Below are 243,793 nucleotides of genomic sequence, written 5' to 3' on the forward strand. Positions count from 1 at the left end.
TTTCGGGGCTGGATCCCAGGACCCTGGGATCATGACCCGAGCCGAAGGCAGATGCCCAACTGACTGAGCCACCCAGGCACTCCTGTAATTAATGTCTTTATAAGAAGAGTGAGAGACTTGAGATCCCTCCCTCTCTCCCTGCCATGTGAAGATACAGGGAGAAGGTGGCCATCTATAAACCAGGAAGCAAGCCCTTACCAAGAACCCAACGATGCTGGCTTCCTGACCTTGGACTTCCTATCTCCAGGACTCTGAGAAATGTGTGTCGTTTAAGCCATCCAGTATATGGTATTTTGTTACAGAAGCCCAAGCTGAGACAACCCTCTCCAAAGAAGACGGAGAAGAAAGGAAAATCTAACCTGGAAAGTTCTTTCTTCCTCTGATCTGAATCTGACTTCTAGCCAGTTTAGGTCCTAGTTTTGCCCTGAGGAACAATATGTACGTGATTTACGCTCTCCTACCTTCAGCCTTCACCTTCAGAAGCTCATTGTCATGGTTCTCTTCAGTATTTTCTTCCGCAAGCTGAATTTCCCTAGTTCCTTCTCTGTATGGCCTGGTTTCCAGAAGCTTCCCACCATAGTTAGTTTGTTGCTCTGGGTTGATGCGCTTTACAAAACGTAGGGCCTAGAAATGACCATCCACCTAGACACGGTTACACAGGAGCAGTCTCTATTTATTTTCATGTGCATGTTAGAATTTTATTTGACATAAGGTAGTTACGGGATATTTAAAGTGTTTTAAGAATTGGCTTTTAAAAAATAGACTAGATTGGTACATAGGCCAAAAAAAAAAACAACAAACCTGTATTTGAGCTATTACTCTATGGTATGTATTTTGAAGTGACCTACATGGCTACATTGGGTAATACCTACTAGAAGATCTTTGTGACCTTTGGCAGGTCCTTTCTCCCACTTTGGGTCTTGATAACTTCATCAGGGAAATGGGGTGTTAAGTGGTAGTATCTAAGCTTTTCGTAGTTTGTTCTTCTTTCTTAGCCGCCCAAGTGTTTCCCAATATTGAAGTGCAACCACCCAGCTCTGCTGCCCACAGACACATGGTTGGAGCCACAGGACCAGATTCTCCTCCATCTCTCCTTGGAGTGAGAAATGTGGTGAGACAGGGGTGTAGGTGGAGGGAAGGGGCGGGGGCTAATCCCGAGTCCAGGACCAAGAGACCAAGGTTTATTCTGAGCTCCTTCATCTGAGCCAGACTAAGTTGGAAATTAGGGCAGAGGGAAAAGCCCCTTTCCCCACTTCCCTTCTTGTATGTCTGTGCCAAGGTGGGAGACACTCACTAGGGTGATGGTCTCCTCACTACATGTGCTCCTATTGGGGTGCCTCTCTTCTCCCCAGTGATGTCTACTCACACTGGCATTTACAGGAGAGGGAAGGTCTCCAGCAGTGCAAGGAAGGTGTGGCCTCACTGTGCCACAGTCACCTGTGGCCACACGCCCAGGAGAACTAAGTCTCAGTTTTAGCTTCCTCCATTCATCCCGGCCCCTCCACCCATAATGTGACCCAGAATTTCCACTTCACAGAGTGAATTACCTGTAGTCAGTCCTCATGAGATCAAATCCTACCATGTCAATGTGGCTCTGGAAGGAGAGAGAAGCTGCCTTGTTTTTCACAGCTCCCCCTTCAATGGTCTCTGACCCCAAGGTGCTCTGTGTCTGCTGAGCTGACCTTGATTCAGTGTTTCAGCTTCTCGCTGACACTTCCACAGCCGGCCCCGTGCCCTGCCTCCTTCCCTCCCATGTCCTCGATCCCCAGGTGGGGGGCCTTTACTCAGTCTTCTCTGGTCTAATCTAATCGCCCACAAGCAAACGCATCTGCTGCTTTCTCTCTCTGACAGACTTGATTTGTCTTGATGTGTCAGCCTTTGGGCTGCTGAGGCCGTGCTGACCTCTTTGGGGAGCTCAGCTTTTGTGGTGCCCAGGAACCCACTCTCCCAAGGGCTCTATCACCCTGTTTTTCATCACAGCAGATGATGGGTTTTTCTAAAAAGGACCTGGGAGGGGCGCCTGGGTGGCTCAGTTGGTTCGGTGTCTGCCTTCCGCTGGGGTCATGGTCCCAGGGTCCTGGGATCGAGCCCCGCATTGGGCTCCCTGCTCAGCCTGTCGCTCCCCCTGCTGTGTGCGCTCTCTCTCTATTAAATAAATAAATAAATAAATAAATAAATAAATAAATAAATAAAATAAAATCTTTAAAAAATAAAGAGGACCGGGGCGCCTGGGTGGCTCAGTTGGTTAAGCGACTGCCTTCGGCTCAGGTCATGATCCTGGAGTCCCGGGATCGAGTCCCACATCGGGCTCCCTGCTCAGCAGGGAGTCTGCTTCTCCCTCTGACCCTCTTCCCTCTCGTGCTCTCTATCTCTCATTCTCTCTCTCTCAAATAAATAAATAAATAAAATCTTTAAAAATAAAAAAAAAAATAAATAAATAAAAAATAAAGAGGACCTGGGAGGGCAGCCCACACCATGACTAAAGCTGTCAACATCTCTCCTTTCTAAAGAAACCTTTCTTTCTTTCTCCCTCCCACCTACCCAGCAAGGGCCAGGGGCCAGGGGCCAGAGGTGGGGTGGACACTTCAGCTGCCATCATATCAATTAGACAACAGTTCTTTAGACACCGGACACACTGACAAAAGGGGCAAAACATTATGTATCAGATCACGTTTATTATATTTTAATCCTATCCTATCATCATATTTGTATTCATTTGCTAGGGCTGCCATAACAAACTACCACTGAGTGTCTGGCTTAAATAACAGAAATTTATTTGTTCACGGTTCCAGAGACAGGAAGTCCAAGATCAAGGTGCCCGCAGAGTTGGTTTCCTCTGAGGTCTCTCTCTCCTTGGCTCGCAGGTGCCTCTTTGCTGCCCCTTCAACATGGTTGTTCCTCTGTGCACACATCCCTAGTGTCTCCCCATGTGTCCAAATCTCCCCTTCCAATAAGGACACCAGTAAGATTGGATTAGGGCTCACCCTAACAGCCTTGATTACCTCTTTAAAGATCCTATCTCCAAATGAAGCCACATTCTGAGGTACTAGGGGGTAGGCCTTCAATGTATGGTTTTGGGGGACACAACTCATCCCCTAACAATATTGTCTCCCGATCCCATCATCGACTTGTGCTGAGATCACAGCAAAAAGAACTGTCTCAAACTGCAGCGTGGGAGGTTTTTGCTAGATATAAGAAAGGTTCAGGCATAACCCAAATTGAGATCCTGGGGTGGAATCTCACCTGGGGTGGGGAAGAAGGAGTAAAGGTAAAGGCGGGCATCCCAGAAAATACACATTCCCATCCATTTGGGATCCTTTCTAGAATTAGGTTAAACGAAATGATTTTTCAGTCCCGACATTCATTCATTCATTCAATCATTTCATTTAGCAAACATCCACTGAGGCCCTCACGGTGTGCCAGACACCAGGAATCCAGAAGCAAACCCATGAAGGTTCTTGCCCCCCAAAGGAGGACTTATGTGTACTGATATCTAAACCGTGAACAGGATGGGAGGAGGGCAGGGGCAGCTGAAAGAAGTGTCAAGAATACCATGAGGCTTGCACAATAATGAAACCACAGACCTCAGCCCATGATCAGCAGAGGCTTGTGTATTTCCTTGCTGGTGCTCAGCAGTTCCCACGCTCAGAGCAGCACCCTCTATTTGAGAGAAGCTTGCAAAAAGCATCACCTCCCTGGGTTTGGGAGATCTGAAGGACCTCGCACTTTGAGCCAGCCCAGGGGAAGCTGGAGACGTTTCTAAGGCCCACACCTAGGGCCGGCAGGTAGGAGGGGGGCATGGCTGGCCCTGTAGTGGAGTCACCGTAGCCACAAGCCAGGAGGTTTGGGATCCAGTGAGCCTGGACCCTGAGCCTACTATAGCTGCAGTCAGGCAGGCATTCCCAAAGCAGACCCCTCTTCCCCTTGCTCCTCACCAAAGCTGAGTCACACCCACCCTGGGGAGCCCACCAGGTCCCTGGGATCTGCTGGAATGTGTGTGGCAGCCGGGCGCAGAGGCAGGGCTGCCCGTGTCAGACACATCAATCCACAAGGCACCAGACGCCTCTATCTGGAAGGTAAGCCTGCCATCTAGTGTCCAAGTCTGAGAGGCGCAGGGGCAAGCAAGCTCTCCTTGCCCTGTTGGCCGTGCTCCGCCTGCGGCTTCTGCTTTGGCCACCCTCCATGAAGGCACACCACTTTCCTTTCAGGGTGGATTTGATTTTTTGGAAACAGCTAAAAGTCACTCTAAGCCAAACGGTTACTGATGGGAATACAAAGAAATAACACAGATTTTCCTCTGGGGTTTGTAACCATCTTTGTAACCAAAGGCAAGTGATTATTTTGAAGAATGTATATAATTTCAGTGAATGTCTTGAGATTAAAAGTCCCATTATTTTAAAGCCAATAATGTGTATCATGGAATCCGACTAAAGCACATCTTTAGGGAAAATTTAAAATACACCTCCCCCCCTTCCCTCCAAAATGAGTGCTGGTGCGGCTTTTTCCTTGCAGGCTCATGTTTTTGTAAAAAAGGAAGAATGCTTTCTTTGATTTAGTCAGCTGCCAAGCAGGGAGTCATCCATACAGGCTGACAGATGACAGAGCCCACTCTTCCCTCAAGTGCTGGTCCCTCAGAACTGAGTACTGAACCCAGAGATTTGGGTCTTGTTTGCCATGGGGCTTTCTTCAGAAGACTTCAGATCCAGGAAAGGGCTAATGGAGAGACACTAGGCAGAATGTCAGCTCTGTTCTTGTTTCTCCAAGAAAGTGTGGAGCTCAGTGCCCAAGCCAGGGGTGGCAAAGGGCCTGAAGTCCATCTGAGGACACAGAGGGTGCCAGAAAGCTAAAGCATCAGAGACTCGGCTATGTGGTCATTGGGATCATGGGTTGAATGGTTGCTGCTTCCCTGAAAAGCAGGAGCCTCAGAGTCCCAGACTGAGCCTGACTGAGGTGGGAGAGGCTAAAGAAAGTCCTCCCCAAATCGGCAAACTTCCTGAGCAGCTCTAAGCTCCTTGTGTCTTAGGAAAAGGCTCCTCCTGCAACACTTAGAGACCTCTTTTCCTGAAGCAAAAGGTAGACCCCTCTCCTAGGACCCTTGCTAACTTCCACATTATCTGAGCACAAAGGGTCACTTCAGTTGGACCAAGCCTGGAATTTAAGCCTGACCATCAGGTGTTGAGGAAGGTGAACTAATTTTTTTAAATATGGAACAAGGTCAGGAAAACAGGGCCCTCACTCGGCCTTGAGTGTCTAGCAACTCCATTATTCCCTTGATTAGCAGTATGCTGGTGCCGGAAGAGTCCCAGCTCGTAATCACAGAAGGAACAAAAATTACTAATATTCCAAATGAAATAATGGACCTAGGTAGCAATCATCAATGCTAACCGATGCTAAAATCATCGGCGAAAGATTAATGGGGAACTCTGTGGGCTGACACTACCTAAACCTAATGATCGATGTTGGCAACATTAAGTGTGAAACATCCAGATATTATATGTCTCACAGTAAAAGCACCACCCTATGAAGTATGGGTGCCTAAAAATATTGATCTTGAATCTAATCGAGGCCCTAAATATAACTATCAGTTTACCGGGAATATGGAGGACAGAGGAACATTTTATCTGACTCCACAAAAAATAATCAAATACAGAACACAGACATTATACAGGACAAATGAGCCAGTTCCTCCCCAAATCAATGGCCAGGATGGACTGCCTCAGAACAAAAGAAACCAAGAGACACAACTATATGCAACATGTGGATTTTGAAAAAGCCAACTGTAAAAAAGGTGTCTGGAGATAATTAAGAAATTTGAATATGGACTGGGTTTAGATGATTTTGAGGAATTATTGTTAATTTTGTTAGGTAAGTAATGACATTGCGGGATGTAAAAAAGTCTTATCAATTAGAGATACAGGGGCACCTGGGTGGCTCAGACGGTTAAGCATCTGCCTTCGACTCAGGTCACGGTCCCAGGGTCCTGGGATCGAGCCCCGCATTGAGCCCCACATCGGGCTCCCTGCTCGGCAGGGAGTCCACTTCTCCCTTTCTCTCTGCTCTCTTCCAGCTTGAGCTCTCTCTCTCCGGCTTACTCTCTCTCCAGTAAATTAATAAAATCTTAAAAAAATTAGAGATACAGGGGCACCTGGGTGGCTCAGTCGTTAAGCGTCTGCCTTCGGCTCCAGTCATGGTCCCAGGATCCTGGGATCGAGCCCCGCATCGGGCTCCCTGCTCGGCGGGAAGTCTGCTTCTCCCTCTCCCTCTCCCCCTGCTTGTGTTCCCTCTCTCACTGTGTCTCTCTCTGTCAAATAAATAAATAAAATCTTTAAAAAAAAAATTAGAGATACAAACAAATTTTCAGGTGAAAGGACAAGCTATCTAATATTTGCTTAAAATACGCAAGCAGGAAAAAAGGGAAAGACAGATGAAGTAAGGATGGCATAATGTTGATAATTATTGAAGCTGGTTGATGGATATAGGGAGGTCCTTTTATTCTAATTTTGAGTATGTTTAGAAATTACCATAAACACACACACAGTGTGGTGCCCCTGACTCCCATGCAGATCTCAGTTCATATCATATTATGTAAAATATAGCCTCAGTCTGGGTCTGGGGAGAACAGGTAGACTCAGATGGAAGAAGCAAGGAATGCCCCTGGCAAGTTTGGGAGGCTGTTCCTTCAGGCATTTTGGATTTGAAAAGATAACTGAAAACAGCAATGAGATAGATAGCACCATATACCTATCAGAATGGCCAAAATCCAGAACACTGACAAAACCAAATGCAAAATGGTAGAGTTAGTCTATGATACTATCATAATGGATACACGTCATTATATGTTTGCTGAAACCCACAGAATTTATAAAACCAAGAATGAATCCCAATGTAAACTATGGACTTTGAGTGATAATGATGTATCAATGCAGACTGATCAGTTGTAACAAATGTACCACTCTGCTGGGGGAGGCTAGGCAACCTGTCAAAGCAGGAAGTATATGGGAAATCTCTGTATCTTTCTACCCATTTTGTTGCAAACCTGAAGACTGATCTAAAAAATAAAGTCTAGGGGCACCTGGGTGGCTCAGCTGGTTAAGCATCTGCCTTCAGCTCGGGTTGTGATCCCACGGTCCTTCGATCGAGCCCCGTATGGGGCTCCCTGTTCAGCGGGGAATCTGCTTCTCCCTCTACCTCTGCCACCCGCCCCCTCCCCCGCTCATGCTCGCTCTCTCTCTCTCTCTCTCTTTCTCTCTCTCACTCTCTCAAGTGAATAAATAAAATCTTTAAAAAAATAAAATAACTTTTTTTAAAAGATTTTATTTATTTGACAGAGAGAGAGACAGCGAGAGAGGGAACACAAGCAGGGGGAGTGGGAGAGGGAGAAGCCAGCTTCCCACTGAGCAGGGAGCCCAATGCGTGACTCGATCCCAGGACCCGGGGATCATGACCTGAGCCGAAGGCAGGCACTTAACGACTGACCCACCCAGGCACCCCTGAAATGATCTTTTAAAAGCTCCTCCACAGTCTCCAAAATGGATAATTGGGACAAAACAGACTTCTATGTGAGAAGAATCTAAAAGGCTACTACTTCTTGGCAGTGCTGGGAACTGGCTACTGACTAAGCCGAAATAAGCAGCATCTGTCATAGACACACACACACAAGGACATCCTCAGGGCACACATCGACAAGTCAGAACAGAGAGGAGCAGATGCACAGGTGTGCCAACACACCCATGTAAACTGACTACACACATGTAAACTGACCCCAGCAGAGACCCCAGCACAGCCAGCCCTCTGCACAAATACCCGAATGCCCCCAGGGCACCAGAACACACCTGCTTCCCAGACACTGCTGAAATAGAAATCCAAAGACAAACAAATGAACTCAGTAGCACTGAACATTAACACGGGGCTATACAGAGGCAGAAGGCTTGGCAAAAGAAAAAAAACCAAACTCTCAAACATCCATCCTACTACTACGGGAACATCTCGATTAACCTGAGGGTAAGTTTAAAGTTGTGTCTCCCCCCCCAAAAAAAGCGTCCATAGAAAAAAGACAGCACTTGATTTTCTTGTGCTTCATTCTTCTCACCATATACTCCCTCTAAGAGACCTCATCTAAACTAAAGCCTCATTCAGCGCGTGTCTACTAACCATTCCCAATTCTCGGGTCTCTAGCTCTTGCCTCTTTCTCCAAGCTGCAGACTTCTATGTTCAACTGCTATCGAACATTTCCTCTTTTTTTTTTTAAGATTTTATTTATTTATTTGCCAGAGAGACACAGTGAGAGAGGGAACACAAGCAGGGGGAGTGGGAGAGGGAGAAGCAGGCTTCCCGCAGAGCAGGGAGCCCGATGCGGGGCTTGATCCCAGGAGCCCGGGATCATGACCTGAGCCAAAGGCAGACGCTTAACGACTGAGTCACCCAGGCGCCCCTGAACATTTCCTCTTGGATGTCGTATTGTAGTTAAGGTACAGGCTAAGCTTATTTCTCCCTCCTGGAAAAATTCAGAGGTAGACTGCCCAGGGCAAGTGACAGGGCACGGCCATCTTCAACATTTTCATTTCTGAGCCCATGTTGGCTCCTTCAGTGCTGGTGATATTTCGGCCAGTGGAAAGGAGAAAAGAGGCAGGAGAGGTTCATGCCTAATCCTTCTTTTATTTATTTATTTATTTATTTATTTATTTGAGAGAGAGGGAGAGAGAAAGAGAGAGCGCATTCATAAGACAGGAAAGGGGCAGAGGGAGAAGGGGAGAGAGAGGGAGAGAACCACACTCCCCACTGAGCGCGGAGCTGGAAACGGGGCTCGATTTCAGGACCCTGAGATCATAACCTGAGTCAAAACCAAGAGTCGGGCGCTTACCCAACTGAGCCCCTATGCCCAGTCCTTCTAAGAGCAAGACACACATCACTTCTCACATCCCACTGGCTGGAGTATGGTCATATGGTTACCTTCTGCAAGGGAAGCTGGGAAGTAAAATCATTAGGTGGGGGGCCATGTGCCAGTGACCACTATCCTTGCAGAAGGGCAGAAAGGTATTGGGGGATAATCGGAACCCAGTTACATCCCTTGGATACCTCAAACTCAATATAAATAAGTGTAAATTCATCATGTTCTTTGCCTCTGCTTCCAACGGTGCCTCCTCCAATTCCCAGCTTGACAGATACTCTACCACTTACCCAGCTCCCCAAGTCGGTTTGCTGGATATTGAATTAAATGTTAAACACTGAATTTGAATTTCAGATAAAAAAAGGAATTATTTTTTAGTATCAATATGTCCCAAATATTGCATATATTTTTTTCTGCTAAATCCAGCAACCCTACACCCAAGCCAGAAGCCTTAGAGCCATTCTGAATTCCTCCCTCCTTTCCCACTTTCTTTTTCTTTTTTTTTTAAGATTTTATTTATTTGAGAGAGAGAGAGATAGAGAGCATGAGTGGGGAGAGAGGCAGATGGAGAGGGAGAAGCAGACTCCCCACTGAGGAGGGAGCCCGATGCAGGGCTTGATCCCAGGACCCTGGGATCATGACCTGAGCTGAAGGCAGACGCTCAACGACTGAGCCACCCGGGGACCCCTCCCCTTCTTTTTCCCACTTTCAATTGCCTTCCAAGCCCTGCTGATTCTTTTCTATAATATTTCTCATTCTGTCCCCTCTTCTCCAACTCCACTGTGACTTCCTTGGTTTGGGCCATCACCCCCTCTCTCAAAGACTCCTGTAATTAATTGCCTTCCATTTGGCCTTCCTGTTTCCAGCCTTGCCCCTTCTAATTCATGCTATGCACAATAGGTAAACTGGTCTTTCTAAAACACAAACCTGACCACATCACTCCTCTGCTTAAAATCCTTCCATTGTTCCCCATGGCTTTCAGGATAAACTTCAGACTGATTAGCCAGGCTGATAAAGCCCTTGATCATTTGATTTCTCTTTCTCCCTTGGTAGGCCTGTCCCTAACTTATTATTTTAGGCACATACTTTTGCTCCCAAAGCCCTTGATGCACTGTATTGCAATAGCTGACTTGTCTGTGTGTTTCCCCAAGCACATTTTACATTTTCCTTCAGGGCAAGGATTATGGCTTATTATTCTTTATACATTGAGCAACTGGCACTAATAAACAATTAATGTTTATTGGATGAATTATGGTTCTCCAGCTTGCATTGCTCCTATTCCCATCCCTGTGTGGTTCAACACGTCTTAGTTGGACACTTCCCTCCATTCCAGATGTGGACCTTTCTGCACCAGTCTTAAGCCTGTTATACCTTTATTCTCACTGAAACTCTCTGAGCTCTGATTTCCATGGCTCAACCACGATGAAAAAGCTTCTTGTCCACTCCATTACGCTCCTACCTAATGGACGTTAGGATAAAGAAATGACACCTTACCGAATGAGGCCCTAGCCAGTGCCCCCCCTGAGCTGAGTTTCAGATCATGATTCCAGTTGACATAGGGCAGCTGTTAGATGAGAGTTTCTCGCCTGCCCTCCCAACCCCCACAGTTTGTCCCCAGCCCTTCCTTATCCCCTGGGGAGTAACTTCTCTCTCTCTCTCTCTCTCTCTCTTTTTTGTTTTGGGCCACAGCAGTGTTTAGCAGGAGCTGGCAGCCATGCCTTGTTTGCGCTGTGATCTAACACCAGCTGACAGGTGGGTTTCGGGGTGTCTCTGGGGCCGTGGCCTGTTTAGTGGATTTACCACTCTAAACTCAATTACAGGAGACTTTAATGTTCCACAGGCAATTCCAGTCCCTTTTTGATAAAAACTCTGGTGAGTAAATAAGTCAGAATGGTGATAGGGGCCTGCCATTTAATATTCACTGAAGTACACATGTTTGGAAATTGGAAGTAGAGTTTAATCCATTTTCATATTTATATCGACATGAAGCTTTAAAAAGGACCCCTCCTTTTCTCCACCAATCTTGTCAATTCCTCCTCTGGAAAGATAAAGATAAAATGGATATAAACTTTATTTATTTTTTTAAGTTAGAAATATGTGACATTATGATAATTAAAGCGTGAGCTTCAGATCTGTTCATTTTCAACTCAGAACTAATTCTTGCATTTCATTTGAACTCCCAGGAAAGGCAGGTAACAGATAAACCAAAGTCACTGCTGTTTCTGACGGCTAGACTTTTGGATTTGACTTTGCTACGGGAGCTCAGTGAAAAGCAGATGTTCGGAACAGAGAGATCTTAGCTCCAAGATCTTACAATTTAGGGGAAGGTTTCACAGCCATTCCAAGTAATGTAAAAGCACCCCTTTTAAAATAAAGGCAAGGCTCACAAAAAAATAACAAGCATTCATGCTCACTGATAAAGGTTACAGGACTATTCAGTGAGGGAGACCCAAAACCTGGGGAGAAAGCGTTAACACAGGGAAGGGAGTGATGCGTTGTTTTGCTGTTCCCCCACTCTACCTTGTTTTTTTTTAATGTGGATGAATGTTTAAGTATGGCGCTGTGGTCAAAGGCATCTCTTTTAATAATGCAACACACAGCGTCCTGAGGGGACAGCCGTTGATTTGGAAACTGAATATGGTGCACTCTAAATTCTCCTCCCCAAGGAAGGCTGACTAACTGATAAGTGCCACGAGCTAGCACGGGGACTCATTCTGTCAAATCAACTTGCTGGAAAGGCCCCATGCAGGATCTGCTCCAGTCTCTGGGAGCTAATGTGAGCAGACACTTGTGACATTAGACAGTGCAGCAGGCCTGGCGAGAAGGAAAAGTTCACCATCCGCCAGCAAGGTGGTCTTTAGATGACAAGGATAAAGAAATCAGTGCAAATTTGTTGATGTAACAACTTGGAAAAGTATGCTTTCAAAAAAAAAAAAAAAAAGCCACTCTATGTGGAGAGAGGATCAAAAGGAAGAACGGCAACAATAGAACTTGGAAGCTTTCTTTGGGCTTTCTGTACCTTTTGTGATAGGGCCTTTTCTCCCGGTCCTTTTTCTCTACTGGGGGATCTTCAGTTATGTGAGTGAGGCCCACTGCACAAACCACTGCTCCATCTAAAACCAAAAAATAAATAAAATAAAATAAAGGTAAAAAAAGGAAAAGTAATGAAGAGAAAAGAAAAGAAAATGCTCGTGCCTTTGCCTTACCGGGGTAAGTAGCATGTCTCCTCTTTCAGATGGGTGATCCCCTGACTGTTTCTGAGAATTCTCATCTCTCTGATCCTGGTGCATTAGTCCTGGAGGAAAACTGAAGCAACTGTTATCTGGGAAGAGACATGGAGATAAGATGTTACCTCTGTGTCTGACACAAAATGTAAGTAGATGTCTATAACTGGATCAAGTATTTTAAGAATCAAATAGCACGACAGGGAAAAACTGGAGTTATTAATATCAGATAGAGGAATTTGATGATGTTGAGTGTCTGATTCAAAGAGGTGGTTCTGCCAAGGTTTTTCCCCCTTGGTGGGGTAGTATAGCATACTTCTTCCATATTTAAAATAGAAAAAAAATACATAACTTTGAGTATGGTGAGCTAAATCAGCTCTCCCGTGGCAGCTGAAAGAGCATGGGCTCTGGAGAGAGATACCCTGTGTTCAGGTCCTGGCTCTGCCACTGATTAATCTGTGATCTTGGGAAAGTTATTTCATAAAAACATTTACCTCGTAAGATTATTCTAAAAATAACTGCTTCATAAGAGTCTCATCATGAGTGAATACATGTGAAGTTCTGAGTTCAGAGTCTAAGTGCACCATAAATTTGGCTGTGATTATTATTTAAATGAGTTTCCATAGGTTCTTTTTTGAAATCCAAATTCAATTAATTAACATATAGTGTCTTATTAGTTTCAGAGGTAGAGCTCAGGGATTCAACAGTTGTATACAACACCCAGTGCTCATTACATCACCCAGTTACCCCATCCCCCCACCCATCTCCCCTCCAGCTACCCTCAGTTTGTTTCCTTTGGTTATGAGTTGGTTTCCAAACCCAAAAGACTCCACCCGAAAACTTGTAGAACTCATACAGGAATTCAGTAAAGTGGCAGGATATAAAATCAATGCACAGAAATCAGTGGCATTCCTATACACCAACAACAAGACAGAAGAAAGAGAAATTAAGGAGTCGATCCCATTTACAATTGCACCCAAAACCATAAGATACCTAGGAATAAATCTAACCAAAGAGGCAAAGAATCTACACTCAGAAAACTATAAAATACTCATGAAAGAAATTGAGGAAGACACAAAGAAATGGAAAAACGTGCCATGCTCATGGATTGGAAGAACAAATATTGTGAAAACATCTATGCTACTTACAGCAATCTACACATTTAATGCAATCCCTATCAAAATACCATCAACTTTTTTCAAAGAAATGGAACAAATAATCCTAAAATTTGTATGGAACCAGAAAAGACACCGAATAGCCAGAGGAATGTTGAAAAAGAAAAGCAAAGCTGGTGGCATCACAATTCCGGACTTCAAGCTCTATTACAAAGCTGTCATCATCAAGACACTATGGTACTGGCACAAAAACAGACATATAGATCAATGGAACAGAATAGAGAGCCCAGAAATGGACCCTCAACTCTAGGGTCAACTAATCTTTGACAAAGCAGGAAAGAATATCCAATGGAAGGAAGACAGTCTCTTCAACAAATGGTGTTGGGAAAATTGGACAGCCACATGCAGAAGAATGAAACTGGACCATTTCCTTACACCACACACAAAAACAAACTCAAAACGGATGAAAGACCTAAATGTGAGACAGGAATCCATCAAAATCCTTGAGGAGAACACAGGCCCCTTAGACCTGAGCTGCAGCAACTTCTTCCTAGAAACATCACCAAAGGCAAGGGAAGCAAGGGCAAAAATGAATTATTGGGACTTCATCAAGATGAGAGGCTTTTGCACAGCAAAGGAAACAGTCAACAAAACCAAAAGAAAACTGACAGAATGGGAGAAGATATTTGCAAATGACATATCAGATAAAGGGCTAGTATCCAGAATCTATAAAGAACTTCAAACTTAACACCCAAAGAACAAATAATCCAATCAAGAAATGGGCAGAAGTCTTCTTTTTTTTTTTTTTTAACATATAATGTATTATTTGTTTCAGAGGTACAGGAGGGGAAGAATGAAGAGGGGGAAACTGGAGGGGGAGACGAACCATGAGAGACTATGGACTCTGAGAAACAAACTGAGGGTTCTAGAGGGGAGGGGGGTGGGGGGATGGGTTAGCCTGGTGACGGATATTAAAGAGGGCACATTCTGCATGGAGCACTGGGTGTTATACACAAACAATGAATCATGGAACACTACATCAAAAACTAATGATGTAATGTGTGGTGATTAACAACATAGTAAAAAAATAAAAAATAAATAAAATGCATTTTGACTTAAAAAAAAAAAAGAAATGGGCAGAAAACATGAACAGATATTTCTGCAAAGAAGACATCCAAATGGCCAACAGACACATGAAAAAGTGCTCAACATCACTCGACATCAGGGACATACAAATCAAAACCTCAATGAGATAACACCTCACACCAGTCAGAATGGCTACAATTAAGTCAGGAAATGACAGATGGCGAGGATGTGGAAAAAGGGTAACCTTCCTACACTGTTGGTGGGAATGCAAGCTGGTGCAGCCACTCTGGAAAACAGTATGGAGGTTCCTCAAAAAGTTGAAAATAGAGCTATCCTACGACCTAGTAATTGCACTACTGGGTATTTACTCCAAAGATACAAATGTAGTGATCTGAAGGGGCATGTGCACCCCAATGTTTATAGCAGCAATGTCCACAATAGCCAAGGAAAGAGCCCAGATGTCCATCAACAGATGAATGGATAAAGAAGATGTGGTATATATATAATGGAATATTATGCAGCCAACACAAAAATGAAATCTTGCCATTTGCAACGACGTGGATGAACTAGAGGGTATTATGCTAAGCGAAATAAGTCAATCAGAGAAAGACAAGTATCATATGATCTCACTGATATGAGGAATTTGAGAAACAAAACAGAGGATCATAGGGCAAGGGAGGGAAAAATGAAACAAGACAAAACCAGAGATGGAGACAAACTATAAGAGACTCTTAATCTCAGGAAACAAACTGAGGGTTGCTGGAGTGGTGGGGGGTGGGAGGGATGGGGTGGCTGGGTGATGGACACTGGGGAGGGTATGTGCTATGGTGAGCACTGTGAATTGTGTAAGACTGATGAATCACAGACCTGTACCCCTGAAACAAGTAATTATTATATGTTAATAAAAAAATTAAAAAGAAAAACACTTAAAGAGTTGGTTTCCATAGGTTCTTAATGACTGTAACTAAAAGGAAGGGTTCTGTGGTCAAGTAAGTTTAGGAACCAGGTTTAACACAATTAAGCATTTTTTTTTAACCGTGGTATTTTTCAGCACCTTTGTTATGTAAACATGCATGATGAACACCCAAGGAAGAATTTGCTTTCTAGTATTTGATCCTATAAACCCTTTTCCCAGCAAATGCTGTTCCTCAAGTGAAGGAAAAACAGTATTCCCAAACTCTGGTTCAGGAGTTAAAGACATTTTTGAGTCATGGTGCCTGATCCACTAAGGATCAGTAATTTATTTTTTATTTTTTTAATCTTTTTTTAATTTATTTTTTAATCTTTTTTTGTTTTGTTTTTCCTAAGTAGGCACTCCTCCGCTGAATGTGGGGCTTGAACTCACAACTCCAAGATCAAGAGTTGCACGGGCCAGGTGCCCCCTAAGGCAGGAATTTAAAGAATGGTAATTGGTTACCATACAGACCTCAGAGGTCTCAAAACACTCCCTTTGAAAAAATAGTATTTTGTAAAGTGGTACTGCAGGAGGCAGAATAGTGTATGGTTAAAACCCAGACACTGGAGTTGCACAAACCCAGGTTTAAATCTGTCAGGCAAGTTATTTCCTATCTCTAAGTGATCAGTGTCCTCAGCTGTGACATGGGGTTGGTGGGGATATTTACCTCCCAGCCTTGCTAGATCCACTAAATGAGGTAATGGTTGGCTCTGTCAGCTATTGTTGATGTATATATCCCAACAGAGGGGCTAGTATTTGCCAACAGATAAGGAATCGGTCATTTTGTGCCCAACTGCTCTACTCATTCAGTGCCTCTAGGATGCAGTGGAAGAAGCACTGGAATGGGAGCCGACATCCATGGGTTTTAGAGCACCTTTGTGCTAAAATGAGCAGATGAGCAGAGAGGACATATTTATCAAGACTAGCACACTTCTGTGCCCAGTTTTCTCGTCTGCGAAAAATCAAAGCAGCAGCACACCTTTCCTGCTTGTCTCCGGGTTACTGTAAGGCCCAGAGAAGCTCGTGTACATATGATTTTCTTAAACTGGAAAGACCTACTGCTGTTGCAGACATAACTCCTTGAAAGCTTACTACAGTCCAGATAGCATACTCGGTCTTACATATAAGACCTCATTTTAATCTTCACTGCGAGGTGGGTATTTTTATACCAGTTTAAGGGATGAGGAAACAGAGGCTCAGGGAGGCTAGATACTGCTGATTTCCCCCCCAAGTTCTCACACCTAGTAAGTGGTAGAGTCAAGAATCAAGTCCAGATTTGTCTGACTCCAAAGGTCCTAGAACCACTGTGCTTCAAAAATACCATTAAAATACATTTTAAGTTCAAAATTAGTATTGGCCACATACACTTTCTCTGCTAGTGTCTACAAACATCTTTTTGATATTGTAAAAATCTCTAACTTGGACAGCAGCCACCAGTTAAATGAATGAAGATGCAGCATTGGGTAGAAAACAGAATGATCAACGCAGGATCCAGCCTCTTAACTGGATGATGATTTATGGATACTGGCCAGCTGGTTAACTTTCCCTGGGACCTATGTATGTTTGCTTCGATTATTATCATGACTGGCATATGTCGGAGGGCACCAACTCGGAGGAAGTTGTAACCTGTGTTAACTGATCTCTAGCTCCTCAGAGCTTCTGGATGGCAAATTGATGTACACAGCAAGTGGCTTCACAGACTGGGGTAGAGCAAGGTCTGTCAGAGTGGGAAAATCCATATTAATGATATGCTATAAAACACTTTTTGTTAGTTATATATATTCCTTTACTTTCATTTCCCAAGAATAGCTCAGCTGTCAAAGCATTTCCAAGATGTCCATAGATTCGGCAAATACTGTGCGATCGAATTATTGCTCTGAGAGAAGTTGCAATTAAAACACATTAATCATTGTAACAAAGGATCCTTATTGAGGCTGACAAAGGTGGTGAAATCTGATGAATAATTAGTCTGGTTAATCTTTTAAAAGTGAATTAAACTGCTAACAAGTTAAATCACTATGATTTTCAGAATAAGCCTCCAGGGTGAGCAGAGAATGGGAATATTATCTTCATTTTTAAAAGATACTTTCTTCCTCATTCTTAATCTCTCGGCTTGCACTAGAGGCCCTGGGTTACAACAGTGGGGCCCTGAGGAGCAGCTGGGGGGAATAAGGCCGGTCAAGGAGGGAGGGCATGTTCTTAACTCCCCCCTGCCACACAGTGATTTCTTAGTGTATCTAAAATGAAGAGTAGATAGAAGAATCATGCATGGATGACCTTTAAATGTGATCCAGAACTAACATGGCACCTGCTCACTAGCCATTCTCAATGACCTAAAGTGGATCCATCACACGGTTCTGATTTCATCCCCACCGTAAGCCAACCAACCATGACAATGGGGTCCTTCTACGATTTCCTCTTTTGCTCTTCTCTCCAGTCAGATGGCTTATTCTTCCAGACAACACCTCTTCTCTTTGCATTTCAATTACTCTGGCAGGTTTGCCATGCTCTGAAATAAACCAAGATGGACAAATACAGACTGATAAGTCATGGGAAATGGACAGAATGGGACAATAATCATTTGGGTTAAAGTCTTGACATTGGCTGAGCCTCCACAATTCCGGGGAGTTCTAGGGGATGCTATAATGTGTTGTCCACACCCCCTTCAGGAAGGAAGGACTTACTCCTCCAGTAGCTGGGAAAGCTGCTGGAATCTGGCCTTCGGCTGTTAGCCTTGAAAACTGCCCCTCCTCAACAAGGCCACACTTCCTTCCAGACGTAGCTGACATCCAATTGGCCAAATCACTTGGGGTCTTGACAAACAAACTAAGAGAATAAGCAATACCCACAGAAAAATTAATATGTCCTGGAATCTCCCCAATCACTCTGGCAATTTCCAAGCTACTTTGATTATTCTTTACTCTCCTGGTGATGCCCTTGCCTCAGGTCACTGTGAGAGAAAGCCAAATTTAAATGGGCTTGCCATGAATTGGACCCACCTCTATCTCAGGCTTGAACCTAGGGAATCTTAACAAAACTGTAAAGTATCAAGGGAAAGTTTGGGAAGCAAGCTAAACTGGACCTCAGAGAAAGGCGAAGAGGAATGGAGGTCACTTGGCCCAGGATAAGGGAAGTTCTATTCGCTCCCTTGCAACGCAAAAAGTCTATTATGAGGAGAGTGTTCAATTCTTCTTTGACTTTCCATAGGAACAAAGAAGATTGAAACAGGGAGGACTTTACTAGGATTACCAACATTGAACATTGAAAACTTCAGAGAGATTAAATCAAACTAGTGTGTGTGTGTGTGTGTGTGTGTGTGTATGTGTGTGTGTGTGTGTTCTATTTTTTATTTTCAGGATTGCCTTTAAAATATTTTGTTTTGGGGCGCCTGGGTGGCTCAGTCGGTTAAGTGTCTGCCTTTGACTCGGGTCATGATCTCAGGACCCTAGGATCAAGCCCCGAGTCGGGCTCCCTGCTCAATGGGGAGTCTGCTTCTCCATCTCCTTCTGCCCCTCCCCATGCTCCTGCTCTCTCTCTCAAATAAATAAAACCTTAAAAAAATAAATATTTTGGGGCACCTGGGTGGCTCAGTCGTTAGGCGTCTGCCTTCGGCTCAGGTCATGATCCCAGGGTCCTGGGATGGAGCCCTGCATTGGGCTCCCTGCTCGGCGGGAAGCCTGCTTCTCCCTCTCCCACTCCCCCTGCTTGTGTTCCCTTTCTGGCTGTGTCTCTCTCTGTGAAATCAATCAATAAATAAATACTTTATTACTGTGTAACATACTCAGATGGCTGCAGTTCAGTCTGCAGAACAACGTATATTCAGAGAATTCTAACGATCCCCGATCCTCCCACCTTAATCCTTCCCTCTCCCACAGGAAGTCATTTTATGTTTTTACTTTGGTTTGGCCTATATTCCTTTTCAAAAAATATCTTTCTTCCTTTCTACTATTTCTCTTCAGTCATTTGTCTACTGTGCTTCTTCTCTTTTGAGTTTTCCTAATTTAGCCTTTATTTCTGAAATAAATCTCTTTCCCTTTATTTCTAATTCTTTCCTAGGTCTATCAACTCATTTCCAAATTTTTCTCAAAGTTACCATTCTTTTAACTCTTCTATCATTTTCTCGATTTCTTTTAGCTTCTCTGAAATATTAGGATATACTTTTCACCTTTTTTGTGACCATATTTTTCTAAGTGGTTGTAATTTGGGAGCAAAAATGTTTCCTTGATGCCCCAGCTTCAGTGACCTACATCTTCCCTCCTCTCTCCAGGCCTCTACCCATTGCCATGCTTTCTACCCCTCCCCACTCATCCAGGATATTCCTCCACCAATTGCTGTCTTTTCTCCTTTTCTGTACTTTTAACCTCTCTCCCTACTGGAACTTTTCCTTCAGCATAGAAACATATTTGTATTTACCTATCTTTATTTTTTTTAAAGATTTATTTATTTATTTATGAGAGCGAGCAAGTGGGGGCGGGGGTGCCCCTGTATCTACCTATCTTTAAAAACTACGATAAACTGCCCCCTTCCCATCCTATATCCCCCTTTAGCCATCTTCTTCGCTAATTCTTTTCCTAGCCAACCTTTTGCGAGGTTTATCAGTATGACTTCTTTTCCCAATTCCTCCTCAACCCATGCTGTCAACCCATGCCATGTAGCCCATCTCTACACACCTCTGCTGAAACTCTTGCAAAGGTCCCCACTGACTTCCTTGTTGCTAAATCCAATGACTATTTTTCAGTCTTTATCTTATAGGACCCCTTTCTACTCTTGAACACAACTGACCACTTCCTCTTTCTACAAGTGCTCTCTTTTGCTAGTTCTCTTTCTCCGGTTTCTCCTTCCTTAGCCAATCACACACATTTGCTATTCTGTGGGGGTGGAGGGGGGGGTTCTGTCCTTGGTCCTTGTCTCTTCCCTTTTGGCCCACTCTCCCTGGGTGATCTCATTCACTGCCTCAATTTCCACTACTACTCAAATACTTATAATTTCCTATTTACTTATTTATTTACTCACATTCCTCTTTATCTGAAAATGAACTTAAGACACCTCGGTAAAATATACATTGAAAAAATTAACAGAAAGTCTAGGCAAAGGGTGTGGAACAAGGGTAGCAAACAAAGTAGAACATAAAATTTGGTTCTAAGATTTCCTACAGTCAGTGCAAAAAGGAAAACAGAACACTGCATATGTTTCACAGTGTTCCTGAAATAAAAGTAAACAATTTGTTAAATAGAAGCACAAAATTTATGGTTCTGAGACATAAGCATTTTGTTCCATGGGTCCTCATAAAGGGGACACTGCACTGTGTTATGGAGCATCCTCACAGTATATCAGCAAATACTACATTTTTCTATAAGGTTTTTTTTTTAAGATTTTATTTATTTATCTGAGAGAGAGAGAATGAGAGATAGAGAGCACGAGAGGGAAGAGGGTCAGAGGGAGAAGCAGACTCCCTGCTGAGCAGGGAGCCCGATGTGGGACTCGATCCTGGGACTCCAGGATCATGACCTGAGCCGAAGGCAGTTGCTTAACCAACTGAGCCACCCAGGCGCCCTTTCTACAGGTTTTTAAGATTTATTTATTTTATTTGAGAGAGAGAGAGAGACTGTGTGTGTGTGTGTGTGTGTGTGTGTGTGTGTGTGTGTGTGTGTCTGTGCTTTGAGCACGAGGAGGGGCAGAGGGAGAGAACCTTCAAGCAGACTCCCCAACATGGGGCTTGAACCCATGACCCATGAGATCATGACCTGAGCTGAAACCAAGAGTCAGCCACCCAACTGACTAAGCCACCCAGGTGCCCCTTTCCACAGGTTGTTTTAAAAAACTAATGCCTCTTGATATTGATGAATTAGATTTTTTTCAAAGTAAACATATGGATGGTCAAAACCATATATTCCAAGTACTCTGGTTTATGACAACCAAGCCTTTAATTTTCAAACTTTCTTTAACAGCAGCCTTTGTTAAAAATGAAATCTCGCACGGAGTCCCAACTCTTAAAACCAATTGAGCTGGACCAGTTCTGGTTGAAAGGGAAAGTGAAGCCCTGTTCCTTCCATCTCCTGTCCCTCCCCACCCATCCTGGCTGCCTCTGAGGTTCAGCAGAACACTTCTGGAAGCCACCATCCTAACTTAGATTAATGTATAAATTCAGAGAATCGAGTCTTGGATGAAGTGCTGTAGATCACTCCCCATCACTATTTTCCTAAGCTGAATTTTGGATCAGCACTGACTAAGGATGTAGGGAAACAGTTATTCATCAATGCAAATTAGTGCACCTATTCTGAAAGACAATTGGGCAATATCTATAAAAAGTAGTACTAAGTAGTAGTGAATTCAAGGTTATATTCCCAAACACATACAAGCATTCTAAGTTGCCATTTAAGTGCAGACCCATATGATGACATGATTGGCCAAGTTGAAGACAGGATAAGGATCCTCTTAGGCAGTGGTTCTCAAGCTTAAGCTGATATCAGAGTCACCTGGAGGCTTGTTAAAACATAGATTGATATAATCCAACCCCAGAATTTCTGATTCTGTGGGCCTGGGAAGGAGCCTGAGAATCTGTATGTCTCACAAATTCCCAGGTAATCCTGTTGCTGCTAGTCTGGGGACCACGGCTTGAGAATCACTGCCCTTTAGGAAATTTAAGGAAACCTAAAGTGGTCACCCCACCTATCCAGACAGCACCCACTTGCAGGTACATAATACTCCTCAAAATATAATTTTGAATATAATGTAACCCAAATGTATGGAACAATCAAGGCATTCAAGTGATGTGATTTAACATGGCAACAACAAATGTTAAAGTGAGAAAAAACTGAAAACCTCATTGTCATCTTGGCCTTAAAAATATACATTAGTGGGACGCCTGGGTGGCTCAGTCATTAAGCATCTGCCTTCAGCTCAGGTTATGATCCCTGCTCCGTGGGAAGCCTGCTTCTCCCTCTCCCACTCCCCCTGTTTGTGTTCCCTCTCTCGCTGTCTCTGTGGCTCAGTTGGTTAAGCGACTGCCTTCGGCTCAGGTCATGATCCTGGAGCCCCAGGATCGGGTCCCACATTGGGCTCCCTGCTCGGCAGGGAGTCTGCTTCTCCCTCTGACCTTCCCCCCTCTCATGTGCTCTCTCTCTCTCTCATTCTCTCTCTCAAATAAATAAATACAATCTTAAAAAAATCAAATAAATAAATCTTTAAAATTATATTACACACACACACGTTAGTAAAGAAGCCTAAAGGTCTAATTGAGCGAGACAACCTCCTGGTAGACAAAAACAAAGAGAAAAAAAAACAACAAAAAACCTAACATCTCATTGGTTTGATTTACTTTAATTCTGAGTGAGATTTCATGTTTATATTTCTTTTTCTGTGGACTATCTTTTGATGCATATCCTTTCCCTATTTTAATAGGATTATTCATCTTTTTTTTTTTTAACAATTTAACACAACCTTCTGTCAGCCATTGGGTTGCAAATATTTTTCAAGTTTGCTTTAACTTTGTGGTCATTTTTTAATTTGCATGTTTTGAAATTTGTTATATCCAAGCATATATATTAATCTTTTCCTTACTACCTTGTGATTTTATATTTTGAAACTTAGAAAGCTCAAAATCTTCTCTATTGCAAATCACATTTTTTTAAAATTTCATCTGTTTTCCTCTATCACTTCTTATGGATTTGTGTTTTTATGGTTAAATCTTTGACTCAACAGGATTTTACCTTGATAGATAGAGTGATCTAGCTTTATTCTTTTCATCAACCACTAACAAGGTACCCTTAAGCTACTTACTAAATTATCTAATATAAAGCTGCCCTTCTAAAGAAAAGGAAAAGAGCAGTATTTCCCAGGCTTCCCTGATGACAAGAATCCCCTAAGGCACATATTAAAATACAAGTTCCAGGGGCGCCTGGGTGGCTCAGTCATTAAGCATCTACCTTTGGCTCAGGTCATGATCCCAGGGTCCTGGGATTGAACCCCGTGTCAGGCTCCCTGCTCTGCAGGAAGCCTGCTTCTTCCTCTCCCATTCCCCCTGCTTGTGTTCCCTCTCTGGCTGTCTCTCTCTCTCTAATGAATAAAATCTTTAAAAAATAAAATAAAATAAAATACAAGTTCCCAGGCCCCTCTCCAAGAAACTCTAATTAATTAGGGGGGCAGGAGTTTATATAATTTCAACAAGTACCCCCAGATGATTTTTATCATCTAGGAAGTTTGGCAAACACTAGAGTAGACTCTGTTCTGGATCTAAATAGAACCATGCCATCAGAGACTGGATCTTGGACATTTCTTGAGAAGTCTGAGAATTTGCATTTCTCATAAATTCCTGGAGCTGAGGAATTAAATCTAAACCTGTATTTCTGACCTTGTCTTCTACTAACTCTCCATATCCCTGTCTCTGTTTGATTTTCCTCCCTAGAATCTATCACCATGTGACATATTATTTGCTTGTCAGTAAAGATAGGAATTTCATTTTCCTCCATTAGGACTATGGGTGGTATACAGTAGATGCAAAGCAATAGTCGTCTAATGAATTAATTAATGTTTCTCCAGTTCAGAGTTCTCTTCTGAGATCCTGACTCTGTTACCCACTGCCTGGTAGATATTTTACTTGAATGTCCCATGGGAACTTTAAACTTAATATATCCGAGATTGAGCTCATCATTTCTCCCACTTCTCCCATTTCTCCCATTTCAACCCAAACCCTGACTGCTAGTGCACCCTGGCTTTGGACAATAGCCTCAACAACAACCCTCCTACTTAAGGAGAAGGCATCCTTGAGACGCTCTCATCTATATCCTACCACTAAGGCGTGGTGATCCTACTTTTCATCCTCTCTAAAATCTGCACTCACCTCTCCAATGCCTTAGTTCAACTCATCATTATCTCTTGCCTGAATTATTGCAAAAGGTTCCTCTAGTCCCAACATCCTCCCCAATAAGTACAAATTTCTACAAATCTGTAACCCTCACTTAAAATCTTTCAATGGTTCTACACTGTCTTGAGATGTAGTTTAATTGCCTTAACTTGACTCACTAGACTCACTCATACCAACCTGTCATCTATTTTCTCATGCCCTTCAGCCCTTGATCCAACAGAATTAACTATTCCTTCTCCATGGACAAGCAGTGGTGAAGCAAGAGGGGAACAATGACAGCAGTCTGTCCTGGGTGGAGGCAGCAATGGGCTATCTGATGCACTGCCTATAGGAAATTTTTCAGTCTAAATTGGTATTGCTTAAAAACCAATTTTTGCAGGAAAAAATTGGAAAAAAATTATTGAGGAAAAACTCCCTTCTACCGTTTTAGGGTCTGTGGCTGGGCCCAAGAATTAAACTGACATAAGATAGATTAATAGGAGAAAAGCACACACATCTTATTTAATATTTTTATGTGCACACAGGAAAGTATACATGGAAAATGAAGACCCACAGAAGCACTGAAGACTGAGAGCTTATATGCTTTTAATTTTTTTACTTTTAAGAAAGGTATTTTATTATTTCTTAAAAGACTTTATTTATTTGACAGAGAGAGAGAAGGAGCACAAGTAGGCAGAGTGGCAGGCAGAGGAAGAGGGAGAAGCAGACTCCCAGCTGAGCAGGGAGCCCATGGGACTCAATCCCAGGACCCTGGGATCACGACCTGAGCTGAAGGCAGATGCTTAACCAACTGAGCCACCCAGGCACCCCGAGCTTATATACTTTTTAAACAAAGAAATTACAAATTTGTGAAGAGGTGACAAGACAAAGGGGTTTGGGCTAGGGACAGTAAATTGTGGGACAGTAACTGACAAATACATGAAGGAAACTAATGGAAGATCAGGGTTACTTTAGGTTTGTTTGTCCAGATTCATTTTGGCATTAATTCCCAGTCTCCTGTGATAAAAATGTTCTTCTCTTCCTGATCCAGGGAGAGGAAATTTTATGACCTGATTTAGGTAGAAAGGGGAAGGTCAGAGAGCCCTTCCTGTACCTGCTGTTCCCCAAGAGACTTCAGCTCAAAATAATGTCAAAGCAGCATATTATGGGGTGGCATGTTCTGAACCAGCAATTCTAGATGATGATAGTAAGAGAGGAGAAAAAAAAAAAAAAAGCCAGGCTCCAATCTCCAGAAACAGATCAAATGCAGCAGGTTCAATGCATTACAAACTGATGTGATAACAGCTAAGCTATGTCGTTCTCTTGCTGGACATAAACATCTTGCACAACTTCAGACATGGTCACTTGCACAACACCAAGTACCAGATAGCTCACTCTCCCGGCTAACACACTTGACTGCTTTACCAATTACTGCTTTAGCTTTGATTAGTCCCCACCCGCTTCATAGATAAGATTTATTGAGGTGTCCAATCACAGAATTGTTCCCTTTTCTAGTAGCACCTAATCCAGAGTGAGCCCTTGTTTCCTTAGATCCTCCCCCAAATTACCCAACTACAGCTCAAATCCAAACCAAGTAGGTTCTTTCTAACACCCTCTTGCTGGGACATCCCATAGTTCCTCACGGTGTGTTTTGCTGCAACAATAAACAGAACTTACTCAACTGCATGTGTGTCCCTGTTGGTGTATGGGTGAAGGGCATTGTTAAAATGCAAAATCTCTTATAGATCTAACTTTTAAACAACTGCTACGGTCATTGTTGAGCTTTAACAAAATACACGTAGACTTCCAATTAGACCGTTTTTATTACTCAGGACTTCTGCCTGCATTGCATTTCCCCTTCTCTTGCCAGGTAACCTCTGCTCATTCTCAGGCCTTAGCTAAAGTGATACTGCTTCTGGAAAACCACCTTCAAGGTTTCCCCAGTTAGAGCCCCTCTGGACCTATATTTCCTTTCTGATAGTGTCAATGCTTGTTTAACTGTTTATTACCACAGCCAGCTTGTGAGCAGCATACGGATATGGCTTGACTGACTTCTGGGATGGGGGATAGAGTCTACAGTTCTCCTGAGGATCCCCCGCTACTGTGGGTCAGCAGGTAAGAGGAAGCCAAGCACCCTGGATGAGAAATGTTTTGAGTTTCCCTTGTCGCTAGCATTTTATTTATTTATTCTTAAAGAATTTTATTATTTATTTTGTAATAAAGAATATATAATAATAAAGAATTTTATTTATTTGAGAGAAAGCACGAATGGTTGGGAGGGGCAGAGAAAGAGAGGGAGAGAGAGCAGGGAGCCTGATGCGGGGCTCGATCCCAGGACCCTGAGATCACGACCTGAGCTGAAGGCAGACGCTTCACTGACTGAACCACCCAGGCGCCCCTGTCGTTATCATTTTAACATGAGGATTCAGAGTGATAAACACTCATGTTCCCGAGAGCTCTTCTGTCATGTGTTTAGGGATGACACCCAATCCAAAAGATCGCTCACGGGGGACCCTGTGCAGTCCAGCAGCCTTGACCATCAGAGCTGCCCCTAGGAAGGTAAAATGGTATGGAGTATCCAGTGTTGATATGAATGTCCTGTGTGGACACTCCAGTCTGCTTCCCTGGCCCAGAAACACAGTATTCCACATACAGATTTGCTATACTGATTAAAATATATGTTTTGAGGCAGAAAAAGATTCCCTACATTATAGTGGGACTGAGAAATTACATGTCAGGATGAAGCCTGATACAAATTAAACAAATGAGTAACAAACCCTTCTGGAGAGGAGCTTATAATGGAAACACTGATGGGATATAATTATGATCTGGATTATCACTACATTCTATTGAAGACCCCTCCAATATACAGTAGTTATGTAAAATACCGGTACACTGTTGTCGAGTGGCATTTGAGAAAACCATTAGGGTAAAGTTAATTTTTCTGAGCCTCGAAAACCACAGTGATGATTAAATGAAGAAGCCAACACTCTATTCTCTTTGCTACAAAGGAATTCAAGGAAGGTGAGAGAAGGGGGTGACTAGTGGCAATACACTCAGCTCCTATCTGTTTTGTCTTCACTTCTAAGCAATTCTCAGCCTTCACAGTTTATGTTGAAGGTCTAATTGGAGGACTGGTACACAAGTAGCCTGACAGAATTTTCCCAAATAATTAAACTCAACAATAATTATGGGTTGACCTGTGGTACATACAACATAAGTCACAATTACTACTCTCAAGGAATTTATAATCCAGTGGAAGAGAGATAATCCAAATGCACAAAGTACCAATATGCAAAGCTATACGCTGTAGGTGCTACTGGGCCTTAAGGCTCCTTATTTAGTCAGGGGATTAGAAAAAGCTTAGGAAAATTAAGGGCTTAAAAGATGCATAAAATCTTAAGGAAGAGACAAAACTGAGGAGTGTTTAGGGCACGCCTGGCACAAGGAAACAGTGAGAACTATGGTTTGGAGGCCCATAAGGTCTGAATGAGCAAAGCACTAGACAAAGAGAAGCAGAACCTTGCAATGGGTGACAGTCACTGGTATGAGGTCAGCCCGGAGAAGAGACCGTGAATGTCATGCTAAAGACTTAGAACAATAAGACTACATTAGCTATTGAAGGTTTGTCATCAGAAAGCAGTTCCAGCGGAGTTGTGTAAATATCTCCAATGAGAGAGAAAAAAATTGGTAATGCCCCTCAGTGACAGAATTGTCCCCCCTTTTAAAAAAGGAGATGTGCTACAGATGCTTTTTTATTGGTTCTAAATCCCTTTACAATTGTCCTTCTACCTTTTTTTTTTTTCTTTAGCAAAGAATACCATTCTACCCTGGCTTCAGCACTGAGATGCCATTTAGGCTCAACTTCAAGCTAAGCCTGATCCAGAAGTTCAAAGATGAGAATTAAGAAACTGGAAAAAAATCAAAATACACTCTTAGAATTAGGCCACCCAATCTTGGCAGTTTTTTTCTCCTATTCTGTCTTGGGCCTCAGGAGGAGGCAAGCTGGGGACCTCAGACTAGGGATAACTGACTAGTGATAAGGTGCTCAATATAATGGACAATTGAGTTCTATGTCAGGGAAAGTTGAGTTGAGAACGGGAAATGTGACACTTTAAAATCCTCCTATTTTCTTCTTCTAGGGTCCTCAATCTTCATAAAGAGAGTTAGTTTCAATTTTCTGAAAGCTTTGAGTTCTCTGTGTGTGTATACATGCACATATGAACAGATCTGTACACCAAGTCTCTAAAAAGAATACCTGTGGGGCTTTCCTCTCCCTGATGGGAATACAAAGAAAGGGAAAGTTGGCAGAAAGATTAGTCTTTGAAATTCACTAAAAGATTCTATTCCACTGGTTTGGTGTGACAGATCTACTACAGCAAGTCTAAACTTTGCCTGGGGATGCACCATGTGGCCATGGCATCGCTGTCCATGGTGCTGACACATCATGGTGTGCTGGGTAGACATGGTTGTTTCTCTCTCTCTTTTTAAGATTTTATTTATTTATTTAAGAGAGAGAAACATTATGAGAGGGGAGAGGGTCAGAGGGAGAAGCAGGCTCCCCGCTGAGCCGGGAGCCCGATGTGAGACTCGATTCCAGGAGTCCGGGATCATGATCTAAGCCGAAGGCAGTCGCTTAACCGAATGAGCCACCCAGGCATCTCCATGGTTGTTTCTCTTAACTCTGAGAAGATGATGTTGAATTAAAGTACTTGCGAGCACTTACGTCACAATGGCCAGAGTTGTATGTATCCTATTTTCTATCTGAGAGTAACTTTAGTTTTTACTATACTGCAGAACACAATGATCATTTCCATATCCCAATGTATGCAGAAAATTCATACACTGAGTTTTTTTTTTTCATACACTGAGTTCTATCATGTGTCAGTTAATTACAAAACCTCCCCCTCTGAGAGCACATGGTCTATCCTTCCTTCCCCACATCTCTCTACTTACAACTCTACCTGGCTCTGAAAGTACTCTACAATCTGATCGTAATACCGGCATGGCCCTATCTCCTACTTTCAGCAACAGCAAGAGTAATTGCCTCTTCACCCATCATGTGCCACTAACATTCTCCTCTATTTTTTAGCTCATTCTGGTTCCCAGACTGTAATTCCCTGCACTTGTTATCATCTCCCTTCCTACTCATAAAAACTATACCCAGATTTCAAGATCCAGCAACCACCCTGCCTCCTTCATGAAAACTTCCTTGATAACCCAAGTACTTTTAACTCCCTCTCCAAATTCCTTCAGAACTTATTATTTGACAAATGTGGCATTTCATCTTGAAACCATAGCATATTTGGAAGGGAATCTCAACTTTAATTCTGTCACAATGCAGTACAATGGAAAGGGCATGTGTTTTAGTCCCAGACAACTCTTGATTTCAATTCTAGTTCCTCCATTCCCTAGCTTGAGTGAGGTAGTTCGCCTTTCAGAGCCTCACTTCTCTAACTATGAAGAGTAACCTTTACCCTACATAAAATTATACATGTAGTAAATTATTTGGCACACAACAGGCTCTAAATAAGTAAGTTTTTGCTCTCTTCCTCTTCCCCCACTGTAGCCTTCATACCACCTACCACATGTTAAAACACATGGTAAATGTGTCTATACTGAAATGCATACAAAATTCAGCTTATCTACCCAAATGTGCTGTAGATCCACCTGCAAAAACTGGCCATCTCTGATCAAGCACATTTTGGGCAGAGAAGTGTTCACAAAGCCTGGGAGCACAAACGTAAGAGAGACCATTTGAAGAAGATGTTGAAATACTTGGCTCTTGAAATGGTTCTGATGATGGCTAATTTTATGTGTCAACTTGACTGGGCTAAGGTCTGCTCAGATAGCTGGTAAAACATTTCTGGATGTGTCTGTGTGGGTGTTTTCCAAAGAGGTTAGCATTTCAATCAGTAGACTGAGTAAAGAAGATAGACGCCACCAATGTGGGCATCATTCAATACACTGAGGGCCTGAATAGAACAAAAAGGTAGAAGGGTGCATTTGCTCTCTACCTGAGCTGGGGCATCCACCTTCTCCTGCCCTTGGACATCAGAGTTCCTAGTTCTTAAGCCTTTGGACTTGGACCAGCACTTACACCATCAGCCTCCTGATTCTTGGGTCTTTGGACTGAGATTAGGATTGGCTTCCATGGTTCTCATGCCTTCAGATTTAACTGAATTACACTATCAGTTTTCTGGGTTCTCCATCTTGCCTGCTTGACAACAGCTTTTGGGACTATCGGACCTCCATTATCCCATAAGCCAATTTCTATAATATATCTCCTCTTACATATATCTGTATATACATCTCATTGGCTCCGTTTCTCTGAAGAACTCTAATACAGTAATGTTCTCAGTCAGGGTCTGATGAATGAGTACAAATACTGCGAAGCCATTCACAGACATGGGCACTGGCAAAGAATACAAGTGGATGTGGAGCTCTGACTCCTGAACAACCAGCGCCCCAAACTCTTTAAAATTCAAAGTACAGTGTTGGAGAAATTTCCACTCTCTACAGCATGCCAAATTTTGACATTTTCCCCACTGACATTTTTTTATTTTCTATTACCAGAAAGGGCAGAATTTCTTCTGAAAAGGAGAAGAAGATACACAGAATATCGGCTTTAAGTGTTATTTTTGTTCTTGAAAAGGCTTCTCATAGACTTTAAAAGAAAGCTTTTTTCCTTCAGAGATTTATTTTGATAGAATTATCTGTGCCTTGTCAGGAAGAACAAAATTTTGTGAGCCTACCATACCAGTAAAATGCCAAATTATATGCTGTAAGTTTTTTGTTTTATTATCTCTGAGTCCAGTCAAAGAGAGAAAAGATTTTGAATCCAGAACTATTAGCATTTGGAAACAAAAGAGTCTTCACCACAGCCCGCTCCCCCAGGGCCTGCTTCCCCAGCCCTTCAGGCTCCATCACTCAGGAGGGAAGAGGCCATACCTCCTTCTCCTCCACCAAGCATGTCTCTTCTGGAGAGTCAAGGAGTTTACAAACAGTATCAATATCCTCAGCAATCTCTTTCACAAGCTTAAAGTCAGCTTTACAATGAGCTCCAGGACGTCAGTACACACACACTCATACACCCCCTACAAAATAACATTTTACCAAGGGCATGAAGTCCTTGCTGGTCCATCCCAGACCCAGAGAAGTACCAGTATGTAGTGGAAAGAGCTTCAACTTTAAAATGGGACACACCTGAATGTGAATCCTGGTTCTATTACTGTCCAGCTCTGCTACTTTGGGCAAATACCTAACCTCTCTGAGCCTCAGTTTCTTCCTGGGTAAAGAGGAGATAGTAATATCTACGTTGAGGGTCACGGTTCAAAAATTAAATATGTAAAATACTGAACACACTGGCTTGCCTGTAGTGCAAGTTCAGTAAATGATATGCTGTTACTATAGAGCGAAAGCTGGAACTACAACACCTGAGAGATAAGCTTTAGGTGTTGGAGACACCAGAGGAAGGCCACTGGGATGGAAAGAAGCACCAAGAGGGAGCAAGTTGGTAAGGCTGGAGAAAGGAGCAAGGTCCACGTCATGTAGGATTTCATGTAACCACGGTAAGGACTCTGGAGTTTTCTTCAAAGGGTGGCGGAAAAGCCATAAAGGGTTTTGACTAGGGGAATAAAACGATTAGATTTGTTTTAAAAATATGACTTTGGCTGCTGTGTGGAAAACAGACTGCAGTTGAACAGTTAGGAGGCTATTCTAATAGTCCAGGTGAGAGCTGATGGCGGAGGGAGGTGATGGTGCAGGTGGCAAGAACTGAAGTGCAGTATGCCTTGATGGGGGAGTTGACAGAGCTCATCGATGGACTGGATGTATGGAGAGGGGAGGGAAAATGTGATTTTTAGGTTTTTCCCCTAAGGAATTAGGAGAATAGAATAGCCATGAATGAGACAAGGAAGACAGTGGGAGAAGAAGTTGGGGTCAGAGATTTCTATTAAATTTCTACCTTTTTTTTTTCTTTTTTAAAGTAGGTTCCATGCCCAGCGTGAAGCCCAGTGCGGAGCTTGAACTCACAACCCTGAGATCAAGACCTGAGCTGAGATCAAGAGTGGGACACTTCACCAGCTGAGCCACCCAGGTGCCCCTTCTATTAGATCTCTATCCAAATGGGAATTGGTGGAGGAGACAGGAATTTGGGTGTCATCATCATAAAGGTGGTATATAAAGCCAGGAGACTAGAGGAGATTGCCAAGGCAGAGAGAGAAGGAACCTAAGGACTGAGGCCATGTTACTGCAATGTTTAGAGGTTGGAAAAAGGGGGAAATCCAGTAAAGGAGTCTGGAGGACTATTCACCTCTGGATTTGGCAACACGAAATATTGGTAAAATGTGGTTTTGGGTTACCACAAAAGCCTGATTCAAGAGTGAATGGAAACTGGGGTGCCTGGCTGGCTCAGTCAATAGAGCATCCAACTCTTGATTTTGGGGTCATGAACTCGGGCCCTACGTTGGGTATGGAGATCACTTAAATAAATAAAACTTAAAAAAAGAGTGAATGGGAACTGATGAAGTCGAGGAAAGATCAGTATAGACAACTCTAGCAAGAATTTTATTATAAAGAGGAAAAAACCAGGGAGTTGCTGGAAGGAAAAATAGATCCTGGAGGGTTTTTTTAAGATGGAAAATATATCAGAATGCTTGCTGATGGGGATCATTCAGCAGACACGGGAACTTAATGGTGCAGGAGAAAGAAGGGAGAATTTCAGGAGTGAAGTCCTTGAGGAGGCAAGAGGAGATGAGATCTGAATATAAGTGGGAGGATGAACCTTAGACACAATGGATCATAAGAGGAAAGAAGGCCAAGTTTATGGGCACAGATGTAAGAGGCTGGTAGAATGTCTTTCATATTCAAGAACAGAGCCTGGGCCAGGGCACATTACTGGATCCTATATCGGAAAGGGTGGCATTCTATTATACCAAGAGATTTCACAGCACAAAATAGGAGAAAGTTAATTTTATTTTCCTCCTGGTTCCCTCCCATCGATCCCTCCTGCCGTCTTTGTGGCTTTTCTAACCAGACTCCAGCATGGACACTGCATGCTAATGAGACAATACTTGGTCCAATCCCAGGCACTTGTTTCTGAATAATTAATCTGGCACTTTACCAGCACCTACGAGCCTTGGTTTTTCTGATGACTAAATAAAAGGCCAAGGCTCTTAACAACCATCAACTAGCTCTTCGGTATGGTTTGGCTCCATGTCATATGAACACACCAGGAAGTCTGGACCGATCTGATGAAAGGAGAACAGCCTCCCCCTTTTGGCTCTCCACCAAACCATAGCTCAGACAGCAGGGGTTCAGCTTAGTCACTCCAGGGAGATGATGGAGGATAGGATGTCCTGACAATTCTGACCCCTCACACCCATTTCAAGCATCACCTGGGACCCTCTGGCTTTCCTGAGTCCCCTCCAAGTATTTAAGTGCCTTGTTTTGTTTGCTTTCTGGCAATTCGCCTGTCTCCCTCCACTCCATCCTATAGTCTTATGTTTCTCCTGAATGTGAATGTGATCAGTATCAGCTTAGGTTCCCCAGACGGCATGACACGAGCCCAACATTCAAAATAAAAGAAAGTCTCCTCCCTACTGAAAATGAAACAAACACAAAAACGAAACCGTAACAGGTTTCTCTCAGCTTATGTTTGAAAATGGCCAAGCAGAAGCCCCACCTTTTAGACGAGCTTTACGACTTAACGATGACTGAAAGAAAGAAGAGCATGAGGATTGGTTAGCAACGGGTTTCTGTGACACCTGCTGGGGCTGTAGAGCTTTGCTGAATTCACAAGGGGCATCTGAGGCACTGAGATGGCAGAGATTGTTGTGGCAGAAGCAACTGGAAAATGTCCGGAGACTGAAACACAGACAGATTAACATCACCCCGATGGACACTAATGACTTGCACTTTGAAACGCCAGAGGCTCATACTGCCAGTTAAGACAAGGAAAAAAACACATTTCTCATCTCCAAAGACCTTAGATCTTTCCAAACTCTGCAGGCAAATGCAGCCATCGTGAATTTCTTGCAGCTGGGCAGCCCCTTCCTGCCGGTAGGGGAGTCATTGCCAGAGTCAGTAAAGCTGAATAAAACAATCACTGAAAACCTCCTAGGGGTTATTAGCAATGATTCCATTTATAATTCAATGTATTCAAGCCTGCAGCATTGCCAAATACCAAGCTAATTTTAGTGGTACTAGGTAAACCACTCTTTCCCCTGGATATTCACAAGCTTAACAAATGGGTTTCTAAACAAGTTTTATGATTTACCATTGACAGATAATTAGAATGTCTTTTCAATCACTGGCATCTGGATAAAGTAATTTTGTCCCAGCATGGGCATTTCTAGGAAGCAAACAAAAGTCAAGGAGGAAAGAGCTCGCTGGAAGCATGCTCAAAAGGAAAAATTTTCAAGACCTGCTCTCAGCTGCAGGAAGGGAATACTCCCACACAAATTTGATTAGCAAAAGAAACGTGGACTTTGAGTGGTGAAGATCAACAAAAGGATATCCAACGTGACTGAAGCAAAGGAGTATCTGGTTAAACATCTAAAACTGCAAAAGGGCAGGAACTAATAAAATGTAATGTCAATCTCAAGAATTCAGTGCTAGATGCATCTAAAATTCACAAGTAATCAGGTTTCTAAAGTCAGTTTACAACTTCCAAATCTGGTCAGCAAATAATGGTGCTCCATACCAGGTGCTACAGGCAAGGGAAGAGAGAAAACTGGACCTGAGTTCTTAGTCATTTTTTTCTTTTTAAAGTAGGCTCCACGTGGACGTGGGGCTTGAACTCATGACCCTGAGATCAAGAGTTGCATGCTCTACTGACTGAGCCAGCCAGGCGCCCCCCACTCAGTAAATTTCTGATATGGTTGAGAAGGCAAGAGTAACAGGACAAAGGGAGGATAGAATTTGATGCAAATTGTGTGATGCTGATTTTAAGTTGAGTATAGTGCTCACTTCGGCAGCACATATATTAAGTTGAGTATAAGAAGCTCAGAAATGAGAGAAACTAGTGTTGGCTGGGGTGGAATAGTCCCTGGGAGGCAGAAGACCCCAAATGAATCCAAACATTTCTCCCCCGAGCCTGCCTGCAATTGTCACTATTATTGCCATGAAAGGCATTATTTTAAAGCAGTACAGGGTAGTGGTTAAATAACTGGCTTTGGAACTTAGCCTTTCTGTGCCTCAGTTTCCTCATTTTAAAAATATAGTTGATAACAGAATCCACATAATAGAACCATTATGAACGTTAAATGAGTTAATTGATGTAATTCACTCAATATATTTATAGTTCGGTGTGCATCAGAGTCACCTGGGAAGTTTATGTAAAACATGTATGTCGTGGGATCAGTAGAAGTTGAAGAAACTACGCCCCCTAGAGCACCTAATTATACCTGGGGAGGTGGTAGCGCGTAGTGTAGAATTTGAGACTTTCTTTGAAACTCTTCTTTCCAAGCCATTTGGCCAGTAGGTCATTCCACCTCTGCTCTAGGGTATTTCTCCTCAACCTCTTGCACTATTTGGCTGTGGAATATTTTTGGTGTGTTAGTTTCAACTTGGAGTATATCTGATTTAAGAAAAAAAAATTCAGTCATCCTTAATTTGTTCCTTTTTTGAAACTTTGGAGGACAGTTTGGTGATATTTTACTCTTTTGGCATTTTCAGTGCATTATTTTTTAAAAAATGTAATGAATTTATAATCAACAAAATGATAAAGGAAATGATGAAAACACAGAGAATGAATTAAAACATTTAAATAATAATAAAAAAGAATAAACACTCATCATGTTTAGAGGAAGCATGCTATTAAAGAATAGCGATCCTATCCAAACTCAACATTAAAGAGGGCCTTTTATTAGTGCAACAGCAAAAACCCCTCAAATTAGCTTAAGTACAAAGGCGATTTGTTGGCCCAAATAACTGGGAACTCCAGGGGTAAATTTGTCTTCAAGCACAACTGGATAGAAAAACACCAATGAAGTCATCAGGCCTCTCTCCAGTCCTTGGCTCTGCTTCTCTACACATCCTCATTCTCTACCAAATACAGGTGTCTTCATGGGGCAGGAAGAATGGCTCCCAGCAATTACTGATTCACATGTTCATGGCTGATGACTCTGGGATTACATATCTCCCCTACTAGCCACAGTTAGTAAAAGTGAACGAATTATGTCAATTGCCTTACTTTGGGTCCCCAAAACAATCACTCTAGCCAAAAGGATGGGATTGTCTCATAGTCTAGGCCTGGGTCATATGCTGATCCAGTGACCAGAAGTGGGGGGTGGTATCAGAAATCAAAAGTACATATGTTTGGGAAATACTGTAGACCAACCCAAAACAAAATGCTGACTAAAAATCCTTCTAACATGCAGTGATAAACACGTATCTTTCTTCCAATATATAATTCATTTAAAAAAAACACATTTATTTTAGAGAGAGAGTGCCCGTGGTGGGGAGGGATAAAGGGAGAGGGAGAGAGAGCCTGAAGCAGACTCTGCACTGAGCAGAGCCTGACACAGGGCTCTATCTCACCACCCTGAGATCATGACCTGAACAGAAACCAAGAGTCAGACACTGAACGGACTGCATCACCCAGGCGCCTCCCCATATATAATTCAAAAAATGCTTTAAGCTACTATAATTCAACTGTCCACCCTCCATTGAAAACATACTGCTCACTCTTCAGTGGGAGACAACCTAAAGACACATCGTTTCTAGATCCTGCTTTGTGTAACATATTTCCAGGTCACTTGCATTTCTCCCAAACAGGCCTGGAAAGCAAGATGGGTAGCCAAGAACAAGAGCCATATTGGTGTCTTTGCAACTTAATGCAATGGAAAATCCATATATTCTTCACTTAGCCCAAGTAAATGCTATTAATCTCTCTCTCCAAATTGAACTGAAATTATTGAAAAGCAAATTGCATAAAGGTGTCCAACTTCTTTTTAAAAAGTTTTATTTATGTAAGTAATCTCTTCACCCAATGTGGGGCTTGAACTCAGCACCCAAGATCAAGAGTCATACAGTCTTCAGCCAGCCAGGAGCCCCAAAAGTGTCCAACTTTTAAAATGTAAGTTATTTTTCAACCCTTAGAGAGACACAAGCTTAACAAAACCTCCACATTATCTATTGCTCTAAGAAAATTAAATACATTTTCTAGTTCCTTAAAAACAATACAAACAAAAAACTCCAATTAACCAGGAAATTTAAAAGACCCATGACACATTTTAGGAATTAATAATGACTGTTAATAAAGATTTCTTAAAATTTATGCTTGGCTGTTGCGAGGATTATAACTGGTTTCTGTCTTGAAGTACACCAAAATGCCAATTATGTTTGACTCCTTTTCTGTATTGATTTATCCAGACACTATCTGCCCTGTGGGAAACACATAAACTTTCAGCCTTCACACATGGCAACACTGGGAAAATATCAGCAACAATCCCTTGTTGCCAGTGCTGGTTACTTTCTTATAGTAAATGACCCTGCAGTCTTCCTGGTTTGTGTGCTCATGAAAGAATTATTATTTGACAGAAGTGTTGCTGAAGGGTGTAACAATGACAAATTGGACCTCTACTTATAATGAGAATCTGGGGGCTGTGTGCAAATAAAGGTCTAGGCAGAATATTTTTTGAATAATTGAGAATTATACACATGAATAAATTTGGATATGAAAAATGTAGTCACAGATGGAGGAAGCCCTTGATTCATCAGACAAGTGCCTTAAAAGAAAATACAATCATAACTAAACATTAAATCTGCTGCTTAAAATATATTAAAGCTTTTAAGCAAAATAGGCTTTTAAACTCAAGGCGATCATTTGGTTCTTTGCTCCCACTATTTTGAATGTATTTGTGTGAAAATTGGAGGAGACTCCAAAAAGGCCAATGAACAATTATGAATGATCAGTATGTGATCCATCATAAGTTGTTATGAGGTAAAAAAAAAAAAAAAAAAAAAGGTTAATTGACCAAAGTAAAAAGAGATTAATGTCCACTGGGGTGTTGAGTACCATACTTTCAGCTCAAATTTTGAAGATAAATGTTTCCTTAAAAAAAAACAAAAAACAAAAAACAAAATACCACCACAGCCACTCTGGAAAACAGTATGGAGGTTCCTCAAAAAAGTAAAAATAGAGCTACCCTATGACCCAGCAATTGCACTAGGTATTTATCTAAAGGATACAAACATAGTGATTTGAAGGGGCACCTGCACCCCAATGTTTGTAGTAGCAATATCCATCATAGCCAAAATATGGAAAGAGCCCAGATGTCCACTGACAGATGAACGAATAAAGATGTGGTACATATACCACATTCATACCAATGTATACACACACACACACACACACACACACACACACAAAATAGATTGTTACTCAGCCACCAAAAAGAATGAAATCTTGCCATTTGCAACGACGTGGATGGAACTAGAGGGTATTAGGCTAAGCAAAATAAGTCAGTAAAAGACAAATACCGTATGATTTCACTTATATGTGGAATTCAAGAAACAAAACAGATGAACATTGGGGAAGGGAAGGAAAAATAAAATGAGACAAAAATTGAGAGGGAGGCAAACCCTAAGAGACACTGAAACAAACTGAGGGTTGGTGGATGGGAGGTGGGTGGGGACATGGGATAATTGGGTGATGGACGTTAAGGAGGGAACGTGATGTAATGAACACTGGGTATTATATGCAACTGATCAATCACCAAATTCTACCTTTGAAACTAATTTAAAAAAAACTTAAAAAAAACCCATCACTTCGGGTTTTTTTTTTTTTTTTTTGACCACCACTTTGGTCTTAAATGAAAATCTTTGTAATGTAATGTAATGGCTATAATCTCAGATATTTCATATTACATGTAAAATTATTTAAAAAATGATTTAGAAACAATGGCAAGTTTTGATGTTAGAACAACTAGTTGCTGAAGAAGTCAATCAACCCTGTCGCTCCTATGAACGGGTCTCCAGCTCTCACAGGTACTTTTGCCTGCTGGGTGCTGTTTACTTTGCATTTACATTGACATGATTGAGTAGAGTGCTTTTCAAACTTCTAGTCATGCTACATTAATGAGTATCGTGAAATCAAAATACAACCACCATTTCAGCTTTTTATGAACATTCATACATACAAAAGTAGAAAGAACAGTAAAATCACCCGTATTCCATGATTATCAAGATATTATCACATACTTTCTTACATCACCACACAGCCATTGTCACACCTAAAAAAGTGAGCCATAATTCCTGGTATCATGTAATACATCTCAGGTGTCTAAAAATGTTTTCTTACAACTCGTTTGTTCGAATTAGGATCAATCAGCATTTTATTTATTTATTTATTTTTAAAAGAGTCTATAAATCTGAGAGAGAGAGACTGTGTGCGTGAGAGAGCATGAGCAGGGGGAGGGGCAGAGGGAGAGGGAGAAGCAGGCTCCCCGCTAAGCAGGGAGCCCCACACAGGGATCGATCCCAGGAACCCGGGGATCACGACCTGAGCTGAAGGCAGAGGCTCAACCCACTGAGCCACCCAGGCGCCCCGGATCAATCAGCATTAAAAAAAAAAAAAAAAAAAAGTGAAATAGAAGAATAGATTACTGCATATCCATGGGCATCATATGTGGGAAGGCTCGTTACTGTTTTATGACATTTCTTTTTATATGTGTGTATTTGTGTCATTTATAAAATGTATTTTCTTACCACTGGTCATAGTCACAGAAGCGTGAAAGCCATTGGTTTAGTGATCTTCTCCTCTACTCCATAGGCTCTGGGCAGATCTCAGGGTCCAAACACATTCTGCAGTTTAAGGAAGGAGAGCTCTGTATCTTCGCTCCTGCTGTTCCCTCTGCCTAGAACTCCCCTCGCCACCATGCCTACTATCTCATGTCTTCCTTAGCCTCCAAGGGCTGAAGGGTCATGGAACCTTTTTCTGTTCTCCTGCCCAGCTGTCACTTGGTTTGCCTCTTCTTTGTTGCTCTTATCACACTGCCTTTGGTAATGGTTATCTGGATACAATATGTTTTATACTACTGTATAAATTAAGCTCATTAAGTGTATCATGTATAACTTCTTTGCCCTGAGATGTAACTTGCTCTATGCTTTGCTTATCCTAAGCACTTAACAACTGAATAAACTGAATTGGGAGTTTGAGACACTAGCTATAGGTTATTAGGCAGTGTCAAAAAAAAAAAAAAAACAAAAACCAGACTCCAAGGAGAAACTGGAGAAGAACCCAAACTCATAAGGTTAGACTAAATCATGAAAAGTAGCAACAACAATAATGGTAGCTACATCATTTTTCAGAGTTTCTTATGTGCCTGGTACTGTAAGAACTTCATTTATTTTATCTAATATTCCCAAAAAATCCTGGGAGGAAGGGTATCACCAGCGTTACACATAAAGAAACCAAGTAGTTAAGTACTTTTGCAAAGTCTAGCATCTAAGCTGTCCTTTCTAATAAGATTCTATTCAGAGGCTATGGGACTCCCAATTTTTTAACCAACATTTGAATCCACTTCATAGTTCAGAATAAACTAAGGGAGAAACCAAGGATGATCAACTTGGACTTCTCTTCCACTTTGTCACAGCTTCTGCAGTCTAAAGAAATTGGAGGATTTGGGAAGTCTGAACTGAAAATCAAGCAAACACCGCTATTTTCCTCTTATACACATGCACAAAACACACACACACACGTGTGTGTATGCATGCACTTTGCATGTGTTAACTATTCATTCTTCAGACCACAACCTAATGATCCTTTCCCTGGGAATCTTTTTGACTCCCAGGTGAGGTATATACTCTCTCATGGAAACATGTCTCTTTACCTCAGAACCTGTTTCAGTGTGTAACTTATTTAGTGTGATTATTTTATTAATATCTGCCTTGTCCTCTGGGATACAAGCTCCATAACAATAAGGACCACTTCTGTTTTTGTTCATCATAGTTTTTCTAGCACTTAACTTGCTGCCTCGCAGATTTTAGGTGTTCAATAAATAGTGAATGTGTTTATGAATGAATAAATGAATGAATAACTAGATAAATTTCATCAGTCATTGTTTCATACTTTAAGAGGAAGCCTGGTACAGCAACAGAGAGAATGTTGGTTAGGGATGAAGGGTTTCAGGGATAGAAACAATTAGGAGAACATCCACTCATTCTCACTACTACCTCTCCCAGCCTTGTTGCATCCGTAACCATATACCGAATCTTTCCTTCTGTGACAATGGCTGGACTATCTAGATTCATATGTAAAGTCAACCCCTTCAGTTTTTACCGGACCCTATTCCCTCTTGTCTCCTCAATGTACTCATTCTCTCTCTCGTGCATTATCAAATTTTCACTTCCTACTGCAGCCCTATCCAACAGAATTTTCTATGATGATGGAAATGTTCTCTGTCCACGCTGTTCTATATGGTAGCTACTAGCCACTTGTGGCTATTGAGTACTTGAAATGTGGTTAATCACCGAGGAACTAAATTTTTAAAAGTTTAAATTAACTTAAATAGTTACATAAAGATGATTTCCATCAGCAACAAACATGCTATTATTTCTTCCATCTTAAAAAATAATTAACCTCCCTTGGGCGCCTGGGTGGCTCAGATGGTTAAGCGTCTGCCTTTGGCTCAGGTCATGATCCCAGGGTCCTGGGATCGAGTCCCGCATTGGGCTTCCTGCTCCTTGGGAGCCTGCTTCTCCCTCTGCTTCTCTCTCTCTCTCTGTCTCTCATGAATAAATAAATAAAATCTTAAAAAAAAAATAATTAACCTCCCTTGACTTCACACCCCTTCTAGATACCACCCCTTTCTCTGCTCCCTCCTTCACAGTATATTCCTCAAAATGTTGTCTACACTCCCTGTATCCACTTTCCCTTCCTTCATGTACTCTTTAACTTAACTTCAGTCTATCTTTTGACTCAAGAGGTCACCATAATGTTGCTCAGCATCACCAGGGACCTCTGTGTTGCCAAATCCTATGGTCAATGTTGAGTGCTCATTTTAATAGAATGAACAGCAGCATTTTATATGGTTCATAACTCCCTTCTTGAAAGACTTGCCTCTCTCTTACTTGGGATCTCACCTTTCCCTCTCTCAGGTCTCCTCTTACTTCTCTGGCTATTGTTTCTCAGCTTCCTGTGCTGGATTTTCATCTTTGCATCCTCTAAATACTGAAATGTCACAACCCTCAGTCCTTAAACCTCATCTCTCCTCTGTATTTTCTTCCTTGGTGCTTTCATCCGTTTCCGTGGCTGCAAGTGTTAGGTATAGGCTGCAGATGCCCACATGTATCTCTTGCTCTGAAATCCAGACTTGCACTCTTAGAGCAACCCCCCTACTGAAAGCTGGTATCTGGATGTCTAACAGGCACCTCAAGCTTCATATTCCATAAGATCACTTTTTTTAAAAAAAGATTTTATTTATTTATTTGACAGAGAGATAGAAAGAGAGCACAAGTAGGCAGAGAGGCAGGCAGAGGGAGAGGGAGAAGCAGGCTCTCCACTGAGCAGGAAGCCGGACGTGGGGCTCGATCCCAGGACCCCGGGATCATGACCTGAGCCAAAGGCAGATGCTTAACCAACTGAGCCACCCACGCGCCCCACCATAAGATCACTTTTGATTCACCTTTTAAATCTGCTCTTCCCTCAATCTTTCCCATTTTAATCAGTGCCACCTCCATCTTTCTAATTGCTCAGGCCCCAGGATGTTTGGAAACATCCTTGACTCATATGCCACAGCCAATCTATCAGCAATTCCCTCTTTGTCCTACTATTTAAATAAAGCGAGAACCTGACCCTTTCCCATCATCTTACCTGTACCCCCCCTCCCCCCCAGTTCAAGCTACTATCACGGCTAGCCTAGATTATTGCAAGAGACTCCTGACTGGTCTCCCTACTTTTATTTACCTTTATTCTCTTAAAATCACCTCTCTCAACAGCAGCCAGTGATCCTTTAAAAATGTAAATAGATTCACATCACAGCAAAACACCAACCTTTGCAATGGTTTCCCATCTCTTTCTAAAACAAAAGTCAAAGTCCTTACAGCAGCCTATAATATTCTGCATAATCGGGCCCTCAGCTACCTCAGACCTCCAGGCAGGCCCACCCTCCCCTCCCAGACTTCCTCTTTCCTCTAATCCACATGGTCCTTCTTGCTGTTCTCTCAAGAGGCTAAACATGCACCTTCAATCTCTTTAACCTGATTTATCTTACATGACAGTTCTTATCTGTCTTCCCAAACTAAACTTTGGAGCCCTTCATCAGAGTCCAGACTCGCTCTGTTTTGTTTTCTGCTGGATTCCCATCTCAAAGAGTGCCTGGTACTGAATAGGTGTTCAATAAATCAGTGTTGAGTGAGTAGTATAATTTATTAATTCACTTAATAATTAATTAATAAATTATACTACTAATGCCTAGTAGTATAATCCAGCATAAATCATTTAACCTTTTTTGGATCTCATTTTCCTCATCTCTCAAAGGAGAGACAAACTAGGTAATTTCAAAATGCTCATTTATTCAGCAAACATTTAATGCAACCTATTGTGTGCTTGGCACTGCGTAGGTGCTTCAGCTACAAGAAATGGTCACAGACCTTGCTGTCAAGGAGCTGGATATTGAGTGGATAAACAGCCACATGGGGAATTACCATAGAGAGCTTCCAGAGAAAACTTCTGAGTGTTCACCTGGCAATGGGTAGGATACACCTAGGCGAAGAGGGCGTGGAAGCCGGTTTCCGGCTTCCCACGTGTGCACTGGGAACCCTTCCAGACTATAAACCTTGTGAAGGCAAGGGCCCCCGGTTTTCTCCCCAGATTTGGCTCCAGACTCTTATTCCTATCGTTATCTTACCTCTGATGCTGGTGCATTTACTGAACGAAGAAGCGGGGTGGAAGTTGGGGAAGATAATGAATTCAGTTCCAGCTTTAAAACTATACGATCTTGGTTAGCATCCACCTATGTCGTAAAGCGAGGCACTGCTTATGGATTTAGGCTTGGACCTACGTACTGTTTTACACTGTTCTCAAGCCCCATGAACACAAATCACATCCTCTTATAACCTTTGAGGCCCCTGGCACAGTGCAAAGGTCCTCAACGTTTCTTCAGTCCCACACTTCTCAGAGCTTTCCTATCAGGACGTTCCCATCGGCGCGGCAACTTCGGCGCTGAGCTGATACCACTAAACGCCTGCGACAACATCCGCTCACGCCCGCGAATCTTCCCACACGCTGGGACCTTCATGGTCGGCTCTTCTCGAGAGTTCCCGGGTGTCCTTGCTAGTTGGCCCCCCGCAAGCCCCTGCGCTAACCTGGGAGGAGTCGACCTCTGCTGACTCTACCAACTGAAAAGTGTAGGGGTGGAGGCACTGAGCATGCTGAGACCAAGCCTAGAAAACGAAAAGAGAAGCATCCTGAAATAATCAGTCACGTCACATTATTATTGACACGCCGTACGGGGCTCCTATGTCCTCAGAGAAATCTGTTTGTCTATTTTCTAAGCTAAAACAACGCGTGGCTCCCCCTACGTCTGGCGCGCCCGGCCTTTGGTCTCTCCCGCGCCGGTCGACCCAGCGGTCACGTGCTCCCCCTGTCCTTCTCGCCGAGCGTGCATCCTGCGGTAGGGACGGCCGAGTCATGGCAGCCCTGCTGAGACCAGCCCGCTGGCTACTCCAAGCCGGGGCGGACCCTCGCCTCCCGCTCTCCCTGCGCCTCCTCGCAGGCGGCCTGAGCCGACCGCACGCCGCCCCTTGTCTGCCGGCCGCCCGCGCCGGGCCTGTCGCCGGGTGAGTGCCCACGCTCTACCCTTTTCCCGTCTGCAGCGCGGGCGTCCCCCGGGGTCGTGATGCTGGAGGGGGCCGGGCCCGCCTGTCTCTCTCCGTGCCCTCTTCGCCACCCTGGGGCCAATCGTCCCGGGGTCTCGGACCCCGCTCCGCAGCGGGGATTTTCGGGTGACAGGGTCAGTCGACTTCAGAAGGTCATGGCCGTGTGCTCGGTTTGCTTCCGGCTTGGATTGTGCTCTAATTGTACTGGGTTTTCTTGTCCTCGGGCTACGGGCGACCTGTTAAGCTGGGCGGCTTTGAAGACTGCTGCTGGGATCGGGTGTTAGTCTTCTCCTTAGGATTGAGCGGCTTGGGTCCTGTTCCACGTGCGAACATTATCGGTGATCAGTAACCAGCTAGAACTTAGATTTTGAGAAGTTTATATCCTGGGGGTGGGAGGGATAGGTTGGGAATTGGGGGTGAGCTAGGGATAGTTTAGAGGGGGACGTTTAATTGTGATTAGATTGGGCTTTTGCCTGCATTTTCTGGAGTGGAGTTTTCCTCGATATTTACAAGGGTGCGGTATGGGTTGGGAATTGTCATAGTAGGGCTCTGTGAGTGTCAATGAGTGAGTAAGTGCAAGGCATTTCTTGGGGATATAAGGATGCCAAGGGATCCGTGGTGTCAAATGTGTGAATAAATGCTTTCACGGATTGAGGTTTATCGGGAGATAGGTCTGGCATAGACTTGAAGAGAGGATAAGGAAGTTTGATGAAAAAGTATTAGAGTAGTATTCTGACCATTTGAGAAGGGGAGATTGGCACTGAGGTTTTAGAATTGGAGAAAAATTGAGTTTGAAATACTGTTAATAAATAAAGGTACTTTGGGAGACAAGACTAAGAGGTAAGGATTTGTCATTGGACAAGTTACTTAACATCTCTAGGCCTCAGTTTCTTTAGTTAGATGGAGTGGTAATAGAGTTGGTCGTACTGCATGAGATTATCTATAAAAAGCACTTAGCGTAAGGCCTGGTACCTAGTAAGTGCTTTATTAGTTATAATAATGGTAATAACTATGATTACATGGATCTTTTTGGAGCAGCCTGGAAACCTACTTTCTGCATAAAATTATATGGAAGAAACGTTTTATGACTTAACAACTCAGTTATAGATCTTTGGAATGTAGCCTACTTGTAACTTACAACCTGCCTGGATTTTGTTATTAGGGCTGAACAGTTAACCTTCAAGGAGCCCATGCTTCCACTTTCTCAGAAAGCATTTTTCTGCTTTCAAAGACTTTATTTTGAGAAAGTTGTGCCAGTTACTCTTATTTTTTTAGTCCTTAAGTATCCCTGTGAGGCCACAGGAGGGTCGATGGTATCTTTCATCTTCACATTTGCATTTGAGGAAAACAATACAACAGAATCTAATAGAAAGGGTATTGGTCTGGGTGTTCATCAGACCTGGATTCCATTTACTTGCTACATAATCTTACCTAACCTCTGATCCTCAATTTCATGATTTGTAAAGTGGAGGTAACAAGGGCTTTCTCCCTTCTTTGCAAAGCTGATTTCTTGTCATTCAGGATTCAACTTAAATTCTGTTTCTTCAGAGAAGCCTTATCTTGGTACTCAGTCTAAAAACTACCCTATTTTAGTTTAATCATGCTATGTCTGACTTGTCTGATATTAATCTGCTTTTTTTAAAATTTATTTTCTTAGTAGAAAAAGTGAATTGCATAAGAGCAGGACTTTGTCTTGCTCACCACTGTGTGCTCAGCTCATAACAAGCAGTGAAGGAGTAGTGCCTCTTTCTCTTGCACTCTTAACAGTCCTTTTATGCAGTTTCCTGTCCCACAGCCTGCAAGCCTGCCCAGATCTTTCCCACCTGAAAAACAAACCCTTTCCTAGAACTCTGCATGTATCTCTAGATGCTTACCAGATTCCCTTCCCCTGTCCCTATTCCTGTCTCCTTTACTTCCTCACTTGGTGTTCACTCTTCCACCCACTGCAATCACACTACTGGCAAAAACCATCGTTGTTTTATTTATTAATTTTTTATTGTACGTGTGTATATATATACATATATATATATATTTTTAAGTACGTTTTACATTCAGCGTGGTGCCCAACACGGGGCTTGAACTCGCAACTCAGATCAAGACCTGAACTGAGATCGAGAGTCAGTTGCTTAACTGACTGAGCCACCCAGGCGCCCCTATTTTATATTTTTAAATTACAAAACTCATGTTCCTTGAGGAGCAATTGCAAAATACAGAGGGAATAGCAATAAATTAAAAATCATCCTTAGGTGTCTTGCTGGCTCAGTGGGTGGAGTGTGTGGCTCTTGATCTCAGAGCTATGAGTTCGAGCCCCACTTTGGGTGTAGAGATTATTTAAAAATAAAATATTGGGGCACCTGGGTGGCTCAGTCATTAAGTGTCTGCCTTCGGCTCAGGTCATGATCTCAGTCCTGGGATCGAGCCCTGCATCAGGCTCTCTGCTCAGCGGGGAGGCCTGCTTCTCCCTCTCCCACTACCCCTGCTGGTGTTCCCTCTCCCGCTGTGTGTCTCTCTGTCAAATAAATAAAATCTTTAAAATAAAATAAAATAAAATCTTAGATAAATAAAACAAAAAATTACTATTCTATCACCCAGAGAAAGCCATTGAGATATATGTGTCCTTTGTGTGTGGATATTTGTGTGTGTGTATGTGTATAATTATGTATGTATAGATGAAAGTTTATTTCATTTAATTTTTCTAAGGGACCTCTTAATTACCAAATCCACTTTTAAGGCCTGGACCTCTGGCATGTTATTCTGTCTATTTCTCCCTTCATGAGACCCTTTGCTTGGCATTGATGACACCAGTCTTTCATGATTCCCTTCTCTTTGGGATTTTTCTCATGTGCTTTGTTGCTTCCTTTTTCTTCTGTTCATTTCTTAAATGCTGATGTGTTAGGGGGAGTTTGTCTTTAGTTCATTATGGGTGAGTTCATCCATTTTCAAGGCATCAGCCCCTTCCTATCTGATAATGGCATTATTTCTCTTTCTGGTTATAGACCATTTACTAGACATCTCCACTGGTTGAACTACAGGTGCTTCAAACCCATCACATCTCAGATTGGACTCATCTTTCCTCTCAAGTCTGTTCCTTGTGTGTTCCCTGTTTTAGTAAATGCTGCCATTTCTGTCTGCTTCCTAGAGATTTCTCATTCTTATTTCATTGACACCTCCCTGACCTGACTCACCTCCTATGTATTGATTACACAAATGATTAGGTTCTGCTAGATTTACTCCATCTGGAATGAATCCCCTCTTCTTCCTCCAACCCTCATGTTATTCCCTAGTCTCCTTGAGACTGCCATACCTTCATGTCAATTCGATACTGTGATGGCTTGCATTAGTTCCAGGATAAGGTGCTTCATGAACTGGAGATGCCTGTGGAATCTCACTTCTTATGAGTTCCTTTCCTTGGCATCCTGTGTTCTAGCTGTACCAAACTACTTCTGAGTCCTCTATACCAGGGATTTTTAATGAGCATAAGAAATCCTTGGGGATGCTGTCAAAATGTAGATTCTGATTTTGTAGGTCTAGGCAGGGGAACTGAGATTCTGCATTTCTAACAAGCCCCCAGATGGTAAAGGTACTATTGGTCCAAGGCTCTGAGGGGCCATGTTGCACATCTCTTTGCCTTTGAATGTGGTGTTCACTCTTAGGATGTGTCGCCCCTTCCCCCTACTCACGTGTTCCTTTTCTCTGTTAAATCTTGATTGCTTTTCCCATTTGACCACTCCTCTTTTGTGCTTTCTCTCAGATCCTGAATCACTAAGCATCCATTAGCATGATTACATGTGTACCAAACAGCACTCCAGACCTGGCTGTAAGTTCCTTGAAGGCAGTGATTTTTTGTCTTATTCTTTTTGCCTCGCCTGGTGTCTGACTGTGGCACATAGTAGGTGTCAAATATTTTTTGAGTAGATCAGTGAAAGTCTTAGACGTTGAGGAAGGAATATTGTGACATGCAAAGACATTTGAAGGGATATTTAATCCATGCCTGTGGTGTAGTGAACCTCCACAAATTCCACCCCAATCTTGATTTCCAGGAATGTCCTGTGAAAGACAGATGAGCATTATTGAGTGAAATTTTGGAATTTATTAATTTGTTTTCAAAATTGAAACACCAGAAAGTATATACTTCTATATCCTTTAGTCTTGCTCCTCATTTCCCATTTCAGGACTTTTTTCTTTTTTTTAAGCAAATTTTTCTTTAAAACCAGCTCTTCCCTTATCCTCTGTGGGGAGTTTAAAGGGCAAACACTGTTGCTTTCCCCCAGACTTTTTTTCCTAACACTTCTGGATCAGAAGCTACTTATATTTTCTTGTGAGAGTTTTTAGACTTCTGTGCTTCAGAAGAAAGATAAGCTTTGAATTAAATCTGTTTGGAAGTGGATCTAGATTGATGTTTGGCTTAAGGATGAAGAGCACATACTGCCCTGTGACAGAATGATGTGATTTCTATGGTTGGAGGGAAAGAAAACTTTCCCTTGTTTTTTTCTTACTAAGAAAAAAAATCTCAGCAAATATTGAGAGTCTGCCTGGGTCCTTTGGAGGTAACGATTCAGCTCTGGTTTCTGTGTGTATAAATTTATCAGTTACAGAGGACTACGATAGGCACATGTACGACTCCTGTATGCTGTTCATAAAAGGAATGTAATACTGTGGTTTTTCAGAGAGAAGAGCAGTCACATTTCTTTGTGGTAGGGACTCACTTGAGTTTAAGAGGACATATGGTAATGAGTAGTCAGAGTGTTCCAGAGAAGAAGAAGAGCATGGAGAGACTTGGAGACCATACTTTCATCCTGTGTGTCTACATGGGGTTGGGTGTAGTGGCAGTTGATACTGCAAAGGCCAGGTGATTCCTTCTAGCTATTAAGGTTGATTGGAAGTTGGTCAGCCATTGGAGGGTTTTGAGAAGTACAAGTCTTGACAAAGTTTACACAGACTGTAGGAGAGATAGAGGCTGGGGATGGAAAGACCAATAGGAACAGATTTATACTACAGATGAGGGCTAATAGGACCTCAGATAGGTGATGCAGAAAACAAAAACACTCCCTTTTCTTCTTGAGAGGGAGTGAACAGAAGGTTGGTCATCATGTTGGCAGAATAGATTTGGAGATGAGGATAAATAGTAGTACCTTCAGATTAGATCTTTACCATTTTCAAGTTGTTTGTATGAATACATCACACATGTATTTCATCTTCTGTGGGTTGACATCACAAATTAGGAAACGAGCTTAGAAGAGTGAAGTAATTTCTCTGGGATCTCCAGTTGGGGATTTAACTATAGACACTGATGCCCAGTTTTGAAGTGTTTTGAATATATTATGCTTTAGGTATTGAAGGGATTACTTAAGGACATAAAGACATTTTTTAAAAAGGTGATATGAGACATTATAAATTTAGGAATTAAAGACTGTCACAAGTAAGTAAGCACATAAGATCTGAGAATGTGAACTCTGGAAGGGATCTTTAGAGTAAATCCTGTCCATCCCACTCTCGTTTTATAGATTCTAAAGAGTCTTGTTCCATATCACATCATAGGTCCCAACCTGGGTAACTGTTTATCACTTTCTGCCAAAGCTGAGACAAAGGAGACATACCTATGGACTGGAAGAGTCTGAGATGGAGAGGATATCTGGATAGGTGGAAAGGAACTGGTGTTTGAAGGCAGGAGACGTTTAAGTGTAGAAGAGTTGCCAAGTGGCTTTTTTAGTCTAAGATTTTGTGACTTACCATAAAGCATTAAGCTGTGTTCGGGGGGCAGCTTAACTGGACAAGACTTTTTGGAGAATTGAGGTCTTTTGAAATAGTTGAGTGAGGAAGTTCATTGAGACAGCTTTGCAAAAGATTTTTTAAAAGATCACTCAGCAGACACTTATTGAGTGCCTTCTATAGTAAGAGCTATTTATTGAGCACTGTTGGTTAGGAATCTCATATATTTTTTTCTTAAGTGATCTTTACAAGGTAGGTATTTTTCTTCAGATAAAAGAACTAATGCTTAGAAAGACCAGATACTTTTACCAGAGTCACATAGTTGTTAAATAAGCATAGCTTAGATTTGAATAGCTCTTTAAAAATAAGTCTTGTGCTTTCTGCTAACACATTTTTAAAAAATTTTTTTATTGTTATGTTAATCACCATACATTATTACATCATTTGTTTTTGATGTAGTGTTCCATGATTCATTGTTTGTCTGCTAATATATTTTTAAAAGAAGAAGATGCTCTAGGAAATGTGCAGTTAATATTTATTATGCTCACTTTGCCAGGTCCTCTATGTACACTTTCTGTGTTGCTCAGACTTTGGGCATTTGTGTACTGCCCTCAGATTTTTTTGTCCAATCTGAGTACTACTGAAACTGTTATTTATATTTAACGTTTTTCTTAACATTGGTTTTAGATTTAAACTGACGTTATTATAACTTAATTTTATCTTAAGCAAAAATATTAGTAAAATAAAGAGCTTGATGTGATAGTTATTTTTAAATATTAATGAGAATAGATAAAACTACTGAAATGAAAAATTTTTGTTTAAATACTACCTAAAACCATCTTGCCTAGCAGAAGGGTGATATTTTTGGAAACACTGCAGTATCTCAGTTAATCTTTGTGAGGTAAATACTGTTAACTCCCAGATTTTACAGGTTTAGAGTTGCAGTAACTCGGCCACGTCACACATCTTATAAATGGCACAGCCTGAAGTCAGGTTGGTCTGTAGGACTCAGGCTCATGGTCTTAAAGCTCAGAGCTCCTGTGTTTCTGTCATGGAGCCTTCTGTTTTTGTCTCTGAGATTGTGCTTGTCAAGTGTTCATGAAGATGATGCATAATAGAGTAGGATGTATAGGGAGGATTAAGTAAGCATCTCTAGGGCACTTTTACATGAAATTTTTGAATTAACAAACTGTACTGGTGAGACTTGTTGCTTGGAATTTGCAGTTACATTGGCTGAGGGCCTTGGTGATAGGTGTTTCTTTCCCATCTCCACCACCCACTCTGATATAAGCTTCCCTCAGCCTTAAAACTATTAACTACTGCAGTAGTTTCCTCAGTGGTATCTCTGTCTTAATTCTTGCTGCCCTCTAATTTATTCTTCACCCCCGAGCTAGACTAATCTTTCCAAAACAGAAATAGATCATGCCACAACCCCTGCTTATAAATCGTCAGTAGGGATCTGATACAGTTCTATACCTTGAATAAAATCTGTACCGCACATAAAATCCAGACTCTTTATTGTCCCAATCCTTCATGACCTAGCCCACTCACTAGCCCAGTCTTCCTCTTCAGCCTCTTCCCATCTGTGTCGCTCATTGCTTGGCCTGCTGACTCTTCTGGCTTGCTTGGAATACTCCCCCTCTGTCGTGTACGGCTGCTGCTTTTCATCCTCAGCTAAAAAATTAGTGGAGACTTTCCATTGTCTAGTCTGACCCTCCCAGTCCAGGTTTAATTAAGACCTAACCCTAACCCTGTGTGGCTCAGTTGGTTAAGCGTCTGACTCTTGATTTCGGCTCAGGTCATGGTCCCAGGATCTTGGGATCAAGCCCCAAGACATGCTCTGTGGGGAGTCTGATTGAGATTCTTTCCCTCTCCCTCTGACATCCTCCCTACCCCCCACCCGCATGCATGTGTATGTTCTCTCTCTGTCTCTCTCTCTCAAATAAATAAATCTTAAAAAAATAAAAGGCATTATTGGGGTGCCTGGCTGGCTCAGTCAGAGCATACAACACTTGATCTCAGGGTTGTGAGTTAAAGTCTCACACTGGGCGTGGAGCATACTTTAAATAAATAAAAGGAGGCATTATCTTTTTGAATTTTTAACATGTTAAAACTTAAGTGGAATCGGTATATGTATACAACGTTTTAAAAAGAATTACATACTGTGACCATGTTGGGTTTATTCCAGGCGTGCGAAGCTGACCCAACATTTGAAAATCAGTCCTTGTAATCACACATATCGACAGGCTAAAGAAAACTCAAGTGGAATAGTTAAAATGAGAGATGGGTGAGAACATGAGATAAGGTTGAGATCCCCATTGCCTACAAAATAAGCTGGGAGAACAGCTTTATGGACATCAGTCTTGTATTTTATGGACATGTCAAAAAATCCAGATGCCTTACTTATCAGCCATTGTTGGCTTTCCATTCTCTAGTCTTACCCTCCCAGTCCAGGTTTAATTTTTATCACTTCCATTGTGAACCCCCTATTGCAGCCAGGTTAGTTTCCTTGATGCCTTTCTGCCACGTTGAGCTCGTTTCAGGAGACTACCCAGCTACAGATCCGGGACCTGCCCTCCTGTCTATTCTAGCTTTTACTGTGACTTTGGGCAAGTTGCTTCAGTTTTCTTATCAATAAAATGAAGATTATGGTAATAATTTTTTGTTGCCTAGCATGTGTCATTAAATGCATAATAAACATCAATTACTGGTTATACCTATTCTATCACATATCTGTATCCTCTTTTCTTTTTTTTTAAATTCTGGCACCTCCAAAGTGTTAGATGCTAGAGTGACTCATAGTAGCAACGAAGATAACATGGAAGGGAGAGTCTGAGAACATGTGTGATTAGTTTGGCGTACATTTGAAGTTAAAAAAGAACGACTAATACTTCAATAAAAAGTTTATTTGAAAAACTAATCACCAAGAATGCCCAAAACATACAAAGAACTCTTAAAACTCAACAATAAAAAAACTTAAAAAAAAAAGGAAAAGAAAAAGGAAGATGTAATGGTCCAATTGAAAAATGAACAGAAGGTCTGGACAGTTCACCACGAAAGACATGAAGGAGGCAAATAAGCCTATGAAAAGATAGTTTAACATCATATGTCATTAGGGAGTTGCAGATTAAAACAATTAAATACCACTACATACCTGTTAGAATGACTGACATCCAAAACACCTGCAGCACCAAATGCTGGTGAGGATGTGGGGCTCTAGGGAGCTCTCGAGTCATTGCTGGTGGGAACGCAGAGTGGTACAGCCATTTTGGAAGACAGTAAGGCGGTATCTTACAAAGCTAAATAAACATTAGCTTACCGTATAATACAATGGAGTCTAGGAGTCACACTCCTAGATGTTTACCTAAATGAATCGAAATTTTACGTCCATGCAAAAGTCTGCACACACATTTCTTTAGATGCTTTATTCAGATTTGCCCAAATTGGAAGCAGCCAGTATGTCTATCCTTCCTTCAGTAGGTGAATGGATAAACAAATGATGGTAAACCTATGAAATGGAATATTATTCAGCACTAAAAAGAAATGTGTTATCAAGTCACAAAAGGACATGGAGGAACCTTAAATGTATTTTGCCAGGTGGAAGAAGCCAGTCTGAAAAAGTCTCCATGCTGTGTGAGTCCAACTATAAGCCATTTTGGAAAAGGCAAAACTATAGAGGAGGAGAAGGGTGGTTGCTAGGGGTTTAGGAGGATGGGGGAAGGGATGAATAGGCGGAGCACAGGGCATTTTTAGGGCAGTGAAACTATTCTGTGACTACTGTAATGCTTGTCATACATTTGTCAAAAACCCATAGGTATGTACATACACAGAGTGAACCCAGTTGTACAGGCTGTAATGTATCATGATTGGTTCATCATTTGTAACACATGTACCACAGTAATGCAAGATATAAATAGGGGAAACTGTGGAGGGAGAAGAGGATATACAGGAACTCTGTACTCACTGCACAGTTTTTCTGTAAACCTAAAAACGCCTAGAAAAAGTAGAATATTAGAAAAAGTACAGGCTTAAGAGGGGAGTCCCATGGAAGCCTGCTTATAATCTGGACTGTGTGCCTTTTTGAAATATGGACATTCAAATATAAAATCATTATTTTTTTGCACTGAAGAGTCAATAACCGCCACCATTTAAAAAAAAAAAAAAAAACAACGCTGAGCAAAACAGTGCCAGATTTTGTCAGAGAAAGTTAAAGGGTAATCTGAATATCAGTGGTGAGTGCCAGAGTCTCAGGAGGGAACCTAAGATGTTTAACTCAGAAATGCAAAGGAGCCATTTCTGACACATTGATGAAATGATAATAATTTTCCACAATAATAATTGATATGTGGTTATATCAGTTTTGGTCATCAGAATTTGGAGGCAGTGCCTTCTGTCTTAATGCAAGTCTGATGGCTATAGGTGCCTGCGCTACATGGACTCACCTTCACCCCTGGACTTCCTATTTACTTTCTGTCGCAACATACTTACTGTTCCAGGCATGAAGTTCTTATTTCCTACTGGGTGTGTTTCTGTGAAATTGAAAAATAAATTTTGGGCCAAATAATAAATGTAGAAAACACTGCTGTGTACGGAAGCACTGGAGACTTCTTTTGAAGATTGAAGAATTCTTTGGTTAAATATGTAACCCTTCCCTCACTGTAGTTCATTCTGTGGTGGACTCATAGTTCAGCTTATCTAATTAAAGTTGAGTATACTTGTGTGGAGACTTAGCCTCGTTAAAAATTTGTGAGAGAGGGGGGCGCCTGGGTGGCTCAGTCGTTAGGCGTCTGCCTTCGGCTCGGGTCGTGATCTCGGGGCCCTGGGATCGAGCCCCACATCGGGCTCTCCGCTCGGCGGGGAGCCTGCTTCTCCCTCTCCCACTCCCCTGCTTGTGTTCCCTCTCTCGCTGTGTCTCTCTCTGTCAAAAAATAAATAAAATGTTAAAAAAAAAAAAATTTGTGAGAGAAATCAGCTTTAAAATGTTCAGAATAATAATCTGGTTTATTAACATCTGTGTCTTCTGTCTGAATTTTGTATTAGAGCTTATATTTTAAAACTGCATTTTAGCAAAGGTTTTATTTTTGTGCTTTTTTCACAGCTTACAAGATATGGGTTGTGTAAAAAAGATCTTGGCAAATATACTTCACTACAATTTTGAAGTTTCTTTTTCTTTTTTAAACATTTTTTATTTTTTAGTAATCTCTACACCCAGTATGGGGCTTGAACTCAAAACCCCGAGATCAAAAGTTGCATGCACTGCCAACTCAGCCAGCCAGGCACCTACAGTTTTGAAATTTCTATATTAATCAATTTTCGTTGTTAAACAATACTATTTATTGAACACTCACCTGAACTTCATATGTTCTGGATGATTTAAAATAATGTTATTTTGTGTTTGCCTATCACGGGCATAGTTTAGTGACAACTGATCCTAGACAGATATATAGCCAGAGAAAACCTTTGAAAATAAAGGATAAATATGTAGGCGTGGTACATATTTCTGTGGTTTGTAGGTAGTTAGAATTTAATTAATTCAGCTTATTTAACAAACTAATCAATTGGCCATCTATAATGTGCTGATCATTAGGTTTGTAAAGGTAAGAAGACTTTGTCTTACCTAATTAGTATCCTGATTTTTTTCCATTTCCAATTTGTTTACATAGGTAGAATCACTGAAGGCCAGAGTGTTTGTGATTTGTCCCAGATCACAGTAGTAGAGTTTCTAGTCTAGTATCAAGTTACTACCTCTGTATTTTACATAATCTTGTGATGAAACTTTTGGTGTAGCTTTCTTTAATGTAATATCACATACTTAATTATTCAATTTGTGACTGGTTTTCCAGGTTGGTAACATAGGTTAGGAAACCAACAGTTTGTTTGTTTGTTTATTTATTTATTTATTTGTCAGAGAGAGAGCACAAGCAGGGGAAGCTGCAGGCAGAGGGAGAAGCAGGCTCCCCGCTGAGCAAGGAGCCTGATGTGGGACTTGATCCCAGGACCCCATGACCTGAGCCAAAGGCAGCTGCTTAACCAACTGAGCCACCCAGGCGTCCCTATTTATTTATTTATTTTTGAAAAGATATTATTTATTTGAGAGAGAGGGGGAGAGCACGAGCAGGGCGGGGGAGGGGAGAGGAGCAGAGGGAGAGGGAGAAACAGACCCTGCAGGGCGGGGAGCCCCAATGGGGGGGACGGGGCAGCTCCATCCCAGGACCCCAGGATCTTGATCTGGAGATCTTGATCTGAGCGGAAGGCTGAAGCTTAACTGACTGAGCCACCCAAGCACTCCAACAGTTTTATTTTTAAACTCACTTAAATATTTTTTTGGTAATTGTGGTAAAGATGTGCATATGTAAGAAAAATGGGATTATCATTCTGAAGGCATCCCTGGATTAGTATTTTTACATCACACTTTGTTAAGATGTGCTCTGTATATATTTAGTTATACTTACTGGCAGCTATTGGGGAAGTTTTAAGATATTTTGGGGTAAGTGTATAAATCTTTGTACATTAGAAATTTTGTGTTAGGGCGCCTGGGTGGCTCAGTTGGTTAAGCGTCTGCCTTCAGCTCAGGTCATGATCCCAGGGTCCTGGCATCCAGTCCTGCATTGGGCTCCCTCCTCAGCAGGGAGCCTGCTTCTCCCCCTCCACGAAAATAAATAAAGTCTTTAAAAAAATTTTTTGTGTGTGTTAGAAAGTAGTGTTTGAATACAGAGTAAGTGTAAATTCAAAGATTTATGACACAGGGTTATCTCACACATAAAGATTATTTTTAAGTTTGATATTTGTAAATCAGATACAGCCTGTATTTATATAGTATGGAATACCTCTGACTTCATGTTTTAGAGCGTTTGGCTAACATGTTAGTCTCTGTTAAAATACTGAATGGTTTGGGGCGCCTAGGTGGCTCAGTCGTTACGCATCTGCCTTCGGCTCTGATCATGATCCCGTGGGATCGAGCCCCACATCGGGCACCCTGCTCCACGGGAAGCCTGCTTCTCCTGCTCCCACTCCCCTTGCTTGTGTTCCCGCTCTTGCAGTGTCTTTCTGTCAAATAAATAAATAAAATCTTTAAAAAAAGTAAAAAAAATACTGAATGGTTTAAAAGCTGTTTGCTCTTTATAAACACACATGTACTAGTCTGACCTTACCCAGTTGACAAACTTTTTTTTTTTACTTTCTGAAAATTAATGATGTTTAATACCAGAAATACAGTTTTTTTTTTTATTTTCTAAAAGATTTTATTTATTTATTTGACAGAAAGAGAACACAAGCAGGGGGAGTGGCAGGGAGAGGGAGAAGCAGGCTCCCCACTGAGCAAGGTACCTGACCCTTGCTTAAGAAGAGAACTTATATAGGAAGAGTTAATTACCAGTTGGGTTTCATTTTATAGAGGGCTGCTGAACCAAGCCAGGCTATATGCCGTTGCTGTTGAGAAAAAAAATTATCTTCAAGAGGAGCCTGCTTCTTCTCATAGAAGGAATGCCAGTCATTTTGACTGGGCTCTAACGAGACTGGATAATTCTGTCCGAAGAACTGGCCGCATCCCAAAGACTCTTCTACAAAAAGTCTTTGACACTACCTGTCACTCAGGTATTTGAAATTTTTCTGTATCAAAAGTTGAATGTCTTAATAAATATTTGTTTGGGGGCAAGCTCACTGTGGAACACATTATTTGATGTTTTTAATTTTGTTATTTTTTAAATTTTTTTTTAAATTTTGTTATTTTTGTTGATCATCACGATTTTATGTTACGATTGTGATCTTTCCAACTCATCAGGGCAAAGTTTTGAGTAAAACATTTTCTTGTAGATGTTTATTTCAAAATCGGCAAATAAAAATGGGTCTTTTTGCTTTCCCCAGTTTATAAGAGAGTCACTTTCAGTGGTATATTGTCTTGGAAGTTACTGTTTTTCTTACCTTCCATTGTATAGTGTCAGCTTTCTCTAAGATACTTACATATGATAGATTTCCAGAAAGACTGGTAATCGTTATTTCCCTTTCATTTTCACGTAGTTTTACAATCTATTTGAGTCACTTACTCTGATAATCCAGTAGAAGCTTATGGGCCCTCTTATCCACCCCCCCCACAAGCCCACCTGCAAACATGCACATAATTTTGCATGTAGTTACAGAACATACACCAGCTTCCTAAAGTCCATCTGGATTTCATTCACATTAAGAAGCTGTGGGATCTAATGATGAGGGATATCAAAATAAGTATTATAATTATGTGCATTTAAAGGCTATCGTATCATTTCCTCTTTCTGATTTATTCAGCTGTGTGACCATTAGCATGGTTACATTTAGAACATTTTTATTACCTCAAAAAAAATCTCCAAACCCTTAGCCATTATTCCCCAACCCCTCATCCCTACCAGCCTTAGGCAACTGCTAGTGTACTTTCTGGCCTTGCAGATTTGCTTATTTTGGATACTTTATATAAATTTGAAATCATACAGTAAGTGGTTTATTTTTGGTTTTGTTTGGTTTGAAAGTCAGCTTTCAAAGACATGTAGATACATGGAAAAAGGGCGAAGGAAGTTACTGTTTTGTAATTGATTGTAAACCTAAATTTGGTATTCATGGGTTTTAGTTGGACTGCGTTGTACTATTTTCATAAGATATTAAGCTTAGCTTTTGAATTGCAGTAAGCACTGTTTATAAATTAAGTTCTGAGTATTTTTGTATGGTATAGAGTCTTGCAGATTACATAGATTCATAACCTTAGCTTCCTTAAGAAAACAAACTAATTTTAAAAACATAACTTTTAGTAACATTGTAAATGATACTTGTAGATTTGGGTAGGGTTTTTTCCAGCTTGTGGGTACTTTTAGTACTATCTTAGTGAGGGAGGAGATTTTTTAATATTTCCGGATTTTGGTTTACGTTTTGATACTTATCTGTATGATATTGCTACTGTGTTAAATGTTACCTGTTACTTTTTTCGTAGGTAGCCCAGGTGGTAATCAAGCCTTGCTTCTCCTGCGCAGCTGTGGTTCTCTCTTGCCTGAACTGCAGGTCTCCGAGAGAACAGAATTTGCTCATAGGATATGGGACAAACTTCAGAAATTGGGTATGATTGTTTAAAAATATGATGTGTATATGTAAAAGATGGAGATATTTTTTTCTTTTGATAAATAATAATTTCTTTACATAAATGTTCTAATTCCATCTTATGGAAGAGCTACTTGGTAATATTTATTTGGTGAGTTATAGTGACATCTAGGGGCATTAAAGAAAAAAATAATTTACTAATGTAGCATTGTGTGTCAACTATACTCAAATGAAAAAAAGAAATAATTTTCGTAACAATTATTACTTTTTACGGTAAGTTAAAAAAGAACAAAATAAAAAGGCATTTGGTTTGTCAAAGTTAAGAATGCCCATACCATTTGACCAAGCAGTTCCATTTGTTAGAATATAAGATATACTCAAATGTACAAAAGGATATCCTTTATTGTAGCTTGTTTGTAGCAGTAAGAAATTGGACCAACTCCAATGTCTCTCACTAGGATTGGTTAAATAAATTATGGAGGGTTCATGAAATGGAATACTGTGCAACTGTTAAAAAAAGTGAAGGCGTTCTTCTATACTAATGTGGCTGTTCTCCACAAAATTAAGGTGCAGAATGGTACATACAGTATGCTACCATTTTGAAGAAAAATGTTTATATCTGTATATGCATACAATATTAAAATATTTCTGGAAGGATAATAAATACTACATACAATTTTTACTCTGTACCTTTTTATGCTTTTAGAATTTTGAACTGTGAACATAGTATCTCATCAGAAAATAACATAATTTAAAAGACCATTAGATAAGATTCAATGTTCAACCTGATTTTTTAAAAATCTTAACAAAGAGGGGCACCTGGGTGCCTCAGTCTGTTGAGTATCTGACTCTTGATCTCAGCTCAGGTCCTGTCCCGGGGTTGTGAGTTCAAGCCCCACACCGGGCTCTATGCTGTCCATGGAGCCTACTTAAAAAATTAAAAAAAAAAAGTCTTAACAAAGAACAGAAGGATGCTTCTTTAACATGTTAAAATTTAAAGCCAACAACTAATATGTGTAATGGCAATGAAATAAGATGAGAAGCAATACTAGAAATTACTGTTTTTTAGATGATGTGCTTATTTACCTGTAAAATCCCAGAAAATCAACTTACAATAAAGTAGTAGGAAATATTAAATGTTCAAGAATCTATAACCTTTCCTAGTTAGAAAGCAAAATGCATAAAGGATCTAAGTTTAGTCACAAATATGTAAAATGTCTAGGAATATCCTTCAAGAAACATGTCATGTTGCACCTCTATGGAAAAATCTGTGAACACAGCCTCACTTCAGTTTTGAATTCATCTAGAAATAATTTTGATGACAAGTTTATTTTTAAAAATTTTTAAAAGAATGCATGAATATTTGACTTAAGAATGGGAAAGAGTTTTCTCAGTAAAAGAGCAGCGGAAAAGTTAAAGAATTGATTTCATAAAAAGAAATTTCTACATGTCAGTGAGTCATGTAATTTAAAAACACGTTGAATTGGGAGAAATATTTGCGAAATATATGTACTTTCCTTCGGCTTTAGAGCTGTAGCCAACCATTATTAGAGTTCAGTTTGAACTGATGATTTTTTAGAAGTTTTCAGACACTGTATGGTAACCATGTTGTGTAATCGCTTTGCAGATGCTGAATTGCACATGGTTCCCCTTAAAGCCCTTTATAAGCTATTACAATGGTTAACAGATTGGGCACTCAGGGCAGACCATCTACATTCACATCTGTGGTCACTTGCAAAGCCATGTTGCCTTGGACAAGTGGAAGAGTCAGTTTTCCTCATCTATAAGATGGGGATAAGAGGAAGTGTCTCAAAGCTGTTGTGAGGAGGAACTGGGACTCTAGACGCAGAGCACTTAGCACAGTTCCTGGAACATAGTAAGCACTCTACATGTCTACTAAGATAAGATAAATATGAATTTAATAGAGGTCTCTGCTGTCTAGAATCTCAAACTGACACCAGATCCTGACCACAGGCCTGTGGTGCTACAGGCAGTTAAGATATGAAATTTAATTCATGCAAATTTAGTAAAACATATTAGCACTAGATTGGTACGTGACCCTAATGTCATCAGTGGGTAGAGGAAGGCTGAATGGTAACCTTGATTGATGTGGCCTTAGGCAAGATGGACCCAGAAAGAAAACAAAGGGCTTTGGAATAGGGGTAAATTAACAGCAGACTAGTTATAGTGTTCAGCAACTGGAGATGGAGCCTTCGAAGAAACACTTTGAGTAAATGAGCGAAGTTGCTAGTACCACCCTAACTGTATAAAACAGCTAGTCACAGTCCATCTTAGTGTGTCTGTACTGTGGCAAGGACTGCCTTCTATCAAAAAATCTTTCAGTCACTTTAAATACAGAGGTATTGTCAACATTTTCCAACAAGAAGGGAATACTATGCTTTATAAGTAGGCGACCTCTTAACATCTGAATAAGCAGTTAACTTGTAACTGTACAGTAATTCAGTTAATTACGGTCTTAAATGCTTAGCTTGCTCTGTTCTGACAGGATTTCAATATAGATGGGTCTAAGTATGGGGTGAAATGCTGAAGTGATCATTTTATCCTTTTTGTTTGTTAAATTTAAGTACCCATATTTTAATTGTGATAAAGGATATGATTTTAGGTGCTTTTCTAAAAATTTGATTTAAATTTTATTTGTAGGTACTGTGTATGACGTAAGTCACTACAATGCTTTACTTAAAGTCTATCTTCAAAATGAACATAAATTTTCACCAACTGACTTCTTGGCAAAAATGGAGGAAGCAAACATTCAACCAAATCGAGTAGGTAGTTGCTGACGTAAATGTTCATTGGTTACATCATTGTTTTTTTAATCCCAGGAAAAAAATCGTATTTAAAAAATATTAACTGTCCATTTCATTGACAGGTGACATACCAGAGGTTGATTGCTGCTTATTGTAATGTGGGGGATATTGAAGGTGCCAGGTATGGAGCTCTATAAATGTATGTTTAAGCAAACACGTTGTAAGTCTCGTAAGCCTAGGATATTTTTTTTTCTTTTTTAAAGTTTCTTCTTAGTAAGGGACATTACTTCAGAAGTATTTTAATCTAGCAGATTTGGTAATATGACTTAGATAAAATGTAAAATTGTGTAAGAAGAGAAAGACAAGTGAATCTTGCTATTTTAATTAAGAATTTGATTTATTGGAGCAGAGGTATAAAGTTGGGGCTTTAGTCTTTGTAAATTGATACTTCCTCAAGGAAATGTTCTTAGCCATTTAAATTGTATTCATTTATAAAACTGGCAATATTCTATCTTGCTGAGTCATATAAAATCAGTTGTGACATTTTATTTTTTTGTGTAAAATTTATTGCTACTTTTGGATGGAGGTTTTAGGAAATAAAGGGATAAATTGAAATGTATAATTCATTTTTCATTAAATGGATTTTATTAAACTATGCTTTTTAAGGTTGATTAGTAGTATAGAAGAAATAAGCAGGTTTTAAAAACTTAACCTGCTATTTTTACCAAGAGTAGTTCAAGATATATAATTTGATATAACAAATAGTTTCAGGGAGTGAGATTTTATGTATATATGTTGTAAAAAGTGGTTTTGATGTATATTTCCAAGGAGTATTTTCATTTCTCTTTTGTTGCAGCAAGATTCTTGGATTTATGAAAACCAAGGATCTGCCAGTCACGGAGGCAGTTTTCAGTGCCCTTGTTACGGGGCATGCAAGAGCTGGGTAATGTTCAACCTAAGGTTTTATTCTCAAGCAAGGTTGGAATTAGAGAAATTGTAGAAGATTCTTAACCCATGTTTATCTGTCCCCCTCAAAAATTCTGAGTGTGTGAGATAGAACATGCAACTTTTAAATAACTTAAATGTATCTGTTTCATACAACTTTGACTTGAAAATTCTGAACTTTAAAAATTGGGCCCGATCCAAAGTAACTGACTTTGTAAAAGTCTTTTAACTGCTCTCCTGATGCCCGTGGAAAACAATTTCAGTTTTGAAGAGTAATTTCCTAAATGTTATTCTTCCCTAGAAAGGTAAATTTGAGTCCGAGCATACTTGATAGAAGAGGACATGTTAATTTAAGGTCTATGTGATTATTATGCAATTTGGTTTTTTTTTTTTTGGAAAATTTACGTGTCATAATTTGAGATGTTTATTATTTTTGTTATTTCAGAGACCTATAACCATGTTAGTATAGTTGCCCTTTTCTAATGTCCTTTGCTAATTGTTCTAAATGATTCATAAGAATTTTTAATTTTAATAAGAATAGGGTAATACATTTTAGGTTGAATGATAATATTACAGTGGGCATTGTTGTTGTAATCTATTCTCTTTTCTTTGAATAATTTCCAGAGATATAGAGAATGCAGAAAATATTCTCACAGTGATGAAAGATGCTGGAATTGAGCCTGGTCCAGACACATACTTAGCATTATTGAATGCGTATGCTGAAAAGGGTGACATTGACCGTGTTAAGCAGGTATGACTTATGTCATGTAAATAAAAATACTTTAAAATCGTTTGTATAGGAAATAAAATCACTGGTGTAAGCTTATGTTCCATTTTGCATGTAGCAGAAAAGTGTAGTTTATATCTGTTTCAAAGGTATTTCTTGTAGGACCCTAGTATTGAAGGAGAATTTTTATAGTTTGGTACCTTGGTGTTGATATAACAGTTATTGCTGGAATATAATATTTTCTGTTTTATAAAAGAAGTCCTAAACCTTTAGATGGTGTATGTTCCTAATTTTTAAAATCCTGGTATTTTAATTTATTTGGCTTTAGTTAAAAAATACTGGTGTCTAACTTGTTCTTCTAATTTCTGGAACTGCCTACAGACTCTGGAGAAGGTGGAGAAGTCTGATCTTTACTTTATGGACCGTGATTTATTCCAAATTATTTTTAGTTTCAGTAAAGCTGGGTATTCTCAATATGTCCCAGAAATTTTGGAAAAAATTACATACGAAAGAAGATATATTCCAGGTAGTTTTTAAAAATTTATTTTCATGATTTTTCTAAAAATCTGAATTACTGTTCTCTAACAATAGGGGATTATGGTACATGAACATAGGACTCTTATAAAAGTCAGCTTAATAAACTAAACAGCTTGAGTTAATGAACACATGGGAATGTTTTGATTTGGAAGTGTTTGACTATAGGCAGATAGATCCTTTTGGTATTTGCAGTTCATAAGTTTGTCTTTCATAGTGGTTGCAGTATAAAAATATTATTCAGTTTGGTAACAGAAAATGTCTTTGTTCTCTTCCCAGATGCAATGAACCTCATTTTACTTTTAGTCACCGAAAAATTGGAAGATACAGCATTCCAAATTTTATTAGCATGTCCTGTATCGAGGGAAGACAGTCTGAGTGACTTTGGCAGTTTCTTTTTGCGACACTGTGTGACTATGAATACGGTATTCTGTCTGTTTTTACTTTGTAGACAGTGTAATAGTAAAATAAGAGTCTGCAAAATGTAAGAACATATTATGAGATTAGACCAGTTATAAGCATTATGAAAACTTTGTTTCTGTGTGTAAGTTTATTGGGTAAAAAGAGGATGAGAGGTTCAAATTTTTCATCCCCTAAGTGGTAGAATGTTTGCAGAAGGTCAAATGGTAGGATCTTTGTGGATCCAGCTGATGTGGTGCCTTTTTTTCCTAGCCTGCAGAGAAGCTGAAAGACTACTGCAAGAAGTTAAAGGAGTCCCAGATGCACACATCTCCTTTGCAGTTCACACTTCAGAGCGCTTTACTAGCCAATAAAACCGGTACTATATTCTCATCATTAAAACTGACATAAATAAGTTTTGCTGAGGTAGCTGTGTAATATTTTATGGTATCTCTTTCAGATTTGGCAAAAGCTCTGATGAAGGCTCTGAAGGAAGAAGGTTTTCCTGTCAGAACTCATTATTTCTGGCCATTGCTAGCTGGACATCAGAAGAAGAAAGATGTTCAAGGTTAGGTTTTGCCTTTTACAGATTTGTAATGGTTCGGAGATCCAGAGTAAGTTTCTGTACACATCTAGTTGAATTCTTTGGGAAGGCAAACTTATTTCTGAGTAGTGGATCTTCTGAGAAAATAGAATTGATTTAAATCATAGTTAAGAATCAGGTAAGCATTTTTAAAAACACAGTAGATTTCTTTCATCTTAATTTCATTTCTGACTGCATCTCTGATGTTGATATTCAAACTTGTGGGTGTAGTTTTAAGCAGTTCATTATTTTTAAGTTTTTCAAAAAACTCTTTAGTTCTTGATTTTGCATATACCATTTGAAATCAGTTTGTCTAGCCTTATTCCAGATGAAGTTATACATAATCAAGCCATTTTCTTTGTGGACCAGTCTCCTTAACTGAGCCAAGTTACAATAATAGGAAAGACAGCAAAACTTTTATTGTAAAATGAGTGCTTATGACCTGACAGCCTGCTGATTGAAGGACAGAAATGTTCAGTCTTTCAGGTTCTTAAGTACGTTTAAGCATTTAGCATACTTTTCCCTTGTACACATGGGATGCCTATAGGATATGAATAAGAATTGAACAAATATTAAATTTTAGAGTACAGTATCTAATTCTTTGGTTTGCATTATTGGTAATTCAGAAAGAGTAGTCTCAGAAAAAGATGCTTTTAACAGAAGTACTTCCCCCTTGGGGAAACAAAAAATGGTCTTTTTCATTTTATCTCGCAGTATAATGTGCTTTAGAATGAGATGCAGAGTTGTTAGTATGACATTGGGTGACAAACAAAATGCACAAACAACAAAAAAAAGTGCTTTTAGCAGACTTTCATATTGCAATTTTATTTTAAATATATAGTCTTCTGGTCTAAAGGAAATAGTGAAACAAGTATTCCCTAATTGTTTCTGGCTATAAAAGTCTCAAAATCCTTTTTAGAAAAATCTTCGTGAAAACAGTATGCTAGTTGATTAACTCTTTGCATATCCTCCAGTTCTGAAAGCTCCAAGAAGTAACCTTTAACCCAGTATTTTTGAATGAGAGAAAGTTTACATCATTCCATGAAAATCTTTGGGCATATTAGTATTGTCCATCTTTACACAGATAAAATACTTTTGAAAATACCCACTGTTGAAGTATTTGTCTGTTCATCAGGAAAATTTGCTTTCTTCAACCTTACTACTGTATCTAGACTTGAACTGATTACCACATTTTTAGCAACTTAGTAAACGTGAAAGAATTCAGGTAATTTCTTTCGATAGTTGTAGCTGAAACTAGTAGAAAGTGGGCTTTATCTTGAATTCATCCTTTCTTGGGATCTTATAGTTTAGATTTCAGAGGTGCCTGTTGAAAGCTCACTTTATATTAATGAAACAAATGAGAGCGGCAGAGAGATTTGGTGACCAGCCTTAGGTTCCACACCTGCCTGTCAGTTGTGCTGGGATTAGAACTGAGGATTTCTGTTCTTTTAAACACTCTTTTTAAATACCATAGCACCTCCACATAAACATTTTTAAGTGTTACGATATATTTTATAAAAAGTCTTAACTATTAAAGTTTGATGCCAATTTTTGCATTAAGGACATTTTAAAAAGTGCTATCAAGTTTTTTAAGCTTTTATCTGGAAAAATTAAAACCTGAGAAAGGTAACTCGAGAGTACAAGGTAGTGTCAGTTGTGTTGCAGTTTTTTAAAAAACTGAGTTTCTCCTTTGCAGGAGGCCCAGAAATATAGTAAAGTGTATATTCTACAATTTTCCTTCATGTAACAACAAAATGGCTCTACATATCCTGTGTGGTTTCTTTAGGGTAAGGTAAGAAGGTCACATTTTTATTAGTGCAGTGAACTTGTTCTTCATCCAGAAAAAGTCCTATATAAACTGGTAGAAAGAACAGAAGAAAATAATGGCTGTAGTGATGGAGCGTGTAGAGGAGTGTTTCTCGTAAGAACTAAATAAAACCCTTCAGGAAATCAGAGACAGGTATTTAGAGGTCAGATCAAACTGAACCAGGAGTTTTCAACAACACTGTAATCATATCATACTGAGTTTTAGAATTGTTCTGGCTGCCAGTTCAGCCGTCACCAACCCCTAAGAAAGATTCTCGGAGCGACTTCCGCCTGACTTATCTTACTGGTATTTTTCTCTGTGGCACAAATGGAAAAGTCACCACTTAGAATTTTAGCAGATTGGCCTAAATGAGAGGAAATAACCCAGAATGATTGAGAATCTACATCCCTGGGTATATGTGGAAAACACAAAAATCAGAGTATGAAAGGGGTAAAATATAGAAGGAAGGACCAATATGAAAGCTTAAATGCCAGTTGAGTAAAGGGGTTGAATAGAGAATACTTTTCAAAAACTAAGAAATGGCTTCTAATAGAGTGAGTGCCCTGGGTAGAGTCTAAAATCATGTGGAGTAAACAGTTACAGTTGGTAAAAATTGTTCAGGTAAACCATTTATCTTTCCCAAAAGTTTGAATTATTTCAATTCTTATAAAACTTTTTAAATGGAGACTTTCCTCTAGATTCATAAACTTTGTCATGACTGTATTTGAAATATTTTTATTAGATTGCTTAGTTTAGGTTTTCTAAATTCACAGAGGTTTGGGATCCATGTTTATATCTAAGTTAATATGTGATTATTTTAGTCTTTTTTATTTTAAAAAGAAACATGAATTATATTTTTTAGGAGGAGATAAGTAGGTATGTGAGATCAATCACATTTTTTCTCCTTACTGATAAATGTTTCTGTCCTCCCATCATTCAGTCAATTATTGAAGTAAATATTTTTGTATTCTCCCTCAGAATGCCTGAGGGAGTGACTGAACTTACTGGATCAGAAGGTGTGGACCCAGGTTTTCCCAAACCAGTTTTAGCTTCGGTTAGAAAAATACGTAAGTTAAAAATGCTGGCAACACAGGTCATCTAAACGAGCAGAATGAACTCCTCCCCTTAATACACATTATTGGAGAAATAATGAATTAAGAGAATCACATGTATTTGAAGCATAAATATTGGGGTGGAGTGTTTTGTACAGAAATAAGACTCTTCTATTTATAATCAATTTGTTGGCCTATTTTCAGACATTAGAAAATCGGCTATATAGTTACCTGATTTTATGTTACATATATTCTCTATCATCTAAGGAAATTTAGAAAAATTATTAGGGTATTTTAAGACAGCTAAGATATTAAATCATTATTGTCACTGTTAACATTTATTTAGTATTTTTAGGGTTTCACACATTTTTTCCTTTAAATGACGACTCTGAGAGCTAAGTAGAGAGATTTATTGCCATCATTCTTTATATAATGGACAAAAAGCTGCTAAAAATCAGTTTTTGGTGGCAGAATAAGGACTTGATCCCTGGAAAAAGCATAGGTTTTTGCATATTTTGGTGTTATAAGCACCTGCCAGCAACTATGAGACTTGGTTTCTTATTCAAGATATGCCTTTGATCTTGGAGCACTCACTTTAACACTTTTTTTTTAAGATTTTTTTATTTATTCATTTGACAGAGAGAGGGAGAGAGAGAGCACAAGCAGGGGGAGCAGCAGAGGGAAAGGGAGAAGCAGGCTCCTCGCTGAGCAGGGAGCCAGATGCGGGGCTCGATTCTAGAGCCCTGGGATCATGACCTGAGCTGAAGGCAGACGCTTAACAACTGAGCCACCCAGGCATCCCTTACTTTAACACTTTTGTTAAAATAAAGATTATTTGACTCCTAAGACCTTCCTGGTTTTATTTATTACAAAGAGAAGTATATCACCCCAGTAGACTGAGTTGAAAGCCTTGTTAATATTGTTGACCCCTGAGCAACACAGGTTTGAACTGTACAGGTCCCCTTATACACAGATTTTTTTTTTTTATACAGTACTGTAAACGTATTTTCTCTTTTGATTTTCATAATATTTTTTTCTCTAGCTTATTTTAAGACACAGGACATACAAAATATGTGTTAATCAACTGTTTGTTATTGGTAAGGCTTCTGGTTAACAGTAGGCTATTAGTTAAGTTTTTAGGGAGTCAGAAGTGATACGCAGATTTTTGATTGCGCCAGAGCTGGCGCCCCTAACCTCTGCATGTTCAAGAGTCAGCTGTTGATACTGATCAGAACTAAGGTGGTACTAGTATTCTTCTTGTTCAGTATGTTCTGTTTTTCCTCTTGTCCTCAACCTTCCTCTAGGCCTAGATCACAAGAATTTCTTCCATGCCTGTGGGTAATATTTATAGTTCTTGGTACTTTGTTTCTATCCATTCACTAGGCCTAGACTCTTACAGGTCAGAAAAGTGTTCCATTCATTGAGTGCCTTGACACATATTGACTTGCTTAATCTAACATGGATGGCAGTTAGGGAGGATTAAGCCAAGTGTTACTTGATAAAGTGTCTAGAAGGCACAGTTCCTGCCATATTGCTGTTTCAAATGTGTAAGCTCAGAAATATATGGCTCAGAAAGGTGCAGTTACTTGTTCAGATTTACACTGCCATTAAGTGCCAGAACAGGGTTGAAAGCTAGGTCTCATTAAACTTTGAGCTTGTTTTGTTTTTTGTTTTTTTTTTTTTTGTCATTTCACCAGAGAGTCTTCCAGAAACATAGCTATTTACTTTAAACCATGGTCATGAAAGCAGTCGTTATGATGAGGAAGGACATTGAGGACATTAGATTAACACAACTCTATTGCTAGTCATTGAAAAGCAACTAGCCATATGCCCTCCTCTCAAATACTTAGTAATCTTTGCGTATAAAGAAGAGCACAGTGTGATTTGCCATTTTTTATGATAGTTACCCATGTTATTATTAGTAATTCCTAGTGAATTGTTAGAAGAATACTTCTACTGAATTTGGCTTTCAAGTATTCTGATGCTTGTGTGCTCTGTGGACTAACTCTATATGCATGTTCTCCCTAAATTTGTCACTAAGCCTGTGCTCTGTCTTTTGAGATTTTTTTTTCCGTATTAGTATCTTTAAAAATACATTTAAACATCGAAGGTTTTGAAGATCCATTAGGTGATTTTAAATATAATAAACTGTTTAACCTGAATAATAATTTGAATTTTCTCTTAAAGAAATGTGCAGATATTCATAATGTAGTCACACTTGCCTGTGTATTTCTGTACTCAGCGGGAATTTACAATCAAGTATTTGTACTAGAGCTCATTACGTAACAAATTTATAGAAATGTAATTTTTCTGTGGAGGATATGATAGGGTAAAAACAGGGACTTCTAGACGGAGTATTTTGTTTTGTTTTGTTTTTAAGATTTTATTTGAGTCGCCACTCATCCCTTCCCTCTGCAGTGTTTATTGGGTCCAGTTTTTTTTTTTTTAAGATTTTATTTATTTATTTGACAGAGACACAGCAAGAGAGGGAACACATGCAGGGGGAGTGGGAGAGGGAGAAGCAGGCTTCCTGCCGAGCAGGGAACCTGATGTGGGGCTCAATCCCAGAACCCTGGGATTATGACCTGAGCCGAAGGCAGACGCTCAATGCCTGAGCCACCCAGGCACCCCTGGGTCCAGTTTTCTTGTGTTGATCTGTCACTGCTCTGTAATAGCAGTGATGTTTTATGATCTCTGTTCATTTGGGTGCCAGAAGCATTAGGCATTTTGCTTAATTATTTTAGACTTTCTTAGAGTTGTCATTTCTAAAATATTTCCTTAACACTTGCTACTGAATTAATAGATGAAGAAAGGAGGGATTTTTTTTCATTTATCATCTTATTTCCCATTTCTGTTGCTTTTTTGCTTTCTCTTTTTAGACAAACAAAATGAGTAGTTTTTCGTACATTATGATTCAGAAAGTAAATGAACTGAACTTTCTGATCTTTTGTAATGTATTCCAAGTACTTCATATGTGTGCTTCTAAATTTAATCTTACAGGTATCGTCGAAGTTCTCAAAGCAATGCATGAAATGGGAGTAAGTCCTGATCAGGAGACATATGTAAATTACGTGTTTCCATCCTTTGATAGTGCGAGGTCAGTTCGTGCTGTTTTGCAGGTGAGTACAAGCAGGTGTGGTTTTAATTTCATAATTAAAGAGATTTCTTTCCTCCCTAATTGTTTAGTGGTAACCAAAAAAAAAAAAAGTTGTTAAGCTGAGTACTAAAAATGGTCATTGTCTGTATACAATTTTCTAAAGCTTTGTAAAAATACTGGTTAGTGTAAAGTCTATAGTGGTTAAACTTAAAAAGGTAAAGCAGCACTTTTCTTGTGTGTTGAAAGACAATAGGCCAATATCAGGAAAAATGTAAATAAAACAATGGATGTTCCTTAGTCCCACTTTACAGTGCAACTGCGGTTTTCAGTTTTTGACCTTTACTTTTCACTTGTGTATGAATTTTCATAATACACTTTTAGTATACTTACTACTATTTTTTTTTTTTAAATAATCTTTTGTTTGACTCCAAGGCATTATTTTCCTACCCAGCATTTCCTGTTCCCATTAGAATAGGCAAGGCATTTATGGAAGGGGCACAGGAAGAAATTGACTTGGAGAATGCATTGGACCAGTTGCACTTTCCACTTTCAGAACAAAGTGCTATACAATTAGGAACAACATGGCAGAGCACCAAACACTTTTAATAAGAAATACTTTGTTCAGAAGATCTGTTTCCTAGGTGGTTATTCACATAATGCCTAGATCTTTCTAGTATTTTTAGAGTGTTCTTTTCTTTCATTGAAATAATTACATAATTAAATCCTCCTAAAGGCAGAATTTATGTCTTGAGTGTCTTTATTTCTCTTCCCTGAGTACTTAAGAGTATTTTGAGCCTGTGCTATACATATTTTACTGTTAAAAATTATTTAAAAAAGTAATTTTTCCCACATATTCTTACTTCCCCAAAACCTACTTTTTTCACTTGGCACATTCTATTACAGTATGTAATTCCACCAATTACTTTTTATGGTTGCGTGCTGTTTTATTGTATGGATATACCATAATTTATTTTTAGTTATTGCTTATTATTGATTGGGTGGTTTTAAATATTGTGCTATTATACAGTGCTTCAGTAAATGTGTTGGAACTGAATTTTGGCTCACTTAAGTTATTAAACAAGTGATGATGTTGGGACACGTGATTAAACCTTTGGAGTTAAATGAAATTAAATTTGATCTTTACCTCATTGTATGTCCCAAAGTATCATTTTATTTTATTTTTATTTTATTTATTTATTGGACAGAGAGAGACCAGTGAGAGAGGGAACACAAGCAGGGAGGAGCTGGAGAGGGGGAAGCAGGCTTCCCGCTGAGCAGGGAGCCAGATGTGGGATCATGACCTGAGCGGAAGGCCGACGCTTAACGGCTGAGCCACCCAGGGGCCCCGCAAAGTATCATTTTAGATCAGTGCATTGAATTTTTGTTTTGTTGTTAATGAGAGATTTGTTCTAGTGCCTTCAATAGTAAACTTCCTAGAAGATAGGCGTTCTAAGGGTAACAGATTATCTGAATTTGAAGATAAACATTTAATTTGGAATGTTGGAACTCCATCTCATAGCTTTTGCGAAAGTTCAGCTATTCAGTTTACATATTGTTCTAGAAAATGAGTTTTTTTTTTAAGAATGGTGATATAAAGAAATGGGAAAATGGGAAATCTGAATGGCATATCACAATTATTTTAGCTGAGGTATATTATCATTGAAATATGCTTTATCCCTAGGAAAATGGATGTCTACCTGAAAGTAATGTATTTTCACAAGCTGAATTGAGAAGTGAAGCAGTTAATGGGAACTTAGCCTATATTTTATCATTTTGTAAGTACGAAACAGTAGTAGTAAACTTGACAGGTATTGATTTCAGTTACTACTGAGGGCATACAGGGTAGTTTATGCCCTCGATACCTACCTCAGGGAAGGTCAAGGTAACTTTACGTGTTTTTTATATGTTTTGCTTAATTCAGACTGAAAAGACTGTTTATGAGTTGAACTTGTGGATAATTTGGAAGTAATTTTAGACTTAAAAGGACCATGGTGGTAGATTAGGACCCAGAAGACTTGAGTTCTGTTTATAATTAAGCTGCTGATTATGGGACCTGGAACAGGTGTTTTTGTTTCAATTTCATGAAATGGGGATAGTTACTTACCTACCTTGTGGGAGTCATTGTGAAAAAAAAATCACTGGAGATATTGTTTCTGAAAGTGTTTTCTAAACTAATGCCTATTATAGCCATTGTTACATGAAGCCCATCTCCTAGTCCTCATGAACCAAAACATAGCAGATATTTACTAAACATTTATAAATGCTATGATGCTTTATAGGACTCATCACCTGTCAATAAAATTACCTACATTGATAAATGAAGAAAAGTAGAGAGAGGTTTATTGATTTGGTCAAAGTTAGTTATTGAGCCAGAACCAAGATCTTTTAATTTTAACCTTATTGTTTCACCCTACTACAATTTACTAAATAAGACATTTCTTAAAGTCTTCATTTTTGAACATACCTATGACATTACTTGACTGTTTTTATAATCTTGTGAAAAAGATGCCATTTAAAAACAAAACACACAAACATCAGTTTCTAGACCCCTAAAATGTTAGAAGTTAAGCTCGGATTAATGTGCACGCAAATTGTGTAGGTGGAAGCATTGTAAAAACCCTATTATTGGTAGTTAAAATGGTTCATCTTAATATTGTAAGGGAAAGGCGAAGTGTTCAGGATAAAAAATTATGACTGTTAGAGGTTGTAGTTACTTGAGTTAAAGGTTGGGTAGTAATACCAGCTGCTCTCTGAGGGTATTGATTTTGCCTTCCACTCAGAGTAACATACAGATTTGCCTTACTGACAGGATGAAAACAGGAGCATTAGCAGCGGAATCAGGGTACCCAAGGTGCATACGTGAGAGCTGCTTTTTCCTTATCATACCATCCATCCCACTTCGTTGTCAAACCTCGATTTTTCAGACTTGTTTGTTGCTAAGGAAACTAGATGCTTTTGTCAGCAGCCTTCATCTTGCTGAGATGTTTCTGGTCACCTTTTTAACAAATAAAAACTTGACAGTATTCTGTAAAATACTAATTTGAATAGTATAAAAATAACTTTTTAAGAGGTTGTTTATTAAATTTGAGAAAGAAAAATTCCAGGAACTTTAAGAATAAAGAGTACTTCAGGCCACTCCTGTCCGTGCCCTCCCTTCCTGCTTTGATTTACAGGTCTTTGAAGAGCAGTTAGTTCTATAATTGCTGGTATTCACTGTAGGCAGCTCCTAGGTAGGCACTCTTGGTTACTGCATCACAAGGAATGGCAGGTGGTAGAAAAGAGTTCTGGCTTATCTTGATCCAGTTTGTGCAGTAGTAGGAAACATTTTGCCACTTCTGTTTGTAGGCATGGAAAATTAATTTGATTAAGCAGTTTAAAGGTTGCTGAAAGACATGTAGTTATTGTCTACTTTAAAATTCCATGAGTGACTGAATGCTGATTGTTTAAAAAATGGTTTTTAGATTTGCAAGTGCTGCATAAAACCCTGAGAAACTTACATCTCTGTTCAAGAATATAACACTTGATCTAAAACAATTCTTGTGTGTGGGAGTTAAGTTTTTATTCATATTTAGGAGAGATGAGCAAATACTCCTAAAATCTTCTGTGACTTTTCCCATGAGCTGTTGTTGTTAAGTTACCCAGGTGTCTTGATCTTTTCTAAACTGTATTAATTCTGTTTTCAGAATTTTACGTGTACTATGAGCTCCTCTCTAATTCTGTCCATGTTGGATCGTTTAGTAACATGACATGTGAAAAGATTAAATCAGTTACTTACAACATGGCACCATTTTAATACAATGACAGGGAAAAATAAATTCAGGAGATGCCTACTTTGGTTTTCACCCTTGCTAGTTACGGTAAAGGTTACGTGGAGAATCAGGCCTATGTGTTAAGGCAAATCAGGTTTACAGTGTCAGCATTGAAACATACAGTGTTGTAGATTGTTAAATGACAAAATGAATAGTAGAGCAAACAAATACTTAGAAAAGTGAAAGGTGACTATAAATCAATTACACAACAGAGGTAAAGACTTACTGTGACTTTAGGTTGTCACTCTTAACATGAATGAAGTCATTGATCATAGTGGAAAATGGAATGACAGAGTGAAAGTTTCAGCAGAACCCACTGCTACTTTGAGAAAAGAATTTTTCTCCTTTGAAGGACAGAAATCCTACAGTTACAGTCTTTTTCTTCGTAGTGCCACATTGTCTAGTAACATACAGTTTTGGTATGTGTACCAGGCCGACTCTCAGTGTGCTGGGGGGTGATTAGTTATTACCCTTTATACCAAAGAATATTTATAAATTCATTAGTTGTATATATTCATGAAAATGAAGTAAAAATGTTTTAAAAGGATAGCTTATATTGCAGATATATATTACTGCATTATTTAATTAATTTTGTATGAGAACATTTCCATTTTAAATATAAAGTTTCCAAAATGAAAATTAAAAGGTACGTGTTTCCAAAGAAGTTACTAAGTTTTTTGGGTTTGGTCTGGGTTTTAATGATGATCACTTTCTTTTGCAGTGGAATCAAATACACAGCCTTTGTCATTCGCTTCTTTGAGAGGCAGTCTAAGTCTAGGCTTTAGGAGGTAAGATGATTACCTTATAATGTTCTTTGCCTGATGTTTCCTGTTTTTGTGACCTGCTATATAAGGAAAGCTATAGATATTCTTATCTTCCAAATCTTCCAATATACCAGTTTCCTAAAATAACTTTATCTGTGTTACTCGTCCTACCAAGTAGTTGACTTGAGTGTAGGCAATCTTTTATATCATCTTCTCCAAGAAATACACACAAATTTGGTAAAAGTTGTGTTTCAGAGAAGAAAGCACTGTTTGAAAATGGTTGGTTGGAGTTACAAAGTTGTACATGTGTTAGGTGTTTTGAGTATTTAATTTCAAGGTGACTTTAGTCAGTGTAATACTGCTGTCTTCCTCTGTGTGCTCAAGGGATGTTAGTTACCTTTTTCCTTCTCAATTTTGTTACCTTTTTTTTAAGATTGATTATTTATTTATTTATTTATTTGCGATAGAGGAAGAGAGAGAGCTCGTGCCCATGCATGAGTGGGGGACAAGGGGAGGGGCAGAGGAAGAGGGAGAAATACACTCTCCACTGAGCAGGGAGCCCAATGCAGGGCTCAATCCCAGGACCCTGGGATTATGACCTGAGCTGAAGGCAGATGCTTAACCGACTGCGCCACACAGGCGCCCCTCAGTTTTGTTGTTTTGAAGAAATTCAAACATAATGACTTGAAAGAATTGTAAAGGAAACACCGTACATACCTTTATGTAGATTCACCATTTTTGATATTTTGCCATATTTGCTTTCTCACTTTTTCTCTAATATATACACACACAAGCACATACGTATATACGCTTTTTTCTTTTTTGCTGAACCACTTGAAGTTGTTGACATCATGGTACTGGATCCTTCAGCTTCTCTCTCGTAAGAATAAGGTCATCATCTATATAATCACAATACCAGTATCACTCCTAAAATATTAGTAATATTGTAGTGTCACCTAATATACATAGTTAATGTTTAGATTGTCTTCTAAAAATCTTTTATAGCTGTTTTACCTTTTGATTGAGGATTCAATAAGTACTCGTGTTGCATGTGGTTGCTGTCTCTTTATTAATCCAGAACCATTCCCCTACCTTTTTTTGATCTTTATGACATGAAGTTGTTTGAAGAGTCCAGGCTGCTTTCTCTGTAGATTTGTATTCATCTATTTTTTTTCTCATAACAGATTCAGGTTGAATATTTTTAGCAAGAATACTTGATAGGTGATGGCATTTCCTACTGCAGCAAGAGATATAATGGTGGTACCATCAGCAAAATTTGATCATTTGGTTCTGCTGGTGGCCAACATGTCTCTTAGAAAGGAACCTCATTCCCTTTGGGATTAGTAAAAAGTCTGTGGGATGATAACTTTGCAACAGTGGGTCTGTCCTGTTCAGTGGTTTTAGCAGCCATTGGTAATCTTGTTGAATTGGGTGTTTACAGTGGTAGCTACAAAAAGACGTTTCTACTTTTATCATTCTTTTTGTAATAATGTTAATGACTTCTGATACTAAAAATCTCAGTAGTTTTTAGCCTGTTCATTGGTGGGAGCACTAGGGTCTTCTGTAGACATCTCCAGAACCTCCATGGCAGGCAAGGAGGGGTAGAATAGGTCGGCAGGATTCTGTTTTACTGCCCTTTCTTTAGCCAGTTCAGTTCCACTCTTTTCAGAGATAGTTTTGGTTAGGTTAAAAAACAAACAGACCAAGGACTGTGCCTTTAAAAAGAAAGTTTGAAAACACAGAATACATAATCAGGTGGATAAAAATGCTAGTAGAGCCAGATTTTTAAGAAAGAACCCATAAAAATAATTAAGAATCTATAATATATTATGAAGTGAAGCATAGTAACATTGTCATTTGATTGTCCTTGAAAAATGTCTTAGAAAGGTTTTTCGTATAAACTTCCAGGTCATGTGTATTTCCTTCTTTAACTTGACTAACCTTATGTTATACTTTTTTAGTTCATTTGAATGCCAGTTGTCATATTTCACATGTCCTAGACTTTTTTTAAATTAATATATAATGTATTATTTGTTTCAGGGGTAGAGGTTTGTGATTCGTCAGTCTTCTATAATACCCAATGCTCATTACAACACATACCCTCCCCAGTGTCCATCACCCAGTTACCCATCCCTCCACCCGCCCTCCAGCAACCCTCAGTTTGTTTCCTATGATTAAGAGTCTCTTATGGTTTGTCTCCTAGACTTCTTAAACAAGGTACTTAGACTATAAAGTTGATTCAGTGTGATGGGAAAAAAACAAGTTGTACATTCCGATATATACCTAGGTCAGTCGTTGAGCTTGTAGTGCCTTAATGATTAAAGTATGCAGAGCTGCTTGCCCCTCCAGTAAATGCATCCGCTTGCTGCATTGTCTGATTCTGCTTTTTAATTTTGTGTCATCATCTTTGCTTGTAAGAGTTTTTGCTCTCACTCTTGACAACTTTCAGTATATTTGCTGTAAGTAACCTACACACACTTAAATAATTCGCTGTTTTTGATTTATTGTGTGCTAGGAAATTAGGCAACCTAAGTTGTGGTAATTTGGGAAAATAAATGGTTTAAATAAAGGCATGTGTATCTTTTTGTTATTATTTTGTAACAGATTTTGTGGCAGCTGTTTGGATGATTAGAACATAAGCTCTCTTTGTTTGGTTCATTGCACTATCTTCAGTGCTAGATTAATACCTGGCACATGATTGGTACTACTGTTGAATTAATTACAGAGGCCTTATTTTCTGCCTCTGTGTTTAGGCATTCCCTTTAATTCAGCAAGTATTTATTGTGGAGTTTGGAGATGCTGGTTGGGATCAGACTGAAATATGGTAAACAACATAAAGGGACTTGGCCTTTATTTTAAAGAAAGTAGACTAATTTGTGCAGTGTGGAGGCTTGGTGGAGGCAGGAGTATATTTAGAATGTGTTTTAATCTCAGATATGCTATTTCTCATTTCTGGAAATTCAGTTTGGATTTTTTAAAATATATCTTCAATATCTCCTTAACATGCTTAGCTTTTTTCTTCCTTCTTGACTAAATGAGATATTATTGAAAAATGTTTTGATGTCTTTGTCTATTAATTCTGTCATTTGTGTCATTTCTGGGTCTGTTGGTTAATTTTTTTCCCTCATTGTACATTGTGTATTTTTGCTTCTTGGTAATTTCTGTTTGGATGCCAGATGTGGAATTTATTCTACTGAAGGTGGATATTTTTTTATTCCTTTAAATATTTTTTTATATTTTATTTTTTTAAAGATTTTATTTATTTGACAGAGAGATACATAGTGAGAGGGGAACGCAAGCAGGGGGAGTGGGAGAGGGAGAAGCAGGCTTCCCGCCAAGCAGGGAGCCCGATGTGGGGCCAGATCCCAGAACCCTGGGATCATGACCCAAGCCAAAGGCAGACGCTTAACGACTGAGCCACCCAGGCGCCCCTATTCCTTTAAATATTTTTGAGCTTTGTTCTGATGTCATGAGTGAAGTTTCTTGGAACAGTTTTCTTAGTGCTTGCTTTTTTGCTGTATTAGGCAGGATTAGAGCAGCCTTAAGTTTAGGATTATTCCCACTAAATTAATTCAGCCCCACTATTAAGGCAGTATCCTTCTGAGTATTCTGCCTGCTAGCCCCTCCCCCCTTTTTAATATTTTTTTTTTTATTTTTAAGTAATCTCTACACCCATGATGGGGCTTGAACCCAGAACCCTTGAGATCAAGTCACATGCTTCACCGACTGAGCCAGCCAGGCATGCCTACGCCATATCTTTTTGAGATCATTGGGAATGTGAGCTATTCCCGTATCTGTGTGGGTTTTGTCTTTTTCGGTCTCTGGAAAGGTCTAAGGTAGTTCTCTAGGCTTCCCTCACTCACATGTGATTGTAAGTACTCAGCTGAAGGCTGAGCTGTAGGTCTCCAGAGCTCTCTGTCAGGGTCTCTCCTTTCTGGTATTCTGCTCTTTGACAAGTTGTAACTAATCCCTTCTGTGAAAATATTTTAAATCTGTAGGTTCTGAAACTATATTATGTGGGTGAGTTTTTCTTATTATAGATATAGAAAAGTTTCAGGCTGTGGTAATTTGATGTTATTCATAAGAATATGTGCATATTTTGAAGCATTTGTGACTAGAGGTGATTTCTTTTTCTCTCCCACCCCATAAACTATTAAAAACTCAGGACATAATCAGTGTTGTTGCAAGCCAGTATCTTAGCACTATAACGTAGCCTTCTGTTCTTTTATTTGATGCCGAATCAAATAGTATGTATATTTTAAAATCCTAGGGCGCCTGGGTGGCTCAGTCGTTAAGCGACTGCCTTCGGCTCAGGTCATGGTCCTGGAGTCCCAGGATCGAGTCCCACATCGGGCTCCCTGCTCAGCGGGGAGTCTGCTTCTCCCTCTGACCCTCTTCCCCTCTCATGCTCTCTCTATCTCTCTCTCATTCTCTCTCTCAGATAAAGAAATAAAATCTTAAAAAAATAAAATAAAATAAAATCCTTTTGCAAGGGGGCACCTGGGTGGCACAATCAGTTAATAGTCCAACTTTTGGTTTCAGCTCGGGTTGGGATCTTAGGGTCGTGAGAACAAGCCCCGTGTTGGGCTCTGCGCACAGTGTAGTCTGCTTGAGTTTCTCTCTCTCCTCTGCCCCTTCCCCCTGCACTCCCGTTCTCTCTATCAAATAAATCTTTTTAAAAAATGCCTTTGCAGGACATTTAATACAACTACTCAGTCACCTGTTGTGTGGTTTTCCAGAGTCCCGTTGTACTCTAGCAACTTTAGAATTGGCTGAATGAGTACAAGAAAACTGAGCACTAATTGGCATTCCCAGTAGAGTCCACATTAACTGTCTGTAAGTCCTGTAAGGATTAACACATAAGAGATTCACTTAGTTACTCCTTACCTAAAGTAATTATTCGGAATCATCCAAAATGTAAGAAGTGATTGAGCATTGAATGAGGTATCATAGTCACCTTAGCTAATCCTAAGGGAAACTTGGATATTTCAGTATTGGCATAGTTTTCTACTCTCAATATAAACTGCCTCCTAAGTGGTAGGTCCGGGGCCCATGAGGCGGTAGTTCCCAGCATGTGTTCTGGAACCTGTTGGCCCAGATTAATTTTTTATGCTCTCCCACAATATTTTTGAAATATTAATACTATTTTTCGTCATGTCTTTAGAGAGTAGTGTTTGAGTGGTGAGCTAGTATTTCTGTAAGTTGATAAACTCAAGACATGGTCATTAATTACCAATTAAGTATATGCCTTCCTAAAGCTTTCCAATTTATAAATTGTTAACGTATGTAGGCAAAGTCATCTGTAGAATACTATTCAAATTCAATACTGCTTAGTTAGGGTGAGATTGTTTAAGATTATTAGGGAATTTTTGCTTCTAAACTCTTTATTTATTTATTTATAAAAGGTTTTTATTATTTGACAGAGAGAGAGTACAAGCAGGGGGAGTAACAGAGGGAGAGGGAGAAGGCGGCTCTCCACTGAGCAGGGAGCCCAACGCAGGACTCAATCCCAAGACCCTGGGATCGTGACCTGGGCCAAAGGCAGGCGCCTAATGACTGAGCCACTCAGGCACCCCGCTTCTACTAAACTTTTTTAAAAAATAAGGCTATTTTTAAGAACATTTTAAAAGGGCATTTTAGATATGACTGATAAAGTTCATAAATTCTTATGTCAGATCCAAAGTAGGATGATATTAAGTATGAATAAGACTTTCCAACAATAGTGCTAGCTGAACAAAGTTAAGTAAGAAAGAGGGCAGTATACATATTATATATCATTGAAAACTCCACCACCAGAAATAGAGTCACTTCTGAGAGACAAAATGTCACTGAAACTAGTTCAGAACTTGACTGGGAATATAACATATAAAAAAGGTAAATGCTTCAGAATTAACATGCAAACATTTAAGTCTTTTTTGTCACTGAAGAGTCCTGGGATTGACGGAGGGATTCTCTGACCTGATGGCAATAGTCTGAACCTGGCAAGTGGGACTTTATGCCTTTGAAGTGGTACTGCTTTTCCTATGTTGGAAAAAAACCCAAATCAGATTTCTGATACTTAGCCCTATTGAATTCACCAAGTTAAATGCCAGATGGCACAGTCCTCTTTTCAATCAGCCGGTGAGGCTTACTCATGACATTTTTATAGGAGGAGGGAAAGTACTTAAGGAAGTACAATTTGGGTGCTCAGAAACATTAACTCTTATTTGTGTGTGCTGAGAACTGGGACCACAAAATAATAGGGGAATCAAGGATGAATGGGAAGCTTCTTGTCGCCAAGTTGTTCATAGTTGGAGACCAGAAAATAAGAAAGTAACTGCAAAGGGGTCTTGATATTTATGCACGTGTGGAAGAAGGTACTATCTCCTCTGCCAAGGTTAAGGGAGGGATGGGTCAGGGCAGGATGTGAGGAGAGGCGCTGAGCTGAGTATCAAAGGATGAGTAAGAATTTGTCCAAGGTGAAGGAAGGGCATTCTAGGCAAAGGCCAATTTTGAGGCTAACAGAACAGTGCATCCGGGGACCTGAAGGTAGATTGATGTGATGATAGCCCAAGAAACTATGAAGTAATGGCAAGAAATAAAGCCAAAATGGTAGCCTGGGGCCCTTCATGAATGATCTCATTCCAAGTCATGAGGTTTGGACTTTGAGTTATGGCTTTGAGCCATTGAAAGATTTAGGTAATGAAGGTAAAAGACTTTTAGTAAATATTCAAAGAGGGGAGAAAAGGATGCAGGTAAGGAGTGGATGATCAGTTTATGGGATCTTTTGAGGTGCTTGTGGGATTTCAGGTGAAGATACTTTACTTAGCCTATTTGTTTTTATTAAGTAATCTTTATGCTCATCATGGGGCTCGAGCTCACAACCCTGAGATCAAGAGTCACGTGCTCTACCGGGCTGGCTCAGTCCCTACTTAGCCTTTCTTTCTTTCTTTTTTTTTTTTTTAGGATTTTATTTATTTATTTGACAGAGAGAGACATGGCGAGAGAGGGAACACAAGCAGAGGGAATGGGAGAGGGAGAAGCAGGCTTCCCGTGGAGCAGGGAGCCTAATGAGGGGCTCGATCCCAGGACCCTGAGATCATGACCTGAGCCGAAGGCAGATGCCCAACAACTGAGCCACCCAGGCGCCTTTCTAAGTCTTTTTCCTCTTCTGTGAAACAAGGAATTTAAATATCTACATGCAGGATTGTCTTAAAAATAAAAGAATATGGGGCGCCTGGGTGGCTCAGTTGGTTAAGTGACAGCCTTCGGCTCAGGTCATGATCCTAGGGTCCTGGGATGGAGCCCCACATCGGACTGCCTGCTCCTTGGGGAGCCTGCTTCTCTCTCCCTCTGCCTGCCACTCCCCCTGCTTGTGCTCTCTCTCTCTCTGTCAAATAAATAAAATCTTAAAAAAAAAAAGAATATAAGGCACTTGGAACTTAGAACAGAGGATTGCTTAAGGAGCAGATGGGGAAGGAGAATGTCTGATAGGGTTTGAGTAGCATCAGTGGGAGATTGGCAGAGAATGATCAACAACACAAATCTCAAAACTTAGTCAAAGGGAACCAAAAAGTGTTAGTTGAATTCTGAGTTGAGATTAGTGGTAATTTTAACAAGAGTACTTTCAGTGGAGGTTTAGGGCCAGAAGTTAGATTGCATTGGATTAAGGAGTGAACATGCAGTGAGGAAGTGTTGACTGTTCTTTACAAAAGCTGGGATCATGACCTGAGCCAAAGGCAGGCAGACGCTTAACGACTGAGCCACCCAGCTGCCCCAGTATTTTTTATTTTTTAAGTTGTTTGATGAAAGATGATTAAGTAGCTTTTCTTAAAAAGGAAGCCCAGCTTATTAATGTTGAGAGGTACAGCATTTAGGCCAGAGATGGTATGTGTTTGTGTTTTACTATAGGAGTTTTCAAACATTCACAAAAGTAGAACTCGGAAAAGTATCCATCAGCCAGCTTCAGTAGTTAAGATTTTGGCCATCTTGTTTCATTTTTTTCCTCCCCAACCCCTTCTTCTACCCCTGGATGGACTTTTTAAATTACAGATCTCTTGTCATTCTCCCTATAAATACTTTAGTAATACATCTCAGAACTTATTTTTTTATTTTATTATTTTTTAAAGATTTATTTGAGAGAGAGCATGTAAGTTGGGGGAGGGGCCAAAGGAGAGAATCTTCAAGAAACTCCCCACTGAGCTCAGGGCTCCATCTCATAAGCCTGAGATCATGACCTGAGCCAAAACCAAGAACTGGATACTTAACCAACTGAGCCACCCAGGCGTCCCTTATTTTATTTTTTATTATAATTATTATTTTTTCTTTTTAGAGAGGGAGAGGGGAGGAGGGGCAGAGGGAGAAGGGGAGAGAAAAACTCAAGCAGATGGGTAACTCCATCTCACAACCCTAAGATCATGACCTGGGCCAAAATCAGTAGTCGATGCTTAACCGACTGAGCCACCCATGTGCCCCTAGAACTTATTTTATTTATTTATTTATTTATTTTAAAGATTTTATTTATTTATTTGCGCACGAGAGAGAATAAACATGAGTGGGGAAGAGGGTCAGAGGGAGAAGCAGACTCCCTGCTGAGCAGGGAGCCCGATGCGGGACTGGATCCCGGGACTCCAGGATCATGACCTGAGCCGAAGGCAGTTGCTTAACCAACTGAGCCACCCAGGCACCCTAGAACTTATTTTAAATACAGCAATATAACCACTGTAATATTATCACATCTGACAAAATTAACAGTAATTGATAAGGGGGATACATCAGCTTCCCAAAGGGGTTCATGATACCAAAAAGTTAACCACTGTAAGTCTTGCCACTTAATATTATGAACTTTTGGGCATTGTCCTCTTGCTTGCAAACTTTGATTTCCCTCCTCCTCCCCTTCCTCCCCAATTCCTTAGATGTGGTAGGCACCTGTAGATTAAGATTCCTTGGAATTAATAAAGGTGTTCCTAGCCTGATCAAAAAAGATGCCTTATTTTTTATCAATACAGACTTTTATTTTGTCATACTGTTCACTACACAGCTTTTTATCCTCACATCTTGAGTTCTCACTTTTTCACTTATTATTTCACAAAATTAAAAAAAAATCTTTTTTTCCTTTTATTTTTTTATATATGGAAATGTCAAGTAGTCAGAGGAGGCTGCTCTGTAATCAGTAGATGGGTGAGATGAAAACTTGTAATAGTTGAGAGATTGTTTTCTGCCACAGCCCTGAGCTATGCTTCGTAGGTCCGTTTATCATTTCTTCTGTTAACTGATTTCTCAAAAATTTTTTCCCAAATCAAAATAAACACGATACTAAACATAGGGCTTCGTAAACATTTTCCCCCACCTACAGATAAGAATCCATCTTTTTCAAAACTTTTTCTTAATGTGCATCAGTGGGAGGGATGATTTCATCATAAGGAAGAGGATTCCAGAGGGGCATGGAACATGTTTGTATTTTATTTTGAAATAATTATAGAATCACAGAGAGTTGCAAAGATGGGTAGAGAGCATGTAGGCCCTCTGTGTCCTATTTTCGCCCACTGGTTACATATTACATAACTATAGTACATTATCAAAACCAGGAATTTTACATTGGTACTGTGTGTGTGTGTGTGTAGTTCTGATGTTTATTACATGTGTAGCTTTCTGGTATCACCTCAGTGAGGATAAAGAATTACTCTATCACTACACGTACCTGTCCCCACCACCACCCCCTGTAGTCCTACCACTTCCTCCACCCCATCTCTAACCTGTGGCAATCACTCATTTGTTTTCCATTTATGTGATTTTGTTATTTTGCAAAGATAATATAAATGGACTCATAAAGTATGTCCTGTTTTGAGACTGGCCTTTTTTTATTCAGCATAATGCCCCTGAAACCCATCCAAGTTGTTGCATGTGTTAGCAGTTCATTGTGAAAAAAAATTTTTTTTCAAGTAATCTCTACATCCAATATGGGGCTCAGATTTACAACACCGAGATTAAGAGCTGTGTGTTCTGCCGACTCACCCAGCCAAGCACCCCCATTTAAAATATAAATGGGGGCACCTGGGTGGCTCAGTCGTTAAGCGTCTGCCTTCGGCTCAGGTCATGATCCCGGGGTCCTGGGATCGAGTTCCACATCGGGCTCCCTGCTCCGTGGGAGGCCTGCTTCCCCCCTTCCACTCCCCCCGCTTGTGTTCCCTCTCTCGCTGTGGCTCTCTCTGTCAAATAAATAAATAAAATCTTTAAAAAAAATAAAATAAAAATAAATGCCTTGTTAACTCACTATTCCAAAATTCAGTCCACTCAAAGCTGCCTAACCTCAAGTTTAAAAAGGCCAATAAGGCCTAAAAAGGCCTATAAGGGTATAGGTTTATAAAGGCTTATAGATTTTGTGGGCATTTTATAATGTAAATATTTATAATATATTCTATAAGTTTTAATAAATTATATGACATTTACATTATAAAATTACCATTAAAACACAAATTAGTCTTTTTAAAGTAGATGACATATTTAAATTAAATATAAAGAGCTTATATGGGGCGCCTGGATGGCACAGTTGGTTAAACGTCCAACTCTTGGTTTCAGCTTAGGTCGTGATCTCAAGAGTCCTGAGATCGAGCCCTTCACCGGGCTCCATGCTCTGTGTGGAGTCTGCTTTAGTTTCTCTCCATCTCCTTCTGCCCCCGCCCCCTGTGCACACAAGCTCTCTCTCTTTCTCTTCTCTCAAATAAAAATAAATAAATCTTAAATAAATAAATATACAGAACTTATATTAAGTTTACAAAGCTTAGAAATAGTGTAAGACCAGCGTTCACTGGTTATCCTGTTTTAGAAATGGCTTTTCATTTAAATAGGAACAATTTGGATCAGCCGTTCTTTCTTTCTTTGAAATAATTTTGAGATTTACAGAAAATTACAAGAATGGCACAGAGAACTCTTGTATACCCCATTTACTAACTTTAAGCATTTTGGCATATCACTCTTCACTGGTGAATGAATCTATCACTCTGTCCATCCATCTATCAATCCGTATATACATACACACATACAGATAATTTTTTTTTAACACATTGGGCTTAAATCTATCAGTATGTAATTCTACAGAACAAAGATACCCCCCCTTTTTTTTTTCTTTCTAAGATTTTATTTTTAAGTAATCTGTACTCCAAACCTGGGGCTTGAACTTAGAACAGTTGCGTGCTCTACTGACTGAGCCAACCAGGGGCCCCGCTACAGAACAAGGGTATTCTTACATAACCACCGCACAGGTAACAAATTCAGGAAACTTAGCATCGATGGACTATTTTTGTCTACTATAGCTCTTTTTGTTCTAATGTTACCAATTTTTTTTTCTTTTTTTGTATTTCTCCCCCTCCTTTCTAGAATCTACTTTAGGGATGGATGTTAGTTGTCTTTTATCTTTAATTTTCTCTATCTAGTATGGAACACTTTTTCAGCTTTTGTCTTTTATGACATTAACATTTTGGGGGAATACAGGCCAGTTAATTTATAGAACGTTCCTTACGATGGTTCCCTTGATTAAGTCCATTACTGCCTGGGACACCATTGGAGTGATAGATACTCTGTCCTCAGGGAATTAAATCTAAAAAACATACAGTGTCCATCAGTGTCTCATTGGTGATGTTAATTTTGATCACCTAATGAAGATGTTCAGTTTCTCCATTATATGGGTTCTGTCTTTACCATTACAAGTAATAAGCAGTCTGTGGGCAGATGCTTTGAGAGTATGCAAATATCGTGCTCTATCAGACTTGGACCCAAAGATTTAGGGGTGGTTCTTACTGATTCTTGTCCAAACTGATCTTTATTTTGATGGTTCAAAGTAAGAATCAGTCTTTCTAAATTATCTTGTCCTGAAAATTCAGCTTAACTTTGGAAATATTTATTTACTTACTTATTTTATGACTTTGATCTGTATGCATTGCATATAATCATTGCTAGTATGTTTTAACTTAAAATGTTTTTTAAACCTCTATTTATTTTTAATCCTTTGCTGCCCTCTGCAGGTCTATGGATATAAATCTTTGGAGCAAGGTAAGTATTCCTAGTACTGCAATTCCTAAGGTGATACATAAAAAGCTATTGAGAGCCAAAGTTGTAACAGCTTCATACATTTATGATGTGCTATTATAAATGAATGACTTTAGAATCTTGAAATTGGTAGTTTTTTAAAATGTCTTCCTAGAGCATGAAGCGATCCTTAGTCCTAAATTCTTCATAAGGTCTTCGACTTTTTCGGAGGACAGCTGTTAACATTATTGCAGTGACATTTGATTTACAGATCTAATAACTAATTTAAAATGTATATACATATACATATTTATATATGAATGATACATAGATAATTTTAAATTGCTCTTTTTTTAAGAAGTTAACTGCTTTTATGCAGGAAGTACAATTATCCTTATGCTGAATTGCAAGAAATAGTTGTAGCGAAGTAAAATCAGAATATACATTATTAACTGGAATTCCCAATTTAAATATTTTTTAAGATCTAAATTTGACTGAATTCTGTTTTAAGTATTATACTGCCAAACCCTATAGTCAATTATAATTTATGATTGGGAAATCTGTATTTAGAAGTGATTTTTTTTTTTTTGACTAGAAAGATTTTTTTATCAGTTTATTCATGAAATGTATTTTTGTTCAAAATTTGGTATTAAATGTAGCTATCTTAGATCTACTGTATGGTTGTAACTTCTGGTAGAATGTATTGTCTTCCTTCTATACAGTTTAAAAAACAGTTTGCAGATGAGAATTGTTTTTTTGCTTTGAGGACTTTCTACCTTAACTGTCCTTTGAATTGCCATTAACTGCAGCATGATTTTCCTGGTGGAGTGAAGTGGGATATGGTTAATTTTGCCTAATTTTCTATATTAGCAAATTAATAGTAGTAGAAGTAATTGCATTTTGAGTTGCTAACACTTGTAATATGTGCCAGGCACTATTTTAAGAGCAAATAAGTTCATTCGTAGAATACACATAAAGTAGTTCAGAATTCCTAACTCATGTCACTTTGGAAAAGAGCCATATGTTTCCGTTCTTACTGTCTTCAGACCCAAGGATGGATAGTCAGATACTGTGTTCAAAAGTTACAGGCCAGTACTATAGGTTTTGTAATCATTTTCATCACAAAATACATATTTGGATTTCTTTAGTTAAAAATTTTGCCAGCAGAATTAATGTGGAAGAATACGTGTTGTGTATGTCTTTTAGTATTTGTGCATTCAACTGCTAGGAATCTGTGAGGACAAGCCCAAGAGAGCTTTTGACCCCTTTGGTTTTAATGCCATTAAAATAACTGGGAAAATGTCATTGGAAAAAAACTAAGAAAAATTAAGCTATTTAGTGATCCAGCATGTTTTACATTATTTTCTGTAATACTTCATTTAAAAGGAGGAAACTGGTCCAATTTCAACAAGACCTAAAACAACATGATGAGAAATAATACTGGTTGATAATTCCTAAAAGCTCTTTCCTGTTTATAATAGTTGATTTAAAACAATACATAAACAAATCCATTTAGAGGGTTTCTTAGTGACATTTCATGAAACATTGTAGTTTTCCTTTGACATGGGTTTGTTTTGTTTTTGCTTTTAAAGACAAACCTATTATTTAAAAACAAAACAATTTCCTTGGCAGGTGGGGGTAGTATTGAATTACTGTGCTATAGAATAATACCTTACTGGGGAGAGGCTTTCTTATTTCAAGAATTCAGTTTTAGATTGTATTTGTTCTTGTTTGCTTCTCTTGCTGCAATGCGTGCATTTTCTGTCTTACCAGATAACAGAACTGTTGTATAAGGATGGACGTTATTGCCAAGAGCCTCCAGGACCAACGGGTAGCGTTTCAATTTCGATGATTGTAACTTACCCACCAGTCCATTCTTTTGTAATGATGGGCTGGAAGGGTTACAGCAGTAAACATTTTCTTTTTAAAAGTGAAATTTGAAAACATTTGGTTTTAAATCTTTATATTGATAACCACAGCATTTTGAGATCTCTGGGGTGTTTGGTTTTATCATCATAATTGTTTTGGGAAAGACAGGGTTGGAGGCTTTTTCCTGTTTAGACACTGAGGAAAATGCTTCTTACAGCACCTGTGAAAATAGGCTTAATGACCAGTCATTCTTAATGTTTGTTATTTTAATGTTTTGGAGGTATAGTTAATTTTAAGTGTGTAAAACAGTAAAGGAGAGTTTTAGGTTTTTTTCCCGCTTAAATATAATTTATTATCCAAAATACATTATTTTGACATTTAATGATTTTTGTTTTCCATATAATGAAGCCTAGAATATATGGTTTTCTTTAAGAAGGCACCCTTCTTGAAAGTTCACATTTTCTATCCTAGGTATTAACACATGGCCCTATACATTTTATGCTTGAACGCATAAGAAAATTACTGTTGTTACAAAACATCTTTGTTAATCTTGGTTTTTCATTGGCTAATAGGCAGCTCTCCACAGGATTACTGTATCTGCTTATTAAAATTATTTAACTTTCTATACTCAACATTTGACAGTCGTTTCTAATTTTATGTGTTCCCTAAATATTGCCCACAAAAAAATTAGTGCAGAAATGTGTACAAGGCATTTATTTATGCTTCCTACTTGTGATTTGGACAGGAAAGGGGTCAGGCCTTGGGCAGGACCACTTCTGTCACAGAGTGGTGGAAAAAAAGAGATTGAAGTAAGATTCAGTACTGAAAAGCTGTCACTCGGTCTGAAAATAATTAATATTCCTTTCACTCACCAGTTAGATATGTGCTCCCAAACCACATAATCTCTATGCCTCAGTGATCAGTGTTGCCATTTCAGAGCCTCTCATCAGGGTGACATCTCACACCAAAATGATTTCTTATAAATTAATCTTGATAACATGACAGTCTCAGTAATTTTAGTGGAATGCTTTCTCTTGTTTTTTTCCACAGAAGCTGTTGGCTATTTTCTTTATAACTTGATTGACAGCATGAGTGACTCAGAGGTACAGGCCAAGGAGGAGCGTTTGAGACAATACTTCCATCAGCTGAAGGAGATGGTACCATTTCATTTTTTGCTATATAATGCCTGTCCTGTCTGACATGTATCTATTAGATTTGAAATTGCTGCTTTTAAGTACAACCAGACCACTTCTCAATGACATACACGAGTTGGAGACTTAAATTATGTCTGAGATAATTTCTGTTAGACAAATTTCAGTTTGGTTGTCTAAAACTCAACCTGTTTTTGTTTTTTTCTTTCCTCCTTTCCCTTTGCACAGAATATAAAAATTCCTGAAAATATCTACAGAGGCATTCGTAATCTACTGGATAGCTACCATGTTCCTGAATTGATTAAGGTGTGTGTAAAATAGTAATCAATTTTTTAAAATGCTTAATTTATATATAAAAGCATGTTAAAATTGTATTTAACTATGGTGCTTTTGGCCAAAAACAGTTCACTTAAATGGCAGCCATTAAAAGAAAGCTTCTCATTGATGGTTGGTAAATACTGTTTATATATTGAAGGATGTGTTTAAAATATTTATTACAATGGTTACTGAAGTATGAATAGAATTTCTGGAAGATTTTGAAAAGATGGAAAAATAGTAACATAAGCTGAAACTTTTGAAATTCGCTTTTGACATTTGCTAATATATTTTTCCATGTATTTTCTAATTCTAATTTAAATCTCAATTTTAGGATGTTAATACATTGGTTGAAAGAGAGAAGATAGACTCTAGAAAAGTAAGTAGGTTTTTTGAGTAGATTCTACATGCTATAACCACCACATTTAAAGAGAATTCTAGATTGTGTCCTTATAAAACCAGTGGTTCCTAACATTTTTGTCATCAGTATACATCTAAAGTTGGTAACAGCTATTCCCCATCTCAGACAAATCAGTGTATCTAAGACATTTGCGTATGTATCCCAGGAGCATCAAAAATCCCTGGAGTTCATCCACGGATCCCCAGATTAATGTCCTTGATAGCATTTATGACATCGAGGAAAGGTCGGCTTAAAGGGAAGAGTGACAAGGGGTGCATTTTCTTTTTGTAGTAAATTTCTTTCCTTTTCTTTCTGTTCCTGTAGACTACACAGCTGCCGTCATCTCTTTTGGAGTCTACACTTGAAAAACTACAAGCTGAAAATCAACCTATAGGAGATGTCCTAAAGCAACTCATACTAGCGCTTTGTTCAGAAGAGGTAACATGTGTTTAAATATTTCAAATATGCTATTAAGGTAAAAAAATTCTTTAGAGATAAAAGTAAGCAAAGCCAAAAATAATATTTATGATTTTCACAATTGATTATTATACGTCATGTGTGTGACGAATGCAATTAAATGAAAGGTTAACTAATTTCAGCTACACCTTGAATGGCATGTTTTCAGGTTGCTGTAGTTTGTTTACGATAATCTGTGAAGTGAATGATAGTAACAGCCGTGATAGGTTTATCATACATGCCAAATGTCCTTTCAAGCCATGGCTCCGGTCTCTTATATCTAGATTGTCAAGCAACTGATACATGCAGTAGTCATTTGCAAGTCAAATATTACTGGATTGTTAATGCAGAGATTGAAATTCCATTTTCCTGCTGGAAAAAAGCTCTTTCCGAGATAAAGGGTCTCTTGCTTTTTTTCAGCAGGCGTCCAGCTGTACTTTGTGTTCATTTTAGTGTGTGTCTGCAATTTGTGGTATTTCACTAGACTTTTTCAGTTTCTAGTTCAATATGATTTAGTCACATGCCTGTTTTTAGGGGAAAGAAACATAACTGACTTTAAGATTATAACATAGTACTATTGAATTCTAAAATATTTTTTCACTTTGCTTGGATATTAAACTAGACTCTGAGGAACTTTGCCATGATATATATTTCTGTGTATGGAAATTGGACTGTGAGTAGGGGCTGGCTTGGTACATATTTAATTTGGACATCTTTTTTGTAGTACCTACAAAGCTAAAACATCAAATTTGGCACAGCAACTTGTTTGGCGTTACATGTAACATCTTTTAAACCCTACATGTGAAAAAAAAAAAAATAAACCCTACATGTGTATCTTACCTGCTTTCTGAAAGGTGAATAAAAACACAAAGGAGGAAGGTGAAGTTAATAACATGGATCCATTTGTTTTTAAAGTGCTATTAACTTTCTTTACACTCTGAATGCTATACCTAGAGATTGGACATTTTTACTTCTGTATCATTTCTTACTTCTTTTTTACTCCGTTATCTTAGAACATGCAAAAAGCTCTTGAATTGAAAGCAAAATATGAATCAGACATGGTTGTTGGTGGCTATGCTGCTTTAATAAATTTGTGCTGTCGACATGATAATGCAGAAGATGCATTGAACCTGAAACAAGAATTGTGAGTACCCTGGCACTGAAGCAAATCATCAGCATTTATGCTGATAGACAGTCCTTGATGGATCATGTAAATTGAATATTACTCTTACAGAATGTCATTTTTAAAAATTCTTTTTTTGTCAGTGTTTTTAAAATTTCATAAAATGCCTCCCTTTGATTAATTATGGCTTGTTTTCAGCAGGGAGTCTTTGTTTAAGTATGATAAGACATCCTTAAAGCCAAGGTTTTTTCCCCACTGACTGTATAACTGCATATCATAAAAGGGGTGATGGTAACTATTTTATAAGGCTTAACATTTCCCTTTCTCTACTGTAGTGTGAATAACATTCTGTCCATTTCTCAGGTATCTTTAGTTTCCCATCCTGATAGAGTTATTAATTAAAAAATAAGTCTTTTTGAGTGTTTCAATGTTTATGACAAAGTTAGAATCACCTAAAGTACTGTGAAGCAAAAGAGTTCCTTCATTTGTATCATTTGCAGATGGGGTGATGCAATATATGTGTAGTGGTAGATTTTTACGTCTTTTGTCACTTTGAATATAATTGTGAATTTGAGAATGGCTTCAAAAATAAACCTTTACTGAAATGTAGAGGCCTAAGTAACAATTCAGAACAACTGACGTGTTTTTGAAAAGGATAAAATGGCTATTGCAGTTCTTTTTACAGTCACCTTGTAACATAATATAATTTTTTTTATATTATGTTAAATTTTATATTATGTTAAAATTTTTTTAATTTTTAGTGACCGATTAAATTCATCTGCTGTCCTTGACACTGGCAAGTATGTAGGCCTTGTAAAAGTATTGGGAAAACATGGCAAGCTCCAAGGTAAGCCTCGGCACATAAAGGAAATATGTGATGCAAGTATCTTGCCACTGGAATAACATGTGAATTGATATTAATGGTATATCATGTCCTGCAAAGTGCTTGAACACTTTGCATACAAATTTGCATGTGAATCCATCCAGAGCTGCATGGACAGTGTAGGCCATTAGTTTTAATGGATTGGCAAGCTTGTCATTTACATTTGCACAGCTCAGTGCTTTTTGCATTTCTACAGCTAGTTTTTATTAGCATTGCTGTTTGGATTGAGTTTGAAGATCATGACTTATGGCACAATTTGCTGATGTGCCTGCACTAATGGCTTTGTTTTTGCTTAAGAATGTCTGAAGGCTGAACATAAAACCTATAAACATAACCTTTATTTAAGAATATGAATTTTGCTGTAGTCTTTGTCTTAACTTCTGATATTACCAAAAATATATACTTTAGTAAGTTTTTATTTAGAAGTTTGCAGAGAAAACCTCACTGATTATATAGCTGATAAGCATTTGCTGATTTTCTCATTGTTGAGACAATGCTAAGCCTAATTATTTACACTTGATAATATGTTCTTACTGTTGCTTGTTTCTTACATTTTTCATTGGGTTTTATTTTGAAACTTCCTTTTTTAGCCTTCCTCTCTCCCTTTTATTTCTAGAGAAGATTTTTTTTTTTTTTACAGTGAAAAATATGTGGAGAAAATACTTGATTTGAACACTGGATTTTTTTTTAGGAAGTCTTTCTAACAGAGAAAACTCTTTATAAGGTTTAGCCTGCTTTTTTAAAATCACTTTTTGTGAAGCGGTCAAAACATTTTGTCTGTGCAATAATTAAAAACAACATTATAAAAATGCACTTATTCCATATCCTAAAATGTTTGTTTCTGCCTTTCTAATGAAGCTTAATGAATCTAATGTATTAACATGTAGTCTTTTGGAAAGCTTTCATTGGCTCTGCTTGGCTAATTAGTATCGACATAGCAAACAGGCCCTATCGGTATCAGGCCATTAGTCTGGCTGTATATACAGTGTAAACACATCTTTATTATCTGGCCTCCTGACAAGCCATCTGCTGAAGAAACAATGATGTGATTTAGCAGATGTTAGCTCTGAACGATAAAAGCATCCATTTAGGAGGATCTTACAGCTATAGGGCAGACCATACAGGGTTATGTGGTGCAGAGTGGGCACACAGTCCCTATCTATAATTTGTAGTCAAAGTTGCAGGGAAATGATAAAACCATGCTATTGTGGATTTATAATTGTAGTCTCGTTTAGAAATGCAAGTAGTAATTAACTTGAAATCGGCATTATACACTAGAATTTACATTCCTGCTGGGCTTGAAATGCTGTTTTAATAGCAGTTTGTTTTCCCTACATGAAATTACCTAAGGGTCTTTTGTGTTACTTCATTGTAGATGCTATTAACATTCTAAAGGAGATGAAAGAGAAGGATGTTGTTATCAAAGATGCAACAGTCTTGTCCTTTTTCCACATCCTAAATGGCGCAGCTTTAAGAGGTGAAACAGAAACAGTGAAACAGTTGCATGAAGCCATCATGACTCTAGGGTTAGCAAAACCATCCACTGCCTTAAGTTCCCCATTAGTCACTCTGTATCTGGAAAAGTAAGTTAATTGAATTTTGAATTTTAAATGTTGGCATTAAGATAATGAGTCTTGATCATTTGGGGATTATATTTTGTCAGTACTCTGCCGCTTGGAAGCCTTGGAGGTTATTTGCCACAGAATAAGAGTACTTAATATGGACTGGTTGACCTTTAAAGTAAGCAGCAACCCTGTGGGTTGCTTCTCAATGGAATGGTCTGTGGTGATTTTTTTTGTGGGGCGTGTGATGATACTACATGAAATTGAATCTAATTTTTCCCAGTTTGAGCCTTATAGGTGTTAATCACTAATATATAAGGAGGAAAGATTCTCTAGGGCTTTTGATTATGCATCATGACTGTCATTCAGGTAATAATGTAGCAGCATCTCTTTGGTTCTCCTTTTCTCCATGTGGTATTTGATTTTAATAGCATGTGCCAGTACAGTGACTCTAGCTTCCATTAATACTATGGAAGATGTCTCTGTGCCTTGGGGGAGGAAGATGAATTTTGTTGATATGATGAGGTTTATGGAGTTTGAAATTTTTTACATTTAAAATGCTCAAGTTGGTGCCCAATTTAAGATATTATTTGTAATGCAAATCATAAAAATCAACCCTACACTCTTGTAATGAGTGAAACATTTTAGTAAGACCATTAAGCACTCTTTATTATCTTCTTTTTGCATTTGATTTCCTTTTTTTTATTTCCTAGATTTTTCTTGTCATCTTTTTCAAGCCTTAATGCAGTTTTTAATCTGCCTATTTTGTGATTGGGATTTCTGATTTTATTTATTTTATTTTAATTCCAAGGTAGTTAACATACAGAGTTATATTAGTTTCAGGTGTACAATATAGTGATTCAACACTTCTTATATTGCTGAGGGCTCATCAAGATAAATGTATGGGATTTTTCTGACTTTAGTATGGATGTGGCCCTGTCAATGCCAAGAGAAAAGTAAAAGATGTATTTTAATGGTTCTCATATTCTTCCCAAATTTCTGGTAGTTTTTCTTTATTTATTAGAGGGTATAATTAATTGAATATAATGAATGGTTTAGTATTGAATTTAAAATGGGAAATAAAAATCATCTTGGCTCCATGTTAGGAAATGTGGGTATACATATTTATACACACACAGATACATCCACATATGTTTGATGAAATAATTTCTTTGCCATCCAATCGAAAAATAGTTTATCAAGTTAGATGATTGGCCAGATCTTAACCTCTACAATCTCAGCATTACATCCTTTTAAAGAAATAGTGATTCAAACAATTAGTGTGTTGCTGAGTTCTCATGTTCACAGCCAACTTTATATAGAAATCCTATAATTAATATGCTTCCTACCAGAATTTTTTTGATTGCTTGAAAGACCCATCTCTGCAAATTGCATGTGGAGCTCTGCATAGGGATTTGAAAGAAATGGGCCCAGTGCCCAGAAGAATTAGGCCCTCCTCCACTACTGGGCAAAAATAAAATAATTAACAATGAAAATGAGGCCCTGGTAGAAAAGTATCTTACAAATAGAAATACTTTGAAGACAGAGAAGACAACGAAAGTTTTCTGAAAGAGGTCTGCAGATGGGGCTCATGAACCAAGGAGAGCTTACCCACAGGAAAATGGAAATACCATGGGATTCAGATGTTAACCTGGAGCATGCTCCGTGTTTCTGATTATAGAGTACAGTCAGAGATTTGTATGTCTCAGTAAAATATGGCTGTCCCTATTAATTGGGCTAGAGAAATCTAAATTAGTATCTTTTATGATTTCTTAATTACTTTCAGATACATCAAGAAATTATTACCTGCTATTTTGATTTGCCTAGCCTTTTTTTGCTATCTTTGCTTTGCAGAGGCAATCTCCATGGCCGGATCTTTCAGTTTATCATAATACAAAGGTTTTGTTGGTTGTTGTAGAGTCATGAGAATAATGAGGAGTTAAAGGAAATTTCATGTTTATAAAATAGCAGAAAACAGTAGTAGCACCTATCGTCTGGGATAAGTTGGGGGAAAAGTTGTCTTTGAAAACTTTGTTTCAGTTGTGTTTTCCCTAACTGATGGAAGATAAATGATTCAGAATCATGACAAGTTAAGTACAAGGATTAACTACACTAGCCTGCCAAAAAGTCCACATAAACTTGATTTGATTAAATATGTTTACTCTTCAATAATACCATGTAATTGACCTCAGCAGGTATGAGCTCATCTGGAGAATGAGCCTTATTTATTCAGACTTGAGATAAAAGTATGAAATACATTTCAGAACATCATACAAAATCTTCAGCTTTTCGTTCAAAGACAAGCATCTTTTTGGAATGTCACTGCAAAAATCTGTAGAGACTGTCACTTAAGTATTGTAATTCTGGAACCAATCCATGAAATTGGGTTTTTTAGAAAGATGATCTTTAAGATTCAGAAAGATCTTAATTTTGAGACTGACTTTTCCAGCAGTAAATAAAACATGGGAGAAAGTAATCATGGGTCAGTTTGTTTGTTGGAAAATGTATAAAAAGCTTTGTGGTTGTGGAAAACAATACATTTTGTTTCTGTTTATTTGCAAAGCAAAATACAAAATAATAACAGGCTTGCAAAATTGTGAAGTTGGTAAACTCATCTGTTTATTATCAAAATGATACTTGTATTAAATGGAAAGGTATGCACAGTTGAACAAAACTTTCATGTGTTTCATTTATGTTAGGATTATTGTATAAGCCACATGTCTATGTATAGTCCAAATGAATGTTATTTTAAACATTTTTTTGGTAACTACTTAAAATTTTTTTTTTATTGAAATCGTACCTGATTCTGGAAGATAATCTGGGTCCTCCATAATATGGAAGAAAAACATGCTTTAAAATAGGTTAAAAGAGCTTTTGATTAGTCTTTATGCTCTGGTAAAGGAAATGAAATTAATAAAATCTGGGCCATTAGGTTTAAAAGCATAAAAATGTGTATGATGTAGTTTCAGATTCACTTGTTTTATAGCTTATCCATTTTGGTTTCATTGCATATGAAAAATATCTGAAGCTGTTTAACTGGATTATTTAGTGCAAATGATTAAAGAAGCTTTAATTTCTGCTTTCCATTAAGGACTTTTCTGTGCTGATTTGTGCTATAATCTGTATATGCCCACATGCATTTTCATTTAAGTGAATCATGGACTTTGTATATTTAATCCTCCCAGAACTCTTGCCAAGTTAATCTTTAGTTCTTCATAAAGGTCACAATATCTGTAAGATGAACCTATAATCATAAAAGTTTTAAAACTCACTGTAGCACTTTAAAATGTTATATAAGTGGGAAATATACTTTTAAAAATGCTGGTTATTCTGTCATATACACTCCCCTTCAATTTTAGCATCTTCATTTGTACTGGATACTTTTATTATTTATGGGAATGCTTGCCTTCTAGAGTAAAACTCTTTGTGTGCTGAAAGGAAATTAAGGAGGTTTGGCTCTTTTACTCCATTATTGCAATTAAGAATTTAGCATCATCAGTGCCAAAGGACAAAAGTGGTTCATTTGCCCTAGGGGGACAGGACAGTGATAAGATGATTTTTCGTCAAGGATCATTGGGTCGTAATTAAGTTACATTCATGGCTATTGCTTTTTGAAGGATGATTGGTAAATGACAGGCTTCATGTGCTTAGTACGGACAGTGTTCAGTAGGGTTTTTTCTGCCTCTGTCAGAAAATCCTGTTGAGCCTGATAATGTAAATGTGGCATTTTATTCTGAACAAAAGAGCAGGGAAATGAGCTATCTTGTCTAATCATTCAGTTGTTTAACACCGACTTCCAGTTTAGACTCAATTGGCTGGAAAGCACTTGACATGTGAAGTTAGTGCTGTTCGGAACGCATGTTTGAGTAAATTTTAAAGTAAGTGACAGCTAAATTGTACCTAGGGAAATTACAAAGCCTTCAACACAGTTAATTTTTTGGGGAGGATTAGTTGTAATTGCAACACCAGTCTCCTTGAAGATTCCTCATTTATAGATGATGAACAGAAAAAAAACATTTAGCTCTTTCAAAGGCTGGTTCTCTTAACAGAATAATTTTTATGAAGATGCTTGTTTCTCTTGAATTGATTTCTCTCCACACTGAACAACTGCTTAAGATTTATGGAATAGTTTGTTTTTAGAGTGTTGAAGTGTTTTTTCCCTTGTTTTAAACTTTTTTTCTCCCTCAAACTCCCCTTTTCTCTAGTGATTTCAGATTTTGAGAGCTTTTCAAGTCAGTGATCCCTTTAGGTAAATTGCCACTTCACTAACACTATGTATAATGTTGAAGCACTTTATTCCAATTAAAAACCAATATTTGTCTTTTTTCATGGTTTAAATTAAGTATACTCAGGGTTGGAAAGTAAGTTACTCTAAGGAGATTAAGTTTGAAGCTACTGATAGGTGAATAGATAGTTGTCACGAGTCATTCTTGTTCTAACAGTACAAGATTGTGTGAAATGCATTTATGATTTTTATAGTTAGGTACGGTGAGGAATTTGACTTAGGAGTGCTTTGTTTCCTGGTTTCTTTGAGTAGATATTTCTGTGATCAGTGGATGCCTCGTATGAATGTATGTCCAGTGTTTTTCTGTCAGTGACATTATACCGTACTTTAATTCCGTTAATAATGACTAAAACTAAAGGTGGTGTCAGATTTGCCGTGTGAGCTTCAAGCTTGCAGTTTTAGATGTTCCTCCATGAAATAATGCAAAATTACAGTTTGTAGTGGGGTATATATATAGGGTCATGTTCCCTTAAAGAAGTGAATTGGAGATTGTAGAGTGTATTTTAATATGGACCAAGTACATTCAAGTTAATAAGTAAAACTCTTAGTTATAAATCTTTCTTTAAAAGATATGTTTATTTGAGAGAGCGTGAGCGTGCGAGAGCACAAGTGCGGGGAGAGGAGGGAATCTCAAGTGGACTGTGTGCTGAGCATAGAGCCTGATGTGGCGCTCGATCTCATAAACCTGAGATCACGACCTGAGCTGAAACCAAGAGTCGGACAGTTAACCAGCTGAGCCACCCAGGCACCCCAATAAATAAAACTCTCTTTTAAGTGTTCAAATTACTTACTGGACTCAGCCTATGATACATATTTGTTCTTAAAATTTAGAATTATAGGATCTTCCTTTTTCCTGTTCTGCCTTTGTAGACTCACAGGATTTTGATAAAGCTTATAGTAATTTGCATCAATCAAAAAATTTTTTTAAATGATTGCTTATTAACATACATAGTTTCATTCATGAAAATTATTATATACACTTCATTGAAATACTTTGGGGAGGTCTAGTCATTGAAAAAAAGTCATTAGTGGGTTTGCCTTTTTTTTTTTTTTTAGAGCTACCAATATGTTATGGAGTTGGTTTTCTTTTAGCATTATTTGAGGTTTGTGAAAGCAGTGGCTAAATTTTTATCAGGAATGGGCTTAAAAATTTGTGACACATTTGTATATAAAGCTTTCAAAATGATGAATACATACTGAAGTAAGCATAGAATCACAAGTTGTTTTGCATCCAGAATTAATGCTATCAATAAGATTTCTTTAAAACATTACTGTTATTTTAGAGTAGGGTTTTAAATCAACTGTTGTGTTTTAAAATATGCAAAGGAAATCACAAAATCATCTTTGGTCACAGCACCTAGAAGTACCCTGAGTGGTAAAGTGTTGTGTAACATCTCGGATATAAAGCAGTTTCCATGTTTTTCCTTTGGATATTTTACTGTTCTTGCTGACTTTATCTTGCCTAGTAAAAGTGATCCTTTCACGTGATGATTTTCTCTGCCGGTCTGAAACATTTGAGTTGATGAAATCTAATAAGCTCAAATTCATAGAACCTCACATTAGAGAATTAGAACTGGGAGGGAACCCAGAGGTTCCTTGAGTTCAGCCATTGTAATAAGCTGCTTTTCATCACCACTTCTGAAATTTATCATACGTCTGTAGCTGAGCTAGTACTTATCAAGTGGGATTGAAATTTAAAAGTCCTGTGAGTATATAACTATTTTCATAGCAGTGTCAATTTTAGATACTTTTTCATATTTTTCATTTTCATCCCCAAGTTTTTAAGCTTTAGTAGGAAAGATTAATGATGACATCATATTACATGAAAGATGGACATTTTTATCTCTTTTTAATATGACGTGATCCAAGCACAAGTCAGAATGTAGATGATAGGGATTGAGAAGAAGGGACTAATTATTAGTTCATTTCTTTTTTTTTCTCCCCAGTTCATTTCTGTCATCAGTCCACTTACATGAAATGTTTCATTATAGATTTCTAACTCATTTTGTTGGCAACCTGAGAGCAGTGACTGTAGTACTTAAAATTACTAACAAATATATGAATTATTTCCATTTTGCTATTCTTGTCTTTTCTGTTGTTGTTCTGAGCATGTATAATCTTCAGAAGCATATATTTGGAGACCAAAGACTATTAACATGTCTCTTTGATTGACAGAAAAATTATTCATTCATTTATTGATAGCTTTGACCTAATGTAGGGGAAATACAGTTGAGACATACTCTTCTAGTTTGGGAATTGATCTGAAAAAGCAGATCATACTCCTTTAAAAAAAAAAATCAGTATGTGTTAGTTGTTCTCTTGAAAATATCGTAATAGTTTTTCGTTAAATGGAATTGTAGAAGGCTAACAACTGAACCTGTGTCTGAAGCAAGGGGAAATACTGATTATATAAAGGTTTATATCATATGTGGTAGCTACTGTAGCATTTCTCTTGTATGACAGTAATCTAGCCTGCAACATCTACTTGCGGTTTTGAAATTAACCTGTAATTTAGTCTTCACCCCAAATGACAAAAATTCAAATGACTCTGTGGGGTGCCAGAAGATGCACTGTAAACAGGGCTTAGGAAGGGGATAAGGTAGAGCTCTGGCAGGATCGGCTCGCTTTCACTGTGTCAGTATTATTGCAATAAAATTAACACTTCTTTGTGGTATTTTCCTTTCAGTACAGCTTAAAATCTTAATCTAGATAAAATAGTAATTCAGTCTCAGGCAACATAACATTTGTATAATGGACCAAAATGTTAGGGCTTCAACAGAAATTTTAAAAATGCTTTCCTCCTCTTGAAAACGATTGCATGTGAGAGAAAAGTGTTTTCTCCGCAGAGCTTGTTAAGAACTGTCAGTAACCATGCGTCTCTTTCTATATTTCATACTTTCTTTTCAAAAACTTTAATTTCTTATTCCACATCGCACCACCTTATTAGGTTAAACAGGCAGCCGTGTTTTTGCTAGAGCATAATGTGTGAGTAGACGGAGTCAACTGAAAGTGGGAAGTGGGAAAGCAGTGCCTGCCTCTGTTTACCCTAATAGCCTTAGGCTAGTTATTCAGTCTTTACATGCCTTGATTTCCTCATCTATTTAAAAATAAAGGAGGGTGGCATGTAGAATTGGATCACATAATTTCTACAGTTTTTCCAAGGTCTTACGTATTTCTCATACTGTAATTTTCCTTTTAAAGGAAAAAGTTTTTGAGGGCTCACAAGAATGCATTTCCACAGTCTTGTTTAAGAAATTCTTTTTTTTTTTTTTTTAAAGATTTTATTTATTTATTTGACAGAGACACAGCGAGAGAGGGAACACAAGCAGGGGGAGTGGGAGAGGGAGAAGCAGGCTTCCCGCTGAGCAGAGAGCCCGATGCGGGGCTCTATCCCCGAACCCTTGGATCATGACCTGAGCCGAAGGCAGACGCTTAACGACTGAGCCACCCAGGCACCCCAAGAAATTCTGACTTAATGAAAATATCTTTCTTTTAATTTGTTACCACAGAAGAGAAACTTTGACTTGACAGTGGGAAATAATTTTTTTTTTGAGATTTTATTTTTAAGTAATCTCAACACGGGGCTCAAACTCACAACCCTTAGATCAAGAGTCCCATACTCCATTGACTGAGCCAGCCAGCTACCCCTGGAAATAATTTTTAAGAGCTTGCCTTCTAATGAGGGTTCTTCTAGGATTCACTGATCGATCCTAAATGTTTGAGTTTTTAGCCACAATAAGTTTCTGTATATATGAATCCTGAAATTATTTCCTCCTTGTCTGGAGAGGTGGCAGTATGAAAAATAGGATGATAAAGTTGAAAGTACTTGAAAATTCCTTGGTAGCTGTTGATAGACATTTCATAATGTTTCCCAAATCTAGAATTGTTGAGGACTATAAACACACATAAGTAGTTAGAAAAAATATTTGATAGTAGTCCTTGTTTTTAGAAATAATGTATTCTTATGACAACTTAACATATGAAATCAGATTTTTTAAAAAGATTTTATTTAGAGCGTGTGGGTGTGTGAGCATGAACGGGGGGGGGGAGGGGCAGAGGGCAAGCAGACTCCCTGCTGAGTGTGGATCCTGATGTGGGGGCTTGATCCCAGGACCCTGAGATCATGACCTGAGCTGGAACCAAGTCGGACGCTCAACTGCCTGAGCCACCCAGGCACCCCTAAAATCAGACTTTATTTATAATAATCTCAGAGAATGCCTTCATTTATTTGGACTTTTTCTTAAGAGTGCTATTTAGGGGTGCCTGGGTGGCTTAGTTGGTTAAGCATACGATTCTTGATCTCAACTCAGGTCTTGATCTCAGAGTCATGAGTTCGAGCCCCATGTTGGGCTCCATGCCCAACTTTAAAAAAATAAAAACAAAAAGAGTGCTATTTAGCAAGTGAAATAATGAAAGATGAAGGGGGGAAAATAGGGAACTGTTACTGATGTCTGTACTCAGAACATTTATTTATACTATATAAGGATTGTCTTTTTCCATTTTGGCTTTTTGAAAGCTCAGTCGTGTACATTTTGACTGCTCGTTTTGTACTTCTAGATATAGTTTATTCATTGTTCATATTTTGATGTTTCCAAGGGATGACTTAGGTGCTGCTCTTGAAGTCGCCATCGATTGCCATGCAAAGTATAAAGTATTACCAAGGATTCATGATATCTTATGTAAACTGATAGACAAAGGCGAGACTGATCTAATTCAGAAAGGTTGGTCACCTCCAGTATCTTGCTGTAGTTGTTTTTCTGCAGTTTTTCCCTTCTTGCTTATTTAATCTCAGTGCATTGCTGTGAAGAGAAAATTTAACAGGAAGGGAAGTACATCCAGGGGAACTTTGCTATACTTCTAAAGTAAAAAGGACAATGTCAGGTAGATTTTCAATGCTGTCAGGTATCCTTGATTTTAATAACTGTTCATTTTGCAAACTTGCCTATTAATTTTTCCTCTACTTCTTGGTGATCTGCCTTCTCTGAGGAGTTTTCCCCCTTTATCTTTACCAGTTCTCTTTGAGTCTAGTCTTAGGTACTTAGTGTCCTAAACGTTTGCTGTTAGATAAGGAATGTGATCGAAAATGGGTTGACACAGCGCTAGTCTTTAAGTTATTGTAAATATTTGTTTTAAAGTTTTCGTATTTGTCCAGAACTTTAAGTGATACTGTGTTTCTTTATATTTTCGCTTCTCCTCTCTAGCAATGAACTTTGTAAGCCAAGAACAAGGTGAGATGACGATGCTGTATGATCTCTTCTTTGCTTTCCTACAAACAGGAAATTACAAAGAGGCCAAGAAGATCATTGAGGTAGGATTTTTAACTACACTATTCTAATTGTACAGCTATTTAGACTCTTAATTGGAATATGTTTAAAAATGTTAACCTTTGATTATGGTTGTTCTGATTCATGTTAATATAATTCAATCCCGATAAATGGGGGCTGGGGGGGTGGGACTCGACCAACTTCCTTATTGTATATAATTACAGTTCAGAAAAGGCAGCCTGGTTGTATATTGAATTTGTTGCCTCACTTTGTTAAATTCACTGTTATGTATCAAAATGATATTTGCATATTAAATCTTGGATTGTGGAACAATTAAATTAAACTGGCATTCCTGGGTGTAAAGTGGCTAATCCTCTTTCCCAAGGAATTCTTTGTTCTTAAAAGCAGTGGAATTTAATTTGCTGCAGGCCGTGCTCAGATGTATTTGTAATGCTTGTCTACAAGTTAATCAGCCAAACAAGTGCTGTCTGCAACTGTTTGGCATTTAATTTAAAATTTCTTCTTCTTCTCCTTTTCTTTTTTTTTAAACTATGGTAAGCAGCTTATGGGAAATGGTAGGTGACAAACCTGGCCTATTTAGGATTAGTGTATTGTATCTAGGCTTGATTGAAATTTTGCTTACTGAAATTGATAAGTCAAAGGGCAACTATGAAGTCTGTCCAAATTGATTAACTTCACTATTAAACAGCTCTGTTTCCTCTAAATAAAACATTCTGCAGAGGATAGACCCATTACCTTAAGAAAAATTATTTGATGTGAAATAAATAAAATATATATCAGTAATCCTGTTTCTGTCAGATCATACTTTGCCCTTATTACTCCATGTTTTTTTCCAAAAGTTCCCATGGTGGATGGGACACAAAGCTGGTATTTGGCCTCCTTATTTGTATATTGATGACAGCTTATCATGAAGTTGAAAATGTAGACATACAACCCTGAAAATTATTAGTTTCTCTTGATGTTTTTCAAAAAGAAAAGTATGAAAAGGGAAGACTGTGAAATTGATTCAGAATGTTCTTTCTCGGTCTGTCTTACAGCTCAGTCTGTCCTGTCAGAGAGAAGTGGGACATGCTATCTTGGACAGGTGCTTCTGTAGCTCAAGTAGTTTATTTGTATTCTCTAGAAAATAGTATAAATTCTTTCATTAAAAGTGCCTGGTGTATCTGAAAATGCGGGAAGCTGTCTGCCTTTTGAGTTCTGTTGCTCTGTATGCCTGGTATCAGTATTAGCAGGGCACTGATCAGAGGGAAAATGAAGCTTAGGTATTCACATAATAGTGACGAGAGGCTCTATAGTAGGAAATCATGTGTGTCTCTATGCAATAATCAAGATATAATAGGAAGAGCCAAAGGCATAAGAGTGAGCTCTCCTTTTGCCATCTACTTGCTAGCGTGGTAATGGACAGTTACTAAACCTTTTTAAGCTTCCTTCTCTATAAAAGAGAAGGGAATATAGTATCTTTCTTTAAGATTTAATATAAAAGGGAATATAGTATCTTTCTTTAAGATTCAATCACATAATGTATGTAAAGCAGCTTGCATGTTTCTGGATTATAGTAGTAATCAATAATATTAATTCTCTTTGCCCCTTAAAAGTAGGGATTGTGTTATCTGATTTGCCCCACATAATTCACAGTATGATGCTTAAGCATAAAGGTACATGTTGTCACATGAATAGGCAAGAGAAAACTGCCTCTTAATTACTTTAAAGCTTTGCCAATGCAACATCATTGACTGTAATCATTTAGGGATGCTGTCTACTGATGACAGAATTTTCATAGTGGATGTGTACAAAATTGCTTAAAGGATAAAAAATGGCTTTACAGAAACCCTGCAGTATTCTAGGGTAGGACAGCCCATGTGTGATACATGGGAGTATACTGAAGCACATTTCTAGTTTCTTTTTTTTTAATGGTTAGTTGGATTTGAATTGAAGTGGGAACTTGCTTTTTTCACTATTAAAAGTCAAGACCTGGAATTCTCTCTTGTAGTTTTGTAAGGATTATTGAAAATATAAAGAGTAATAAAAAATAATAAACTATGTATCAGCATGTGAAAGAATATTGTAAATGCGGAGCAACATTTTTTTATCATTCTCAAAAATGCAGTAGTGTCTTATCAATGGGTAGATTTGCTAGGGTTGACTTTCCAAAGCAAAATATAAAATGAAGCTTCTTTGTATTTCAAGCACTGTGGGAGATAAGATAAGCCAGTCATAAAAAATGGTCACATTAAATGAAGAAAGAAGAGGCAGGATTCGGTGTGTAATAGGACTTGTGTTGTTTTTTAAATGAGCTGGTGTACATATATCATGTATTATATATAATACATTTTTATTTTTATTTTTATCATTTTACTTATTTATTTTGCTGGAGAGAGAGAGAGAGAGCGAGAGAGGGAACACAAGCCGGGGGAGTGGGAGAGGGAGAAGCAGGCTTCCCACTGAGTGAGGAGCCCAACGCAGGGTTCGATCCCAGGACCCTGGGACCATGCATGACCTGAGCCGAAGGCAGATGCTTAACGACTGAACCACACAGGCACCCCTATAATACATTTTTAATATTACATTTTATTTCCATACGTGGATTATTGCAAGAGAGTGGACTTACAGCTGCTATTCTACTTTATACCTTTCTGTATTTCCTGAGTTTTCTATAATGAGCATATAAATTCTTATACTCAGAAAAAGTGTGTTCTCCCAAAAGAAAGAAAGAGAAAAGTGAATCAGACGAAGATTTATTAAAAGCGAATCAGACCAAGAGCTAATGTGAAGCTCCTTGAATGTGAGATTAATGTGTGAGAATAATTACTGAGAAGTGTTAACTGCTATAAGAAAAGTATGAATACTTCTGAGAGTTCACGGGTGGAACTTATTCCCAGTGAAGGAAATTAGGCAAGACTTTATGGAGGAAATGGAGCATGAGGGGGGTTGATGCATATAGTATTCTTTAACATTCGAGAGTTTGATAGGGCTAGGAAGGGTATTACAGGTATTAGAGATCAAGCAAAGAAGTAGATAGAGGAAATCTCTAAATAGTTCTTTTTCCCCAGCTTTATTGAGATATAATTGACATGTAACATTATGTCAGATTAAGGTATACAGCATGTTAATTTGATTACTTATATTTTACAAAATGATTACTGCAGTAGCATTAGTTAACACCTCACATAATTACCATTTCTTTTTTGTGATGAGAACATGTAAGATTTACTGTCTTAGTGGGGCGCCGCCTGGGTGGCTCAGTTGGTTAAGTGTCCGACTCTTGATTGCAGTTCAGGTCTTAATCTCAGGGTCAGGAGTTTAAGCCCAGCTTGGAGCACTTAAAAAATATAGATAGATATAATAGGTATATATACATAAATATATAGATATACAGATTTATTCTCTTAACTTTCAAGTATATAATATTGTTTCTCTTTTTTATTAATAACTTTTTAAAAAGGTTTATTTATTTAATCTCTACACCCAGTGTAGGGCTCAAACTCAAGACCCTGAGATCAAGAGTCACACACTCCTCTGATTGAGCCAGCCAGCACCCTTGTAATATACTATTGTATATAATATAGTATTGTTAACTGCAATCACCATGCTATACGTTAGGTCCCCAGAACCTATTGATCTTATATGGGAAGTCTGTACCCTTTGACTAGTATCTCCCCATTTCCCCCAAGCCCCTGGCAAACACCATTCTAGAAGTTTGGTTGATTTAGATTTGATATATAAGTGAGATTATACTGTATCTGTCTTTTTCTGCCTGACATATTTCACTTAGCATAATACCCTCAAGGTCCATCCTGTTTGACCAATTTCCCCTGCCTCCCTTCTTCCCTCCTTTCCTCTTTCCCTGCCTGTCTCCTTCTTCCCTCTCTCTCTTTAAATCAGTAATAAATAATTATTTTTTTAAGATTTTATTTATTTATGTCAGACAGCAAGAGAGAGAGAGAGAGAGCACGAGCAGGCGGGAGAGGCAGAGGGAGAAGCTGACTCCCCACTGAGCAGGGAGCCAGACATGGGGCTCCATCCCAGGACCCTGGGATCATGACCCAAGCCAAAGGCAGACACTTAACCAACTGAGCCACGCAGGCACCCCAATAATAAATACTTATTGATGACATCTTACAGTCTAGTTGTAGAAAAAGACCTTAAAAAAATGAATCTATATAATGCAGTAATTGCTGTAGAAAAGACCTATTGCAGATTTGATCTTTCTGAGGAAGTCCATATTTGGGATGAGAACTAAAGGATGAATTGGGGGCCAGCCACATGGAGGGGAGGCAAAAGCATTTCAGGTAGAGGGAACTCCCTGTGCAAAGGCCTTGAGGCAGGAAAGTGCTTCCATCTTTTATCTTTGTTCTGTCTCTTAGGGCTCTTATCAGATAACACTCAAAAGAATGTCTGGTCCATTATTAAATACTTAATGTTAGTTTTATCCCCTTCCTTCTGTGTGACAGTCTTCCCTGTATTGAAGTCAACCCTTCTGTCTCTCCTGCAGTCTCATCCTCTGCAGGGTAACTCTCCCTACCTAGATCCTCTCAGTGTTCTGCTGGCACGTTCTGGAATGAAATTGAGGAAATGTTCACAACTTATTTTTACAAACTTACATAATATCAGGTCAATATTTTGTGAACTGTATTCTGTGTTGTGCCAGTGATGATGATCAATGTGACTTTTTTCCCCTGTGACTAGATTCACGTAAAATTTACACATGTTCCTTTTTAAAATATGCCAAGTATGAAGATGCACTGTTAATCTCATTACTCATCTAATCATTTCTGTGGTTTTTCTGTCCTTTATATAGTGAATATTTCTTTTATATATAATTGAAATAAATCAGACCATAGGTTCACCCTACATCACTGTTTCTGCATTCCATGCCTATGTAATTGAGAACTCTTCTGATCATTATTTTTAATGACATCATTCTATAGTATAAATGAACTAAAGTTTACTTGCCCATTTCTGTTTTGAGAAAAATTTTTACTATTAAAAGAAATCATCGTAATTCACATCTTAACTTATAGGTATATTTGGTTTTCAGATTATTTACTTAGGATCATTTCTTAGAAGTAAGTGAAATGTCATCATTACTGTTAAGGCCCCTGATACATAAAGACAGAGGTTTTGTTCTGTCCTTATAGGTGATACCGCTTCTGTGGTTCATCATAGCAGAGATTTGGTCTAAAGCCCAGGCCTCCTGTGGTTTAGTCCCATGCTTCTTCTGCTAGAAATTATGATAAAATAAGATGGTATTTTTCTTTCTTTCTTTCTTTCTTTTTTTTTTTAACCAGGGTAATGCTGGCCTCATAGAATGAATTTGGAAGCTTTCCTTTCTCTTCTTTTTTTTTTTTTTTTTTTTAAGATTTTATTTATTTGACAGAGAGAGGGACAGCAAGAGAGGGAACACAAGCAGGGGGAGTGGGAGAGGGAGAAGCAGGCTTCCCGCCGAGCAGGGAGCCCGATAAGGGGCTCGATCCCAGGACCCTGGGATCGTGACCTGAGCCAAAGGCAGACATTTAACGACTGAGCCACCCAAGCGCCCCATCTCTTCTATTCTTTTTTTAATAATTTGAGAAGAATAGATACTCATTCTTCTTTAAATGTTTGGTAAAATTCACCTGTGAAGCTGTCTGGTCCTGAACTTTTCTTTGTTAGGAGTACTTTGATTACTCATTTATTTTCATTGCTAGTGATTGATCTGTTCGAATTTTCTATTCTTCCTGATTCAGCTTTGGAAGGTTATATATTTCTAGGAATTTATGTTTCTTCTTGGTTGTCCAGTTTATTGGCATATAAGCTGGTATTTTCTCACTTAAGAAAGGACTTTATTTTTCCAGTCAAGTATTTTTTAAGGTACTTCAGTCATCTCCCAGGAAGGAAGTGTTGCAAGGTCATTTAATAAATTAACATTGTTTGGATAATTCATTTTGTGTTTTAAGACTGGACATTAAGTCCAGGGAGGGATGATACATACAAGTATGAAAAGAGTTAAATGATGATATGAAATGTTAAATAACTACATTAAAGGTTTCCATAAAGAAATATTTATGTTTATTCTTAGCCCTTTGAGCAATTCAGCAGTCATGTACTTAGTGCCTGCCATGTGCCAGGGCCTTTTAAGTTTTCCAGGTACAAACACAAATATCTTTGAGTAAGAGTGTAAGAGTCTGCTTTAAATTTGCTTAGCAGGGCGCCTGGGTGGCTCAGTCGGTTAAGCGGCTGTCTTTGGCTCAGGTCATGTTCCCAGGGTCCTGGGATTGAGTACCACATCGGGGAGCCCGCTTCTCCCTCTCCTTCTGCCTGCCGCTCTCCCTGCTTGTGATTGTTCTCTCTCTCTCAAATAAATAAAATCTTTTTAAAAAAATAAAATAAATTTGCTTCACATTTCTCATTTCAGCCTTTTCCTTTGAGGTTCAAACTTAGATTATAAGCTAAACAATGTAACTACTATTAGTTACACTTTTCTGTTTCCAAATGATTTTCATGTATATCTTCATAGGAGGTTCACAAAACAACTTTGAGAAGTAATTAAGGCGGGAAACTTTAGTTCAGAGTGTCAGTACGGAGCTTGGGAGCTTGTTTAGTTAGCGGTAGTTATGGAATTTGAAATAGGGTCCTGATTCCACATTTTCTCTTCGTTCTCCTATATCATTCCTACCTCTGTGATCTTGCTCTCTTTTTTAAATTGAGATAAGATAGGGGTGCCTGGATGGCTCAATCAGTTAAGCATCTGCCTTCAGCTCAGGTCATTTTCCTGGGGTCCTGGGATCGAGCCCCGCATCGGGCTCTGCTCAGCGGGAGTCTGCTAACCTCTGCCTCTCCCCACCACTCGTACATGTGTGTTTGTGCACTCTCTCTCTCTCTCAAATAAATAAAATCTTTTCTAAAAACATAAGATATAGCATCATGTAAGTTTAAGGTATGCAATGTTTTGATTTGAATGCATTTATATATTGCAGCATGATCTCCATTGACCCCCTCAATATCTGAACCACCACCTTTCTCCAGAATTATTCTTTCTTGATTTTCTTTTTCCCTCTTATCTGCTGTTACCCTTCCATCACATGGTAGCCAGAGTGAATTTGCTGTCTTCTCAGGAACAAAAACCCTTCTTTTTATGGTTTTGTGTTTAGGACAAAAGTTTGGATTACAGTGGTCTCCCAGTCTTCGTGGCCTTTGTTCCTTACTAGATCACATGCAAGGTTTTATCCTAATTTGCCTTTCTTAATAAGCCAGAATGGGTCTTACATATTCAGAAGGATTTTTAAAGCTATTTTTTCCCCTGATCTCCCAAATTTTAAGGGACGTTGGTTCTCATGCTAATTCATACCCCTTCTCCCATGAGTTAGTTTACTTATTAGTATGCCCTGTAACATGTGGTTAAGCGGGTCATGTTTGCTGAGTCATATTTTCCTCTTTACTCTAGACATGGTCTTCAAGTCTATCTCTGAAGATTTGTTTTTAAGATTTATTTTTATTTATTTGAGAAAAAGAGCACGTGGGCGTGGGGGGAGGGGGGGAAGAGAGAGAGTCTCAAGCGGACTCCATGCTGAGTGGAGCCTGACGTGGGGCTCGATCTCATGACTCAGATCACAACCTAAACCGAAACCAAGAGTCAGACACTTAACTGACTGTGCCACCCAGGCACCTCTATCTCTGAAGATTTTAGAGAAAAGGACAAATATTAAAAGATTTAGTAAGTTCCATGATGCCCTTTTTCTTCCCTTGCTATTCTAGCTATAAAGATAAATAGTTGGGTTCTTGTTTTTGCTTGTCCACTCCCTCTCATGCACTTGATTTTCTTCCTGCTACATTGAGTAGAGGATATGAGGCTTGAATAGTTGTTCGTTTTCCATTTCATGTTTCTAGCATTAACGGCAGGAGACATCAAAACAGGTACAAACTTTTATTTGAGTCAAATTTAAGATGGTTTTCCTTGAGTTTGAAGTAGGAGAATCTTCATTTCTTTCTACTTTAAAGATAGTAATTACATGATAGGTCTTTTTACTAGTGTAGGTAGAAGCCTATTATGGTAACAGCAAATTTACATCAGAGTAATGTAACAAAATTAAATGAAAATTATTTTTTATTTTGCATTACTCTTCTTATACAAGTGAACCTAGTACTAAATTGGAACTTCCAAAAGAATGTTTTGAAGTACAGTAACCTCAGTGGAAACAAACATGCCAGGTTTTTTATTACAATAATTATTTTATTCTCACTGTCCATTAATTAGATTATATGCAGCAAAAACAGAAAAAATTAGGTAAGTTCATTGTTTTATTTAGGCACTGAATGGTTTATGGTAAGTTAAATAGCATCCCAATTAGAATTCTATTCTCCATATTTTTATTACATTTTCTATTTTTACTTTCAACTTGTAGTGCTTAAAATTCAATAAGATGTTAAGAGATAAGCCAGAAATGTAGACTATTACAGAAGCCTAGGAGATTTAGTTAATCTGACCTAGATGTTCTTTTGATGATTGAGATTTATAATGTAAAAACAGTTCTCAATTTCAAAATGAAACATAGGAATATCTGCCGTATAAGTCAGCTGTCCTGACAGTGATGGGCAGATTAATCAGCCACAAAAAGGAAGTGTTTACCATAAAAGTTGTGCTATTTAAATCATTGGCATTTGGATCAGCAATAAGTTGAAGTTATAAGTGAATGTAGTCCTTGCATTTTCTCCTTCTAAAGAGGACGGTGCAGTATTTTTGAAAGGGCTTTTTGTATACATTTGATTTCATTTGGTTTCATTTTCAGTGTAATGCATGGGAAATCAAAGAGGTAATGTGAGAAAATCCTTGAGTAGAAATTGTGTGCAAATGCACATACTAATGATATTTGAGAATATATTTCAACAGTTGATCTAGTCAGCATTTATTTCTTGTATCCCAAAATGCGCATACTTGCACAGTCCGAATGAGAGCACTTTACAACTTGTACTGTACCAGTTTTTCTGTCATTCTGCCAAAGCTCTGAGATGTTAGTGTCTGCTTCGTTTCTTAATTTAACATTGTACAGTATTATTTTAAGGAATAAAAAAATCATGACTTCTAAATAAGAGATCAGATTTGAGGGATCCCTGGTTTAGTCAACAGAGCTGAGGGGAGAAATCAGTGGAGGTACCTCCTCTAGACTGGAGCAGCCAGGGCTAATGAGTATGTAGTTTTCTTATCATAATGCTGTGATTGAAATGTAGTATTTAATGGGGAAACCCTCTTACACATGATGAAAATACTATAGTTATAGTGACAAATCCTTGGAATTATGTGTGAATTAGTTTGCCTTTTATTCCAGTATCCAAAATTATAAAATAAGTGCTTTGAAGCCAGAGTTACTGACTAAACCCTAGTAATTTCTGATTGAGGATATAACATATATCTCAGTAATAGAAATAAACTAAGACTGTGAACTAATTTTAAGTCCTTACCTTATTTTAAGTACCTCGCTCTTTACACATTTAGTTTTAGATAGTAGGCAAGCATTCGTGGTAGTTGGAATACTTTTATCACTAAATTTTACAAAGCATGTTTCTTTTAAAAGTAAAAGCCATTGGTTTATTGTTATGATGATGGTTAGTAAGTTTGTGTAACAATAATTTTTGCTTCCTGAATCCATTGGGATCTCTGAAGTGTGTGTGTGTTTAATTTGACATCTTTTGGAGTTGATTTAGTTCACCGAGTCAAGGTTTCTTTTTGAACTAAAGAAAGTTTAACCATTTTAATATTTAAAGATTTATGGAATGAAAATTGACCTGCAAAGCAACATTTTGACGTAACCCAAATTTTCTGGATACTGGTTAAATATAGGCTATTGTTTATGCTCTGTTTTAATCCTAAAAGTCTTTGGTAACTGTGGTATTAAGTTATAGGTTTCTTTTATTATAGTATTTGGGAAGGAGGCAGCAAATTCATTAGAAGGAGAACTATTGTCTTTGAGGGAAGATTAACATTTAGCTAAGCCTTACCTCATGTGTTATATGATGATTTTATTTTACAGACTCCAGGCATTAGAGCTCGATCTACAAGACTTCAGTGGTTTTGTGATAGATGTATTTCAAGTAATCAGGTTTGTGTTTAATTTCTGGTCTCAAGCACCTAAAACTGTGAGTAGAAAGCAGGTGTCCTTCCTACATGTCATTTGAGCATTTGGGGATTTCAGGACATATAGCCTTATTAATGGAAGCAGCATTATCTTGGTTTTCCAAATAAGCAGTAGCTTAATTCTTGTTTCTGAGGTTCAGTAAAATCCCTAAAAGTTTTAATTTGGGCCCTGAAGATTTTAGCTTGCTTTATCCTAGTTGTTGGCTTGAGCAGGCTAACCTTGTTTCGTTTGCAATTTAAATCTGCTTCAGTCCTTAGTGACCAGAGGAGTCACTTATGGGAGCCCAGTGGAATTTCTACTTGACGTCTCCTCCAGTGCAGATATCTGTTCATATCCTGCCAAGTGAAAGCCATAGGGGAAGAGGAGTATAACGCTTGGGTGGAGGAGTATTCTTATTAATAAACAGAGGATATACTCATTGAGTCCCCTACGCAAATATCTTTGAATTCTTCAAAATGCATCTTCATGGAGGTTCCCTTAAGCAGAATACTGTTCATGTTTTGTTCTTGACTACAGAGTCCTTCAGCTTTTTACCTTTAAAAAAAATTGCTTTTGATTGTGGTAAGCTACATATATAACATATAAAATTTATCTTTTTAACCATTTTAAAGTTTTCACTTCAGTGGCATTAAATACATTCACATTGTTATGCTCGGCTCTTTAACTTTTGAAGTGAAGTTAATCTGCCCTTTGGGTAGAGCTTGTTTGAAGGATTATTAAACTGAGATTTGTCAACTATAAAGTATATCCTTTACACAGTCTAGATCCATCTGTTGTTAATCTTATTTTTAAGGTTGAAATTCTAGAAAAATTAGTGGAGCTGACACAGAAGCTGTTTGAATGTGATAGAGACCAGCTGTACTACAGTCTGCTAAAATTATATAGTAAGTAATCTAACTATTGCTCATGTTTTCATCTTGAGACATTTATTCTATTGAAGGCAGGTGCAAGAAAGGAATATCAGGAAGGTCTAGCGATTGTCAAATGTGTGGTCTTCAACAGAGGCTAATTTTAGAGGCCAGATTGAATTTTATCACAGAATGTTATATTGTATCACTAGACACCATACAATTTTCATAATTTCTGACAATCTTAACTGCAGTAATGAGAAGGTGAGAAAAATCTTCATCAGGGCCACAGAATTTAATAGAACTTTTTGAGGATAGACCAGTTTTTTTCCTTTTATTTAAGTCCTTCAGTAGACTTACCGATAACTACTATAAATCACATAATCACTAACATGTTCATGTGTATAAGATCTTTTTCCAGGGGCGCCTGGGTGGCTCAGTCATTAAGCTCTGCCTTCGGCTCCGGTCATGATCTTGGGATCAAGCCCCGCATTGGGCTCCTTGCTTGGCGGGGAGCCTGCTTCTTCCCCCCCACCCCCCGCTGCTGTCCCTGCTCTTGTTTCCTCTCTTGATGTCTCTCTGTCAAATAAATAAATAAAATCTTTAAAAAAAATCTTTTTCCAGAAAAATGCGTACTGATACACAGACTCATCACTAAACAATTTTTTAAATTTGATTATATTCTAATACAGTTTTGACCAAATCTATAGTATAAACATTTTCTTACATTTTATTACCTACAAATGACTACATTGAATGGCTATACTAGAATTTACCCAGCCAATCTCCTTATGCTAGACATGTGACTAGAATTCCATTTTACATGTTATAAAACAGTGCTGCATCTTTGTACCTTAATCTTTGTTCACACCCATAGTTGTTTCCTTAGGCTGGATTTGTGTTTGTGTTCTGAAACTTTTGATCTCTATTAACCAAACTGTTCTAGTATGTCAATTTCAATTTATACACCTGGGAACTTTGCAATCTCTTTAGGGTATTTGGGTGGAGAGGAACAACTCTTAGAAGAGTCAGTGACAAACCCACCCACCTACCTACCTACCTTCCTTCCTTCCTTCCTTCCTTCCTTCCTTCTTTCCTTCTTTCCTTCTTTCCTTCCCTCCCTCCCTCCCAGACATTTGATCTAGTTATTTTGTTTTTCTTATGGGAAATTTTCCTTCACCAAACAGATAGCAGTGAATAAGTTAACTCATTTGTCTTTTTGAATTTGTATTATCATTAGAAGCTTTATCTTCTGTGTTGATGGTATAAATAATACGACTTGCTGTAAAATTTATATTTCAGTTGTTGGTTGCATTGAAGTGCACACTTTACTATGTAATTCTTAAAATTCTTAAAATTCAATTTTTTGGCTTGAATGGTCAAATTCTGGCACACAATACTGAGGTTGTTACTGAATATATACAATTAGAAAACTTATGTTTTAGGCGTTTAGTCCTTAATTGGTGGGTTATAACCTGTATTTATTCAAGTGCTAATTCTTTCCCTTCCCCACCCCTTTGTTCCTTTTGAGGAACTATTTCATGCTTAAATTTTAATTTTATACCAACTTCCAGAAAAAGAAAAACAAACCCTGAATGTATCCAAATGAGCCTTAGCAGTTAAAGTAGTCCCCACAGAGGACCGTAATCCCTAACCATGCTAGATATTGAAGAGGACACTGCAGATAAAAAAACCTCTGTGTGGTTAGGCCTGTAACCAAGACTAAGAATATGGAGTGAAAGAACAACTGGAAGAATGCACAAGGTACAGTGGTAGTCCATGGGAGGTGGAGGTGGCCAGCCTCACAAACCTCTTTTTCCAGTGGAGATGACATTTTGCTGATGCTTTTTTAAAAAAGAAAAAGAAAACAAATTCTAAGTTCATCCTAAAATTTCCTTTAGGAATAAGGAGTCTCTGAGGTTTATTACCATTTTTTTCTCCTTAATCCCCTCTCTTTGCTCTGTTGGACACCTTCCTCCAGTTTTTTGCTCTGTATTTGAGCCAATAGTCTGAAGAGCCCTGTAACGTGAGGGTGGCCTCTTGTAAGGCTGGAAGTGAGAGGAATCATTATAATGAAGTATACTTTTTAACCCAGTTTGTATACTTCATACCTTTGTAGTGCTATAAATAGATAATGTGGTAATCCTCCCCTTTCTGAAGAACAGACAACCTCTCCTTTGTTGGCCTCTCTTTCCATTTTGCCCTTGGACCCACTTATTTAAACATGTTAAATAATTTATAAAGCACTGTGGACTCAATTTATTTGAAAAGGAACATATGATATATGAAATGTCCTCTTGTACTTGAAAAATCCATATTTTGGATTGTGAATATCTGAGAAAATAATTTGTTTGGCCTTCTGGAACTTTTTATGAGCTCATTCTTTTTTTCTTTTTAAGATTTTATTTATTCATTTGAGAGAGAAAGAGCATGAGCAGGAGGGAGAGGGAGAAGCAGGCTCCCCACTGAGCAGGGGCCAGATGCAGGGCTCAATCCCAGGATCCTGGGATCATGACCTGAGCCGAAGGCAGACGTTTAACTGACTGGAGCTCGTTCTTTCTTATGATGTAATTTTAGTCCCTGAAAGAGGGTGGCCTAATTATTTTTGGGTATTTGTTGAAGAGCAATTTTGCTTTGCTTTAAAATGGTATCCACCGCCACACACCTGCACACTTAATGTTGTGAATTACAACATACTACAGAAACAGGCACAAAACAAAGATACACATTGCTCAGTGGTTTATGATAGCCAATATTCATATAACCATAGGCTAGATTAAGAAATAGAAAATGAAACTTTTCATATCTTTAAATACTACTTGTACTAAAAGTGTTTCATTTTCTGCTTACTCTATGCAGTAGGATGTTCATAGATGGTCTGTTAAAAGAATCTGTCACAATTCAAACTTTATTTCTGTCTTTTCTAATACACTTTGACCTTGCATTGTGATAGTCTTGCAATACTAGTTCCTAGACCACATGAATGAAGCAATCTCTCACCTGCATAAAGAACATACTGTTACTTTAAGATGACAGTATTTTTACTTTCTTACTGAACATTTTATTGTATTCTAAACATTGCAGTTTCTTTTTACATATATACAGATAGTTTATTATTTGTATACATTATTGGAAAATAAAACTGCTTTACATTTGTAATTTTACCTTAAAATTTTTTCAAATCTATTTTTAAAAATCCAAAATTTACAACTTTGGCATTTGTTCTACATCAGAAATTATTTTTGTGCTATTTTCTTCAAGTACTTACGGCCACTGACATTTCTTTTCACACTGTATGGCTTCCCCGCAGTACAATAGTGTACAGAATCAAAAGTGGAAATGTCATTTTGTCCACCCCTCAGAAGTAACTTGTCAATTGGCCATCCTTCCAGTGTTTTCTCTCTATATTTCTATTATACTTTTTACGTATATACCTATTATTTTGATTGTTTTATACGCTACATGTTTCATACTCTATATTATATTTTATGGCTTCCTTTTATACTTAATATGAAATAAATTCACAGGGAGAGATCAATGCCTTTTCTCTTTAATACCGAGTTTAAGTGCTGGTGCCTTTGGAACCTCCAAAGTTGACCATTAATTTTTAATTTGTGAGTTCATGAATTTTTTTTAAATATATTTGTGTTTCAGGTTACTGCAATCATTATCCTTTTGGGTGCTCAGATTGTTCCATCTTTGACCAGTGGGGACTCCTTTATGTTGGCTCCTATGTCATTTGACACACCTGTGTAGTCTTTGATTGTTTTCAGGCAGAACAAGACAGTCCAGGCTTGTGTTGCATCTCTACCCTGGACTTGGATTCCTTATTTTAGAGGGAAGCTTATTTAGAGACCATAATAAATTGCCCCATCTGATCAGTAATATGTAAAAACTTAGTTTTACAATTAAAACCCTGAACTAGAAGTTTTCATCTCTTAGTTCAGTTCCATAGAGACTGTATGCGCAGTGCCAACTCTTATTATTACTCACTGGTCATATAGCCATAAATTACAGCCCCACTACTGTGTGTATTCTTATAGTAGTGTCCAAAATTGTTGGGTTGAATAGCTTAACTAGTTCTGAGAGATTATTTAGTAGTTAGCCCCCTTGTTCTTTTTTTTTTTTTTTAAGATTTTATTTATTTATTTGTCAGCACAGCAGGGAGAATGGCAGGCAGAAGAAGGGAGAGTGGCAGGCAGAGGGAGAAGCAGACTCCCCGCTGGGTAAGGAGTCCGATGCAGGACTTGATCCCAGGACTCTGGGATCATGACCTGAGCCAAAGGCAGATGCTTAACGACTGAGCCACCCAGGCACCCTGCCCCCTGCCCTGCCTTGTTTTTTTAAAGAGGGGGAACCATGAGTTCCAGGAATGTGATGATGGGATTGTAGAGGCAGAGTGTCCAGTCCTTGGTCAGAGCCCAGATTTATGGCTGTTTGATTCTTCAGGTAGCAAGTATGATCATTGTTATCCTGGTAGGAGGGATTTTAAGCCCTAGATGGCTATTACATCAGAAAGGCATGACCTTTCTGTGCTTTTTGTAAGGATTTACACACAGGTGCAGATGTTGGCACACCGACTAGTTTGATTGTCTCAAATGTTTGTTACATATTTAGTGATCCAGGCATATTTCCAAGAAGTTTTTTCCCTTTAAGCAAAAAAAAAGTACGTGTTTTATGTCTGTCTGTTGTGTGTGTGTGTGTGTGTCTGTGTGTGTGTGTGTGTGTGTAAATATAAATAGTTGTTTCATGTTATATATGCTATCTAATTTTCATGTATTTTGAAATATTCTTTTTTTTTTAAGATTTTATTTATTTGAGAGCGAGAAAGAGCATGAGCTGGGGGAGCGGCAAATGGAGAGGGAGAGGCAGACTCCCTGCTGAGACGGGAGCCTGATGGGGGGCTCAATCCCAGGACCCTGGGATCATGACCTGAGCCAAAGGCAGACGCTTAACCAACTGAGCCACCCAGGCACCCTGAAATAATTTCTTGTAAAAGTTGCTAGTCCATTTTAATTAAAGGTGCATCTCTGTAATACCTTTTGTCCTCCCAAAGTAGAAGCTTTCATATACTTGTGCCTTTTTTAGAAGAAGAAGAAATTACTTTCCTAGAGTTCCTGCGGTTGCAGACAGAGTTGTACATCCTCCACCCACCTTCTCTTCAGTATTCATGTTATCTTAAAAATGAATCTCTTTAAAAACCACCTTAGCAGTGCTGTTTCCAGTTCTTGGACACCTTCCCTAACTATGTCTTCCACAGTCCACAGGTGTACCCTCTGGCAGGGGACAGAATGTTCCACCTTTTCTCTTCTACAGAATTAAGGATGCTGGAGCTTGGGGTTTTGTTTTTCATTTATTTAATCCGATTAGTTTTATATATTCGTATACTTGAAAAGTTACTCTTGAATTTTACATTACATGAGAACATTTTAATGTAGGAAAAACATAATTAGCTTATCAGAGTCTTGTTTTGAAAATAGATTGTAAATTTAAGGGTTTTAAAGTGATGGATTTTATTATCAAAGTATGTACAAAGTCATTGCAATCTGTGTATGACCTGGGGAAATTTTCTTACTATTACCGTTTTCTTTGTTGTATGTTTCTGATGGAGCAGTAATGTGTTTAGTTTTTGTTCTTTGAGTTTTTTACTTCCAGGAGCCATCAGTTATCAAAACGTAGCTTTTCAGTTGGACAGGTGTAGGGGATCTAGGAAAATCCCATCTCTTTTAGTATTTTTCTATTTTTGAGAAATATATTTACCTATGTTTTCTGGAACATTTGTGCTCTGAAACAGCCCCCTTCTAGGAGCTGACTATACACAATGAAGATAACTTTTTATTCATATATGAAAATTAAAAAAAACACAGTTAAAACAGTATTTCTTTGTGCTTAATTTATTGTATTGAACTTAATTAGTGTCATGATATTTTTCATATTTTGGTCTAGTTTTTCACAAGCAAAAGTTTATTATATTAAATGACTTGACCCGTTCTCTTTTCAAAACCTATTAGAATGTTTAAAAGTACAGTCTTGATTATTAAGTTTTTGCTATTTGTGAAGATTAGGTTACCACATAAGAGGAACTCAATTATCCAATGTGAAGGGATCTGCCTGTTCCCTTCCAATAAACTTCCCTTGCCCCAAAATACTTATTTAGTCTGACGGCATTATTTGTTGGGATTAAAAAATCTATCACATAATGTCGTAGACATTCTTCAAGTCAGCAAGAAGAGACAGAATTCTCCCTGTTCACTAGGTGAAAAGGATTTGTTGATTTGACACTTTTGAAGAAAGTCATATATTTGTGCACTTTCAATCACTTTAGGCCTCCAGCTATGTATTATACTATATACATGTACACATCATCTTTCCAAAGCCTCATGGGCATAGTTTGGAATTGTTACCTATTTCTGATTCTGATTTCAGCGGTGGGCAACTTCTCGGTAACTTTAAAAAGACTTTATTAACATGATTTTCAAAGTGTGTAGTAAAGTGGGGTGGGGGTTATTGTTTTTTAATAGGTAAGGAATTCCCATTGTTGAAAACTCAGAAGGCATACAGAAAGAAGTCTTTAAGCCTTTGGTCCACAATCATCCTGTTCTTTTCCTTGGAAGCAATATTTGGAATAATGCTTTACTTCAACATCAAATAGGAGAAAATTCTAAACATTTTTATGAATTCGACTTAGTATGTTCATTAATTTCTCCTTAATCAAACTTTACAGAAATAAATGGTGACTGGCAAAGAGCTGATGCTGTGTGGAATAAAATGCAAGAAGAAAATATTATTCCTCGTGCAAAGACATTAAGATTATTAGCAGAAATCCTTAGAAACAGTAATCAGGAGGTTCCTTTTGACGTACCTGAGGTAATTTGTTTTTAACTGTAAGCATAACAGGTTTTGTTGTTGGTATAACTGTAGGGCGTAATTAGCCCAGCTTTATACTAAAAAGATCACTCTATATACAAGGTTTTGTTTAACTGAATACTTTTGTCTTTCAGTTGTGGTATGAGGGTGAAAAGCACTCCCTGAATTCTTCATCACCCTCACGTGCAGAAAGTAATATCCAGAAAGATCTGTTGAATGCCTGCCAACAGAAGAAAAGCAAAGGTAAATCTATATGCTGGGGTCTTCTAACAGCAACATGGGATCTAAGCCCTTTTAACAAATTAGTAGTGCTCTAGGACAGCGATGGAACTTAAATATCTTAATTATTTTCTTTTGTTTTTTAAATTAACAAAGACATTTTGGGGTAGTTGGGAAAACAACTGAGTAGTAGATAATATTAAGGAATTATCTCATTTTTTTAAGTTTATTTATTTTATTTTATTTTTTTAGTAATCTCTACACCCAACATGGGGCTTGAGATCAGGAATCTCATACTCTTCTGACTCAGCCAGCCAGGCACCCCTACCTCATTTTTAGTAGATATGATAGTGCTGTTAAGATTTATAGGAGAGTGTCCTTAAATTTTGAGATCTTAACGAAGTACTGAGAGATGAAAAAAAAAATCAAGATATCTAGAATATATTTTAAAATACCTAAGCCATAAGGAACAAAGATAAAGCAAATCTGGCAAAATGATAGTAATTGTTAGATACAGGTGATGGGCATATGGAAGCGTCCATTATACTATTCTTTATATTTTTGTTTTGTTTTTTTTTTAAAGATTTTATTTTTGTATTTGACAGAGAGAGACACAGCGAGAGAGGGAACACAAGCAGGGGGAGTGGGAGAGGGAGAAACAGGCTTCCCGCGGGAGCAGGGAGCAGCCCGATGCAGGGCTGGATCCCAGGAGCCTGGGATCATGACCTGAGCCGGAGGCAGACGCTTAACCAACTGAGCCACCCAGGCGCCCCTATTCTTTATATTTTTCTGTACGTTTGAAATCTTTTATAATAAAAACTAAAATAGGCATACATTTTATCAAAAATTATACTTTGAAAATAGCATGATCATGAATGTTTTTTGGCAAATATATTTATTATAGATTTCACATTTATTTGAAAGCAGAAAATGAGTAGGGCATTAAGCACCATACTCATGTATGTTGTATTTAAAGGTTGGAGGCCGGACATGAGGTCTGTGTCTTGCTCTTCCTTTACTCTCGTGGTAAACTTTCCTGAAGTGGAATGCCTATCACTATTATGACTATTTAAAATTTTTATGACCATCTTGAACCCTCTGATACCAGCTTGCCTATTACATTACAGACATTTCCATTTAGACTTCATTGTACTCTTTCAAAATCTTATGTTACTGTTGTATCCTTCACTTTTGTTAATTTTTCTCCATAGCATGCTGACATTATCTTTAATTCCTTCAGTTTTGTGTGGATTTTCAAGTATGCTTTATGATACTTTAACCATTATGCAGCAGATTGTTTTTTTCATTTTAGTGTTGACAGTTTTGAGCTCTGTTCAGTAGAAAAGAATCAATTTAGAATTTTACAGAACCTCTTAATTTCTTTACTTAATTAGAATTTTGTGACAGTGACATAAAGTGTACGAGGAAAGAATAAGCCAAGCTCTTATGCTTTCTCAATCATGAATGGTAACTTTATTCTTTGGATCATTTTCCTTTGCGGCATATTCCCTATATACATCCTTGAGTCTTTCACCATATATATGTTAAACCTAAATATAAAGTTAATTATGACCATTAGTACTATTTCAATAGTGGAATTTTGATTAGACTGAAATGAGTATAAAATTAGTGTATAAGGTAACTGAAGATTCTAGAACTCCTTCGTATGTCACCTTTTTAAAAATTTTTATTTAAGTAAAAACAACTAGTTAACTAAATAAATATAATGCACTGTTTATTACTATAAACGTACCCCTATTCTAGTTTTAATATACAATTTATATTTATTTAACTGGTTTTCTCCTGTTAATTCTTCAGAGTTTTTAGTTTTGTGTATATCTCAGGATTTGGATGCTTAGCAAAACATTAATACTTTGAAAATTGATTGCTCGTGTTAGTACTTTATCCAATTTCTGATAGCTTAGTATACTGACTTTCACACGACAAACCTGTGACAAATGAGTGTGGTGCATTACAGTGATAGCCTCTTTCTTTCTATCTTTTTTCCAACTAATAGAGAATAATAAACAGAGCCATCCAATTTAATACAAAGATTTTAATTTTAGGGGCACCTGGGCGGCTCAGTTGGTTAAGCATCCGACTGTTGGTTTCAGCTCAGGTTGTGATCTTATGGGTTGTGAGATCTGAGATCAAGCCCTGTGTTGGGCTCTGCACTCAGTGGGGAGTCTGTTGCTTCTCCCTCTCCCTTTGCCCCTCCCCTGCTCGTGTGTGCGTGAGTGTGCGTGCGCGCTCTCTCTCTCTAATAAATCTTTAAAATAAACTACAGTTTTAGAAAACAACTAGTAAGATTTCCTAGATTATTTTGTTAATGTTAAATACTCAATTGTGCTTATTGTATATTTTCATTGAGCAAACAAACTATGCTTGTTGGGGAGTAGACAGTAATTGCACTGCATTTAACTTCTTAGCTCTCGTAAAAGGGAGCATCATGGACTGAATGATAGGTTTTATCTGTTCTCCTTGGTTAAGGTGCAGATATTAGGGGTGCCTGGGTGACTCAGTCAGTTAAGCATCTGCCTTCTGCTCAGGTCATGGGTCCCAGGGTCCTGGGATTGAGCACCGCATTGAGCTCCCTGCTCAGCGGGGAGCCTGCTTCTCCCTCTCCCTCTGCCTGCCGCTCCCCCTACTTGTGCTCTCTCTCTTTCTGTCTGTCAACTAAATAAATAAAATCTTAAAAAAAAAGATGCAGATATTAGTGTCATATCTTTTCTGTCTGGTTTTGTCTGAGCTCAGTGTGAAAGAATAAGTTTTTGACATTGTCACTTCAGTTTAATTGAAGGGCTCTTGCAAACTGCCCTAACTTTGAAATACAAATATAATGTCTGCTTGTTCAGAAACCTCTAAAGTAGCTCAGAATCTTCTTCTGAGCATTAATATCATGCTCACTCCTGGTTGCGTGTATTGTATTTCCTTACATTGAGCTTTATACCCACCGAAGGTCGTACATGATAGTTCACTGGTGCCCCATCTCTATTGTGACTTTATACACACCAGAGAGTGGATTATAGTTTCAGTTGGATGTTTATAGCCAGGCAATTTTATTTCAGAAAAGTAAGTGACTGAAAAGTGTAGTTACTTCTCTTTTGGTAACATCTTTTCATTCACTGACAGTTATTGTGAACAAGTGAAATAAAACTGTTAATCAGTCAAACAAATGTTGCTTAGTTTACTTGTTAGATACCTGTATATTTGAAAATTGTATGTTTTTGTATAAGTCCTGTCGTAGCCAAATAATTTGATCTCCTAATTTTAGAATTATAGGCTATATTCACTTTAATGCTATTGTGTTGAAATGTTAACCATTGTAACCACCCACTTATAGATTAAAGATGGCTTTAAAATGCATCTTTTGCTCCCCTCAATCTAAATTATACCTCTGGTTTATTTGGACTTTACCATACATTTTGCAGTTGATTTTGAAACTAGTATCATCTTTTGACAAATTCAAAAGAGCTATTTCTCATTTTTATTGGCATGAAAATAAATTTATTGACTTTGGAGAGTTAATATGAAAAGTAATTTTAAAAGGAAATCCTTTCAGGTACCAGTCACATGGCTTAAGTAAAGTGTCCAAAACTGTGACTTTGTTTTTATAAAGATGAGAAGGGTGACTGCTTCTGCTGTTTTGGTCAGTGTATTTGTCTGTGGAGAGTGGTATGGTGGGTGAGCGTGAAGACAAACACACATGTGGCTTTGGGGCTTTGCTCTAGGGGGTTTTCCCTCCTTTCTGATATTTTGGAATAACGTCATCTCATTTTTTGTTTTTTTTCCTTCATAGATGCATATGCTACTTTCCTGAAGGCACAAAAGCAAAACATTGTGTTGAACAGTGAGACTTACAGCAGTCTTATAAAATTATTGTTGGAGAAGGATAGTTTCTTAGAAGCAGTACAAGTGAAAGAATTGTAAGTATTAGTCCATTTATTAAACCTGTCACTTAAGAAAAGGATCAGCTATCATTAGGATTTTCCTAATGATTTGTAGCAGCTGCTTAATTATCCTCAACTACTCACAAAAATCCTATGAAATGCTTTTCTAATTTTTTTCTTTTTTAGATTTTTTTATTTATTTGAGAGAGAGAGGAAGAGAGAGAGAGAGCACGAACTGGGGAAGGGGCAGAGGGAGAGGGAGAACCATAGTCTGCTGAGCAGGGAGCCCGATGTGGGGCTCAATCCCAGGATCCTGAGATCATGACCTGAGCCGAAGGTAGATGCTTAACCGCCTCAGCCACCAAAGCACCCCTGGTTTTCTAATGTTATGGGTTTTTTTTAACCTATAAAAAATAACCTTTACTGGCCCTGCACAGTGCAGTACATTTTCTTTGTGTAATATAAGCTTGCCACTCATTTATGAAGTCCCTATACAGAAAAATAATTTTTTCCCTTTATCATACTCTGTTTCTTGTTCAGCAGCTAGATTCATGAGCCTTTGTGGTGGAAGGAGCCTGATGCAATGAAAACACCCAAGGGCTTTGAACTTAGGCAGGAATTCGAATCTTACTTGAAATCTCTACTGGGGAAATTACCTCCCATCTGTGAAGCTCATTTCTTCTTCTATGTGATGAGTGGATGATAATAAGACCTACATGAAAGATCCCTTAAGAATGAACTAGTGAAAATATAGGTGCTCAACACATTTTAAATGCCTTTTCTCTTTCAGTGTCTGTTGTGTTTTTTGTTTGATTTTGGATTTAAAAAAAAAAATCTGTTGAGTGGTGGTGGTAGGGGTTTTGTCTCTGGCTAGTCCCTTACAGTAAAATTAATCAGAACAAGAATACGATTTTCTTACCTGGTGTGTCAGTGAATGGACTCTGTTGTCTTATCCCCAAGGAGTTATCACGAAAAGTTGCATTAACCAGAAAGGGCTTAGAACGGAATAGATCACAGTGACCCTGCTCTGTAATGTAGACCTGTCCTGGTGATGAGTTTGTAGCCTTATTTTCAGTGGCGAAGGTCAGCCTTTTCCTAGTGTATTGCAAGTTCTGAAATAATCTCTCTTGGCTCAGTTTTGGCCTTCAAAATTTTTAAGTCACAGTACTTTTGAAATATTAGAATCCTGACTAGAAAGTGGATGCTTGCCATTCTTGCAGTTTGCTGGAAAATCTGCTCTTAATGCCAGTGTAATGTTATGCACCATAGGGACATATTTACTGTTTGTGTTTCGTTACATTTTGAAAAATGTATATGACTGTACTTGTCTGTGGAAATGCATATATACGCATGTACAGTGTATATGATGTACAGTGTATATAGATCTGTACGGTATACATGTGTACACACACATATGCTCACCATATATATATCTATGGTCTTGAATCATCATTTGCATGTCCTATATCAAGGACAGTCACACGAAGACTTTTTTTTTAAGGATTTTATTTATTCATTTGAGACACAGAGATACAGAGAGAGAAAGCATGATGAGCAGGGAGAGAGGCAGAGGGAGAAGCAGGCTCTTCGCTGAGCCAGGAGCCCGATGTGGGGCTCGATCCCACGACCCTGGGATCATGACCTGAGCCGAAGGCAGACGCTTAACCATCTGAGCCACCCAGGCGCCCCACACGAAGACTTTTTAAAAGTTCAAGTCTTTATTTTTTTTAAATTTATTTATTTATTTTTTTTTAAAGATTTTATTTATTTGACAGAGACAGGCATTGCAAGAGAGGGAACACAAGCAGGGGCGGTGGGAGAGGGAGAAGCAGACTTCCCGCCGAGCAGGGAGCCTGATGCGGGGCTCGATCCCAGGACCCTGGGATCATGACCTGAGCCGAAGGCAGACGCTTAACGACTGAGCCACCCAGGCGCCCAAAAGTTCAAGTCTTTAATGTATTCTGTATCTCATTTGTGTGTTTACTCAGTTGCTAATTAAATTACATATCTCTAGAATACTCAAGAGCTGCTCAATTAGTGACTTGGAAAATTTGATATTGAACAGCGTACTGTCCTCTGTAATCATTGGAATCATCAAGGGGGTGGGGGTTTTTCCTAAAATTACTTTTCTCAGAAAATTATTACCTAAACTCTCTACCCTAACACTGCCCGTGGTAATCAAAGGCGTTCTAAAGCAACAGTGATTTGGGAGGAACGGGGCAGAGAAAAGAGAGGTGCATTTTGTGTTGAGGACTGGGTCTGATTCAATGAGGGGATAGAAGCAAAGAAGGAAAGTTTATTTTAAATTTTAATCCTGAGGTTGATCCTGAAATACTTCCCCAAAATACAGATTATCTTTCTTTTTTTTCCGTTTTAATTGGGCTTGTCCTAGAACAATGAGCCTCACGTTCTTTTAGCATGAAAAGATTCCCCACAACCTACCCCAAAGGTTCTGATTCATTTGATCTGGTGCAGGGCCCGGGAATCTGCATTTAATAATCACCCAAGTGATTCAGTAATCACATGATGTAAACATTTTGATCAGATACCATTAATAATGAATTGTACTAATGTAGGACATGTTAGGTATTTTAAAACATACAAAATAGAAACTTTTCAGAGGATAATAAGATTTAAAAATAGAGGCTGAAAGGTTTTCTTGCCTCACTCTAGAGCCTTCATGCAGTGTTAAGTACCTTTCACTGAAGATGGCTCACTGATGGGTGGTTTTTCAGACTGCAGTTGTAACCAGTACGTGGGTCTCTCTTTAGTGGGACAGAACCAACATTTTGTTTAAACAGAATAGAAAATATCAAAGTACTTCATGTGATAAAGATCGTTTTGTGAGTTTTATTTATATGTGCACTGTTAGGTAGTGTAAAACATTTCTTCTATGTGTGACTGTGGATCTTGATCACACAAGTGTGAAGGCTGCTGATCTAGAAGGTGTTTGCAAGCACAGCCCTTCTATTTCCCCTTCTGTGTACGATGTGTAAAATGTAGGTTGATCTTTCTTTCCCTCCTTCTCTAGATCTTCATGAAGCCTTTTTGTACCCTTGAGGGCACTTCTATCTTAGCTTCCAGGAGTATTTTGCAGCTGCCTTTCACATATAGCTGGGTGGGCCTAAAAGAATCCTAGATGCAAAGCCTTACCGTGCCTATAGGCACCTAATCTGGGGATTAGATGCACATGCTTTTCCTTGAACCGAAAACATGTTACATCTAACTATAAAAAAATTGTATCTTGGGGGGTGCCTGGGTGGCTCAGTGGGTTGAGCATCTGACTCTTGATTACAACTCAGGTCATGATCTCAGGGTCGTGAGATCAAGTTCCAGCTTGGGCTCTTCGCTCAGCACAGGGTCTGCTTGAGGTTCTCTCTTTTCCCTCTCCCTCTGCTTCTCCCCCTGCTGGCGCTCTCGTGTGTGTGTGTGTGTGTGTGTGTGTGTGTGTGTGTGTGTGTGTGTGTGTGTGTGTGTGTGTGTGTGTGTGTGTGTGTGTGTGTGTGTGTGTGTGTGTGTGTGTGTGTGTGTGTGTGTGTGTGTGTGTGTACACGCATGCTCGCTTTCTCTCTCTCTCTCGTAAATAAATTTTAAAAACAAATATGTATCTTGGGTTAGATCTACATTGGATTATTTCGAAAGTAACTCTTGGCTGGAAATTCAGAAGTGTTAGTTGAAGTTCGAGTTTCTAACTATCGGGGTCATCTCTTCTTCCAGTTGTGTATCAGTGCTCTTGGGTAAAAAAGAATTGTTGCTTTTTTTAATGGCCATCTTTACTGTAATATGGTGTGACCAGATGAGCCATTGTGGCAGGTAGCAGTACCCCCATGTATTTCGACAGTTCCTGTCAGTCCACAGAGAGCCGTCTGTTGTTTGTTTTTTAAGTCTGTTGTTTTTACCTGCATGATCTCACTTGTTCAGTCTTAGGGGCAGTAGTTTTCTCTGCAAACTAAAGAATGCAGTCTTTGTTTTTGCTCTACCTTTGCTGTCTCTGATGTATTGCTAAAAATGAGGCACGCTCATTCGGGGGTTTTATCAACAAGGTCATTTAAACCCTTCCCATAAGTTATGGAACCTCAAAAGTTACAGTAATTGCAGCCTTTAAAAAATTAGACAGCTCTCTTTCATTTTTAGTTAGTTACATTTCCTCATGTTTCAAAATCAAATTTTAGATGTAGCGAATTCTTTCAAGGGAGGGGCACTGCTTATTTGAGGAAGAGCAGTAAGGGAGATTATTATTTTAAATCTCTGATAACACTAAACTGTATTTTTAGGAAATTGCGATTTCCATTCCTCCATCACAGTCGCCACGTGTGGCTAGCGACTACCCTGTTGGACAACGTGGATAAGGAATGTTCTCATCATCACAGGAAGTTTGATTTGACAGCTCTGCACTAGATTTTTTACTTACAGAAGGAAAGATCCAAAGTATGGGTCAGAAGCATAAACTTCTTTTGTTGTTCAACACAGAGATCTCTGCCAGTACTTTCTGTAGTTTTTCTCCTTTTTCCAGTTTGGAATATATTTTGCTTTTGATTGGTCAGTTTGTACATGTGTAAGATTATAGATGTTCAGCATATAATAGAGCTGGGGAGAGTTTCTGTCTTTCTGTTAATCCCCACTTTTGTAATTGTATTGAATAGGCAGCTTCTTGAGATAGGAAGAGATTATTGAAAGAAACTTCTGTGTTTTGAGGTTTTTGAAAGGCTGATAGTTCACAGTCGATGTCAATTAAAAGGGAAGTTTTGTTACTGCATCGTTTCAATGAATTTTAGGTAATATTTTCATGTAAATATGGTATAATACATGTAATAATGTTTGCTTAAGAAGTGAGCTTAATTTTAATAGTGTCTTCTGCTTATTTAATCACGCTAAAGATTGAGAAAGTAAATCCTTTATTTAATGCAGTTTATAGTCTCATGCAGGAGTTGTTGACTTAAGAGCTTTGACAGATTGGGGACAAAGGGAAAAAGTCAAACTGAGCAATGGGTGCTTTGGTTGGATTAAGAGGATTGGGGGGGGGATAAGAAAATCCTGTGCCAGGGGACTGCAGTGGTGAATCTCCGAGGCTGGAAGTGACTGAGAGGATGGGCAAGTCACAGTGTCTTTGGAGGATTTTCTTGGGATTGACGAGAATAATTTAGCAGTGACCCTGCTTTTCTGGCAATCCGCTCAGCTTAGATGTTCATGTCGGCAGGCCGAGGTTGTTGGCAGCAAGATCATCGCTGAGCTTGATAAGGCAAACGGCCACAATTGCTTTTGCTCCTTGTGACCTGTGGAGATTTCCTAATCGGGAGATGAACCCTGGGGGCATTAAGGATGCGGAAATTTCATCACAGGGGATGTGCAAACAGTGTAGCAAACAGAAATCATCTCAGGCCAGTGTGGTTTTTTTAATCACGTAGGTTTTAGCCTTAAGTAAAGCGATTTTTGCTCTTGCGTTTTAAAAAGTTGGGGAGTTTTATTTCAAATTAAACAGCTGGGACAAGATTGTTTTGTGAAATTTTTAATTTTAAGGTAACAATGGTTTTAGTTCTGCAGTACGCTCACCTTTAAAAACTATGTAGCTAGATGACAGAAATTTGAAAATTAATCAACCAAATGATACGGTGTTAGTTAGTAATATGCTTTCGTTTGTATTTAAAATACACAGTGCTGAAAATAAATGTTCATTTTTGTTGCTGAAAGAATAGTTTTACATTTTATAATTATGGTGAATGTAGAGAAAAGAGGAAAAAGTATCCAGCTTAGGATATAGCAGAACAATGCAGGGCATGCAGTTATTTTATCATCTAATATGTCAGCATTCAAGAATCTGAACCGATTGTTTAAAAAAAATCTTGTACTTTGTTTCTTTTGTTGCTCATTTCCAACTTTGTCATCTGTCAGAATGCAAAAAAAAATTATCCTTCTATAACCATTGACAGGATAACACAAAAGCTGTCTCCAGGTCGATATTTTGCAGCAATATTTTTAACATACGAACAGTAGTTTTTATAATTTCACCTTGGTGCTCAACCATTTATTATCGTATCAGAAGCATGTCAGTAATTCCTTTCTAAATGTCTGCTTCTTTTAGCGCTGAGACCCACATCAAGGGCTTCACACTGAACGATGCTGCCAACAGCCTCCTCATCATAACGCAAGTTAGGCGGGATTATTTGAAAGGTATGTCACAATGCTTGACCTTTACGTCACATTAATGCCTCTGCAGATTTTTCTTGTAACGCCCTTCGAATACTTGGATAAAGGAGTCCATTTAGCAAATTACCTGCTTATCAAGAGCCTTTTGTGGTAGCTGAGAGACGTAAATTACTGTACATGCATTTATAATACAGCTTGAATATGAATGTACTTGTCATTTGACCACTTAGTCCAGTTTCCATTCCATTTAACACAAGATGGGTTTTCTTAAGATGAATCACAGCTCTTCAGACATGCAAAATTTGTGTTCCAGAACGAGAGAAAGTACAGGCTTTCAAGTGCGTTAAAATTCACAGCACAAGTCATTTTGCTTTGGAAATTAACATACTTTAGAGCATCTGAAACAATTCCCAGCACTTGTTTCTTGCATATTGTGTTGGTTGTGTGTGAGATAGCAGATGAGTTAAATTGAGTGTTAAATGTGTGGGATTGTGCACCAAATGATTATAATATTGATTTTTAAAACTTAATCTAATACTTTTTCAATAGTTCATAATACCAACAGCAATAAAATACGGTGTTTGTTTGACGTTCGGAGTTTAGCGTTTTTCAGTCAATGTTAAGATAACTGCAGAAAGCTGCAGAGATGACTTCGGGGAGGACTGGGAAGGGGGCCGTTGGTTTGGTGGAGGGTGTTCGTGGATCCGGAGGTCGTACGAGTGAGCTCCCAAGGGGAAAAACAACGACTCTCTTGAATTTAGGTAGACATCTTTCCTTCTTGGGCTTTACATTTGAATTTTAGTCAATAATAGTAAAACCGTTAAAACCGCAGTGTTGCCAATACCACAGAACCCACACGGGAAATCTTTAAGGAACATTGAGAAAGCTCTCTAATTGTTCACTCTGGTATCTCCTTTCTTCCTCAGACTGTAATAATGATATTATTCTTCACTTGCGTGTTTATAAAATAATTTCACGTCCCTGAGAGGAAGTTGCTAATTGTGCACCTTTACCGTCACCTGTGATACCTAAATGTGCTGGTCTTTAGATGTCCTCCTAATTGATTAGGACTGAGTATGTAAATGGTGATTTCTCTTTTTGCAAAATTTCTACCTCAGCACTCTCCAGGCGGGGCCAGCCCATCTAGATAGCCCTTCTGGCAGAGCTTGTTACTAAAACTTTAAAAGCTTTCATTTTATTTTTGATTTAAAAAAAAAAAAAAGCCTTTATTTCTGTAGACCTGGAGGTAAAGATACAGCACTTTTTTAGTTTCAGGGGGGTTAATTTTTGAGCTGAATCCGAACTGAATTTAATTTAATTCCTGTCCTTCGCTTGTATATTTGGTGCCCTGTGGAAACCACAAGGAACTTGATGATGTGATTTCACATCTGTTCTTCTCAGCGGTTCCGTTCAGCTGGAGGTTGGCTGAGAGCGGGAGCCATGACGCTGCCGCCTCCATCCCCACATGCCACCTCCCGCACCTTGCCATCACCTAACGATGCTCGTCAGCAAGGATGGGGAGTGGTGTTGGCACAGTCTCCGGCTCCTTATCTTGCCCCATGGCTGAGTGGAGCTCCCAGTTTGTGAAATCCCCTTCTCCTTTTTGGGTTTCTTTTTCTCCGTCCCATCTAAAACAAAAATAAAGCCAGCTCAATCTTAATGTAACTTTATAAGCAAATTCTGCTCTGGAATATTAATAGCTGATTTGTGGCACCTTTGCAACATAATCAGTATTACTAGGAAATTAAGGTGACTGTGGAAAGGACTCGGGGAGAGTGTGGTTGGGTATACCATTTTGGGTGTCCCTTAGGTCCTGAACTATACAGAGGGCGAGTCCTGGTACGGGAATTTGATTTAGGTTCTAAGGTCCCATGTTCCCTTTGGGTAGACGTAAAATGATCAGCGGCCCCAGTCCTCCTCTCTCTCTCATTTACACATGCGCCCGTAGATGCAGGCTCTGGGGTGTTGGATTCTGGGGTTGGTGTCTAGCAGTATGACCTTGGGCAAATTATTTAAACTCTCTCTCAGTTTCTCACCTGTAAAACTGGTACTTAGCTCAGAAGGGTAGCTGTGAGTGTAGCTGCTTCCTACTGGGTCTGCATGCTCAGCAAAGGTAGAAAAGGTCCAGTTTATCCTAGTTACTAACATCACTATCCTTATCTTACTTTGGTTATTTTGATCCAGTGGTGAGAAGATCCTCCGTAGCAGATGGTACTCTTGGTTAAAAGAATGTTTTTAAGTTGATTATCTATGACTACCAGTTAAGAAGATTTTATCAGGCTTTTTTTTTTAATAGATTATATTACTAAAATAATATAAATAACATTTTTTGTTTCCTAAATATACATGTGTATTTATAAAATTTTGGTGAATGTGCCTTTTAAACTACCTATTTTCTCTTCTCTACTTGAGAATCTGGAGTATTTAAAAATTGTTTACTCAGTAATAAACACTGAAAGCATTATGTTTTTTACTGTAGCACTTTTAATACATTGTTTAATTATTACCCTTTCCCTATTCTTCTGTAGAAGATAGGTTGTTCTCATTTGGAAGCTGCCTTCAGAGTCTTAGTGTTTTCTAGGTTACATTGCTTTAATTTTGAAAAAGCCATGAAGTTTTTCTTGGTAGCGGTAATGGTGATTGTTATGCTAAGTATTAAATTTTCCCTCCAGTCTACCACTTTATCTTTAATGTAATGATTTCGCTACACTGGCACATGAGTCCATAAATTGAAAGGATATTCCATATTTATCCATAATCAGGTACTTATTTAAAAAAAAAAAAAAACCTCTGGCTATATCCATAGGAATCTGATGATCTGTATTTTCTTTGAAAAATGAGTGCCAGCAAATACCTACTAAGTGTTCAATCATGTAAAATGAATTTGTTAGTGTGGGAAGTTGAATGGCACAGTTTGGCGGTGGCTGCATAGTCGATCCTGTTTAGACTAGAAAGAGGCATTGTTTTCAAGGAAGAATCTTTGGGATATTAGGAGATTTTGATAATCAGGTGATCTTTCAGTGTAATAAAGTCTGGGAAAGTATGAATGTGGTAGAAGTTAACAATATTTTGGGAGACTCTTTAATTTTTAAAATTCTGATTTATATTTTTCGGAACTTGACGATTTCCTTGAAATCAGTCCCTGAATGTTATCCCTGAAGGGAACCCACATTGTGTCAGTAGCATTTGTATTTTCTCTCTGATTATTTATTTATTTATTAAGATTTTATTTATTTATTTGACAGAAGGAGACACACAGTGAGGGAGGGAATGCAGGGGGAATGGGAGAGGGAGAAGCAGGCTTCCCGCTGAGCAGGGAGCCCAATGCGGGACTCGATCCCAGGACTCTGGGATCATGACCTGAGCCAAAGGCAGACGCCTAACGACTGAGCCACCCAGGCGCCCCTCTCTCTGATTATTTAAAGAAGAAATTCTCTGGTCTCTGATATTTTATAGTCAAATAAATAATTTTTTTTAGGCTTCTCATAAAGTATTAATATTTTCTGTAATCTAGAATAAATTATTCATAGCTTTTTGTGTGTAGCCATTTGGTGCTTGTATTTAAAAGCTGGTTTTCAAAATGCATTAGGCAGTACGGCTCATAAAAGAAAAACTCTTTCGCCTGCTCTTCTATTGTAGAGGCTCTAACAACACTAAAAACAGCCTTGGATCTGGAGCAGATACCTTCTAGGATAGCAGTGACCCGCCTTATTCAGGCATATGCGTTGAAGGGTGATGTAGAAAGCATACAGGCGATTCAGAAGATGGTAGATGGACTCGAACATTCAATTGGACTTTCAAGTATGGTTTTCATCAATAACACTGCTTTGGCACAAATAAAGAAGTGAGTATTTTCAACTTTTCCTTTCCTGGATACTGGAAGGAGCATTATCTTAAATACCACCTTTTAAAACCTTTCTTAGGCTATTAGAAACCATATCAACTGTAGAGGAAATATTGATGCCAGTTGCTGATTGTTCTCTAACTATTAAGGAATAATTATATGTTACAAAATGTGTTTTAGCTTTAAATTAGACCTTAGAATGACGTTTATCAAATTTTTAAATCCATGAAACTTTCTCCACAGTTGATAACTGTTCTCATTCATACGGGCCAGGCCCTTGTTGTTGAAACACTGACACAAATGTGGAAAATGAGTTCATTGCATTGTCAGCAACAGTTGAGGGTGACACTCTACTAGAACATTGCAGAAGCCCAGGGACACGCAAGCTTGTTAAAAATATGCATGTCTGTTTTCCCCACCTTTCTACCCATCCCCTCCTGTCAACACACACCCATAAAAAGGGAGGTGTTTAGAGGTGATTCTCTTACCACCATCTCTAGATTCCTTGCATAGACTCGCCACTGTATAGAAGTAAATAAATACTTGATTTTTATTAGCCTGGCAAGCAGAGTACGTTGCTCAAGTTATAGATTGATGGGATGATTATGAAATTGACACTCTTCATGCTTTTAAGTGTTCTTTAGTAGTTAACCTCACATACAGTTAATGGGTTGTGATCATTAAAATGTAATGTTTGTTTTTGCAGGGGTTCTTGTTTGTTCCCATTTCTCTGGGCAGAGAAGTTTTGTTTTGTTTTTCCTTTTAAAACTGTTTCCTCCCAGACAGAACTTCAAATTTTCCCTTAATAAGAAAATGTAGATATGTTAAGTCAGAAGATCAAGGAAATTATCCAAGTAAATCTGGATGAATTTTAGAATGTTACCATATTAAACAGTTTTATATGATGTGGAGAAGGTGTTTTTATTCACTATTAAATAATTATCTCACTAAAACCCATAAGAAAAACGTAACAGAATATTCATCTTTATTAGAGAATTCTTATGTGTTAGGTAAGAATTCTAACATAAAATGGATTATTTGGATTTGGATTGCCGTATCATAACTGTAAAGTGTCGATTAAAGAGTACCTTGACCAAAAAGATAATCGTGCAGATCATTTATATCATAACTTGTTAAGTAAGGCTATGTCATCAATTTTTTTTAAATGTAAACTGTAAAGATACTTTTTTTCTGAGAACTTTAGTATAAATTGATTATTTTTCAAATGTGTGTGATACCCACCAAAAACAAACTGATGTGACTGTGATTGAAAGACATGAAAGTAGACCTTTGAAGACATCATTAGCATCTTTAAGAATCCTGAGGTCTTATGCAAGATCTTCACCTCATGCAGTAGGGGGTAGTTGTAGATCATAAAGCCAAAGTTGCAGCACTTAAAATAAGTTTCCATTTTATACCCAAAGAGCTGCAAAATCAAATTAGATATTTAAGCTAAACTATTTTCTTAAGTTACTGTCATTGATTCTTCTATATGTGTGTTCGATCTTGTCTCCAGAGCAGTGTTTTACAATAAGCAACTACTTCAGTTACTGTAGCATGAACTACCTAGTGATTGCCTTTGCCACCTACGTGTGATTAAGTTCAGTTTGCATAGTGGTTTTTATCCGGGTTAGTGGTATTTATATTTCCTTTTTTTCCTGAAGTACTTGTATGTGTGAGTCCCAAAGTAAGTTCTCATACTAAAACTGCCTGCCATATTAATAGAAAAGCAAAGACTTTTTCTTTACAATTTATTTTACTTTGTTTTACAGCAATAACATAGATGTTGCAATAGAAAACATTGAAAATATGCTTACTTCGGAGAATCAAACTGTGGAACCCCAGTACTTTGGCTTGGCATACTTATTCAGAAAAGTAATAGAGGAGCAGTTGGAACCAGCCGTTGAAAAGAGTAAGTGAGCTGTTCTTGCTAAAGAACAGAAGCACATTTTCTCTCTGGTCAGCCTGGACCAGATGTCTTTTGTGGATGAGTTATACCACTGTTTAAACAAAAGCTTTCTCTTACCTGTTACTTTTTCAGTAAGCATCATGGCAGAGAGACTGGCCAATCAGTTTGCAGTTTACAAACCTGTCACTGATCTTTTCCTTCAGCTTCTGGATTCAGGCAAGGTGGATGATGCCAGAGCTCTCCTACAGGTAATGACGCACCACACCTGGAGCAGTGGGGCTTGGGGCTTGTGAGAAGTAAATTGAGAAATTACCAGACCTAGGTGTGGGGTAGGCTACCGGAAATGGAGCATGGTGCTGCTAGTACATGTACATTCAGTGTGGATCAATGTCTCGTGACACGGACTGGATTGTAAGTTGGAGGCTACTGGTTTTAAAGATGCCAGTCCAGGCTAGAAATGCCCTTAGGTTTAAAGGGGAGTGAGGGAAGACGTGTTTTGCTGACTGATTTAAAGACAAATGTTTCTGTGCAGGTAGGTAATGCAAAACCATTCCTTTGATTTCCTACTTTAATTTCTCTAATGCGCTAAAGACTGTGCGTCACCATGGCAACACAGTTTGCAAACAAAAACTAGGAAATGTTTGCTTTTCAAGTACAGCTTCTCACTTGAATACTCAAACATTCTCAGTGCCTTATTCAAGGTTTATTAAGAGTTGAATTTGCTTTCTATTCACTTGTGTGTCACAGACACATTAAATGACATATGCAGGTCTCTGTGGCCCACACTCTCAGTTAAATTAGCAATCTTCAGGGAAGGAGACAACTGCATTCATGCCATTTTAACAGCACTAAATATAAAGCTGTGCCAAGTGCCGACAGAACGGTGGGTGATCGGAGCTGCCACTGGCAATGTACACAAACAGGCACCGCTGGGGAGCCCTTCCCAGCAGGTGGCAGTCAAACAGTCACTGTGATCCCGCCAACGGCTGTGTTTGTGTAGACTCCCTGTGTCAAATTGAGGCCCGGGACCAATTTCTGATAGTAAATAGTATTATATTCAGTTCCGTTTTTATGATCTGCGAAACATGTTAAGTGGTAGATAGGGAAGGTGAAACTGCACCCCTGTGCTGGAGCTCTTGTTCGGATCCTTCAGGTTCATCTAGTTTGACAGAACCCAAGCCATTTTTAAAGGGAGTTCTTAAGAAATTTCTCTTGTGTGAACAGTTTTGTAAAAGGTGGAAATTGGCACTTGCCTCTACGGCTTTTTTTACTTTCTGTTCCTGGACAGAGAGAAACTCCAGCTAATTGGGAATGTTCTTGTCTGGTTTGGTTTGATTCCTTTCCCCCCACCCCCACCCCACCCCACCCCACCCCCCCTTTTTTTTTTTAACAGAAAAGGCAGTTTATCTTAGATAGGGATTCCAGGAAGCTTTTCATTGTCTTCCCTTGCTGCCTTTCATGTTAAAAGTTCCATCTGAAAGGAATAAACTCTAAGGCTTTATCCTGGTGTGTACATAACTCAGTGTACCTACCAGGAGGATGTGCGTCTCTGATTATACATCTTTAACACACTATTTTGATGGTTCTTCAGAAAGTGGCACTTGCTCTTTCATCTCCCAGCTTGTCCTGAGCCATCACTATCCGGGCGCTTGCTAGAGTGCACGCTGACAACAGCCTCGGCTGGAAGGCGGTAGGGTGCTGCCTGGGCTCTCGGAGCCGCACTCACACAGCGGCCTGTCGGGCTCCTGGTGACAGCTGTGTGTTGATGCAGCCCCCATGGTCTTTTCGTTGTCATCCCTACAGTAGACGGAGGCTTCCGACGAGAAACCCTTTACCCATCCTTTACCTGCCTGTCAAACAGCAAAAGATTATTCTTGCTGCAGCGAAGAATACTTTATTCACAGATGTCAAAAACATCAGTTTATAATGTTAATGTTCTCTGTGTGTCCCCAAAAGTTCTTTTTATACTATTCGTTTTAGTATTGACAATGTTTTAAAGCTTTGAAAGAGCAGTGTGCTTTGAGAAACCTAAGAATGACATCTGTAATGAGTGTAAACTAAAATATTGTCTTGCCATATTTGATTTCACTGTAGCATCTAAGATTGGCTAGACACTTGATTTATCTGGTCTGTCATATAAACTTTTTTTTTTTTTTGAGTTTAACTTTTGTCTCTTTCTCAAGCGCTGGCTGTCTGTTGCAATGAAAGCCTTTTATAAAATAGAGAGATTGAAATCAGTCCTTTTGTATGCATAAGTGTAGGTAATTATACTTTAAAGAGAACTTGCTTTGTACATTTTAATTTTTATAAAGAAACGAGCAGTTATCTCCCTGACACCTTATTAAATGTATAATTAACCTTATGATCCCTAGCTCACTTGTGAATGCTTGGCAGAATAATTGGAGAGGAATGGTGCTTCTTTTTTCCTCTTTCTTTGCAGTCCTAAACCTTATTCTGCGGTTGTTGAAGCATTAGTTTAATTTTTCCCTTTTCTGTTTAAACAAACTTTATACTTGCAGTGACAAGGGTGACATATTCACGAAAGCTCGGCGTAGCTCACATTGGTTTTCTGTTTTCTTACCGTACAAAAATGGGTTGACGATTAGGCCTTCCCGTTGGTAATGATACATTACTGTATTATTGTGAACTTTGTTAATTGGGAATATTCACCTTGGTCTACTTGTTTATCAAAAACCTTCATTTACTGAATGATGTTTCGATTTTTAGAGATGTGGCGCGATTGCTGAACAAACTTCAATCTTCTTGGTGTTCTGTATCAGGAGCTCTCGGAGACCAGGAAAGGTACTGTGCTTGATTTGCTGACAGATCAGGGATGCTAGAAGCCAGTCTTGTTCAGGGTGCTAAGTTTCACGTTAAGAGCTTTGGTTCAGTATCTTACCTAAAAACACTATAGAAACTGAAGATTGTGCTTGTCTCTACTTGTTTACTTTTTTAGATGTTGATAGAGTCAGTTCTGGCTCCATTCTTGTACTGGAAATGCAAAAGAAGTTCACACAGTGAATTCCCCCTTCGTGTAGTTGTGTGGGAAGAGCCCTAAGAAAGGGCCCTTACAGGGGCGCCTGACTGGCTCAGTGGGTGGAACATGCAACTCTTGATCTCGGGGTTGTAAGTTCGAGCCCCACGTTGGGTGTAGAGATTACTTAAAAAAAGAAAGAAAGAAAGAAAGAAAGAAAGGGCCCTTAAAAATGGAAGATAAAAATCCTGTTGCTTAGGTCATTTGGTCCATTTAACGGTGGGGAAGCACTGCGGAGGGAGATGTCCCACTGCAGAGTGTCTCTCCGTGCTGGTGGCTACTTCTGGCCATTTCTCAGGTCCAAGCCATCAGGTAGATGGGCCACTTGGTTTTAAAACTGGCATGTGCCACAAGTTCATGTTCTCTATTTGTATAGTTACCTTATTTACACTAAAAGCTACGTGTGTGTGTGTGTGTGTGTGTGTGTGTGTGTGTGTGTGTGTGTGTGTAAAACCAGAACCAAGTCCTATTTTTGATGTTAAAAAAAAAAAAAGAGGGCGCCTGGGTGGCTCAGATGGCTAAGCTTCTGCCTTCGGCTCAGGTCATGATCCCAAGGTCCTGGGATCAAGTTCTGCATCTGGCTCCCTGCTCAGTGGGGAGCCTGCTTCTCCCTCTGCCTTTCTTTCTCTCTCTCTCTCTCTCTCTCTCTCTCTCTCTATCACTTATGAATAAATAAAATCTTTAAAAAAAAAAGAATAAAACATTTTTCCAAAAATTTTTTGTAGATCTCATTTTACCTATTGAGTACCCCAAACCCCCTTCTTAGTTTATTTGGGCACATATAAAGTTTCAAACTGAGTGCCAATTGTAATGTTTATTTTATGCGAAACATTTAGGTTTCCAGTCTGAGAGGTCTAGTTCTCCTAAATTTCCCCCACACTAACACACTTTTTTGTCTTTTTTTTTTTAATTTACCTAATTGCACTTTTTATCTCTGACTCATTTATTTATAGCAAACAGCTTTTCAGAGACTGTTTTTTTTAAATTTGTGATTAAAAATGTAAGAAGTCTAAAAAGCGCTTGTCACTCTACATACGGGTCCATGCCCATATGCCAAGTAACCTACTGCCTTGCTCGGAAGATGGACAGGAAGTGTACAGTAATATATCTGCTGAGAACATTCCTCCCAGGAGACTTTAAATTGTAGGAAGTCCTGACAGGATGCAGGTCCAGTTATATAGATTGAGTAAATGTGTAAAAAGTGAATTAGGATTTTTAAAAATTCCAGTTACAGTGTCTAGCTGTTTGGCAGAATAAGTAAGCCAGATATAGTTTTCTTTTGTGAGATGGGAACATGGCATAAAGGTATATAAAATCCTTCCTTGATTTATCCAGCAGTATTGGAATGTGTTTGGTTATCACTAGGGTGTGGCAGGTCTGTATTCACTACAGGAACTAAACCAATAGGTGTGTCCAGATAACCTCTGAGAGTAATCAAGTAAACATTCCAGTGAGATCTGGAAATCCTCTTTTTATATACAAAGCAGGGAAAACTTCTGGAATGTTTGATGGAATTCTTCACATTTTATTTAAAAATCTTGGCACCTGAAGATACAGTTACTACCTATTTCTACTCTTTGGGATCTCATAACTTCTTGGTAAGGCTACCAATTGACAAAAGAAGCAGTCTTCGTGATATTTTAGAAGAATATTCATAGAAGTGTGAATGGAATTTCATTAATTTTTGAAAGAAGCTTGTTTGTTTTGGCTGTAAATTATTAAATGGACAATAAATACTAAGATAAACAAGGGAAAAAAGTTTATTAAATTCAATAGACGGTTGTTAATTGTTGTGAAGATTTCCTGATATAATGTCCATAAATCAGTGTTTTACTTCACTCTTCTTTCTTTCTTTTTTTTTTTTAAAGATTTTATTTTTTATTTATTTATTTGAGAGAGTGAGAGAATGAGAGATAGAAAGCACGAGAGGGAAGAGGGTCAGAGGGAGAAGCAGACTCCCTGCTGAGCAGGAAGCCCGATGTGGGACTCGATCCCGGGACTCCAGGATCATGACCTGAGCCGAAGGCAGTCACTTAACCAACTGAGCCACCCAGGCGCCCTTCACTCTTCTTTCAAGTTGTGGTAACATTTCCTATATTTAATTTCCTAGGCATCAACTTTGAAATCTTTGTTAGAATTGATTCCTGAATTAATTGAAAAGGAAGAAGCATACACCTCGGTCATGAAAAGCTATGGTAATAAGTTTAATCTGACTTTGTTATTTAAGTGATGTAGATATTCGTAGTATAGTCAACTAAGTCTTCAGCTCCAAGACAGTAATCCTAAATATTAGGTAACTATGATATAAATAATTGATTTAGCTTTAGAAAATGTTTTAAAACTGTATTTAAGAAAAATATGTACTTATTCATATAACTTTAACACAAAAAAGTATCACTGAGCATCTTCATCAGGGCCCAGCTACGTTGAATAGGACCCCAGGCTCCTGGAAAGACTTGGAAGTATATATACTTGGGCATATATATCCTGGGAGGCAATCCAGTCTCCCCAAGGCCGCCTGAAACATAACATGAAATGGGTACGTGTTTGAGACTGTCACGTGACTTGCCTTCTTGTTCCTTCAGTACCCTCCCCACCTGCCTGCATTTTTGAAATAACAGTCCCCTTAATTAAAAAGTGGGCCCCAAGATTTTACTTTAAATCACAGTTGAAATTGCAGTCTTATTTAAGCAGTTTGTTCCCTGATTGCCAGCTCATCACATATGAAAGGGAGCCAGGCTAAAGTTTTCTCAGTAATCAAGGTAAATGTAAGCATTTCATTTCCTAGTTGTGACCACCTGTCCATCTGCCACCCACTGATTTTCTCACGTGAGGCAAGAATTTAAAGAATTGCTTTGTTGATTTTATTATTGTCTGGACGACAAACTGCAATCAGAATTAGTAACTTGGTTCTCTGTTTTCCACCCTTATGAGGGGACCGTGATATATTTCAAAATAGAGGCAATAATCATAAACTTCCCAAAGTTCCATTGGGGGTTTGGGAGATGCTAAGTAATAAGTAAATACCACGAAATAGTGTCAAAATAGAATAAAACTGCTACTAAACTGTGTAATCTCACTTGGGAATTGGGACGGGGAGGAACAGGGAGACCAGGAAGGTAGTGAAAGGCAAGATGGAAGAGTTTTCTGAGTAGCTTCCTGGAATATGGTAGCTTGAGCTCAGCCCTTGATAGTGGCAGCGAAAGGTTTTGGCCCCTGCCGGGACCAGTTTTCCTATAGACAGGAAATTGACTTCACCCAAACTGCAAAGATCTGTTCAAGTCCAGTGAGAACTGATGAGTCATCCATGCTCGCTCCCTTTTGGGAGATCCTTGGATCCTTGGAGTGATCCTTGGATTGACTTCTTCCATCTGCCCTGGCGCTGCTGGAGTTGGGATCGGTTCTGCAGCACTCTTGGAGGGTAGGGGATTGTTAGGTGCTTAGATGTTGACAATCAAATGCAAAATTAAAGAGTTGAACTATCAACAGTAATTGCCAGTAGAGCCCTTGTAATCTCAACAGTAAACCTGGAAGTGAAATTTCTACACGGCAGCCACAACCGGAGAGCCAGCTAAACTTAGCCCCTAGGCTACTTCATCAGCCATTTAAGTGAAAATAAATATTAGTGTAACTTGTTAATGTTAGGTAGATGTGTATAGTTCTTTTATGCAGATAATGTATTTAGAATATTTTTTTCTTACTGTAGCCAAATATATTCCTATTTGCTTATTTTACAGTAGAATGTATTGCCAGTCTTTTTGGTGTTGTTTAGCTGATGATCTCTATCTTGATGTAGGTCTAGATTTCCACATAATTTACATGACCCTCACCACAACAGTCCTTGAATTAGCTTGATTTCAAGTGTGGTTTTAAGCAGAAGAGGGTTGAATGGTTTGTGTTTACTCCATGATTGAGGACTTTGGTTTGCGGTCACTTTAACTCTCTGGGTCCTTTAGTAGCTTTTTTTGTCATCTTCTTTCTCTTTCATCCTGAATAATGCTGAATGAGAGGTGTGGGGAGGAGTGAGGGAGCTGGTAGACTCTGGATGTGGTTTTTTCTGAAAGTAGTTAAGTATTCGTTTGTTTTGGAATAAAGGGATTCAGGAGTCCCTGAATGGCTAACTGTTGTTGGGAAAAGAGGAAGGTAGGTTGTCTTTATCTGTGATTAATATCTTTTTTCCAGTCTTAGACAAGGATGCTGTATCTGCTAAAGCGCTATATGAATATCTGACTGCAAGGAATATAAAATTGAATGATCTGTTTCTAAAGCGTTACGCAGTTTTGCTGAAGAATGCTGGAGAGCCTGTCCCCTTCACCGAGCCCCCTGTGAGTATTTCTTAATGGGGGGGGATACCTCTACGGATTTATGTATGCTTCATATTAATGTGTAAAAAAAAAAAAATAAGTTGAATACTTAATTACATAAGGATTAGATCTCTATGAAGAGGCCTCAGAGGAGGGCTTCCAGAACTGAGCAGTCGGGCTGCAGGTTTGGCTGTGGGAGAACATGGCCCCATGGGACTGAGGTTTGAAATACAAAGTCAGTCTCAGACCTTCAGCTATAGGTATGGATTTATCAAATGTCCTTGGGGCAATTCTCTCATCATTTCAACTTGAAATAGGATTTAATGGCCTGTATTTCAATAGCCAAGCTCATTGTCTCCCTGTGAATTACTTGTGCATTTTAAGCAAGTTGGTTTTTATTTCTTCATCTAGGAAGTTTTTGTGTGTTTTTTGTTTTGTTTTGTTTTTTTTTAATTTAGGTAGAATTGACATAACCTTATAATAGCTTCAGGTGTGCAACGTACTGATTCCATATTTGTGTATATGGCAAAAGGATCACCACAGTAAATCCATTAACATCCATCACCACACATAGTTACAAAGTTTTTTCTTGTGATGAGAACGTTCAAGATCCACTCTCCTAGCTACTTTCCCATATGCAATACCGTATTATTGACTAGAGTCACCATGCTGGACATTCCATCCCTATGACTTACTCATTTTATAACTGGAAATTTGTACCTTTTGACTCCCTTCATCCCTTTTGCCCACCGGAGGCAACCACCAGTCTGTTCTGTACACCATGAGCCTGGGGCTTTTTGTTTATTTTTTGGTTTTTGATTTTTGTTTTGTTTTTTAGATTCCACATAAGTGAGGTTGTATGGTATTTTTCCACATACCAGTGAGGTTATATGGTATTTGTCTTTTCTTTGTGACTTATTCCATTTAGCTTAAAGCTCTCAAGGTCTATCCATGTTGTCGCAGATGGCAAGATTTTATTCTTTTATGGCTGAATAATCTTCCGTGTGTATCATATATATATATATGTATGTATCACGTTTTCTTTATCCATTCATCCATTGATGCACACTTAAGTTGTCTCCGTGTCTTGGCTACTGTAAATAATACTGCAGTGAACATGGGGGTGCATGTCTTTTCAAATTGGTGTTTTTGTTTTCTTTTGGTGAATATCCAGTAGTGGACTTACTAGATCATATGGTATTTCCATTTTTTAGTTTTTTGAGGAAACTCCATACTGTTTGCACAGTGGCTGCACCACTTTACATTCCCACCAACAGTGCAGGGGGGGGTTCCCTTTTCTCCACATCCTCACCAGCACTTGTTATTTCTTGTCTTTTGTATCCTAGCCATTCTGACAGGTATGAGGTGCTACCTCGTTGTGGTTTTGATTTGCATTTCTGTGGTGATGAGTGGTGTTGAGCATCTTTTCATGTGTCTCTTTGCCATCTGGATGTCTTCTCCAGAAAAATGTCTCTTCAGGTCCTCTGCCCGTTTTTAATCAGTTGCCCAGGAAATTTTGTTTTGTTCTATTTTAATAAGAGAAATCGTACATGCAAAATTCCTTTTTATTGTGTCATTAAGCTGCCAGTCAGTACACCATGTTTTTTTTTAACCATAGCCATAGCCAGGTGTGAATACCTGCACGCACATGCACATGCACACACACAGCGGAGGCTCTTGGTGCAGCTTTAACTCTAGACTTGCGGCCCTTCAGCTAATTGACTTCATCAACAGAAAGGTGTTGGGGCTTGAGGGGACAGCGCTTGCGATGGGCCCAGCAGTCTTTGCTATCAGTTTGCAGCACTTTATGCCTTTTGAGGGTTTTGTTTTGTTTTGTATGACTTGAGTGTTGTGCCATGAGTTCTCAAGGGTGACTGTACCTGTGACTTCCCTCCCTTTGTCTTCTTAACAGGAAAGCTTCGAATTTTATGCAAAGCAGTTAAAGGAATCAAGGGAAAACCCTTTGTGAAGCAAGCAGGCACTATATTTTGTGTGTATTTGTGATTCAATGTCTAAAATGTTATTTTTTAAATATATCTGAGAGGACAGAATAAATAAATGAAAAGTTACTTTGTGTATTTTTTTTATTCATAATGTATATATTTTCAACACTTTATTGACAGTAACTGTGCACTTAGTCACTAGACTTTTTGGGGTTTTGCCGACAACATAAATTCTACAGCATTTTTTTCACGGCTTCTGATGTTTGAAGCTGTAAGTTTTCAGGGTTCTTCTCCCAGTGACTCTTCAGGTCCCCTGTTCTGGTTTGTTCATTATTTTCATAAAAATGTTATTCCTTGTATTTAAGACTTGCTTGTTAATACTGTGTATCTGAAAATTTTGGAGCTAGACAAAATGATGCTCGGTGAGCTTCCTAAGGCTTTACTATTCTATGATAGGAATTCTCTTCATGTGTGAAACCCAGCATTATTTTCCAGTTTTGTAAATTGCTGCCACCGGTAGGCATGTTGTAAGTCATCACATCTAGCACTCCTTTTCCTTGCCCTCGGTCAGGGTGCTATTTGCCAATGCCTGGATGCTCCCTGCCATGCTTTCCCTTCTACCACGGAGGCTTCTGAGAGGCTCTGTTCATAGACGTCTCTAAGACTGAGTCCTGGCTGTGACTTTGATCAGGAAGCAGAGAGCAGTGCATTACCTTTTGTCTTGGTTTCAGGTTTGCCAGCACAAGTACACCCTGCACTAGGCTTTTGTTACTTCATACTCATCCTTTGAATGTGTGATTTTATATATGAAGGAAATTATGGTTTGTATTCAGTTTTATCAAAGTTATCCCCAAATTGGCTTTCATGCCTATTAATATCTATATTATCCGTTGTTACTATAGAAGAATTCAGGCTGGGTTGTGAAACACTTTACCATTACAAAAGTGTCTTAATATGTAACAGTGACCTATTTGGGGATTAGGTAATTAATTACCCAAAATGTTGAAAATGCTTTATTTGAGGTTTATCCTTATCCATTTGAAATCAGTGGTTCCCACTATTTACATGCAGGGAGACCTTGCCTTGTAGGAAGTAAGCTGGCCTCAAGCTGGTTGTGCTGCCCACCTGAGTTGTGGACCCAGCCATCCTTCATCTAGAGCCTGCAGATGACATGAAAGGGAGGGGTGCGTTGATGGAGGGAAGCCAAGAAGTAAACGTCATCACAGGATTGGCTGTGCTTTCCTTCATCTCGGTTTTGTGGAGGTAGACCTAAGGGTTCAGAGGCCTTGGCCAATGCCAAGTCCCAGCCTAGAGGACTTAATGAAGCTCTCCTTTGTTTGCTCCCCAGGGGCAGGCCCTGGAGCTATTGTGTATGTCCCTGCATTGTCTGGTTGGCCACGAGCCTCACGCCTGTTAGTGATTCCACTGAAGCAGGCCCTAATTTTTGCAGTTATGCTAACCCTAAGTTATTGGAGCAATGCTTTATTGATGCTCATTGAAATAGGTCTCTCAGAAGAGGCATAACCTTGGGACATACCCTGGACTTCCCAGTTTTGTCTGGGCCAGAGACTGAGAGTACAATCTTAATTGCATGAAGTGACTCCAAGCCAGCCTTGTATATTGACGCTGGTAAAATGCCAGGTGTAGTGCCGAGGAAATAGGTGCAAATTCCTCATCTAGCATTCTAAACAGCACTACTGGCTTCCCCTTTTGAATTTAAATATTAAAAATGTAATTGTGTATTTTATGTGGGCTAAGAAATACTTTCTAAATAATAGCAAAATTGAAACATAGAAATAGAGAGCAAACACAATTATAGCACACAATAATATGTTTTAGACTAAAATTATAAGCAAACAGCTAACTAAAAAAGTAAACGTCATTGTAAACTTTTGGAAAGTATCATGTTTTACATGTAATTGTATGTTCATGAATTTAATATAATTTTAATGTGAAATGCTTTGAATAAATTATACTCAAAACCTGTGAGCCTCTTCATTTTTAATCTTATCAGATTTTTGCATAATCACTTTTATCATTTCAAGGACTTTAGTCTTAAAATTTTAAATTAAAAATTGTGTGGTAGCCTCTATTGCGGCCAGAATTTCTTTGCTAAATGGTGTACAGTTTGTGTGTAGAGAACCAACAATATCACGGCTTCTCTGTTGTAAGGACAAGCAGATATTTGAGATCCCTGAGGTACAAAGTTGGCGAGAATGAGTAGAGGTGGATATATGGTAAATGGACACTGAAAGCGAAGGCGGTTTTTTCTGCATTAAGTGTCAGAAGGAGCATTCCACAGCTGCACAGAGTGGTCCCGGGCACACTTACCCCCTTGCCTTACACCCCCTGTTCCTTCCTCGGGTGAGCTTGCTGTGGCCAACCTTGGGGGGCTCCTCTCTGTGGCTTCTTGGCCCTTCTCCCCACCTAGCCTATTGTCTCTCCAGGGCTCCCGCAGCCACTTAAAAGAGCACATACCACGCAGCTTGTGAACTCCCCAGGCCCCGGTTCTGTGTGTCACGTCTGTAAGCCCAGACCTTGCACAGTCCTGGCCGCAGGCCCCCCATGTACTGTTGTCAGGTCCATGTGTCCTGTGAAGCTAACCATGAGCACCTGCTACTGTGCATCGGGCACCCCTCTTCCGTCACATTCACGATGAGAAACATCTGGGCTTACAGAAGTTAAATTTACCCACAGTGATCAGAATCACGGTGATTTATCACATGGCTAGGACTCTGACTTCCCAAAAACAATCCAGTTAAATTTTAAATTCAGTTAAAAATCCAGTTAAAAGTCAAATTAGAACCTCTAAACCGTTGGGATATTTCTGTTTTTAAGAAAGCAAGCTTTCACATTAAAACAAATGTTCCCAGGCCCGACAGCTTTACATTGTAAGGTTATTTTCTTCCATTTAGTCAGATACCCAGTGCCTGGCATAAATGCCAAGTTTGTGAATTCCAGTAAATTATTAAGCAAGCTTTATATTGCAAATTGTTCTTCCCTGTACAATGTATTCCTCTAGTCTGCAGTGTGTGTATTCTGCATATGTTTTCTCATGTGTTTGAGCACAATTTTCATTTAATATTTGTCTTTCTGACAAACCAATATTTATAGTTTCTATAAAGTGAAAGCAACATTCCTGAAGTATGGTCGAGCTAATAGCTGCAGGGGGTACACAATCATGGTAATTTATCACTTTGCTGTTTCCATTAGGAATGTATCGTGCTTTCAGACCCGCGGACTTTACAAAGCCCACATTATGCAGCCTTAGTACAAATAAAGGAAATGGCTGCATTTGCAAATTCAAAATAAGCACTTATCTTTTTCTTTTTTGCACGAAGAAAAGAACCATCAGAAGAAACATCATCCGGTTCAGGCAGAGCAAAAACATTTAACTTCATATTTAGTGCCCCTGCACATTTGTTTGGACAATGGCTGGCTGGCGGGATCCGTGCTTACAGAGATCTCTTGAAAGTAGTATCTTCACCAACTCTGCCCCAGGCATGCACTTGCTGAAACTCTCATTATTTGTTACGTCGTTTCCTACCCCAGACAGTGAGCTCTACACCAGTTAGAACAGAACCTGGCCCTGCTTGGCACCCAGTAAGCATCGTCGAGTGAACAATGAACACAGCACCTGTCCCACTTTCCAAGCCATGCTCTTTCTGAGATGTGTGCCTTGCATGCACTGGAGGGTTTCCTCACACACACACTTGTCTTCCTAAGAGATCAAAGATGCCACTTTGTAGCTCAGAGCCAGGATAGTGGGAGTCGAGGCCCAAGAAGTCCTTTAAAACCCGTCTTCCCACATGGAAAACATGTTCAAGTTTACTGCCAGGAGGAGGAGGGCTTTCAAATGTGTAATGGAAGCCACTTCAGTACAAGAGTGGGATCAACAAAAATAAAGAGCTTCATTTTTAACATGGGGCAGTTGGGCTTTTTAGCAGTTTGGGGAAACAAGGAGTAGCCCCAACTTTACACAAAGACAAGAAACATGGGCACTATGACATGGAAAGCTGAGAAGTGTTACCCAGCCTCTGAGTTGGTGTGTGTTAAAAATCTCAACCCACTGCTTAAAATACTACTGTTTTAATTGTTAGCTGCTAACAACCACATGTGCATGCAGAAAATGGGCTGGGTTCCCTCCGCCTGGGGCTGGCCTGAGGGAAGGGGCCTCCGCTAAGTGAGTAGTACTTGAGTCTCAGTAGAGCCCCTACATCTCCCAGGTCTGTGGTTAGCACTTGGATTTGGTGTCCATTTAAATATCCCTGCTGCTAGCTGTTTGATCTGGAATCAAAACAAGTCGAGTGGGAGAAAGAAAACAGCAAGCACAAGATCTCTCCCTGTGAACCTGACTGGTGAGATGAGCTTGACCCAGGGCAAGATTAGGCCTTCATCATTTTTATAGGAACAAGAGCAGAAAAAACGAAATCACATCAGAAATACTGAGTCACGCCTGGGTGGTTCGGGCAGTTAAGCATCCTACTCTTGGTCTCAGCTCAGGTCTTGATCTCAGAGTTGTGAGTTCAAGCCCTGTGTTGGGCTCCACACTAGGTATGGGGCCTACTTTAAAAAAAAGAAAATATTTGAGTCAGTATAGGTAATTACTTTCTGCTTAATTAAAATTTCCCTGTCAATAGCATAAGAAATTGGAGCGCTTAAAATGCAAACTTCAAAACCTTTGCCTTCTGGTCAAGGGTGTGCAAAGCCTACAGCCTTGGGACAAATCCAGAGCGCTGTTTTTCTGTTTCACTGGGACACAACCACATCTCCCATACTTTAGAATTGTCTGTGGTGGCTTTCAACACTGCAACAGAGTTGAGTGGCCCTCAAAACCTGAAATACTATCTGACCCTTAACAGGAAGAGTTTGTGACCCCTGCTTTTGAAATTTCTCACAGGCAGACCTCTCCCCCTTTCAGGGCAGGGAGGGGCTGAGTAGACCACCCGCACACCCTGGGGAGCAGTTTGTTCATTTGGTTTTGTTTCTTTGTTTGTTTCTGTTTTCAAAAAACAGACCCATGAAATCAGAATCTCTGGGTGTGGGTCCACAGAGGTTGTTAAAACTCCAGGGTGGGCAACCAGGGTGGAGAACCAGGATGCTCCAGCAAAAAAAGAAATGGCTGCTGCTGGAGTTTCTCCCATTCTCCGGCCTTGGCACTTTGCCCCTTTCCCCCACAGCCCTGCACACCAGAGCCCACGGAGTCATTAAGGCCCCTTCTAAACTGAGAGGCCATAACTCAGTGAGATGATAGACCCCAGTGGCTGTCCGCCCTCACTGCACATTGGAATCACTGGGGAGTTCATGAAAAAGCCCACGTCCTCTTCCTCCTCCTTTCTCCCTTTAGGCCTAAAGCCTTTAGGTGACCGCGGTGCGGGTGTGGGAGGAGCCGGGCTGGTCAGGAATAGGGTGAGGACGGCATCTGTGCAGACTAGGGGACAGCTTGATGGGAGAGATGCAGCCCCAGCAGGGCGAGGAGGGTATCTACACACCGGAAAACATGTGGTAGAGATGGGAGATTGGTTACACACAGGGCATTAACCAAATGAATGAAAATATGAAGGCCAGCGGAATCCAGGTTTCTCGCAACTGGAAAAGGGAGTCCAAAACACAGAAAAGGAGAATATTAGCATCAGCTCTATGATGTACGGAATTTGGGAACTGGATGTATTAGTGTACAGGTAGGTGTGCGTATGTGTGCACACAAACATATACAGACCTGTGTGCACACGTATGCATTCCCAACTTTGCCTCCTGAGAGGGCCTGGGGGCAGTGATGTCCCAGTAGCAATGGACAGACTTACCACTCAGACCTTGGCTTTTAGATACCATTTTCCACTAAAAGGAACCAAGATTTTTTAGAGAAATGTCTGCTTTCTAAGCACTGGGTCTAAGGACTCGGGGGTGGAAAAGTACAAGATGAGCCTGAAACACTTTGTGAAAGAAGTGTTCACACAATGATGGGGACAGATCAAAAGGATGCAGAAGCCCACTTGAATGGGCTCCCAGGGCCAAATCACGGATGATTTGAACATAAAAATTAATAATGATACTAACGGATCAAAATCCATTGACTAAAATAGAAAACTACAATTTTATATTGATATAAATTGAAAAACGGAATAAATGGAAAGTTTAATGAGCAACAGGTAACTTACATAGTTTTCAAAGCACCTACCTACAAAATGCTTATGAATTACCAAACAAGGGACTTGGCTGTGGAGTGTCCTGGCAGACACCCCTGTGATCAAGGGAACATCTTCTGTACAGGACAAACTGCAATCTTCACCACCAATAGGATGCAAGGAGAAGGGCATGTCACTTCTGCAACATCTCTGCCAAAGGATATCCCTGTGATATCCCATTAAATTCATGATCTGGATTTCATCATGAAAATATGCCAAATTCACAGTGAGAGCTATTCTGCAGAATCTTCAAGTGTCAAGGTCACAAAAGTCAAGGAAAGTTGAGGAACTGTTCAAACTGAAGGAGCCCAAAGAGAATTGACACTAGATCTGCTTGATCCTTTTGCTATGAAGGTCCTTGTCTGAACAGTTAGTGAATCTTGAATGGGCCTGCCCATTGGATGGTGGCAATGTAACGATGTCAAAATATGCCATGGTATAATGTAGCAGTGTAAAGACCCTGAGTTTCCCGGTGTACTGTAAAAGAGCAGTGTGCTAGAGTACTGCTTCTCAAACTCAGGTACACAAATCACCTGGGGATCTTTTAAAAATGCAGATTCGGATTCAGTTGGTCTGGGTGGAGTGTGAGATTCTGCCTGCCTAACCAGCTCCCAGGTAAGGTCCATGCTGCCTGCCTGGAGCAGTGATAGTAAACAGTCCTAGGGAAACTGGGGTGAATGTTTACTGTTTGCTTCCCAAATACTTACCTTCCTCCTTTTTTGGTCCCAGACTCTGGCATTTCCTTGGGAACAATCTGCTCCCCTCTGTGTACCAGTTTTGGGTCAGATGGTCCTCAATGCTCAGGCAACAAAGCACGAAACCTGGGCATGATCTATCCCATACCCCTGGCCACTGTGAAAGGTTCGAGGTTGGTCCTCAGAGCCAGCCAGGGCCAGTGGGATGCAAGTCTAAGAGGCCCGGCTGAGCTGTCACAGTAGAGGTCACAGGCCTCTACAACCATCATCTTCTGGAGCCTTCCTGGAATTCCAAGTCATACAGGACTTGCCTTTTGCCCTCCAACCCCTAAGGCTTCCAAAGCTTTCTGATCCCCACATGTGACTCCACCACATAGTAGTCATGTGACCTTATTAGCAAACTGAATTTTTACCTCAGTTTCCTCATCTATAAAATGGGATGCCACCCACCTCAAAGCATTAATTGTATATGGTTGTCCACATAAATAAAGCGTTTTGAATTGTAACCCGGTATACAGTAGATGTTCAATAAATTTTTAATTCTTCCGTTTGGCTTTTGGAGCCCATGATCCCACACAAAAAGAAAGGATGACATCTCACTAGTATGTCTTAGGTCATTTTCTGTATTGAGAGTGACTGAAACACAGAGTTTGGGGAGCCCTGAAGATGAGGACAAACATTTCGCTAGGCCATGTTATTGTTTCCTCTGGATCCAGTTCTTGCATAGCCTATTCAATTCATACCTAACTTGCTCCCATCCTGCACTGAGTTGCCTATATAAATACATATGAAAAGGAAATCAATTAGCAACATTGTAGGTGTCCCCAAGTTCAGTTTTCCCTTGCCCAGGAACGGCAAGCTCTGGCCCGGATCAGAAATCCCTTTCTACTGTCTTTATTCTACTGCCATCCTGTGGTCAGCCTGTGCCACTGCAGTGCTGAGGGCCAGTGTAGCCTGAGCTCCCTGTGCTGTCCTCCTGGTGCCCGGGGAAGGGGCTCCTTGGGAGGAAAGAAAGGAGCGCAGTCGAAGGGGTCTTCTCAAGTCCCACCAGCAGGCCAGGGCCTGGGCATGAATCACCAGTCTTGATCTGATTTCTGTTTGATGAACCTTAGGGCCACGTAGTAGAGGATCATGAAGCCACCTCCGATGCCAATGAGGATGAAGTAGATGGCGTAGAGGGGGTGTGAGTTCAGGCCCATGGAACTGAGGATCTGGGGACACAGACGTCAGTGAACTCACTGAGAAAACATTCAGATGGATGTAAGCTATTTAGAGTCGAAGGCCTCAGCTACTTACTATGTCTTCCCGGATAGGGATGGTGAAGTTGCCGACGGCCATGTGGTAAGTGTGCCCTTTAAACTGAATCTGCATCAGCCCTTCAAAACACCAGCGAGAAAGGAGACTTTGGAAATCCAGGCGGGCACTGGAGACAGTGAAGCCATGTTACTCACACAGGCTAACCACCTGCTCCCTGGGAAGTGCCCCTGACCAGAGGGCACTGGCGGCTCTGGCCCAAGGGAAGCAAGGTCCCTGAGGCGGCAGGAGAGCAGGGAAGGGTGTGAAAGAGCCAGAGTGACAGCTTGGGACAGGGGTGGAGTACAGGCGGCCAGGTGGCTGTGGGGGGTCACCACATGCTGGAAAGAAAAAAATTTGAGCGAGTCATTTACGAGGTGTCCCAGCATGTGCTCAGCTTCAAGGAGGCACAGCTGAGATTTGTGAGTCTGTGCCCTGACCCCACGGGAGTATGACAGTACCCGGAGCAGGAGGAAGGAACAAGCCCAGCCTGGCTGGTCTGGAGAAGGGAGCAGCCATGGGGCGGGGGGCGGATTGCTCCCTACAGAGAAGAGCCACACAGGCTCAGCTATGTGTGCGTGGAGTGTGCTGGGGACTTCAGAAGAGCAAGGTCGGGGCTGCAGGGAGTTAGCAGCCCCCCAGAGGGCTTGAAAAAAGCAGTGGACATGGATTTGTACCTTACAAAGCACCCTCTGCATGGGCAAGGGTCGAGAGGGGTGCAGTAGGACCAGGGTCACAGAGACCATTGCAGTGGTCCTGATGACCTGACGATAAGGCCAGGGCTGGGGGATCGATCAGGCAAGGGAACATTTCAGAAAGATGGGATAGGCAGAACTGACCTGACTCACTGGTGAATGTGGAGAGTGAGGGAGAGTCAAGGGTGACCTCCAGGTGTCCAGCTGGGGGATAGAGGAAGGTGTGCCATCTGCACCCTCTCGTGGAATCATTCCCTTTGACAAGTAGGACAGTTGGCTCCCAGAAAAACCAGGCTTAACTTGGATTCTCAATGGTGAGTTCTCATCCCCAGGTGAAAGCAGGCTTCATCCAGCCCCAGAATGACTCAAAAAGCTTTACCACGGGAGGGGAGCAGGCCTTACCTGTCCACAGGTTGTCCAAGCTCATCATGAAGCCCCCGGTGAGGTAGAAGGAGTTGTAGAGAGCGTTGCCAAAGAAGGAGGATGTGTGGAATGTGGGGAGCAGGGCGGCAGCACCCAGGGCCATGATCCTGCAGCAGAAGACCACCAGCCACACGAGCAGGAAGTGCAGCAGAAAGGGCTCGAGGCTCGGGTGCAGGTTGGCCAACCAGTAGGTGGGCATCCCGTAGATCATGATGTAGACACAATGCTCCGGAAGCTCCCCTAGGATCTGCAAGAATAGCCCTTGCAAGGATGTGGAGCTAATTGCCTTCACTGTCATTGTTCTTTAGATGTTTAAGATACTAACCCTCTATGATGCCAACCTTCCTCCCGCTGATGATCAGGCTGCAGCAGGACGGCCGGTGGGTGCGGGTGTGGGGCCCTGGAACGTGACCTCCCTGCTGGCTTCCTCCTGCGGACGCCATGTGCTGCATCTGGGACCGTTCAGAGCAGTTTCCCCCAGGGAGGCCGTGCGGGCCTGGTGACGATGGCAATGAGGTATCTGTTCTGTTTAAGTCCCCAGCCTGCCTAGCCCAGACCCAATAACTGTGGGGCTTTGAGACCACTGCATAACCTCTCTGAGCCTCCGTTTCCTGGAAATAAGTATAGCAAAAGCCAACATGCTTCCTGGAGATGTCGTGAGATTGGAGAGGTGAAGTATGGTGGATGTTTCCCTCCCTCCCTCCTTCCCTACCTTCCATCTTTCTCTCTCTCTCTCTCTCTCGTTTTTAAGGTTTCTGCTGACCAGAAAAGTGTCATTCCTAGTCCACAGTCCTGGTCTTCTAGTAAATGTTTTAAAAATATCAAGTCTCTGAAACTCCCCTTGCGGATGTGACATCTGTAACCCCAGATGACGCACGGCCCCCTGGCTCAGCAAATACTTCTCTGGAGCTTCTGTACAACGCAGTGTAGCTTTCTCTGCCCCTGCCCACCACCTGGTCACTTGCTCTCAGCCCTAACCAGTCACCTTGTAAAGAAATATGGACCAGCAGTGTAGAGACCATCTTCCAGTTCATAGTAAAGCATTGCCCTCTCTGAGTGACCTAAAAAGGGGGAGAAAAGGAGAATGAAAGTGACATTAATTTTCAGGGTTTTCTGCTTTTGAGTCTCTCTTAGTACAATTATAATTAGTCATATTAACTAAATGTCTTCTATTTTAAAAAGCAGGCAGAGTTAAACCATCCTAATTTAGATGTTTGTAATTCTGTGACTTGTGCATTGCTGTCAAGTATAATTCCTGCTATAATAGGAATGCCTAAGACTCCTGGGTAATCTGCTTTCATTTGCATACTAATATTAATGTGCGAACTTTAAAAACAATCACCACCTTTTGTTTTGCAATCATGGTGAACTACTCAGCAAACCCATTCTCCCCAGGAGTTCAGAGGAACATAGGCTGGTTTTGGACCAGCTCAGAGGGGTGACCAACACCGTGTCCTCTGGCTGTTTCAGGTGTGGGTCACAGAGAGCAAGCCCCACTCACATTGGCAATGACATCCAGGATCACGTTGAAAGGGATGAGAGCTCCAATCATGAACAAGAGGGCGGCTGTGTCCATGAAGGAGAGCTTGATGGCCCCGTGGCCGTAATAGAGGAACCCAATGACCAGGACATCAGGCAGGCCTCTGCTCCATGGATGAGGAGAGTTGGCAGGTCTCGGAAGTCATTGAAAATCTGACGACTTAGAAAACAAAAGAGATGCCAAGGGAACAACATATACCAGCCCTGTCACATGGCAATGTCATTTAATCTCAGCAAGCCTCTCTTTTCTCATCTTTAAATGGGAATAGCACTACCCCCTCACAAGGACTGTGAGGGCTCAAATGAGATCATTGATGACAGCATCTGTCTCACACTAGGTACACAATAAATAATTTACTTTATTGTCAACGTATCCGCCATGTAATTTTACTTAAAGACATTATCCTAAGGAAATAACCAATCAGGTATGTAAAGACATATGTACAAGGATGGTTTGCTGCAGTGTTGTCATAGCAAAAGCCTGAAAAAAATCGAACCATCAATATGCACTTAGCAGGGAAATGAATTATGGCTTTTTAGATTGGAATGCCGAAGAAGACCTAAACCAGATGAGAGGTAGAGACCTTTTCTATATGAGGCCAAAACAAACAAAAAAATGGTTATAGAACCATATGCAAAGTATGATCTCATTTATGTATTAAAACGCTGTGTGCATGGGAATATCTAGAAAGACTCACACCAAACATGAGGCTCTGTTTTCTCTGAGGGCTGATGTGACAGGTAACCTTCCCTCTCCACTTGGGTTCTCCTGTATTGTCTGAATTTTTCACCACAATCCTACATAATTTCTCCAATCATCCGGCCAGTAAGGACATTTTGATATTGTTTAAAGAATAAAAGTAACAGGAGTGTTCTGTATTGCACAGAACAACAGCATTGCTAGTGCTGGTCTTGGTGATACTGGTTTTTTTAAAATGATTCTACCTCTTTCTCCTTCAAATTCACTTTAGATAGAAAGGGCTTAATTTGATACAATAAAGACTTGTGGGACAGGGTTGGTGGTAGTGGGATGAAATGGCAGATAACTTACCGGATCAGCATGGTAAACTGCTGTACAGGGCCAGGCAGCTCCATGGGAGTCGGGGGCTGGTCAGTGTCCTGGGGGAGGGCCGGGCTGCCAAGAAGCAGCGTGTGTCACGGGGTGTGGGGTGGCTGCCTTCTGCAAGGAGCTCTCCACCCAGAAGCCACCCTGGCCTGCCTTACCTCTCCAGGTAAGTGCCCTCACCCAGCTCCCTCGCCTCTGCTCTCCACAGGAAGTCATCGAAGCCACGAACTTTTTCTCGAAACAAGGCTGCAAGGGACTGAGCCTTCTCTCTGGTGGCCACTTCCTGCTCTCCTGCTTCGCCTATCGATGCTAGTCAAGTCCACTGTAAGGAGAAGGATGTGGGGCCCATGGGTGGCTGGGTCTCTGTACCTGCTCACAGGTGAGGAGCTTGATGCAAGGTCAGTTCACAATGCCGGTCAGCCCCTGGGGGCTCCAGGACATTGCTCCCCACCCTCTGAGAGTGGACCACGAAGTGATGAGCAGAGCAGAGAGAGACAGAGAGACACCCAGGGCTGGCCTCCCACCCTGCTGGGCCTGGCCACATCCACTTCAGGGGAAAGCCTGCTGCAAGGGAAGGGCAACACCAGAGGCCCCCATCCCAATCCCCGGGCTCATTATAGGGACATCAGGAAGAGCCAAAGATCATGGCACAATTATGCCCTGGTTCCAACTCAAGGGCATTTAGGAAGCTTGAGATGAGGACTTAGCCTCCCTGGTGTGCCTGCCCATGGAGAGAAGGTGGGCTGGCCTACAAGGCGGTTGGGCAGTCTGGGCACCTGGAAGTGCTAGTTCTCACTGTAAATAGGTAATTTGGCTCCCCAAGCAGCCTGCCTAAAAGGAGAGAATGTTTTGGCTGGAGGGCGTCCGTGTCTGGACAATTATTAAGTAGAGCTGTCACTGCCTTCCAGGCTGCTCCGCACCCACCTCCACATTACTTGTGGGGAGCATCTGGGAGCCCCAGCCCCAGCTCTACTCTCATGGGGCTTCTGCAATGTCAGAAAGGCACACCCACCCAGTCATAACCAGGGCCCGCCTGAGCCCAGCTTTACTCCAGGCCGGAGGGTGGCTCACCTCCCACTATTCCTCCTCTTAACCTCTGTCTCTTCCCTCCTGCATTTTCATGACATGTCCCAAAGCAGGATAATGTCTAGGAGTCTTGTAAAATGCACTATGTCTCCTTAGTGTGCAGGCCTGTAGGTCAGAACACCAGACTCTCTGGGTACTGCCAGGCCCTGTACCCCAGATTGGTAGGTGGTAGGCAAGAGCCCCTTTCCCACCCAAATGATAACAATATAAAGGAAAAGGTTTTTTTTTCAGGTCTGTTGTGGACATCTGGCTTCTGGTAACCCCCCTCTGGGGTTACTGCACATTGCTCCCCATGGCCAGTTTGACAGGTGCCCTTTATGTGAGTTCAAACATTGTGAGTGCATAAGGGCTGTAGGCTGGAGAGAGTGGCCTGTCCTCCTTAGGGAAGGAGGGACGTTGGATGCTGGAGGAGGATGTGGGCTCGGGGTCAGAAGTCAGGGAGGGGGCCAGACACATGGCTGCGAGTCCCCCATTCTGTGCCTTACAAGTTCTGTGCAAGGGGTTTAACTCTTCAGGCTTTGGTCTTATCTGTAAAGATGGAGATGACCCTGGCAGGTCTGTGAGGGTCCAAGGCACACCCTCTGGAGCTTGATGCTTTTTGGGCCCAGTGTCTGCCCCTTAAGGACATGGTCCCTGTCATCATGGTTATTGGTGATGCCCTTGCTACACTGGGCCATCTTGGGAGGAAGGCTGGGGCTCCAGGTGACATATTAGACAAACCACAGCTACGCCACCCTCCCCCCCCCCCCCGCCCGCCCCCGGCACTGGTGAAGCTCTGCAGCCTGGCCAGCTGCCACGGCACTCCTCAGCATTCAGGATCCAGGCATCTGCTTTCAGGTCAGGCACCTGTAAAGACAACTGTCTCCTGAGGAATGAAGGAATTGGCTTACCCTTCCCCTGAGGGCTATGTGCTGAGAGCTCAGAACCCCAAGCAGATAGGCCTCTCTGGTGCTGACAGAACAGTTTTCCCATCTAGAGATTCACTGACCAAAACCTCCAAATGGCCCTGAGCTCCCTGTGCCCTGGGGGCCCCCTCTACCACCGAGTGCCTTCAGGTTCTCTGCCTCTTTGGGGGCATCAGGGCACAGCTTTAGAATTTCCTGGTGGCCTCCTGACCTTAGGTAACCTAAGTTTCCCCTACAGAGTTTGAAAAAAGACCACAATTCTAGAAACTGATCCAAACCCTCTTGGATTCTCTCTCCTCTAGCCATTGTAATTCTCAAAGGCTTCTTACCTATCCTGCACAGGAGGGAAGCTACGTCAGAAGGCTGCTTTATTCAGACCCTCGTTTCTGACATTTGATACTTGGCAAAGGGACACTTGTTCTGCAGCCCGTTCTGCCAGCCCCCCTCCCAGGTCCTGCTCCCCTGAAGCCTCTGAGTTTCCCTTCCAGATCTCTCCACCAGGCTCTGGCGGGGCTTGGTGGGTGGGGGCGCTGCCTGGCAGCTCACCATAGAAGTCGGCAGGGTTGCTGTAGCGAGGACAGGGGTGGCCGATGGCTGTGAAGTACTGCACCATGTACTCGGGCTGCCCCCAAGTAGATGGTGCTGCCGGACGTCAACAGGAGGACCAAATCAAACAGCCTGAAGATGTCCGACCGAGGCTGGTGCAGGGAGACAAGCACCAACCGGTTGCCTTTGGCCAGCCGGGACAGGGTTTTCACCACGTTGTGGGCTGTGAAGCTGTCGAGCCCAGAGGTGGGCTCATCCAGAACGAGGATTCCTTCCCAGCGGAGAGAGAGGTCTGGTGAGCCATCAGGACTCTGGCTGGCCAGGGCCCAGCCAGGTGGGTGCCGCGGCCCCACCTCGCGCCCTCACCTGGGTTCCACAGGAGCTGCACCCCGATGCTGACTCTGCCGCCCGCTCGCCCCCTGACACGCCCCGCACGTACGCGTTGCCCACGCGCGTGTTGGCGCACTGGCGCAGGCGCAGCTCGGCGATCACGTCGTCCACCTGCGGAGGAGGGCGGGGGGTTAGACGCGTGGGCCCGCCCGCCCGCCTGGCTCGGGGCCATGTCGGGGGTTGTCCCGGAGTGGAGAGCGCCTGCCCTGCGAATGGGTTTGCGCTCCAGCCTTCACTGCCCCATGCGGTGTTTGTTCCCGCGTTCTTTCCGCACGTCCTGAGCGGCTCCCACGCGCAGGGCATGGCGCCATGTTGGAAACGTAGGCCGCGACCTGGGGACGAAGACAGCTGGACTCCCTGCCCACACGGAGGACGGGAGAAAACAGGTAGACAGACACTCTTCACACATTTTGTTCTGTGCCGTGAAGGGAACTGGCCAGGGCCGGGCGGCTTTACCGAGGGGTACAGGGTTTAAAGGTGGACTGAGGGCAAGGCTGAACGTAGGGTTGGAAGGATGGTGAGCTGGGCTGCTCAAACTCAATCTAGGGAAGGATGTCATGACTTCTTTGGGTCGCCAGGGTCAGGTAGTTACCCTTTCGTCACGCTGAGCCTGGGAGAAGGTTCTGGGCAGGCGTAGCTGGGCAACAAAAGCCAGGGTCTCGCGGACAGTTAGGTTGGGGAGCAGCTGGTCGTGCTGGCGCACGTGGGCCACATACTTCCTCACCAGCTGAGGCGTGCTGGGCTGCCCGTTGATCCAGATTTGGCCTGACTTAATTTTGCCGCCATGGTCCCTCCGGTGATCACGTCAGTAAAGAGGCTCTCCCACAGCCTGTGAAGCCACCAAAACACATCCTGAGAGCAGAGCTGCGGAGGTCGGCCTGGAAGCCACGGCAGCCCACACATTCTCCAGCCACTCTGAACCAGCTTCTAGGGAAAGTGGCACAGCTTTTGGACCGGATGGGGCAGTCCCAGCACCTAGAGCTCCAGGCCTTTCACCCGCAGCCAATTTGAGCACCGTTGGGGTGTTGGAGGCACGTTGACGCTGGGGGTTTAAGCCAGTTAGCCAGGGGCTGCATGGCAGGAGAGGGCTGGAGTCCTGGCGCTGGCTGTACCCCGAAGCAAATGCCCCTTTCTACCTCTAATAAGTTCCTTTTTCTCCCAGGTAAGGCTGGTGTTAATTGCACCATGAAGCTTAACCATTTTTGGGTGGTAAATGTGTCAGCATCATTTGGCTCAGCAGCTGGCTTTGTGGGAAGGACTAATTTTGGAGAATTAAAAGGGTGTTTTTTAAAAGATTTACTTATTTATTTTAGAGGAGAGAATGAGTGGGGGGAAGGGCAGAGGGGGGAGAGAGAGAAGCTCAAGCAGACTCCCAGCTGAGAGAAGAGCCCAACATGGGGCTTGATCTCACAAATAGAGTGTTTTTTAAAATGCAAACTGGGAACTTCTTTTCAGAATGAGAAAAAATGAGGAATAATAGATGTGGACATGATTTTAAAAATAAACCATAGTATACACGTGTATTTCTCTATATCTGTCTTTTCCTATTTTTATCAGTGGTACTTTTTACTCTCTAGAAAAAGTGATCTGTTGCCCTAAGTTAACACCATCCACCTCTGAGTGACAGCGATTGCTATTGATTTGGGGGAAGTGTCAGATTGGATCAGGTTTCCAGAAGCATTTGATGAGACTCTTTGACAGCCATTTAAGCTGTGAATGCCATTTGGGCTGCAGCTGTGAGAACACCTTGCAAACAGGTAGGGATGAGGCTCTGTCCCATTCCCCCCAAGTGAGGGCTTGGTTTCTTTACTATCAATTTCTTTCAGGAAGCACAATTTGCAACTGTTTTCAAACAAGGAAAGGGCCAATACACAAATATAACCACCCCTCCTTGCCATGTATACATGCTTCCTGAAAGAAGCCCCATGCCTCCAGTGCAAAAAACAAAAGAAGTCTCCCCAATAATTCTTCTGCTTACTGACCAGAGGCTCTCACAGTAGGAAGGGACCTGCATGCTACCTCCCAGGTACACCTCATTCAAGGTCCCTGCAAACGTAAGTGGAGCAAAATAGCCAGGAGAGAAACTAGAGGGGAGGGCTCTGGCCCTGCTCCCTACCCAGCCTCAGACATCAGATCCAGGCTCTGAGATAGCCGGGGACTTTGTCAACATTCATAGATACAATGGGATTCCCAATACGGGGAGTGCGGAGGCCACATTTCCTAAACACTTTATGAGAGGTAGGGGTGGCCTTTCCAGTGGAGGAAATGCTTAGTGCACCTGGGAGAACTTCTGTGGACCAAGAGAAAACACCAAAGGCATTCAAGAGCCTTATAAAATGGCAGGCGTCTCCAATTAAGTAAATTCATTCATTGGAAAACACCTTTGTCACTACTGCTGATTCTACAGAAGCAGCCAAAGTGTCTGGGGCTGTTTTAATTTATATTTTATAAATTATGCTGAACATTCATTCATTTTTGTTTCAATTCTTAAGTGGAGTAAGAGTCACAGTACGTGTAATTGATAAATCTTTCTAAGAAATCATTTAGGGGCACCTGGGTGGCTCAGTCGGTTAGCAGCTGACTCTTGATTTTGGCTCAGGTAATGATCTCAGGGTCCTGGGATTGAGCCCCCTGGCAGCAGGCTCCGCACTCAGTGGGGAGTCAGCTTGAGGATCCCCCCGCCCTTCCTTGCACCCTGTCTCTCAAATAAATAAATAAATCTTAAAAAGAAATCATTTAAATAATTTTAGTTAAGTAAAACTGAAGCTAAACAACATTGAACCTAGAGTCAAAAGTCCTGGAGACTACTCAATTTCCGAACTTCACTTTTCTCAAGGATGCTAACAGCTATAGGAGCAAGTGTAGCGAGTATTAATTGTGATGCTTCTGAGGCTTTGTGGAAGTGCCTCCACAGGGCCCACATATCCCCCAGTTTCTCAGTTCATGAAGAAAAAGCAGATACAACAAGAAAAGCCACCAGGATTTACAAAAATAAAATTGGCCTGTGAAGTGTTTAGATCAGAATTGCAGAGGCAGGGTCAAAAGTGGGCAGGACTTGACCTGTGGGTGTTATTTAAGTTACAAAGTGCATTGACACACATTATCTAATTTGATCTTTGGTTAGACAATAAATAGAATTTCCCTATCAGAAGACTAAAAATTTGGAGTTGTTCAAAAGTACAGTAATCTTTACTTCTGGAAATGATTAAAAGGTATAACATGTTCTCATACCATGTGAGAGAAACGCCTTGATCTGAGAATTAGAGGACCAAAGTTCTAGTTCCAACTCTGCATTAAGGTATCTTCAGGTGAATCACTTTGTCTAGACTTTAGTCTCCCCATTTGTCGAATGAAGGTGTGCATGTGTTGAGGGGAGGCAGGAGGACACTCTGATTGATAACTTAAAATACCGGTAATTTGAAAACCCTCCTTTAAAGAAGCTTCCAAACTGGCAAGGAAAAAGAAAGAATACATTGGAGAGAGTGAACTTTGTTCTCCAAGGCCCCATTCACCTCTGGCATTGTGTAATTTTAAGTTTGGCTTGTGGAAGTAACTGTGAGGCACTCCAAGAACCTGGATCTTTGCAGATGGTTGAAGTCTGCACTAAGAACTGGAGGAGCTCTCTGAGAAGTGGGAGTTGCAGCAGGGGCTGTGCCTACCTGGTCGTGAGGCAACAATGAGTGAATGTCCCTAGTGGTGGAGAAGTCCCCGAGAAGAACATTGAATTCTGAAGCTGCCTGATGATCTTGGAAAGGTTGTTGCTTTGTTTCAATATAGGTGTTAACTAAGGACCAAGCCCTGGCTGCAGCTTCGAGACACACACTCGTGATTCGTAATGATGGCGACTGCCTGAGAGTTAGTTAATGGAGGAACTGGGATTTTTTTTTTTTTTTTTTTAATAATTTTATTTATTTGAGAGACGGAGTGAGAGAGAGAGAACACGAGAAGGGTGAGGGGCAGAGGGAGAAGCAGACTCCCCGCTGAGCAGGGAGCCCAGTGCCGGGCTCGATCCTGGAACTCGGGGATCATGACCTGAGCCGAAGGCAGACACCCAACCGACCAAGCCACCCAGGTGCCGTGGAGGAGCTGGATTTGAAACCCAGGTCTGCCTGACCCAGAACCTGTACTCTCACCCACTCTGCTATGCTGTTCTACTCATGTTTCTGTGAGAAGCATCCTGTCTGAGGGACCAGTCTTCTTTCCAGGAGAGACAGAACCCATCACCTCACTATTTGCCCTTAGGTACCTGAGCTCCCTATGATGGCCAGCATCTGCCCACTCCTCACTTTGAAGCTCAGGTTTTGGATGCCCAGCTCAAAAGAAGCCTTGTGAGATGTCCAGGGCATCTTGAACTGAGCCAGCTTCTTAAACCAGGGCACCTGGGAGTCCATGTCCACCTGTGGGGAAACATTGAAGGTTCCTCAGAGTTGAGTGGTCAGAGGGTTTCAGCAACTTCTGTTCAGCTCTGTATAGGAGATATCCTCCTGCTGATACAAACAGGTTGAGGGGCCCACCCCTAGGTTCTATCAAACATGGGGGTGGAGCCCACGTTGAGACCCTGTGCTGAGAACCTGAAGCTACCATTTCTAAGTCTGAAGTTAAGACATGGGAAGCATGTACAATAGCAGACCCAGAAAGGAAAATACAACATAAAGCAAAATGATGTCTTCACTTAAAGATAGTAATTGACTAATGATTTATTAAATGTTTACTGTGTATAAGGCATTGTGTAAATCTCCTTTAAGGTCATACAGCTAACAAGTGGGCAGAGCAGAGAAAGGTTATGGCATGCCTCATTAGCTTGTCCTCACTCACATTTACAGGAAGCCAGGGTTGGGCCTCTGAGGTTCAGCATTGCAGCCCCCAGCATGTTCCATCTGGACCGCCTGGGGTCTGCCCCCAGGTGGGTCTGGGAAATGGAAGTCTTGAATCTGACCAGAGGTTCCCTGAAAGCCTCTGAAAGGCCCGCAGTCCTTGCATTCTGGATGCCTTAGTAGTTCCAGGGACAGCATATTTGCAAACAAATAACAACAAAACACAAAACTAGTGAAACCTGAAAGAAATCTATAGAATGGTGTCATAGGATTGTTAATTTCTTAGTTTTTGATTCTTTTACTCTGGGTATGAAAGATGTTAACATTAGGGGAATTTGGACAAAGGGTATATGGAAACTCTACTATTTTTACAACTTTCCCAGAAGTCTAAAATTATTTCAAAATCTGAAGCTAAAAAAAGTTTGATTTCCCCCCCGACAGGTTCACGTAATTTGTGTTTTACAAAGGTCTCGTCCTCTTATGCCCTCTCACCCTCCAGCCATGGCATGTGTAGGTGAGGGCACTTCTGTACATTCACTTGACATGTGAGGCATCAACGTGGCCAGCAGGGGCTCACCCTTACCTTCCACTTGGGGAATCATTTGGCCTTCCCTGCCCACTCCTCCCACCTTGTCCTCAGGTGTGCTTCTACCTGGTAGCTGAGATCTCGGACCTCCAAGGTGTTGGACTGGCCGCTGTAGGTGAAGTACAGGCTGTTGTCACTTTCGGAGAACAAGCTGTCCTGGAGGCCCTGCTGGCAAACATGACAGGTGAGGGGCTCCTTCAAAAGCTGCTGAGCACTTAGAGAAAACAGGGAGGAGACCCAAGAGGTGAGAGCAGCAGCTAGTGTGGTTGAGATCCAGAATTGGGAAGACATGGGTTTGGGTAGGTGGAGCCCAAGGGCTCTGAGAAAATACGAGCATTCATGAGGGCTAATCTTTCCTTCCCTGCAGAGCGAGCTTTGGGGCTTCCCTCCAGCACAGCTCCTGGCTCCAGAAAACTCAATCTCAGATTGGTGGAGCCTGGACCCAGGCAGCCTATGGTGGACAAGACCCAGACTCTGTACTGGAGAGAGCTTTGTGAGCTTCTGTGCTCTGGGGACACCTGAGCTGGGGGTTGGCCTTAACTTTTCTCTTCCCTGCCTCTGGCTTACTATCTTCTAATGCCAAAGAGACTCAGGTACCTGGCATGTGAGAGGAAATAACTATCAAAAAGCTAATGCTCAATATTTGGAAGACACCATCCTTGGAAAAGTTGCATCTTATTCTAATGAGTTTTGCACAACAAAGCCATTCAAAATGCTTTTGGGAGTTTTCACAGGAAGTCCCTCTCATTGTCATAGTCCTCCTCCCTCATCATCTTGCTGTTGTTGGAGTGATGCTATATTTGCACATCAAATAAATCAGTGTTTCATGGTATCAACTGATACCTTTGGTATTAGCCATCAGCAGATCCGAATTCTTCTATTTTATCAGTTCAATCCTTTAAATCATTGAGGTCCCAAAAAAGAAGAACCTGCCTAGTAAGATTTCCATTTTTAAATACATTTTTCTTTTATTTTTTAGTGCAGGAAAAAGTGTATTTATTAATAAGTTCCAGTTGACTCCGATCTTTTCCCCCAGAGCTGCTCTTCTCACACTGATGTGTTCCTTCAGTCAATCAAGCAAGCATCCAGTACTTGGAGCGCACGTCACGCTTCAGGCTTGGAGTCTGGGATGTGACAAAGGTGGTTTCTGAGCAGCTTAGATTTTTTTATTGAGGTTAAAATTGGTAGATAACATCATATTAGTTCAGGTATACAACACGATTCAATATTTGTGTACACTGCAAAGTGGTCACTACAATACATCTAGTTACCCTCTGTCACCATGCAAAGAAGCATAGGTCTAATGAATGGCATAGGCGGTTAGGATGGAGCATGACAAGGCCAGGTGTAGAGGCAGGCTGACCTCAAGCATCCATTTAGGGTATATTTACACTGTGTACACTGTGCCTACCTGTGCTTTGTGTGAAAACAAAATGACTTATGACTCATGTGAAAATAATATCCAGAAGTCTCTGTCAAACTTCCCTGTAGGGTTGGAGGTCTGAGGTCCTCAGACAGGATGTTCCAGCCCCATGGGAGAGGAGGGAAATCAATACAGGTAACAGTGTGCAGCAGCAGCTGTAAGTAGTCCCCAGAGTTCCAGGGCAGTATGGAAAACAGCAGACCGTAGCTACTTATCTTGTCTGATGTTAGAACTGTTACCATAAAGATCCTAAATTATACAGAAAAACCTGGGAAAGATGAACACCTCATTTAGCAGCAGGGCCAATCTCTGGGAACAGAGAGGAACACAAGAGAGAAGGTTACAGGGGGAAGGCGAGGTGGATCGAGCTTCAGAGCTCTTGGTAATTAATGGTGTGTACATGAGAGTTCCGCTACTAAACTGATCTGTCTGAAATAATTCAAAATATGTTTTCCAAGTGAGAGAGGGAGCCCACGAGTACAACTCCAGAATACTTCTCCCACCTTGTGCCTCAGTTGCCAATGCCTCCAAGGCAGGAGCTGGCCATGGAGATGGAGCAGGGCCCAGGGCCTGTGCCCTCAGAGGTGGAGAAGGAGCTCTCTCCTGGGGGAGATCCAGGGCAGCTAAGAAAGGTGCTGTATTCCAGGCATGTCAGCTCTGCACCTGACCTTACCACTTCCACCACCAGCACTCACACTGCCTAGTTTTTCCGTTTAATTCTTTTTTTTTTAACTTTTCTTTTTTTTTTTTTTTAATTTTTTTATTGTTATGTTAGTCACCATATATTACATAATTTGTTTTGGTGTACTGTTCCATGATTCATTGTTTGTTCATAACACCCAGTGCTTCCATGCAGAATGTGCCCTCCTCAATACCCATCACCAGGCTAACCCATCCCCCCACCCTCCTCCCCTCCAGAAACCTCAGTTTGTTTTTCAGAGTCCATCATCTCTCCTGGTTCGTCTCCCCCTCTGACTTACTCCCCCCTCATTCTTCCTCTCTGCTATCTTCTTTTTCTTTTTTCTTAAAATATGTTGCTCCATTAATTCTGTTAAAATATCAGAAATTCTAGCAATTATTGAGAGACTCATTTGGGCTAACATGCATCCTGTGTGTTTATTTATAAAAAAGTAAATGTCTGTAGGGTGGATATTAAGTCGATTGGTAGAAGATATGAGTTAGCTCAGAAATTGTTTCTGTGAACAAAGACCTGGCCAAAAAGCTACCCAGGTTAGATTTCAGGTGGAGGGGTGGCTTAGGAAAGGAGGTCAGACATTTTGGGGTCTGGAGTATTATGTGCAGGTGACCTCATGCCCAAGTGGATTCCACTTTCCAGATAAGTGCTTTGAAAAGGTGGAGAGTGCTGGGGCCCTGGGGAAAGAGGTGTCAAAATGGGGAGACAGATAAAAGTGGAGAGGCGCTCCCTGCTCCCGGGGGGTTGGGCAGTACCCTCCCCCCAGGCTAAGTAGTCAGGCACAGGCCAGCCAGGGACCTCATTTGCCATCTAGGGACTACCTTTCTGGAGCTGCACAGGCAGGGCGACTTTCAGAGGAAGAGAATTCATTGCTGGGTTGGGGATGGCCTCTGTTCCATTTTGAAATATTTCCTTGGCTCCCAGGAAGATTTGTTAGACTCTTCCTGAGGTTTTGACAAATTCTCTATATTTTTCAAATACTTAAATATCTATTCAGCTGACATCTTAATCAGTACGACTGTCAGAACATCACTTGAATTTCTGACAGGTGACACTGAAAAAAGCAAAAGCAGGTTTATTTGTAGGTAACCTGCTTGGCTCCTGCTGGGCTACATTGTAATTTCTCCTTGTATTAACTTCTGATCAAATTCCTGAGTCAGAAGCATAGATTAGAAGGGAACTCAGGGAGGCACAGAGCCCAAGTTCCTTATTCTAAAATGAGGAATCCTTGCCCTTGAGTTGTGACGCACTGAGGACTCAGTGCCTGGCAGAAACATGCAGGGTTTGTTCCTGGCTGAGAGGATGAGCCTGGGCCTTTACTAAAATGGTCAGACCAGATCTCTCACATCTTTGCCCCTGAGGACTGGACCCCTTTTGTCCTCCTCTGGCTATGCTTCTGCCCATGGACTGAGGAGTCTGTGGGCCAAGGGCACTTGCCACGCCAGGCGCCCCAAGCCAGAGGGGCATTTGTCTGTGGAGTGTGAATGGAATGTGGGTAGGCAGGATGGCATGACCACATAGGGGTGTGTGAGTCACGTGTGGGGCTAGGGTTGGGGCAGAGAAGGGGGACAGGCTGTAGCTTCGGCTGGAAGCTGGCTCCCCTGTGCCACCACGTTCTTGCTGCTGCTCCAAAAGATCCTAGAATTTCTAAATTTACAACCTAGCCTTTCAGGTTGTGCAGAAGGTATATCAAGATAAGAAGATAAAAACTATTTTAAAGTTCTTAGCTTGATAATTTTAAAACATCTAGACAAGATATGTAGCCCTCATTCTCTTGTTCCAGATGCCTTAAATGTTGGGGGAAGATTGTCACTTGGAACCTTGAGTAACGGTATTGGAGAAATGGAAATTGAAATGGTAGGCATTCCTGATGTTGGGTTTGGGCAGTTATTGTATCCCTTGCTGTGGTGGCTGAATTGTCAGTCCTTTTAAGGCAGAAGGTGTCCCCATAGCCACTGCTAGCCTTTATATCCTATTCAGGCTATGAGCGCTGCAGTCACAGCTCCTAGGAGTCATTTCTTGGCAAGGACTGGCTGTATTCCCACATCAGAAGTGGCTATTTGTCATGGCTACAGAGTGGACTAGGAATTGGCCGGGCTGTAGTCACATCCTAGCAGCTCAGGGCCAGACTAGGTGGCCTGTGGCCTTCCCCTTTTGGGTGCAGAGTCTTCAAACCTTCTTGTATTTTCCTCTCCCTCTTCTCCACAGCAGGCAAAGACAACAAGGTGCGCTGGGGTGAGGTGGGGATAGAGGGTGGGCTCTGCTTCCTTTCTGTCTTCCAGTTTAGCTTCCTGCTTCAAATCCCACCCACACCCTGACTTTAGCCAAAGGCCATTTCTCGGGTAAGCATTTCTCATGTAAGATAAGGGTGGAGAACTTGTGCCCCAACCTCTCAACCCCCTGGCTGCTGTCTGCACCTTCCAGCTCTCTCCAGGGTCTTATGTCTGCCTGCTGTAGCCATGTTTTGCACATAAATTCTGATGTTCCCATAAAAGTCGCCTGCCGTCTTATCTCATCAGTTTACTGTGTCTGAGACTCTGAGCTTGACAGACACACAGATGAAGGAGGCACTGCAGAGTCCCCAGTGTATGTGAACACATTTCTGCTTTGCAGTCTCCTTCAGAAAAAGCTACATCAGCCCAGGTCACAGACAGGAACGTCATTTCCCTGTAGGAGTGTGCCTTCGTGCAGGAAGGGACCTCACAGGCCCCCTACCCGCCCCCGTCCCCTGAATCCCTTCCCCTCCGCCCTTTGATGCCCAGGAAATAGAGTCCTGCTGCCATGTTCTCCCTCTGTGGTCCTGGCCATGAGTTAAAGTTCCTGAGGGAGGAAAGAAAGGTCCCATTCACTCCCACCCCCCATGACTGAGGTGACTGCCCATCACTCACAGAGGCATCCTGGGGAGCAGCCCCGTTCCACAGTCCTCTCTCCTTTGAGGCCGCCTCAGCCATGGGGCTCAGCGGTGTCTGTGCCGCTTTGCTGCAACTTCCTTTCCACCTTAGCTGCTACCCCGACAGCACCAGTGTTTTGTCTTTCTCAGAGCTGGGCAGTCTCTGACCCGGGTTCACTGCCCCTCTCCCTGGCACTCCTCCCAGGCAAGCCCTCCTATAAACACAGGCTGTGTGTTCTGCCCACTGCCAAGTTAGCACACACGCTCTGGGTAAAGGTACATCAGATAATGGCATCTGTGGCCAAACCCCAGTCCCACTGCTGGGAAGGTCTGTGGAGGGACTGCAGGGCCTGGTAAGAAGCCCGCGGGGGAGTGTGCTGCTGGCTCCTCTACTGAGGCCCCACCGGGGAGAGTCCAGCACCCCAAAATTCGCCTGTGTCTGCTGTCTCTTGGCCATGAGTGAATTCCCATCTTTGATCCCTATGGGGTCCTTGGGGATCCAAGTAAACAGACGCCCCCAGAGCTCCCCAGAGGAGGTTCCTGCAGCTGCTTCAAAGCCTCGACACAGCCTGGGCATTCTCCATGTCTCCTACAGTATCAGGTAAGGCCATGCCTCTTTTGCCTACTGGGGACTTGGAGCTGGGCTTTGTTTGAGTTATGGTCATGATCCGAGGTGAGTGGGTCTTTGCTGGCTTTCCTCGCTAATGAGGGCCATGTGTGGAGGCTTTGGGCTCCCTCCTCAGTGGATCAAGGTGGAGAGAGGAGAGGGGAAGGGCTGCCAGTGGTAGATGAGGAGCAGTGGCGAATGGCCCCCCTTTTGCCCATGGGAAGACCTGGAAGCTATGATAGTGAGGCGGCTGTGCTCTGCTTTGTGCCCCTTAATCCCTTCCTGTTGTGTCCCCCTTGTGTACAGCCTGCACCATGGGGATGGAGAGGGCTTGGGGCAACACAAAGTGTAATGAAGCCTGGTGAAGGAATGCATGGTCAACTGAAGGAATAAAACTGTGTCCTGTTTATCTCCCACACAGCCAAAGAGGGCTGGCATTCAGAGCAGCTCCTGGGCAGGGGCTTTACAGAGATGATCTTTCTCAGTCACTACCTGCCAGTGTCTACAGAGAAGGACACTGAGCCTCAAGCATATTTAGGAACCTGTCCAGAGACAACTGGGATCAGTGCTGGGGGACAAGGGTCTGGTCCCTTCTGGAACACCAAACTCCCTTTCCTTTAAAAGCCACCGAGTTGGGCCCTGGTGGGACTTCACATCTTGCCGGCAGCGGTGGGACAGGCAGATCCTCAAAGATGTCTCCTTGTACATCGAGAGTGGGCAGATCATGTGCATCTTAGGGAGCTCAGGTAAGCTTGGGAAAGGAGTACTTCAAATTTACATTCTCAATGAGCATTCAGAAAAGGCTTTGGCTTGCTTTGAACATTGAGGAAATAGGTTTAAGTTGTAGCAGGAAAGCTACAAGTTTGATGCTAGAATGAAATCGAATGACATGTCTTACTGAATGGAATCTGGTACTAATGTGAAGCCTTCAGAGAGATCCTTAGAAAAGAATAAAGTCCTGCCTAACGTGTCAGTTAATTCCTATTTCAAAGTATGGAAAGTACTGAGCATGGTGCCTGGCATGTAGGGGTGCTCAGTAAACACAATTCTCCTGATCTGTACCCTGCCAGGAGGCAGGACAAGGAATTAAGTAAGGACAAGGGTGCATGCTCATTTAGTCCCATATTCATTATTTAAAAAATTATGTATTTCAAATAGGCAAGAATAGCAAATAATATAAAGAATGTTTATATATTAATATCTGGTTTTATCAAATCTTTTGACAGATTTTTTAATTTAAATTCAACTTAGGGGTGCCCTGGTGGCTCAGTCGATTAAGTGTCTGCCTTCGGCTCAGGTCATGATCCCAGGGTCCTGGGATTGAGCCCTGCATTGGGCTCCCTGCTCAGCAGAGAGCCTGCTTCTTCCTCTGCCCCTCACCTGTTTGTGCTATCTCTCTCTCTCTCTCTCTCTCTCTCAAATAAATAAAAAATCTTAAAAAAAAAATAAATTCAACTTAGTTAACATACCCTGTAAGGCTTTGTCAGATCTTAACATTATACCATATTTGCTTCAGATCCTTTTGTTTTTAAGGAATTAAGTATTACAGACTCCACTGAGGCCATCTGTGTGCCCATTTCCCACCTTCTTCTCCTCTTTCCTAGGATATCTACACTTGAGGCTGAATCACGGTTTGTCTTTGTGTCCCTGCATCAGCAGTCATTGTCCTGGGAAGGTCTAGCCTCCAGAGAGGCAGCCCCTTATGTCTGAGGGCAATGCCCCGTGGGGATCACAGCTGTGAGTCCTTAGTAGCTGGAGGATAGGTGCATTGAGTCTGATGAGGGGCTCTGTGGTGGACACCACAGGGTCCACTACACTAGGTTATCTTACACAATTTAAGGATGAAAGATTCTGACAAATTGGCTTCAGAGGAGCTTCCTGATTGAGTTCTTGCTTGCACTGACATTGTTGACATTTACTGGCACTACACGCTTGCATTATTCTCTTGAATAGCAACGGGTAACGCAAGTCTGTGACAAAAGTCAAGCACGGACAGCATCATTCGATCTGGGGAGTTGAAATCCATAGCCATTCCCCTGCTACAGCAGGTGAAAACTGGGTAACAATAGTAGCATTAAGAGTAAATGAGAAGGAATTCATTGACTAAAACTGTTATATTTTGCTGAGATTTCCTGTCTGTTCCTATTCCCAATTTTTAACCTTTTTTTTTTTTTTAAGATTTTTATTTGCGGGGGGAGGGGCAGAAGGAGAGAATCTCAAACAGACTTCCCTCTGAGCTCAGAGCCCAACATGGGCTTCAGTCTCATGACCCTGAGATCGTGACTGGGGCCAAAACCGCAAGTTGGACATTTAACCGACTGAGCCACCCAGGTGCCCCAAACCATTTCTAATATCCAGGGCCATTCTAATTTCCCTTTTGATAATTAGATTTTTCTTTAAGAGAAGAAAAGCTGAGTTCTTCCTATAATTTGTTGTTTGTTGCCTGCCTTCTGTAGGATTAGGATGGTATATTGCACACAATAAAGAATGAACTCATCTTCTCAGAAGGGTGTCCCACAAGCCAGTGTCACGCTTCATGCACATCTCAGGACAGTGGGTGGGAGGCCTTGATCTGGGAGCTCATGGGCTGGTTTCTGATGATACCTAATCACGGCTTTATGACAACATCTATCATTTTATATACTGACCATGGATTCACAGTAGACTGCAAGTTCCCCGGGGGTGGGAGCTTTGTCTTTGTTTTTTTTTTCCCCTGCTGTAGTCTCAACAGCTAGACCAGGGCTGGCCACATAGTAGGTACTTAGTAAATATTTGTTGAATCACTGAGTAAACAAATCAATTCTATGAATTACTGTTAGTGTTTCACAAAATGATGATTTCATCTAACATAGGACTGTTTCTGAAATCGTTATCAGTGAGGCAAAAGAAGACTTAGGTGTTTAAAGTCTCATGACAAAATGGTATAATGCAAGTCTGCCTAGGGTCACCCAACACTCCAGGGGAGGGTAACTATATTTAACTCAATATTTGCCGTCATTGGGACCTAGACTCTGGGCTACTTTCTCCCTTGCAGAGGCCTATTTAGTTAAAAATTTCTGTCCTTCTGGGGATGATATACCCTAAAGGTCATGGTTTTATTGCCCTGCTAGGGCATTAACCCTTTTGTTTTCTCATTTTTTCTTTTTTTATTGCGGTAAAATACACATCAAACTTACCATCTTAACCATTTTTTTTTTTAAGATTTTATTTATTTATTTGACAGAGAGAGACACAGCGAGAGAGGGAACACAAGCAGGGAAAGTAGGAAAGAGAGAAACAGGCTTCCCGCAGAGCAGAGAGCCCAATACGGGGCTTGATCCCAGGACCCTGGATCATGACCTGAGCTGAAGGCAGACGGTTAACGACTGAGCCACCCAGGCGCCCCATCTTAACCATTTTTAAGCATACAGTTCAGTAGTAATAAATACATTCACATTGTTGTACAACCCTCTCTACCATACATCCCCCTAGCTCTTCATCTTGTAAACTGAAACTCTGCACTCATTAAGCAATAATGCCCCAATGCCCCTTGCCCCCAGCCCCACCATTATACTTTCTGTCTCTATGATTTTGACTACTCTAACTACCTCATATAAGTGGAATCATATTTTATTTGTCTTTTTTGTGGCTGGCTTATTTCACTTACCATAACGTCCTCAAGTTTCATCCATGTTGTAGCCTGTGTCAGACTTTCCCTTTTAAAGCTGAATGATACTCCATTGATATATATACCATATTTGCTTATCTAATCCCCATTAATGGACACCTGAGCTGCTTCCACATTTTAGCTATTGTGAATAATGAAATGAAGATGGTTGGACAAATATCTGTTTGAAAACCTTGTTTTCAATTCTTTAGGGTATTTATGAAGAAGTGAAATTGCTGGGTCATATGGAATTGTTTTTAAGTTTTTAAGGAACCTCAAAAACTTGTTTTTCACTGTTTTTCACAGTGGCTATACCATTTTATATTCCCACCCATAGTGCACAAGGATTCCAATTTCTCCACATCCTCACCAACACTTGTTATTTTCCAATTTTTTGATAGTAGCCATCCTAAAGGGTGCAAGGTGTTATCTCATTGCAGTTTTATCTCTCTCTCTTTTTAAAGATGTTGTTTATATTTGAGAGAGAGAGTACACACGCATGAGAGGGGTGGGCAGAGGGCGAAGCAGACTCCCTGCTGTGAGCAGGGAGCCCGATGTAGGGCTTCATCCCAGGACCCTGGAATCATGAACTGAGCCGAAGGCAGACGCTTAACTGACTGAGCAACCCAGGCACCCTCATTCCAGTTTTAATTTGCAGTTCCCTAAGGCTTAGTGATGGTGATTTATGTGCTTATTGGCTATTCGTGTATCTTCTTTGGAGAAATGTCTAAGTCCTTTTCCCAATCTTGAATTGGGTTCATTGGTTTTTGTTGAATTTTAAAAGCTCTCCATATATTCTGGATATTAATCCATTATCAGATATGTGATTTGCAAATATTTCCACATCCTGTGGGTTGCCTTTTTACACTGGGGATAGTGTCTTTTTAAAAAAAGTTTAAGTAATCTCTACACCCCGTGTGGGGCTCAAACTTATGACCCCAAGATCAGGAGTCACACGCTCCTCCAACTGAGCCAGCCAGGCATCCCTGGGGATAGTTTCTTTTGAGGCACAAAATTTTAAAACTTTCAATTTGTCTATTTTTTTCTCTTGTTACTTGTACCTTTGGACAAGTATTCTAGGACATTAACTATTTCTAATTTTGCATCTTATTCTGAGCTTTTATTTTCTACTGATTATACATATTAGCTTCTTGTGCCCTTTTTTCCTTGTATTCTTTTTTTGAATGAACTTTTTCACTCTGCTAGTCGTTTCATTAATGAGTTAATAGATACTTGAAATATCTTACAAAGAGAGACTGTATCAGCCGTCCATTTCTTTTTTTTTTTTTTTAAGATTTTATTATAGAGCGTGAGAGAGGGCGCATGGCAGGGGAGGGGCAGAGGAGCAGAAGGAGAGGGACAAGCAGACTCTGTGCTGATCATGAGCCTGACGCACGGCTTGGTCTCACAACCCTGAGATCATGACCTGAGCTGAAATCAAGAGTCGGACACTTGACCGATTGAGCCACCCAGGCACCCCCAGCCATCCATTTCTATGTAAAAAGTATCCCAGAACTAAGTGGCTTAAAACAATCTCTCAGGTATGAGTCAGAAATTTGGAAGTGACTTTGTTGGGTAGTTCTGTCTGGGGTGTCTCATGAGGTTGTAGTCCGAAGTCTGCTGGGCTACAGTCATCTGAAGGCTTGAGCAGGGCTAGAAAATCTTCCAGGGTGGCTCCCTTGCATGCTGGCTAGCAAGTTGGTGTTTGCTGTTGCTCAGTGAGAATGTGTTACATGAGAAGCAGAAGGCCCAAGAGAGAACCCTGAATGTCACCCAGAGGAGGCTGGGAAGGAGCAGCCAGACGAGCAGGATTAAACCAAGAGGATGAAGTAGCGTCAAAGCCAGAGAACAGAGATTACAGAGAAAGGCAAGCAATAGTATAAATGCCGCTGAGAGGTCAGCACACAGGAAGGTGCCCACCAGATACGGCAACAAGGAAGCAACCTTGATGACCTCAGGGAGGTCAGTTTTGGTGTTGTGATGCTATCCAGACTCCAGGATATTTGCAGCTTTTGTCAGAGTGGAGATTGGATCCCAGAAACGGAAGGCAAGGTTAGAACCATGTAAAAGGCCTAGAATCATGACTGGGAAATTTCAGAACATGTTTTGAAAAACAACTCAAATGATGTCACCTTTCATTCCCTGCCCCCGCTTCCCACCCTGACCTCTATTGAAGATGCTGAAGCTAACTCTGAGCTCGGTCAGCCATGGGTTAGATAAGAAGACCACTGCTATAGGAGCTTGGCTTATTCATCTTTGTACCCCTCATGGCAACAGGCAGTTTCTTTATAGTATTTGAACAAAAGATCTTCTCTTTGGTTTTGCACAAGTCATCATATCCTTGGTAGAATTCTCTTGCTATCTTTTCAGACAGTTCAGAACCTTCTGCCTATTTCCTCTGTTAATCTAACTTCTTAGGAGCCTGGTGATGCTGTTTCCTGTCTCCATTGACTCTCTGGGCTCATGTAGGTTATGTCCACTATGAGCAGAAGGGATTGGCTGGTGCTTTATCCTAATGGTATCACCTAACTTCTAACCAGAGAAAAACCAAACCAGGGGAAAGCTCTTAGCAACTACCAGCTGGGTCATGCCCAAGGATCTCAGTGCAGGCTGAGGCCAACTTGATTTTACTAAAGGACTTGCTAGGCTAATGCTTCTCAGACTCTGATATGCATGGGAATTACCTAGGGATCTTGGTAGCAGAATGTGATTCAGGGGGCCGGGGCCTGAGATTCTGCATTTCTAGCAAGTGCTCAGGTGATGTTGCTGGTCTTCAGATCACACTTCATATCAAGGCTCTAGGTAGTGTTCCCTACTTTGAGGAACCACCAGATGACCCCTGGGTGGGGGGTTTCAGAAAGAAATTCAGATGTCCTAGATCCAAACTGCCTAAGTTTTCTTTTTATTCTGATCCTGTATTTTCTTTTCAACTCAAAACAGCTGTAAAAGCCCATAAACAGGCAGACAAAGCCCCTCCAGTCCTGACTGGGATGAAAGAAATGGCTTGTCCCTCTGTGACTCAGGAGATAAGCCGGAAAGACTCATTGGTACCGTGAGAGTTTGACCCAGGGGTGCTATGGAGAGAGCAAATCGGTGCTAGACCAAGGGTACACCGAAGGTCTGGGGACAGCCCAGCAATGCCTCATGGAAGGAGTTCCTCTCGCGCCTTGTTTTCTTGTCTCACAGGCTCGGGGAAAACCACGCTGCTGGATGCCATGTCCGGGAGGCTGTGGCGCACGGGGACCTTCCTGGGGAGGTGGTTGTGAACGGCCGGCCACTGCACAGGGAGCAGTTCCAGGACTGCTTCTCCTATGTCCAGCAGGTGGGCACTTCCCGGGCCCCCGCCCCAGCCGCCCACAGCCTGGTCTCGGCCTGGCCACACTGATGCCTCCCGCCTCCCTCTCCCGCAGAGCGACACACTGCTGAGCAACCTGACTGTGCGTGAGACACTGCACTTCGTGGCACTGCTGGCTGTGCGCCGCAGCTCCCAGGGCTTCTTCCAGAGGAAGGTGGGTAGCCCCTGGCCTCCTGCGGCTCTGTTCCTCGGGGGCCAACCGGCGGGGGGCTTCGCACCACCCTTCCCTCCGCTTGCCCACTTCCCCCTTCATTCCTCATCCCTTTAGTCTAGACCTGTGCTGTCCAGTACGGCAGCCGCTGGTCACCTGTGGCTTTGAGCACTTGCCACATGGCCAGGCCTAACAGAGATGTGCTATGAATGGGAAATACAGAATTTTAGAAACTTAGTCTGAAAACACAGAATGTGAAATATCTTATTAATTTTTAAAATACTGGTTATAGGTTGAAATAGTAGTGTTTTGGCTGCACTGGGTTAAATATATTAAAATTAATTTCACTTGTTTCTAAAGTGTGGCTTACATTATATTTCTACTGGATGGCGCTGGTTGAGGGACTGTTTTTGAATAAAAATGGTGGTTTTCCTCACTGTACTTTGCCCTGTTGAGACTTTTCTCAACTTTCTTTGAGGCATTTTGAATGTGCCTCATCCAAACTAGCTTAAGTTAATGAAGGAAGGAATTATTGATTTGTCTACTCTTTCGAGGTTTCAATCTGTTCCTTTAAATGTATCTAATTTGGAAGTAGTCATAGGTAAGCCCATGGGGACCTTACCTGGAAATGTTGCCTCATTTCTGTCTAGACTGGAAACAGGGAACTAAGGATACATAGATATGCCACCTATAAAGCAGGTACAGTTCCCTGGGAAATAGGCCCTCAGAGCCACCAGAGGAGACCGGCAACATCTGCCTCAGAGGCTTCAGCAAAGCCACAGTGAGGTTCCACCTGGGCACACAAATTATATCTGCAGCTCAGGCTCCAGGGCTGGCCTTCTTTAATGCCATTGAGGCTCCAAGGAAATCCTCCATATCAGCTGAGGGTACACCATTTTTATCAGGCATTGCTGAGTCTGTCATCAGGGACTTGCTCAATCTCTCCCTGGCATTGGACTTTCAGGCTTGGAGAGTGAAATCAGGTCTAAGCTGTGTCCCAAGTACCAGAAGATTTGTTTGATATAATGTTCAGGTGAGTAAAGGTCATTCTTCTGTTTGAGAGTCCTAGACAGTGCTGAAGGATAGCTTTTACTCCAGAGGAGTCTTAGCAAGGAGCGTGGCTCTCAAGAAGGACCATCAGCCTCACAGTGATGCCTAGCTCCGTTTCCTTCCTGGAGGTTACCTTAGAGTGCTCAGAAGGCATTGCAAGGCTCTTACTATTCAACGGGGTTATACAGGCATACCTTGGAGATTCTACAGGTTTGGTTCCAGACCATGCAGTAAAGCAAATATGAAAATAGAGTCCAAGTGAGTTTTTTGGTTTTCCAGTGCATATAAGTTAACGTTTACACTAATACTCCAGTCTGTTAGGTGTACAGTACGCATTTTGTCTAAAAAAGGAACCAATATACTTAATTTAAAATACTTTACTGACACAGACACGAAGTGAGCAAATGCTGTTGGAAAAATGGTGCGAGTAGACTTGTTTGACACAGGGTTGCCACAAACCATCAGTTTATAGAAAATGCACTGTCTGTGAAGTGCAGTAAAGTGAAGTGCAATGAAACAAGGTGTGCCTGTACTCTGAACTCTCATAGCTGGCTGGCATCAGTCAGGCTTTTTTCACACACAGTATTTCGCTGCATCCTTGGCATCATCCCTATGTGGGAGGCGTTATCTTCTGACACACAAGATTAAGATCAGACAGTTGGGAAGGGCAGAGCTGCAATGTGAACCCAGGCCCTCTAGCACCATCATGCCTCCTTGAGCTCCTGGGATCTCCAGAGCCCCATTGTGATGAGAGAAGATGGAGGTCTAGTTCAGCCCACACTGAGCACAGGCATGTTCACACGACTTGGTAGCCCTGATGGTGAGTGACAGAGGAGTCCATCTGCAGACCTTCTCTCTGCTTGCTTTAGCATTTCTGTCTCTAAAAAGGGCAGGAGAAGATCCTATTGGTATTTCGGTGGCAGAAATGCGGTCATAAACAGATTTTTCTGAGTTGGTGATCTACTTATATCCCATATCCCACTAAGAGAATGAATCTAAGAAAGCCACCGAACTCTTCCCCACAAAATGCACATGTTTGCATAAAATATTCAGAAAAATTCATGGATGCCTTGAAATTGATTGATGGCAAAAATTTTCCCCCTGGAGGCGCCTGGGTGGCTTGGTCTGTTAAGTGCCTGCCTTTGGCTCAGGTCATGATTCTGGGGCCCTGGGATTGAGTCCCACATCGGGCTCCCTGCTAAGCAGGGACCCTGCTTCTCCCTCTCCCTCTGCGGCTCCCCCTGCTTGTGCTCTCTCTCTCTGTCAAATAAAACTTAAAAAAAATTCTCCCTCTGGTAAATGTTCTTCTGGCACTGGCAGTCCCTAAAAGTCCTGCCAAAGTTCTCTGCTTGAAAGTACATTCTGAGCAAATCCAGTCCACAGGGTGTAGAATCCTGACAAAGTAATTTAGTGAGAAGGAAGTGGTGGTGATAATAGAGGACAGAGCACAGCAGATCTCTCCTCTGAGGAACCTGAACATAAAGCTGTGCTTGACATGGGCAGGCTGTGTCTGCTGGACTGTTGGCTAATCCTTGAGCTTCATGGACCACTTGAGAGAACCCAGACAGTTCTCTCAGCCCCATCTCTGCCACTTGCTAATAGTGTGATCTTGGGCAAGTTATGCACGTCTCTGAGGATCTCTTTAATAATGTATCTCTCCTGGAGTTGATGTGAGGGATGAGTCAGTTTATCTGAGAACATAACAGCCTAGAGGTTGATGATCCCAGTGCATCCCAAGGATCCCACGGGTTCCTTCTAAGACACTGTGAATTGCAATCCCAATAGTGTTTGCTAAACATGGGAGAGGCTTTGGAAAAGAGCATGGGACATATGAAACAGGTTAAATACATGTCTTCTCTGTCCATCCCTTCTGAGCCTGGGAGGGGCAGGCTTTTATTCCTTTCTTGCTGTTGCAGAGCAGATGAAAGGGATGCTCAGGAATCTGCCCTGGCTGGTGAGCACCTCAACCTGGCCATGTCAAGCAAAACTCAATTCCAGAATCCTTCTATGCTAATGGCAAAAGGAGAACCCTCTTTTTTCCAGAATAAATCATACTGGTTTATTTATGCATTTTTAACCTTGTTACTCCTTTGGATCTATTTCAGAGGTATTCCTTTTTTTTAGTCAAACCTTCACCCATGCTGCTGATCCCACCGCCTGGCTCCACTGGAACTTTGTTCCACAGATATCCCCTCTTTTACTTCAGCCTGTTGTTATTTTTTAATGCAGTGTTTTCTTTTTTCATTATAAAAGTAACACAATCTCATTAGAGGTATATGGGAACGAAAACTCATTACCATATATATAAGTATTTTCAGTCTGTTTCTAGCTCCCTTTCCCCAGGGCCCTATGCAGATAAGGGTAATCAGCAAGGCAGGGCCAGAAAGAGAGATTTTTGGGGTCTCTGGAGATAGGCTAAGCTGGGAAGGAAAGGAGGGGAAGGGAAAGGCCACCTTTCTTGATTAGAAAGTCAATAAAGAACTTTCCTAGTTGTTATTGTTGGGGAGTTGAGGGAGGAGGAGTAAGGAGATGGTTTCAGGGAGTGGCAGAGTCTAAGATAAATAGAGTGAGGAGAAGTGGGGGTCAGGACATTAAGTGTGGCTGCAGGTTATAAACTGGTCCCCTGGAAAGTTTTCAGAGAGAGTTAAATAAAGATTGGCATTGTTTTTAATTACTTTTGGTAGCTGGATTATATTTGATGCAAAATCACACTGAGATTGGACTACACGGGACTCCGGGACTTATTTGGGTTACATAAGGACAGCCAAGATTCGTTCAAACCAAATTGGGCTTTTTTTTTTTTTTAACATATAAAACACTTATTATAATAAAATTACAAAAACCAAACACTTAAAAAAAACTGTATTGTACCTATGCCTTAAGGGGATTTTTCTGTATGCTGGACTTAATGCAGCATCTGAAAATAGGAGTCCAGTGACCTCTTCATTATCCTGGTGAATTTCCCTGAAACAAATACAGTTTTTGCTGCTCTAGAGACCTTTGAAAAACAGTTATTCATTTTAACTTGATAACATGTATTATATTATGACTTAGACCAAATTGGGTTTTATCATAATAGGCATGTTCTCGCTAGGGTTTGATGAGTCTGAAAGTGGCCTGAGCACTCAAGGGAAGCATGCTGCCTCTCCCATGCCATCAGTACTCCATGAATTGGAGCAGCAATCCAGCAGTGGCCAGCCTTCCTGGACCTTGTGTCTCCTATAGGTGGACGCAGTCATGGTGGAGCTGAGTCTGAGCCATGTAGCAGATCGACTGATTGGCAGCTACAACCTTGGGGGGATTTCCAGTGGCGAGCGGCGCCGGGTCTCCATCGCAGCCCAGCTCCTCCAGGATCCCAGTAAGTGGGTCCCAGAACTGCTACCTGGGCATCTTCCATGTGTCTGCAGACATTTTCTGTCCTTTTTTTTTTTTTTTTTTTTTTAACACTCTCCATTTAGAAAGGGGTTTGTGTGGAACTGACGTTACCGAGGTTTTTCACACTGGGGACCCAGTTTCTTTGGAAATACTACATAGTTCCTGATGCTATCCTCTCCCAAGTACAAAACAGCTCTTGGGCTTGGAAACACTGCATTGTGGGGGCTATGGAAAGCCAATGAGTTTTGGTGTGCCTAGAAGAACTTTAAGAAATGGCAGGAATTAAAGGAGGACTTTGAATGATACACACAAAAGTGTGTATTTTGGAGGAGCTATCAAGATGGGGTAGCCAGTCACCGGCCTCTCCTGCCAGGTTTGGTTATTCTCCCCCACCACTGGGGAAATCTCAGCTCTTACAAGCACCTGGAAAAGGATGTGCTGCACCTGGATACCCCACTGGGGCACACTACAACTGCTTGCTCTTCAGATGGTGGTTGGTCACTAGAAGGCAAAGAGAGATGCTCTTAAGATCCCTTCTCACCTTCTGGGTAGAAATAACCACAGTTGAACCCTCTGACGAATCTAAATGCCTATCCCAGCTCAGACTTTGTTTTATGGGGCAGAGTTTTTTTGCCGTGCAAAGACCCTGTCAGTGTTGGAAAGTGCTCCACGTGAAGTGAGGTTGTCTTTTTAACCAGCCTCTTCTCAGCCTTTTGAAAACAACTTGGTGCCCACTCGCCAGCCCTTGTTCTTTGTCATGATCCTCTGGACAGAGCCCAAACAGTCCACAGTACCATGTGAGAGGCCTGATCTTGTTGCAGCCCTCTCCCATCAAGGATTAAGGCCAAGATGTGCTCTGGAGCTGGGAGGTGGGTCCTCTGAGGTCAGGTTCCTTCGCTTGGGCTCAGGCTGAAAGCCAGTTTACATGCAGGTACTTCCCACAGTGCAGTGTTTGGATAGGGTAAGATGGGATGGGGTAAGGCATCTCAGAAAGGAACTGTTCAAAATTCTGAGTTTAGACTCCATAGCCCAGTCCTGTCAGTGACTCAGAAACCCAACCCTTCCTTGCCTGCAGAGGTCATGCTGTTTGATGAGCCTACTACAGGCCTGGACTGCATGACAGCAAATCAGATCGTTGTCCTCCTGGCAGAGCTGGCTCACAGGGACCGCATTGTGATTGTCACCATCCACCAGCCACGCTCTGAGCTCTTCCAGGTGAGGGGGAATCTTGTTCCTGCTTAACTCGTCAAGGGTGGATAGATGTATGTGTTGAGCTGGGGATCATGAGGTTGAGAGGGGCTCAACCAGAGCCCTTGGGGCCAATAGCTCCTGATATGGGAAGGGCACCTGCCATGTACCAGATACTTTCTATGCACTAGATCATTTAGTCCACACAACAGTCCTATGAGGTGGGTATCAGTATTGTCACTTTACAGAAAAGAGGGAGACTTAGAAATGATGCAAAATTGAGTCAAGGATCTGAGATTAAATAAATATCTAGTCCAAGGTCACTCACTCAGGAGCATGGCTGGTCCTCAAACCCAGAACCACCGGCCAGGTCCAGGAGTTCTTTTCCACTCCAGATGTGATGCTGGGCCCAGGCCAGATGCAGCACGATGGACACTGGCAACGGAGGCTAAGAAAAATAGGGACACACTCTGTGTGTCTCCAGTGGCCACAGTAAGAATCCTGATGCATGGCTGAGATCAACAGGGACTCACTGCTTGGAAATTTATTCTCCAGAGGATATGGTGACCTGATATACACTAATGCCATCGATTTTCTCATCAGCTCTTTGATAAAATTGCCATTCTGAGCTATGGAGAGCTGGTTTTCTGTGGGACACCAGCGGAAATGCTTGATTTCTTCAGTGGCTGCAGTTACCCTTGTCCTGAACATTCAAACCCTTTTGACTTTTATAGTAAGTTTTTTTTCCACATTTCCCATCGTGAATGTTCATTCAATTTTATCATCTCAGATTTCTGCCTAGATGTCAACAGCACTAGTGGATTTTATTCTTGCTTTTGTTTTGGTGATTTCACTCTTTAAGGAGTTAATTTGGCCGGGTCAGTTAACTTGCCATAGATGACCTATCAGAATGAGGTGGGGGACCTCTCTTAAATTGCTGCATGTCCACTTTGTCAGAGAAAAATCAGCTGAGTTTCTAAATCCTCCCAGACAGCCCCAGTTGAAACCTCAAGGCCTTGCTGGTAGCTTTAAAATATTCTGATTTTATAGGTGGGCGTGATCACCAGGTGTTACTCTGATGGGATGAGGCATTAGCTAGTACTCCTGAATCAATGATGAAACATATTATTAGCCATTGTGCATATATATGCATTTAAAAACATATGGGTCATTTCTTTTGGGAAAAAAAAATTAGTGGACCTGACATCAGTGGATACCCAAAGCAAAGAACGGGAAATAGAAACCTGCAAGAGAGTTCAGATGATTGAATCTGCCTACAAAGAATCAGCAATTTATCACAAAACCTTGGAGAATATTGAAAGAACAAAACACCTGAAAACATTACCAATGGTTCCTTTCAAAACCAAAGATTCTCCTGGAGCTCTCTCTAAACTGGGTGTTCTCTTGAGGTAAGAGCTTCACCCTGTTTTAGGTGGCTAGACATCCACCAATAAAAGAAAAAGAATTAAAACAGGGTTATTTGGCTTTCAGGAGAGTGACGAGGAACTTAATGAGAAATAAGCTGGCGGTGATGATGCGTCTTGTTCAGAATCTGATCATGGGTTTGTTCCTCATCTTCTATCTTCTGCGGGTCCAGAACGATGTGCTGAAGGGTGCTGTCCAGGACCGTGTGGGGCTCCTATACCAGCTTGTGGGTGCCACCCCATACACAGGCATGCTCAACGCTGTGAATCTGTGTGAGTGCCTGTGCCCAGAAGATGCACCCCAGGGACAGGGAGGGCACTTCCTCTCTTCCTGATTATCTCCCTTCTCCATCCGGCATCTTGCAAGACTCCATCATTATAAGAGTACTTTGCTGAGCTAAACTTGGCCTTCTCCAGATTCTCTCCCTGGGGAAGGGTTAACTACTGAGTTACCAACATCATAGTTGAATTAGTTCACCAAGTAGATCTCCCTGAGGGTCGAAGCATCCAGGGAAACATGGAGTTAGGAGCTGCTGATGGGGGCAGGGTTGGGAAGGGTTTTTAAAAAACCATTCTTAGTATTCCTATCTTCGCCATTAGGATGTGCAGCCCCTGGGGGCCCAGATACCTGCCAACTTTGCACTATTCGTTTTGGAGCCGATTTTAGGACGGCTAGCACCTAATTTTCAAACTCCGTGAGAATCCAGAAATAATACCTAGTTGCCTGATGTTCTGTGCCAAGACCCTGCACAAAAAGAGGACAGACTACCTCACATCATTCATGGCCTTTTTGCACATGTGTTCTGAATTTGTGTCTCTGACTTTAGAGAGAAGGAAATAAATTTTGACAGCTTTTGCAACGATACTGTAATTCATAGAGTTCTGTGGTGGGAAGTATTTACAGTTCTATGGATAGCAGGTTCCCTCTTTCCATGACTAGGGAGCCCCAGCTGGTCCCCACCACCCAGCCCTGACAACTCAAATTCAGTTTGGGCTAGCCCTCCTTCCCTTAGCTGTGTGGTGACCAGCTATTCTGAAACCTGCCTTCTGTGCCCAGTTCCTGTGCTGCGAGCTGTCAGCGACCAGGAGAGCCAAGACGGCTTATACCAGAAGTGGCAGATGCTGCTGGCCTACGTGCTGCACGTGCTCCCCTTCAGTGTCCTTGCCACCATGATGTTCAGCAGTGTGTGCTACTGGTAAGGGGGTGTTCAGAGGTGTTCAGTCCTCCTGGGTCAGGCCTCCTGGCAAGTTCTAGATGGCTGCTGGTACTGATGGAGGTGGAGCTCCAGGGTGAACAACTCCCTCTTCTTGGCCCTGGAGGTCTGTCTTTGCCCATTAATGCCCAGTACAATGTCCTGTGCTTCCGGACAAATAAAAGAACCCAGCTGGGGCCACATGGGACCTGAGAGCAGACCCGCAGGACTACATGGTGCCAGGGACTGGCATGTCTCACATACTCTGCAGGGTCTGGGCAGAGAAGATTGCCCTGAAGTTGTTGGGATCCAGGTGCAGAGGCAGCAAGCAGTTGCCAAATCTCAGTGAAGCATGGTTCCTGGGCTCCTGTCAGCTAGAGTGGCAACCCACCTGTGGCATCACGGTTGGGCTGGCGTGAGGGGGCTTGAGCAATGGGAGAAGGGCTATGGGAAGAGGCACTGGGGCACCACGAAGCATCCTTGATGTTCTTAGGTGTATAGACATTGCTTGCTTTTTGTTTCTTAGAGCTTTCCAAAAATATAGGTCTTGGGTGCCTGGGTGGCTCAGTTGGTTAAGCGACTGCCTTCAGCTCAGGTCATGATCCTGGAGTCCCGGGATCGAGTCCCGCATCGGGCTCCCTGCTCGGCGGGGAGTCTGCTTCTCCCTCTGACCCTCTTCCCTCTCGTGCTATCTCTCATTCTCTCTCTCTCTCAAATAAATAAATAAAAATCTTTAAAAAAAATATATATATAGGTCTTGGTGCAGGTGATTTTAGAAGTTGGTATCATTCTGGAGAGTGACAGAGGCAGAACCACTTGCTCTGAGTTAGCAGGGGGGTGGTTTCCCACTGAGGGTGATGGCAGTCATCACCTGTAAAGGTGGTGCTATAATCATCCTTGTTTGTAAAGGAGCAAACTGAAGTACAGATGGGCTAAGTATCTTCCCCATCTCACATCCATTATCCCAGTTAATTACAAAGGAGAACAAGAGCCCATTTGGTTGAGAGAACAACTTGAGAGATGAACATCATTCCAATGGATAGAAAAGGGAGCAAGGGCATAAGTTCAGGAGCAAAAACATGTAAGACCTTTCCAGAGAAAAGATTCAGTTGTGCTGTGGAAATGAAGGATTGGAAGCAGTAGTGAAAGATAGGACTGGCCCCTCCACTGGGGGAGGTGTGGGATGCCAGGCTAAGGGGCTGAAGTGGACTTGATAATGGGACATAGGAGGGGATTTTGAACCAGGGAGTGGCCCATCTGTGTTGGACTCTGGAGGATGAGGCTGGCACGCCTTGGCAGCAGACTGGAGTTAGGGCACGGACAGCAGACAGCCCAGTGAGGAACCTTGGCAACAGTCTGTGGGAAGGATAGAGGCCCAAACGGAGAGAGCAGCAGTGGCAACAAAAGGGGAGATCACTTTGAAATGCTGGGAAAGTGGAATCGAATGGGCTCAGAAACTGAGTGGATTTGTTGGTCATACAGTCATGGATGATGTCTGAGTTTTCCGCCTAACAGAGTGGGATGGTGACAACATCATTATCAGGTTTGCCAGGAAAGAGAATGGATTTGAACACGTTGCATCTAGCATGCTACAGGACACCCGACTGGACAGGTCAATCTGAGGTTTGAGTGGTGGGTTGCAGCAGAAAGAAAAAGAGGAGTGAGGGGGTAAGGGCCTGGGAATGGATTTTATAGGAGAGAGTACTGGAAGGGGAGGAAGCAGTCTGAGTGTAAACCTCAGGAGGCACATTCGGAGGGTGGAAAGAGGAAAGCGATCCAATGGCAGAAGCAGAGGTGGTGGTCAGACAGGAAGAAGGAGAAGCAGAACCAGGCAGCATCAGAGAAGCTGGGGGAGGAGAGCATTTCAAAGAGGTGTAATATATCCATTCAAATTGTAGAGCTTCACAGAGATGAGGCATCAGATCAGGAGGTCTTTGGCAGTCTTCCCAAAAGGAGCTTCAGTAGAATGGTGGGGTGCAAGTCAGATTCACAAGGGAACAAGTAAGGAGGGAGAGGGAAGAAGCAGATGCTGCTTGAGAAGCTTGGCGGTAGAGGGTAGGATGACGAGAAGGCAATGGCACACATGGTTCTCAGGCTCAGGGAATGGATGTTTTAGGATATGGTAAATAAGACCGTCAGGAAAAACCATTAGATTGAGAGTGATGAAACTATATCAAAAGAGAATAATTCACAGATCAAGTTTCCAGGGTAGTGCAGGGTAGGGATAGGTGAATCCGGATAACAGAAAATCAAGGAGCAAGTAGGTGGGATCCACTTGGCAAAGAAAGGGGGAAAAGAGAGAGCGAGAGAGAGAATGAGCACAAGACCTGGAAGATGAAAAGTGAGGGAGGATAAAGATAGCGAGAAACTCATAAAATGGGAGATGAGTCCATCTGAGCACTGGAGAGAGAGTTTGACATTGGGGCAGGGGTAATTTAAAGTAGAGGTATATGTTAGACATAAGGGACATGCCATTGGAGCCCAGTAAGCAATGAGAAAAAATTAGGGGTCTAGGAGTCAGGTGAGGCAGAGTGGATCTGATTAGTACAGTAATAGGCCCTGTTCAGCACACCTTCAGGGAGAGAACTTGAGTGAAGGAACAGGGCTCCCAAGGTGTGGGGATTGGTAAAGCAAGGAATAGCAGAAGGGGGTAAGGACCCGAGGCAGCCTGGGGTTTGGGGAAATAGGCGACAGGAGGGACGCCATGATCAGAGAGAGCACTTTTCAGAATCTGAAATCTTGGGAAAGAGGAAGAGTTCTGAGTAACATTTAAGTCCAAGATTTGGTGAATGATGAAGATTAGGTGGGTGGAGCCACTGGAACTGACCAGGTTACCTAATTAGGAGGCAGTGATGTCGATGACTGATCAGGAAGGTTAAAAAGACCTTGAGGATGATGATAGTGGACAGGAATGCAAAGACTGACCGTGGTCCAGATGCTCTAAAATCATCAAAAGTGAGAGAATGTCATAAAAGCCACAAAGGATTGCACTGGGAAAGAGAATTAATAGTACAAGCAAACTTCATGATTTGTATAAGAGGAAAGATAGATGGCCTTGGAGAGTGGTCAGGAGGCATGCATAGAAGACATGCCAACTCCTTTTCCTTACTCTCCAAATGGAAGAAAGAGCAACCATGTCTAACGGTTGTTGAGGACATGCTATCACCAGGGAAGTTATTTAGTGGAAGGAATATAAGAGTTAAGGGGCATGGATGTAGGGAGGTCTGATTACAAGAAAATGAAGATCAAATCAATGGAAGGGGCTGGTAGAATAAAAGACAAGAATGGAATGGAACAGACCTGGGAGGGCTAATTCACCAGAGGATGGTGGCAGTGAAGGGTTTACATTCTGGCAGCAACCCCACATAACGGGGATGGAGGGGCGGGGAAGCAGGCTGAATGAGCCCTTAACACTGGGAGAGTAGGCTAGCTAAGGTAGGAGCAGTGCCAGCTAGGCAGAACATGGTTATTTATGGAGAAGCCTGGAGAGTTCAACCACTCTACTGATTGCCCCGGTTGTGACCACTGTTCAAGCGTTAATATTTTTTTTAATCTTTTTTTTTTTTTAAAGATTTTATTTATTTGACAGAGACACAGCGAGAGAGGGAACACAAGCAGGAGGAGTGGGAGAGGGAGAAGCAGGCTCCCTGCTGCGGGGCTCGATCCCAGGACCCTGGGGATCATGACCTGAGCCGAAGGCAGATGCTTAACGACTGAGCCATCTAGGCACCCCGTGTGTTAATATTTTCCTCTGAGAACTGAAGGAGCTGTAAAAGGGAAAAGGTGGCACACTAAATTGGAGCCAACAGAAACAATCTGTGCTAATGAATGGTGTCAAAGTTTGGCTCTGTTCCTAAAAGGCCTTTCAAAGGGGAGTTGGGCTTACCCTGCAAACTCTTCCCACCCACTAACCACCATGGACTTAGTCATAGAAGGCACGTGTGGTATTTTTCTTAAATGATCCTTGGAGAGGAAACTAAAGACCTTCTGTTTTTCTAGGACTCTGGGCTTATATCCTGAGGTTGCCAGATTTGGATATTTCTCTGCTGCTCTCTTGGCCCCCCACTTAATTGGTGAATTTCTAACTCTTGTGCTACTTGGTATGATCCAAAACCCAAATGTGGTCAACAGCATAGTGGCTCTGCTCTGCATTGCTGGGATACTTGTGGGATCTGGACTAGTAAGGTAAGATTTGACAATTCAAAGGCTTTTCATTGATGATTTGTGGTTAATGATCACTCGATAACGAGAAATTAAAAGGAGAGAAATTGCAGAGGAGAGCCATGTGATACTGGCTAAAGATATGTATTACCTTATGGTCTGGAGTGTTTATAGTGCTTGCTTATCATCATTATTTAGATCTGTTTACCATTTGTTCAGTTAAAATGTCTTCACACTGAGAATCAGGAAATGACAATTTAGGCATGTTATTCATATGATTCACATGTAGTAACAAGAGGAAAACCAATACATTCTCCGGAAAAACAGCCTATTATTACAAGGTAAATAGCATGCATTTAATTCATTCCTGCCCTGGCACTGTGGAGTGTCTCTATTCTGGTTCTCAATTCCCAGTTTCTTTTAGGAAGTAAGACCAGTCAGATAAGAGCTTGTATGATAAAAGACTGACCAAGAAAATACCAGGACCAGAAGGACACGCACACTAAATGTTAACCGTAATTATCTCTGGGTAGTAATTGATTTTAATTTTTTCTTCATATTTTCCTTTGTTTTGTGAGTTTTTATAATAAAGCACTTATAAGCAAGAAAAAACATATACACACACATTTATTTATTCTTAAAGATTTTATTTATTTATTTGACAGAGAGAGACAGCGAGAGAGGGAACACAAGCAGGGGGAGTGGGAGAGGGAGAAGCAGGCTCCCTGCTGCGGGGCTCGATCCCAGCACCCTGGTATCATGCCCTGAGCCGAAGGCAGACGCTTAACGACTGAGCCACCCAGGCACCCCCATACATACATTTTAAAAAAGCAGTAGCTGGGGGCACCTGGGTGGCTCAGTCGTTGGGCGTCTGCCTTCGGCTCGGGTCATGATCCCAGGGTCCTGGGATCGAGCCCCGCATTGGGCTCCCTGCTAGCGGGAAGCCTGCTTCTCCCTCTCCCTCTCCCCCTGCTTGTGTTCCCTCTCTCGCTGTGTCTCTCTCTGTCAAATAAATAAATAAAATCTTTAAAAAAAAAAGCTGAAAGGGTGGAAAATTTTAGAAGGGTGACAGTGGTCACAGGCAGGTGATGTCAGCGGGATCTAGATGAACTCTATGGGTCCCTGAGGAAATGTGAAGGTGGCTGGTTCTTTGATTTAAAAAAGCTCCAGAGCATCCGCTATATGTAATTATATTTATATATTTAATTATTTAACTCTCAGAGCAGTCTGTGTTCGGGTAAGAAAACTCAGCTCGGACTTGACTTTGCTCTAGTCAAGCCATTGTGAAGACCCAGGCTGCACGCAGCTCCCCGGAGAGAGGACTGACCCCAGGAGTCAGAGACTTCCTCTACCATTTATCTGCCGCATAACCACGGGCAAATCACTTTTCTATCTAAATTAGTTTCCTCATTTATAAAATGGAGCTCATCATCTCAGCCCCACCTGCCTCAACAGGAGAAGCAAATGAGATAATCAACAGGAAAGCACTTAGTAAGCTGTAGTGAGTTATATAAAGGTGAAATATTATAAAGCAAAGTGAGCTGGTTTTGGTCAGTTAAGGAGGACTATGCTTAGGATGCCGTTATTACATTGTATTTGTGTTGCTTAAGTGATTGTTAGCATCTGTAAAAAATGCAGAAATCAAATCAAGCCAGCAAAGTACACATCCAACGTTGGGCAGGATCTCCTCTTGAATGTTTGAATCATTACCTGTTCCAATCAGTCTGGCACTATTTTGTATATTTGGTTTGTAGAAAAAGGGGATTCATTGTTCTGAAAAGAGAGGCAGTGGCCAGCATTACCAAAGGCTCCTGGGTTTTTTGCAAAACGTCAACATCCAGGCTTCACCTGGATTCTACTCCAGTCACTGAATTGAAACTCTTCTCTTCAGGAGCCAGCCACATCAACCTCCTAGTCATAAAGTTCACATTCTTCCCTCAAGTCATCGCCTTTCCTGACTGCCTGCCTGCAACATTTGCATTTTTGGCTACCTCCTCCTTTAAACACAAACAGAAATAGCTTTGTTCTTTTTACTTACAAAATAATGCAAGTTCTTTGGGGGGAGAAACTGTCACAATACAGAAGCGTATAAGGAAGAAAGTAAAAGTTACTGAAGTCTCAAAACCAGTTAAATTTTGTTGTGTATCTTGCTAGACTCTTACATAATCTTTTTAATTTTTTTTTTAAAGATTTTATTTATTTGACAGAGACACAGCGAGAGAGGGAACACACGCAGGGGGAGTGGGGAGAGGGGAGAAGCAGGCTTCCCGCCGAGCAGGGAGCCCGATGCGGGGCTCGATCCCAGGACCCTGGGACCATGACCTGAGCTGAAGGCAGCCGCTTAACGACTGAGCCACCCAGGCACCCCTCTTACATAATCTTTAATGAAAATGAGATTGTACTATTGTGAAGGAGTTAAGTATGCATTTAACGATATAATGTGGACAGTCCCGTGTCAGTAAATTTAGATCTATGGTTTCTTTCGCTCTGAAATACTCCAAGGATTTCTATGACGTAGCCTTATTGTCCCCCCGTGTCTTTCACAGACCTGTTTGTGTCCCTTTGCCACCTGCACGAAGCCTGCCTGCTGTCCCCTTGGCTAGCTCAGCTCTCTCTAAAACCCCATCATAGGCTGCTTCTGTTGCAGCCTTCCTTTCAAAGGATGGCAGCCTCTGGAGGCCAGTAGCTGTGCCTCATTTGCCATTACAGTTCTTCTCAGTGGCTGGCCCACGGCCTTGAACCAAATAGGTTTGCAGAAAATGTGTGCTGAATTGAATGAATGAATGATGACTGTCTCTCCCGGGACCGCCCTCACACTGGAACAGTCACCATCTTCTTTGGGTTTCTTCTTTGCTGTCAAACCACAAATGCGTGTGGAGCCTTTACGTGTAGTATTCCACCCTGTGTGGTGCACTGCAAATGAAGGCATGTGGTTCCTACCTCAAGGAGGTAACTTTCTAGCCCGCCTCTCATGACCATCATCCTGTAGCAGGCCTTGGTCATCTTACACTTGAACTACTGCTGTCACCGTCTCCCTTTTGCTTTTCTGCTTTTCCTAATCTGCCCCTATTATGGTCCCTCTACTTGCTGGTGCCACATTAATTTTCTTAGAACACTGATTTTATGGTCTTTCAATATCAACCCTCTGCAAGGGTCCAAAATAGCAGGTTCTTGGCTGTCATTCCAAACTCAGCTTCAGATCCTCTGTTGCAGCCCTTCTGGCCCATTCAGTTGCATATGCAGTCCTTGACGCGCCTGTGCTCACACTGTCCTTCCTTCCTAGAATGTCCTTTCTCTTCCCTCCTTCTTCCCCAGGTTCCTACCTAGCCTTTCCAATTCTCAGCCTCTCAGTGGGCAGATTGAATTTTGTGCCTTAGAACATTGCCAATAACTGAAAGTCATGGGGCTTGGGGGTCACATGGGAATAGGTAAAAACCATAAATACTAAGTACAAGAATGTCATGGACATGTGGTGCTGGATTATTATACTTGGCACAAATCGTTTACCACTGTGTATTTTTATAGTCTTAAGGATATGTATTCTATGTCCCCAATTACATTGTGAGTTCTCTAGGGGTAGGATACTTCTTTTTGAATTCCTCAAGCACTTAGAACTAGTGCCTCGCAAATAGAAAGAATTTAATACATATTTGTTGATTTATATAAGTTATATAGTGGACAGAGGAGGCCATAAGTCAGCAAAAAGACTGAAGAGGGGACAGAGTTCATTTTCACAGCAAAAACCTGCTTGGCTCTCTCCATCCTCTCCCCTTGTATCATAGTTAATTCTCACTTCACACACTAGCTCCTTCAAATCTCTGTTTAATCACAAATATCCTCCTCTAAAGTGATGTGTTAGGTGTGTTTTCTTTCATGTTTATATCAGTGGTGCTTATCAAAAAAAATTAGACACCAATCCATCATCAGGGGATTGTTAAATTAAGATTTCTACTGTAATGGACAACCCAAGCTATAATTAAAAATGATGGAGTGCTATGCTTACTGACTTGGAAGGCTGCCTGACACATATGTTTGGTTGAAAAAAAGCAGGTTAGAAAAGAGCATGAAGACTGTGATTCCACTTACGTAAAATTTTATAAACAATACATGTTACACGTATCACCAAAATGTTAACCATAGTTATTTCTGGGCAGTGGTGTATCTTTATACTTCTCCGTACTGTTTTTCACAGTGAGCAAAATTTTTATAATGAGAGATAAAAACTGTATTCAAAATGGGAAACATAAAATGTGGGTTGCCTTTCTCTTCATCTGGTAGGACCTGTTACCAGAGCGTACTGAATTTCAGCTCACTCTTTTTTCTTAGAAACACAGAAGACATGTCCATTCCTTTTAAAATCTTCAGTTATTTACATTCCAAAAATACTGTTCTGAGATTCTTATAGTCAATGAGTTCTATGGACAGAATTTCACTTGTGGTAAGTACTCTCTTTTGGAATATTATTATTATTATTTTTTTTACATATTACTCTGAGGAAGCAGTTTCCTGAGGGAAATGTATTTTTTAAGTAAAAGCTGTATTTTATAATAGATTTAAAACCTTGTTTTGAAATATAAGTCTAACAGTTTCTCTGATTTTTAAAATAAAAGTCGAGTTAGTCACCTGTCAAAGGCCCACAGCTTAAGGCCACTCTGATGTTTTTAGAAAACAGTAGACCTGGGGCACCTGGCTGGCTCAGTCGGAAGAGCATGCAACTCTTGATCTTGGGGTTATAAGTTTGAGTCCCACATTGGGGGTAGAAATTACTTAAAATCTTAAAGAAAAATGATAGACCTAATGTACACCAAGGTAAACTCTAGTTCTAGTATACTCTGGGTAGAATCAGTTTTTTTGTTTTTGTTTTTCTAAGATTTTATTTATTTGAGAGAGCATGTGTGCATGCGAGTGGGGGGTAGGCAGAAGGAGAGAACCTAGAGCAGACTGAGCGTAGAGCCGTACACGGGGCTTGACCCCAAGATCTTGAGATCAAGACCTGAGCTGAAACCAAGAGTGGGATGCTTAACCGACTGAGCCACCCAGGCACCTAAAATCAGTTTCTGTACCTACTGAACAGAACAGGTTGAAGCAGCTTGCAGTGGCTTCTTGTTCCCTAAAAACATGTAGTATATAGCTGAGTAAAGCCACTTTTGGCAAAAGTCTGTTCCCCAATCCCATGAGAGGCAGTGGGAGTATAACAAGGTCCTTCTGGCCATGGAAATCCCAGGCCACTTCACAAAGGCAACTAAAGAACAGGGCAGAATTTAGTAGTTCTAAATATAGGTGGTAAAAGCAGTAACCTTAGGATATTCAGTACTAGATGATCATAAGTGATCATGATTTTTATCAGTACTATGGTAATGAGTTTATACCCCGAATGGAAACAAACCCACCTTTTTTTTTTTTTTTAAGATTTTATTTGACAGAGACACGGCAAGAGAGGGAACACAAGCAGGGGGAGTGGGAGAGGGAGAAGCAGGCTTCCGCTGAGCAGGGAGCCCGATGTGGGGCTCCATCCCAGGACCCTGGGATCATGACCTGAGCCAAAGGCAGACGCTTAATGACTGAGCCACCCAGGCACCCCGAAACAAACCCATTTCCATCTTCAAATGAAGCCAGGGCCCAGAACACTCACTATTGTTTCATCTAAAAATGAATTCCAGTGTCTCTTAAATGTCCTGTATCTTTCATGATGAAGGGTACTCAGGGGGCAGTTGGTAAATACTTGTTGATGAAAGTACCTGGGAAGCATCATAGCTGATACTGTCCATCTTTTCCCTGCAGGCAGCTCAGATGGTTCTGTGACAACTAATCCAATTTGTGCCTTCACTCAAGGAATTCAGTTCATTGAGAGAATCTGCCCGGGTGCAACATCCAGATTCACAACAAACTTTCTGACTTTGTATGCCTTTATCCCAGTTCTTGTCATCCTAGGAATAGTTGTTTTTAAAATAAGGGATCATCTCATTAGCAGATAGTAAAGAACATTGCTGCGAAAATGACCTTAAGCCCTAGATGTGCAGGACTATTTTGAATGTCTGAAATAAGAAAGCCACGTGTTTTTGATAGTACATCTTAAGTCTTTTAACTCCATCTGTGCCCCTCAGATCCATGCAGGCTTTGAATGATATTCTGACCTGCAGGGACATGTGCTATTTGGAAATTGTGAGTGAGCTGGTCCAAAAATGTAAATAGTAATAATTCATAAAGTTATGAGAGACTAGTGTGACTGTTTTTCTTTGTTCTAGACACAGAAAAATAGGTCAGTTAAAAAATTATGTTTACAGGGCACCTGGCTGGCTCTTTGGTGGAGCATGCGACTCTTGATCTCAGGGTTGTGAGTTCGAGCCCCACGTTGGGTGTAGAGACTACTTTTAAATATAAAAAAAATTTTTTTTAAATTATGCTTACATTTGATACAATATTTGTTAAGAATATTTGAGTGGTTATTGACTGTAAGTAACAAAAAAAAGAGCATTGTGGGTTTGAGTGAAGCAAAGCATCCTGCAAAATTGGGGGTGGGTGGGAATGCTTTATCATTGAAAAACCCATATTTATGTGTACATGTCCACATGAGGGTCTGAGTTACCCAGTCACACTGAAAGGATGTTGGACAGATGCTGCATGATGAAGACCCTGATACAGAGCACTTGATGATTTTTTGGGAGATAAAATGAAAACCTGCAGGAATGGGCTCAACTGAGATCACAGCATACCAGACAGACCTCAGGTAATGTCTTTAAAGATTAGTTTGCTGTTTTTCCACTTTTCACTAAGTTTACTTATAAAATCAAAAGTGAATGTTACTAGATAAAGTGTATGCACTGAGAAATGACATCTTTAAGGCTAGAGAGGAGGGGTTATTTAAGTCCATACAGAAAAGCTGTTCAGCTGACATAGTATTTACACTAAGAACCAAAATTCAGGTTCTTGAATCGTAAAGAGAAAGAATGCTGATAAATATAGAGATACTTGTATTACATATTTTTAGGGATGAAATGATGTATATAGATGATTAAAATGGGTCCTATACTAAATGACTGATTATCTTTCTGATGATTGATATTCAGGTAATTCACATCCAAGTCTGAAAAGACCCTGTCTCAATGTTACCATGGTAACTCTGAGGGAAAACATCTTAGTACGTGAACTTGTTCAGTTGCTGTGACCCTAACTTGTAACGAATGATAAATTATAGCATTTGAAATGTCTCATATTATAGCAGAAAAGATCATTTTCATTAAGGAAAACCACAGTAAAATTCTATTTCTTAGAACTGTATTTAAGGATCTGGAGACATTGGCAAATTACCAGAATAGTATTGTCAATTTTATAAAAGGTCTCTGACACTGATGATTATGGTGTAATAGTTACATAATGCATTACAGATTATATATGTCACATCAGTTATAGACAATTCTGCAGATGATAATCTATTAAAGTAGTTCAAAGAGAGTCCCACAGGAACCTCTTTTGAAATCGCTGATTTCAACTTAACTAAAGATATGGGTGTGCACTGTAAGTGGAAACATTTCTACTATTCATATGCAGATGAATTTCATTCTAGCTCGGAAACATTTGGAAAATTGACATAGCACGTGACTTCAAGCTATTAAATGTTACTGATACCATCTTAGAAAAACAATGACTTTCAACATGTGACAGTCTGTCTCAAGTCAAAAATGGACAGTGATGTGTAAGACAATCAAATTATATAACAGAAAATTTCTGTTACTATTGTGGAATAGGCTGTTTCTTCCCCAGTCAGTGGATGTTTCTGAGATTATAACATTCAATATTAATTTAAAGGGAGCTCTTTCTCCACGGCACTTGGGCAGGGTGCCTGTCTGCACCTAAGACTGAGGGTCTTTGAAAATATGCTGAGGGCGCCTGGGTGGCTCAGTTGGTTAAGCGACTGCCTTCGGCTCGGGTCATGATCCTGGAGTCCCGGGATCGAGTCCCACATCGGGCTCTCTGCTCAGCGGGGAGTCTGCTTCTCCCTCTGACCCTCTTCCCTCTCGTGCTCTCTCTCATTCTCTCTCTCAAATAAATAAATAAAAAATCTTTAAAAAAAAAAAAGAAAAAAGAAAATATGCTGAAACTCCTGTTGTCAAGAGTGCTGGAATCACATGGACTGCAAGTAGTTTATGAAGTCTTTTTTTTTTTTCTGAAATTATGTCCCACATTCTTTTATTTTAAAGATTTTATTTATTTGACAGAGAGATAGAGCACAAGTAGGGGGAGCAGCAGAGGGAGAGGGAGAGCCTGATGTGGGGCTCGATCCCAGGACCCTGGAATCATGACGTGAGCTGAAGGCAGACGCCTAACGACTGAGCCACCCAGGCGCCCCAAGTAGTTTATGAAGTCTCATTACTTCATTGCAGTGATCAGGTAGTTTGCTTTCCACTCAGATACCACTCGTCAGTTTTGGTGTTCTTGGGTTTAGTAAGTGTGCTTATTTGAAGCTGGGTGTATGGTTTATTAGAGTGAACATATTTTGTAATGGAAATGGAAGAACACAGAAATGACTTTCTTGGTCAAAGACAATTAAGCTTACTCCAGATCGAACTTGGCTAGCAGGTACACAAATTCATAGGATCGAGAAGGTTTCTTAAAAGCTATTTCCCCTTGGAAATGATCTTTCAGTATTACCAGTTCATGAAGTTTTGGCCTGCTTATTGATAGAATATATCCTTAAATTTACATGTTCTTCAAAAAGTTATACTGGGCGCCTGGGTGGCTCAGGTGTTAAGCGTCTGCCTTCGCCTCAGGTCATGATCACAGGGTCCTGGGATTCAGCAGGAAGCCTGCTTCTCCCTCTCACACTCCCCCTGCTTGTGTTCCCTTTTGCTGTGTTTGTCAAATAAATAAAATCTTAAAAAAGTTATACTCAAAATAAATATGTCAGAATCATCAAAGGTGCAGATTACTGTACCCCATTCCAGACCCACTGATTCAGGATCTCTGGGTGTGGGGACTCAGGAATGTGCATTTTGTTTTATTTTTTCAAAGATTTTATTTATTGGACAGAGGCAGCAAGATGATATAAGCAGAAACTTATAAATGCTGAAATAAGTATACACTAAACCTATTAGAGAATGGTAGAATATTTTTTATTTTAAAAAATACTGTATGTAATTACACAACTTTTTCCCCTCTTAAAAGACTTAAAAGTATCCAGAGACTTGCACTAATACAACAAATGCCACTTTTCCTTTAACAAATACACATCTTAGCTTCCTTCACTTGCTACCATTATAGCTAATTAATAAAATAAACTTACTTGTATTTGGGAAAGAAGAATAAGTACACTATAGGTGAATTAGGTTCAAGAATCAAACTCAATTTGTTTCCAAGACTTGGAAGAACTTCTTTTATATTGTTCCAGTTCCTAAACAAAAATATGTTACTTAAGAAAAAACTTAAAATTAAACTAGGCACCTTAAAACTGCCTTAGCATTTTTTAGGTATGACAGTACATCCTTTATGGTATCATCCTCAAAATTTCTTGACAATTATTCTGTAAATTCTTATAATTAGGATTTATTTTCTAGAAATGTAGTCTTCAGAGTTTCTGTGTAGCCTAAATAACACTTAGAAATGCACTTATTAAAGATGAAATTATATAATACATATATGTACAAATTCTTTTAACTCTTAAAATACATTTGTCATACTTTATTTAAAAGTGATATTTTTGTTTCCTGTTCAACTCTTGCCAAAACTGGGTTGAAGTTGTCAAATTATCAATATTTAAAATGTATATATTCTTTTGACCCAGTGATTGTGCCTTTCAAAATGTGTCTCATAGAATAATAGAGAAGAGCGCAAGGATATAAATAGAAGGATATTCACTGTGTATCCCAGGGCAGGACTGGAAACAACTTGGCTGTCTCTCAGTAAGGACATTATTAAAGACATCAGCGCTCGTTCACAAGGGGTTCATGGGCAGCCAGCAAAAATAGCGGGATATGTGCCACAAGAAGAAAAAGGGTGGAGAAAGGACGGGATGATTCCCACTTTCTATTTTATAGACTTCTATATCTTTTGAGGGTTGTTTTTCATAATGAGTATATGTTACTTTTACAATTCATAAATTCTAACATGGGTGGAAACCCTGCATGAGATGATTCATATACAAAGGGATTATCAAAGGGGATTACCTCCTGGCTTCTTACATGTTGTTCAGTGTATCAATAACTGTACAAAGTATATTATTTCAGTTAAGCAGAAAGTGGTTACTCTGCAAGATAAGGCAATCACTGTTCTTTGGTTAACATAACAAGTTCACAGTTGCTATGAAAAGAAAATTCCATTCTCATTTTCCGAAAAATTGTGGATTGTCTCTTTTATATCTATACTCAAGTTACTTAAGTTTAAATGTTAGAAGTTTTAAAACTGAAGACAGACTTTGGAAGAGTTTTTATATAATAACTCCAAAGTAGTCTTTCCAGATTGGTTTATTTTTTTAAAATGAAGTTAATTCAGTTCACCAGTCATCTGCCACATAGGGTTTCAAAGACTATTAAGTCATAAAGAATAAACAGTAGTTATCTTTTAATTGGAAGCACTGTATTATTTTTACCAATGATAAGGGTGAGGACATTGCTTTGAGAGTCTTTGCTAAAGATATCTCCCTTCTGCAGAGAGGAAACTGAGAGAAGAACAGGGCTGGTCACACAGGCCATGTCACAAAGAATGAGTGATGTGATACCGAACTCACCACGACCACTAAACCTTCAATACTCCTGTCGTGGTTAGTCAAAATAATATGATTTAATTCTCTAAAGGAAGAGCAAGCAAGAGGATTTTCTTTTTCTTTTTTTTAAACATTTTATTTATTTGACAGAGCACAAGCAGAGGGAGAAGCAGGCTCCCCGCTGAGCAAGGAGCCCGATGCAGGACTCAATCCCAGGACCCTGGGATCACGACCCAAGCTGAAGGCAGATGCTTAACCGACTGAGCCACCCAGGCATCCCAAGAGGATTTTCTTTACACTGTAATTCTTCATGATTGCTTTAGAGAGCCATTTTAAAAGTGAATGCAAAACGAAGAAAGGTTTCCACCTTGCCTCTTAAGAACTTCTAAAGTTTTCGATCGTAGGTGGACCACAGTCTTAAAACACTTGAAACAGCATCTTCGATAAAGGACGGTAAGAACATTTTTCCCTAAACATGTAAATCAGTGTGTGTTATGTGTTTAAATTATAGGCTTAGGGGTTATAGATAAGTTGATTTTTGAAAACAAATTCAAAATAGGTATGTGTGGCTGGCCAAGAAGAGCTTAAAAATATTGTTTACCCAAACCTTGTCCTTGTTTTTTTTTTTTCTTTCTTTGGCAATAAAAATATAGAAAAGAGGTAGAAGCATTCACTAAGTGCTTTCTATATACGTATGTCCCCTTAAAATCAGGAATGCTTTAAACCTAGAGGGCTTTTTAAATTTTGGGAGCAACCTAAGTGTCCACTGATAGATGAAGGGATAAAAAAAGATGTGGTATATACACACAATGGAATATTAGCCATAAAAATGAGATCTTGCCACTTGCAACAACATGAATGAATTTATAGGGTGTTAGGCTGAGTGAAATAAGTCAGAGACAGTTACCATATGATTTCACTCATATGTGTAATTTAAGAAACAAATGAGGAAAGGGAAAAAAAACCAGGTTCAACTTTAGAGAAAAACTGATAGTCATCAGAGGGGAGGTGGGTGGGAGGATGGGTAAAATGGGTGACGGGGATTAAGAGTACACTTCTAATGAGCACTGAGTAATGCAGAGAATTGGTGAACTATATTGTACACCTGAAACTAACATAACACTGTATGTGAACTACACTGGAATTTTTTTAAAAAGAGAGTAAAAAAAAAAACTAGAGGGCTTTTAAAAGCAAAAACTGAGGCAGTATTTTTTTAAATTCAATTAACATGTAATGTATTATTTGCTTCAAGGGTACAGGTCTGTGATTCATCAGTCTTATATGATACCCAGTGCTCATTACAACACATACCTTCCCCAATGTCCATCACCCAGTACCCCATCCCTCCACCCCTCTCCCCTCCAGAAAACCTCAGTTTGTTTCCTATGATTAAGAGTCTCTTACGGTTTGTCTCCCTCTCTGGTTTCATCTTGTTTCATTTTTTTCCTCTCTCCCCACTATGATCCCCTGCCTTGTTTCTTAAATTCCACATATCAGTGAGATCATATGATAATTGTCTTTCTCTGATTGGCTGATTTCGCTTAGCATAATACCTTCCAGTTCCATCCATGTCGTTGCAAATGGCAAGATTTCAATTTTTTGATGGCTGCATAATATTCCATTGTGTATATATACCACATCTTCTTTATCCATTCATCTGGTGATGGACATCTTGGCTCTTTCCACAGTTTGGCTATTGTGGATATTGCTGCTATAAACATTGGGGTGCAGCTGCCCCTTCGGATCCCTACATTTGTATCTTTGGGATAAATACCCAGGAGTGCAATTGCTGGGTCGTAGGGTAGCTCTATTTTCAACTTTTTGAGTAACCTCATACTGTTTTCCAGAGTGGTTGCACCAGCTTGCATTCCCACCAACATTGTAGAAGGGTTCCCCTTTCTCCACATCCTCGCCAACATCTGTCATTTCCTGACTTGTTAATTTTAGCCATTCTGACTGGTGTGAGGTGGTAACTCATTGAGGTTTTGATTTGTAGTTCTCTGGTGTCGAGTGATGTTGAGCACTTTTTCATGTGTCTGTTGGCCATTTGGATGTCTTCTTTGCAGAAATGTTTTTCATGTCTTCTGCCCATTTCTTGGATTATTTGTTCTTTGGGTGTTGAGTTTGATAAATTCTTTATAGATTTTGGATACTAGCCCTTTATCTTCCATGTCGTTTGCAAGTATCTTCTCCCATTCTGTCAGCTGTCTTTTGGTTTTGTTGACTGTTTCCTTTGCTGTGCAAAAGCTTTTTATCTTGATGAAGTCCCAATAAGTTCATTTTTGCCCTTGTTTCCCTTGCCTTTGGAAATGTGTCTAGCCAGAAGTTGCTGCAGCCGAGGTGGAAGAGGTTGCTGCCTGTGTTCTCCTCAAGGATTTTGAGGGACTCATGTCTCACATTTAGGTCTTTCACTCATTTTAAGTCTATTTTTGTGTATGGTGTAAAGAAATGGTCCAGTTTCATTCTTCTGCATGTGGCTGTCCAATTTTCCCAACACCATTTGTTGAAGAGACTTTTTTCCATTGGATATTCTTTCCTGCTTTGTCGAAGATAAGTTGACCATAGAGTTGAGGGTCCATTTCTGGGCTCTCTATTCTGTTCCATTGATCTGTGTGTCTGTTTTTGTGCCAGTACCATCCTATCTTGACGATGACAGCTTTGTAATAGAGCTTGAAGTCCAGAATTGTGATGTCACCAGTTTTGCTTTTCTTTTTCAACATTCCTCTGGCTATTAGGGGTCTTTTCTGGTTCCATACAAATTTTAGGATTATTTGTTCCAGTTTTGTGAAAAAAAATTTATGGTATTTTTTTTGATAGGGACTTCATTGAATGTGTAGATTGCTCTAACTAGCCATAGACATTTTCACAATATTTGTTCTTCCAATCCATGAGCATGAACGTTTTCCATTTCTTTGTGTCTTCCTCAGTTTCTTTCATGAGTGTTCTATAGTTTCCTGAGTACAGATCCTTTGCCTCTTGGGTTAGGTTTATTCCTAGGTGTCTTATAGTTTTGGGTGCAGTTGTAAGTGGGATCAACTCCTTAATTTCTCTTTCTTCTGTCTCATTGTTCTGTGCATTGATTTTATATCCTGCCACTTTGCTGAATTCCTATATGAGTTCTGGCAATTTTGGGGTGGAGTCTTTTGGGTTTTCCACATAGAGTATAAAGAGTAGAGCAGACATCAAAAATAGAAACCAAAAGAATGGTAGAACAGATCAACGAAACTAAGAGCTAGTTTTTTGAAAGAACTAATAAGATTGATAAAACCCTGGCCAGACTTATCAAAAAGAATAGAGAAAGGACCCAAATAAATAAAATCATGAATGAAAGAGGAGAGATCACAACCAACACCAAAGAAATACAATTATAAGAACATATTATGAGCAACTATATGCCAACAAATTAGGCAATCTGGAAGAAATGGATGCATTCCTACTAAAGACATAAAAACTACCAAAACTGAAGAAAGGAAGAAGTAGAAAATAGAAATAGAAAAATTGAAGCAGTAATCAAAAATCTTCCAGCAAACAAGAGTCCAGGGCCATGTGGCTTCCCAGGGGAATTCTACCAAACATTTAAAGAAGAATTCATACCTATTCTTCTGAAGCTGTTTCAAAAAATCGAAATGTAAGGAAAACTTCCAAACTCTTTCTATGAGGCCAGCATTACCTTGATCTAAACCAAAGACCCCACCAAAAAGGAAAATTACAGACTAATATCCCTGATGAACTTGGATGCAAAAATTCTCACCAAGATACTAGCCAATAGGATCCAACAGTACATTAAAAGGATTATTCACCACGTCCAAGTGGGATTTATTCCTGGGCTGCAAGGGTGGTTCAACATCTGCAAATCAATCAATGTGATACACTACATAAGTAAAAGAAAGGACAAGAACCATATGATCCTCTCAATAGATGCAGAAAAAGCATTTGACAAAGTACAGCATCCTTTCTTGATTAAAACTCTTCACACTGTAGGGATAGAGGGTACATACCTCAACATCATAAAAGCCATCTATGAAAAACCCACAGCGAATATCCTTCTCAATGGTGAAAAACTGAGAGCTTTTCCCCTAAGGTCAGGAATACGTCAGGGATGTCCACTGCTGTTCAACATAGTCCTAGAAGTCCTAGCCTCAGCAATCAGACAACAAAAAGAAATAAAAGGCATCCGAATTGGCAAAGTAGTAGTCAACCTCTCACTTTCTGCAGATAACCAAGATACTCTATGAGGAAGTATTTTCTGGTGTCCATGTGAAGTCTGGCAAAAAAAAAGAACTGAGTAGAGAAGAGAGAGCTAATTAAGCAAAGACAGTCTTCAGGAAAGGTGAAAGGGGCCTTAAGGCTGATCCTTAAACATGTGAGGACTGATTTCAGTCCCCTGTGAGGATCTACACGCAGCTGTGGAGATGGGGAGCAAGGAGTCTGGACAATTATAAATGACACATTTTACTACCAAGGACTTTAAAATAGGTGTTATAGAATTTGGAGGGGGCTGGGTGCCTCCATGGCACCAGCAGAATTAATAGAAATGTGGTTCAAACACAGTTCTTCTGGGGCCCAGGGATGGACACATCCTTCTTGCCTAATGATTCTATATGACCTGAGCCTTTTCAGTGGCTCCAGAGTTGGAGGAACCGAATGGAACTCAAGAGTGAGCCTCTTCACCTTAGAAGTGACATGCTCTAATTTCACTGCCAAAGCTTAAAGGCCCCAAACTTTGTTTTTTTTCGCCTGATGATTATTTAAGCCACTAATAATGGGGCTTGAAGATGGGGAGGGAATCGAGAGGGGGGGATCACATGTGGTCTCGGACTCAGGGCCAGCCCTCCACTCATATGCAACTATTATATTTAAATGAACCGGGACGTCCTCTGTCCTCCCAAGAAGCACCAGAATCCAAAGTATCTGGGTTAAAGGTATGCAGACAAATGGCACACAGAATGGGCTTCTCTAAGCATTTACAGATTGTTTTTAAGTAAGGACACACTTTTATGTAATTATGGAAATGTGTTATGTGGCAATAATGATATTAAAAGATCAAAAAGAGGGGGACCTGGGTGGCTCAGTTGGTTAAGAGGCTGCCTTCAGCTCAAATCATGATTCCAGGACTCCAGCCCCGTGTCAGGGTCCCTGCTCAGTGGGGAGTCTGTTTCTCCCTCTTCCTCTACCCCTGCTCACTCTCTCTCTTCTCTCTGTCTCAAATAAATAAATAAATAATCTAAAAAAAGCAATGTGAAGAGCTATAGACAACTGGCTAGATTTTCACATAATGCAGATGAATTCTTTCATAGGCTGTGTTAATAGTGAAGAATGGTAGTTATTGTGGGGTTGCTTTCCAGTTCCACTCCAAATTCCTACAGTTTTAGGTCAGTAAGGGAAGACGGATTTGAATGTGAAAAGTCACGATGCTAAAAAACACCCCAGCCCTTTCATAATACCTGTGTATGTAAGTGTAATAAAAAGGGTCACTATGCAATATAAACACATACTCTTATCAAACAATGGCAGTCATTGACTCCTCGGTAAATATTAATTCAGGGATGGCTTCCAACTAATCTTTAGCTAAGCTGCACACATAATAAAGGTTATGTGAGGCCATCTATTTCTACAACACGCCTCTCACTTTGCTACAGCAACAAAACCCTCTAAATATTCATGACATAGTTTTCAAAAGTCTTCTGGACTGTGTTTAAATAGGATGTTTTGTTTTCTTATTTTAGGGCCCCTGAAGGTGAAAGGCTAGTGCTGAGAAAAATATCCTAGTTCCTGCTCCCGTGGATGGCTGTGTTCAGGTTACCCTTGCAACAGTGTGACGGCCCAAGTGACACAGCTCTACAAATCCCACCCCAGAGGCTGTCGGGGCATTCAATTTATAGTGCTTGCTGTAAATTTGGGTTCTGCACATTGTCTAGTTTTAGAGATCCGGGAAAATTTTAAGTATCAGGTCATGATGAATTTGCCAGCTTTTGCATTCTTACATCAGACTTATTCTATCACAAATGGCGCTAGCTGGGCATATATGGAACACAGTCTCCATTTTTAACCATTCTCCTGAGAGATCCTGTGTTTGCACACTTTCAGACTGGGTAGTCCTGAATTTTTCAGGTACAAGAAGAGTTTAAGTATGTCTGAATAGTCTAACAAAAAACAAAACCATTTAAAGAATCCCACAGACAAAAGAATATTGTGAAACGGTCTCCCTAGCACCAAGGTAAGAACTACCCATCTTCAACATAAAGTAAACTGGAAAACCCAAAGAGGATATGTGAACATTATGTCATCTCTGGGTGGTGGAATGATTTAAAGTCCTTCTTCATGAACATCAGAATTTTTTTTTTTATATAGTAAAGATGTATTATTTCAGTTTTTTTTTTAAGATTTTATTTTTAATCTCTACACCCAGCATGGGGCTCGAACTCATGACCCCAAATATCAAGAGTTGCACATTCTACCAACCGAGCCAGCCAGGCGCCCCTTCAATAATTTTGAAAGTAAAAAAAAAAATTAAATACATTGAGAAAAATCTATGGAATTCTAGAGGTATTTTGTGATAAAACTCAAGATGAGATAAAATAAATGTTGAGGATACTACCTGATCCTTCTGAATTCTCATTTCATCAACTTCACTTTCAGCATACTGAGGGTCTCTTGCAGGGTCCTTGGTATCTTTCAGCATGTTGATACTCTGAAATTACAGTTCTTCAAGTCATTTCATGCCCGTACCCCCAAACAGTCAACAACTACCATCTGCCTCAGCCAGACCCTCTATGGTCTTTTGAGGTTTTATCATCACTGCTGAGGCCCATTTCAGATAGCACCAGGCCCGCTCCCTCCCTCTCTGTCCAGCTGCTGTCTCCCACTTTGCCAACAGCCTGGGAGCTGAATTTGAAGAGCTGTGTCTTGCTCATCTTTTAAAACCCACAGTGCCTTGTGTACAATAGATTTTTGGCACACAATTCTTGAGCATGCCAGAATAGAAAACAAAGTAATCATAATAGGCTCATTGGAACATTTCCTAATAACAGCTGAATAATGCTAAACATTCTTGCTTTAAAAGAATTAGAAATCTTTACCTTTGGTGGAAAGACCCTTTCATACACTTTTTTCCACAACTCCATTGGTGAATGGGCATGAAGCTTTCCAATGTCATTATCAGGAACAGGAGGAGATCCTAAAATTGGAAATTGTACACCAAATGACTGCACTGATTAAAACTTGACAAACTGTCTCAATAAAACAGATAACACTTAGAAAGATAGAAATCCTAGATCATTCATTTTCCTTCTCCCTAATATAGCCACTCTTAAAATTTACCCCAGCCCAGTGTAGCAAGGCCACAGGTTCTAGCACCAGAGGAAGAGGAGACAGAGTAATGAGTCAGTTGTGATACTCTTTCCTCATACTTACATTGCCACCCGGTGAAAATAGCAGGTTTGATATTCTCATGTGTTTATGAATTTGTAAGGAAACACTCTTATGTGCTACTCACTAAAGTGCAAATTGGGACACCTAACTCAGAGGGGAATGTGGCACTACTAACTGCCATGCAAATATGGAAAAAGGTTATATGCTATTACCCAGAAACCCCAATTTTTGGTGTTTAATCTGGAAACACCTGCACACAGGTATTAATGATTTCACACTGCAGCATCATTTCATTTGTATTAGTGAAAAACTGGCCAGAACTAAACTGTCCATCAGTAAGCTGTAGTGAACTAAATTACTATGCACAGCCATGCTCTGTAACCCTGCAGCAGTCAAAATACCAAATAGAACTAGCTGCAGCATTAATATGGAAAAACCGCCAAGACGTATTGAGTAGAAAGGGAAACTTTCAAAACAATAGCTATAGAATGAGACAATTATGTTCAAACAAGTAGTTTTTTCTATATCGCATTCACATGTATAGAAAATAGTCTGGAAGTCTTATATGTACTATTTTAACATTTTATAATGAGAATGTCTTTATGTACTGATTGTGTACTTTAATATGAAAATTAATTTGAAAAAATGCCACGTCCTGGCAATTTGTCTATAATCTGAGATTTCTCATTCTTTCTATTCTAGCATTTACAATGTTGATCTTTCAGGACCTCCTTATCACTCTGGTGGGAAAGACAGTGATGCAATCCACCAATCTTATTCAGCTCTCCCAAGTTTTTTACTTGTCCTCGTTTGTGTGTGTGTGTGTGTGTATTAACTTCTATACAATTTTATCATCTTTGTAGGTAAATGTATCCACCATCAAGATACTGCACAGTGCCATTGTCTCAAGGATCCCTTGCCTTGCCCTTTTATACCCACACCACCTCTTCCCAATTTCCCCTCCTACTTCCCTGTGTACGGTCCTGTCCCTAACCTCTGATAACTATTAATCTTTCCTCCACTTCTGAAATTTTTTCATCATAAAAATTTTACATAAATAGAATCATAGCGTATATAACATTTTCTGATTGGCTTTTTTTTTTCACTCAGTATAATTCCTTGGTGATCTTCAAGTTACTGTGTGTTATCAATAGTTTGTTCCGTTTTATTGCTGAGTAGTATTCTATGGTATGGATGTACCGTACCATAGTAGAGAGTTTTAAACAACATCTCGTTGTTTCTAGTTTGGGGCTATTACAAATGAAGCCACCGCGAACATTTGTGTACAGATTTTTATGTGAACGTAAGTTTTAATTTCTAAGATAAATGTCCAATAATGCAATTTCTAAGTCATATGGTAGTACATGTTTAGTTTTATAAAAAGCTGTCAAACTGTGTTCAAGAGTGGCTGTATCATTTTACATTCCTACCAGCAATGTAGGAGTATCCAGTTTCTCCATATTCTTGTCAGCATTTGGTGTTGTCACTTTTTTTGGTTAGCTATTCTGATGAGCTCATTGTGGTTTCCATTTGCATTTCCCTAATGATTAGAGATATTAACCATCTTTTCATATGCTTATTTTCCATTTGTATATCCTCTTTGGTGAAATGTCTGCTCATGTATTTTGCCTATTTTCTAACAGGATTTTTTTACTGTTAAGTTCTTTATATATTCTAGATAATAGTCCTTTGTCAGATATGCAGTTGAAAATATTTTCTCCCAGCATGTAGTATGTCTTTTTATCCTTTTCAAATGGACTTTCAAGAGCAAAAGTTTTTAATTTTGATGAGGTCTAAGCTCCATGATTTTTAATTTCAGTTTCTCATTCCTTTTTTGACGTCCAACTACTTACAGGGGCATTATCTATCAGTATACACAGTGATTCTCATAGCTAATGGAAATTAAGTCGGTGTTAATTATAAAAACCAGTCTTTGGGATCACTCATTAACCACCTCTATTCTTTTCATTCCAATTCAATCTGTAATCTCATTACAAAGATCTACATTTGAAGTCCAGTCAACTTTAGCATGTAAGAGTAATGATGGACGGGAAATAAAAAAAACTACTATCTACTAGAGCGTTAAAACCAAACTTTGTCAGTCCCCGAGTAGAAAGAGTTGCTAGGTCCCAAAAAGATAAGGAGCTTGATTATATAAACCCTTAAAATTCTTTTTGCTTCACGAGCCTAAAAGTCTGTAAGTTTAGGAAATACATCCCATTATCTGAAGCAAACTATTTTCATAATGAAGAATTAAAGCATACATAATTAGTACAACTGTTCTTTTTTGGTTTATTCCATCACACTTGAATCTTGTATTTTTCATCACTGCCCATGATATATAGCTTTCACTTTCCTGACCACTCTGTGCTTCTGGTTTTCTTCTAAACCCAACAAGCTAAAATTTAAAAGTACCTGGAAATCAGTGAGGGAAAGGAAATACGTGCAAAATTTTTTAGTGAAATAGAGATCCGAAATCCGTCTCTTATGTGGCAACATTCCTTCCATCACAAATATGTCAATGTGATGCATGTTGCATCAATACTGTGTATACAAAGAAATACATAAGAAATAACAGCAATGATAATGAAATCAGAAATGGTATGTTGGAGATGGAGTGAACACGGGATAGGGTGAAATCAATAAGCAATTAAAAAACTGAACAATCTTAATAAGTTCACCAACCTATTTGACTTAAAGAATCCAATCCTGCTGTGATAAACAGTGGTTTATTCTGATCCACACATATTGATTTGCTACATGGGTAAGAAGAAAAAAAGTCTAATTTAGTTTAGCAATCGAATATCCTGCCATGCTCTACTGTAAATACAGAGCCGAGTTTTACATGTAGCCACTGGTGAAAGAGCACTGTCCCCAAATGAATGAGTGAATATCTATTTAAGCTTTTTCAAAAATTAAAGTCTGGCATTAAAGTATTTTATAGGGAAAAAAAGTGACAGACCCAAACTACTTTAAATGAAAACCAGGAAAAGTAGCAAGATTAAGAAAAATATACATACTACAATGATCAATTCAATTTCTAATCAATATAAGAAAATGATAATACAGGGAAAGCTACTAACATGAGAGAAGTCAAAGAAATCAGTGAAATAGCTGTAATAGTATTTTATTCTAGTCTCAGACTGTTATATAACATTTTAGTTATAAAATTTGAGAAATATTTAAATACAAGAAACAGGAAATAATATGAAACTATTTCCCTAAGAATAACCATTTGGGGGCACTTTCTTACGAACAAACAATAATTAGATGAGAACAATAATCAGATGAGATTATTATTGGCAAAAAAAGATAGTTTATCAGTACCTTTTGTCAATACCAAATGCTAACTGGTTGATAACTCCACGTATTTTTAGTAATAGAGCTTCTGATTTACTGGTAAACTAAAAAAAAAGATCAGAATAAGTTATATACTCTGCTTTTAAATCACAGAAACAGGTAAAATAAATATGCCTTTGAACAAGTACAAATTGCAGACAGAATTATTACTTATTTGCCCATAGAACTATTTATTCTTCTGAGCAGACAGAAACCTGAATAAAGGAAAATTATCTCATATTTGTTTTAGCTCATTCTTCGAACTTCACTGAGTGCATGATATTAAAGGGACGTGTGTATGCACTAATCATTTCAGCTGCTCCCACATATGGAACATAATTACTTCCCAAAAGCAGTCTGGCTGGTAGAAAATAGGAGGTATATATCATAAATAACTTTTCCATCCACGAACATATTACTGTCTTCCAAAAAGCCAGCAGGGAAGCTACAGACTAGTCCAACAATACTGATACTCATTAAAAAGATCTTTTAACTTCTCTTCAGAATTGCCCTTGAGCTTGCAAAGTAGCTACTAAGCATTCTCAGTGGTGGTATGTAAGGAGGGTGACCATAACCAGACTTCAGGGAATGAAAGGGGGTGGGTACTATTAATAATTAAGCTGAGACCTCAGGTGAACATCAGGACACGTGATTACCCCACAAATCTTTTAAGACTAGATTTGATTTTTGGAAATATCAAAAGTTTCTCAGCCAAATCAGAATGGCTAAGATGTATAAAAGTGGGAAAAACAACCTTGAACCAAAATGAAAAGTAATTTTATAAGGCAAATCAATTTTCAGGATAAGATTCATTCTGGAGTAAGGACAGGTTCCCAGGCAAAGTATTTACTCATGTAAATATATAAAATTTAATACATTGACTTTTCAAAACAAACATTTTTAAAACTTGAAATTTAAAAATATAAAATAATTGAATTTTTAAAACACAACTTTATTACTATTATTATTTATGTTCCCTATGTGGAAAGGAAAATACCTCATCACAAATGTATTTTATAGAAGGGCATCAGCTGCCTTGAAACATCCTCCACAAATAGCTGTAGAGCTTCTGCTTGGATAAACTCAGTGGGAACTCATTATCTCCCAAAGCAACTCATTCCAGTTTCAGATAATGGTAGTATTAGAAAGTTCTTTCTTATTTTGAGCTAAACTCTGCTCTATTGATTCCTTGTTCTTGACTCTGAGAGCGCAAAGAATATCTAATACCTGATCCTTTTTCCATGGAACAATCCTTCGAATATTTAGAGCATTACCACATTCTAGACGACAGAACATAATTTTATACTCCTCATATATCACATTTTTAAGTCTCATACCATCCTGGCAGCTTTCCACTGAATCTGGTCCTGCTTATCAGTGTTTTGTTTGTTTGTTTTAAGATTTTATTTGACAGAGCACAAGCAGGGGGAGCCACAGGCTCCCCACTGAGCAGGGAGCCCAACGTGGAGTTCGATCTCAGGACCCTGGGATCATGACCTGAGCGGAAGGCAGACGCTTAACGGACTGAGCCACCCAGACTCCCCTATCAGTTCTATTTTTATTTTTATTAACTTCATTAGATTGCTCATAATAGTGAATCCATTTTCTTGTCTAAATTAGAAAGGCTCAACTAAAGGGCTAAAAAAAAAACCAAAACTGTTGAGGGGCGCCTGGGTGGCTCAGTCCGTTAAGCGGCTGCCTTCAGCTCAGGTCATGATCCCAGGGGTCTTGGGATCGAGCCCCACATCCGGCTCCCTGCTCAGCAGAGAGCCTGTTTCTCCCTTTCCATCTGCCTGCCACTCTGCCTACTTGTGCTCTCTCTCTCTGTCAAATAAATAAATAAAATCTTAAAAAAAAAAACTGTTGAGTATCCATCAACCTTGTCAGGCAGCCCCGAACTGTCTCTCTTGAACGGGGGGGGGGGGGGGGGGGGGGGGCCAGGGGAAAACCGGAAGTGAAATAGAAAGACGGGGCTTTGTAACTTTGGCTGCGCTCTTCTTGGTCTGGGAAGCTAGACAACCTTTATGGTTCTCCTGGTCCAGAAGGGCTCCTCTAACTCAAACTCATCCCTCTAGCTTGCTGAAAGCTGAGATGAAGCCTTTCTCAAATCCATTCCCTAGAAGACCCTGATCTTGTAGGGCCTTCTAGACCTGCCTGAGTTGATCTAAAATTTGTACACATAAGACCAGACTAGACCCTGACTGATCATCAAATGTGATCTGTTCCTAAAGAAACATAGAGATTTCCCTCAGCTAAGTAAGCAGAACTAACTGTGGGGCTTTATCTTGTGGTAAAAATAAGAAACTACAAGATTCATGGTCTTTGCTTCTATATCCTGGATACATTCATTTTAAACTCCCCATGTCTTTTTGAAACAGTAAAAAAAGTATTTCCAAAGCACTCTGTCAATTTAATATATAAGTAGATACAGTATAAATGTAAAAGGTACTGATTTTTAGAAAAACACACAATGCAATTTATTTGGAGTATTCAGAAGTAAAAAAATTTAAATATAGATCATATTCATCACTTTTAGTCATAATATCCTAGCCATGAAGGCCAGGGACTAGACCGTGTTGTCTCCAGCTTCCTCTGAGCACTTTCATGTACCAGGAAAAAGAAACCATTCAAATGGGAAGATAGTATTTCTTTTAAATAAAAGTACTTTTATATTTTATTGCATTTAAGAATATCCTTTATCCTTTGTTCCTGCTGTGGAAGGTAAGGATAACAGTTATAAGCAACATTGATTAAGGAACACTTTGTTTCAGACCCTGTGGTGAGCACATCACCTTAATCTCTCACTTATCCTTACAACAACCCTATGAAGAAGGCACTGGTTTTGTCCATTTTACCCTGGAGGAGACTGGGGCTTGAGTGAGATGACATGGCCTGTCTGAGATCACACATCTGGTAAATGGCTGTCATGAGATTCGAACCCAGGCACCAGGACTCTCAAGTTCATGGTTTTAACTGCAACAACAGTGTTTTTTTTTTTTTTAAGTTTAAAAAAAGAACATATTGTTAAAGGGTCCCCCCCCCTTTTCTCTTAAGAGAAGACAGATTCTAATTCTTGAGGGGAAATTAAAATGAATAAATTAATAGCCAGATTATCTCTTTAAGACTGGGGCTTGGGGGTGCCTGGGTGGCTCAGTTGAGCATCTGACTCTTGATTTTGGCTCGGGATATGATCTTCAGATCATGAGATCTAGCCCCAAGTCAGGCTCCATGCTCAGCAGGGAATCTGCTTGAGATTCTGATTGGGGTTTATGGACATAAGCAATTGTTCTGAAGACACTGTTGGCCATCTAGCAGAGTCCGTTCTAGAAATACATTATCAAACACTCTGTAACAAGAGGATTTGGGAGCAGCAGGAAAGGGAAGGAAGGGATTATGTGTACTAGTAAAAACATTAGTATTTATAACTGTGCATGAAATTGCTAATCTTTCTAAATTTGGTGCTGTCCACTCAAGCCAAAGGATAGGAAATGTACGAACCATTAATGATGCTCCATGATAATGTGCAACAAATCGAAGGGTCTTGCATATAACCTTTCTCTTCTCAGAGTCAAAATCCTGAAGAAATATATTTTTAAAAAGAAAAAAGTTGAGAAAATTAAATATCTGTAGCAGGAAGGTGCAAATTACTAAGTGTAGAAATACATGATTTCTTTCTTTTCTGGGGGGGGGGAACATACCCTATGGAGTAGGATTCCATGACCTTGATGCTTGTTTCTATAGAGAGTTGGACAGTAGCTGAAGCCTTCTAGAACTACAGCCATCAGCTCTTTTTTTGTTTAAACACTTAGTTCAATAGAATTTAGATGTAAGCACACATTTTATAGTGTGGAATACCCCAGGGATTCTCTGACAAACAAAGATAAGAAAACAATTTTCTGCTTTCTTCAATTTGAAAGTTGGGAAGTCAGCCCTATCCCTCAGTGACTGGGTGAAAGATTCAGTTCTCAATCTGCCTTATCCCCATTCGACTGCCTTATCCCCACTCCACTGTATGTATTGTTCTTTACGTATTTTCTCTTTCCCCGCTATGTCTTCTTTTCCAAAATCTTTAAGGTGTGTGACTCCTTGACCTCTCCCTCCCAGAGTCATTTTTCTTATTTCACTATTATCTTTCTTCCTCTCCCATAAAGCCTGGCTATGCATAAACAACCACCTTAACTAGAAGTGGAAAAGCTTACCTGAAAAATATCGTATTTACTTCCAATTATGACCAGAGGTATTAGAAATGGGTCGACTAATTCACGATCCTGTTAACATATTTCATTGCTTTATTATTATTTAGTACTATGTATTCAGCAAATTCTATTTAATTCTAAAAATATACCATTTTCGTCTTTTCATAGATGTTGACTTTGTTTGCTTGACATAAAGGCTGTCCCAATTTTTAACTTTCACTTGTTACATTTCTCAAGTATAAAACTAGAAATGGCAATTCCCTAAATTACCATATTTATTTGTTATATTCTGTCCTGTTTTCTTAAATAACATGTCATCTGCCTGTTTTTGTTATTTACTTTTTGGTATTCTCTTTTGTTGCCATAGCATCCACACTGCACAGATGGGAACCATAAGCTATCAGTTTCATCCTGGTATTCCCTATGTAAAACACATTCCTATAAAGCCTGGGCAACGTACGATACTGCTGCAGATTTTCTAGAAAATGATATTCATGGTTGTATTTAGAGACTTGTGTTACCATCGTTGCAACTTTATAATTTCATTAGTTGTCAGATGATCAAAAGATAACTGAATATGTGACAGACACTAAATGAACGTAAAATACAGACTGACAATAAGACTGTGAAAACTCTACTTGTGGCTTAAATTTGTAGCTTCATCTGCTCTTTGCCAGGTGACTTTTGTACAGTCCAGTTTTTTATGTTCATTTAACAGAGATTATAAAATCAATATCAAACTACTACTTCAAAACTCTATTTCTTTTGATTGGTATAATATGCCATAACAATCACAGTGGATGTCTAACAAGAAGACATGAGAAGTCTTTTTCCTTGTTTTGCTCTCACTGAGGTTTTATTAAATTGCTATAATTTTCCAGTGAACAAGTTCATCATTTCAAATCATGCATAAAACTCTAAGGAAGTTGTTTGTGATGTTATCTTTAACTATGTATGGGGCTAAGGATTCTAGGAATAATCCCAACAGCAACTCACTGGATGGTTCTTCTGCATATTACTCCATATCTTCTGTCTCATTTCAGACGCTGCTTTAGAATTTGTCTTCCCCAGTTTCATTATCATTTTATCTACATGGTTTTTTGTGGCTTGCAACAGATTTTCCATGGTGGGCCAAAGGTCATTGGGTTTTGAAAGATCCAAAACAAGAACAATAGAAAATGTCCTAAAAAAATAAAAATATTTCTTAAAAAAGACTTCAAAATAACTGTTTTGAAACCTTATTATACTGAAATTTATTATCTAAGAATAACACTGTAGCTTAAGGATCAAATAAAACATAGCACTTTTCTAACACACACACACACACACACACACACACACACACACACACACACACACACACACACACACACACACACACACACGGCCAAAGTTATAGCCTTATTAATTCCAGCACTTTTCCCTTGTGATATTTAAGTGTCACAACCAGTAGTGGCACTGAAGGTTTTGTTTCTACTAAAAATAATCCAGTTCAGATAATCTGCAAGCAATCGGGTACAACAATGTGGTGATTAGATCCAAGTTCACCGTGTCCTCCAGAGAAGGGAAGGGAATAGTGAGCGCATGGCACTAACACAAGGATGAGGTGAAGGAGAGCAGACGCACCGACAGCCCCGGGGCAGGGGACCGCCTCACTTATTCCGTCTCGGCGACAGCCCTTCCTAAAAGGTGTCTGCGTTGTCTGTCTTCTGGATCAGAAGTCTGAGGCACAGGTTTGTATAAGTAGTAAACTGGAGAGGTGTAGATCCAGAGCCACAGGACTTTCTGCTCCGCCACGGGGCCTCCCTGAACGCGCACCCCTGACCACCACACACACCCCTGCCGTCACCACATGAATGCGTACGTGTGTTCACGTCAGTCAAACATAAATCAAACTCAGCAACAACAGACTGAAAAACGGGTAAAGGACTCCAACAGACATTTCTCCAAAGAATATATAAACGTGGCCATTAACGTATGAAAAGATGCCCAATATCCCTAATCCTCACAGAAATGCAAATCAAAACCACAATGAGATGTCACTTCACACTCATCAGGATCGCTATGATAAGACAAAAACAGAATAAAAACGCCAATAACAGGTGTTGGTAAGGAAACAGAAATTGGAATCCTTGAGCATTGCTGGTGAGAATGTAAAATGTGAAATTCCTACTGTGTTCAACAGTATGCTGGTTCCTCAAAAAAATTAAACAGAGAATTACCGTATGATCCAACAATTCCACTTCCGAGAGTATCTGAAATCAGGGACTTGAACATGTATCTATACACCAGCGCTCAGAGAGCACTATTCACAACAGACAAAAGGTGGGAATGACCCAAATACCCATCCATGGATGAATGCATCAACAAAATGTGCTAGACACACCCAGTAGAATCTGAATGGAAGGAAATTCTGACATGTGCTACAACATGGGTGAACCCCGAAGACTTTCTGGGACGTGAAAGCAGCCAGACTCAAAGGCCAAGTACCACATGACTTCATGAATAGGAGGTCCCTAGAATAGTCAGATTCACCGAAACAGCACGTATAAAGGTACCTGGCTGCCAAGGGCTGGGGAAGGGGGCTGCAGGGAGTCAGTGTTTCCTGGGGATAGAGTTTCAGCAGTTGGGGAGGCTGACAAAATTCTGGAGATGGATGGTGGTGATGGCTGCACAACAATGGAATATACACAACGCCACTAACCTGTACACTTAAAAATGGCTAAAGGGATAAAATGTGAGGACATTTTATCAAAATAGAAAACAAATCTAGGAGTATTTCAGAACATGGTCATAGTAAGTATGGAGAGCCATAATCACAGGCCCATATATCCCTGATCAACAGGGCAACCATTCTGCTAGTAGATATAACAAGGAATTACAGTACATTTACTTTATAATTATGTCAGTTATTTTGCTTAGTTTGAGAAAAACAGCTATTTTGTGTAATTCAAGTGAAACAGTAAATTCTATACTACAGGTCTAACTTCAGAAAATAGTCTTTTAGACAGTAATTGTTGAGATTTTCTATAAAATTAGCATGCCATTAAATTGTATAGCTAATCAGATCTAAACATTTTAATAAACTCGTGACAGCTTTACTTGACTATAATAAATAATTGTATGTTTATAATAGGAAATTAATTTTATTGCTGGGGGTTAGTATGGTTAATGTTTAAAAAACACTGACTATGGTTTCACTTTTTTTTACTGTGGTAAAATGTATATAACCAAAAATTTATCATTTTTCCAAATAAAAAAATAACTTCAAGTGAAAATAAAACAGAATATTCAACCTTTTTCCAAGATTAAAGTTTGTATTTCCTTTGCACTGTATACACCTGCGCTATTTTTACTTTCATAGCAAATGAGAGCAAAAAAATGTTTTTATTTGAGTATAGTTGACACACCATGTCACATTAGTTTCAGGTGTACAACTTAGCAACTGACAAGTTGATACATGATACTGTGCTCACCACAGGTGTAGCTCCCATCTGTCCCATTACATCACTATTACGGTATCACTGACTGTATTCCCTATGTTGGGGCTTTCATCCCTGTGACTTATTCATTCCATAACCGGAAGCCTGGATCTCCCACTCCCCTTCACCCATTGCGCCCATCCCTCCACCCCCTTCCCTCTGGCAGCCATCAGTCTGTTCTCTATTTACGGGTCTGATTCTGCTTTGGTTTGTTCTTTTTCTTTTTTTTTTAGATTCCATTTATGAGTGGAATCCTATGGTATTTGTCTTTCTCATTCTGACTTATTTCACTTAGCATAGTACCCTCTAGGTCCATCCATGTTGTCTCAAATGGCACGATCTCATCCTTAAAAAAATATTTTTTTTTTTTTAAAAACCACCACCTCTTTATTTATTTTTAAAGATTTTATTTATTTGACAGAGTGAGACACAGCGAGAGAGGGAACACGAGCAGAGGGAGGGGGAGAGGGAGAAGCAGGCTTCCTGCGGAGCAGGGAGCCCGATGTGGGGCTCGATCCCAGGACCCTGGGATCATGACCTGAGCCGAGGGCAGATGCTTAACGACCGAGCCACTCAGGCGCCCCCCAACCACCTCTTTAAACAGGGAATGAAACCACAGGAAATGCTCCATTACAAATTACCTAAAGTCTGTTCAGTGCATTTATAATTATTCTATGAACAGTCATTTTAAAGATAAACAGTATCTAATAGCATTTGGCAATATTATTTTTCTCAAGTTGCTGGGCTTTGTCCAACACAAGGAAATTAATTATGTGTCAAATTGATTCCAGTCACAAAACACTCTTGAGATTTGCGACTACATTAGGAGTGAAATGTTTTTCATGAATTTCTTAAGCACTCAGCAACCTACTTGGGATGCAGGCCTCTGGCTCCCCTTCCTCTGTTCATCATAACCCTGACCTCCCCTCCTAAAGCAAGCTACAGCTGCCCTGGGCTTCTAGGGAATGAAGACCCAAGAATTCACAAAGTGAGGCATTAAGGAAGCTGTGGAAAAACGTGGCTTCCTGCAGAAACCAGAATTTCCACAAGGCCATCAGTCCCAAAGCCTCTTGGGCCAGAGGAGGGGAGTGAGATCATTTGACAGGGTGATATGACAAAGTGATGTGACAGAGTCAGGGCCAGAAGAGCAGCTCCCAGCCATTTTTGCTCCTTTCCGCCTCGGGCCACACGGCCTGGCAGCCCTCCTTGCCTTCTCTCAACCACACCACGGTGGCCCCAATTCCCAGGTGGCCTCCATGATTTGCGTTAAAGGAGGACAAATGAAAAACTATATAGCTGTAAAAAAAAAAAAAATCATGTTGCTGAAAAATAATGTTAGGGGAAAATGGTGGTTATAGGGGTGCCTGGATGGCTCAGTCATTAAGCATCTGCCTTCGGCTCAGGTCATGATCCAAGGGGCCTGGGATCGAGCCCCGCATCGGGCTCCCTGCTCGGCGGGAAGCCTGCTTCTCCCTCTCCCACTCCCCCTGCTTGTGTTCCCTCTCTGTGTCTCTTTCTGTCAGATAAATAAATAAAATCTTTAAAACAAAAATTATGGTTATACATGAAAAAGCAAGATCTAAACATATATAGAAAACATCCCAAAACTGTACAAAGTATATTTATAAACACTGAGGACACAGAGAAATCCCTTGGCACGTTAGCAGGGGTTATTTTTCAGGTGATTATGGGTGCCCTTACTTTCTTCATACCTTTCAGTGTTTTTCCAAGATCTCTATACAAGAATATACTACGTTTGTAGTAAGTAAAAGCCAGTTAAATTTCTTTAACAGAAAAAATATCACTGGACAAATAAAGCCAACATTATCAGCATCCAGCTAGCTTATGGAAAAACAATTGTTCTGTTAACCAGAAATAATTCCATACCCTGAAGATCTTAATAGCGGAAATGTAACAAATAATTGTCAAGCCCTTTGTATTTGGTCCAGGCAGCCGCAATGGTTTGTGTTAAACTCTGACAAGAGTTAGATATTTCAGATGTAAAAATGTGTGTTTTCCTTGGCTAAGACGCATTCCCAGGAACACTGTGAGAAATGTCACAATTTTCCACATCTGATTTGGCCAACATGTGGGAGTCATTGTCAGGAAACACAACCAAAGAGTTTGAGGTTTTCCTCAAGTATCTATTTCTTCAAGGTCAGCAAATAGACTTTCTCCATCCTCTAACTCATTGTTCCCTTGGGTAAAGCTTCTATGGTACTAATTGGCATTAAATTCAAAGGTAGACTTAAATATCCAGCTGAAGAGAACACTCAGGGCTGAATTAACTCACACTTGGATGGGTATTCAAAAGAACTAAGCTTTTCAAATTTAGGTTTGCCAAGTGAATTCATTGCTCAAGTGTTATTTGACATATTTTGTTTGTTCATTTGCAGGCTTGCAAACTGCGTTACTGGTCGGAAGGCCAACTGTCAGCACAGGCCAAACCCTGGTTCTTTTAACATCTCTTTGAAAGCATTACGTTTTAAGCACACAGAAAGGAAGAGAGTGTAAACCTTCAGCAACATAAAACTGCCCCCTCAAATTCTGATTCCCAAAAGCCCACCCATATTCATCCTGTGGACGCTCCTGAGTACTTACTAACAACTGTTTCTGGAGCCGGCTCACTTACCGTAAGGTATCACTCGTGATTGGTATGCTGATTAAATCCAATAAGGAGGTTCCTCCACCTAGTTCCCAAAAGTGAGCAATATCTTTTGGCTGAAAAAATAGGTATTTTTCATATGAAAAAAAAATATTTTTTATTTTTAAATACTTCGTAAGTTCGTAAGTTCATTAGCATCAGCCAGTAATAATTATGGATACAAAATATTGTAGTCCTCAATAAACCTTTTCTTGGCAGTCAAAACTTTCCTTTCTCTATCCCATCCCTCAAAATGCGCTGAAACATCTATTCCAAAAAACAAGGATGAAACATTGACATGGTAGGTGGGGAACAAGAAGAGACTGAAAAACTGCTTCCCTTTTTATAGGCCTCCTAAGCACTGGGGGATTGTAAGGGTGAGGCAGCCATGCAGCTTGGGAGTAAGAGCATCTGTTCCAGGACAACCTTCTTGGGGACTGCTAACCAAAAAGGCTTCTTTGCTTCCTCCCTGCTGCTCAGGAGCCTTCGTGACACCACGACTGTGTGAGGAGCTGACACAGTGCTTCCACTTGAAACTCTTAAGGAACATTAAATCTGAGAAAAACATCAATCTTCCAGAATGAATATGGAAAAGCCCAACTTGCCAACACAAAGTTTAGGAAAAAAAAAAAATCACATGAGTTTTTATATATCTATTGCCATTAACCTGGAAGAGACAGATGGTCATTGAATTGAGTTTTAGATGAGTATATATATTTTTTGACAAATTATCTCATAATCACTAAAACTGTTCTGCTATTGATATTGAATATTTGCTGTTAATATCTGAATCACTAATGTTTATGAGGGAAATAATTTTTCACTGAAAAATCTCCCTTGAGTCACAGTTTGATGAAGGAGAGTTTTTAGAGCTCTTCTCAAAAGTGAAGCTCTGAAAGCTGTTTCAAAGTTTCCAATGAAAAGCATAATCCCATTTCTATGTCTTCACTCATATCAAAATTCATGTGAGTCACAAAAATAAGGTTTTCCCACATCTCACTATATTATGTTATTTCTTTTCTTTTAATCTCAGTCTTAATAACCAACTTTCATTGGTGAATCTAGCAACAGGCAGTTTTAATTCTTACACACTGTCCAATGATCAAACATTTGGACTAGATCAATCTAAAAATTTGCCTGTGGTACGGGACAAGTGGGGTATGATTGTTCTTCCATACACCTAACTCTAAGAAATGACCTCTTCATGTGAGAACTCCAAATGAGGATTCTATTTCAGATTTTTTTTATCCTTCTAAAATATGTCATAAACTCTCCTTCTGTCCTGAATAACCTCCAACTTTCCTCTAACTAGACACTCGAACAAGTGAAAATAGGATTATAACCAATTATGGCCTCCGGTCTCAAATAATATTACTAACTTCAAGATATATTTGTAAAAATGCTAATAATTTGGATCTTGAATAGTATATTTTCAAAAATATTCTACAGGTCAAACTCATATTTTCAGCAGATATTTTGGGGAGACAGGATGTAACAATATTATTCCTACTTGAAAGAAGAAAAAGTCACATTAACACAATTAATATGTCCAAAAAAGTTACAAAGGAAACTTATTCCAGCATTTTAAGGTAAAACCAACAAAAAGGCTAAATTATTTTTACAGTTTGGGTTGGCTTCACATCTGCTAAGGTGCATTTGAAGTTTAAAAGCACATAGCTATGAAGTGTACAGCTGGACATTTTTATTGATTATAGACAAGATGAAAATATAAGACAAAATCGGCATTATTACTTCTCCATCCACAGGCATAGCAATATCACTTAAAAAGACACTCACTACATTATGCCCTTTTGCTCTTCTTCCGTATGTATATTCCAAAGCTAAGGTTGGTTTTGGTGGCTCATCCCTGCACAATAAAGACAGATAGTATTACCATCATGGGTTTTCTTATGCTATCATATTATGCAATTCATTTTTGCTTCCTCTTAAAAACTTGTTCTATTAGTAGGGAAGTTACTTTGTGGAATCACACTGAGGTAAAACTAATAAAAATTTTACATAAAAAATAAATAAGCCTTCACAAAACCACCTTCGAGGATTTTAGTCACAGCTGCAGAGATGACTAATGGCACATGTGTGATGCGGTAGCCCTCACAGGCACTGTCAGGGTGAGTGGAGAAGGTAGTGTGGCTGCCAGGGGTGGGCGCCGTGTCAGGGCACAGCTCTCAGTGTTCAGGTCACGTGGGAAGCTCTGTTAGCAGGTTTGTGCTTGGCCCTGATGTGGGGAGCTGGGAATCTAATGATTATCGATTCAGTGGAGACATCAATGGAAGACTTGAATATAATTCTCTATCTTAACTCATGGCTCAAACAATGGGCATCATTTAAAATAATGAGACCTGCAAACTACCAAATTATGTCAACAAGTCTTAAAAATGGACAAATGATTTGATGAATTATTGACACTGTAGTTATACTGCTTGGTAAGCAGTTTTATGGTATATATCTACTTATTTATTTATTTCATTTTTTATTGTAGTGAAAAACATGTAACATAAATTTACTTAACAATTTTTAAGTGTACAGTTCAGTAATGTTAAGTATATTCACACTGCTGGGCGCCTGGTGGCTCAGTCGTTAAGCATCTGCCCTCGGCTCAGGTCATGATCCCAGGGTCCTGGGATCGAGCCCCACATCGGGCTCCCTGCTCCACGGAAAGCCTGCTTCTCCCTCTCCCACTCCCCCTGCTTGTGTTCCCTCTCTCGCTGTCTCTCTCTGTCAAATAAATAAATAAAATCTTTAAAGAAAAAAAGGTATATTCACACTGCTGCACAAACTCTCGAACTTCATCTTGCAAAACTGAAACTCTATACCCATTAAACAATAACTATTTTCCCCCTCCCTCCAGACCCTGGCAAACAGCATTCTACCTTCTGTTTCTGTGAATCTGACTGCTCTGAGATACCTCATAGAAGTGGAATCACACAGTATTTGTCTTTTTGTGACTGACTTATTTCACTTAGTGTAATGTCCTCAAGGTTCATCCATGTTGTAGCATGCATCAGAATTTTCTTCCTTTTTAAGGCTGAACAGTATTGGTATGTATCTTTTTGAATTTGGAGAACAAAGAGAAATCATTTTTAAATTTGCAACTTATATATTTATCTTTATTAAATATTTTGCATATCATCCCTACAAATATCTTTTTTTGATACATATATAGTAAAATATTTGGTTGTATTTCCTAAAAGATACTAATTTGCTTTTGTGAAAAGAAATGCTACTTTTAAGACAAAATTTATAAGCTCTGATATTTAACATACAATAGACAGAACTGTCTTTTTTCTAAGTAGACTGTCAAGGAACTGAAATTCATTTCAGTGTCATATTTCATCCTAAGCTGATACTGTGTTAGATGACTTATTTGTAGAATGAAACACATATGATCTAAAAAGAGCCATGATTCCTAGGGATGGAAAGATGATGCAGGTGTTACTATAGATGGTTCTTCTAAGAAACCATTTTGTTGGTGAAAGGAATTACACAAAGTAGTGATTCTATTATTTGAATTCTTTAATAGTACTTTTCAAAATGGATGATGATTCTTTAATGTGACCTTGAGACAAAATTCCATCTATGTTGATGTTTTTGGAGAAGTTATAAGAAACAGGTACTGGAATGAAGGGATATCTTTTTTTTTTTTTTTTAAGATTTTATTTATTTATTTGACAGAGAGAGACACAGCAAGAGAGGGAACACAAGCAGGGGGGCAGGGAGAAGGAGGCTCCCGCAGAACAGGGAGCCCGATGCGGGGCTCAATCCCCTGACCCTGGGATCATGACCTGAGCCGAAGGCAGACGCTTAAACGACTGAGACACCCAGGTGCCCCTGAAGGGATATCTTCCAAAATCAGTTAAAGACTTTCAGTTTCCTTCAATGTCCACTGATCATAATCCCAAATCTTACTCTGATGGCCATATAGAAGGTTAGGAAGTATAAAAAACAAATGGTAAAAAATAGTTTGAAGACGAATATTGTGCTTCAAAAATGTTTCCATGAGCAATTTAAAGATAATTAATGTTCAGATAATCATAGACTAGGTAAAATAATAAATCAAATACCAGAGTAGCACAGCCAAAAAGCAGGTAAGTAGTATCATAGTTATGTTCCTTTCTTCCCCAAATAGGAAAATTCCGCACTAATTCTGTATATATACATACATATATACACACACACACATATATATATTTATATATACAAAAAATATATATATATATTTTACTGACTGTTGTTTTTGTCTTTAAAGAAGATCTTAAAGGCCATACTAAGGATTCACTAAGAATTAAGTTATTGTTTGGGCCTCAAAATTGTTCTCCTTCCATATGTCTTTTAGAATCTAACTTGCCCTGTACAACTAGAATAAACAGAAAATGTAGTCTAAAGGTTAACATAATACTTACCTGTCAAGACACCTTAGAATAATAGTAGTCTTTCCCTGGAAATTAAAAAAAGAAAGAATACTGTGTTAATGTCATCCACATGTAAAATTTTATTATTGTTCATAATTGTGGCCAAAAATAGATTTTAATCACTTGAATGATAAATTACCTGGAAACTAGAAACTTTCAGAATTGTTCCTAAGTTTGATAAGTGGAAAAAGTTAACTGTCAACTTTCCATCATAGTGTAACTACACTGCTATTATTATAATTATAAAGTCCTGCAGATGACAAATACTAGCAAATCATACCTCACTTTAGTGGTCAACTTGGCAGCTGTCTGAGATTCTCTCTATTCATCAATGCTAATTACTGGTTAAGCAGATGATTAGTGTCTTCCAAAATGTTTCAATTCCAATTGTTGAAGTGGAAATAAGAAAGATAACATACAAATAAAGGACATGCTGCAAATATGTTCAAAGTAAGCAATCCAGATACTGGGTTAGAGTTTATTTATTGTTTTATTTGTAGAGAATAAACAAGTTTCTTGTTAGGAGTCAGAAAATATAGGTTCTGGTCATCTCTGCCACTAATCATGAAACTTAACTTCACATCTCAGGGATTAGCTCAGTGGCTTAATCACTGATTTCTTTTTAACAGTAAAACTTAAAAAAAAAAATCTCCTACAAGAAAAGAGATACAAGAGAAGCAGCACGGGAAGCTCTAATGGAAGAAGTCTTTAAGTAGGTTCCAAGGAAAATGGTTCGGAAAATACTGGACTGACAAAAACATAGAACATTTGACTAGATATGTTTTTTTCCTAAACACCTGTAATTTTTTTTTACCAAAAAAAAGATGATCACAAATAAATTACTCTAGATTATATCTGGGATATGATCAAGTTGAATGACTTTTTTATAATGGGAAACATAAATAAATAATTGAAATAGGACCAAAAATGTAAATTATTGAGGGATGTTTATTGGCAGGTATTACATCAAAGTGAAAGACTAGAAACCACCTAAATGTCCCCAAATAGGAGACTGGTTAAATTATGACAATCCTTTAATGGAATAACATGCAGCTATTAGGAATGATGATATAGGAACATACTTACTGACATGGTAAAACATTTATAACAGATTAGCATAACCCTGTTTTCAATTTTTAAAATATCTTTTCCTGCTTCTTTGAGATCTACATACATACATACACATACCCATACATAGATTCAGAGAGAGGCAGAGAAACACACACACAAAAATAAACAGATCCAGAGGGATATCACTAAGCCAATAGTGAATGTTTCTAGGTGATGGATTTGCTGGTTATTTATTTATTTTTAAAGATTTTATTTATTTATTTGAGAGAGAGAGCATGAGCAGGGGCAAAGGGCAGAGGGAGAAGCAGACTTCCCATTGAGCAGGGAGCCCACCGTGTGCTCGATCCCAGGATCCCAGGATCATGACTTGAGCCAAAGGCAGACGCTACGTCATTCCCCTACTTCATCTCATCATGTGGGCGTTTTATCATCCCAGATCATCACAAGGGTGAGTACAGTACAATAAGATATTTTGAGAGAAAGACCACATTCAACTTGTATTATATTGTTGTAATTGTTCTATTTGTAGTTATTATTGTTAATCTCTTACTATACCTAATTCATAAATTAAATTTTATCATAGGTATACGATGTTATTACTATCTGCAGTTTCAGATATCCACTAGGGATCTTGGAATATATCCCTTGCAGACAGGGGGAGACTACTGTACCTAAAAAGTAAGAAAGCATAGAATCAGAATGAATGTATTTTAGAATTGGAAGGAATCTTAGATATAATTAGCCGATTTTCTCAAATTCTCATGGTTCTATAGTGTTGATTTAAATTCTGATTGTAATTCATGTAAACGTATAGTACTACTTGGTGTAGTACTACTATTTGGCAATTCCAAATAAACAAACTCAACTCGGCACTGAAATAAACTTTTAGACTATCATTAAAATACAATCCAAATTTTTAAAAATCACTAGTGAACTATTGCCCCCTGCGAGTGGATCCACAGACTCCTAGTTTTCCTGGTTCAATAAACACTGACCTAATACAAGTTCACTCAGAGACTATCAGAATGAATCCTATCTTTCCTCCCATTACCTCAGTGACATTGGAAGTCTTTTTCTCTGACCCGTTATCCCTGGAGCTCTTAAGTCCATAATCCTCTATGCATCCCTTCCCTTCTTCCAAAATCCTTCCACTCTATAGCTCCAGCTCCATGATTAGCAAATTCCCCAGTAACCTCAACTTCTTCAGAATGTTCTCTCCACCTGTTGGCCTTACCTAAAATATGGTTGCCTCCAGACCACTTCCTCTGCAATCTTGTTAAAGAAGGCTAGTCTTTCCTACCACCCTATGTACTTCAGCGCTCTCCTTGCTCCCCAATGCCACCTTAATTATTTATTTATTTTTTTAAAAGATTTTATTTATTTATTCATGAGAGACACACACACAGAGAGAGAGAGAAGCAGGCTCCCCGCTGAGCCGGGAGCCCGATGCGGGATTTGATCCCAGGACCCTGGGATCATGACCTGAGCCGAAGGCAGACGCTTAACCATCTGAGCCACCCAGGCGCCCACCTTAATTATTTTTTTAAAGATTTATTTATTTGAGAGAGAGAGAGAAAGAGAGGGAGGGTGAGCGTGAGTGGGCAGAGGGGCAGAGGGAGAGAATCCTCAGGCAGACTCCCCCGAGCACGGAACTGACACAGGATCCATCCCACAACCCATGAGATCATGACCTGAGCTGAAACCAAGAGTCGAATGTCCAACTGACTGAGCCACCCACGTGCCCCTCACCCCCGCCACCTTTAAATAATTATTCTACTTCCCTCCTTTTGCAAAAGCCTTAGAGGCTTGTCCCAGTCTACTGTGATGGTTGTTGGCCATCTCCTTTAGCTCACAGTCTCCCTTTCTCTCTCAGCTACTGTCATTAGTCTTGTTAACTTCACACCCACGTAGGCATGGGCAACCTACCTAACACGCTGACCTCTCAGTGCCTTTGCCTCCTCACAGAGACACTTTCCTTCACTCTACTTCTACCATACATCACTTCCAAGGTTACATCTTGAATCATTTCACCACTGGAAACTACACTACTTCTAAAATCACACATGCAAACACATTCTCCAACTACTTCTTCAGGAACACTCTGTGTTACCCACAGTAACAACTCTTTGGCCTTAGTGAAAGGCCTCAAAAGTCCACTGACTCGTCAACTTTTCTCCTTCTCCATCAGCTCCCTCCTACCTCCACATCTCTCCTTTTCCATTTTGCAGTTCATAGTTTATCATTACAATTACCCTTTTTTTTTTTTAAAGATTTTATTTATTTATTTGAGAGAGAGAGAGCACGAGAGGGAAGAGGGTCAGAGGGAGAAGCAGACTCCCCGCTGAGCAGGGAGCCCGATGCAGGACTCGATCCCGGGACTCCAGGATCATGACCCGAGCCAAAGGCAGTAGCCCAACCGATTAAGCCACCCAGGCGCCCTTGCAAGTACCACCCCCTCCCTAAGCTTTCTAGCTGTGTACTGCGCCCACTTGGCAAAAACCAACCCTGGTAAACTCAATCACCTCCCTTCTCCTCCATGCTTGTACCCATGGGAGTGAGTGATGACGGAGAAAAATTATACATGCTGTGCAGAATGGTGTCACCTAAATTCTTAATCGCCATCATCAAAATGGCAGTCAGCAGTGACGGGCAATCCTGTCACATTTGTCTAGTATGTTCTCTCTCCCATGTGTTGTAACGGCTATTTCATACATTTTTCTTGATTCTCTCCTCAGAATACCCACTTGACCCTTTTCACCTGAATCACTCTTTCCTTACTTCCTGCTCCTCAAGCTCTGGACATCAGCCTCTCTTAAGGAGGCTTTCCCAGTCTTCGAGCCTCTTGGGCTGAGTTAAGAGCCCTTGTTTCCATCATAGCATTTGTTTCCTGCGATGTTGTACAAGCACTAACACCTAAGTTCCTGCACAGCGGAGTACATGTCTTTCATTTCTGTTTCCCCAGAGTCGGGCACGTAGAAGATGTTCAACAGACGTCTACTAAATGGATGAATAGAAGTATGGGAAAGAGAGAGAGAAGGCAGTGAGGCAGTTGTTTCTTTGGTAAAGGGTGATTACTATTAGCTGAACAATAGAAGCATTAATTGCTTGCTTCTCTTTATTTTTCAAAATACCATTCTGCATAAAGCACAGAATCAGATACTTTAAAGAACAATATCCTCAAAGGTTCCACCTATGTCAAAAGAGTTTGCCAATCTTCGAAAGCAAAATTAGTTTTGATTTACATAAATGAAAATACCCAGCTTGAATATGCCACATTCTACTATTTTAAAAAAAGGGTGGCTTCACAAACAACAAAACACGAATGGGCTCTCACAACAACAAAGTCTAGAACAACTGTTACAGAGAGTGACTTAGTGGGGGTGCTGGTGGGACATTTCAGGTGTGAGCATTTGTGTGCTGGTGTCAGTAACTAGTACTATTAGGATAAGCCACCTTAAAGATACGAAAGTAGCTTCTTCTCTATACAGAATATTTTCTGTAATAGGAATTTACTTGTACCGTAAGACTATTAATAGTTTACTCATTTTTTTAAAATCCATGTATGCATCTATATGGCAGCAAGTAGGAAATTGGAAAAGTACTGTATCCAATGCAGAAATCACTCTCCTCACAACAGTAAACTCATGAAACCACATAAATTCCAAGATCTTGGATCTGCAAGCCTCGACCTTTTTCACAGAGTGTCACCGGGAGTTCTGCCTTCCTGGCAAGAACTGCTGTGGGTCAAGGAAAGCCGCATGAAGACATGATACATCTGTTCTTGCTCTGTATGGCCACTTCCAAAACCTTTTTGTCTCCTTGGCTAAGTAAAACAGAAGCTTACAATGAGTGGGGAGAGGTCTCTTCCTACCAGTCAGTCATCCTGGGGATTGGCTGCTATATTTCCCCCATGCTTTCCACAGTAGCAAATAGCCCTGCTGAGCAGGGAGCCCGATGTGGGGCTTGATCCCATGACCCTGGGATCATGACCTGAGCTGAAGGCAGACGCTCAACTGACTGAGCCACCCAGGTGCCCCCAAAATTATTTCTTAATTAACTTCCTCCTTACGGTGCACAGTTCTTAAGTCCTCAAGTGACATAACGTGGTATTCCACGTGAAATCAGCTCTCTGTGGATCTGAAGGGTATGCTACATATATCAACTCAAGGATTTTAGCTGACTTCTCCTAATTGTGTGGTGATAAATGACATTACTAGAGCCAGAGATAACAAACCAATTTTATCTCAAGTGCCAAAACCTTCCTGGAATGCTACGGATTAGATGTCATCCTCAGGCTCAGTAGAAAAGGATGCCGTGATCAGTAAGATGTGTGTGGAAGATGTGTCACTAGTATCTGCTCTCTCTTAAGGAACCCCAGGAAGCATCTTCTCACAACCAGATTATATACTGTGGAAACTGGAGAAAGAAAAATTTAGAAATCAAGTCATTTCCTTCCCACTTTTCTTCTACCTAGAGGATGAGGTCTGGGATGAGAACAGAAGCTCTGGGAAATAAAAGGCTAGTCAGTTTTCTGGCCCATACCTTAAGGTACTGAATGATTCATCACTTGATAAGAGAGGAAACCTATGTCAAGAGGATGATAAGACTATGCCTAGAGACTTGACAATCTAAATTAGGGTGGAGGGACGCTTGGGTGGCTCGGGGGTTAAGTGGCTGCTTTCGGCTCAGGTCAGAATCTCAGGGTCCTGGGATAGAGCCCCGTGTCAGGCTCCCTGCTCAGTAGGGGGTCTGCTTCTCTCTCTCTCTCAAATAAATAAAATTAAAAAAAAATCAGAGTGGAGAGAATGAGAGAAAAATGCCCACATAAATTGAGATGTCATTAGGTATAACATTAAGAAAAATTTTAAGACAATAATGGAAGAGGGTCCAAGTAATTCACAAGAGGAAACAGCTGAGACAAGTCCCAGAAAGAATAGTTACAGCGACAGATACACAACAGTGCAGGTAATAATAAGTGCAGTATTATCACAAGGAAGCAAAACGACCTCATCTCAATTACCAAAACTTGTGGCATGAGACTTATGAGTACAATATACTGGTGTAAAGGAATAAAGAGAGACAGAAGGGGAGAGAAAATACAGCACACTTTGTGTATTTATATGGAAATTTACAAACATGCAAGAAGAATGCATTTGGTGCATTTGGGTGAAAATAAAGAGCAGAACAGATGTAATCTTGTCATGGTAATTAGACTGTTACCTGACTGTATTAATATATGATATCTCATGTGCACATCTCTAGAGGAATACAGATAAAGTCTGATAGTGAAGAGGATATCAACGATTCCAAAAAGTGCTTACATCAGTTTGAATTCAGTTTTCTGTCACTCCTAAGGGAAACAATTCAGACTCAAATAGAAACTAGGATCAGAGAAAGGTTAAGTGACTCATTCTAAGGTAGGATTCTATACCCAGATAAACATTCAACCCAGAGTGAGGGAAAATAAGGGAATTTTTAGACATGCAGGGTCTCTTAAGTTTTACTTCCCATGTAATGCTTTCCCAGGAAACTACAAGAGAATGTGCTCCATCAAGGTAAGTGAGTAAACCAACAACAGGGGAGACACAGGATCCAGGAAACTCAAGTTCCAACTCAAGAAAGAGGCAAAGGGAATTCCCAAGATGCTGGGGAAGGATGGTAACTATGCAGCTGATTGTGTGAACCACAGTACAGACTAGCACAGTGGGTTAAAAGGTGGCAGGACTCTGGCTGGAGAGGGGAACTTTCAGATGATCTGATACAACTGCCTAGATGAAGATTATACTGAATGCCTGTTGGGGATTGTGGAAAGAATCAGCAATATGTAGCTGGGGAGCCAGCTTCAAGGATGGTCCCGAATGATCCCCCTTGCTGGTTGTATTCACACCCAGGTGTGGTCCCTTACACTGTACCAGAGTTGGTCTTTGTGATCAATAGCTTATGGCCGAAGTGATGGCACGTCACTTTCCAAGATTAGGTTATAAAAGGCTGCAGCTTCTATCCGGGGCACCCGCTCTCTTTTGGATCTCTTGCTCTGGGGGAAGCAAGCTGCCATGTTGTAAGTAGCCCTATGGAGAGGTGTATATGTGAAGAATTGAAGCCTGGCCAACAGTCATCAAGGAAATGAGGCCTCTTGCCAGCAACCATGTCAACAAGCTTAGAAACTGATTCTCCAGTTTAGTTGAGCTGTATAATGACTTTAGTCCCAGATGACATCTTGACTACAACTTCATGAAAGACTCTGAGCCAGAACCACATAACTAAGCTGCTCTCAGATTCCTGGCCCTCATAAACTAGGTGAGATAATGTTTGCTGTTTTAAAAGCTGTTATGTTGGGGCGCCTGGGTGGCTCAGTCGTTAAACGTCTGCCTTCGGCTCAGGTCATGATCCTAGGGTCCTGGGATCGAGCCCTGCATCAGGCTCCCTGCTCCGTGGGAAGCCTGCTTCTTCTCCCTCTCCCTCTGCTGCTCCCCCCTGCTTGTGTTCCCTCTCTCACTGTGTCTGTCAAATAAATAAGTAAAATCTTAAAAAAAAAAAAGCTGCTAGTAGCAATAAATAACAAATGCATATAAAAACTAAGGTACATACACATCAAAGCTAAGCAAATAAAAAAACAAGGCATTTAAAAACTCTGAAAAAGTTACTCAAGAAAAAAAAGTAGGGGCGCCTTGGTGGCTCAGTTGGTTGAGCATCCAACTCTCGATTTTGCTCAGGTCAGGATTTCGGGGTCATGAGACTGAGCTGCACGTCGGGGTCTGTGCTGGGTGTGGAGTCTGCTTGAGATTCTTTCTCCCTATCCCTCTGCCCCTCCCTCTGTGCACACGCACTCTAAGTAAAATCTTTAAAAACAAAACAAAACAAAAAAAGAGGGGTGCCTGGGTGACTTAGTTGGTTAAGTGTCTGACTTCAGCTCGGATCATGGTCTCAGGGTCCTGGGATGCTGTCTCCAGGACCCTCTCCAGGATCCTCTCTCTTTCTCTCAAATAAATTAAAAAAAAAAAACTAAAAAAAAAAAAAAAAAAAGAGGGGCACCTGGGTGGCTTAGTCAGTTAAGTGTCTAACTTCAGCTCAGGTCATGGTCTCAGGATCCTGGGATGCTCTCTCCAGGACCCTCTCCAGGGTCTTCTCTCTCTCTCTCAAATAAACAAACAAAACCTAAAAAAAAAAAAAAAAAGAGGGGTGCCTGGGTGGCTTAGTCAATTAAGCATCTGCCTTTGGCTCAGGTCATGATCCCAGGGTCCTGGGATCGAGCCCCACACCGGGCTCCCAGCTCAACGGGAAGCCTGCTTCTCTCTCTCCTTCTGCTGCTCTCCCTGCTCCCCCTACTTGTGCTCACACTCTCTCTGTCAAATAAATAAATAAAATCTTAAAAGAAAGAAAAAGAAAGTAATCCATTTGGCCCAGCAGCAAACAAGTTTTAGAAATAATAAATTAACATATTGATTTAGTCCCAAATTATAACTATGTTGCAGATGGGGGCTAGAAGTGAGCCTTTAAAAGGGGCACCTGGCTGGCTCAGTTGGTGGAGCATGCAACTCTTGATCTCGGGGTTGTGAGTTCAAGCCCCGTGATGGATGTAGAGATTACTTAAAAATAAAAAAAAAAAAATCATAAAAAGAGCTAGAATTAAATACTCTTCTACTATTATCAAAAATTCAACAGATAATGTCTAACATTTTAAGTCTAAAAATAGCCTATAAGCTAATTCATAGATAAAGAAGTAAATTATTAAAAACAACAACAACAGTAAAAGATATTAAAAAGGCTGCTTTAAGGAGAGGTCCTGAACAATGTGGAGAGGTTCGGTGATTTACTTTACGCACATTTTAAACCACGTATGTGAATCACTTTAATAAAAGTAATTAAAAGTACAAACAGACTGTAACAAAGGGCCCAATCTAAGAAAATTAAGGACAAAACAGCATATATGAAAAAAACAGATCTCAAGCTCAACCTTAGTGAACAGGGTTATGTGATTACTAGAATTTTCTATTCAATAACAGGAGCACAGCATCTGCAAAAAGAGAAGCTGGCAGACCTTCTAGTCTACTGCAGTTAAGCAAAACCTCCAAAGTTCTACTCCCTCCTGAGAATTACACATTAGTATAATTCCAGTTGAGAGTTACTAAAATCATGACAGAAAATCCGTGACTGATATGGAATCCATGACACAGAAGGTATGACTGAAAGAAATGAAGATATTAAAGCTGAAACAGACTCAGGGAGACAAAGTGGTTGCCATTAATTATTTGAAGGGCAATTTAAAAATATCTGAAGGTTTAAAAAGCAGAAGAAAAACCAGACCTATTCCTATACTGTTTCAAGTCAGAATTAGGACCAAGAATTAGGACCTTGGAATTAGGAATACCAAGTATCTGTATACTTTTACAGGTCAGAATTAGGAACACTGGAAGTTACAATGAAACTCAGGTTTTCTTGTAACTAGAAATTAAGGAAAATGGAACAAGGCTGCCTTGTGGAAGACAACTTCCCCATTGCTAGAGATAGTCAACCATAAACTATACAACCACTGTTTATAGTGGTTCTTACTTAACCTTTTTGAAGGTGCTAGAATGCTGGGAGAACCTAATTTCCCATAAAAACTCACTGATACACAATCACACACAATTTTGCATACATTTCTAGAGTTCATCAGCCCTAAGACGTACCTCCATGGACCCCAGAGTAGAAGGCTAGAGTATCTACAGGTTTCCTTCAGTTTCTGTGACTCCTTCAGTTAAGATAAATGAAGGGTAAACGTATCATACTGTCTCTGGCCCATGTTCCTGTTATCTATATGTGTGTTTCAGCTGTACAGGTTACCAGAACTATGGCCATCAGATTAGCATTTATGGTGCTTTGGGGAAAGAAGACTCTTCCGCCAGGTGGTCTAATTTGAACAAGTTCTCCTCCGGGCTGCTGTGGCCCACGTCGGAGCACACCACTTGACAACAGACGTGCCCAGGCTGGATGTTAGTCCCCATTCACCCATGCACAGGACACCTTCATACAAGGTATGAAGGTACAACCAGCTCCAAGGTAACCAGCAGGCCAGAGACTGGTTATCTGACTGAAGAGCTGAAGTATCCAAATTTTTACCAAAGTATTAGAATGAATTTTACCATTGGTTGTTAAATCATCATAATACTTGGGGGAAAAAAGTAGGAAAAAAGTGCATTACCCCATTTTTACTTCCAATGAAGAAAACAGATTTTTCTCCAATTTCAAGTCCATCACCTTCACTTCCACTACTTCGTTTTTCCACTTCGGCTTTTGCGATTTCCCAGAGAGTTTCACTAGGAGAGGCAGAAAAATAAAATTTAGAGAATCAAAGGGAATGCTTTCCAATATTTATTTCAAGCTCAGAAAATTTTACTTCAAATTTATAAAACAAATCAACATTATTTCCTGGGGGACAGTAAGCTGATAAAACCTCTGAGGATTAGTCATTTTCTTTGTCCTGGTTCATAGAAGAAAGCTGAAAATGATAAGCAGAGACTTTGTCGCTAGGATTTGAAGCTGCCTTATTTTGGGACTTCCAGCCAAGGCTGAAAGCTGTCTGAGTTAGTTTCTTAGACATGTACATGAATGTACAAAGAATTATGGGAATCTACAACTTGAAAACTACCAACATCTAGGAAAATGGGGAGCATGTAAAACCAGCATACCAAACAATCTTTGTTTTCTGAAATTTTTTTGTTTTTAAATTATATTTCTGGCTCAAGATTCCGTTTTAATATATAAAACATAATGAAAGAAAAAAAATCTAAAATCACATTTTGAAAATCATCTTTCCATTCATCTCTCTACAAACATGTATTTTTTCACAAATAAGATTATATCTTTTTTTTTAATTAAAGCCAAAATGAAAAATGGAGTATTGAACTAAAAAAATACAGACAAGATTTGATGTGTTCCAAGCATGAATCTGCTACTTTCTACATATACCAACTTGGGCAAATTATCCAACCTCTCTGGATCCTTCATTCCTTTATTAATTCAACAAATATTTATTGAGCAGCTAATATATGCAAGCTTCTGTGCTCTTCCCCAGGCTTACTTCTGTTTCTTCTCTAAACTGCCAATAAAGAACACCAACTTCTTAAGATTATCACGACTGATTGTCAAAATGTGATAATTCATTTCATTTAGGGCTTGACCTAAATATAATTATCTAAAATTATTGAGAGCTTATAATTATTCAAGACACAGGGATGAAGAAAGGGGCTATAAAAGACCAAGAGAGGTGTCCCTAAATGTCTGCACTTATTTCACAGGTGAACCCCCTGAAAGTCAGTCCAGGCCTGTCTGCTCTTCATTTACACACCATTCTTTCAAAACGTGATTATCTGCTTTCCAAGCTCCCAGCAGAGAGTAGAGCAGGAGGTGCCCCTGGTGGAAATTTGTAACTATAACCATGTGCAACCAATTATCCCACGATGGGAAGTAAGCTGACAATTTTTCACATTAAGGTTCATAAACTCAACAGAGATGAGGCCATGATCCACAGGGTGAGAAAAACAGATTTATCCTGCTCTGTGATGGACTCCAGAACCTCTCTCTGTCCCTGACCTCCTTATAAGTTGTTCAGAGAAGGTTCAGGTGTGATCTTGAGAGCAGGAAATTAAAACTGACATCACAGAACTTAAGAGCTAAAATATATTTTACAGGCCCCCCTTTAAACGCCATCTTACACTTTTCACATAGCTTTCTCAAGTTTCCCTCATTTACTGTTGTCCTGAAACCCCGCACCAAGAGGGGAGATGCGGAGAACTCTGACGAGGTGGCTTTGTGGTCTAACTCACTGCCTGAAGCCCTGCTTCTAGAACATTCCTTGGCCTGCAAGAAATTTTTACTTAATAAGTTAACGGCTGGAGTTTAATGATCTTTCAAAATCTTAAGTTTTCTACTCGGGGAACTTTTCTACCTGTCTGTGACTGAATCCATATGCTCAAGGGTAGTTCCTAGGGATCCTTGACCATCCAGACGGGTTGCAAGCAAAAAAGATCCAGAATTTTCCTCCACAGGCAGGACCTCCTGGGCTCCTCTCCCTAAATATACCCCCAGCGGCCCTCCCTCCCCTGCTCCTTCCAGGTGGGGTGGAAAGAGGAGAAAGCCAGACTCTCGAGGGGAGAGTAAACCGGGGGCAGGCAAGGCTGCGGGGATACCTGGGCATCGTGGCTCGACAGCCCCAGCGTCGTGGGCTCAGCGTTTGGGGCCAGCTTAAAAGCAGGACTCCAGCGAGCTCCGAGACCTGCCGGATTGTGCGGACTCTTGGGTTGCCATGGGAGCGACGTCGCAGGCTGCGTTGCGTGCGAAAGAGGGCATCATGGGAAATGTAGTTCTCAGCGTTCCTTTTACAATTCTTGCTCACTGCCTCGTCCTCTATGTGAGAGAACGAGGTGATCCGTCTGACAAACCTGGAACCTAAAAGCTCTGGGCTGGAAGTGTTCTTTTACTTAAAAAGTATTCTACTGGGGGGCATCTAGGTGGCTCAGTCGTTAAGCGTCTGCCTTTGGCTCAGGTGAGCCCTGCAGCCCCGCACGGGGCTCCCTGCTGAGCGGGAAGCCGGCTTCTCCCTCTCCTTGTGTTCCCTCTCTCGCTGTCTCTCTCTCTCTCTCTGTCAAATAAATTAAAATCTAAAAAAAAAAAAAAAGTATTCTACTGAGTACCGGACTATATGCCAGGGATGTCTGCTTTCTCTCTTCAGTTACTTTTCTCTCCCCGCCAGCAACACTTGGGAATGGAGGGTGAAACAAGCTGAGCTGAGCTGTTTTCTAATGGCTTAGTAGAGGCAAAGAATATTTGTCACTGAGGGCGCCTGCGTGGCTCAGTCGGTTAAGCAACTGCCTTCGGCTCAGGTCATGATCCTGGAGTCCCGGGATCGAGTCCCGCATCGAGCTCCCTGCTCAGCAGGGAGTCTGCTTCTCCCTCTGACTCTCTTCCCTCTCGTGCTCTCTATCTCTCATTCTCTCAAATAAATAAATAAAATCTTTAAAAAAAAAAAAAAGAATATTTGTGACTTTGGTATTTTCCAACTTTATGCTTGTTTAGTTGTTTCCGGGTTTATGCAATAGCACATCATTTATTGATAAGTTAATAAAGCAAACGCATCTCCATGATACTTCATTTACTTTATCTCCGAATCAATAGCAAGCAATGAGTTATTACTATAAGCACGAGCGCTACGCAGAGTATGGAATGAAGAGGTAAGACAAAATAAATAATTATACACCATTCTGCTCTTGAGAAAGATGCACACAACTAAATATAATAACCCAAAGAAAACCAGTGCTATAAGCTATTGTAGAGAGGTATAAAAAAAATCACATAAGAATAAGTAATTATGCCAAAGAGGGTTGAAGCCTTCAGGGCAGTGACAGTATTTGATCTATTTTGAATGCTCGGTAGACCTGGCCTCTCTGGCCCAAGATGTCTTGAATATTGAAGGAGATACTCTCCTCACACCCTTTTGCCGTTTGGCTTGGTGTAATGGTGTGATGTTCAAGAAGGTGGGTTTTAGATGGACTTAGATCTCCGTTCTGATTCAGTCACACT

General features: G+C 40.3%; 4 protein-coding genes and 1 long non-coding RNA gene across 9 annotated transcripts; 2 read left to right on the forward strand and 3 right to left on the reverse strand.

Annotated features, from left to right (window-relative positions):
* Positions 1-9,539: 9,539 nt before the first annotated feature.
* Positions 9,540-44,375, reverse strand: LOC113937845. Of its 2 annotated transcripts, XR_003524744.2 has the most exons (6): positions 43,966-44,375; positions 39,824-39,919; positions 17,656-17,776; positions 12,094-12,209; positions 11,907-12,000; positions 9,540-10,925 (listed from the first exon to the last, which is right to left on the reverse strand). It is a non-coding gene; the product is annotated as an uncharacterized LOC113937845 (long non-coding RNA). The 2 variants fall into 2 exon arrangements; XR_003524743.2 differs by lacking the exon at positions 39,824-39,919.
* Positions 44,376-44,708: 333 nt separating this feature from the next.
* LRPPRC (leucine rich pentatricopeptide repeat containing) lies at positions 44,709-148,752 on the forward strand. 2 transcript variants are annotated; one of them, XM_027621411.1, is made up of 38 exons: positions 44,709-44,896; positions 58,038-58,237; positions 59,598-59,720; positions 62,363-62,484; positions 62,589-62,647; positions 63,323-63,409; positions 64,036-64,162; positions 64,520-64,664; positions 64,952-65,097; positions 65,345-65,450; positions 65,532-65,639; positions 71,514-71,632; positions 73,292-73,385; positions 76,141-76,207; positions 88,183-88,210; positions 89,960-90,017; positions 91,106-91,212; positions 91,435-91,512; positions 91,856-91,900; positions 92,246-92,359; positions 93,391-93,521; positions 94,262-94,347; positions 95,759-95,966; positions 104,827-104,951; positions 105,432-105,538; positions 115,520-115,588; positions 116,418-116,508; positions 123,197-123,339; positions 123,474-123,582; positions 127,358-127,484; positions 133,528-133,616; positions 137,232-137,436; positions 139,209-139,348; positions 139,478-139,593; positions 142,073-142,147; positions 144,490-144,574; positions 146,562-146,704; positions 148,596-148,752. In XM_027621411.1, exons 1-38 carry the CDS (start codon positions 44,748-44,750, stop codon positions 148,650-148,652), a joined length of 4,188 nt encoding a protein of 1,395 aa, XP_027477212.1. In that variant the 5' UTR covers positions 44,709-44,747; the 3' UTR covers positions 148,653-148,752. The 2 variants fall into 2 exon arrangements, with proteins under 2 accessions (XP_027477212.1, XP_027477213.1); XM_027621412.1 differs by lacking the exons at positions 94,262-94,347; positions 95,759-95,966.
* Positions 148,753-156,021: 7,269 nt separating this feature from the next.
* ABCG8 (ATP binding cassette subfamily G member 8) lies at positions 156,022-173,990 on the reverse strand. The gene is given in 19 exon segments (XM_035728905.1): positions 156,022-156,717; positions 156,803-156,900; positions 156,903-156,929; positions 157,897-158,164; positions 158,896-158,978; positions 159,406-159,543; positions 159,546-159,616; positions 160,508-160,591; positions 160,681-160,811; positions 160,813-160,844; positions 163,060-163,132; positions 163,134-163,330; positions 163,426-163,462; positions 163,465-163,560; positions 164,042-164,252; positions 164,254-164,278; positions 167,696-167,846; positions 168,916-169,014; positions 173,855-173,990. Coding segments are annotated over 19 exon segments (2,022 nt in total). The 5' UTR covers positions 173,918-173,990; the 3' UTR covers positions 156,022-156,579.
* Positions 173,991-174,126: 136 nt separating this feature from the next.
* ABCG5 (ATP binding cassette subfamily G member 5) lies at positions 174,127-211,292 on the forward strand. The gene is given in 18 exon segments (XM_027622480.2): positions 174,127-174,457; positions 175,088-175,209; positions 181,296-181,355; positions 181,358-181,431; positions 181,520-181,618; positions 185,891-186,023; positions 187,116-187,255; positions 187,832-187,961; positions 188,424-188,637; positions 188,720-188,925; positions 189,710-189,848; positions 193,845-194,030; positions 198,333-198,373; positions 198,376-198,444; positions 199,788-200,733; positions 204,650-204,759; positions 204,853-205,155; positions 210,429-211,292. Coding segments are annotated over 15 exon segments (1,953 nt in total). The 5' UTR covers positions 174,127-174,311; the 3' UTR covers positions 199,982-200,733; positions 204,650-204,759; positions 204,853-205,155; positions 210,429-211,292.
* DYNC2LI1 (dynein cytoplasmic 2 light intermediate chain 1) lies at positions 187,557-242,918 on the reverse strand. 3 transcript variants are annotated; one of them, XM_027622484.2, is made up of 14 exons: positions 242,404-242,911; positions 240,417-240,531; positions 230,156-230,190; positions 227,532-227,601; positions 225,723-225,811; positions 220,605-220,791; positions 219,612-219,680; positions 218,911-218,988; positions 215,401-215,477; positions 214,759-214,829; positions 211,782-211,879; positions 211,301-211,393; positions 203,287-203,394; positions 199,799-199,933 (listed from the first exon to the last, which is right to left on the reverse strand). In XM_027622484.2, the coding sequence occupies exons 1-13, from the start codon at positions 242,409-242,411 to the stop codon at positions 203,332-203,334; spliced, it is 1,053 nt and encodes a 350-aa protein (XP_027478285.1). In that variant the 5' UTR covers positions 242,412-242,911; the 3' UTR covers positions 199,799-199,933; positions 203,287-203,331. The 3 variants fall into 3 exon arrangements, with proteins under 3 accessions (XP_027478286.1, XP_027478285.1, XP_027478284.1); XM_027622485.1 differs by lacking the exons at positions 199,799-199,933; positions 203,287-203,394 and adding an exon at positions 187,557-187,676 and having other exon boundaries at positions 242,404-242,918; XM_027622483.2 differs by lacking the exon at positions 199,799-199,933 and having other exon boundaries at positions 203,002-203,394; positions 242,404-242,908.
* Positions 242,919-243,793: the final 875 nt, after the last annotated feature.

This window comes from Zalophus californianus, chromosome 8, assembly GCF_009762305.2.
Source record: "Zalophus californianus isolate mZalCal1 chromosome 8, mZalCal1.pri.v2, whole genome shotgun sequence".
Classification (NCBI taxonomy): domain Eukaryota; kingdom Metazoa; phylum Chordata; class Mammalia; order Carnivora; family Otariidae; genus Zalophus; species Zalophus californianus.

Coding starts and splice junctions, on each gene's coding strand:
- LRPPRC (XM_027621411.1), top strand. CDS start 44,748: ATGGCAGCCCTGCTGAGACCAGCCCGCTGGCTACTCCAAGCCGGGGCG. Junction 71,633..73,291: donor CAGTTCGTGCTGTTTTGCAG/GTGAGTACAAGC, acceptor CTTTATCCCTAG/GAAAATGGATGTCTACCTGA. Junction 92,360..93,390: donor TAGCGCTTTGTTCAGAAGAG/GTAACATGTGTT, acceptor CCGTTATCTTAG/AACATGCAAAAAGCTCTTGA.
- DYNC2LI1 (XM_027622485.1), bottom strand. Junction 218,989..219,611: donor GTAAATACGATATTTTTCAG/GTAAGCTTTTCC, acceptor ATATTTCTTCAG/GATTTTGACTCTGAGAAGAG. Junction 211,880..214,758: donor GGATTCTTTAAGTCAAATAG/GTTGGTGAACTT, acceptor TTCCAATTTTAG/GATCTCCTCCTGTTCCTGAT.